This window comes from Aedes aegypti, chromosome 1, assembly GCF_002204515.2.
Source record: "Aedes aegypti strain LVP_AGWG chromosome 1, AaegL5.0 Primary Assembly, whole genome shotgun sequence".
In the NCBI taxonomy this organism is placed as follows: Eukaryota; Metazoa; Arthropoda; class Insecta; order Diptera; family Culicidae; genus Aedes; species Aedes aegypti.
The window spans coordinates 138,062,277-138,295,051 of NC_035107.1; the positions used below are offsets into that span (position 1 = coordinate 138,062,277).

The 232,775-nt window shown below is 38.0% G+C and overlaps 1 protein-coding gene across 3 annotated transcripts; it reads right to left on the reverse strand.

The window, feature by feature from the left end:
- Window positions 1-3,028: 3,028 nt before the first annotated feature.
- LOC5579338 (integrin alpha-PS1) lies at window positions 3,029-221,263 on the reverse strand. 3 transcript variants are annotated; one of them, XM_021848420.1, is made up of 15 exons: window positions 221,021-221,263; window positions 203,737-204,181; window positions 30,739-30,866; window positions 30,337-30,357; window positions 13,769-13,872; window positions 13,335-13,701; window positions 13,070-13,274; window positions 12,481-13,011; window positions 11,767-12,227; window positions 11,554-11,693; window positions 11,241-11,482; window positions 10,653-10,755; window positions 10,456-10,582; window positions 9,894-10,396; window positions 3,029-3,822 (listed from the first exon to the last, which is right to left on the reverse strand). In XM_021848420.1, exons 2-15 carry the CDS (start codon window positions 203,919-203,921, stop codon window positions 3,610-3,612), a joined length of 3,330 nt encoding a protein of 1,109 aa, XP_021704112.1. In that variant the 5' UTR covers window positions 203,922-204,181; window positions 221,021-221,263; the 3' UTR covers window positions 3,029-3,609. The 3 variants fall into 3 exon arrangements, with proteins under 3 accessions (XP_021704112.1, XP_021704113.1, XP_021704114.1); XM_021848421.1 differs by lacking the exon at window positions 221,021-221,263 and adding an exon at window positions 220,733-220,909; XM_021848422.1 differs by lacking the exon at window positions 30,337-30,357.
- Window positions 221,264-232,775: the final 11,512 nt, after the last annotated feature.

The window sequence follows — 232,775 nt, forward strand, 5'->3', positions numbered from 1 at the left end:
CCCCGCCTTTGATAGCAGCACCAATTTCTGTTGCTTCCATACATCCGGGAAGATTCCTTGATCTATGCAGCGTTGTATTGTGGTTCTAAACATGTCCGGATTCGCATTGACTGTCGCTTTCGGGGCAACATTCGGGATACCATCGGGTCCCGGTGCCTTATTTGATACTAATGATTTCACGTCACCCCACGGACTCGACTACATTATTCACATATTTTAGTACAAGCTGTTCGCATGTTCAATGATTATTATTAAGGAAAGAATGCATATCAATGAAGGAAATGCATTTTGCACGACTATGCGAACATGGGCTAGTTTGAGTTGGCTGGGTATGCAGATAAAGTTAAGTAACTGATCTCAAATCGACGAGAAACTTTAGTCAAAAGAATGAAACTGATTTTGAACATAGAATAAAATTTAAGAGATTCTCAAACGGATTGTGATATTACGTTTCATAAAGCCATACTTTTTATACGAAATTTATTACATTTATTATTTATATGTAAATGTACACGGTACTGATTTTTTTTTCTCAAAATTATACAACATCTTATATACTTTTATATAAAAACTACAAATGAAAATTTGCTGTAACCACTAGGTATGAAGCATTCTGCCGTAAATTTAAAACAAATTAAACTAGTTCAACTCACTTTTGATTGATACTGATCGAAGTTAACACACCAGCTACAATGTATTCGACGGACCTCTAGCTACAAGTTTTAAATCGTTAAGGATAAAGTGGGAGAATAAACTCTTCCTCCTGTAACCCCGTGGCATCTGTTATTTTGCATTCTCATTGTTGCGTACCGAAGAGATATCAAAATTAGTTTAGGAGTACGATAAAAAGTCGTAATTTCGGAGTGACATATAATGATGATGCATGTACAAATGAGCGTGAAAAAATCTTTTGAATAAAAATACTTACACTTCCATCTTTTCATGAGCTTTCAGGCTCCACACCTTTTTCGGTCATGTTTTTGAAAAAACAAAACCTTTTAACTTTTTTCTATTATTCTAGTCGGTTTTTGAGACGGTATTATATATTCCCCTTGCACAACTAACTAATAACTAATAAGGAGATGAATTCCGTCACTTTTTCGATTTTTATTTTATTGATTGCCACTTAAGTCACAGTATAAATAGAATGCACTGTAGAGAATGGCACTTCAAAAGGCAAGTAGGTATTATTTTCCTTATAGATTTCCTTTGATTAAAACTACATTTTTACTATTAAAATTGTGTTAGTCAGTTTGCTTATACATATTTTACGACTATTGCATTAACATCCCACATTTCTCTTGGTTCATATTCTGTTGGGACAACTTTGCCGTAAGCAATAGTTTATTTAAAGGAACTTATATACAATCAAAATAGATTATTTTTTTCGGTTTTATGTCATCATACAAAAGTAAAAAGCACCGTTGATTGTGGCTTCTCTTTCTGGATATCGTTTGCAATTACGTTCATCGTTTTCATTATTATCTATTATTGAACACAAATAATTCGATCGCTATCGTCCTTTTTCAGCTTTATTCCACGTCGAATAAAGTTGAGTTGAGTTCGTCCAAATTATGTGTAATCGAGTGCAAAACGTGTATGGCTTGAATCGAATAGCGCCAATGCCAATTTGCTACGTTCGTCAAAATTAGGCCGCTCTGTAATAAGTACCTATACATATTCTTGAAAATCTAATGCGATAATCTAATTCTTTTAATTTATTAAAAAAGTAAAAGTAAAAAGTATAAGTATAAATATGTGAAATGTTTGTATCTTCAAAATGAAAATCTTTTTTGTAGACTTTCAATCGACCATCGTAAAAACCCTACACCTTTTGTTCCTTTTGTTTCCTTTTATTGCTTCAACTGGACCTTTGGTGGAAAACGTCAAGTTTTTACGTACTTGAAAAGGATAAAAATAAAAAGAAGCCTTGTGCAGGATAAACTTTCTACATGTGTTGCTGAGCTGCAATACATTTTGCTCATTAGTTTTCTAGAATATTTCCATATAATTTTTTGTGGGTTGTTCCATTTGCAAAAACAGTAATTTTATATTTTGATAAGTGTAATTGATTATTATGCACTGAACGAATAGCACCACTTAAAAACCAATAACTTTTATTGCAACCAACATTAGATGAGACATTAAGGCTCATGGATCTGTTTCTTTTGATTAAGGTTTCAACTCAGTTATATGTTTGAACGTGTCCACTATCAATCTACCAATTATACCTTATCTAACAAATCTTTCGACATAATCACGAGAAATGATTTATATTCAAACACTCAAGAATTCCAAAGAAGTGTAACGACCAAGTGGTTAGACGTTAGAGCTGTTTTTGTTTTGCAAATACATTTAATTTTTATGTATTAGCTATAGAAAGATAAGTCTATCTTATTAGGGATGGTACCAGTGCTGTAAACATTCGACACTTTGAGCGACGTTCGTTTCGTTGCCATGGTCAGCAGTCACAGCAAGAGCGGTAGAATGAACGTCGACAAACACAAAAAAGTGTCAATTGAATGTCGTCTGATACTAGAAAATTTGCATAAATCATAAGTTTTGCATAGAATTCAGACATCGGATCATAAACAACATGGATAATTTGATCTTGTCTTTTATGTCGATTGTAACACACATACAGTGAAAGCAGAACAGAAACAAACAACACCATAACGCTTCCTTACATTGGTATCGTGGTCAGTGGCATTCAATTGACATTTTTCTTTTCGACATTCGTTTGATCGCTCGTGTTGTGAATGTTTAAGCGAAGCGCTGCCGAATATAAGCGAAAACGTGTCGACTACCGTGATTGCTTACAACACTGGATGGTACACAAATTATGTCACGTAAAATTTCAACTTTTTAGACTCCCTCCCTTTGTCACGCTTTTTGTATTAGTCCTCTGAAAAATTTGTAAGGCTTGTCACACTTGGCTCAACACCCCCCCCCTTGGAGCGTGACATAATTTGCGCATGACCCCTTACTTAAGATTTCGTTACCAAATATTTCCATTTCTACTATGTAAAAACAAACTATTCTGAACTCGAAAAGATAGTTTGTGCTGTTACACAAAAGTTAGTTGAGAAAACCACAATGTACCTTACATTTGTTTTTCTTAAATCACTTTTTAACAATTAATGAACTACCAATCACCTCGATATATACCGATCTGATCTACAAATATTTTACTCCTTTGTTTCATTTATCCTTTCCGAGGTGATTTTTTCAGTCTTCATTTTGTTATATCCCACAATGAACCCTATTTTCAAGAAAAAAAAATGAAGTAGTTCTACAAGAATGAATCCTGTATGATTGTTGATTTTGCAAATTATATCGTAACATTAACTACATACTAAAAATGTCCCGGTTTTATTATTCGATGTGGTGTGTAAACTCTAATTACGTGCATTTTTGTTCCAAACGATAATGGTAGATCGAAGCGTTTCTTTTTCTTCAAAACTTCATAAATACTTCATTGAAGATCTCCAACAAAATCGGACTGATTCTCTTGCTGCAGCAGCACCGAACGCTTTCTTATCTAATGGATGGTTTTTATCACGTTTTAAGTAATTTTTGACCCATAATTATAACCTACTATTCACTCAACTAAAGGAACGGTTTGTTTTCGCTGTTCTTCTCCAAGTTGCCGCTGAGCGTTGGATCGGGTCTTCGTCGTTTGAAGAAACCGCACCTCCACATGATGTAGGTCAGAATTGCGAACGCCAGCAAACCGCCTACGATGGCGACTATAATCAACCACAGTGGAATCGATCCGTCGCCCACTTGGTCAAGCAGCTCGGGGTAGGCAGACGTTTCAACCTGTAAAAGAATTAAATTTGTATTATTTTTCATATGAAATTTGCAACGACAGTTTGTACTGTTTAGAGTTGAAAATATGTGGCAGGTAATACTCGTATTTTGGTGTTGGTTTTCCCAGCTCAATGCTCCCTACGATTAAAGAACAGCATGTTTAAGCCATACTCGACTACCCTAGTAATAAAACGCAGGCCACCAAGTACATATGGTCGGTTTATGAGCCAAGAGGGCTTGGCTACCGATCAAGTTGCCATGAAAGAAGACGTAACTGGATCCAGATATATGGAAGGGTAATGACCGATGCGTGAGATCCGATCCTTAATGCTCGACAATAAAGTTTCCAGTTATTTTTTAAAGAATTTGTCGATCATTGGTCACCATTAGAAGCAGCTCGCTGATATTGTAAATGAGTAGCGAGGTTATTCCACCTGTGTTGTACAGGTCAGGACTAGGTCAGATAGCAGGAAGATCGGTAGTTCCGAGTCGGAGGTTCGGCATTGTAAAGAAAAACTGACTAGGTGCCGCCATTGTGGTGTCCTCGTGAGGAAAATGTGGAATGCTTTGGGGAAGAAAGGGGGCCACTAGAACTAATAGGGTACACTTGATTCAAGAAAGTGGAAGTTGACAAGACTCTGGTCTCTCGAAATACGTTGGTTCCCTTATTGTTGAGTGGAAATTCCCTGCCGGCAAGTTTTCGTAAAGCGGGCGTGCCGAACCTGAGGCCATTGATTCAGGAAGTCTAAACTGGCGAACCAATGATGGTTATATTCATTTTTTTATCGTTCTTTCGGTTCGCGCTTTTGCCAAACAGTACTTCGTGAAGCTTAAGCCCCAAGCACAATGTGAGCGGCAGCGCGGTACAGCGGCAAAACGGCAAGCCCATCTTGAGCTACACTTTACTTGTCAAGTCAAGGTTGAAAAGGATTTAGCCAACACTGGATTGATAAGTAAAGTGTAGATCAAGATGGGCATGCCGTTTTGCCGTTGTACCGCGTTGCCGTTCACATTGTGCTTGGGGCCTTAAGCTAGCCGGCTGTTTTCTGGACGCCGGAGTAAAAGCTTTTCCATTTCGCGCGTTGCTTCGTGGAAGCCCAAACAACATTTTATTATTTTGTTTCGTATTATCTGAGCGATATTTTTGTGCGTGGAAGTTTTTTTTAGTATTTTTTTTTATCCTCACTTAATCTGTATATGTTAAGTGAAGCTCAAATTGGATTGTGGCTGCTTAGTCAAGGACGAAGGATTTTTAAACAAACTATGAATGGTTCGTCACTGTGGGTGTCGGCATAAACTCTTATTGATAAATTATTTATGTTTTGCATATTTTGTTAACACCCATATTCTTCTACTTTTGTTTTGTTATTAAAAAAAATGAATGATGCAAAACTATAAGTGTAGACTTTCAAAAGGTTCACTTTATTAATCAAGCTTTGATAGCGTTTAACAGCGTTCTGCGATGGTCCTGCCAATCGAGTTTGGTAGGAATGGTAGGAATGTTGCGTTTAGGTATTTTTTATAAACTTTGAATGGTTCATCACTTCAAGTGACGACATTATTTTCTTCTAGGGTTTCGTTCTACTTCGTCGTAAGCGCTATTATTCGTCGTATAAAACTTAAAATGTTCCACTACGGCGGATAATCAAACTTACCTGCTTCATAGATTCATATCCAAGTGTAATTTTGTGAAAACTGTTATGGTTCGTACACTTTGTAGTATTAGAGATTGAGCCATAATGAATGAAAAAAGGAAGCTCAAGCTTTTATATGCAACAAACTTCCACATCAATCGACCGCTCATTAGTCGACCGACTGAGCCAATCAACGGACGGTTGTCGAAAAACGAACGTATAAAAGAGCACCGCATCGTGTAGAGAGATCATTCTGTTTCGGACTGCCGTTCAGTGAGGACGTGTTTTTTCCGACTCGTTCGCTTTCGAAGTACGGAGTTCTTTTCTTGTGCAAAGTGCACTGTCCGTTTTTCCGCGATTTCGCGTCCGCGTGACTGCTCCCCGGCGCTATCATACCTTCTTGGTGTGGCTAGCGAGCGAGCCTCCCTGTAGCAAGTAGCAGCAGACCAATCGCGGCCCATAGCATTTGCGATGAAGGTGTTTATTCGAGGGCTTCCGGAATACACCCCGGAGACAATCGAGGAGATGGTGTTGGCCGGACTGAAGCCGACGAACGTGTTACCCATCCGGCGAATGCAAGGAGGACGGCACCGGGATAACCTGTACCTGGCCCACCTGGAGAAAGGTTCCATCACCATGGCGGACCTGACGAGGGTTAGAGCACTCTTCAATATCGTCGTTGAATGGAAGCGTTACCGCCCGAACAAAACGAGACGTGACGCAGTGCGGTAACTGCCTCGCGTTCAGCCACGGGACGAAGAACTGCCACATGAAGCCTCGCTGTGGCAAATGTGTCGGCGCGCACGCAACGACGTCATGCCAACCAATGGAGGAAGGCATCGAATCGAAGTGTGCCAACTGAGGTTCCAACCACGTGGGCAGCAGCCGTAATTGCCCCAAACGAGCGGAGTTCCTGGCGATCCGCCAACAAGCATCCGTCAAAAAGCAGGGATAGCGCCGGCCACCCCCACCGCTGACTGAGGAGCACTTTCCGACTCCCCGCTATCAGGTGCCTAATCTGCCACCGCTTCCACCAACTCACAGGCAGGCGGTGGGATGCCGGGATGGCCCCCTCCATTGAGCATCGCTTTGCGGCCGCCGCCGCTGCTCTACCGGTGCAGAGAGCGCCCTCCCTGTACACATCGGAGCAAATGTTACATCAGGAACTTGTTCCAACGGCTACGCGCCTGCCATTCCAAGTTGGAACAGATCGACGCCGCCAACTAGGTGGTATTTGCTTTCCTCTCCATATATGGCCCATGAGGCCATCACCAGGATCGCAAACTGGAACGCTTGTTCCCTCCGGAACAAAGCTATTGAGTTCTTCGACTTTCTCGAAGAGAAAAGCATCGGCATCGCCATCATCACGGAGACGCACCTCAAGCCTGAGATGAGCGTCTTCATTCCCAACCATCGACTTGTGCTGCAAGATTGGACCGGCTCCGAAAGAGGGGGAGTCGCCATCGCTTTGCGCCACAACATGAGTTGTCGCCTGCTGCCGAGCCTGCAGCTCTAACTCATCGAGGCCGTAGGAGTAGAAGTGCAAGCTTCAGACGGCCTGATCACCATCATCGCTGCATACTACCCAACGCAAGCGAACCTCAACGACAGGACGTCACCAAGCTAACTCGCCGGCGCGGGTGGTACATCATTTCTGACGACTTCAACGAGAAGCACGAAGCCTGGGGGACCCCCGAAGAAACCGAAACGGAGTCATCCTGCAGCAAGGCTTGGACAAGCTTCAACACCTTGGGCCCGGATTCTCCCACCCGGTTTAGCAGATCCGGGGCCCATGCCATCATCGACCTGTTAATCACCAACATAGTAAGCATCTCCCAAACGGTCATCTACCAGGAGCTCAGCTCGGACCACTATCCGGTGGTGGCGGAAGCTGGGTCCTCGGTCAACCAGCATCGCACGACTCGGCGCAACTATCATCGTGTCAACTGGGACCAGTTCCGGCAGTGTGTCAGATTCCCAACTACTTCTCGGAGGAGTTGGAGATTACAGCTAACGAACTCTCGACCTATTTAAAATCCTCCAAAAACATGAAGGCCCCAGGTTTCGATAACATCATGAACTTTGAACTCAAGTACTTGAGTGTTCAGTTCTACGACCACCTTGCGGTGATCTTCAACCAGTGCCTCCGGCTTAGCTACTTTCCATCGTCCTGGAAGTCAGCTAAAGTCGTCCCCTCAGGAAACCTGGTAAAGATCCTTCCTCCCCCATTAGCTATCGCTCTATCAGCCTTCTCTCAGCGTTATCAAAGCTTCTCGAAAGGGCAGTTCACCGCCGACTCCTTGCTTCTGTTGAGCAAAACAACATCCTGTTCGAGGAACAGTTTGGTTTTCGACGCGGTCGTTCAACCGTGCACCAACTGTCCCGAGTCACCAACATCATCAGATGGAACAAGTCCCTATCCAAAACCTCTGCCATGGCACTGCTCGATGTCGAAAAAGCATTCGACAACGTCTGGCATGATGGCCTGGTGTTCAAGCTTCAACAATATAGGGCAAGTGTACCATTAGTGATGCACCTAAGGGAAAACTGCTACAACATGGTGTTAAAATCATGAAACATATGATTTTAACGTATCATTCGATAGATCTTAAATCCTTCTATCAGTCAAATGTATAAAAATCACGATTCATTTGAAATTTCCCTGCAAAAAGTCTTGCACCAATAATAGGAACACTGTTCCTTTAGTGGAGGTATGTTTTAAGAATGATTCCTTTAGTTGCGCAATCCATTGATTTCTTATGGGACCCTCCACTATAGGTGCAAAGGAGCAAATAAAAAAATAAGCAAAATAATTGTTTTAAATAGTTTTACGGTTAAATTTCATGAATATTATTCGATTACTTGTATCATTTTCGCATCGTACATAATAGAAAAATATCACATAATCATTTATTAGCGCGAAACATGCCAAAATACACTGCCTCCACCATTGGAGCTACCTCCACTAAGGGAGCGTTTGCCCTAATCTTCTCAGCAATTTCCGATGCGCACGACATCATCGCAGGCGTCCCCCACGGCAGTATCCTCGGACCGCTGCTATTCAACCTGTTCACCTCCGATATGCCCGCACTCCCAGGAGGCGGCGCGCTGTCTCTGTTCGCAGATGACACCTCCATCGTCTACAGTGGAAGAGTGATCAGAGCGCTCACGGCAAAACTCTAACGAGGCCTGGATGTCCTGACAGAATACCTCACCAGCTGGAAGATATGTATAAACGCGGCGAAGACCCTGGTCATCCTTTTCCCCCACTCCAAATCCCCCAGACTTGTTCCGGCTAAGGATTGCAAAATCACCCTAAACTGCACAGCGGTGGAATGGTCCAACGAGGCCGATTATCTAGGTTTGACTTTGGACAGCATCTTTCGACAACAAGTTGACACGGCGTGCACGAGGTGCAGCAATGAATGTTGTATCCCCTCATAAACCGAAGGTCGATACTGTCCCGAAAGAACAAGCTTGCTGTCTACAAACAAATCATTCGTCCCGTGATCGAGTACGACATGCCGGTCTGGGAGAGCTGCGCAAAAACACATCACCTTAAGCTCTAGAGGGTTCAGAACAAGTTTCTGAGAATGGCTCTGAACGCCTCTATGCAAATGCGAAATTCTGAAGTCCAACGTCTGGCCGAGATACAAATACTTGAGGATCACTTTAGTGAGTCTATCGAGAGGTACAGGGCTCGTTGCCGCACGTCAGACCAGCAGGTCGTCCGTGCTATAGTCGCACCCCCTAGGTTATCAAATTTTGTCTTTTCTGTTTTTTTTTTGTACATAGTAGTAGTTAAGTAGGTTATCAAATTTCAAAAATTATAAGCGCTCTAAAACTAGCCAAATTATTGAAAAATGACATCCAAATCAATTAAAAATACCACATCAAAAATAGATTGAAAGGCCCCTAGGCCGACCAGATTAGTTGCAAAATTATTGTAAAATCAAACAAAAATGGAAAATAAATACGAATTAGAACCGTAGAGAGATCAGTTTATTGACGCATGTAGTAAGCGACGCATCGCTTGGAAGGAGCAGCAGGTAAAGCAGGAACAGCAAAGAGATTGTGGCAGCGATCAGACACTCCACTTCGACGGCGAGTAAGCGAGTGGCACCGCCCTCTGTCAGTCGGAGCGTCGGCAAAAAAAACGCATCGCTCACAACAGCAGAGATAAACAGTAACCTGGGACACGGTTATATGAAAAATTTAGACTCTTGCTCCAGTCCACTTTTTGGACTCCATTTAGGTCCCATAACAACTGTGCAAAATTTCAGCTCGATCGGTAAAACTATATTTTAGCGCCAGCCGTTCAAAGTTTGTATGGGAATTACTATGGGAGGTCTTGTCCACGTGGTTCTTCAATATTCCCGGAATTTGAAGATCTTTTAAAACCTCTTGTCAAATCAAGTTCATATGCATTGGTTTAGGTACACTTACCGTCACAGAATCGATTGGATGATCCTGCTGCACCTCGAACACCTTTATCCTGGCGGTGGATGCAATTTTGACTAGATCTACCCTCGGGTAATCCGACACAAGCGTAGAATTCCACAGTCTAGCATTGACGTTGATGAGCACCTGGGCCTTCGGTTGCACGTCGTACACGTTGCAGACGATCGAAATACATTTGGCAGTGTTTCGTTTGCAGTCCATGTGCACGATATCGGTCTGTTTGCCGTCCTTATCGGTCAGTCGTTCGGCACGGATGATCATCGATCGATCGCGTCGTACTCGATTGAGGGTGTTTTCCGATGATGAGGATGTTTGCTTAGCAAACGATATTCGTTCGGATTTTTCGGAAGTAAATGTGAGCGATTTGTTGTACGCTCGTTGTGTATATCGCTCCATCTGCATCAGTTGGCCGAGCACCGAGGATTTCTTCAATCCTAGTGGATTAATGGCTGAATGAGGATCAACGACACAATCGCCTCCGTTGGTAGCTGAAATAAAGTGGAGCTTACAAATTGACATCAACACTAATGAATTTAAATATACGTACCTTCAACGGTGGGCGTATCGGTCAAATAGAGCAGCCATTTTCCCTGCGGTTTATCGTTGGCCACCTGGTGCGGCCACTGTATGTTGACTTGCACTTTAGGTGCCCTCCATGGTCCATCGTTATAGATCTGCAATTGTGATTGATTACGACATTATTGATTGGTTTGCACCGTGAAGGAGCTTGACGTTGTAGCTTACGAGATAGATGTGCTGTACAGCAGTTCCGATGTCTTCCACGGTTTCCATCGCGCTTTCCCCTTTCACGTCTCCACCGTAGAAAGCTTGCTCTGGATGGGCAGCTCTGTGGAAATTAATATGGAGGGTAAGAATTCTTGAAGAACTTTTTTTAACGATGGAAATTCTCCAGCTATTTCACACTGATCCCGAAAGCTAAACCATGAGCCTCTGAGGTTTACCTCCCGATTTTTGAATTCTACAACCACAATTGCTAATGTGTTAATTAAAATTACACACTTGATGCGTTGAACAGCTTGATTTGGTGCGAATCGTACTCAATTTTGTGTAACGTTGTTTAGGCGCCCCTGTTTTTTTTTTTTGAATGGAAACTTCAACAAATTTGTATGGATCGTCACGATTCCATGAAACCACCTAGGAGTGCGACGTTATTTATGGACGACCCTTCAGCATTCTGGGCCAGTATGCATTTTCTTGAAGAATCCTTTAGGCCTAGTACAAATCTTTTCTTTGAGACTAATTGTTTCTAATTAATTTGATACAAAACCTTTATCAGCAGCGAATGGGATAAGCCCAATATCAGTTACGTACCCCGAGATGCTAATCTTGGCGCGCTTAATAACGTTGGCCACGATAGAAGCCTCGCTCTTGGTACCCTCGAGCAGCGCCGACGTCGTATTGACAAACACTTGGAAGGTCAGCTTGGAGACCAGGTCGTCCACCCGTTGAGGATCAAATCGCAGCGAAAGTTTCGCCTCTGTACCTCGTCGCATTGGATTCCCGAGCGAGCAGTCAACCAACGTGGAATTAAACTGGGTGCATGTGTGCAGGCTCTTGAAATGGAAAGGAGCGTTGTTATAAATAAACGGCTTTCGGTTTCATTTGCATTCCGAAGAAGATATACCTTTGTTCCACTGTATGATATACTGGGATCGTGTTTCACGTATAGATGGGTTTCATACGCTGAATCAGCTTGATTAGAAACACTCACGTTGAGCAGTATACCACGGTCACGGCCGAGTACCAGTGAATATGAACCGTCCACTAAGTGAAATATGATTCGAATTAGTATTGTTTGTTTGAATAGAAAATCATCGCTCAGATCAAATTAAAATACCTTGTTGTTCCAAAGAAAGCTTAGCTTTCACGTCAATCTTCGACTGACAAATGCCATCGTGGCCACAGTCCTTCTGGAATGTAGCCTCAAACGTTCGATCTGCCTGGGTTTGGTCCAGGATGGGATCCAGTGTGTCCAGAGCAGACGCCGGCAGCGTCGTATCCAGTATCGTGTAGTTCAATCGGAACCGAATCGGATTCTGGATATCACGTGTGTTGTCCTTGATGTAGACGACTTCTTCCCGGCACTCCTGCCGTCCGTCGGTGATGACACTGATGTGTTTCCGCAAAGTGTTCGATCGATTGCGCGTATCCGGTCCAAAGTAGACGCGAGAGAACTTTTTCAAGTTGTTGTACGTTTCTGCTTCGATCGTGTAGATCAGATTCAGGGGCTGGGTCGAGCTGCTGGAGTGGCCCGACTCTTCGTATGGCTCGATGGAGCAGCACGCCTTGAAGGAGAAGCTGAAATTGGGAAAATAAAAATGTTTAATAATAGCAGTAGTTTCCAGACTAGTGCTCCGCGGTGCTTCATAAAACTTCTTCCTACAGTGACTCAACCTCATTTTCGTATAGGGCACTATATTCACTTTGGAATAGTTTATCAATAATGAAGGTGTCATCTACTGTTCGGCGTAGCATAGCATAACATAGCATAGATTGACAACAAATTACAGGAATAGCGTAGAACGACTAACTTAATCTAGATTTTACTCACCATGTAGCGTTGGCAGTGGGATCCGCTCGACAACCATGCTTCGTGGGATCGATGTTTTGCAGCTCCTCGATCATCACCGATGTCTTGATGTTTGTGATCGGACGTGCCAGCAGTGTAGTGACTGCTGCTGAGTCGTACGATCCAATAACCAAGTCCGGATAGGTATTACTATCGAGATCAATTCCCCCGGAAAGGGAACCTCCGAATGTCTTCAGGTTAGGCACATTGAGACCTAGAGAGCTCGATGATATCACTTGCGATGGCTTCGTGGACAACCCTTTGGGTGTTCCCAAGTATATGTATACGACACCGTTGCCTTCATAGGGCGCTCCAATGGCAATATCTTCGCAGCCGTCCTTGTTGATGTCTCCCAAATTGGCAATGGCCATGCCAAATTGTGATTCAACTTTTCCCGTTAGCTTGGTGGTATAATTATCCGCAAAATTGTTGTTCATGTTCTGATATACGTAGACGGCTCCACCTTCTGATTTGGAGAAATAGAACGGTGCCGCGACGAGTAGATCAGGTGCACTGAAACGTTTCTTCGTTAAGCTTAGGTTTGCAACATAATCATTAATGGTCTACTTACTGATCTCCGTTCACGTCGGCAGTGGTCATTTCATATCCAAAACTAGACCCAAACTGCTCCCCTCTTAGCTCTTTCTCTTTGACGATTGGATTTCGCTTATTACGATTCGAGAATATGATCACCTGCCCATTCCCCCGAGATCTAGGAGCACCACCCGCATAGGACATGTAATCTCCGAAGTACTTTCCTCCAGTTACCGACATTCCTGGAAAACATCCGATTTGATCAAGTAGAAATAAATTTCAAAATGGCGACTCGATCTTACCTAAATAGCTATAATTAGGAACTGGCGAATCCGCATTGTCATGCGCTCCGTAGTACTGCGTCTTATCCCTGGACAAAAACTCTCCATCGACCTCCACTGCAAACACCGTACCCTTCCAGATCATGACCCCGGGAGTTCCTATCACGGCGGTGCCATCGTCCAGGATCATACCGGAAGTGCCGGCTTGGCAAAACGCGTACTGCTCGTGCTCACGCTCGATGGAACGACCCAGGCATACTTCCACCGCGAATCCAAACGTGAAATCGTTGTTCAGTACGTAGCACAGACCTTGACCTAGATGAAGCCCGTTCTCCTTGGCCTTGCCTCGGTCATGAACCTTCATGTATCGGTGGGCGCATACGAAAATCTTTGGTTGAAAGAACAGGATATGTTGCACTTTGATTCCATGAAATTCAGAATGAAGTTGGGAATACCTTGTTTTCCTTGCCACCGGACTTCACTGTCACGCCCAGCCATTGGTTTGTCTTGAGTTCATCCATGCCCGGAGGCGCGAGACTATCATCGTCCTCATCATCACCTTTTGAAAAATTGAGATTCACGTTAGCGACATGAACAGAACAAGTTTGTTAATCAAAATGCACAGCAAACCCAGGGAATATTGAACAAAAAGGTATCGTAAGGTGTGGGTTAGGATTCTGGTAGTTGTGATTGGAATCATGTGTTGGCCGTTAGCCATAGTCAATCAAACAGATTACATGGAAAATGTTCCGTTATTATCAATCTTGTGCAGCAAAGAAATATGTTTGATTAACTATGACCATATGCAACTGCAGTGTTATCTCATACCATTTGTTTTAGAATCGAATGATTAGCTTTGTTCTATGACCGCAATGATAGTGAGATTAATAATGGGATGAATAATAATGACTTTGATGGGCAATAATGAAAAAAAGTAAATCAATCAGTTTGTTATTTTCAATTGTGGTAATAATTGAAGCATGAATTTTATTTTTGAACATGCGAATTGTAAATTGTAAGTATTGCGATTAAAAAACTTATTTACATGTAGGATTTTGAAAATTATTCAATATTGATAACCGTAGTGGATTTAATTGAATTTATCTGAAATTCGAATTGGATTTTCGAGTGGGAAAATGTTGACAACATAATATATTCCGAAAATGTTGTAATCTTGAAAAGCATAAAGAAAGCCTTAAATTGTGTTTTTTTTTCTGTTCATAACACTGCGACCAATATTTGATCTATTGTAATATATCCCGTTTCCTTTGTTTAGTGTATGTCGTGTTACTTTGTCACTATCGAGAAGTGATAGTATTCGATTTTCTTACAGTTCAGCGCCCCTTTCCCAAGCAACCAATAGTTCAGATAAAAGGGCATGTTTTGGCTTAAGCAGCTCACTTTTTAAGTAATTAATCGAACTTCAGTTCACATAAAGTTCAAATAGAATGATGTTTACCATAAAGAAGGGAAAAAGATCGACTCGAACTTGTTCTGAACTTTCTAGTTGCTGATAAGTGCATGAGTTACTTTTTCGAGAATCAAGTCCGGTTACAATGCGTTATGTTCTCTTATTCAGCTATATAGTATCATTAGAACTCAAAATATACTAGAAGTGAACTTTTGAGTTCACTGCTAAAGTAAAATCCGAACTTTTGGTTGTTGGATTTATCAGTCAAAATCAGATCCCTTGAAATAGTCAAGAAATGACACCAATATGCGTCAGAATCCTTGTCCTTACTTCTTCAATCTCTAGTTTGAATGAATTAAAGATAAGAAAACAGATGGTTGAATTTGACTTAATTTGTTTTTCTAGTCTCAAGATTATTCTCGGCAACTGGAATAACCGAGACTTGTCACTTTTACAAGGTTCAGAACAAGCCTGCCTAACCGTTTTGGCTTTGCATTTCAACATAAACGTTTGATGCGTTCGCAATAATACTACGGTTTGAGACATTTTTACCTCAAATGAAAGTATTATATTGTACAAAAATACAAATTTTAAATAAACTATTTTCTAGCGATGCAATCAAAGGTAAAAATCAATCCGGCCCGCGGGCCGCACCAATTTTTCGACTTAACTGCATTACTAGTAAGTAAGATATAAAGTCGAGTTTTTATACATGGATCAATCAGATATAATACCAGGCTTTCATTTGAGGTAAGAATTTCTCAAATCGGACTTTTATTGCGAACGGCACCAAACATTTAAATCGGAAAAGAGTCAGAAAGGTTGGACAGGCTTGGTTTAAAATGTATCAAGGACTAATAAGTATTCCTTTGATTACTATAACATCCTGTTCTCTTCGCTTAAAGCAGCCAAGACTATGGTATCACGAAAATGTGATCTACCCGCTTTATGGGTGCTAAAACTGTATTACTACAGCCAACTAAACCACAGTTTGGAAAAGTGTCTGCATACACATAAATCCATGTATTACGGTTAAATTCTGCAATTTCATTCCATTCTTCATTTGTTGCGTGTTCAGGAAGGTTTGAATGATTTAACTACTGCGTATTTCGGTGAACACAGTCAACTTTCCAAAACTCGACATCGAGTTATAGAATCATAGTTGTAGTTGCTTTCCTTGGCTAATAATAATCTCTTGAACCGCACTTGCTCTGAATTCTGATGTTATGTTCTATATCTCGGTATCTCTCTAACTCGATGGTACCAATCTAATTCAATATTGAATGAGTTCTAATCCTGCTTTTTTGTTTTCTTGGATATTGAATGTGCCTTTCATAATATAAGTTTCGATGGTATATTAGAAGCTGCACGAAACCATGGGCTACCTGCAATGCTTACCAAATGCTCAAACACCGATATCTCTTCTCAACATTCCCTCAACCTGCTATTCGGAAGAGTCTTGTCACCACTTTTGTAGGTAGCATAATATGTATAATATACATTGTATATTATACGCTATTGAGGCAACTCAATGATAGCGGTCTTCCAACTTATGGATTTGCCGACGACTATCTAGATTTAATAGTCGGTATGTACGTAAACACTAGCCTGGGACACGGTTATATGAAAAAAATATAAATTCTCGCTCCAGTCCACTTTTTGGATTGCATTTGACCCAGAACAACTGTGCAAAATTTCAGCTTGATCGGCGTAACTATATTTCAGCGCCAGCCATTCAAAGTTTGTATGGGATTTACTATGGAAAAACTAATTTTTGCAAAGAAAAAGCGCCAGAGGGCGCCCATTAACCTCTATAAAAATTCTGATCATAGTCTTCGTTAGGTATTTTTATGATGAACAACATTGTCGAAAACTGCAAAGCAATCCGTAGTGGAAAAATTGGACTAGAGCGAAAAAAGTCAAGGAAATTTCCATTACGAAAAGATCGTGGACTGACCGAGAATCGAACCCAGCATGACTTTGCATTTTAGCCGCGGACTCTAACCACTTGGCTAAGGAAGGTCCATCAATGGATGTTCTTTTCATCGAATAATAAATACCTCTAATATATGTATATGCTGAGGTTGACGTGGGTAATAAGTGACATGCTCATTCATGCAATGTTACCATAGAAGAAAATAAATTTCATAAAATTTAGGTACACTGAGGACAAAAAACTTAGAAGTTTCAAAAAGAATAATTATGATTTGGCGCCACAATCAATACTGTTGAAATTTGTTAGTTTGACTTAGGATTAAAAGTGTCTCTAGTAGATTTGGGGTCGCTGAATTTTTCACCGTTTTCAGAAATGTCCCTGCACGTCACAATTTTTAGCTACAGGTCGCCAAAGTTGTATAAAACACTGGTTTAATTGATGTTTACATGAAATTTTAAGTATGATTTATCAAACTTTTTTGTGATCTAATCCAGCAAGCATGCAATATAGGACTTCAACTTTCATTTCAAAAAACAATTTTGTTGAAATTGCTCGATAAAATTTAGATTTAATCGATTTTTCCAACAGGCTTGCAGTCTCAATACAAAACTCTCCGTTTCTCTTATATTGTAAAATACAATACTTTTATAAAACACCAAAAAATAACTTTTGAGCACCGATAGTGTTAGGAACTTTGGTGCTAAGTATTGCTAAACACATGAAGATTTAAATCTGTGGCAAATTTAGCAAATAAATTGCCTTACAAGCTGGCAAACTTGCATGCAAGTTGGCTGATATAGTCAATTTTTGCATTTTCAACGACCAATATCTCAAAAACTAGACGTGCTCTGTTGTTTTTGATTTGAAAGCGACAATGAATTCAGCAATCCCTAATTAAGTAAATAGCAGTATTTTGATGCTTGAGACAAAAACGTGTTCCGCAGTTTTATTTCAGGCAACCTCAAAAATTGACATGTTCTAGCAACATGTGACTAGAATTCGCTGAGCTTGTACCCATTATCGATACCGGAGCAGATGCATTAGTGATGGGTGAGAAAATTACTTCAAATGATGGCTCTTAAAGTATTGATAGATCTCACTTATGAAACTTATGATCCTGTTTTCGAAATGCTTAAGCGTTCAATGAAACCATTATTTGACTGGTTCATAAGTAATGATTTATGGAAAACATAAGTATCAGTGTAGCATTGGATGGGGGTGGGACATTTCGCATAAAGAAGTTTCGCATAAGGACGCTTCGCATACGGACGTTTGGCATAATGGACATTTGGCATATATGTGATATATTGATGCTAAATTGCTAGCTGTTCTTGTGAACTGCTTTATGCGAAACGTCCATTATGCCAATCGTCCGTATGCGAAACGTCCTTATGCGAAACGTCTTTATGTGAAATAGGTCACCCCCGCATTGGATGGATCAAAATGTTTGTAATTAATCTGGGGCACCCAAGACCTCCCTGAAATATAAATTATTATATCAACAAGCATTATTTGTTTTCAATAAAATAATGAAAAGGAGGATGCGGGGATTCCAGATATGTCTGAGGCTTTGAGTGAAACCGATGAAGCATTTCCTTGCTACACTTGGGTGTTTGTTTATGGACACGAACAGATAGACCTTCACGAACCATCGTGGATATTTTGTGTACCTTGCGTATTGAACTTAAGCGGCTTTTCGTGGAACTTAACCAACCATCGTCTACATTCAGGCACCATTATTGCATTACGTCTTCACTAGAACAAATCCTTCTTCTCATCTAAGTATTTCATGACCACTTTCACCGTTAATAATTAAGAACCTGCATGCATTCGTGTATTATGTAGCAGGACCTATGATATGCTATGCTCAAGAGAGCTTTAAAAATCCCATTGCAAAAAGATTTTGCAAAAGGAGCTAGATAGCTATGAATGTTGAACTAGACTAAAAAGGTCACTAAATGGGTGCAGAATCCTTCGGACGGCCGTCAACATGGATCTCCCCCCAGTGGAGAAGGTTCATTGGTATGGAGAGATTTTTTGGCACTCATCGAAACCAAACATGGACAACGTGATTGCAAATCAGATTCTCAATTGCAAATCAGTTTTTGTCGACAATTCATCGATATTTAGGGCTACCGTCCTCGACTGGTTACATACCAAGTATCCTAGACACGAAAAACATCACACCTATGCGTCACTTTCTAACTTTGGCATCGGTCTGGAAGTTGCGACCCCCAACAATTCACTAAGCCTCAGTCTACCTCCTTTATGCTCCGCAGCGTTGTTTCTGACTTGCAATCTGAAAGGCCCACACTTCCATGGATTCAGGGGATGCTAGAAAATGCTTTGCCGAACATAACCTACGCCTGGATTCTCGGACATTGTGGGATACCCGGAAATGTAGCTGCCGATAACCTTGCCGGTTCTGGCCATTCTGCTCGTTTCTAAGAAACGGTTTCTTTCTATGACGTATTATTTAGTGTCACTCTCTACACATACGGAAAATCAAATTGTTCTCTTGAGCATCTTGACGGACGGACGTGAGGTGATTGAAAGGTGGAAGCAACACTGCGATGAACACCGCAATGGCATGGAGAACATAGGCGCAGAGAGTCACTACAGCGGAGGAAGTGACTACGTCAGCACGGAGCCAATTGGTTTGCTTCGCGGATGATATGGATATTGTCGGCAGAACACTTGGAACGGTTGCAGACCAGTACACCCGCCTGAAACGTGAAGCGACAAAAGTAGGCCTGGTGGTGAATGCGTGAAAAACAAAGTACATGCGCGGACAGGCGGAACCGAGCGCGACAGAGCCTGCCTAGGAAGCAGTGTTACGATAGACGGGGATACTTTTGAGGTCATAAATGAGTTCGTCTACCTCGGATCCTTGTTAACGTCTGGTAACAACGTTAGTCGTGAAATACAAAGATGCATCATCAGTGAACGTCACGCCTACTATGGGCTTCAGAAGAAGCTGCGGTCGAGAAAGATTCACCCCGCACCAAATGTACCACGTACAAAACGCTAATAAGACCGGTGGTCCTCTATGGACATGAAGTATGGACTGGAAGATGACCTGCAAGCACTTGGAGTGTTCAAACGAAGGGTTCTTAGGACCATCTTTCACAGTGTGCAGGAGAACGGTGTGTGACGGCGGATAATGAACTACGAGCTCGCAAGCTTCTAAGGCGAACCCAGTATCCAGAAGGTTGCGACAGCCGGAAGGGTGCGCTAGGCAGGGCATGTTGCAAGACTACCGGACAACAATCCTGCAAAGATGGTGGCTTGATCAGGTGCAACAAGATCTGAAGAGCGTGGGCCAAAATGACCTTTTTTTTAACAAAGTTTCTTTTGACACATATATTGAGATGTTCGGTAATCCAGTCAGGGTGGTTATCAAATTAATTAACTCATTACGCGTGGTAAAGATGGATAAATTGTGGGTGAGATTTTGAAAAAATACACGTGATCAGCTGGGATTCGAACCCAGGACTCTTGTATGCTGGGGCCTTCCTTAGTCCGCGGTTACAAAGCAAAGCCATGCTGAAGGTGTCTGGGTTCGATTCCCCGTCGGTCCGGGATCTTTTCGTAATGTAAATTTCCTTGACTTCCCTGGGCATAGAGTATCATCGTACCTGCCACACGATATACGAATGCGAAAATGGCAACTTTGGCAAAGAAAGTTCTCAGTTAATAACTGTGGAAGTGCTCATAAGAACACTAAGCTGTGAGCAGGCTCTGTCCCAGTGAGGACGTTAATGCCAAGAAGAAGAAGAAGAAGGATAAGAAGAAGAAGAAAAAGACTCGTATGCTAGACAAGCGCTTTACCAACTAAGCTACCAAGCCACTTGGTGACCCAATAACTCAGATGGTTACCAGTTTCAAATTCAAATCCCCAGGAAGTTTCTTTCATATTCCCCATAATATTCATTATGAAATACCCAAGGTATCCCATTAAATTAGGACCAAAACCATGGCGAGTTCGAAATTTTCAATGTATGAGTCAAACATATAAGGTACCGCGGGGCAAGTGGGAACGAAAAAAACGATAGTTCAAACAAATTGTTCAATCATATTTTCAAATGTCAATATTTTTCAAATCCAACAACACAATCATGTTTTGGCCACATATTTGCTGGTGTGTGCATGAAACTAATCGAATAATTTCGAAATTGTGAAAACCTTGGAAGAAAGTTTTAGAATGAGCCATTGGACGCAGTTACCTCGCTAAACGGGGCAAGTGGGACACATCCAGTTTCATGCGTCAATCCACATCAGTAAGTCAACCATTACAATAATAGGATTGATAATTCATGGATTTTTAATTTTAAGTACATATTTGATGTACATAAGGGATCAACCATAAAATACGTTACGTTTTAGGAAGAAACCCTTTATTTAATAGTATGTCACCTCACATTTAATATTAACTGAAAATTCCTTAATAAAAGCGTAAAGAGGTATTAAACATGTTCAAAATATATCATTTATAAGTTGTTAATTAAAATGTAGAACATAAACAATCAATAATTGACGAAATTATAAATATGTTTTGTTATTATTTGTATGCATGGCAGAAAACCACCTTATGGGGTGGAATTGTTTTCCATCTCTACTTAATTTGGTAGAAATAACAAATGAAGTTCAAATAAAATAGAAAAGTAATCGTTCTCATGATGCATTTCAAATTTCAGCTGTGTGTTTGTTCAATTTTGAAGTCGTGTTTCAAAAATAAAAAATAAATTTAAAAATAAACAATAATAACACTTTTCTTCTCCCTTCTATGCAATTACGTAATTTGAGGTTGATCTTTTTTGATAAAAATCATTTGTTTGAATGTTTTAGTGCTACTCTCTAGGAGAATGTATGAAATATGTACGAAAGTTTTGATTCTGGTTTTTGTTTTGATAGGTCCCACTTACCCCAGGTACAAATATATTCTGGGGTAAGATAGACCATCGAAAATTTCATATGAAATGAAAACAAAATACTGGTTTATCGTTAGCAGCTTGTAATAATACTCAAAATTATAGCATACTGATGGAAATTCGATTTAAAACACATTTATTTTTTGCGAGTCAATGCAAGACGTGGAACGTGTCACAATTTGTCATGCAAGTTGAAAATGGCGCTGAACTGACAACTGTTACATGAACCACATGGTAATAAAAATAACAATATGTTTAGTACTAAACACATTCCTTGTCATTGTATCTTCAACTTTCTAGAAGAATACCCCCATGAAAAACTTTTCCTCGTTGAGCTATGACGAAATGTCCCACTTACCCCGTATTCTCACTTGCCCCGCGGTACCTTACCTCATTTGTGATTTTTACTAAAATTTTCATCTATTTCGATCCAACGATTGTAAAATTACAGAATTTTGAAACGTCGATGTTGGCACCCAGTACTGTAAAGGTTAAATATGCGCCAAATATAGAACCTTACGCTTTTGCTTTGGTGATCTATATTACGTGTTCAAAAAGTTCATCCGAGAATCAACATGATAAACGGTTGTGTTGTTTGAGTTTACTTTTATCGAGCAAAAATGACGCAACTTGTATCGCATTACCTTACATACGATAAATGGGATTGCACGCAGGGCTGTACCAATGTTTGGCTTAAACGTCCGAAGTGTGCAATAATCTTCCGCAAACATCCGTTCGCTTAATATAGGGAGCCGTTATCAATTCCTCTCAGGGATCCTATTTTGAATCAATGTCTATATTTTAATACAATCTGTGGTCCTTGACAAATCTGCAGTGGTCAAAAAATTACCAATACAATGGGTACTTAAAAAGGGGATGTCCGTGACAGATGGGAGACTACGTATATAGTTTTATAGTTGAGAAAATTACTTAATTAGCTTCTTTACGAAGGAATTGTAATTTATTTTTCGATCAATTCTCTCTACTAAAAGAATTATTGGAAAATATGAAATACTTACTAAAAAATTTCCAATGTAGTCAATATGTCAATATGCATCAGCGAAAAAGTGTGATTTGCATTTTGTATTTGTATTTATAACTCCAATTATGAAATGTCGTTACCTCCATAATCCAATAATTTTTCATCCCGTTAATTCACGATATAATTTCACAGAGCTATACTCCCATCGTCGAGCACATCGCATCGTACATTCGTTTGTTGACATTTATGCGGTAAACACTGATAAAGAATGTTCTCGCTTTTTTATGTTTGCATACCTTATTTTATATCCAGGCATATCAACTGTTATCCATGTGTTGGCTTTGCTCGGTACACTGCAGGGAAGTGGTACAATATTTCGTTCACAGCTTTTTTTTTAATTTTCGGTATTTAGCACAGAAAATCATAGTATGAAAATTTGAGACTTATTCATTACATTTTCCGGAAACCTGTCGGCATTTGTTCAGATTCCACAATAATTTCCTCTGCCTTCCATGAAAAGTATCTTGAGAGCTCTATTCTGAATACCCTTGGAGGAATTCCAAACACTTCGTCTAGGTATATGTCAAAGAATTCACATAGAAGTTTCTCAAAAAACACCTGCAAATGTTTTTACAAACATTTTTTGGGAGTATCGTCATATAAGTTTCTCGACTAACTACTTAAAGTTTTCCGATTCCTGTAGATATTTTTTCAGATATTTGTCTGACATTTTGCCCGAGGACTCTCCATAATTTCTTCTAGTGCACATGGATGTCAGATGTGCAGACATGTTTTTATTTAACAGATATTTGAAAAGCTTTGAATAATTTCTAACAATCGTTTCCTTAATAATTTCAATTTAAAGACAGCCAAAAATTTGCGTGCAATCACTTTTCTCGTATTGATGATAAAGACGCCTTTTGATCGCATCTCATCACAATGTTACAATCATCATAGAAGGTCTAAGTAAGAGCACGGATTGGCCAGAAGGAGGAGTTCAGACCGACGATTGGTAAGTTCAGCGCCCACCGGCTGACGAACGAAAACGGCTTATGACTAATTGATTTCACCGCCTCCAAGAATATGGCCACTCGCAGGGTGTCCATCCATCCGGGAAATCCGGGAAAACCGGGAAAAACCCGGGAATTACAAATGACCGGGAAAAATACGGGAAATACCCGGGAATTTAAAGAACACCCCGGGAAAATATGTATTCCAAACGTAAGACTACCGGTTTCTTTAAATTTTAAGCGCTGTGGGCGAAATATCTTCTAGAAGGTGCACAACTGCCTTACACTTGTACTTCCCACTATCACGAACTTTTGGTAAGATAGTTAACAATTAAGATCTATGAAACATTTTTAGTGGGGTACTTAGTGATTCATGGCAAGGTTCTTGGCAAATTTTTTGTTTGATTTCTGTTCAAATTCATAGTTAATTTTAATGAGATTTTTCCAGGAATCCTTACGGGATTTGAATCGTTATTAGTAGATTGCTAATAAGGTTTTTAGTGGATTCTAGAAAAGATCCTAGGCTGATTCAGCTTGAAACTTCTAGTAGATTCGTAGTTGTTGATGAAAAGCTAAGCTAAAAAAAACTACATGGCATTTCTTGGGAGATCTTGGGAAATCCTGGACAGATTCATGAAAAGTTTCGTTTGGCGGATTTCTGGGATTATTTATGAAATTGATTCTTGATGAAGCCTCTTCTGGATTAGGTACCAGTTTGACTATGACAAAGTTCTTATGAGGCCCCTGACAAGATTTTGTATGGATTCCTGCAGATTTCAGGCCTGGTAGCAAGTCAATTTTTAGTGAATTAGTCACTTTTTTCATTCTGATCACTAACAAGCCACTATTTGCAACAAAAATCAGTAAATTCCCTTTTTTTTCTTTAAAAAAAATATCACTAAAGTCACTTTTAAACAGCAGAATAGTGATGTTTTACTGGTTTCTAATATTCTAATGAAATTTTTTTTTGTCAGTACATTGAAGTGTCTGGAGAGGTCAATAGTGCACATACATTTCTAACAGAATAACTGGAATTTATTTGCTGGGTTTTGTGATAAATATCCTGATAAAGTTTAGAAATGTCAGTATAATTCCTGACAGACCTGCTGAGATTATTTAAATAGATTTCTGGAGAAATCTACGGAGAACAGCCTAAAGGGATCTTTGACCTACCTTTTGAAAGAAGCTCAACAAAGCAACTTGAAACATCTCTGAAATTTCGACCAACAATTTTTTATCATATTTGTATTGAACTTATTCAGGAATTAGTCCTATAATAATTAACCTAGAAACTAGTTCAGTAATTCATTAAAAAAAAAAAGATTCAAAAGTTGTACAAGAAATTTCAACCAATCCGCCAGGCATTCATTCGCGGATTAAGCCTACCCTTGTATCTCTACAACTCCGACGACCTTTTTCAATATTTTTGCATCATTTTTCCACAAGTTAATAAAAAAATCTTCTACTTTTGGAATCTATGTTGATTTTAATCATTGATGTTGCAAACATATCGATAAATAAAGAAGTTATAGCGATTTGAATATTTTTCTATGATAAAAAGTTGAAGCTGCTGGTAGAGGCGTTAATGATACGGTTGTTTTGGATACTTCAAGTATTGAAAAATATCTAGTCTAATCGTTCTCTTATTATTATAGCCTAATAATCACCTCATTTTGTTTTTCTTGAGTTCATCAAAAACAGATAAGGCTACCATGTCAGTGAGTGAGGGTAAAGTTTTAATACTCCCGAACTCTTCCTGAAATCCCCCAAAAAAATCATATAGCATTTTTTAGATATTTGTTCCACAACTCTACATACCTGAGTTTCAATGAAAGAATTTTGTTAGAATTTATTTCTTCAGAGTTGATGCATTTTGAATTTCCAGGAGATTTTCTCTACTGACTGGAAATTTAAAGTTGCTGCGTATGCCTAGCTCTGCGACCTAGATTTTTGCGCATCGTACAAGATTTACCAGTTTTTTAAAAGGCACTCTCTGCCCCTTGATGATGTTTGATATCTACTGTAATTCGGTGAAATTATTAGCAACTAACTGTTGTTTAAGGCAACGTCGAAATGTCTATTTCGAATTATTAAAGGTTATTTCATTTTTATTTTATATAATGTGTAGTCTTGGTAATATTCTTGGCTATGAAGACTATGTTTTGTGTTCAAACTTCAATTTTGAACTAATGTTTGTGGTTATTAGGTAACTTTTTTGATAGTTTTAGTCAGTAAGTTCAGTTATTCAGCTATATGGCCGCTACCAGCCTTGAGATTCACAACGAATTCCTCAAATCATGCTCAACACATTCCATGGCAAGATCTTCGATGAATAAATAAACAGCAAGGTTTTTTTTATGTACTCTTGGCCAGTTTTTTTTTTTGTTATTTTTTTGACTAGATTCTTGACCAAATCTTTTAAGGATTACTTGGTAGATGCAATCTTACAATCCCTTGTTCAAGTCTAACGCATTTCCGAAGGCATTCTTAAAAGTTAAATGGCTTGGCTATTGAACTTTGCTCTTTTGTGGTAGTTCAGATACACAGAGCAGAAATTTGTGTATAATCCCTAAATCTTTCTGAACTTCCTATGAATTGTAAGAGAGGACGATCTTTTAGATACTTTAAGAAATAGTTTAAATCTCTTTGTCCAAAACACTTTCAAAATTCAAATCGTTTTAAGCTCACAGTATTTTGAAAATTTTATTAAAAATAATTCAAAAATAAGTTAGATCAAGTCTTTCAAATTTGTTCACATTCTATGCAAGTCGCAGGATGTTCATCCGCAGGATTGTCAACCGTGTTTTCAATTTATTGGACGTCCGGGAAAAATCCGGGATTTGGAAAACTGATTTTGAATGGACACCCTGCACTCGTAGCACCTACTTCTAGCACAGCTTTCTATACCGGTACACCTGGAGATCACCACAGCAAACAGAATCACAAATCGATCACGTTCTGATTGATGGATGGCACTTCTCCGACATTATCGACGTTTAACTTTCCGTCGTTAACAACGTACGGTACCGACGATCGCCCCGGTATGACCTAGAGCGGCTTAAGCAACTGGATGTCGCAGCTGCATACGCGCAGCACCTCGAGGCTGCATTACCGGAAGAGGGTGAGCTGGATGAAGCCCCTCTTGAGGACTGCTGGAGAACAGTGACAGCAGCCATTTACGATGCAGCTGAGAGCAACGTCGACGGAACGATTGGTTCGACGAAGAATGTAGGCAGATTCTGGAGGAAGAGAAAGCAGCGCGGGCGGTCATGCTGCAGCAAGGAGTCCGACAGGACGTGGAACGTTATAGACGGAAACGGCAACCGCAGACCCGCCTCTTTCGGGAGAAAAAACGCCGCCTGGAGGAGACGGAGTGCGAGGAGATGGAACAGCTGTGTCGCTCTCAAGAAACACGTAAATTCTAGCTCAACGCATCTCGCAACAGCTTCATGCCGCGAGCCGAGATTTGCAGGGATAATGATGGGAGCATCTTGACGGACGAGCGTGATCGAAAGGTGAAAGCAGCACTTCGACGAACACCTGAATGGCGCTGAGAGCACAGGCAATGAAGGTCGGAACAACGGAGGAAATGCCTTCGTCAGTACTGCGGGCGATGGAAACCAAGCAGCCCCCACTTTGAGGCAGGTCAAGCATGCAATTTACCAGCTCAAGAACAACAAAGCTGCTGGTAAGGGTGATATCGGAGCTGAACTCATAAGGAAGGACCCGAAAAGGCTGGCCATTTGTCTGCACCGGCTCATGGGCACAATCTGGGAAATAGAACAGCTACTGGAGGAGACGAAGGAAGGGGTAATATGCCCCATCTACAAGAAAGGCGATAAGTTAGATTGTGAGAACTTTCGAGCGATCACCATTCTAAATGCGGCCTACAAAGTATTATCTTAGATCATCTTCCGTCGTATGCCACCTATAGTAACCGAGTTCGTGGGAAGTTATCAAGCCGGCTTCGTTGACGGCCGATCGACAACGGACCAGATCTTTACTGTACGGCAAATCCTCAAAAAATGTCGTGAATACCAGGTCCCAACGCATCACCTTTTCATCGATTTCAAGGCGGTATACGATAGTATCGACCGCGTAGAGCTATGGAAAATCATGAACGAGCACAGCTTTCCCGGGAAGCTCATGAGACTGATAAGAGCGACGATGGAAAGTGTGCAAAATCGTGTGAAGGTTTCAGGCGAATATTCCAGTTCGTTTGGATCCCGCCGGGGACTACGACAAGGTGATGAACTTTCGTGCCTGTTGTCAATATTGCGCTAGAAGGTGTTATGCGGAGAGCCGGACTCAACAGCCGGGGTACGATTTTTACGAAATCCAGTCAATTTGTTTGCTTCGCGGATGATATGAACATTGTCGGCCGAACATTTGAAAAGGTGGCAGACCTGTACACCCGCCTGAAACGCGAGGCAGCAAAAGTTGGGCTGGTGGTGAATGCGACCAAGACAAAGTACATGCTAGCTGGTGGGGCCGAGCGCGACAGGGCTCGCCTAGGTAGCAGTGTTACGATAGACGGGGATACGTTCGAGGTGGTCGACAAGTTCGTCTACCTTGGATCCTTGCTGACGGCTGACAATAACGTTAGCCGTGAAACACGCAGGCGCATCATCAGTGGAAGTCGGGCCTACTATGGCCTCCACAAGAAGCTGCGGTCAAAACAGATTCACACCCGCACCAAATGTATCATGTACAAAACGCTCGGTAGGCATGGTATCACCTATACGGCCATGAAACGAGGACAATGCTCGAGGAGGATTTGCAAGCACTTGGAGTCTTCGAACGTCGGGTGCTTAGGACGATCTATGGCGGTGTGCAGGAAAACGGTGTGTGGCGGCGAAGGAATGAACCACGAGCTCGCCCAACTCTATGGCGAACCTAGTATCCAGAAGGTGGCCAAAGCTGGAAGGATACGATGGACAGTGCATGTTGAATGCCAGACAGCAACCCTGCAAAGATGGTGTTCACTTCGGATCCGGTTGGTACAAGAAGGCGTGGAGCGCAGCGAGCTAAGTGTATTGATTTGGCGAGCTTTGGGCAGAACCAAGGATGGAGAGATGCGGCCACGAACCGAGTATTGTGGCGTGAAATTGTTGATTCAGTGTAATCTGTTTAGATATTAACTAAATAAATGAATGAAATGAGGTAATGTCATGACAACAGAGGAAATATCTACTTCAGTAGTGCGAACGAAACCATACAGTTCTCATTCTGACGGAGGTTACACACATGGAAAGAAATAGTTCCTTCCCATCTAAATGGAAGGTAACAAGTTATGGAGAACTTCCGCGTGATTGTCATTCTAAATAAGGTCCACTAAGTGATACCATGCCGGCTTCATAAATATCCGATCAACAACAAATCAGATGTTGACTGAACCGCAAAACCTTTGAAAATACCGTAAATATCAGACTTCTTCGCTCCACTTTTTCATCTATTTCAAGGCGGCATATGATAGTATCGACTGCGGAACGTCATGGAAAATCATGAACGAGAACAGCTTTCCCGGGAAGCTCATAAGACTGATGAGAGCGACTATAGATACTGTGAAGAATTGTATGAAGAAGTCAGGTGAACACTCCAGTTCGTTTGAATCTTGCCGGGGACTGTGACAAGGTCGATGGCGCGTCGGTAGTCCAAAATTGCGCTAGGAACAGAATTCGTACTTATTTGATTTCTAAGCAAGCGAAGAAAACATCTCATCTGTAACAGTCCATGATCAGCAATAATTCGCAAGAGAGAGCGATGACAATAGTAGTTTACGGAACAAGTTGCAGAATGATGACTTTTACAGCACTAGTCGTAAATTTATCCTACGATGCTTGCCGATTTTTTTGCAATTACGTAGACGACCACTTGAGGGTATCAGAAATTATATCGGAATGCATTCACCATTATTTTACAATTTCTGAAAAATTGTTGTGTTATGATTCATTACGCAAAACAGTTGCGTAATGAGAAAGAGTTGCGTAATGAATCATTACAGCACTGGTTTCAGTTGCGCAATGACTATTCCCGCACTGCATACTTCAGTGCAGGAAAGTAGGCCGTTTCATGACAGATTGGCGTGAGGAAAAACAGCCTGTTACGATGAGAAATTGCAAAAAACTCATTTCTCTTGCTTAATGCCATTGTGCCATCGTTTTACTTGTACACCCGACTAAAATGTGAAGCAGCAAAAGTTGAACTGGTGGTGAATCTGTCAAAGAGAGTCTACATGCTAGTAGGCGAAGCCAAGCGCGACAGGGTTTAATTACACTTTCTTCTGCGGTTTATCATGAAATAAAACCAAAAATTTCAGCAAGAATTTCTGTAGATGGACCTGAAGGAAGTTCATCAAAAATTTAGAAAAACATTATTTTCCAGTTTTTCTCCAACTATTTAAATGTATTGAAGTTTTTTTTCAATTGGGTAAGTTATTAGAGAAAAAGAGAACCAATTAAAAAAATCCAAACGACAATATGATTCAGCTTCTGCCGAAACTACTAGTCCGCAAAAAAATGCTACCTCCACGATTTATTCCGTTAGTAACTGAGTAAAAATGTTTGTTAAAAACTTAACCTAAATAACTGACTTAAATGTAATTTATGCAAGCTTATGGTTGAAGCTATGTTACATCGATATTAGGTAAACACGTGCACTACAAAAAAAATTAAAAACACTCGAGGTGAAAGTAGTTGTTAGCAAGCACTCGAAAACGGAACAAAAACTGATAAAGCACCCGTTACCACTTACTTTCGTATATACCCGAAGGTTCTACATATTACGTAACAATAAGGCGTTTAGTCAATTGGGTTTGGATTGCGTTGGTTGAATTCATTGGTTTTTTATGGTATTTTGGTAAGGAGGATGGACGTCAATGGACGTATTTCACAGATTCATAGTTTATCACATAGAAAAGAAGAACGAAACATTATTAGATGTATATCGCTTGTGGTTAACTGTTGGTTGATATTGGTAGAGATATAATTTGTCTTCAAGCTTGTCCTAATTAGTCACTGTTTTCTCTATTAGTGGGTATTTTTCTGTTGAATAATTTCTCTAAATGAAGCATTCAATTTATCTCTAAGCTACCTGTTTTCAAGCTAAATAATCGATAGTTATGTGTCACTTGGCGTTAACTGGTAAAATACTTACTTCTTCGGCCATCTGTTTTGATCTGTTCGCAATCGTTGCTCTGCTGGGTGATCGGACACTTGAACAGAGCCCCTGATCGATTGGTTGCCGGTTGCAAGTTCTGGCCCAGGGGTGCACCAACTAGAATCCTGAAAACAAGACGACATATGGATAATTATTGATAAATTGCAAGCTTGTAAATAAGTTAAATAGAAGGATAAGAATAATAAGAAAATGTTGAATAGATACAGGGAACTATGTGCTTTGAACTGTATTGGCTCAACATATTCTTGCACATACTGTAGACAAAACATGCATGCTTTTCAAGAACGCAGACACGCACTCTGATTGAGAAAAAAATCTCGATTGCCTTGAGCTTTGCAGACCGGCAAAGAAGCCGGCAATTTGCATGCAGTCGCCTGTAGACCTTTAATTAATTTCATGTCTTATCTCTTTGCTATGCTCTTAATACTCGCTACTCGTCCTAAAAAATATGTATGTTTTGACGCTGACTGCTGTGGCGAGCGTTGGCGAGCCAGTCAGTGGAAGGAGAATTTATCGTTTTGCGTTTTACATATTTTAATTGAAAACTCTCCGGCCGCTTTGAATCTTCGCTGCCTTTCTTTGAGTTATTGTTGGTTGCCACACGACGGATTCAATACTGTTGGATGTTTCCAATTAAAGGGTGATCGAACAGTACGAGTGTATCAGTTTTAGCCATAGCTCCTATTTTGGCTACTTTATCGATATCATGGGCAAACTTACATTTTTCGAACAACAAATCAAAGTAGCCTCTAAAACAGGATTTTCGATTCTAGTGAAATGATAGGTACTAATGAAGAAATTAAAAAAGAGCGCAAATGGCAATCATATACGGATGGAACGTCGTAGGTAATAGAGAAAGGTCGAACAGTGTCACAATAAAACTTGAAATTAGTATGGAAATTTTAAATCGTTGAAAATGTCGGTATAGATAGATTTGTCGTAAAAAATGTTGTCGCTAAAACGAGTTCCGATTGTAATAGTTCTTTAGAACATATTAACCTAACTAAAACTTCCATAAAGGCGAAACGAGATAACAATTCAAATATTCATATGATCATTCACTGGTATACAATCCGAATGACCAAAACGGTTAAAAGGTCTTTAATAAAACTCAACAAACTCAACTGGTATACAAATTTATTACAATGATTCTACAGTGAATATGATTTCCTCTTCATTCCTCCATTGAAACTTAACCCTTATCAATCAACACCATCTGCAACGGAACTGATGTAAATTTCCAATGAGACAACAAATGGGTTTGAACATATATCCAGCAAAATTAAATCTGATTCCAAGCAGTCCAAGTTCCCATGAACAATATATCCCGGAAGATAAGGTTTTAGTACCCACTCAGCACACCAAGATCCATCATTCAGCACACCACGTGGTGTAGACCGACCGTGTCCGGATAGGCTCGGTCGTGTGATTGAGCGAGCATGATCCGGATCGACGAGGAACAAGAGAGTCATTCCTTGTCGAGTGCTTGAGTTAGCTGGTCGACCTTTTATCCAGTCTCGTTACGCGGAGCCTTTACCGTTTAATTTCGGTCGTTTTTCTTCCCCTAATGGAAGTTTTTTTCGACGCTCATCGTATCCCGTAAAGTGCCCAAGTAACTGCACCGCCGAAGGAAGCAGCGGACCCTTGCCAGAGTGCATTGGTTTGACTGTCCAACGTATCAAACTTCGATCATTGAAGACATCGAGTGATCGATTTAGTGCTGTTGTTGCTGCATCGAAGCTGGATCCGCACACGATAGCAACAAAAGAACGCATCCGCATTGTCGTCGTCACCGTTGTGGAGGCTTCCAACGTTTCTACGAAACAAACAGGCGAGCGAAAGTACCTTCGAATCAACCAGTTGTGTGTCAAGGCAAAGGCAAAGGCAAAGCACGTGGCGTCAAGGCCATAGCATCGTATTGCTGAGCTGGTGGTAAATATTTCGTTTGATTCTTTTGCCTTTTGTTCTCTCTCTCTCGCCGCTTTATTACTACGCAGGGGTTCTCAAGCAGTAGTAGTTCCCAATCTCTTTTTTTTTTTTTCCTAAAATTATTTGCACTGGTTTTTTTTGTGCGTTATTTTTTTTTTTTTTTTGAAGTAGGACTACGTCTCTAGGCCAAAGTCACCTTTATTATTATTATTATTATTAGTTTTTTTAATTGTTATTATTATTATTTTTTTTTCACTCTTCGGAGTATATCAATACACTTTTTCATAATTTTTTTTTGTAATTTAAGTTTTAGTAGCTTTTTTATTAGTTGTTTAATTGAACATTAACATTCCCTTGTCCCCGTGGAGTTTTCAATAAACCACGTATGGAACCGAGCGATACGGGTGGGGGCTCGCCGGAATACCTTATTTCTTCAGATGATGAAACAACTGCTTATCTAACCACTGATCTCATAATGGATTCTCGACATATCGAAGCCATGGAAACCACCGAAACAAGTATTTCTTCCATCGCTCTAACAACTGTTGAAACTCCTTCAAGCTCGGCCCTTTCAGGGGATGTTCCAATTAATCCCCCTTCCAATAAACGGGCCCTTAAAGAAAACCAAATCGACAGTCCTGAACAATCTCCATGTTCGAGCCATCTTAATCTACCCCCTACTACCCCCGTTCCCTCTAGTAACCCGGCGACCCCCCGCTCAAAAGCTTACCCACCCGGATCTAAGGGTCCCTTTGTGGTTTTTTTTCGGCCCAAAGCTAATGGAAAACCTTTGAACAAGCTACAAATCGAAAAAGATCTGACAAAATCGTTCCGAGGCATCCTTGAGGTAGACTCACCCAGCCGAGATAAATTGCGTGTCACAGTTAGTAATCGCGATCAGGCGAACAAGATTGCGGCCTATGAGCTCTTTTCGATGGAGTACAAGGTCTATATTCCTAGTCACGTGGTCGAGTGCTACGGAGTGGTCACCGAACATAACTTAACTCGTGCTGACATCATGTCTGGAGCTGGTGGGTTCAAAAATCGTGCCGTTCCATTAGTTCCGGTGCTTGATGCCAGCCAAATGAACAAAGTCCACCCTGATGGCTCAAAACAGCTGTCGAATTCTTTTAGAGTGACCTTTTCTGGATCCGCTCTACCAAGTGCACTGGTGATTGGTCGCCTTCGATTACCTGTTCGTCTTTATGTACCAACGGTAATGCATTGCGAAAAATGCCGACAGTTGGGCCACACGGCACTCTACTGCAGCAACAAAGCTCGTTGTAGTAAGTGCGGTGATCCACATGCCAATGGTTCCTGCAATACGGAACCGAAATGTACTTCTTGTGGCCAGGCTCCGCACGAGCTTGCTGCATGCCCGAAGTACATAGAGCGGGAGAAACATACTATTAATTCGCTAAAACAACGGTCTAGGCGATCTTATGCAGATATGCTAAAAAAGATCGCTCCAACTGTTGCTCCATCGGCCCATTCTATCACCAGCAATAATATCTTCACATCCCTGCCGGACAATGATCAAGGCTCTGACTCTGAGGGAGCGGAAGAGTATACCGTCATTGAGACAGGAACGAAGAGGAAGCGAGCTGTTGCAAAACGGCACTCGCAGCAGCACGCTTTACATAAAGCTCCTGCTGTTCAAAAAACTCTTCAGACCCCTCTGTTAAAATCAAGAAGTGGCGGAAGCAACAAAATGGATTCACCTCCAGGTTTTAAATTCTCAGCTGGAGACTTTCCGTCACTTCCAGGAACATCTAAAACCCCAGTTGTTCCAATTTATCGCCCAGAAAATCAACAAACTAGTCAGCAGAAGCCCATTGATACTTCCGGAAAGCTGACTCTTTCTGGGTTAGTGGATATCATTTTCGAAACGATGGAACTCTCACCCGCTATAAGAAGCCTTATTAACATGGCACTTTCCTTGGTGAAACCTTTTTTAAAGCAACTGGCTTCAAAATGGCCGATTCTCGACTCTTTCATATCTTTCGATGGATAATCTGTCCAATGAGGTCGGGGATATGATCGATGTGCTACAGTGGAATTGTAGAAGCATTTTGAAAAATATAGACGCGTTTAAATTTTTAGTTCATAGCTCTCGCTGTGACATATTTGCTCTTTGTGAAACATGGCTTACTTCGGATAAAGATGTCACTTTCCACGACTTTAACACTATTCGTTTGGATCGAGCGGATGGCTATGGAGGAGTGCTTTTGGGGATCAATAAGCTCCACTCCTTCTACTGAATTGACTTCCCCTCGATGATAGATATTGAAGCAGTTGCATGTCATATTAATGCCCGAGGTAAAAGCTTCAGCGTAGCCAGCATATACATTCCTCCAAATGCTAGAGTGTCTCGAAGAGACCTTGCAGCAATATGCGAAGCTATGCCTGCACCACGGTTGATCCTAGGAGATTTTAATTCTCACGGTACAGCCTGGGGGTCACCGAAGGATGACAACCGTGCAACCTTAATTTATGATCTCTGCGACTACTTTAACTTGGCAATTTTAAACACTGGGGAAGCAACACGCATAAAACCTCCAGATCCTCCGAGCATGTTAGACCTCTCAATCTGTTCGAATTCACTATCATTGGATTGCACGTGGAAAGTAATCCAAGATCCCCATGGTAGTGATCACCTGCCTATTAAAATCTCAGTTACCAATAACTCACGTCAGTCACTCCAAATCAATGTCGCGTATGACCTCACGAAGCATATCGATTGGAAGATATACGCTGATACGATCTCCGCAGGAGAGCAGTCGGTCGATATACTTCCTCCGTTGGAAGAATATCAGTTTTGGTCAGCGCTGATTATAAACAGTGCTCTTCAAGCTCAGCGTAAACCGGTCCCGGGATCGACGGTACGAAGACGATCTCCCACTCCGTGGTGGGATGATGAATGCACCAGAGTCTACCGCGAACGTTCCGTCGCGTTCAAAGAATACAGGAAACGAGGCACACGGGGTAACTTCGAGCAGTATTCTTCTCTTGATCGCAAGTTCAAGAACCTCGTGAAAGCGAAAAAACGCGGATACTGGAGAAATTTCGTCAACGGGCTAACTCGGGAAACGTCAATGCAAACCCTTTGGACGGTCGGTAGAAAAATGCGAAACGCGGTACCGGTGAATGAGGATCGAGAAAGCTCTCACCGATGGATATTCGATTTCGCAAAGAAAGTTTGTCCGGATTCTGTCCAAGTACAAACCATAACTCGTGACTGTACAATCGAACGGAACGAAATTGACCTGCCCTTTTCGATGGCAGAATTCTCACTTGCTCTCCTTTCATGTAATAATTCTGCCCCAGGAATGGACAGGATCAAGTTCAACTTGCTCAAAAACCTCCCAGACGTCGCGAAGAGGCGCTTGTTGAACTTATTCAATGTATTCTTGGAGAGCAACATTGTTCCGGATGATTGGAGACATGTGAGAGTTATTGCCATCCAAAAGCCAGGAAAACCTGCGTCAGACCACAACTCGTACCGTCCTATTGCGATGTTGTCGTGTCTACGGAAGTTGTTAGAGAAGATGATTCTCTCTCGACTGGACAAATGGGTTGAATCGAATGGCCTTCTCTCAGATACTCAGTTTGGTTTCCGCAGAGGCAAGGGGACGAGCGACTGTCTTGCGTTGCTTTCTACAGAAATTCAGCTTGCCTTCGCTCAAAAGGAGCAAATGGGTTCAGTTTTCTTGGATATTAAGGGGGCTTTTGATGCAGTTTGCGTTGATGTCCTTTCAGACAAACTCCACCAATGTGGATTTTTCCCAATTCTAAATAACTATTTGTATAATTTGTTGTCTGAGAAGCACATGAATTTTGCACATGGAACCTCGACAACTTCACGAATTAGTTACATGGGTCTCCCCCAGGGCTCATGCTTAAGCCCCCTTCTTTACAATTTTTATGTCAGAGACATTGATGATTGTCTCGTGGGAAATTGCTCGCTAAGACAGCTTGCGGATGATGCCGTTGTTTCGGTAACAGGACCAGTGGCGGACGATCTGCAAGGACCATTGCAAGATACTCTGGACAATTTGTCCACTTGGGCCGTAAAGCTGGGTATCGAATTCTCTCCGGAGAAAACTGAGTTGGTTGTCTTTTCTAGGAAGCATGATCCAGCAGAGATTAAGCTTCACATTTTGGGTAAGGAAATAACTCAAGGACTTTCACATATGTATTTAGGGGTCTGGTTCGACTCCAAATGCACCTGGGGAAAGCACATCAAGTATCTGTACCAGAAGTGCCAACAACGAATCAACTTCATGCGTACACTCACAGGAACGTGGTGGGGAGCCCATCCGGAAGATCTGATAATGCTATATCGCACAACGATCCTATCGGTCCTCGAATACGGTAGTTTTTGTTTTCAATCCGCCGCGAAAACACATATCCTGAAGATCCAGCGTATCCAATACCGCTGTCTTCGGATCGCGCTAGGATGCATGAACTCGACTCACACTATGAGTTTGGAGGTATTAGCAGGAGTACTGCCTTTATCAGATCGTTTCGTAGAATTGTCGTTAAGGTTCCTCATCCGCTGTGAAGTGTCAAACCCATTGGTAATTGAGAATTTTGAAAAGCTAATCGAACGTAATCCGCAAACAAGATTTATGAATCTGTATTACTTATATATGACTCTGGAGATTAACCCTTCTTCGAATGTTTCCAACCGTAGTTGCTTCCCAAGCTTCTACAATACCTCTATAGTTTTTGATCTGTCCATGAGGCAAGATATCCGTGGAATACCAGATCTGCTTCGCTCGGAGCACATACCAAAAATTTTTGCAAGAAAGTTCGGTCAAGTCAGCTGCGACAAAAAGTTTTACACCGACGGGTCAAAAACAAATGATTCCACTGGTTTTGGTGTATTTAATGAAGTTCATAGCGCCGCCCATAAACTTCAGAACCCTTGCTCCGTATATGTCGCGGAATTAGCGGCTATACATTACGCATTAGAGCGAATTGCCTCTCTTCCCTCTGATCAATACTTCATTTTTACGGATAGCCTCAGCTCCTTGGAGGCTATTCGTTCAATGAGGCCGGTAAAGCACTCTCCGTATTTCCTTAGGAAAATACGATCTTCCCTGAGTGCTTTATCGAATCAATCATATACTATCACCTTGGTTTGGGTCCCTTCCCATTGCTCTATTCCGGGTAATGAGAAAGCGGACTCGCTCGCCAAGGTGGGCGCTATAGAAGGCGTTACTTATGACCGACAAATCGCCTTTGATAAATTTTTTACGATTGCTCGTCAACATGCTTTGATCAGCTGGCAACAAAAATGGGATGCAGGAGACATGGGCAGGTGGTTACATTCCATTCTCCCACAGGTATCGAAGAAACCTTGGTTTAAGGGTTTGGACATCAGTCGAGACTTTATCAAGGTAATGTGTCGCCTGATGTCCAATCACTATTCTTTAGGCTCACACTTCTATCGAATAGGGCTCATAGACAGCAATCACTGCAGCTGTGGTGCGGGCTATCAAGACGCCAACCATGTGGTTTGGGACTGCCCCGAATACGATATTGCCAGATCCGATTTATGTCTATCCCTCAGGGCCCAAAGGAAACCAGTAAAGGAAGACATTAGAGATGTGTTGGGTAAGCTTGACCTAGACTATATGAAGCTCGTGTACGATTTTATCAAAAAAGCCGAGATTTCTGTTTGATCCCCCCGTCTTGTCGTTTCGCTTGTCCACCTTGTGTCCCCTCGAAACCCGTCTTTTTGTATCGTTACAGGTTGTCATTGTCTACTCAACGTTCGATCAGCAGCATAAAAGCCACAACCCTACGCTGCTTGATGTCAACGTAAAGCCCCTATATCCTATCCCTTCCTGAATATTATTGTTCCCCCTAACCTCGGCCAAACCGCGAGTTTTACGGTTCCCCAAAACTAACCCTATTGTTAAGAAGTAAACTTGAAATTGTAACATAAGTTTCAAAGATCTCGGCTCCGTAATGCTTAATGGCGCATGAGCCTAATAAATAAACATTTAAATAAAAAAAAAAAAAAAAAGGAACAAGAGAGTGGGAAACCTTCGTGGAAAATAACTCGTTTTAAATTAAAACTTGTCTGGAGGTGCTGTTACCCGGTGTGCCTATATGTAAGTCGAAGAAAGCCCGCGCCGTCCATAACGGCGACATAGCGTGTGTGGGATGCATAGAGAATGCACTTCACTTCACATGCATCTCACTTTTGGTTCCACATCCCATGCTCTTGCGATGCTTTGTGAGAAACTGATGTCCCTCGTCGCGAGGCATGGACGGTGCTAGGATTTGCATCAAAGGGAGCGGCGACCTCAAAGTTCGTTCAAAATTTCACGCAAATGATCATAACCACTGCACCCTTTTTGCATGACACATTCCACCACAGATAAACAGATGTAACACTGAAGAAATTTTCAGTATTAAAGGTAATTTCAAATGCTATAAACCTTACAACCAGAGGCGCACACTTAGCATTTCTTCGTATTTGACGTTTTACGCTAAGGCCATCTACAGTAGAGTGATGCGAATTTTGAAATTTTGGCTCCCCTATACTTAAACGATTTTTATTATGGTAAATAGCATCCTCCCAAAGTTTGAAGTGATTCGGAAGAAATTTGACTGTGCACACGCCAGTTGAAGTTTAAATGGAGATTACTATGGAAAACGCTCACCTTTTGTGTTCAGTCCTCTCGCAGTCATAATATTTTATGGAAAAATGAACAATCTCCACTCATGTGAAATCCTTGCAGCTACAACTTTGTCGAAGACCACATTTCGATTGGACGTCAGGATAAATTGCTATTCATAATCATAAAGTGAGTTTGCATTTTAACCAAGTGCTCGGCAGGCAACAGTGGTGCTCCTGGCGGGTAGAATAGATCAAAGTAATCCAGGCTACTATGTTATGAACCAATGCAAGCGTTCATTTTTTGATGTTTTAGCGGTGCCGTGTTATTTATGTTACCAAGGAAACGAGTGAATTCGGCACCGCTCAAACGTCAAAATAGTGAACTCGTGCATCCGTCCATACAGCAAAAAAGCAGGTTGCTCTGAAAGTAACTGAATGATCATCTCAGCATGGATTAGACTTTGGAATCAAGAATAATAAATTATCCTTACATCCCAGCAAAATGTGGTCTTCGGCAAAGTTGAAGCTGCGAAAATTTCACTTGGGAAGAGTGTATTCACTTTTTCATATATTATTATGACGAGCAGATACAGGACTGAACACAAAAGGTTTGTCTTTTCCATAGTAATTTCCATATAAACTTCAAATGGCGTGTGCATAACCAATTTTCTTCCAAATCAATTCCAATTTTGGGAGAATGATTTTCATATTAATTGACATCGTTCAAGCATAGGGGAGCAGAAACTTCGAAATTTGCATCAGTCTAATCTACATGTATTATTGCACAAAACAGTATTTCGTACAACATGCTTACCAGATGATGATACAGTCGACTCTCCACATCTCGATGTTCTACATCTCGATATCTCTCCCTATGTCGATGATTTTTTCGGTCCCTTCAGTCTGCATACATTTTCACTCTCCATATCTCGATATCCTCCTTATCTCGATATCTCCCTATCGCGATGTGATTTTCGTTCCCAATTTCCTCTCCGTGAGGGACCGAAATCCGTACAGCACCGAAATCCGTACACTTGACCTAATTATCATTATTTTGGTATTTAAATGGCTTAATATTCAGTATTAAATGGACACATCTAATCACAATAAGTTATAAGTTGCTGGTAATGCCAACTGCTTATGATTTGAAAATTATAAAAATTAAAACGTGATCGCTAGCATTGTGCTGTGTGGTTTGTTTGCCTTTTTAGCGATTTGCTAACGAAAGTGGATATTAGACAGTTTCACAAAAATCAAAATTTCTGGGATTCAACCAGTCACCCCCTAGTCCTAGTTGCAATACAGTAGAAGCATTAACCTAAGAATGCTAATGTCGCTGCTGTTCGTGTTACCAACATCTAGTTTGCCACGAACTGACAGCGTGAGTACCGGGCCTCAAAGTGTCAGATTAATTTTCAAAACCAAAACAACAACATGGTATTGAACAAACAATGAAAACCCATAATTTAAGGTACTAATTATTACAATCAATTTTGTGACAACAACGCCACTAGCGTTCTACTACTAATATTTCTATTTGCAATACTAAAACAAACTACCAGACAAATTTTCATCAAATTTGGAGAAGATTAGGAGGTGCCTCAAGTCGAATTTGTGTTTTTTGGCTATTTTTTACATTCCAAAAATTCTAACGAGAATTTGGAAAAAGGAAAATCAAAATAAATACCACTAGTTGAACTATTATTAGTACTTTACAACTTTTGAGAACACTGTATGCCGATTAGAGATGGTTTTGACCGCATAAAACTGATTTCAGTTCATTAAAGTACCTGTAAAACATACATTTCTCTACAGTTTTTGTTCTACAAGACTCTTAACCGCATGCCTAATCATAAAAGTTTAATCGTAGTATCATTCCTTTGTTATTTCTGAACATTATTGTAGTACATCATTTTTGTATCCGAATTACAGATAAATTGTAGAAAATCGTCGTAAATACGACATTTCTCATTCCCCTGCATTTAGAGCTGCTGCCAAATGGCGCAATTGCTGACATGTTACAAAATTGAACATTGATCAGTGCACGCGTTCACTCGTTGACATTTGAGCGGTGCCGTGTTATTAACGTGACCATGGCAACGAATGAATTCGGCACCGCTCAAACGTCAGATTAGTGAACTCGTGCATTGGTCCATAGTAGCTTTGCTTTTTCAATGATGTATGATGATTGAAGAAAACAGCTACCAAATGTCATCAACGCAGTCGTGTTTCAAACAACATTCGCATTTGATGCCAAGTAATTACATATGTGATATAGCCCCGAGGTCAAGCTTCTTGACTACTGATCTTGAGGATCAGAGTTTGATTACGGGAGTTCATTTAAAGTGTTGTTTTTTGCCATGGACCAAATGACTTGAGGCCAAAAAAAAATCATCACGATTCATTGTTCAAAAGTGCATCTTGTGTCTTAATCAGTGGACCTATGCACGGGTTCACTATTTGACGTTTTAGCGGTGTCGTGTTATTTAGGTGACCATGGAAACTAGTGAATTCGGCACCGCTCAAACGTCAAATTAGTGAACTCGTGCATCGGTCCATAGGACACACAAAAATCTCCCACTCCTAAGTGAATGAAGAGAAATGCTCAAGTAGTGATTTGCGCCTTTAGTCCTTTTTCTATGCTGCATATAATAAACATTGGTTTCACTCGAAAAAAAAGAATCATAATTGAACTCCGATCCTCAAGATCGGTAGTCGAGAAGCTTAACCTCGGGGCTATATCACATATGTGATTACTTGGCATCAAATGCGAATGTTGTTTGAAACACGACTGCGTCGATGACATTTGATATCTGTTTTCTTCAATCATCATCCATCATTGAAAAAGCAAAGCTACTATGTTCAATTTTGTAACATGTCAGCAATTGCGCCATTTGGCAGCAGCTCTAAATGCAGGGGAATGAGGAATGTCGTATTTCCGACGAATTATTACAATTTATCTGTAATTCAAATACAAAAATGATGTACTACAATAATGTTCAGAAATAACAAAGGAATGATACTACGATTGAACTTTTATGATTAAGCATGAGGTTAAGAATCTTGTAGAACAAAAACTGTAGAGAAATGTATGTTTTACAGGTATTTCAATGAACAGAAATCAATTTTATGAGGTCAAATCCATCTCTAATCGGCATACAGTGTTCTCAAAAGTTGTAAAGTACTAATAATACGTTCATACTGGTGGTATTTATTTTGATTTTCCTTTTTCCAAATTCTCGTTAGAATTTTTGGAATGTAAAAAATAGCCAAAAAACACAAATTCGACTTAAGGCACCTCCTAATCTTCTCCAAATTGGATGAAAATTTGTCTGGTAGTTTGTTTTAGTATTGCAACTAGGACTAGGGGGTGACTGGTTGAATCCCAGAAATTGTGATTTTTGTGAAACTGTCTAGTGGATATAGTTTTCAACAGATAAACAGTCAAATTCCTAACTTTTTGAGCCCGCTGCTTATCACGATGTCTTTGAATAGTAAGTATTTATTATTCCAATGCAGTATATGCCGTTTCTGACCAGTACAATAACTATTTTTGAGGTTTATTGTACCGTACGGATTTTGATTCATATTTTCTATTTGAATCTAAATCCGTACACAGGAAAAGTTTAACATATTTCATCATATTCTAGCCAAAACACATGATACAATGCAGCCCAAATATAGCGCTGGGGTTTTGAAGAAAACCGTTGAAGCATTGCGCAATGGCCAGCATTCTGGAACGCTGCGTATGCTTTTGGTATACCGAAGACCACTGTCAGAGATGCTGTTATAAATCGGTACGCTCAAAAAAAGGTGCTCTCACAGTTTTCACAACCGATAAGGAAGCCGGAATGTGTTCTTAGAACACAATGTTGTCTAATTTGGAATGTAATGTCAGTAATAGAGAGAAGAAGATAAAAATGCCATCTTTAGCATCCAGATTTTGAATTGTAAGTATCTGTACGGATTTCGAATCACAGTTGTACGGATTTTGATTCAACCTTATTTAGGTGTACGGATTTCGATTCAAGGCAAGTAATTTTTATTCCTATTTTTTAATGATTTCTAACTTTTAGATCTTGATGTAATTATTTACATCTAAAAAGATGTTAAGGTAACTGAACAAATGCTGATCGATTCTCTATACAAACCCACACATTTTAATCATATGCTTTTATCTGGCTTAGTGCTTAGGTGTACGGATTTCGGTCCCACACTATATTTACACATTCGGGATGCTACTGATCCTGAGAAGCGTCTGTTGGTTTCCTGTGAAAGTACAGCTGTTCTTGCAACAACGGAGTAGCAACTGCGGGCGGTCAATCATGCTTATGCTTTCGTTCGCTGCTTTTATTTATCAAGCTTGTTAGAACTTGCGAAACATTGTCTTCATTGACCGATACAGATCGGATGTTTTTCTTTGATTGCTTCCATTGTGCTTCGAAATCAAATGAGAACGAATCTTGCAATGCCTGCTGGGGAATACTTGGAACTATCTCCTGTTCAATTTCTTGGCAGATCCTTGCCGTGTAGCTTTTGAGTTCGATAATAGATTTTTGACAGATTACTCTCAATACATGTTGCGGACTGTTGATAAAATCTTCGAATGAATTTTCAAAAGATCTTGAGCAGAAGTCAATTTGGACGGTGTTCAATCTAGGGTTTCTAGTACCTACCGACTTTTGCTCAATACCGGTAGTACCGGGAAAATGCCGGCATTGGTAGATTTTTTTTCAAATAAACCTAGAATTAAAATTGTAGTTTTGATATTTTTCATCAGAAACCCAAAATATAATGTGGACAAAAATTAAAGACGACAAGCGAAGTTTTTCTATGATCATACTACAATGCTGGAATTGTCAAAGTATCAAGATGATAATTTCAAGAAATACGAAATTTGAAGGATTTCTGGAAAGATCTCTGACAGAATTCGAGCATGAGCATAGAAGACCGTTCAATTCGTAGTAGCTATTCCGCTCCGTGATTGTCCAGAACAATCGAAGTTGCACAGAGATTTAATGAATAGGGCTTGGGATTAGCTTACCATTCTCAATATGCGCAAATCGACAGTTCAAAATTTCAAAGTCAATAACGACGCCGGACACGTCCTTACGATCATCGAGGAAGAGAAGGAATGTTAGTTAGACAACCATTGTTATTAGAGACCGAAGAATCTTGAAGGATTTTTTTTATAATATGAATGCTGCAAAGTATTGAAACAATATATTGACCTTCATAGGCAATTAGTTGATTTTTTTTCATCGACACAAGGGGGCAATGACCTCCTTGCCACGCAAGCTACGCCTACGTTCCGGAGTATATGGCGCGAATATCGGTCGCAGGCGGCCGTCTCGTATGGGTTATTACAAATAAATATACGCAAACGCATAAAAGCGTGTGGATCCCTCGACACCATTCCAGCAGCGCATTGTTATATCCGCGAGCTCGTATGGAAAGTTTACTCAAACTTCACAGCCAAAGAGGAAGAATGAAAATTAGCAAAGGCATCAACAAGCAAAAAAAACATAAATAATTGACTTCTTCTCAGTGATATCGGGAGACATCGAGTATCGAACCCTTCGGGGCAAACCAGTACACGATGGGCAATTTATCTTCGGGCCGTGAATGTTATAGGACATAAATAAAAATTAAATTTAAAGGATGCTGGGTGAACGATCCGGTGCTTTGGCAAGTCCATGCGTTACTAATGGGGGAGAGAGGGAATCGACGAATTATACAAAATTCATTGTTGGACTGCTTTGGGTTGGTATTGTTCTTCAGATCGTTAGGGTTTCCTTATTTTATATTTATTTCTCGCTAATTATGATGCATTTGTTTCTTCATAATATATTATTATTGTTATTATTATCACACAAAACAAATGCAGCTATGCGACTATAGTAACGTTCCTCTGCAAACCAAATCTCCTGAATATCTCCAGATGCCACTGAGGTTAATAGTGCCAGTGAGTTCTGTAAACAACTAAGTGAGTGCCACAAGAAATCAGTTTTGGGCTATTTCCTTAAGACAAAGTTTTGAATGTATGGTAGTACGCGGATAAAGACATTTTATATATTTGTTACATTTGGCTTGAATGCCCTCGATGTGATTTTTGAAAGCTAAATTCTTATCTAGCATGAGCCCTAGATACTTAACTTCTTCTGACCAATTTAGTGGAACCCCTCTCAACGTAACAACATGTCTACTTGAAGGTTGCAAATAATGAGCTTTTGGTTTATGTGGGAATATTTTAAGTTGACAATAACTTTTGGATTATTCTTACAATGTACAGTATTGGACAACATATTCGCAACTTTTCCGATTTTCCAATACAAAATGGTCAACTTTGGTAGGATTATATACCGCTTTGAACGAAATTTTCACAGAACTTCAGATCAGGCTTCAAGTGCGTGAGACTTTGTTTGTGAGACTCACCGAAAAGAAGCACACGATCATCGTTTTGACGTGCGCTCGAAATGAGACTTCTCACTTCTCTCTCTTTTCCTGTTTGTCGCATCGCACGTACATAGGAAACCCGAGCGCTATGCGACTGCATAGTTTGTCGCATTTAGCAATGTGCGAACCGCACGCTGCCTTAGCGCATATATCGTCTCATGAGACTTAGCTCATGAGGTTTCCCCCAGAGTCTATGAATGGAGAGTTGCGCGAAGAGTGAAACCAAATCTACCTATCGAACTGTCAAACCGTCTACCTATCGAGCAGACCAGCAAAACAGATAGGGGCTGTTTTCGAAGACGAAGAAGAACAACCATTCCAAGAAGTCTCTTCGCGCAACTCTCCATTCATAGACTCTGGTTTCCCCATGTACGAGGCAGTGCACTGTGTATTATTTTCTCGATTTCATGCTCTTTTTGAATAGCGCCCAAACCGTTGATTTTAGCGATATAGTTTGTTCGGAGAAGTTTCTTGGTGCATTAAAGCGCAACTTTTGACGAAAAAAGTTTTGTGATCAATCCACCTAGCAGTGAGATAGAAAAACTATTTTTTCAAAACATTTAGATAGACATATGGTGTCTTCGGCAAAGTTGTAGAATTGGCAATTTGAAACAACTTTGTCGAAGACACGATTTTTCTATCTCTTATACTTTTTGCGATATACGTCGTTGTATGTGAATGGCCCCTAAAAATCATACTTTTTATCATAACATTTTTCCAAGATTTTTAACATTTTTTGTGTTTTCTACAAAGTTATTTGTCATGAAAAAACCCGTGTTTTTGCTGAACATATCATTACTCTATCTTTTAAAGTAACAAAGTTATTCACGAATTACTCTTTTTTCAAGGGGTAGTTTAGGCCTCTATTACTGGTTTCGGCGCAAAATGGCGCAGACAACTCTTACAAATGATGAAAATACCATATCTTCCCTTTCGGCATTTGATAAAAACTTTTGTCTATAAGCGTCTTTGCTTGGGTTTTTACTATCAAACAAATAAGCTTTATTAAAACGAAATCGACTGATAATTCCTTTACTTTGAGAGATAGAGATGTGCGATGTTCAGCAAAAACACGCGTTTCAAGATGTTCAATAACTTTGTAGAAGACATGAAAAATGTTGAAAATCTTGTAAAAGAGTTACGAGTTTTTTTAACACAAAGTACACAAATTTGTATGAAAAAACTCGTTCAAAATCATTTTTTCTCATAACTTTTTACTTAAATTTTTAACATTTTTCATGTCTTCTACAAAGTTATTGAACATCTTGAAACGCGTGTTTTTGCTGAACATCGCACGTCTCTATCTCTTAAAGTAAAAGAATTATCAGTCGAATTAGTTTTAATAAAGCTTATTTGTTTGATAGTAAAAACCCAAGCAAAGACGCTTATAGACAAAAGTTTTTATCAAATGCCGAAAGGGAAGATATGGTATTTTCATCATTTGTAAGAGTTGTCTGCGCTATTTTGCGCCGAAGCCAGTTATAGAGGCCTAAACTACCCCTTGAAAAAAGAGTAATTCGTGAATAACTTTGTTACTTTAAAAGATAGAGTGATGATATGTTCAGCAAAAACACGGGTTTTTTCATGACAAATAACTTTGTAGAAAACACAAAAAATGTTGAAAATCTTGGAAAAATGTTGTGATAAAAAGTATGATTTTTAGGGGCCATTCACATAGAACGGCATATATCGCAAAAAGTATAAGAGATAGAAAAATCGTGTCTTCCACAAAGTTGTTTCAAATTGCCAATTCTACAACTTTGCCGAAGACACCATATGTCTATCTAAATGTTTTGAAAAAATAGTTTTTCTATCTCACTGCTAGGTGGATTGATCACAAAACTTTTTTCGTCAAAAGTTGCGCTTCAATACACCAAGAAACTTCTCCGAACAAACTATATCGCTAAAATCAACGGTTTGAGCGCTATTCAAAAAGCGCATGAAATTGCGAAAACAATACACAGTGCAGTGTAGTCAAACGGAAAGCAATCGCCGATCAGTTTCATTTACGGAACGCTTGATGAATACTGGTCTTATGGCTGCATTTAGCCCACGACTTAATTTCGTGCGGCCCGCGAAGGGTTCGAACATTTTTCTTATGTTTGGCCCATTCACTATTCTTTCACCCTAAAGTTCGTACATACACACTCAATCTGTTCGGTAAAAATAACTGGGTTTTTGAACTACCGAAAATGTCAGTAAACTAAAAAAAAAATTGTCAGAAATCTAAAAACAGAGATTTTTTACTGAAATTTTGCAGAGAGCTTTCTTTTTATATCATATATCGATAAAAAATAAAACATGGTGAAATTTGCTTTTCAATTACGCGTGGCGACAGTTTTCATTTTACTTACTTTTTCGGTAGTTCCAAAACCCAGTAAAATTTTATCGACCCCAGTAATTTAATCTAAGTGTGTAGTAAGGTTGTTTTAGATTTTAATTTGGTTTCAAGCTATTTATTTAGTTCTTCGAATCAAGTACATATCAAAAATGATTCAAAGCATTAATTAAAATCTGGATCTTTTGCAGCTTGAAGCAGATGCCACAGAGTCCTGTAAATTTACCAACACATGGGCGTGATTCATGCAAAATCCTTGGCATGATTATATAAAATAGACATGCTTTTCGTAAAACCTTGATCAGGATTCTTGAAGAATCTTAGACATGATTTTCTTCAATAATAAGGGCAGGATTTTTGCAAAATCTTCTACAAGATTCCATAGACTTGAGACCAGTATTTTCAAAGAATTCTATACGTATTTTGAATCCTGGCCCCTAAAGTGTATTTAAGGGAAGACGGGATAAGAACGCCGGCGTAAGCTATTTTTTCGTATGCCAAAATCAAGAATCAATAAATCGTTTTTCGAAGCAGCATGTAGTTTTTCGAAGCTTTAGGCGTGACCAATGGTTTAGACATATTACGTGGAATAAATAAGGGGTAAGACCACCCCCATCAACAATGGTCGGTTTTACCTCGCTTGCGCAATTTTGCCAACTAGGGCTTTCTTCAGGGTGGCTACCGAATCGAGAAAAGCGGAATAAGACGGGAATTTGAATTCACCGGGAAAAAGACGGGAAAACCCAGGAATTTGAGAAGATCAACGGGAAAATCGTTTTGAACTAACATTTTCAAGCTGTTATATACACATCAATCTCCAAAATAAGTTGTTCAAAATAGTTGTGTTTAATGGTATTGTCAGGAGGAATCCGTAAATATAAACAAATCTCGCGTAACTGCAACGATCGATTTCTCATCATCGATTTTCTCTTTCACTGATAACTTGGCTGGATGGCTGTTTTTTACTGCTATTTTCGATTCAATAGAAACTACTTATCAGCCTTCGTCATTCTGCATTGTTCAATGATATGTAAATCGATTGAATTTCGTGTACTAATCCAAAGAGAAAATCGACGAAAAGAAATCGATCACTGCAGGTACGCCTGTATGATACTAAACGCGAGAAATATGTTTCAAACATTAATAATTTAATTTATACTATGCTACCCAGACAACCTAAATGTACATATAACGAAATCATCTGGAGGCTTTGTATGTGCAAAATTTCACATATAAGATGTCACGAAAAGGCCTTCTACGTACAAAAGTGGAGGTGATATACGTGCATATATTATGTGATGAATAATAGCAAATATATGACGAGTATAAAAATGATAAATAACCTGTGATCTTATGCGACCTAAATTATGATAACAAATGTTGATTTGACAGCTGCAACGGACTGATTCGAATTACTTTGTACGAGTGTACGGGACGAAACAAAATGTACGAATGAATTCACAAAAAAAGTATTTCATGCGAGGAAACTCAACAATCTGATGATTTTATCCACCGTGTTTTGCGGGTTTGATGTACTTTGTATGAATAAACGAGTTAATACGTGAACTTTCATGCGACTTTTGGTTGTCTGGGTACACCATATTTCTTAAACATGTTTCACTCTTCTCTTAGCAATGTTTCGAAATATTTATTTGAAATTTCGTTCTTGCACTGTTACAGCTAATATTTTTTTATCTTTTCTGTAACTTTTTTACACGACGTTTTGAATTTATGTTCAATTGCTTATTGTAGATTGGTTAAGCAGTCTTCTATAGTTACTAAATATGTATACCACAACAATTTTTGAAAATATTTTTTTTTAAGCTTTTAATTTGTCACTAGTTATCTAATCAACAAAGTTTTGAATGAGGGCTTTGTATCGATTTTCATAACGCTCAAGCTGTTACAACTTATATAAAATGTGTAGAACATCCATACAAAAAGAGAGAGTGGGTGGGTGTCAAAAATGATAATTTTCGGTGAAATTAAAATTGTAAATGAGCCCTAAGTGAGTGCTTCTACATGCGTGGCCTTGTTTAATATTTACCTTGAATTTATTTGCTTCAGAAAACTTCTGATTTTTATGAAGAAAATTCAAAGGATTAAGAGTTGAAATACTTTAAATTACGGTATAGAACTACTTTGGCACCTTGATGGTTTATTTAGGCATCTGTGGCTTTTGTCTGCCTAATAATCTGAAACTCAGCGGTAAGATGCACTTAAGATGATTGTAAACCAAAGCCAAACCTCGATTTTCAAGAGCAAGAGTCTAGATTCTCTAGATTTTAGTAATTGAACTAAAAATTCGAAGTTTTTAGTAGCATTCAAAAAAAAATCCCTGTCGAGTCAAGAGCAGGATCCATTTTATTAGCGCAATTAATCACATCTTTCCATAGTTGTTCCAGAGCTCCATTGATTTTCAACTTATTATTCCAATAGTGAAACTATTGACAAACAATTAAATTACTATTAAAAAAACTGAAAAAAAAAAAATTAAACCGATTTCAATTTTTTTTTCTTTTAGTGCGATAGAAACGATGGTTGGTATAGAAATGGTCAATTAAAAACCGAAAAACCGGTAAAAAGCGAAAATATCAAAATTGAAATTTGGTAGCCACCCTGCTACTTTCGACGCTTAATATTTGCAATTCATATCTCACTTCACTGAAGCATATTTCACATACATACCGTGTACCCCCGCTAATTTGAACGGTACTTCATGCAAACCATCGGGGTTCATTTTTAATTTGAATTTCTAGTCACCATACGAACAACAGAAAATCGTACTTCTGATTACCCCTTTGGCTGTTTTGTTTTGGTTCCGTTCCATATCGTTCCATTTCACTTTACTTCGTTCCATGAGCTGAATGACGTTTGAACCATTTTTAATCTGAACGATGTGCAAATTAGCGGGGTACCCGGTATAACAGTTGTTTATGCTAGAACAAAAATTTTCTGAAAAGCTGTGTAAATATTCAAATTGAAACTTTTTGCAATCACTAGCGCCGCCACACAGCGCATTGCGTCAATCAGTGGTGAATATCAGTTTCTTGAAATATATCATATTCACCACGAACGTCGTCGGGAACTTAGTGATGACAGCGCCACCACAATGTTGCTACTTGTGTTACCATTGAAAATGACTCTTACACAGTTTTACAATCGAACTTCAACGTCTGTTATCTGAGTTTCACATTTCTGTGAATACATGGATGGCTAATTTGTTCATATTTTACAAAAAATTCCCTTACGAAATCCTTATGTGAGCATCTGTTTAATTTATATCAAATTTGAATCAACCTAAACACATCGGAAGCACAAGAACCTTGTGTTTAAGCAAAGTGCTTGGTAAACTCTCAAGAAAACCGCCATTTTCATGCCAAACTAAAGCTGGTCCGGCTTACCCCTGCGGACATTCTTACCCCGTCTTCCCCTGTAAAAGAATGTTTAGCTGATATATTTTGATATATTGAAAAGCCTTCTTTAAGATTTCGAGGTAGGATTTTGTAGGAATTCTAGGCACATTTTTTTTTTGTAAAATCCTGGACATTCTGATTGAGATTTTCGCAAAAGCTTGATTAGAATTTTCATACATTTTGGGTTATACTCTCACAAATCCATATGAAACATACTAGGTACGATTTAAAAAAAAACTTAGAATATAGTTCATATAAAACTTTGGGTCTTATTCTCACAGAGTCCAAACATTCTAAGGTTGATCCTTTGAAATATTCTGGCTGAGATTATTTCATGCTAGATTCTGAAAGGGACTTTTACAATATCCAGCATCTGGATGCTTATCAACAAATCTGTTTTTCTATTTTCAAAAAAACAAACATTTTTTGTTAAAAATTGTTTCTGTAGTTTGGCCCGCAGTTTAAAAAGGTTGGGCAGGCCTGTCTTATGGGATTTCATCAATAGACTGCCTTCTTCGATCATGTCCACAGTTGATTAGCAAAAGTAAATTCATTTTGTTTTGTATGGAGAAAGGCATCTAACTTCAATATTCTCATGCACGAAATAATCAACAGATACTTGAATCGGCTAAATCATCAAAAACGAGAGGTGCTATGCTTAATAGTCGCTCATAATGATCACAAACATTTTTTTTTTTCAGCACGGAGAGGGTTGTATCCCAATATATTCAACTAAAATCTAAAGGAGAACATATTGTTAAAGGTTAATAGAGTATATTTTATGAGTCAAGAACACCATATTTGACTTTGAATCTGAAGAATCGGCAAGTTAATTTGATTATGAAATACTAACATATAATTTAATTATCGATTCAAAAATGTTTTACCGAGTTCACGCTAAATCATGCACAGACTTGACTTTTTAAAGTGTTATTTAAGAGGTCTGTACGGTACAGCTGAAACTCTTAAAGATTTTTGAATATTTGCAGGAACACTCTTTAACCAGCAATAGTGGGTTGTTTCAGATAAAAAGTCTGAAAATCTTGTAATGCTGTATTGTCTCGGCTTAAACAAACTTTACACCAGAGTAAGTTTATGTTTAAAATAATGTAGTTCCCAAGATTTTGTTCAAAGTTTATTTAGATTTTTGAGCCTAAAGGCGTAAATGTAAAAAGATACATGTTTGCAAATAATTGCTTACGTCTTTATGAGCAATTTAAGTACAACTTGCAAGGTTGTTCATAGAAAATAATGAAATTGGCGCTTCAGACAGTTTTGCGATAATGTTTATACCATATGCCATTTATGCAAATTACAGCTATTTTGACCAAGAACAACTTTCCCTTCCATACCGGGTGGTAAAATGGCTTGATCTTACAGTTTTGGTTTTGTCCCGCATCCTAATACTCGAGCAATACAGTTAAATCGTTGTAAAAAAATAACGCTCTAAATTTTGTGAAACCAGTATCACATGAACAGCGCATGAGACATCTCTCATATCGAATAGCGCATGAAACAGCACATGTGCAGTCAAGCTCGTGTGTACATTGCGACAAGGTTGCGATGAGATTTTAAATTCGTGAGACACATCGGAATATAAAGAGCATGCGACATGTCGCACTCATACCAGTTGAGTTGTGTGTGCTCTGCTTGTGTTGCTCTCCATAATACAAAGAGAAATGTGACAGCCGATCGCATTGCTCACGGTCTCATTCATGCGGTCGTGAGATTTCGGGAAGCCTGCTTCAGATATAACTTAAATTTTAACATATATTTTTGAGCGATTTTTCCAATCACGAGTTCAAAAGCAATAACGGTTTGAATAAAGTGATTTCTTTAAACAAATTTCAATCATTTACATAACTCAAAAAGTTAAAGGAATGACTTTATGGTATCTTCAGCAAAGTTATGTATTTAGACAAGAAAAACACATTGAAGGCAGCATCAGTTTTTGTGTAGGGCTTTCCTGTTTTCAGATAAATCGATTATTATTTTTCGTAAAAAATCACTTTAATCAAACCATTATTACTATTGAGCTCGTGATTGAAAAAAAAATGTTCAAAAATATGTGTTAAATTTCAAGTTATATCTGACGTGCAGTGAAAATATCTTTCGAATCGATTCGTAAATAACTGAGGGGCCTATCTTAGCCGGGTGTTTAACGTCCGCGGCTACTAAGCAAAGCCATGCTGAAGATGTCTGAGTTCGATTCCCGGTCGGTCCAGGATCTTTTCGTAATGGAAATTCCCTTGACTTCCCTGGGCATAGAGTATCATCGTACCCTGCCACATGATGTACTAATGCAAAAATGTCAACTTTGACGAAGAAAGCTCTTAGTTAATTACTGTGGAAGTGTCCATTGAACACTAAACTGTGAAGCAGGCTCTGTTCCAGTGAGTACGTAATGCCAAGAAGAAAAAGAAGAAGCATGTTGCCTAAAGATATGTTTATAACAACCTTCAGAAAAAAGAAGCTTAGTACCTACACCTTCTCTAAATGATCATATAATTACAATATTTCAATTTAATAGTTTTTCTATGACCGAAAGAAGCGCTAATTCCCATTCGTTAACCATCGAGCACAGGATTTCAACTAATGAAAAATACACCAACCGATTTAATCCCGTGGCGCCCTCCTGCGATGCCGTATCGTGGTGTGCGATCGCTTGTTTTCCAAAGGTGAGAGAATCTTTTCTTGTCTTCCTTTCGAGATCGTCGTCGTCGTCTTGGGCCGACCTGCCTACGTCTGGAGTGCGTGGGTAGACTGGTTAAACTGCATGCAACAGCATAGCTTACCAACCTACCAGTGTATACATAAATGAGACCTGGCTGGATCACTGCTCGGATCCGGTAAGCCCTACATGCGAAGACGGTGAAGACGACGTCCCACAGTGGTTTCATTTGTTCTACGAAGGGGCCATAAAACATTTTATACCATATGTAGAGCATGATGTATGGATAACTGAAGGGACTGAAAAGTTTATCGAACGATATAATAAACCTAATTGGGCAACCACTGTTTATTTCGTTCTGAACGGCTGACAGTTGGCGCCAGCAGCAAAAAGTACAGACAACGATCTTTCAAACATTCAGTTTCTCTCACTGGCCGCCGAGCGGCGACACTGATGTTTGAATTCCACTCACTGATCCCGCTACGCTGGATTCTCAAAGTTCCAACACAAGTGCATTGAAGAATGATAGTAGAGAACTGTCAAAACTTATGGAAAATAATGAAAAACGTAAATTACTAGCAATTAGAAAACAGTATCGAAAAAATAGTGATTAGAAATCAAGCGTAATGTTAATACATAACTTTTTGTGTTTAGTTCATCTTCCATGGTGCTTTCTTTGCTTCAGGATTTCGTTTTTATTACCACTGAAAAAGAGCCGTCTATTGCCTTTTCAGTTTTGAATATCGCCCTATTGATCGAAGGTCAAGTATAGAAGTGGAAAAAAGAGTTTTTTTTTTCGATTTATGTCCTATGTGTGGTACCACTGTGCGCATCTTCCCTGAACTACACCTGAATGATAACAGAGAGAAAACGATCGAAAGCACTCCAACGCCTGTTTCTTGCGCCTTTAGAGAGTGCGCACGCGACTATACAAGATGCCTTCAGTTGGCGTTGTGTCACATGGAACGACAAAATGTACACGTTTAAACAGGGACAGAAAGGATGTCATAAAGTAGTGGGGCTTGCACTGCATCAACCTTTGGGACAAACACTATTTTTTCATCAGTGGAGCCCAGAAAGATTAAAAGATGCTACACACCATATGCTCTAGAGCTGTAGTTAGATTTTTATGAACTCACCCCTTTATTTGTAGACCCTATCTCTTATTAAAGTATCGAAAATGATGGCATACTTGATGTAAATGATTGAAATGAGTAATTTTTATGATGCTTTAATCCACCAAATTTCTCTTCAGAAATACCGTGGTTTATTACTTTACCAGCTCTCACCCCTCTGGGATTCCCACGGAAAATCATTCCCAAAATGAGTAGCTATTATTCAACAAAATTTTCCTGAGATTGCCTTAGGTTTTCTGATCATACTATAAAATTTCTTCAACAACTCTTTCTAATTTGTCTTATCCCGATTCGCCGATTATTTCGAACACGTCGCATCCTTTTTCGAATGCAACAGTTAAGCACTTACGTCAACCCGTTGATCCGTTCTCAAGCCATTTCGTAACATGCAAACACCACTCTATTTTTATTTATATAGAAGATAGAAGATACAAGATAATTTACAATTTTGAGTTTTTAAATATCATCCAGTTGCTCATTAATAACTAAGAATTATCAAAAAAAAAAAAAAAATTCTGGCAGCCTCACCAAAATTGTGTTCCAGATCACCTAGGAAGGGTTTTTTTAAAAGGTGTTTAGAGAGTTTATTAACAGTTTTTCCTACTTTGCCTATGATTTTCGATGTTCCTCTTCAGGTTCCTTTAACAAATGTTTCAGAAAATCTCTTTCCAAATTTCTTCAAGGATTACTTGCAAAATTATCCAGGACTTCCTACAAAAAACATTACATGATTCTTCCTAATATTCCACAAGATTTTGACAAGCAATTAGGAAAATGTTGTTAGCGATTTCTCAGAGAAGTTCTGATCAGATCTATCTGCATTTTTTGTCACAGAAAATTCTTTAAGTACCAAGGTTCCTCCAAAAATCGAAACTCTTTCAAAAATAACATTTTTAAATTTCTTCAAGAAAACTAAAACATCGACCATTTCTATAAAATTTCCAGCGGAACACGTTGAACTGTTTTCAAAAGCTCTGCCACGAAAATATTCATAATTTTTCCGAGCTATTTGTTGGCGGGTTTCTTCAGAGAATTTTTTTATTTTTTTCCACTGGAATTTCGTCCTTGAATTTCTCCGAAAAGTTCACAAGAGATACATGCAAGTATTATCTCCAGATGGTTTTTCTTTAAACAGCGCTCTTCTGGTTTTTTTTTCAACAGTTTTACTAAAAGATTTTGCAATTCATTTTTGATCTTATCGAAAAATTTATCGAAATTCCATATGCTATTGATTTAGGTTTAGAAGGGTTTAGAAATTACATTGATATATTGGTTTCCTTACAAATACAGGTCGGATTTTTTTTAACTTCGGATAATCGAATCACAAAAAAAATCTGCTATAAAAGAACTTTAATATAATTTAATTTTGTTGTTTTATTTATATGATGCAGTGGCGTAGCCAGAAGTTATTTTTAGGAACATTAGGGGTCTTGAGAAGTAAAAACAAAGACCAGCATACACAAAAAACCCTTTTTCAAGTCCCCCTTTTCCTATTTACGTGAAAAACTGCTAAACTATTAACACAGACAAACAGACGTAACACTGACGAAATTTCCATCGACCACTCATTTAACGATCGTTTCAAATTCGCTATGTTACAAATCTCACAACCAGAGGCGCCCTCATCGTTTTTCTTCGCGTTTGACGTTTCACACTACCGCCATCTGTCGGTCTTGTTGCACGAAACACCTTTTCGTGTAACATGCTCACCAGATGATGATGGTGTAAACTGGGCGATGGATTTTGAAGAAATTTGTTATAAGTGTTACGTCTGTTTGTCTGTGCTATTAATATTGAACATTGCAATACTAAATTATCTCAATTTTATGCATATAAACTGAAAAACAAGAATATCAAAAAACATACTCTGGTGGATAATCGAGTCTGAAATTCCGGATAATCGAATCCCTAATCCCTAATCGAGTCGCCTATAATTCTACATATCCATATATCCATTTTATATCAGATTTCTCGAGAAACAGATACAAAAATAAGTTCTGGAAGAATTTCTGAAGAAATTTGTTGTACAGTAATTTCTCGATTATATTAAGGATCCCCAAAATTTTGGCGTGATAGACTGAAGCGTGATAAAATGAAACGGTATTTTCTTGGCAATCAGTTTTATTTAAAATCTTAATAAAACATTGCTGAAATCAATTTAATCAAATGAAAAGCACAATTAAAATAGATCAAATAGAAAAGTGTTGATTGTTTTAGGATTATCAAGTCATGTAAAATATATAAAAATCACATAATAATCATGGCATGATATAATTGAAACGAAAACCGTGCTTAAATCAAGTGTGACAAAATAAAACGCGATAAAACTGAACCGAGATGAAATCGAGAAACTATTGTATACTTTCAGCTTAAATTGAATTCGAAAAATTGACTAAATTAGGAAAATTCAAGAATTTACCTTAGAATTTCTGAACTTTTTTGACGAATCCCTTACGATATAACCCACAGAATAACTGAAGTGATATTTGTAGAGTTTACTTCAAAAAATATTGTTCTTTTTTCTTCGTCTTTGGCGTTATCAGAACAAACTCACCAAATTTCACGAAACTCCTTTGCAATCCGTTGCTCTTATAACAATGAACAAGAGCGTGAGCCGTAACATAGCACTACTCAGCAATATGCACGCACCGCACAAAAAAAAGCGGCAGAAAATTGCAGTTCATAATTCATGCCGAACCGAACATCGACGAATCACAATCAATTTTCAATTTCAAAATGTTTCACACACAGGAGATAAAAAGACGAGTCGCGCTAAACGAATTCAATTGCTGGAACTATCACAGAGCACTCTCGAGTAAAACGCAAGCAAATCGAACAAAAGTAAAAAATCATAATAGGGTCCTAAAGCCCTGTCTCAATTTTATTACCAAACGCTTAAGTTTAGGGCAGAAACACATGTTTACTCAATTTTTAAATGATTTTCATTGGTTTAAGTACAAAAAACATTTTTTTATGATTTTTGAGATTTTGTCACACCCCTTGGTTTAAACTCGAATTTTGGGTATATTTTGTTTTCCGTGTCCCTTCCGAAATGTCAGATAGGAACAACCCCAGTGTTAAAACTATATGCCCTGTGGCATTTTTGTCGAAAAAGTGAATGTCAAACAAGATCACAAGTGTCAAGGTTGATATTTGGAACCATTTTTAAAATTGAAGTTAAAAAATGATATAGCCGTTATTTGAGCGGAAAAACTTGCTAAAGTAGTTGCAAGAATATGCTCTTTCGTATTATTGAATAAAAACGAGAATTCATTAAACATTTTAGGACCCAATTTGGCAAGTCATCTTCAGATATAATAAAAAAAAAAACATTTTATCACTTTTAAAAACATGTTCCCACAGAACATTTGCACGTGGCATAGCACCATTCGCTGAATCTATTTTTCACCAGCCGAATTGAAAAAATAAACGCGAAACGAGGTAAACGTGACACAACATTCCATATTTTGGAAATGTTTCTATAAGACTTTTATGAAACTATTTCAGGGAATTAGCAAATAAATATCTAGTAAATACGGTGCTCACCAGACCGTTATTATCAGAAAAAAAAACTCCCATCAAACCTGTGCTCACCAGCCGTTTTCTATAGGGGGAGATCCCCCAGTGCCGGACAGCACCCAATACCGGACAAAGTCGAAAAATTGAGAAATCATGGTTCAATTAAGATTGTGTATTAGTAGAAAAGGAAGCTATTATGGAGACTAATGTTTGCGTAGAATAACCCATCCTTGAAATATGCATGCCATTTTAAAAAAGCACAAAAGTTTGAAAATCTTAAAAAATTTGACGTTTTGCCTTAATTTTGAGCCTATCTAGTAATTATTTCAGATATGAAAATATAATTTGGATCACGCAAACATGTTCGAACATGATCCTTATTTGATAGTATGAATGTATTTTGTACCAAAATTGAATTAAATATGGACAAATTACAATTTTGGTTTAGCGCTTCCTGTCCCCCAGTTTCGGACAGCTTGATTTGTTATATGATGTCTTAGTAATTATTGCACCAGTGTCTCAAAATACATTAATTTTTCGTGGATTCCGTCGATCATGGTATCAAACATGCAATAAAATTAAGAAGAATGAACATTCAGAACAGCATCGTAAAATGTGCTATTTTTCATCATATATGAAAGAGGTTTTTGATGGACATCTTGCAAACTAAGAAAAACTCAAATTGTTCTTGTAAATGTTGCAAATGCATTGAGTTGGCAATTATGTATTCCTATAGTAAACACATTCAATGATGTTCATATTCACATAATTCGAGGCATTTCCAGATCGTGTCCGGTATTGGGTGCCACCTTTCAAGCTGGATCAATTTGGTACTAAAATACATCATCAAAATGCAATGTCAAAATTCATATTTATATCACCAAATTTGGGGCAAAAGTTCGAGTGGGGTAAGAGTTTTTTTTTAAGATTTCTAGCTCAATTCAAAACAAATCTTATAAACGTCATGGTGGTTCGAATGCTATTCAAGTAAGAGACTTTCACTCCAAATATCATAAAAATCGATTGAGATTTGGAAAAGTTATAGCTATTTGTTGTTTTTCGACTTGAATATTGTAATTTTTGGTCTAACTTTCGTTGCATGGAACCAATTGAAGATAAAATATTTTTCAATATTTTATGTAAGGGCGTTTCTAGGCCTATCATAAGGTTGCTTTGAGGTGTATTAGTTTTTGCATGCATGTCTGATCGTCTGAAAATTGTCACCAAGATTTTACATTTCTACTTAGTTTTGCGAAAAACTGCTATTTTTGAGTATATTACAATTAACTCGGTTTTGGGCAATTTTTGATGAAAATGTAGTGTGTATTTTTCGTTAAACTTAAGTTTACGGCTGGTGTAAGGTGTGCCTGTCATAAAAGGATCGATATTTTGTGTTTTAGCCAGCGAACTTTTGCCCCACACTAGATTCGAACTCTTGCCCCACCGGTGGGGCAAAAGTTCGAATAAGACAATCAATTTTGAAACTGTTATAATTAAAAATGAGTAAATATTTTAACACAAGTTTGTTCAGCAAAATTATAGCCAATATGTTGAAGGTTCACTGTATGGTATTTGTTTTGTTTTTTCTGCTATTGTTTTCCTGGAAACTTTGATTATACCACTAAGGTCGAACTTTTGCCCCACCTTACTCTTTCATAAATGGGTAACACGAGCACATGTGACCAATATTTTTCGAATTATGAATTTAGTGGCTTAAGTGTCCGGTACTGGGGGATCTAACCCTAACTAAGCTGCATGTCAGGGCAAAATTTAAAAAAAAAATCGTAGATGGTATTGTATTGAACGTGATTATCTGAAAAAAATTACCATCCAAATTTGATTCAAAAGCAATTTCATTAGGGTTTATTAAAGGTGTCTTTAGAAAAAATCTTGACTAACTGTGCTTCAAATGCGGCCAAACAAAATAATCAAATAATCACCGCCAACCTAGCAAAGAAAATCTATCTTTGATGCCGCATTCCTTGTGGAAAATCTCACCGTGTTTGGTATTCTCGCATTTGGTACCGTTTTGATTCATATTCCGAACACTTAAGGCCAACAGTGAGTTCAAATGCATCTGATAGACATAAATTATCTGATATTTATGAAAATTTTAATTTCTACGCTATGTCTGACTGTTAGCTGTCGGGTGTGCCGAATAAATTGTTTATTCAAACTTGTTAGTATTGTTTTAACATTAAACTATGGAACAATATTTTGATTCAAATGCCGAACACTGTTTTCATTCTGTCTCATATTCCGAACACCTTGATTCAAATTCCGAACAGTATGAATAAATCGTATTCGAATGCATAATTTTGCAAATAAATTTATCCGAGCTAGTTTTACTGGACTCGAACTAGACGTTAAAATTGAATTGGAATTGACTGGCATTTCCTTGTAATTTGATGGCATATTTCAGTGAAACATTTCAACCAAATCGTTATACAAAATACGAGTGTTCGGAATATGAGTATGTTCGGAATTCGAGACAAAACGTTATTTGCGTATTCCGATTACCACTTGTACACTGAAAGAAGGTTGATGGTGTAAATTACTACAATATGGGTTAGAATTGACAGACTCGCACCAACGATTTTCAACCGAAGTGATTTCATTATTGATATGAGATCAAGAATTGTATATTTTACCATTATGGAAAGAGTTTTTCGAGGTTGGTGCCTCTACTAATAAATCTACTATGGATACGTTAAATATACTAGAAAAACGGTTATCTTGGTAGTGTTGCAGCATTGTAATATCACTATGGTATTTAATAATAATTAAATTGTTTCTTTGCAAATAACACAGAAAACAGATTTATTTTACTTTATGTATTTACATGACATAGTATTAAATAAAAATGCATTGCAGTTGAAATTTGAATGTGAGTTCGTTCAATTAGGTATCTGAATTCCTGGAATGTAAAAGCACTCTTCGGAGTATGGTTAGCGTCTGTCGAGGAAGCGACTAATTTCTCCACAACTGAAAAAATCACAATCTCACTAAATCAGTGGTCATGTTTTTCTCTCAAAATGCGAATCGATATTACCTTACCATTTTATATATATACATCTTTTCCATCAGCGAACTGCTGATAATAACTGCTATCTGCTCTTCTACGATCGAAGAGCGAACTGAACTTTATTTGCTGTAAAGAAATATCGCCAAATGTATTCTGAACTGTGACTAATCGAATTGTTTTCCTTCATAATTCGTTCACATCAACAAACAAATGAGGATTGAAGCAATTCCTACGAAATGTTTACTTACCAACAATCACTGTATATTCTTCCCAGTTTGCACTACTTATTGAAATATTTTTCAATATTCAAAGTGTTTCATTTTTAGATTAGAAAACTTAAAAACTATTCTCGCGTTGGAACATTTACGCAACGAGATCAAGGACAAAATGGTCGACAGTGTATAATTAAAAACGGATGAGAAAATTTATTTCAATGTCGGTATTTTTTACAACGTAAACAATGCCAAATTCAGAATTTCATTATCTTGTGAACAATGAAGATAGCCATAAATTTTCAAAATCTGTATAAGGTTTTCAAAGACTTTGTGTTGTTAAATTTACCATAATAGAATGACCTGAGAGATTGTTAAAATAACACTGCGGAACATGTTTTTGTCTCTAGCACCAAAATACCGCTATTTACTTAATTTAGGGTTGCTGAATCCATTACCATTTTCAGAAACATCAGAAATCAGAAATGACGATTTTAGCCAACTTGCATGCAACTTTTTCAGCTTGTAAGGCAATTTATTTGCTTAATTTGCCACAGAATTTCAACTATATGTGTATAATAACACTTATCATCAAAGTTTGTAATATTTTCGATGCGGAAAAGTTATTTTTTGATGGTTTAGAGAATTGGTGTATAAGGAAACGAAGAATTTTGTATGGAGACTGCACGCATGTTGAAAAAATCGGTTTAATCGAAATTTAATCGTGCAATTACAATCAAATTATATCTAAAATGAAAGTTCAAGTTCTATTTTGCATGTTTCGTGGATTATATTACAAAAAAGTTTGATAAATTTTACTTTAAATTTCATATAAGCATCAATAAAACCAGTGTTTTATACAACTTTGGCGACCTGTAGCTAAAAATTGTGACGTGCTGGAACATTTTTAAGAATTCAGCAACTCCAAATCTACTAGAGACACATAATTTGATCCTTGAGACACGCAAAAATATCATTTTTGTTGCGCTGTGTAATGCAATGATAATAATTTTAACTGATTTTATAGTAATTTCGTACTCGGTGGTCGTTAGTAATTTACTGCTCGGTGGTCGTTCATTTTACCATTGGACTAATTTCAGTGTAGCCTTCCTCAGTGGCGGTTTTTGTCCTTGCTTTGTTTTTATAATATAAAGTTTTGATTAGTTTATAATTTTTGGACTCATGTCAAACATGCCTACCTATGTCAAATTTGTTTCATTAGATTATTTTGTTCTAAAGCTAGGTACCGTTTTGTCTCAAATTCCGAACAGACTCATATTCCGAGCACTCGGTTTTTGTATGGCGATTTGGTTGAAATATTTCGCTGAAATATGTCATCAAATACCGGATGATTCTCTACACACTAAGAAAATATCACCGACTCCGGTAATTTTATTACCGAAATATAAACCGCTGAGCGTTCGGTAGTGCTTTCGGTAATGTTAAGAATTACCGAACAACCAGTAATTTGAATCCAAACTCAGCTGTCAAAATAATTACAAATTGTTCGCGAATTATTACCGAACGAATTGTGAAAATAATTACCGAACGTATTGTTCATATCAGCGGGCAGTCGGTATTAAATAGGATGATTGAGAATCAGAATTTATACTGATATTAAATTAAACAATCCCTCTTTTGTATTCTTCTAGACATGTTTATTTTTTCATGAATTTAATTCCACTGGAATAAAATTATGGTAATGTATACATGAGTTTTGCTCCTGTGATTCTCATTAAAACTGCTTTAAAGTTCGCGAAAAACATTAAATACTCTCAGCAACACCGGCAACGACGTAAAGGTAAGCTGCAAAAATCCACTGATGCCACAGTTCTGGCCCGTTTGCAGCAATTCTCCTCTAGCAAACAAAGCTGATGCAATGGATGTCTCATCTTCCATCTAGAAAATAACAATTTGGATTACTTTTTGATAATACCTTTGGATTTTATTCGATAATTTAGCTTTATCCATTGAACGACGCCGATAATGGATTTTCGTTTTTCTCAGTGAAGTTTTGCTTCCACAAACAAATATGGTGGACTCAAACATTTCAAATAACCGTTTGTTCGGTAAGGCATTGCAACACTATGTACTGATGTACGGTAAAAATTTGCAGTCTACGGTGAATCGTCACAACTTACAAGGTTTTCGGTAAAATAATCGACGATTTCGGTGAAAACAGAGAAATGACGTTTATATTCTGATTATTATTACAGATTTTCTGTAGAGCTCGTCTGCAATACCGAAATTTCGGTTGAATATTTCTTTACAGTTCGTTTTCGGTAAGAAAATTTACCGAACAACGAAATAAAATCTAAGTGTGTAGTTTGAGACCAGTAGAACAAGCTCAGGTAAATTTATTTACGAAATAAGCCATTTTACGAGACGTTTCGGAACAGCTGATCGCTGAAGCGGCATCAATTGACAGGATACCTGGGATTAAATCCAGCGTGATTTTTAACAACGCCTCATCTTACTAAACGAGGACATGGAGAAAATGGTAAAAAAGAGATCTAAAAATGTTCGTTACTGCAACATTACACCTAGATATTGTATAAGCTATCTCTTTTTCACCTATATTTCACATAAAAGCATGTTTGTGATCAGAAATATTTTAAATTTTTTTTCTCCATTTATGTTTTTGCCTGTATGAAAAGCTACGCTAGAAATGCGCATAGTCATCAGCCATCATCATCGCGAAAACTGACGACGATGATTGAAAAGTCCCAGGTCTCCTGTCATTTGACCTGCTTCGTAAAATGGCTCATTATTCATTTGCATACATTTTATTCGTGCTGTTCGGAATTTGAATCATGGGGTTCGGAATATGAGACAGAATGAACATAGTGTTCGGCATTTGAATTAAAATGTTGTTCCATACTTCTACTTAAAAACAATACTAAAACTAATTGAATCAACATTATTATTGGTACATCCAACAGCTAACAGTTAGACTGCGAAGAAATTGAAATTTACACTCTGAAATAATAGAAATCATGCACGGTTTAAATCTCATACATTTTCACCATTCCTCAAGGATATACTAGGCTCAGCTTGAATGGTATACGTATTTGGTATAACAAACTAAACTATGCTCGATTTCAGCAACACTATTTTTATCAGTGTATTTTAACGACCATGAGTGTTTACAAAAACAAAAATGTCGGTGAAAACAGTTTGGTTTGTAGTCATTAGAATTCAATTTTCTAGTCATTTTCTTAGTGATAAAATTATAAAAGTTGATTTCTTCTCATCAGGAATGATGAATAAGTCGATTGCCGAACCGCCAGGAAGTGTTTTACAGGTAAGAAATGTGATACAACTGCATGTTCTGTTCATCTCATAGTTTTACTTTTCGCTCTTTCAGTTATTTCAGACAAGTTCTGAAGCACCCGGTGTCTGCTCCTGCAAGAAGTTGGTCGTTTTCGCAATCTAGTTGAGTTCGAATAACAAAATTTCAAACGGTGCGTAAAAGTCCACGGAACTGCTACTACTCAGGAAGTACGGTACAAAAGGCAGAAGCGTGAAAAGATGCCATCATTTCGGAACTGGATGTCGTGCTGTAGATTGTTTGGAGAAGAGTGAAAAGTGATGCATGGTTGCTGTCGTAGTTCTAAGTTTTTTTATTTTATGTCTATGTATTGTCTAAGATTGCATTTTAATAAAACAGGGGAGTTTTATTTTGAACAGTTTTATTTTCTGTTTTTTTTCCGTGACAGTCTGAGCATCCGTTAGCATGCTATAAAAACATCGATACGGTGGATTTAAACTAGCACAAACTTATGTTTGTGATAAACAAGCCTGTATAGTATGCACATATACGTGGTCTAGACCCAACCAGGCGAATAGAGATTTTGAGTGACTTTTAAACTATATAGTTTAGATTTTTTTCAGAGTGTACATCAGCCAATTCATGCCAACCAGATGCATTTTAAGTCACTGTTGGCCTTAAGTGTTCGGAATATGAGTCAAAACGGTAAGAAAAGTAAAAAAAATGCAGAAGAAATGATCAAGGAATTTTCTACGTTGAGCTCCTTTTGAATTGACATTTCTTTTCAACTGCGTACTGCGATCAAAGAAAAATGCTTTTCTTGACCATTTCTTGCAAGAAATTTTCCACGCATCGAGAGTGGCGTTTATTTTTCTGTTGAAGTGCATACTTCCCATTCCGTTGTTTTGTAATTCTCTCCTACCGGGAAGTGAATGACCAATCGATAAAATTTTCAGGTTTAAAACAACGCTGGTTCTCTTGATTTTCGCATTTGGAGATATGTGGTGTGGCAACAGTTTATCTTCACTTTGATTATTTTAACCCTCTAATACCCAAATTTTTATTTTCGATTTAAATATAATTTTTCGTTATCTTAAATCGTTCTAAACACGTTCTGGACAATTATTTTTTTTATTCGTGAATTTTTGAATTTTGGTTTTTGATTTTTATAATTTTTATTTTTGAACATCCCTAGCTTTTTTCATTTTTTCTTGAAACCTTTTCTGGTTGTTGATTTTTGGCAATAATAAAAATTTAAATTTTTGCGGTACTTTAAAAAATATTAAATTTTCAATTTTTTTTTCGGAGTGTTTTTTATTTTCCGTGTAACTAACGGAAAAACAGATTTGAAATTATTTTGATACCACCAGGCTCTTCTTTTGTGATAGGTCGATCATAGAAAAATATAAAAGGTATGATTTTTTATATTACACGTTAAATTAACCCCGGGCATTTATAGGTTATATAAGAATACATTTTTTCAAACAATTTTCAAAAATACAAGAAAGTTTCAAGATTCATAAAAAACTTTTCTTACATGCGTGTTATGAGTCAAGGTTTAAGCCAAAAATAAAATAATTTTATGTTATGTTTATGTTATAAGTCAAGGTTTAAGCCAAAAATAAAATAATTTTGATTTCCGAGCTACGAAAAAAAAAAAAAAATCCAAAGTGTACCCCGTCTAAAGGCGGGGTTGGGTATTAGAGGGTTAACTCATACAAAAAATAATTTGGTTACCTTTGACAACACGATTGCCTCAGTCATTCCACAGTTTTGAATCAACTAAGAGTTACTTTTTTGAAGAAACTATGATTAAACCGTGGTGTCAGATTTCCAAAAGATTGTTGAGCAACCAATACACGGGTTATGGACGAAAGGTCGAAAAACAAAAGGCCGAAAGGATAGAAGGTCGAAAGACAAAATGTCGAAAGGACAAAAGTTCGAAAATGATTTGCTAGGTAGATTTTTTTCCTTCTTTCAATATATATTTTCGAACTTCTGTCCCTTCTTTATTGTTCTTCGGCCAGAACAAAATATCGACCTTCTGTCTTTCGACCTTTTTTGGTTTACCCATTTCAATGTCGAGAAAGTGTTAAAAAACGAAGGTGCTAGAAAACATTTCGGTTAGCAAAATTTGAAAGGTGTAAGGAGACTCCGTTTCCGGGTAATCCAGCGGGGACATGCTTTGAGCGTGCAATTTCTTTGAATAGACTTTCAGCCCTCGTATTTTCAATTCGTTTACTTCAAGGACAGTAGCAGCACACCAGTTTAGATAGCTCTAATGGGATCAGATATAAAGCCGCATGAATTTATCATTCATACTTATACATAGTTGAGAAGCATGGCTTTTGTGCTTTCGTTATGAATCTGTATTCTTCTATTGAGAAAAGACGATTTGATGAATGGGTATGCGTCCGTCTAGCAACCACAACCGGATGCCTCACGTTATGTTTATTGTAGACGCACTCTGATAGAAATCATTTGCTTAGCCCGGTCTGTTTTGATAGAGCTCAATTAGGCCGGCTTTTCAGCACCGGCGAATTGTTAAAGATGGTTTTAGACAGAAATGAATACACCGTAATATGAATTTTGCAGCCGCCTTTTTATGATAATAAGGTCGTTTACGATGGATACGTTAAAATGAGTTTTTTAAGGGAGAAAATATCATTTATTCATCAACAATATAAAACTAGAGTTCGTTTCAATATCAATACATCTTTATGAAAACCACTTCACTGCAATCCAGATATCAAATGCAGAGTGATGACAGATTAGGGACAATGAAAATTCAGGAAATCCCGCGAAATGCCGTGAAATTTATTAAATCTGGACAAGTCATATGAAAATCGCAGTAAAATTCAGTTTTTTTTCCTATGACAATGGTTAATATGTTTTGAAGTCAAGGGTTTCACCAACAATTTTTGTACAATTTAGTTTTAAATTGAACTTCTTCAGGTTTGCTTGTTTCAGTTTTCATTTTTTTTAATAAGTAATAAACTTATCTTAATCGGTAAAATAAAAATTACAATTACTAAAACATTGCTTAGTTTACACATTTTAAATATACCTTCACTGGCAACAGTCTTTTTAGTGTAAAATTTGACTAAAAGCATGAGACCGCGACAAAGCCGCGAAATTTTGGTTTTATCGCCTAAGTCACCCGCGAAATTTTAAGAATTTTGCCGCGAATTTCCATTGTCCCTTCAGATTACCATGAACATGTCATTGATTTTGAGTAAAATCTGCGTTATAAAATTTGTAAAACGATGATGGTTATTTTTTTTTCTTAATATAATTCAATTTACTCAAGGACGCACGGGATGTCATTTTTTTTGTCTTTATTAACGAGATTTTTAGCCCTGGGCTAGTTCATCTCGGGACCAACGGCTTTACTTCCCTTCCGAAGGAAGTTGTCACTACTGAAATTTTTAGTGACTATCTCGGGGATTCGATCCCAGGTCCTCGGCGTGAGAGGCGTGTTTTCTAACCCCTACACCAGGTCCGTCCCCCGGGATGTCATTATAGTCATCAAAGAAGCAAATCTCATGTACCATTCCATACATCGATGTGTAAAATTTATCATATAATTCTATATAGGGTAGTGCACAATCCATTAAATTTTCTGCTTCATCGGTTCACTAATAATCGAGATTTGCTTTGCAAAGTTTTGATGAAGATTGTTGGAGTGAGACAAAAGATAGGGAAAATAACACGGTCTTCCGTGTTATTTTAAGTACACGGTGGCCTAACGGTAAAATCACATGATGTCAATAGATAAACTCATGGACACTAGACTGGCCCTTAAACAAAAAAGTTGTAAAACTCAACGGGGCACCCTCTAGATATATGCTTTAGGGTAAGCAAAAAGCTCCCTCAAAATTTCAACTCATTCCGTTGCTCCCCCAGCTGGCGCAATCAATTTGAAGTTTGTATGGAATATTCGCTTCAAATATATAGAAAGTTGTCCCTTTGTCACTGTTTCGTTCCGTATACTATTTAATCGCGTTCAATTAAACCTTGAATCACAAATTCACTAGTTGATACCCTAATGAACATAATTGCAGAAGGTTGTATCTGGATTTAAGCTAATTTTCATTAACCTTTTAGTTGTTGAAAGTTGGGCTTTGATCAACACTCTCGTACAATCACATATATGCATGCGCCTTATGCAGCAGCTCGCTTATCGTCATAGGTGGCTATGATGCGCTTAGTAGCTGCCACCCAGCTATGTAGAAGAAATACAGAGCTGTATTGCAAATCTTCTTCAGATAGTTAAAACACCAACTTTTTCAATTGCTATCATGATGCAACTTTCTACAATATTGTTCGCTATGGTATTAAGTAGTGTTTTTGACATTCTGGGTTCAATTGAACGCGATCGATAATTTTCCTGACCCAAACAGGAGATGATGTGTTGTTTCCCATATGTTTATGCTGAAAATTCCATATTAACTTCAATTCAATTGCGCCAGCTCATGGAACGACCAAATGATCTGAAATTTTCAGGAAGTCTTCCTCTTACCATAAGGAATAATCCTGAAGGGTGCCCCCTGGAATTATACAACTTTATTTTTCTCCCATACTAAGCTGGGCCAGTCTAATGGACACTTTTCATTATTGGAATCTACTCCAAGACACTACATACCAATGTTATTTTGTATGGGACGAGAAATGTATTAGAATTACAACCTGAATCGTATTTTCACACCAAAGTTAATTACATCATCCTCGTTCCGTGATTCCTTGTTGAGCTACCGTGCGAGACAGTCGATAGTTCTCGTGTGCCCGGGTTCACCCCCGTTTTTCCAAATCTTTGGTATTTCGACGCCTATTGCAAAGTGTTTTTAGTGCAGTGAAGAGCCTTAGTTCGGCTTGGAAGCGGAACACTTTTGGCGAAGCCATTGTGTTGCCGTTTAATCGAGTTTTGCGCAAAAGTATTGAACGTTTTCGCCATTGCGTGGTTATTTTCCGATCACGTGTATCGTAGAAGACAGCTTGCACCTCGTCCCGTGTGCTACCTGAGTGATCATCGTTTGTGGTGTGCATATAGCGTGCACAGCGGTGCGCTCTCCACACCGACAGTGGTCACCATCGTTATCGACGCCTGTGTTGGTTGGTGGCAGGCAGTGAGAGACCAACCACACATACACCGTACCAGCGAACCAGGAACCAGACCGTCCTTTTTTGATCACGTGTATCATCGAAGGCAGCTCGCACCCCGTCCCGTGTGCTACCTGTGTGCAGTGCAGAGTTCATCAGTGCGATCATCGTCTGTGGTGTGCGTATAGCGTGGACAGCGGAGATCAACCACACATCTACGCGTCCCAGCGAATGGTCGTACGTTACTTGCTACCTCTCCCCAAGCGTAGACGCCCATCGGTTACAGCATCGACGACGCCAGCGTGGATAGAGTAAAAGATAAGTACCTCTCGTTGTTCTTCTCCTCTTCACGTCTTTTTTGATTAGTTTTTACTGCGTGTGAAAGTTTTCCCTCTTCCCTTTCCCCTCTGTATGTGTTTTTTTTCAGTTTGATTCAATTTCCATTTCTGTGAATAGTGTTAGTTTGAGTTATTCGTGCGCCCTTTGCGGTGTTAAGCTACCGCAATGGGTGTAGATGATGATGGCGGGGGAACGTCGTATCCCCTCACTGAGTCTTCGAATGTGTTGAACCAACAAAACACAAACACCTCTATGCCCAATCCATGTGTGTCCTCTCAATCTGATGTGTCTCAAATGGACACTAATATTCTACCATCTCCGACGTCCCCTCGCCTCAAGGCCTACCCGCCCGACTCTGGTGGGCCTTTGTTGTTTTCTTTCGATCCAAAGGCAAACGGTTGAACACTATTCAGATCAGTAAGGATCTGACTAAGCGATTCTCTTCCGTTGTCGCCATTGACACAGTGGGTTCTGGTAAGCTGCGCGTCACCGTCAGTGACCGTAAACAGGCCAATGAGATTGTGGCCTGTGAGCTCTTTACTCGGGAGTATCAAACTTATCTGCCAAGCCATCGGGTTGAGATTGCGGGAGTGGTCACCGAAGGCAGTATGACCTGCGAAGAATTGATGCAGGGTTGTGGTCGCTTCAAAAACCCTTCTCTCCCATCTGTCCCCATACTGGAATGCAAGCAATTGCATTCCGTATCCCTGGTGGGAGAAAAGAAGATCTATTCACATTCTGAATCCTTCTGTGTGACCTTTTCCGAATCTGCTTTGCCGAATTTTCTTGTAATCGACAAACTTCGTTTACCTGTGCGGCTGTACGTACCGAAGGTAATGAATTGCACAAATTGCAAGCAGCTGGGCCATACTGCCCAGTATTGCTGCAATAAACCTCGCTGTGCTTCTTGCGGGGAGAGACATGTGGATGGTGCATGTAGTATACCGCCAAAATGCGTTTATTGCAACGAAAGTCCACCACATGCCCTCGAAAACTGCCCGACGTACGTACGCCGGCAGCAACATCAGCGACGATCATTAGAGCAGCGCTCTCGGCGTAGTTTTGCCGAGATGTTGAAAAAGGCTGCTCCGTCTGCTGAATCCCAAAATATCTACTCTTCTCTGTCTCTTGATGATCAGGGCTCCGACTCTGAGGTTGGTGAAGGAATTTCCTTCGTTTTCAAGGGTTCATCGAGGAAGCGTGTGAGACTCCAGAGACCCACAAAAAAGCCTCGGAATCTGTCTAGCAGTGATGACCCACCAGCCATGAAAAATACTAAGCCTGTCGCGAAAGTCTCAAAGCTTTCACCTCCTGGATTCAAACTCCAAGAGGAAAGAGACTTTCCGCCACTACCGGGAAAATCTAAAATCCCAAATATTCCAAAATTTCAAACTGCTCAGCCAAAAGAAAGTTCGCATTCGGAGCCCCTAGGGCAACCTCAGGGCGTTCCAATGTTTACGCTTTCTGGCATTGTAGATATCATCCTTAATTTCTTCAATGCTTCTGACCCAGTGAAGAACATTGTCAAAGGATTGCTTCCATGTGTGACTCCTCTTTTGAAGCAACTGGCTTCTAGAATGTCCCTCCTTGCAACGATCATATCTTTTGATGGATAATTTATCCACAGAGGTCGAAGATATGATTTCTGTTCTACACTGGAACTGTCGTAGTATTATGTCTAAATTAGATAGTTTTAAATTTTTAGTTAGTAATTTACAGTGCGATGTTTTTGCGTTATCAGAAACATGGCTAACACCTGATGTGACCCTTCCTTTCCATGATTTTAATATTATTCGCCTGGATCGATCCGACTCATATGGAGGAGTGCTTTTGGGGATCAAAAAGCATCACTCGTTCTACAGAGTCGATCTGCCGCCGATGTCAGGCATTGAAGTCGTTGCATGTCAGGTGACTATCCAAGGCAAAAGCCTCAGTGTCGCCTCCATATATCTTCCTCCGAGATCGGCGATATCTCGCAGAGATCTCTCTCACATCTGCTCTGTTATGCCTGAACCACGGTTGTTCATTGGGGATTTCAACTCCCACGGAACAGGCTGGGGGGAACTGTATGACGACCACCGATCAACGTTGATATATGACCTCTGTGACGACTTCAATATGACAATTCTCAACACTGGGGAAGTTACACGAGTGGCACCTCCAGCTCAAGATGGAAGTCCTAGGGATAGCCGTTTAGACCTCTCAATATGTTCAAGCTCGTTATCGCTGGATTGTTCATGGAGTGTAATCCAGGATCCCCATGGTAGCGATCACTTGCCGATCGTAGTTTCAATTTCCAATGGAACACAACAGTCTTCATCCATCGATCTCGCCTACGACCTCACAAAGCACATAGACTGGGGAAAGTACGCGGAAACGATCATTGATGGAGAACAAGCGGTAGAAGTACTTCCTCCGTTGGAAGAGTATCGCTTTTTATCCGAGTTGATTCTCAACAGCGCTCTTCAAGCCCAACGCCGTCCTGTGCCTGGTCCGTCGGTTCGCAAGAAGCCTCCCAATCCGTGGTGGGATGAAGAGTGTAAGGCACTCTATCGCGAGAAATCCGCCGCGTTTAAAGACTTCCGGAAACGTGGTTCAATTGACAACTATGAGCGCTATTCTTCCCTTGAACGCAAGTTTAAAAGCTTGGTCAAAGCGAAGAAAAGCGGTTATTGGCGTCATTTTGTGGAAGGACTATCACGTGAGACCTCGTTGAGAACGCTTTGGACCGTCGGAAGAAGAATGCGTAATACATCGTTGGTTAATGAAGATCGAGAGAGCTTTCCTCGGTGGATTATCGATTTCGCTAAGAAAGTTTGTCCGGATTCCGTTCCTGTTGATCGCGTGCGACGAGATATTCCGGTGGATAGGGACGCCATGGATAGTCCTTTTTCGATGGTTGAATTCTCACTTGCTCTCCTTTCATGTAACAATTCCGCTCCAGGAATGGATCGAATCAGGTTCAATTTGCTTAAGGGCCTACCTGACGTCGCAAAGAGGCGCCTATTGAACATGTTTAAACTGAGATGGTTGTCTTTTCAAAGAAACACAAACCTGCCAAGTTTCCGCTTACACTCATGGGTAAGACAATCACTCATAGCTTGTCTTCTAAATATCTCGGGGTCTGGTTCGACGCCAAATGCACCTGGGGGAAACACATTGTGTATCTGACACAGAAATGCCAAAAACGAATCAACTTCATGCGAACTATAACCGGAACATGGTGGGGAGCCCATCCGGAAGATCTGATCAAGCTGTACCAAACAACCATCTTGTCGGTCTTAGAGTACGGTAGCTTTTGCTTTCAATCCGCGGCGAAAACACATATGCTGAAGATACAGCGGATTCAGTACCGCTGTCTTCGCATCGCGCTAGGCTGCATGAACTCGACTCACACAATGAGTTTAGAGGTACTTGCAGGAGTACAGCCCCTGACAGATCGTTTCGCGGAGTTAACACTCAGGTTCCTCATCCGTTGTGAGGTTCTCAATCCATTGGTTATTGAAAACTACGAAAAGCTGCTTGAACATAACCCTCAAACTCGTTTCATGAGTGTGTACTACTGGTACATGACGCTGGAGGTTAGCCCATCTTCGGTTAACACCAATCGTGATAACTTCCTAGAATTCGACTGTTCCTCTGTAGTATTTGATTTGTCCATGAAGCAAGATATCCATGGTATACCAGATCACTTTCGTTCAAAGTTTATCCCTCCCATGTTTGCAAGTAAATTCGGGCATGTCAGCGAGAGCCGACAGTTCTTCACTGATGGGTCAAAAATGGATGATATCACTGGTTTCGGTGTTTACAACGTTTCTCATAGCGCCTCCTTCATGCTTCAAAAACCATGTTCTGTATATGTTGCTGAACTAGCAGCTATACATTACACCTTAGAGTACATCAGTTCTCTCCCACCCGAGCACTTCTTCATTTTTTCCGACAGTTTAAGTTCTCTGGAGGCTGTTCGGTGAATGAAGCCGGTGAAGCACTCAGCGTACTTCCTGAATAGAATACGCCAGGCATTGAGTGCTTTGTCAATTCGCTCTTACACTATTACCCTAGCTTGGGTCCCTTCGCATTGCTCCATTCCTGGCAATGAGAAAGCGGACTCTCTGGCTAAGGTAGGCGAATTTTTTGCATTGGCCCGTCGGGAGACCTTGATCAGCTGGCAACAGAAATGAAGAGACGGAGAAATGGGTAGATGGCTGCATTCCATATTTCCACAGGTGTCGAAAAAGCCATGGTTTAAGGGGTTGGGCATGAGCCGTGATTTCATTCGTGTCATGTGTCGGCTTATGTCCAATCACTATTCGTTAAGCGCGCATACCCACCGTATTGGGCTCTCAGAAAGCAATCTCTGTGTTTGCGGCGTGGCTTACCAGGATATCGAACATGTTGTGTGGGGATGCGTTGAGCATCGTGGCGTCAGATCTGAGCTGACTGAAACTCTCCGGATCCGAGGAAAACAGCAGAAACCTGTCAGGGAAGTGTTGGCGGGCCTTGATTTAGAATATATGAATTTAATCCATCTGTTTTTGAAGCGTATCAATATCCGGGTTTGATTGTGTTCGTTCCCTGTCTTTCTTTTTCCCATTCAAATTGTCCTCTTCTCGTCGTGTCTCCCACAAACCGTTTCTGTTTAGTTTCATTACAGATCTGGACATCCTGTCCCTTCAAGCTTCATCAGCTTTGTAGTCTAAGTAGCTTAAGAAATTCCAAAAAATCCTTTCCTTCCCTGTTTCAAATGTATCCACTAACCTTAAAACTTCCGCAAACTAACATAGTTTTTAAAATAAGTTCAAATTTCAAAATGTAAATAATGTAAAAAAAAGAAAAGATTTCGGCTCTGTTATGCCCTACGGCGCCTGAGCCTGCCAAATAAACGAGATAAGAAAAAAAAATCCTCGTTCCGTTTCTCCATGCCCATAGAGCTTAGTGACATTTGAACACACGTAGACTAGCATACGCTCGTCATACACAGTTTGTTTTTGTTTTCCTCAAAGAAACTTGCACACGCTTTCCAGACTCATCAAAATGCATATGGAAATATTACCCAATTTGAAAAATTTACACCCGGTTTCTGGGTGTTTTTCGAGACTGAGTGCATATTGTTTTCCTCTAAGGTTCACAACTACATCTACACTAGGGCACCCATACCATTGGGCGTGATAACCACTATGGAAAGTATGGCTCAAGATTGTTTGTTTCATCTTGTCTTTTCAAGCAACCCAAAAAACACGTCCCCCCACAGTAATGATGAATGGCAAACGAATTCTTTCAGAACTGTTGGCTGCGGATCGGGTCGGTGTCGAAAAAAAGACGTTAAAACAAACGACCAACCAGCTGGGAAACAAGGGCAAGAACTACTCAAGTTGTTGGCACTTGTCGCGTTTTTGTGTCGTTATTTATGACTCGACTGTCTAGAACGGAGAGAAGAACGCACAAGGAAAGACTTTTTTTCGTATTCTGTTGTTTTGTAGAAATGACATTTCAGAGTCGCTGAACTTGTCTACAGTAAATTGCAAATAGCATTGACCTCTTGCAATGAGTGCACTTTTTGTGTGGTGTTTTTAGAGGTTATTGACTTTATCGTACCATAACTTTCTTGATGCTCACTAAGATGGCTATATTCAAGTATTGAACATTTTTAGCAAATTACAGAAAGACAATACTGAAGGCAGTTGAATTTTAACTAAAACAAATTGGCTGAATCTTGTGAATTGTGAATTGAACATGCGAGGAAAAAAGTAATCGTTTTTTTTATTTATTTTTATTTGTTAAAAATCCATGAAGCACAAATCGAGCGCTCACAATTTGAAAGTCAACAACGGTGCCGGTCACGTCCTTCCGGTCATCGGGAAGGGAAGGAACAGCCAATATTGTAGCTAGAGATCGAGTATACCTCTGTATCTCCACAGTTGTCATGGAAAGGAAATTGTGCTGGATAAGGTAAGGATCTGAGAGCTTCATCACTCGCTCCCGTAGAAGCAAGCGAAGTGATTGAAGGACTAAACACTACTTCGTCAAAAAAAAAAAAAAAAAAAAAAAAATACGCAATTGAGGCCGCACAGGAAGTCATTGTTATCTTCAATCATTACCCTATTCATTTGAAAAAGCAAATTTCAAATTTCACTTCACACATCAAAATGAAAATGTATCACTTATTCTATATATGCAGTGCTCTATCTATTTTGATGATATTTGTTTGAATGAGACAAAAGATAGGTCTCCCGTGTTGTGTTGCATCTAACTTATGAACATAACACAATAAAAATAAACAACTAAAGTTGAAAATGTGAATCACATATTGCACGAACTCACCCACTCGAGCTGAAAATTTCGTCAAACGAATTCAAAACAAATAACTTTTGATGTGCACACAAGCAAGACTGAACTAATAGGTTTATAAATAGGTTACCTTCAAAATTATTCCCACGGATGCGAAACAAAACCATACAAATGTGTCACTCATTTGTGGTGCAAGAGGTTACCGTAAATTTTCCTGAAGTAGGTATGCGAATCGAAATCAAAGGAGTAAAGAATGTCTAGCCAGGCCTTCTAGAAGGCAATAAAATTCAAAACCAAAAATCATTCGAGAGCGTTTACTAACGTCATTATCATTGGGGGGCCCAAGTGGGGGGCAACGAGATAGCTTGGGAAGCGAAAAAAAAGTTGGAGATATTTACACACTAACCTCGACATAGTTTCCCGCTGGGTGCGAATGTTGCAAAGGAACGCGAAGTGTTGTGGCATTACACTTTTTGGAAAGTGGAGTAGAGAAAGAGTCTAGAGCTCGTATCCACCATTTGAGGCGGTACTATTAGGTATTTATAGGTCGTCGTGATGACCCGCTTGCTTGGCTGCGGCGCCAGAAGTGCTCAGCTGTTTCGAGATTTCAAGATCAGTTTGTGCTCGACGACACCGTGCACGCATTTTTGTGTACGTTTTGGCACATCGTTTCAAACATGATGTCAGTTTTTATGGAATGCGACAGGATATTGAACATTTTTTAGCTTATTTTAGTTTGAATTTTTGTTCGTTAACGGATGGCAAAAAAATTCTACAATAAATAAAAACCATGACGATCCTTTTCTACTCGACTTAAATCAAAATTGATGAATATTTTTACCGTGGTGCAGAATTTGAGAAGAATACAAATTGAATATGTGTAACGAGTGTATAACGAGGGTGTAACAATTGTCTTCGAAATCAAAGACATATTTTTTCCACTTAACGTGAGAAACGTATAGGACGTATGTGCCAGTTATAGAGGTACCGTAATCCGGGGTATCATTGATCAGCGGGGTAACATTAATGGGAATGACGCATCTCGTAAAACGTTCGTATGATCTTTTATTGATGGAACATTTCCAAATCATGAATGGTGCTTCTTTTTCTTGTATTCATGAGCTAATGAAAGTGAAGATTTTTGCAGAAATTGCGTTTACTTCTTCTTCTTCTTCTTTCTGGCGTTACGTCCCCACTGGGACAGAGCCTGCTTCTCAGCTTAGTGTTCTTATGAGCACCTCCACAGTTATTAACTGAGAGCTTACTATGCCAATGATAATTTTTGCATGTGTATATCGTGTGGCAGGTACGAAGACACTCTATGTCCTGGGAAGTCGAGAACATTTCCAACCCGAAAAGATCCTCGACCGGTGGGATTCGAACCCACGACCCTCAGCTTGGTCTTGCTGAATAGCTGCGCGTTTACCGCTACGGCTATCTGGACCCTAATTGCGTTTACCTTATGCGTAAATTTGTCAACTTTTCGAAACAATGATTTCAATGGGTAAGTATGACACTACCGAAGATTCATGTCTCACATAAACTCTGCAAACGATATGAGCAAGAAAAATGCGGTTCTTACTAAAAATGGCATCGCCGAAAACGATTCCGATGTCAAAACCACAGACAAACAGACGTAACACTTAGAACAAATTTCTTCAAAATCCATCGCCCAGTTTACACCATCATCATCTGGTGAGCATGTTGCACGGCAAGGTGTTTCGTGAAACAAGACCGGCAGATGGCGGAAGTAAGAAACGTCAAACGCAAAGAAAAACGAAGCGCGCGCCTCTGGTTGTGAGATTTGTAACATAGCGAATTTGAAATGACCGTTAAATGAGTGGTCGATGGAAATTTCGTCAGTGTTACGTCTGTTTGTCTGTGTCAAAACTATCATAAGTATGCTCAATTAGGCAACATTAACGAATTACTGTAAAGTATAAAGAATTCCCTTAGGAAATTGTCTACTTTTAGGCGTTTTCCTTTCCTTGTCGGGGTGTTTTTATTTTTAAAATAACTCAAAAAGTAAATGACTTGTAAGCGTTTGAACTTCATACTCGGCTTCGAGAGCCGACATTTTCAATGTTACCGAATATTGTTAACATAGGTGATCAATGTTACCCCATATCGACTAAATCAAAAAATCACTTAAAACATTTTTTTAAACATGCTTAAATCTTTCAAAAAACAAAATGCAATATGTAGTCATGAGCTATGGCTGGCAGTACTTGTTTTAAAAATATAAAATTTGAAACATTTGCATTTTCAAACGAAATATTTAAGAAATATTCAAAAAAAATTATGATCAATGTTACCCCGGTTTACGGAAGTAGTAACGGGCTGAGGAATAAAAAATCGTCATAAAATTGTAGGAAGTTCGTTTTTCATATCTGAATACGTCACTCGAAAGCTTTTCTATTCCATTTCACAAAATAAAATAACATTAGAATGATAAAATCATTGAATCATTCAAAAAAGTGCTATCTCCATTACTGGATTATGTTCCAGTAATAGTGGTATTGTTAAATTCCCTATGGCCACCATTTGTCCACACACTATCATTGGATAAGCTATTCTATAAATCTGTCTACAGTCAACTCTCTCTTACTCGATATTCCGTATCTCGATATCGAGTTTGAGAACCATAGTAAAAGTTGGTTTTCATGGCTACCTCGATGGCCTCTTGGCTTACAGTTGCACTGATTTTGTGTTCTGTAACTCGATACCTTCCTAACTCGATGGCCCCTTTAATATCGAGTTATGGAGAGTTGACTGTACTTACATGCAGACAGCACACATACAGAAGTTTATCTTTGATTTATTCATAGTCCAATATTTGCCACAGTGTATCGTAAAGTTAAACATTTTGAATTCTGTTCAACATTCCAGAACGAATGCTAAGCTAATGTTTTGCATAAGAAGTAATTTATGCAAGCGCGATTACAACTTATTGATGAATGGATCGTAAAAGCGTTTTTCTTGTTTTATGGGTTACTACTTTATAATGTGTGTTATGGAATTGGTATGCAGCATTAATAGAATCAGCACCATAGGTTGTATTAAATAGGCAATAAAACCAGTCATTGACTAACTACACAACTTGAATGCATAATGACACACTATGTTGTGCTATGCAAAATTCGAACAGAATCTCGACAAAAAATAAAGTTTTGTTAACTGACTGAGCAAAAATATGCTTTTCGAATCCCAGCTGTCTTTTAAAAATGAACAAACTAGGAACGGATCCTGCTAAATTGAATGGACTCACGCGAACAGTCAACCATAATGCAGCTTCCTGTTTTTGTGTTCGCAAACTCTTTTAAATTATAAATGACACTACCCATTCGTGTCCGAACAATCTGACTACACCATTGCCACACAATTTGGCATTTGGACAGACCTTAAGCCTGTGAGTTATATCATCTACTCCTAGACATTCATCACAAACTGCAGCTTTACGAACATTAAAGGCATAAAGTTTTTCTCCTGTAGCTATCAAATTGTTTGCAAAACGGAACAGTTTGGAACGAAATAAAATTGTGATCCATAATTCCGGCCAATCAATATTAATTTTTATTCAGTTTTAGGCACCGAATTGTTCATATCAACAAAATAGTCATATAATTTAGTTGACTTTAACTGAAGTCTAAATTTAACAACAATAGCGTTTTATATCCATTTTTTGTTATTCGTTTGCTCGAGCATTTTTCGGTAATCTTTTAGGTGTTCTTAATTTAAGTAAAACGCTTTCCTCTATGAAGTCTCCATTTATATCTTCATTGGAGTATTCTTTTTACCATTTGTGCTATCATTTTTGCCTCCGAATTAATTAATGTTAATCCTCCCTAGAAATTATCAAGATAAAGTTGATTCCTTCCTGATAAAACCATTGCAGATAAATTACAAAATTTTCAAAGAACACGTACAAAAAACGTGACAAAGGGTGAGGTGGTCGAAAAAGTCGAAATTTAGCGTGACATAATTTGTGTACCATCCTTTACCAGATCTTGTGAACCTGGAGGCGTCCGTAAGAAATCCGTTTACTAGAAACCCAAGAGAAAGCAATATCATATAGACTTTTATACAATTTATTAGTATTGTAGGAAACCTAAATTTCTCAAACACATTCCATAAGTATCCATGCTCTACTCTATCAGATGCTTTGTTCAAGTCACCAAACATCCTTTGAAGCGTTTATTTCCGCAGGATTTTTTAAGAACTCTTCTTAAATTTTGAGGTTTTCTATACGAGATGTCTTCTGGAGGCACGCTGCGTGATCACTCCATCTGAGAAGTCTTTCTGTGGTAAAAAGATTCCCGAGAGATAGGCGTCGAAGATTTTTAACATATGTATCATACCTTATAACCTCAATGTTTTGCAAATGAATTTAAAAGGTTAGTCCATAGGTTAGTCGAAATAGGGAACAACTATGAACATAACTGGTACACTTTCCTAGTATTAGAAAAGCAGTAACAGAATTTCGCAGATTTCACAGTAGTAGCAGAATTTTACAGATTGTTTGGTGAGTTTTACTAAACGTTTAGTTGTTGATAATTTTGTTAAATTTTACAAATCTATTCAAACATTTTTTAAAGATTTTTCAATAACTTGTACGTGTTTCACCAGGTGTGTTTTCCATTTTTTTTAGAGATTTCGCTAATATTTCTTCAATTGGTTTCTCCAGGGATTTCTTAAGAAATTTCTCCAAGAATCACTCCAGGGATCCCTATAGGCGTTTTCCCTAGATTGATATAAGATTTTAGTCAGGAAATCTTCCATAAGATTTTGAACAATTCTTTTTTTAGAAAACTTTGTGTATTTCGTTAGGGCATATTCAATAATTTTAAGGAAAATTACTACATCTGAAAATTTCTCAGAATTACTTCAGCAAAATTTTTCTAAGAAATCTTCTGCGACTTACTTCATGGATTTTTGCATGAACTTTGGCCGAAAATCCTATCCATTCTGGTAAAAGAAAGGCACTACATAATTTTCGACATTCCAGAATTTTGTGCCAATTTTCGGATTCCAATGAAAATATCTACGACTTCCTCCCAACAGTTCTCAATGAAATTCTACAGGTTTTTCCATAGATTCCTCAATAAATTTCAACTTGAATAGTGATGAAAAGTTTCTTCGTAGATTCCTCCAAATAATATCCTTCGATTCTTCAAAACTCGCTTGAAAAACTTCGTTAAATTAATCAACAGTTTCTCCATTAAGATTTCATTTTTTTGCCAACGATTAACCTCAATTAATAATATTCGTAAATTCAAATTAAATTCCTCTGAGAATTAGGTACTGTTTATTTTATAAAGTGGACACCTTGTTTATGCTTTATTTTTTTATTTATCAACGAAATCTTAACCGGTTTTCTATGCATCGATCACTAAACAATATTTCCAAAAACTCCTGTTTTTCAAACTTAAACATTATTTTTCGCATAACCATAATCCTCACTTTTATAAACAAATTGTATGTTGGTATTCTTTACTATTCTACTGGAGGTAGAGACTCAAAACCATCAATAAAATTTTAACAATCTTTTACACTAGGTCACTCTAGTGATTTATCCATTTCTGGCCAAGTTTGCTGAAGTATCATCTTTTTACTCCCAGTAAAAAAGTAAAGTAAAAAGCATATTCAAAATTGGTTTAGACTACTGAAGAAACTATATTTGTGTAATAGAGATCTGAATCGTGACTTTTAAACGCATTTTAAAGTGTAAATTTCACTCTTTATGTTCGTTTTATCGTTAAATCTCATACTTTTAAAATGTTCGCATATTTACAGATTTACAGCTCAAGAGGCGAATGAATTAAATAATTTAAAGCCTCGATAATAAATGCAAAAAAGATCTACAGCAATTTACGTTTACGTTTTTCTCCAAAGATTTCAATTGGTAATTTCAAAAGAACATATTATGAAAATAATAGATGGAACATAAGTTGATACTTTTCATTGCGCTCTAAGAGTTATTCTGTATATAAAGCATTTTTTTCTCTATTGTGCTTAAAATATGGTGCAGGTTTTAAAGTCTTCATTAGTACTTCCGGCATGACGTTCTTTAAACCAAAAACTTCTAGCCATTTGAGCTCCCTTTAAATTTAAAATATTTTTCTCGTGAACATCGGTATAATAGTAGTTTACGCAACAAATTGTAGAATGATGATTGTTACAGCACATGTTGTACATTTAATTACAACGAGGGCTGTGAAAATCGAGTTCTGCAACGAGTAGCAGAACTACTTTTTCAAAAAGGCATGCATATTTCAAGGATATTTTATTCTATTCTTCTTCTCTCCATATTAGCTTTCTTTTCTTTTTATACACCATCTTCATTGGACCGTGATTTTTCAATTTTTCAACTTTTTCCCGTATTGAGTGCTGTCTGGGGGATCTCCCCTTAATGATTCATTACGCAACTCAAAACAGTTGCGTTATAAAAAAGGCGTTGCGTAATGTTCATTACGCAACTGATTTCAGTTGCGTAATGACTATTACCACACTGCGTAACTCAGTGCAGGAAAGTAGGTCGTTTTGTGACAGATTTGCGTGATGAAAAACAGCCTATTACGATGAGAAATTGTAAAATAGTAGTTTACGGAACAAGTTGCAGAATGATGATTTTTACAGCACGAGTCGTAATTTTATCCTACTAGGCTTGCCGAGTAGGATAATTACGACGAGTGCTGTAAAAATCGAATTCTGCAACGAGTTACGTACAACATTTTTTGCAATTCCGTAGAAGACCACTCGATGGTATCAGAAATTATATCGGAATGCATTCACCATCATTTTACAATTTCTGTAAAATTATTGTGTAATGATTCATTACGCAACTCAAAACGGTTGTGTAATGAGAAAGCGTTGCGTAAGCACTGGTTTCAGTTGCGTAATGACTATTTCCGCACTGCATACTTCAGTGCAGGAAAGTAGGCCGTTTCATGACAGATTTCCATGATGAAAAACAGCCTATTAAGATGAGAAATTGCAAAAATTGTATTTATGATACCGTCAAACGGGGTAACTTGCAACAATTTTCAGCTTCAAAGCTACATGGATGAAAATTTTGAGGATTCCGATGAGACAAAAACCATACGGTATCCGCCGTGTAAAAAATACCACGTTGTATTAATTTTATCAGTGTTTGGTTTTCTTGGATCAGGAGAGACGAAAAATATGCATTTTTAATGCTATCCTTTATGTGGGGTAACATGCAACACACAGTGCTACCTGAAGTACACTATTAAAAACTTAACCTATATCATGTTATTATGATCATTTATTAATTTTCTGATGTGAAAGTATGACAATATCAGAAACAGGCTACTCTACTCTCAGAAAACTAATTATAATTGATTGAATTATGAGTATTAAACCAATTCGAATGAAAACTCCATTGGCATTACATAGGGTGTCCGGACAAGGAAAATATAGCATATTACAAGTCTTGAAGTTATTGGAAAGCCATTCAAACGTTTGAATGCAACTTTTCTACAAATACAATGGTGTTTTAGTACATAATTCAGATAAATTATTTGTTTATACATATGTAAATCAAAGCGACTTATCACATATTGATATGTATGTCTTAAAATGGTCTCTGTTAATGTTTTCAAAAAAAAAATCACCATATTTCATGAAGAATGTTCCAAATGACAGATCTGCAAGTTAATTTGTATACAGATTTTCAGAATTATTCATTGTTTTCATGAAGAAAATAAAACTAAATTTTATAATAATATGATTCATGTAAATTTTCTAATATCGAGTACTAAACGTGTATTGAATTGATTAAGATACAAAAATGTTAATGTTACTAAACAAATATATGTTCAATTTTGCCTTTTCATGTGTTGTTTCGAATTTTTATAGAGTTTAAGCATCAAATTATCAAACTTTTTATATTGTCAATTTGTACACTAATAAGTACCGTTTTGATTCATATTACGGACAGCTTCTTATTCCGGACACTCTACTTTGTATGGGAAACATTTCACACCAAATGTTTCAATTTTTGACGTTCAAAAGTTCACACTTTCGAAGCTCGTTTTAATCAAATTTTTCCACAGATATCTATGAAAATTTATAATACTCAACTACCTAAGACGCCCCTTTAGTGGTTTGTCAGTTTAAAATAATGATTTTACTTTTCTTTTTATGATTTTCATGAGCTGTCCGTAATTCAATGCAAAGTGTCCGGTATATGAAGCAAAAGTAAGGAAGCGTCCGGAATAAGAATCATGGAAAGTCAACACATTTCTATTTATTTAAAATTATTCATGTATCGGAATCAAAATATTTGCCCACCATTAGAAAGTTAAGTGTTTTGAAGGCCCGATAACACAGAGGTATCATACAGATTGATTTATTTTACATGCTTCCTGAAGGGTTATGCTTCCTGATGGATTGATGCCTTAAGTGTCCGTAATATGAATCAAAACGGTACTGTATTTGATAGCAAATGCCTCGAGAGACATAATTCTACCGTTTATGTGGTACGAGAAACGTTTTTCAACATTAATTTCATACAATCTATCGTGTAATATGATTTTCATCTCCAGTAAACTAAACGACAATTTGGTTACATGTCGAAATGTTGCAAGTTTCATCCCTGTTGCAAGTTACCCCGTTAGACGGTACCTGGAAAATAGTTGCTTTAAAAAAAAACTTGTTTTTAGAAGGCTTCTTATTCATGGCGCTTTTGAAGATCAAGCTGTTTTTGAAAATAAAAAATATAGATTGACGAATTTTACAGCCAATTTCTAATGATCATTGATTTCGATAACCTACAAAAATCGACCGTTCTAAATGTGTTCGTTCGACAATTCAAAAAAAAAAAATGTGTTCGTTACTCGCATGAAATTCAATTATTTTTGTGTTTTTTTTTTATTATCACTAGGCATACATGTCCAAAATCCTTAATTTTTGTTTTAAACTCATGTTTTTTATTTTCATCAAAACATGCGCAATTTTAGATTTCAGTTTAAGTTTTTCTGGCCGACTACTCTTTTTACCTACATTTAACTTTCCTGGATGGAAATTTATTTTCGTCTGTCGTTATCCTCATTAAATTACCAGCTATTATTGTATGTACGTAAAATAATAAAAGGACAGCTACTTCATGTCATACAAATCGCTCCCCGCTACTACCCGTGGAGATGTCTTGCCCAAATGCCCTTCTAAGTCTAAGGAATCGATGAGAGAGGAATGCTCTTGCCTAAGTTTGCCTAAACAGTCGTTTTGTGAAAAAGTTGAGAGCCTCAAAATGTATGAAAAAACGCAATTTTGGTGTTTTACAATACTTTCATGATCAAAACTTGTCAAATCTTCAGAATGCGTAATTTTTGCCATGAATTTTTGAATCTGGAGCACTGTGCATCATAAGTTTGTTCCGAAAATGCTTCAAAAATCATTTCACAGGAACTTTCGACTACGGGTATTTCTCGAGGGTTTCCACAGATAATTCTTTTTACATAATCTAAATGTAACTTTAACAAGGGTTGTGTATGAACGGCATTTGCTATTTCGTCCCATTGATCACCTCTTGTTTAGACTAACTATTAGGAGAAAGTCTGAAAAATTCTCCTTGGTGGAGCGCGTGACGTATTTTTTGGAATACTAGAAGAACCACAGTAAGAGTTTTATGAAAAAAAAAAAAATCATGGCAGAATTTGTGAAGGATCTTTTGGTTTATTTGGTTCATCAAGATATTTTTATATTTACTGGACGAACCAATGACAAAAAATCTGGACGAGCTTCTCTGGAAGAAATTTTAAATTAATTTCTTGAGAATCCCCTACAATATTCCAAAGAAAAATTTCCGACCGCCATTTAAGAGACCCTTTGGCAAAATTTTAGAAGAATTTTTGATTGTGGTGGAAACACTGAAGGATTCCTCGAAATGGTGTAATATCTGAAGTAACACCGAAAATATATTTCTAGGCAACATATAGCAAATGATGTTATATAAGTAAATCGATGTATTTCTGAAGAAATTCTCTGACAAAAATCTTTGCGAATTCCTGAAGAAGAATATACGAATTTCTCAATGAATTCCGAGGGGCATAAGAAATTTAGAGCGTACAGTTTGAAGAATACTTATCAAAAATTCAGAAGTTTTCAGAAAACTCTGTTAACATTTTTTCTTTATTAACTCAAAGTCGATGAAACACTTCATTGAAACATTATTCATATCGGCCTAACCGACATAAAAGAACTGATATTATAAAATCGTAACAAAATTTGAATTGTTACTTCCTGGGTAGAGGCGAATCGCAAATAGATATCAAATTTTACCATTACCGTCGTTGGGGGTGATAATGGGTCAAAAAAGGATGTGTACGAATTATTTATTGAATAACTATCGCAATTTAACTCCAATAAACTTCAAATTTGGTGTGTATGTACTTTGATGGTACATTGACAACTGTTCAAAACATTAAAGACAAATATTTATTCACAGCGGCACCACAAGTGAATGAAAAATGACCCAATCTCACCCCATAGAGGGGGTGACATTGGGTCACTGTAATTGAAATAACTTGTTTTTGATAATATGGTTGCAAAACCATTCACAGCTGAAGAATATTAATGAAATACGATGCAAACAAGATGAAAAGATATCTAAGATGTTTCACAAGTATGATAAACCCACTTAAAAGAACGATTATATCAAAAAATTGAAGAGCTATGAGAAAAAATATGTAAACACAACATTCATCGTCAAGTTTACATAAATTTTCTATTTTTTCCCTCGAATTGTCTTCAAAGTCTCATCCTCATTGCCATGAAGCCTATTCAGTTTCCCCAAAGGTGTACTGAAACAGTGATAATTTTAATTCTTCGCAAATAGTTAAATTTCGGAGCGACATTCCACGATCAATACATTTCAGGCAGATGTTGACGTCATAATCACGATATTTCAGTGTTCCAACTCATTTGTACTTCCAGGAGATGTCTCTATAATATGAAAACACTAATAAATAATTAAATTAAAAAAAAAACAATCCATTTTATAAAATTTTACGATGTTGCTGCGCACGAAACACAGTTGCTGGATTGAGAAGTTGTCAAAATGCGTTGCATTGTTATTCAATGTACGGAATCCTCAAGTAGACTATTTTGATGTTTCAGAGATGCTGTATTTAGAAAGAATAAACACATCTTAATGAAAAAGAGAACTACCGGCACCGTAAAATGTCAAAAAAGTGGACTTGCAATTTCATTTACTGTCGTTCTTGCTTGACCCAATCTCACCCCCATTTTTGATGTATTAGACACCATACCGAAAAAAATAAAATTTTTGTTGAAAAATCAAATAGATTCCGGAAAATACGTGTGGAGTGTAATGAAAAGTTCAAACCTTCTACTAATATAACGGTAGAGGTTAAAGTACATGCGTGATACTTTGCACAGGAGAAATTTAATGTTGTAAATTTTATCTAATTTCAACATACAAGTTTATTGATATAGTAAACAAAAACTACTATTTCTAAAAATGTATATTGTGATGAATTATGTGTAATAATATGCTCCCTAACATATGAATTATTAATTTTAGTAATATCACCGTTATTAGCTGAAATAATTCATAAATCATATTTTTCCGTTTTGACCCAATCTCACCCCCCAGACCCATTGTCACCCCCATCGACGGTACATTGTAATGTTTGAATGTTAAAATTTGTTATTGGTTTTTTGAAATAGGAGTTAAGACGATAACTCAGCTCGTAAGGCATATAAGCTAAAAAATATCTTGTTTTGCCATTGTTATAACGAACTAGTAGCAAACATATCGACAAAACGAAATATAGATTACTATTATTATTGTGATAATGTTAATTATAACTCAATGAGCTCTTCGCGGATAAGGATAAATTATTTGTCATAATTCGAATTCTGCAATTTATTTTTATCTTTATTTTTGATATTGCAATGGCGTAATAGAATGTTTCTTAGTTTTGGAACTATGTATACTATTTTTGTTAATTTAACTTCTATTTCAAACAAATAAATAACCAACTTTTGGCATCGAATATTTTAGTTTAGTCTATGTTTAACTGTCATTCTTCTTTTTCTTGATAATGGCTTTTTTGTATTTTAATTATCTTTGAACGCAAAATTTGATATATCTAAGGTTTTTTAAATGCTTTATCTTCGTAAGTTATAAATCTCAAAATAATAACATATTTTACTATGATGGTAAAGTTATTTATTCTTTTGATAATTTATGCTAGTCATTTTTTGCTTTAATTACAAGTTTAACCATGATTGTTATAAATTGGTTATATGACGATTTTAATGGATAAAATTCCTAAAAAACATTTTTTTTCTATGATTGCATGTTTTGTTATTGATGTGATATTGAATCTCATATATTAATAACATAATAATGGTAGATATGATTACAAAATTTGTTCTTATTATATTTTATTCATCTTTACCCGGGTGGCGATTCATTTAGTTCGGAGAAATTATTTGATGAATTTTTCGGAGGAGTTTTTAGCTATAGTAATAAACGACTCCTTGGTAGAATTCTTGTAGGATTTCACGAGTAATGCTTGGAGGGTTTCTTGAAGAAATTACTTTAGAATTCCCTAAAAACTGTTTGAGAAATCTTTTGTGAAATTTCTGAACGACTCTACGGAAACACTCTTGAAATCATTGTTGTGAACAGGCTTCTTCCTTGCTCTTGACTTAGCATTTTTCTCCCCTTTCAATGATCAACTATAAGAGAGTAGCAATTTTACCCACATACAAACTGAGCGTACGTACTCTGCGGGATGAAGAGTTTACACGTTTGGGATTGCTTTTTTTCGTTCCCCGAATTTGTTTTGACAACCTCAGTGCTTCAAAGAGAAAGAGATCTTTTTCCCATTTCTCAGTTAGGTGGAGAGTATGTTTTCCCATTTCTCAGATCGGGGAAGAGCATTTCCAGTTGTCTCTTTGCAGCCCTTAGCCAGGCTTGATAATACTCCTCAACATCATCAAAGTTCGATAACATACTTTACAGCGGCGTGCTGCCTTAGCCTCTTTGCGAAGGAGCGAAAAAATGCTAAGCAGAGAGGCAACGAAAAATGAGCGAGGAGCACAAAATACAACAGAATAAATTTCCATGAAAAAAGAATGCTCTCACAACTCCTTGAGGACTGTCTTGTTTGGGCGTTACACTCAAGAGCTCTTTTGAAGCGTGAGCGAAGTTGAGCATCGCAACAAGAGAGAGTGCCCGAAAAAAAACCCTCACATTTTTTTACACTCTCACTCGAAACGCTTGAGGATCTGTGTTGAAAATTTTGAGTTCAGTTTTTACTCTTCAGAAAAACGGCAAAATCGCCTTATCTTTGCATCGCAGAGGAATTTCTGTCAAGCTCTTAGCCTAGAAGGGCAAAGTGGAAAGCGAAACTATGATCTTGCGTTGACGGAGCAACCAATCACAGTACACCTCAAAAGCTTTGAAAAGGTGTTTGTAGAGCTTCGCATTTGGCTGGAGCAAAGTTTCTCTCCGCTCTCTCAGTCACAGATTTTTCGATAAACATCGAATGCGGTCTCGTTATTATAGCGTACGAGTTTGTTCCATCTGTCAAATCAAGATGAGCAAATAAAACCTGCCTGGATGAAACTTTCAGTATTCGGTTTTAGATGAATAAATGAAATTCGGAATGAGTTCTTGGACCAAGTTCATCCAAAAAACAGAAATTTCTAGAGTAATCTTGGAGGAAGCTATGATTTTTTTTTTGTTGCATTTATAGACTACATTTCGAAACTTCTCGGAGCATTTCCATGCAAAATGCCAGGAAGATTCCTTAAAAGAGTTCAAAGAGCTATCTCTGAAAAGTTTTTTTGAAAAAATCATTAGCAACAATCCTGAAATTCTTATCTTATCCCTTATCCTGTTAAAAATCCTGGATATATTCTTGGAATGGTTCGTGAAAATGATTCGTTTTTTGGCTCTTCGTTTCTTCCGGAACTCGGCTTGTGTTATTAACTCCGTATGCGCATTTTGTGAACAATTTGGTGAATGCTTTCGACTGTGATGACTAATTTCTTTCTAAAGTTTTATCGGCTCTATTAGTCTTAAGGCAGCTAAAACGACTTTTGCTTCTACTTCTCCGACGTTTCGGCGTATATTTCGCCTTCTTCAAATTGTGAAAATTTCATCCTGTTCAATTTCTTGTTAATAGTTTGGTAGCTATTCTCAAGATTTTTGAAAATAACTACATGATTAAAATTCTTCCTACAATTTTTTCCGAGACCTTTGGATGATCACTGTCGTAGTTTTGAAATGACTCATGTAGGTTTTTATGGATTGGTTTCTGGAAAAATCTTGTAAATTTAAATTATCGTTTACGGCACAATCGATGCAAATTTTGTCAGTGTTACGCTCACTTGTCTATGTTGAAATGATACTGATATAATCTTCACATCTGATAAACAGTCATCCATATACATAAACTACCTGATGAGCTTGCGTTTCATATTCTATATTAGCCGACAAAGGTCACAATAATGAAAGTGACATTTAGCAGATGTGTTAACCAGACACTTACAAGTTGTTTGCAACGCGTACCGTCCACGAAGACCGACTTCACTTAGTCCGTAATCGTCTTCGGTCGTTCGATTGACTTGCCGATTAGGTGGTATTGACGGCATGTTCTCCGGTAGGGACATAAATTATGCACCGCTGCAGAATTAATCCATTCATTATATCGATTCAACGTCATTCGGCTCGTAAAAATGCAATCTTTTGCTTAATCTGCATAAATGTCGACGCAGACAAGTCCCCTGCAAAAGTCAGATCGACAATACGCTTACGTTGCAATTTTTTTTGCAAGCAATACTGCGTCTTATAATCAGGGCTGGTTGCCTGGAGCAATTTTTGGATGAATTTCTTCAATTATTTAAAAAAATCTCTGAAGGAATTTCTTTATGAAGTCCTAGAGGAGTTTGTGAGAAATATCTTGAAATATGAGTATTCCAAAGAAAATCTATGAGGAAAACTTTACCCGAGGAAACTGAAAATAAATTTCCGGAGAACAATCGCGTAAGAATCTTTGGAGAGACCTGCTATCAGCCCTGCATAATGGCATCTGCTGTGGGTTGCACTTTCATATGATAGGCATGGGATGGGGCTGGTCATGGTTCTCCATCCATATGCATCGAGGAGTCACCCAGCTTGAACAAATAATCTTAACAAATTGCAAGTGAGGAAATGTATGTTTCTTCCCGCCACCACAAACAGTCGCTTTCAGATCGGTAACCTAAGTTTCGCTCTGCGGATAGTGGAAAAGATACATCATCCAGTGGGCGTTTCTCTCGATGCAACGTTGCTCGCTGGCTAATGGCTTCGATCCGCAATTATGGATCAATTATCATTTGCAGAATAATAAATGGTTTGCAAATGATCTGCAAGCTGTTTTATTATGGTACTGAAGGATGATGATGATGATGATGGTTTTTGCTGAAAGGGGATCAAATCGAGGAAACATGAATTTTGGGGCGTTTCAGTGAAAGACACGTTCCATGCGAAAACGGGAACATATTTCGATCAGACATTGTGGTTTATAGGTAAGATCACACTACGCTTGAAAAAATTTTTTTTCTCGATTTTTTAAACATTTATTTATTTATTTATTTATTTAACCAAAATTTTGAAAGAGGGAAAAACCCCTTTGAGTGATTTCCTTTCGAAATCTTTCTCAAAGAGGCACAAAACCTCTTTATCTTTTCATATAACGTTATAACAGAAAAATTAAAACTAAAGGCTCATACGGTAAAAATTAACCATAGCAGAGCCATAAACTGCAACATGGATCCAAGTTAAGTAATGGGGTGTGGGGTGGCTTCCAAAACGGGATGAGGGAGGGGGTCTACCAAAAAAGAGTCCATCTTCATATCTGCAAATAAAAACAAAAAAAAAAACACACACACACACAAGCAGAAATATCAAATAATATATGAAATCTCATTCAAAAAACTATATAAATGTTTAAGTATTTGATAACTTTTCGTACCCAATATATCCCGTATAGATACTGGTATTGAATGTCCGTAATTTATTAAAGTGTTAAATAATGTATTCCTTGGTAAAATAAACCTTGAACATTGAAGGACAATATGATCAATGTCTTCATAAGATTCACCACATTCACATAAATTAGAATCCACAATATTGATACGATATAAATGACTGTTACAAATATAATGATTTGAAATAAGTCGTGAAAATGAACAAATAAAATTTCTAGTTGCTGATATATTCCTAAACCAAGGAGAATGCCTGACTTTTGGACAAATTGAATAACACCATCTTCCTTTATTAAATTTTTTAAACATATTTGTATTTACTTTTCAAAATGAACTACTTTTTACATATTTCTAAGTTTCATTTGATGTGTTATACAACATAGTCCGTAGTAATATTAATTATTGTCATAAATTCATAATCAAAGAGGCTTCAAGAAAAAATGAGAAAGGAAAGGGGTGCCAGTATTCGCCACGCTAAGGAAAAATATTTTATATAAATGAATAAAAAAAAAACCTTGGATTACTGTAACTAAGTTGTTTTTATATTGAAAAGTGGCGAATACTGGACGACTTACACCAGTATTCGCCATGTTTTTAATTTCTATTTCTGAATTCGCCACCTATACCTTGATTTCTCATGGAGGGCGGTAAAGTTAGGAACACCGTGGCACAAATAGGTACAAAAAAGCATACATTTCAAGTAATTTTTTTATATTATTATTTGAGCTGATGTTTTGAGGAGAGATCGTAGTAGGAATTGTTGAAAATTGACCTGTCAGGTATTTATCGTCTCCGCAAATTATTAGATTCGGCTGGTGCAGTCTTTGAAAAAAATGGCTGTAGCGGGAATCAAACGCTTTATTCTGCAGGTGCTCTACTGGGCAGTGCTTCGTTAACGCCCAAGCCGAATGAATATGCATCGAGGCCAAACCTCGAATTTTCTGGAGCACAGGTCTGGAGAACCAGACAGCGGATCGGGCTGAGGGTTTAATCGAATGGTGGTGACCAATCCATCAGGTTTTTAGCATGAGCCGCTGTCTGGTTCTCTAGATTTGTGCTCTTGGCTTCGATTCATCTCCAGTTTTGGCTTCGATTCATCTCCACCAGAAACATCTTTTTTTGCGTCGTCGTGTCACCGGAGTTTTTTTTTTCGTTTTAATTTGCACGCGTTCGAGTGCAATCGAGTTGTATTTTGCGTTTGTGAAATGAGCATGCTGATTAAAGTAGCTACAGCTTCTCGTTCAAGGATGGATAACCAAATTGATGAGCTCGTCTTATGAAATGTACAATATATTATGACGCGTATTTTTATCATGACAACGATGGGAATATTAATTAAATCACTATAAGTGTCGACATAGACTCTTGTACATTAAAATTAAAAACCCCATACCTTTCCATTTATATGATTTTTATCATTATATAAAAAATAATCTTTGAATGGTTCGACGCTATAAGTGCTATAACATACGGTTATGTTCACGTTGTCTTTAGAGTACTGATATTTTTTTGAGCTGAGGTTGCATGAATCGCATCACTTACAAAGGAATCCTGACCATGCAGCTATGATCGCTCCCACTAACAAAACTCCTTCCCGTGACAACCATGGAGATGCAGAGGTGATCTCGGTATCTAGTAACAATGGTTGTCACACTAACATTCCTTCCCTACTCCGAAGATCGTAAAGACGTGGCCGGCGCCGTTATTGATGTTTCAATGTTTAGAGTTCTGGAAAGTGTACATTGAAGATTAAAAGCTACTCCCAAGCTACATCTCTTGATTCCTTGTGCAACTTCGATTATTCTGGTCATTCGCGGAGTAGTAACTACAAATTGTATGGCCATCAATGCTTATGCTCTATGCTATGCTTATATTTTCTGAGCTGAGGTTTTTAGGTTTCCTAGTATCATTTTAAAGCGATTTGAAGAACACTAAACGATTTTTCCTTATTCGTGTCATAAAACGGAAAATAATCTGGGATGGTGAATACCGTTACACCTTCCCTAGGGATGTTGAAAAATATTTTGAAAAGATAAATAGAAACCAAAATGCATAAATTCGTGAATAAAAGGAGCTGTTCATATACCATGCGGTAATGTTTAAAAAAAATAAAAAAATGTAGAATGATCGATTTTCTTTTTAGCTTGTATCTTAGCTGGGCAACTATTATTGGCTCCTATTTTTGATTCAATAGAAAATACTCACTGTCCTTCATCATGCTGCGTTAAATATTATGAAAACCAATTGAATTTCATGTTGCAATCCAAAGAGACAATCGACGATGAGAAATCCATCACCTGTATGATACTAAAAGCGAGAAGTTAAAAGTAAAACCCCTGTGGCGTTTTTGCTGACAAATTAATCGTCAAGGTTGTTCGAAAATGTCAAGGTTGAAACATAATCAAGCAGACGTAATAGATAGAACAATTTTTAATTTGAAACATAGTAACGCGGACATTAACGCCCAATGCTAGAAATACTGTGTTTAGCCAACTGAAAAGTAAGTGGCGGTAGTGTGCAAACGTCAGACTCGCACAAAAGCGATACAAGCGCCACGAGTGAGTTGTTAGCCAACTACCATATAATGAAATTGAGCGATACATATTTTGCTGCACAACGGAAATAATTTGATTTGTAGTTGAAATTTAGAGCAATATTTTAATATTGAAATATAATTATGAATTTGTTGTTATTTGACTGCAATATACAATATACACGCTCTTAATATTGAATAAAAACAAGATTTTGTCTTAAATTTTATTACCCTATTTGCACTAATTGCTATTGGTTAGACTGGAAGCAAGAAATTGCTGTACTCTGTACCACATCTTTTGATATTTTTTAGCAGGGTTCCTCACCGAAATTAGGCCAAGATTTTTTGAAGAAATAATCAATAGGAGACCTCTGCAACAATTCTTTGCCAATCTCACAAAGAAGCTTCTAAAAATATTTCCCTAGGAATTTATTTGATCATTCCTGTTATGTTTCTCAAAGAAATCTTTCATTGGTTCGTAAAATAGAACAGAGACTTTCCTGAAGATTTCTCGAAAAAAAATTTGTTTTGTATATATCCAGGAGTATTTTAACATAATCTGAGTTGTGTTTGATCCTTCGACCTTGACGCTTGCTCCTGCGGGGGCCGGCGATGAGGGCAGGATCAGGTATTGCAGAATTCGCTCTCATTTGAGTATGGCGCACGAACAAAGCAAGCAAAGAAAATCATCCCATCTGTTGCGGTCCACGATCGTCATTGTATCGCAAGGTGTAACAAGTCTGATAAATGGAAGCAGCGAGCAAGAGCCCCAAAGAGAAAGCGATGATAAAATCCATTTTTCTCGCTTGTTTACCGTTGGGGATAGGTGTTTTTCTTTACTGGCATGATAAACAATCCACGAACTTCCAATAGCTATAGTATCCCCTAGGCTTGGAGCATGTTTAGAGGGGTTTTATCATGCACTACTATCCCCCCAATCTGATCAAAGTTGTAGCAGTATACGATAAACAGTCTCTCATAATGTGCAGCATGTTATGATAGTTACAGAGAGCGATACGTGAGAGATTCTCTCAATTTTCTCAGGATTCAATCCCTGGGCAGGATCAAACATGTCGCGCGTCGGTCGAGTGAAAGTGAAAAAGTGGCGTGATCACTTAGTTGTGTTTGATCCTTCGACCTTGACGCTTGCTCCTGCGTGAGCCGGCGATGAGGGCAGGATCAAACATGTCGCGCTTCGGTCGAGTAAAGTGAAAAAGTGCCGCGTTCGATTAGTTCTTTTTGATCTTTCGACGTTGACGCTTGCTCCTGGGCAGTGCGTCAAGAAAGCCCGAGCAGTCGTCAGTTGTTTTCCCTCTCGGGTCGCGTGCCTATTTTCTCTGAGTGGTTTTATATAGCCAAGCAAACGAGTGAGGCTGAAAGTGGACTGTTGCTGCTCAAGGATGACGGATCAATTGGTGAGCTCGTTTCATGCTACTATTCTAATCTATAAAATATGTATGACTGGACCTTTAATCGTTACAACGGTGAGACGTAAATATGATTTTTCAACAAACTATGAAAGGTTCGTCACTGTGAGTGTCGACATAAACTCTGATTTATAAATTATTTATGTCTAATTATTTTTTCAAAACACCTTTTCTATTCTATTCTAAGTACTTGCACAGCCAATATTGAAAAGCATCCTGGAAATACTGAAATTTCTTCCAGTACTTTCTTGTCAGCATTAATATTTGCAGCATATCAATGATTTGATACAAATATTAAAATGGCCAGGCCCACTGTGCAGACTTGGGGTTTTAAGGTAATTCAAAAATTTCCGACGATCAGATAATTCACGAATGAAAAACATGATAGACAGGAAATTTTGAAATATTGTGAAGGAAGAAACGGGGACAACCGTACCAACCGTTCCATTTAGGGAGATAGGCAAAATCGTTTGGAGTGGCGTTGCTAAGAAAGTTAATGCGCACTTCATTGTTGTTTGTCCTTTTCCTAGGATGGGACACAGGTATTTCTCCCGTATGTCCTGGCTCTGAAGCCTGCGCTTAAGCGCCCTTACTCGCTTTCTGAAACGAAAACAAAAGTTACTCTGATCCCCATCCCGTAAAACATCAATTTATGTACGCTCACGATCGATCACACGTCAGGTGCACATTTATTCCACTTTTGCCGATTCACATTTTTTGCACTAATGTAGCTTTTTAACTACCGATTTTTATTTCATCAAATTTTATTACGCAAAGAATTGTTTCAAAGCACAAGCTGAATTCCAAAAAATCCAAAACGCGGAACCGAGGTAAACGTCACAGAAAATTCAAAACGCAGCCGCCCGCGCGCACGGCTTGCTGCGATCTCTAATTATTTTTTTAAAACACCTTTTTCCTTTTACCTTGATTTTTGTAATTAAAAATACTTTGAATAGTTCGACGCTACGAGTGTAGACTTGCGAAAGGTTCACTTTATTCAACAAACTTTGAAAGGTTCGTCACGTCAAGTGTCGGCATAATTTTTCTCTACATAGGTATTGTTCATATCAAATGAAAATATTATATTTACATATAAGCATGTTTATATCTCACCAATAATTATTTATCATGGTCTAATCGCTTATCAAAGTGAATCCTGTGACCCAACGATCCTCCCCATTAACAAACATCCCTCCCAGTAACCTTTGTGGAGATGCAAAGGCAAACACGGTCTCCAAATAGCAAAGGTTACACACTAACATTCCTTCCCCCAATCCCACCTGACTGCAAGGACGTGGCCGGCGCCGTTAATAGAGGCACTGAATTATGCACACTGAAGAAGATTATAACCAATCCCAGCCGATCTTCTAGTTGATTATTTGTGCATTTTCATTGACTTCGGTCAATCACGGAATAGCAACCATTGATATGTGTAGTCAGTCTTAGCTAAGCTAAGCTATCCAGGAGTATTTTAACATAATCTCTAGAGAACTTATTGCAAAAGGGTCTAACTAGAACCATGCCGACTCAAAAGGTGAAACTAGTAGGGCCCAAATGAATTTATATTGAACTGAAAGGCCAAACTGAAAGGGTCCAACTGGTGTTGAGACTCGAAAAAGAGCTAATCTCTCAATGATATCATAGGTGTCAAAAACAAGCACAAAATTAAAAAAAAATGGTTGGTTTTGTTATGAGATTAATAAGATTATGTACCATATCTTTGCATGTGATTTTCTCAATATTTAAGTTATGTAAAGGACGTGTACCAGTTTTGGCCACCCTAAGGAAAAACATTGTTTATACATAAATCAAACAACCATTGGTTACTGTCAATACATTAAACGAAAGCTTACAATCCATGCTCAGCATGGAAAATATAAAAACTAATCAAAAACTTTGTTTTTGTATTAAAAATGGGGGTGGTGAACTGGGAGGGAGAAACCAATACGTAATTTATGTACGTCAAGGTGAGCCGAGATTCTGCTGTCACGAACTGTCACTGTGAGCCCAGATCTAAAACAATGGACAAACATGATAAAAGCGCGTAATTGATTAAAACTTATTTTTGCATTTTATCAAATGTGACAAAAATCGATTGAAGAGCTATTCATGCTTATTCAAAAGTAATGTCACAATAGCACCTTTTATCCTGATTGAATATAAAGTGTTCAAATACGCATTATTCTACTTTTTCCTATAAAAACGAAAATTAAATGCACAGAAAACTTTGGCCCTTTTCCCATGTTTGTCCAGAACGATCGAAGAAACACAACAAAATAAAACTAGCGATTATCATCAAGTCTGCCTTGAGTGTCGTTGGCAAGCTAGAGTTTTCTTGCAATTCTAAATAACTTTGTGTCATATTTCGTGTGTAATATCGGTGCCTCCCTCCCAGGTGGCGAATACTGGACCACTTGCACCAGTATTCGCCACAATTTTAATTTCGGTTCCTGAATTCGCCACCTACGTTGATTTCTTATGGAGGGTGGCGAATCAGGAACACCATGGCGAAAAATAGGTGCAAAGGAGCAAAAATTTTAAGGAAAATGATTTTCCTTAATTATGTTTCCGTATCATCTTAAAGCAATTTAGCGAACACTAAACAATTGGCAACCATATATGTCGTAAGACGGTATGTAATCCGGGGTGGCGAACAACTGGAACATGGCGAATACCGGTACACCTTCCCTAGTTCGATGCTTTTTAAATGGTATGTTAGATACATATATACATACTTGGTCCAAATTAAACAATGTTTAAAATTTAATTTGTTTAAAATTTAATTTGAAAAAATGGGTTCACATTTGATCTTGTTTGACGTTCACTACTTAGGTCGAAAAAAGCATCACTTTTTAACACTGAGGTTGTTTTTATCTGACATTTGGAAGGGATACGGAAAGCAAAATACTTTTAAAATTAGAGTTTAAACTAAGGGGTGTAATAAATTATCAAAAACCCGAAATAAATATGTTTTTGCACTTAAACTAACGAAAATCATTCAAAAATTGAGTAAACATGTGTTTCTGACGTTTGGTACTAAAATTGGTGCAGAGCTATAGGGTCCTTTTAAACAGCGGAACGCAAATGATTCGCATGTCTCAAAGATTAAATTATGTGTTTCCAGAAAATTTTGGGCTGATTCCGTTGCCGACATCAGAAATGTATCAGCACGTCACAATTTTGAGTTAAAGTTCGGTAAAGTGGCATGAAATTCTCCTATCTATATTCAAACAAAATTTAAACTGTTTTGTTACGCAAACAGGGTTGTCATGTCTAATACGGCTTAAACCAGCCGACGATATTCTGAAAAAATACCTGAAGTACGTAGAATTCTTCATCTTCTTCTTGGCATTAACGTCCTCACTGGGGCAGAGCCTTCTTCTCAGCTCTGAGTTCAATGAGTACTTCCACAGTTATTAACTGAGAGCTTTCTTTGTCATAGTTGCCATTTTCACATTTCGTATCGTTTGGCAAGGTACGATGATACTGTACGCCTATGGAACTCAAGCAAATTTCCATTACGAAAAGATCCTGGACCGACGGAGAATCGAACCCAGATACCTTCAGCATGGCTTTGTTTTGTAGCCGTGGTCTACAAAACACTCGGCTAAGGAAGGCCCCTGAAGGTCATAGACACAAAAGTCAATTTGGACAAATTGAGATGTAAAATTGTGAAAAATAATGGAATCGTTCTGGTGGGCTTCGATCCCACGACTCCCAATACGCTAGACTGGGCGCATTTTTTTTTTATTTTTTAATATCTTTATTAGTATCATTCCAAACATTACATTCATTTCTTATATCTAGGTGTTCTGTGTTATTAGACAACACTATCATCCTAATTTGGTAAAATAAATTTAAGATTTAATTAACATTTTGTTAACAACATATTACATTTTATTTGCCGTAGCAGTTCAGTTTTTTTACAGGTGAGTTGATTTCACCTGCTTATAAGAGAAAAAAAAAACGTTTTTAATATACTTAACCTAACTTAACCTAAACATATAACGCATTAATCGTGGCAATAGAAGATTGTAACGATTTTTGCCTGAAATTATTTATTATTTTATTTGACATTTGTTCCAATGTTTCAACATTGGATATTCTATGTAACTCATTGGTACTATACCAGGGAGGAAGCCTCAGAATCATTTTCAAAATTTTATTTTGAATTCTCTGCAGAGCTTTCTTCCTGGTTTTACAACAGCTAGTCCATATTGGTACAGCATACAACATGGCTGGCCTGAAAATTTGTTTGAATATCAAAAGCTTGTTCTTAAGACAAAGTTTTGATTTGCTATTAATAAGGGGATAGAGACATTTTACATATTTATAACATTTGGCTTGAATGCCCTCAATGTGATTTTTGAAAGTTAAATTCTTATCTAGCATGAGCCCTAAATACTTAACTTCATCTGACCAATTTATTGGAACCCCTCTCATCGTGACAACATGTCTACTTGAAGGTTTCAAATAAAGAGCTTTTGGTTTATGTGGGAATATTATTAGTTGAGTTTTGGAAGCATTAGGAGAAATCTTCCATTTTTGCAAGTATGAAGAAAAAATATCCAAACTTTTTTGCAATCGACTACAGATGACACGCAGGCTTCGACCAGAGTCTATGAATGGAGAGTTGCGCGAAGAGTGAAACCAAATCTACCTATCGAACTGTCAAACCGTCTACCTATCGAGCAGTCCAGCAAAACAGATAGGGGCTGTTTTCGAAGATGAAGAAGAACAACCATCCAAAGAAGTCTCTTCGCGCAACTCTCCATTCATAGACTCTGGCTTCGACCTTTGGCGGAGAGGCCTGTGTCATCCGCAAACAAATATTTTTGACATCCCTGAGGTAACTCAGGTAAGTCAGATGTGAAAATATTGTATAATATTGGTCCCAAAATGCTGCCTTGAGGAACACCAGCTCTTACAGGAAGTCTTTCAGATCTGGAGTTCTGATAATTAACCTGAAGTGTACGATTTGACAGATAACTTTGAATTATTCTAACAATGTATGTTGGAAAATTAAAGTTTTTTAATTTTACAATCAAACCTTCATGCCAAACACTGTCGAATGCTTTTTCTATGTCTAGAAGAGCAAGACCAGTAGAATAGCCTTCAGATTTGTTGGAACGGATCAAATTTGTTACACGTAAAAGTTGATGAGTGGTCGAATGTCCATGGCGGAATCCGAACTGTTCATTGGCAAAAATTGAATTTTCGTTGATGTGGGCCATCATTCTGTTCAAAATAACCTTTTCAAAAAGTTTACTGATGGAGGAAAGCAAACTGATTGGACGATAGCTAGAAGCTTCTGCAGGATTTTTGTCTGGTTTTAAAATTGGAACAACCTTAGCATTTTTCCATTTGTCAGGAAAATATGCTAATTGAAAACATTTGTTAAATATATCAACTAAAAATGATAAGCTACTTTCTGGAAGTTTCTTGATGAGGATGTAGAAAATTCCATCATCGCCAGGAGCTTTCATGTTTTTGAATTTTTTAATAATAGTTCTCACTTCTTCCAAATCAGTCACCCAGGCATTTTCGAAAACGTTCCCTTGATTGAGAATATTTTCGAACTCCTGAGTAACTTCATTTTCAATTGGACTAGTAAGTCCTAAATTAAAATTGTGCGCACTTTCAAACTGCATAGCAAGTTTTTGAGCTTTTTCGCAATTAGTTAGTAATAATTTGTTTTCCTCTTTCAATGACGGTATTGGCTTCTGAGGTTTTTTCAAGATTTTCGATAATTTCCAAAAGGGCTTAGAGCCAGGGTCCAATCGAGAAATTTTATTTTCAAAATTTTTGTTTCTTAATTGAGCAAAACGTTTCTTGATTTCTTTCTGCAAATCCTGCCATATAATTTTCATAGCAGGATCGCGAGTGCGTTGAAATTGCCTTCTCCTCACGTTTTTAAGACGGATCAAGAGTTTAAGATCATCGTCTATAATCACGGATTCAAATTTTACTTCACATTTTGGAATTGCAATGCTCCGGGCTTCAACAATGGAATTTGTTAAAGTTTCAAGAGCATTGTCAATATCAAGTTTAGTTTCTAAAGAAATGTTAACATCAAGATTAGAGTCAACATACGTTGTATATATATTCCAGTCAGCTCGTAAATAATTGAAAGTGGAGCTGATAGGATTGAGAATCGCTTCTTGGGATATTTGAAATGTAACAGGGACATGATCAGAATCAAAATCAGCATGAGTAATCAGTTGGCTACAAAGATGACTAGAGTCGGTTAAGACCAAATCAATCGTAGATGGATTTCTAGAAGAGGAAAAACATGTGGGGCTATCAGGGTATTGAATTGAGAAATATCCTGAAGAGCACTCATCAAATAAAATTCTGCCGTTGGAATTACTTTGAGAATTATTCCATGACCGATGTTTGGCATTAAAGTCACCAATGACAAAAAAATGTGACTTATTGCGAGTCAATTTTCGCAAGTCAGTTTGGAGCAAATTAACTTGCTGTCCAGAGCATTGAAAAGGCAAATAGGCAGCTATGAAAGTATATTTACCAAACTGTGTTTCAACAGAAACACCTAAAGTTTCAAAAACTTTAGTTTCAAATGATGAAAACAGTTGATGTTTTATACGCCTATGAATGATGATTGCAACTCCCCCACATGCCCCATCAAGTCGATCATTACGATATACAAAAAAGTTAGGATCTCTTTTGAGTTTAGATCCAGGTTTTAAATACGTTTCGGTAATAACTGCTATATGCACGTTATTAACCGTAAGAAAATTAAACAGCTCGTCCTCTTTACCATTCAGAGAACGAGCATTCCAATTTAAAATATTTAAATTATTATTTGGATCCATTAGAAAAACGTAATCCAATAACAATTTGATTTGTAAATTTTACACCTACTTGGACTGCTTCAGTCATAGTGGTGGCTTTGAACATTGCATCAATCATTAGATTCAATTGTTCAGTTAGAAAATTAAAATCAGAGGCAGACATGTCATGTGATTTCCCATTGGAATTTCCGGTGGACGAAGAAGCGGAGTTACCTGTGGCGGTATAGTTTTTTCCATTTGATTTGAAACAAGTAGAATGGGTACCCATGGATCGAACAGGGGAGGAGTTCGAATTTCCTGCTACGATATCGGCAAAGGATTTACCGTGGGTAGATACATTCGAAATTGAAAGATTCGAACGGCTACCCGACGGATTAAAATTAGTTTGTGAATGAGCATGATTATGATCTTCCTGATGGGTATGATTCATGATCAAGCGATCGTTAACTGAAAAATGAGCATTGTTCGATAGTCTACCAGGCAAATTCCGGAAACGACCGTTATCGTAACGGATATTATCCTTCATCTGCCTGGCACGAGCCTCAATGACCTTTTTGCGTGAAGGACAATTCCAAAAATTGGACTTATGGTTAGCCCCGCAATTACAACATATGAATTTGGTGGTATCTTCCTTTACTGGACAGACGTCTTTGGCGTGAGAAGAACCTCCGCAAATCATGCATTTAGCATCCATGCGACAATTTTTTGTACCATGACCCCACTTTTGGCACCGACGGCACTGAGTGGGGTTCTGGTAATTTCCTCCAGGTTTCTGGAAATGTTCCCACGTCACACGGACATCGAACAAAAGTTTTGCTTTTTCTAAAGCTTTAATATTATTTAGTTCTTTTTTGTTAAAGTGAACTAAATAAAATTCTTGAGAAAGCCCTTTCCGAACAATGCCAGATTGGGTTCTCTTTTTCATAATGATTACTTGGACTGGGGAAAATCCAAGTAAATCATTTATTTCATTTTTGATCTCTTCAGGTGACTTATAGTCACTTGAGAGACCTTTCAAGACAACTTTGAACAAACGTTCAGTTTTGTCGTCATAAGTAAAAAAATTGTGCTTCTTCTCTTCAAGATGTCTGAGAAGAAGTTCACGATCTTTAAGAGTTTCCGGCAAAACACGACAGTCTCCTTTCTTTGCGATTTGGAAGGAAACCTTGATTCCCCTAATGGAGTTCAAGATCTCCTGCCTAAATCCCGCAAATTCGGAACAACTGACCACGATAGGCGGCACTCTTTGCTTCCTCACTTGAATCAAAGAGCCTGGGCTAGAGGCTGCTTTGATTTGGTGTTCGGAAAATTTGTCTAGAGCATCGAACTGATTGCTCATTTCGATACAATTATTCATTTCACCCTTGGAAGAAAGTTCGCATTCCGGGGAAACGTCCTTTCTTCCATTCTTGCCACGTGTAGTGACAGTTTTAAAACCCACTTTTTTGGAAGGAAGTAGAGAATTCAGAGATTCACCCTTCCTTTTGTTTGTTGTTGATACCATGTTTAATTAATAAACGAAAGAAGACGTGACCTTCGAAAGGTTTTTTCCCAAGACGGTGTCCAAGAAGGATTACCACCGCTAGCTTTCGCCAACGGGTCCAACGAAAAATCGAAGGCACGGGTCCAAACAAGGATCGTAAAGGGATCAATAGTAGAAAAAATAGTACTGAAAAGTACTGTTTAAGTAGCACTGAAAAGTACCGTTTTTAATTTTAGCACTGAAAAGTACTGTTTATGTAGCACTGAAAAGTACTGTTTTATTGCTTTAGGTAGTTTTTAAGAAAACTTCCAAGAGCAGAGAGAATTCGTGTACGCACAGCACGAAGGTACGATGCGCACTGGAGACTGGGCGCATTAACAACTACATCTAAGGGTCGATTTTTTCTCCTTCGCTTAAGCCGTAAACCACGTTTACCCATATGGTTAAACTAGGTTTAAGATGTAAGCGATGGTGAAGAAACCGCTTATAAGAGAGCCGAAGGAGATGTAGAGTTGTGAAGGAGAACGTGACGGACTTTGGTTTCAGGTTGACCGACGGCGCTGCAGAATCGTTACCCATTGTCTATCAGTACTGTTGGTGAAATGATTTCGGAGATCTTAGAAGCAACTCGTCTGTGTTCCCGATCAAGATAGCTCAAAGCTGTAAATTTATTGCGGGTTAATTTTTGTTTACATTGAGTTCAATTAAACTTACATTTATTCTCCCTTTAGTTCGCCAACACTTCAATTCTACCAACAAAAACTCTACAATTAAATATTTCCGCTTTGCTTCTGTAATAATTTCAATTTTAGTTCAAACTCGGTAAATCTAGTATATAAATTTATGTTTTTATAATTCTTACGCAATAAACAATATTCTGCTAAATTGCATAAATCCAATGACTTGACAAATTACGTATTTATGACATTTCATGCCTGACAGATCATCTGACAGTTTTGTTCTAACGTTTATCCATACGCACACTAGGTAAGCTGGCGGGGGACTCCCCAGTGACAGCGTTGCCAGCAACATCCTCCCCCCCCGTGGCGCCTGGAGTCCTTTCCGGCGTCACCATCTGGAACTACATCTAGAACTGCAAGTTTGTTGACCGGTCTGCATAATACTCCATTCGGAGTTTCCACGTCTGCTCTTCGCACTATTCCATCTTTACCAGGGTATGTACGGATCACCCGACCTCGTATCCATTCATTACGGTTACCCTGATCTGCAATCACCACTAACATTCCTTCCTTAATCGGTGGTACATCTTCGAACCATTTGCTTCGTCTTGCAATAATTGGCAGATACTCGACGATCCATCGCTGCCAAAATGTGTCACACATGTGTTGGATTAAATTCCATCCATTTCTCAGAGCTTTCTTAGCGTCCGCAGGAGCCTTAACTGCCTGGCGTACTCCACTTGAATTCAACATCAAAAAATGATTCGGTGTCAACGACTCTTGTTGTTCATCTTCTAGTGGGACGAATGTTAATGGTCGTGAGTTGACCATGTGTTCGACTTCAGCCAAAAGCGTCATGAATTCTTCGTCGTCCAACTTTCGCGCCGAAGGTAATGCACCCAATGCAGTCTTTACAGAACGCACCATGCGCTCCCAACAGCCTCCCATATGGGGAGCTGCTGGAGGATTGAACCGCCATCTAGTGTTTGCGTCTGTAAACGTACTGCTCATCGCAGTGTTAATAGCTCGCAACTCGCTTTGAAGCTCCCTGCTAGCCCCGACGAAATTCGTCCCGTTGTCCGTATATATCTCCTGTGGTGCTCCTCTACGGGCGATGAACCGACGTATGGCCTTCTTGCACGCATCTGACGACAAACTGTATGCTAGCTCCATATGTATTGCCCGGACAGTCAGACAAGTAAAAAGAGCAACCCAACGTTTCACTGTACTGCGGCCGACTTTCACGTAGTAGGGACCAAAATAATCGATACCTACAAAGGTGAATGGCCGTAGGAACGGCGTTATCCGGATCCTTGGGAGTGATCCCATCTTTGGAGCTATTGGCTTTACTTTATAAATACGGCACCATTGGCAACGACGAGCAGCCAAACGTACTTCAACCCGCAACTTGGCAATATAGAACTTCTGCCGGACTTCATTTACGATGGTTTCGTTATTCGCATGTTGATATTTGCGGTGATACCAATTCAGTAAAAGTTTTGTGACCTGATGTTGCCTCGGCAGAACAACAGGGTATCTAGTGTCGAAGCTGACGTACTCAGCTGCTGCAATGCGGCTATCGAGCCGTATGATTCCATGAACATCCAGCAGAGGTGGTAGTTTTGCAATAGGACTACTTTTATCCAACGCCACCTGATGTCCTGGCTTCGTGTCCACGTTACGCTTCAATATAGCCAATTCATCTGGATTGCGTGGAACAGACATAAAACGAGTAGAGTTAAGGATCTAGAACGAATCGTTGTTACTGGGAAATGTTTATGTATAAAAGTTATGGTAAAGTTTTACAAAAAAAAAATCTCAAAAATAAACAATGGTGCAGCAAGCGAACTTAAGTTTCTATATATTTTTCGCGAACTTTTAAATGTTTTATATTAAAATTTATGAGTCATTTGATAAATTTGTCTCCGAAACGTCGGGAACAGATATGAACTGCTGGTATATAGACGACAGTGAAGCAGTTGCATTCAAATGTGACAGCAAAACTGTGAACATTGAAATCCCTTTACGTACAGTAAGATAGTGGCGGATTCGTACAAAAACAGCATCGAACCGTGTAAAATCGTAGATGTCGCAACCATTTTTTTTTTCAATGTTATATTGACAAGAATTTTCTGAAGTTTTAAGATTGAAAAAATAATAAGACCATGTTACTATTTGTTTTTGTAGAACATACGTAAAACCTTGTTCATACAGAAGACTGTTTTAAGACACGCTTTTTATTCTTCTATAAGAATTTACACACTTAGATTAAATTAATGGGGTCGGTAAAATTTTACTGGGTTCTGGAACTACCGAAAAAGTCAGTAAACTGAAAACTGTCGCCACGCGTAATTGAAAAGCAAATTTCAGCATGTTTTATTTTTCATCGTTATCTATCTATATAAATAAAAATGGAATGATGTTTGTATGTCACGAAATGGCTCGAAAATGGGCTATCGGATTTCGAAAATTCTTCCATAGTTGTGTTCTCAAAGTGTTCCGACGTGTTTCTGTATATAAAAAGCACAGGATATTAATCGAGAAAGTCGAAAAAAATGGGAATAAACAGAACTGTCATTTTGTACGGGACGTTTCATAGCGTTTTGCAACAGCCTACTTGATGGCAAGACGAAGTTTGCCGGGATCACTAGCATGATATAAAAAGAAAGCTCTCTGCAAAATTTCAGTGAAAAATCTCTGTTTTTCGATTTCTGACATTTTTTTTAGTTCACTGACTTTTTCGGTAGTTCAAAAACCCAGTTATTTTTACCCAACAGATTGAGTGTGTATAATATGACCTTTTTTATTTATTTTTCTTACGCAACATTTTTTGGCGTCTTATGTAGCTTATATGGAAATTAAATTAATTCTTTTTTTTGTCTTTGTTAACGAGATTTTTAACCCTGGGCTAGTTCATTTCGAGACCAACAGCTTTACGTCCTTTCCAAAAGAAATCGCCACTATAACTTTTCAAGTCATAAGTGACTATCTCCGGGATGGGATTCGATCCCAGGTCCTCGAAGTCTGTTCTAACCGCTACACCAGGTCCACCTTCACATCAAATCGGTTCAGAGATATTTTTTGTTTTCAATTTTTTTATAAGGTATTTTTCAGTAAATATGTATTTCTCAGTTATGCATTTATATTTTAAGACCGACCGGATTTATTTTTCGATTTTTAGTAGCCCAAAACTGAACTTTACTAGAGAGAGTGGGGCAAAAGTTCGTTTGGGACAAGATTTTAATATTTCTAGCACAATTCAAATCAAATCTTATAAATGTCATAGTGTTAAAGTAAGAGACTTTCACTACAAATATCATAAGAATCGATTGCGCTTTGGGAAAAATATGGGTATTTCTTGTTTTTTGACGTAAAATAATAATTTTTGGTCAAACTTTCTTGGCATTGGAAATAAATAAGGATAAAATCTTCTTTGATTTTTTATGTAAGGGCATTTTTGGGCATCATAAGGATGCTTTGAGGTGTATTAGTTACTACATAATTGCTTGAAATAAATTTTTGGCCCATAATGTGGCAAAAGTTCGAATCAGTGGGGCGAAAGTTACAAATTACCCCAAATTCACATATTATCTTTAACTTACTTACTTCATGGGCTACAATCCGCTACGTTGAATCTACGCCGAATGGATAATTCTTCTCCACTGGGCTCGGTCCTGAGCCAATCGCTTCCAGTCGCCCTGAACGTTAAGTGCCCTTAAGTCCTCTTCAACTGCAAAAAGCCAACGTGTGCGCGGCCTACCACGAAGCCGACGGCCTCGTCCGGGTTCTCTACTGAATATTATTTTTGCTTGTCGTTCTTCCGACATTCGTACCACGTGACCAGCCCAACGCAGCCTGCCGTGTTTTATGAGCTTGATAATATCCACTTCTTTATATATACCTCGCGGGTAACATCATTATCGCAAGTCACTAAAGTACCAAGATACACAAATTCTTCCACTACTTATAATTTTCCACCACCTAGCACCACTTCACTACCAATCATCTTTAAGTTTAGCGACATTTGCCTGATCGTGCGAAAAAAGTCACCAACATTTCAAGTGGCCCCCCTCAAGTCTGATGGCTATTTACGCCCATGCTGGGTTTTGCGTAACAATGCATTGCTGCGACTGTCCTATCGTAGCACGAACTACGCAATGCATGGAGCTATCAATGCACACTGGTCCAGGAAGCTAATTTAGGCGGACATGAGGTTTTCGTCAAGATTTATTGATTTTAGAGCCATAGTTTATCCTGAGAATATATGCAGAATTTTCAGTACTACAAAATGTACGGAACAATAATTTTTTTACGGTGATCGCAAGAGTGACGCATATGCCAACTTTTTTATTTTAACGAATCGTAAGTTGGTATGTTCAGCAAAGTTGTAGCAAATGATCATAGAAACAACTTTGCCGAACAAACTTTTTCTCGGTTTTGCTTCAGTGCCGAGCTAATTAAGTATTTTTAATAAAAAATCGTTTTTTGCTCTTAAGTGTTTTATTTTTTAGTTTTATTGGCCTACTATGTTCTACAAGGTTTTTATACTTTTCATTTGCTACAACTTTGCTGAACATACCAAAGTTATATTTCTTATGGTTTTCATGTTATTTGAGTTTTTCATCCTAAAATTAGCTTGCAGTCTTTCAAGTACCTGTGTGCAAAATTTGGAGAAGATGATATTTTTCTATCTCGTTTAAAATCTATTTTACTAATAGACGATATGAGATAAATCCATATTTATTGAATATTCGTACATGTTCAACTCACAAAAGTCATGGCTCCCTAAGCATATCAAACCAAAAGTAACACGTGTATTTATATAGGAATATAAAGTACATCGTTTTTCAGTTGTTTTCGATTAACTTGGAAGCTTCTGCAAGAAATTCATCGTCTTTTCCTCTTTTGGCGTGCCGCATTACCAAAGAAAAACATGAAACGTAGAATCCATCAGAAGATTCTGGGAAAATCATGCCACAGAATTCAGTCGGACTGTAAATTTTGTTTATGTATTTTATACGGCTTATGTTGACTTCCAACCCGGTGATCTTGCTTAGGAATAGATTAAATACAGGTAGAGGAAAAGACGATGAATCTCTTGCAGAAGCTTCCAAGTTAATCGAAAACAACTGAAAAACAATGTACTTAATATTCCTATATAAATACACGTGTTACTTTTGGTTTGATATGCTTAGGTAGCCATGACTTTTGTGAGTTGAACATGTATGAATATTCAATAAATATGGATTTATCTCATATCGTCTATTAGTAAAATAGATTTTAAACGAGATAGAAAAATATCATCTTCTCCAAATTTTGCTCACAGGTACTTGAAAGACTCGCGCAAACCTTCAGTCGAGTTTCGTCACATTTTGACTACAACTTGTCCCGCGAAGTACTCCGCAGTAGATTCTTAAAATATTTTAGTGAAAGTTGTATTTATAATGTCTGTTCTTGCTTTAATTTTTTGCTGTAATTATGTTATACGTCTTTCAATGAGTGTAATTTTATTTTTGCGATTTGTGCTAAAAGCTTTAAATTACCATGTGAAAAAAATAAAACAAATTTTGTAAAAAATAATACTTGTCAAACTAACGTTTCTTGAAAACCTCTTAAACCATGTGGTCTAATCTAGCCAAAAAAAAAATATTCCATGACCGAGGAAAACAAATGTTCTATGTACTTTCTTCGGTAGATTCTTGAAAATCAATCAAAATCCGAGATGGAGTAAATGTGATTGTTCGACAAAAAGCTTAATCACTTTAAAATGTCGCTGTGAACAAAATGATCGTAAAATAGTGACTGGTGTATTCCAGAAACCGGCACTGTAACATCTGTTTTCGATGGACCGATTCCGGGTGAATCACACGCTCTTTTTTCGCAACATTGGGCCTATATGAAATGATGGTGGCGGTAATATTTTATTGAGCTTATACGCTAAACTTCTCCCGCACTGGAAGTCGTGCATCGATGACATACAAGCTAGTCGCGGACAAAGAACAGCAATGTATTAGCTTATGGTGGTGCACCCAATAATATACCGAATAAGCGGGGCATAAAGGAACCGCCTTTTGCTAGTGCGGATGATTTATGGGCCCGGACCCGGGACTGGGAGGTACGGAAACTATTTCGCAGTCTCTCCGGGCCATGTGTGTGAAAATCGTTTTCGCAATTTAATTGATTTTGAATTGCTCGCCAGAAGGCGATTATTTTTCATTCCGAAACGTTGTTCGATTTAATAATCTGTAGCTTGGTGTGATAGCCTGTTGACATGCAGAACCGTTAGAAGTAGCGAATGTTAGATACGAATATACTTAAAAGTCTGAAATTAATGAGATTTTTTATTCGAATTTTCATTGTTGTTCTGTTTAGACAAAATAATCTACGATAATGGATTTCATTATAATTTAATAGCTTTATCACAGATAAACAGACGTAACAATCAACTTACTTTCTTCCGACAAAATTTTTAACGGTTTGTTTATAAATATAGTGAAACTCATTTGCGTAGTCAGAGAGAGCAGGAAAGGAGTCGTTTTCCTCCTAGCCAAAGGTTTTGTTTAAATCAACTGCATGGCCATGGAAATAAATCTAATGTTTGGAAATATTCAAAATTGTCAACAACATCCACATTCATAAAGAATTGCGTCCTTAGCTCAATTCAATCATTTTCAATCGTAAACTGTTGGATCTTGGAAGGAATCCTTCAAAAATGTTATATGAAACTCAAATGGATTCTGTCAATGATTTTGCTTGTAATACAACTGGTTATTTCATACATGTTCACCGAGAATTCTTCTAAAGTTTGTTCCAGGAAATATTTTGAATGTCACTAGTGAGTTCTTGCAGATAACTTCACCCAACTAACATTTCTTAGCTACAAATAAGCATGCATGTTTAATTATTCTTCAATTATGGTAATTGCTGCATATAAGCTAATAAGATGCTTTTTGGATTCTAATGAAAGTCAATGTTCAGCATCATAGATTGGATCAATTAACAATTGAATCAACACTTATTTTACGTTTCGAAAGGCTTTTATTCGACTTGTTTCTCCAATTTTGTGTAAACAACACCTGAAATGGTTAACTCGACGGTCTCTTAGATCGCATTCGTGCTAGTTTTGTGTTGTCCCTTAAATATTGAGTTATGAAGAGTTGGCTTTACATCATAAAGCTTATGTATCATTACATAACGGTCGCATTGAACCGTTATGCGATTACATTAAACAATGTGGCAAAACAACTGCGTATTTCTTCGAAATTCCTGAAACAACTTTACAAATTTTATTGATATGGCTGAAGATATTTATGATTTGAAAATCTTACAAACATGCACCCGACTAGCTGAATCTAACTATATTAAAACTTTATAAGATATTAAGTTACGATATTATTTTCTAACAATTTATAACAACCGATAAATTAGATGCAGGATGATGTTCAAATAACTTATAATTTGCACTATAGCATATTAGAACTTTTCACTTTTTTGTTACAAATACCTCTTTGGGTAAATATCAATTAGGGTAAAAATTATATATTTTACCCAATTTTGGGTAACTGTTTTTAAATGTGTAAATATATTGTTAGTTTACAACTGTAATAAAAAAAGTTAATATGTTGTTTAAAAAAACAAGTCATCTTCGAGATTCAAACCACGACATGAACCAAACCACCGGTTGAGTATATTGATAGGGGAAGATGGTTCAAAATGCCAACTTAAGCTCAATCGCATTTTACGGAAATATAACAAAGTTTTATTAAAAACTTATGACGTAGCACAATAGCACAGACAAACAGACGTCACACTCTCATTGACCACATTTTTAACGATCAATTTGAATATATTGTAGGTGGTCAATCGACTACTTGTAGCGCTCGCGTCTTTTTTGTTCGTGTTTGACGTTTACACACTACCGTCATCTGTTGGCCCATCGGCTAAACACAGTAAGTTTAGCATTGTTATCGCGACTATGATTTTTTTTGACAGTTTGACAGACATTTTTTGACGTAGACGTAGAATATTGATTTTAAAGAAGCATTCAAAAACAGTACTTGTTCAAAATGCCAAATGAATGGGACAGAACGAACCAAAACATTGAGGTAGGACCAATAAAATATTGGGGTAAGACATACCAAAATTTGGAGTAGGATTTACTGTTAAATAGTCATCGTGTTATGGGGGTGTTTGAATTTTTTCGATATTTTAGTTGATGCAATAGAAAAAAAGATTTATTCGAGTATTATTCGAAAAGTTATATTTAAAAAAATAATCATATTTTTTTTCAATAAGCAATGGTAAGGAGTTATATAATCTGCACCCGCCTGGTATCTGGCATACCTATGAAAAAAACTTAGAATGGTTCTGGCACTCGGTTCTACCGTATCTACATTACGACGTATTGAGAGTATCTGAACACCCCTATCGTGTTTTTCCTCAGCTTCGATCAATTCAGCATCGAACCTAAGATGGATAGCATGGTTTATTTACTGATTATTGATTAATTGTCTTTGTAGCTAAAAAAAAGCGTAAACCATGCAAGGGTGTTAAATTATAACTAATTAGCGCAAGATGGTGTAATGTTTGAATATATTTGAGGAGTTATATGATATTTGCTAGTCCAAAAAACTTATATTGAGATCTGTGTTGGAACGGATTCATCAATTACAAGCAATTTCTATAAAACATCTCTGTTGAAGTGGAAAAGCACCATAACGGGTGCTCAATAAATACAACCCCCTGAAGAAAGCACTAATTCTTGAAGCCTACCACCATCTATGTGGCGCTAGTGCTAGAGTAAACAAATTTAGGCTTTGCCCTCATCAAACCACGTGCGGAAGCGACAAATGTCGTATGAGAAAAACATTATACTATTGATAATCGTTTTTCGTTTTGCCTAATAAAATGTGGCTAAATTATCTAGCAATTACAGAAAAACTGGATAAAGTAATACGCACTCAACACCAGATTGATAGGTAAAATATGAATGTCGCATTCGAAAACGAGTGTGTCTCGTGCCTAAAACGGTATTTTTGGACGAGGTGTCAAATCAGCACCATCTCCAGCACCAAATTTTTGGCTTCACTTCAGTTGTTCGTGGATGACAGCCGTTTCAGTCCTGTGAATAAATACAGTCGCCTCTCCACATCTCGATATCGAAGGGACCATCGAGATAGGGAGAGATCGAGACAAAGAACACATTTTTGATGAATACTAGATTGAAAAACACTCCGTTGCCAAGAAAGTAAGACCTAAACAGACGTCATTTTGCGCTCCTAACTGGTTTTGAATCCCAAAACTTTGGTCTAGTAACCTTCGATATTGGTCATACCGACATACGGAGAGAAAATTGGGAACTAAGAATCAACAGAAACACATCGAGATATGGAAATATCGAGATATGGAGAGAGAAAATGTATGCAGACTGAAGGGACCTATGAAATCATCGACATAGGGAGAGATATCGAGATATAGAACATCGAGATGTAGAGAGTCGACTGTAATCATATTTTTTTCAGTCAGAAAATAAAAAAAAAATTAACGAGCTCAGTTTTATTTTTAATTAAAAACATAATGTTCATTCCTCACCACAAACGTCAATGAGTATAGGAGAAGGGGCCCTGATGCTCTCACAAGAGCGCTGGGTGGCACTGACGTCCATCTTTCGGATACAATTTCGAATCATCGTAATCAACTGCTTCGTATCCTTGGACCGCCAATTATTTTTGTACTCTAGGGCTTTGAGGGTGCCGAAAAAATCCTCAATAGGACGGCACTGGGGCAACTTGGTACAACACGCTTGCGAAGTGTTTGCTATTTCGACGCCACCTTCGATTGAACTGACAGCACCAGAGCGAAGAAAAAACTTGCCATCCATTTTTAGGGAGTCCAGAGAGTAATTCTCTTGGAGAGAAAAAAAAAAGAATACGCTCTTTACTTTAATTACAGAAAGGTACAGAAAAGGTATTCTCATATTTTAATGAATTTACTACAAATGATATTGTAGTTACTACCATTGGAGTGATCTTAAGCATTCCCAACCCGGCAAGTAAGTACTGTAAATTTTATTGATTTCATTAAAATGTAAACTGGGCCATTTTATCTTACACTTGCAGTAAGGAGTGATATAAGCTCAATAGATTTTTCGTTTATCAGTTTATCAGAACATGGACTTCATGTTCTAGAAATTGCTTCCCCTGAACGAAGAAAAAAAAACATTACGTCACAGTTAGTGGCATAATTAAATGAGAAAGGCTCGTTCTTGGTAAATGTTCTTCATACGATAAAACTTAATAATGTCATATCCTGTTTTCATAATAATTTATGATATACTTTTGTTATAATGATTAACGATGCTCACATTTATTCCATTTATAACTGAATTAACAAAATGTATTGAAACTTTATTTTCAACATGATGTGTTATAAAATCAATTTAAAAAAATCTGATACAATCTCTTATTTTATTATTAAATATTGTAAATTAAGTTTTTATTTCTTAGTTCCAGGGCTGCATTTATGGGGGGCCGAGGGGGCCATGGCCATGGGGGAGTTAAGGGGATTCAGATACCATTTTGATCAAACTGGAGATCTTAGAGACCTTCCATTAAAAATAGAGACTTGCATTAAAATAGAAACCCAGTTTTTAGAAAATGATCTGCTACCAGCCCCAAGTCACTCTCTTCATATCAGAACTGTTAAATAATCTGTATGTTCAACAACTTCAATATTCAAGAACGTAATCATCAAATAATTTTTATTTCTGACGATTTACCCCCAAAAACATTGATTTTAACCTGTAAATATATAGTCATGACTTCTGCAGAATTCTGGTAATGAAAACCTTACTAAAACCTTAAAACTATCTAATATGTTCTAATGTTTCAAAATGTTTCTTTTCTCGAAAAAAGGGCCCCCACTAGACAATGGCCCCTGGGCCCCCACATTTGTAAACCCGGCTCTGGTTATAACAACGGTAGATAATTGTATCTCAGTGTGATACATTTATATTTTTTTTCTAATTTTCTAGTAGGGCAGTTATGGGCCATAACACCAATCTCTAAAATTGACCAATTTAGTTAGACAAACAGTTTTTTTTCTGATTTATTCATATTTCTAAAACATATGATTTGAAAATGCGTATGTTGCAAGTTTTATATTTTTAAAATAAGTATTAACACCCACTGCTCGTGTCTATTTACTGTATTTTGTTTCATGAAAGTTTGAAGCATGTTTTAAAAAAATGTGTTAAGTGATTTATTTTATTTAGCTGATATGGGGTAACATTGATCATCCATGATAACAACGATCGGTAATATTGAAAATATTATTTTTTACTAAAATCGTAATCCCTGAAGCCGAATATGAAAGTCAAATTCTTACAAGTCATATACTTTTTGAGTTATTTCAATATAAAAAACCCCTATAATTGCGGAATACGCATAATAGTATGCAATTTCGTAAGGAAATTCTACATTTAATTTGTGAATTATGCTTAACTGAATATATTTATTAAAGCTGTGATATCGGAATCGTTTTCGGCGATGTCATTTTGAGTAACAATCACATTTCTCTTGCTCATTTTGTTTTCAGAACTAATGTGAGACATGATTTTTTGGTCGTTTCATCCATAATTGTGAAAATTATTGTTTTCAAAAGTTGAAAATTTAAACATGAACACTACTCAATTTTCGCAAAAATCTTAATGCTTTTTAGCTCATGAATAGAAGGAAGAGAATCACCATTCATGCATTGAAAATATCTCATCGATAAATGTTGATTCGATTTTTTTACGAGGAGGTTCATTGTGATCATTGCACTATGGTCCAGGAATCAGTTTTACGTGGAAAGATGCATTTTGAGCTTTAGAATGAAACATTAGACGAAAACGGTCTTCTACAAAGTTGTTTGTATTAGTGAGGTCCTTTGTTTGGTGTTATTGAAAATTAGGGTGGAATGTGGAACTTAACAAAACGCAAATTTTCATGCAAAAAGATTGTTGATATCTATTTTAGTTCAAAAGTTGTTAAAGTTTTTGTAATAAAAAATATTTGTTTTTCAAGACATTTTATTAGAGTTACAAAAATAACACATCTGTAATTTTTTTTTCTATAATATACAATTTTATTTTGTCTTTTGAATGCCGTCAAAAGATATTTTTTATGTTTGCCCCAATCAGAATAGGCATGTTTTTGAGAGAAAAACAACAATAACTCCCAAACAGAAAAAGATAGCGAGTTTTTTCACTCACCAAATTACGCATTTTTCAAAGCTCTAAAAGTGTTTCATAGACTACTTTGATGAGAAAATTGAATTGAAAACTCTAGAGCCAGAAAACCAGTTTTGTTCGGACCACCCTATGTCACCGTAGGAAAATAGCTCTAAATCAGTCAATTTAAGAGATACAAAAAAATTTTTTTTTGACAAAGTTGCTTGAAATTGAATGGTCTACAACTTTGCTGAAGCATGTATAATATAATTTCTACAAATAAGAAAGTTAGTTACACAATTTCTATGAAAATGTGGTCCACCCTAATTTTCAATAACACCAAATAAAGGGCTTAACTAATACAAACAACTTTGTAGAAGACCATTTTCGTCTAATGTTTCTTTTTAAAGCTCAAAATGCATCTTTCCGCGTAAAACTGATTCCTGGACCACTGTGCATTGTTACCCCGGATCACGGTACAATTATTCAAGTGGTATTTCACACAATAAAAACAACGTGAGATTTATTATTCCACTGTGCAGCTTGAATTATTTCAGAGTTTCCTGAGCAATTACTCTGTTTTTTATAAGGATGTCGTAAAAAATCTAGCTTAATAGGCATCTATTTAGGAACTCTTAATGGCATTTCTGTTGTACACATTTTAGTAAAAGATTTCTACTATTTAACGTGACGCTTCTCTGCAGATATTTCCTCAAGTTTTATATCTTGATTTCTATCCTACACTATAAAAAAGTTTGTTCATAATTTATTGCATTAATTTCCTTAAGAATCCAGTGATTTTTCTAAAATTTCTGTAACACTCAACAATTTTTTCTCGAAGTCTGCAAAAAGTTACAAAAATATTACTGCATAAGGATACTTAGTAGAATTTTTTGACATTTCTTTGAAGTAGTTTCTGGATCAATAGTAGAAAAAATATAAAGAAACTCATCTGGATCTTGAAAACTCCTTCCATTATGAATGTCTAGAACAATTCATTAGGAAATAGATCTATGAAAAAACAGTCAGTAAAAAAACAAATGGAAATCATGTTAACCGTACCGTAAGGACATTGTTCACCACTCATTTAACAAAATACTTAACTTTGAATCGTTTTTACATTAACACCATTTTTTACGTTAGATACATGGCAGACGTTTGATATCTTAAACAGCATGATTTTTTTTTAGTAAATAAAGAATACAAAATTCAATTAATTCCAGTCTAACGTAATCCATTTTGATATCCTAATACGTTTTGGAAACTTTTATTGCAGAAATTTGTTCTGTTTAAAAAATAAATAATGTCATGAGCGGCAAATGGCGTCCTTACGGTTCCTAGAACAAACTTCAGCAGAAGATTTACCATAGAGGTATTTCGGGTGTAGCTCCTGAAGCAATGAAAAAGGTTGTTCTGACATAGGTTTGCTTTGGTTAGCAATATGCCAATTTATCAGGAAAAAGGGAAGTTTTGGTATAATATGTAACCAAATGGATAATAAATTGTTACCGTAGTTTATGAGGATTTTTTTTCTATCCGTGCTGAGGATCGTGGGTTCGAATCCCACCGGAGGAGGTTTTCTTACGTACAGGTCAATTGGCAAAGTAACTGAGAGCTTTTAATAGCTGTGAAAGTGCTCGTAAGAATACAAAGCTGAGAAGCAGACTCTATCCCAGTTGGGACGTTAGAGGTCTACTTGGTCATTTATGGGGGAGGAGGGGTTGACCACAGACTAGAGAAATGAAAAATATGTGTGAACAAAAACCGAAGGGGGTATGAAAATAGAAATTAAAATGAACACGTGGTTTGTGGACGACTCCCTACGCCAGAAAGAAGAAAGTAAAAAAACAGGGAAAATGACGATCCAGATAAAGATTAAAAAAGGTGCAAAAATAAACGTTAAAAATAAAAAAAATAAAAAGAAAAAAAAAATCTATTTTGTCCTTTGTATTTTTTCCTTATTTAGAACAAAATAGATTTTTTTTTTAATTTTTATCTCCCATCCTTTGTATCTTCCATGTAGTCTCGGATATAAAAAAAAATATTTGTATCAGCCTAATTACAAAGACTTTGTAGTAAAAGTAAAACAATAGTTTTACTTAAGTTGCCCCAAACTCGTACTCTCGCCCTACCATAATTTCAATTATCGTCAGTCTTTTATCGCCATCCAATATCGCTCAAACTAAACAGGTAATGCAAATGTCAGTATGTAGGTATTTGCTGTAAAACCACCGTGAACGAGATTTTTGTTGGGAGAGCATCGTTGAACACCGCACGTCCCATGTAAATATTGTAACTCATAAAACATGCAGTTCCGCTTCAGAAAAGAAAAACACCCGTCAGTTGTCCCGTCCCGGGTATGTGAAGTTGGTTTAGTTTTCTCACTTCTTGTACGACTATGGAGAATGTTATATGATCACAAAGCACACACACCCTATCGGCATGTGGCTTCAGGTGGATCAGCGTTTACCAACAACTGTGGCCAGATCGCAGTGCGGAGGAGCGACTGGATCTACACAAATCCTTTTTTTTCGCTTTCCTAACGACTTCCACATTTTCCCATAGAGACCGCAAGACAATGCCCCTGTTCCACCACTGACTGGCAGTTCTGCGGTTACACCAGACCGTGTGTAGATTGGCAGGCAGAATGAGAAATGCGTTTGTGCTGCACAACAGACGGACGGCACGAGAGTTTCAAGTTTTCGTTTCAAATCCGGGAGTAAGGCCACTATGGGCAGTTTCCATACATTGTGGTGGACAAATATATGCTTGCTATTTTTGAATTCCTTTATAGGTATCATTTCAAAAATTACATTAATCTCTTATATCTAGGTGTTATATGTTAAGTTACACTATTATCCTAATTTGGTACAACTAAATTAAGCTTTTATTAACATTTTGTTAACGACATATTACATTTCGTTTGCCATAGTAGTTCAGAATATTTGCTGGTGAATTGGATTTCATTTTATTTGACATTTGTTCACTCAGGCAAATGGACTATCGATAAACATAGGAACCCCTTATGAAAATTCGCCACAAGGAATCGGGTTGAAATTCATAAATTTGCCTTATGAAACCGAAATTTGGAAACAAAAATAGTTTTCGCAGCAACCTGGAATCGAACCAAGGACCTTGCGATCGATAGGCTCGTGCGTACACCCCGCGCCAATCGACGCCTTGATGTGGAGAGATGCTAAAACGATACATAAAGCGTTCGTATTGCGATAATCGTTCCATCTTTCATAAGGCAAAATGTATGAATTTCGATAGTCCAGTTCGCTGCGTGTTCCAATGTTTCAACATTGGATATTCTTTGTAACTCGTTAGTACTATACCATGGAGGGAGCTTCAAAAACATTCTCATAATTTTATTTTGAATCCTCTGCAAAGCTTATTACCTGGTATTACAACAATAGTCGGTACAGCATACAACAAGCCGGTTTGAAAATTTGTTTGGACATCAAAAGCTTGTTCTTTAGACAAAGTATGGATTTTCGGTAAATAAGAGAATACTAACATTTTAAATATTTGTTATATTTGGATTGAATGCCCTTAATGTGATCTTCGAATGTTAAATATTCATCTACCATGAGCCCTAGTTACTTAACGTGATCTGACCAATTTATTGGAACCATATCATGTCTCACCGTGACACATGTTTACTTCAAGGTTTCAAATGAATATATTACAAGTTGAGTTTTGGAAGCATAAGAAGAAATCTTTAATTTTTGCAAATATGAAGAATAAATATCCAAACTTGTTTTTAATCCACAACAGATGACGAAGCCTGCGTCGTTTGGAGGAGAAGCCTGTTTCATCCGTCAGCAACATTTTTTCCCTGGGGTAACTCAAGTAAGGCAGATGTAAAAATATTGAAAAATATTACATTTTGTGTTCTGATAGTTCACCTGGAGTGTACGATTTAATAGACAACTTTAGATTTTCTTAACATGTATGTTGATAATTTAAAGTTTGTTTTTTTTTTTCAATTTTACAACCAAGCCATCATGTCAAACACTGTCAAATGCTATTTCTATGCCTAGAAGACCAGTTGAATAGCCTTTAGGTTTGTTAGAACGAATTAAATTTGTTACACTGTTCATTCAAAAATTGCATTTTCATTGATATGGACTATCATTCTGTTCAAAATTACCTAACCAAAAAGTTTATTGATGAAGGAAAGCATTTTTGTACCAAAAAAGCCATTTTTTCATGTTTTGACCACTTAGTTGCCCATAGTGAAGGCGTGCGCATAGGTCTCTCCCACTGCATACAGGGTGCAGATTGTGCCACGGACAGCATCAGTGTTGTGTACATAATAGACCGTTTTACCGCAAAGAAAGGCAAACCGGAGAGTAAACCACAAAACATCTGAGATGTGACGGCTGGCATAGAGTTTGTTGTGCAGACATTGGAAGAAAAAAAAATGAATAAACACTTTTGTTTTGATTTTCTTCACCATAAAATTTAATAACCCACAACTGCAATGGAATGCTGGGTAGGGTAACAAAAGAACTACATGTGCTGTGGTGAGGATAATCGAGCTCTGCTCCTCATATTAATGCAATAACCATTGTCAATTTGAATATCCAATATTATCAACGCTAAAAACAAGATGTTGTGTGTTTTAATTACAAGCTTTCCATAGTGCACGTTGAATGATTTATCCCCCACATTTCTAATTCTTTACGAATATTATCTAAAATATTGGTGTTTTCGTTTAACGTGCAAATCTTGTTGAACTTGCCTTCAAATACGAAAACACAAAGTGATCAAAGGATACATAGTAACCACGATCCATATCACCGCCAAACTAGCATAGAAAATTAATCTCTGACTTCACCATCCTTGTGAAAAATCTTATCGCGGTTTGTGTTCAAAGGTTCCACTACGTGGAATTATGTTTCTGTTTGACATCACCACAAAGTACTCATGTAATATGTGCCACTATTACATTGAACACTCACCGAATTGATGTCAACTTTTTTTTTTCTCATGTTGATTGATATGATTGACTCACCTGAAACAAAAAAGAAATAAAAAGAGAGAGTTAGACATTTGAATTTTAATAAGTATGTGAAGAAACGTGATTAAAATATATGTTTTAATTAATGTAATAAGTTATTTTATTATTCATACATATTTTACAATGATATTGAGGACGAGAACAGCTCTGCCGGGAAGCTCACGAGACTGATAAGAGCGACGATGGAAGATGTGAAGGTTTCTAGCGAACATTCCAGTTCGTTTGGATCCCGCCAGGGAGTATGACAAAGTGATGGACTTTCGTGCCTGTTGTTCGATATTGCGCTTAACAGCCGGGGTACCATTTTTACGAGATTCAGTCAATTTGTTTGCTTTGCGGATGTTATGACCAAGGTGGAGGAGGACTTGCAAGCACTTGGACTTGCAAGCACTTGGAGTCTTCGAACGTCGGGTACCAAGGACGATCTTTGGCGATGTGTAGGAAAACTGTGTGTGGCGGCGAAGGATGAACCACGAGCTCGCCCATCTCTACGGTGAACCAGAGAAGGTGGCCAAAGCTGGAAGGATACGATGGGCAGGGCATGTTGCAAGAATGCCGGACAGTAACCCTGCAAAGATGGTGTTCACTTCGGATTCGATTGGTACAAGAAGGCGTGGAGCGCAGCGAGCTAGGTGGGCGGATCAAGTGCATATCGACTTGGCGAGCGTGGGGCTGAACTGATGATGGAGAGATGCGGTCACAAACCGAGTATTGTGGCGTGAAATTGTTGATTTTGTGTAATTTGTTTAAATGTTTACTAAATAAATGAATGGAATGATTTTACTCTTAAATGTTTGGCAACTCTTTTGGAACTCTTTGGGACTGGGACGCTTTAGGAACTTCTTGGGAACCCCTATGGGAACCGTTAAGAATCCCAAAGACCATTCGGGTATCTCTGGCAGTACTTTAGAAACTCTTGAGTACATCCTAGAATCTCAAGAAATCCTTTGAAAATCGCTCCAGATTTGCTAACAATCCCTAGAAAGAACTGAAAACGTTTGGCAACGCGTACGCCCCACTAAAACGCTTGGAAACCTGTGGAAAGCATTCCAAAACTTGAGAGCCCCTTGGAACCTTCAAAAACCATTTTAAAATCTAACCATTTTTGAGACAATGGCCGCTTTCCTTACATTAGATTGATCGAATCATGACATTAGATAGTCATTTGCATAAGGCTGACATATTGCCAGAATGGAGTATCATGATTGATGAAAATAATCACTAATACTTGTATTCTCGTATTGCAGCTAATGGACAGTCAATATACTACGTGGACATAGAGGAGATAGGGGGCACAAAAATTCCACATTAGGTCACGGAGAATGGGGTAAAATAATTTAGATTAAGGTTATTATCTCGTGGAAATTGTTTATTTTGCAAATGAAAGTTTCGTAAATTTTATCATCTCCGATTTTCCTTAAAACAGTTTATGCTTAAAAATTGTTTCTAGTATACTTCTGAACATTTTTTAAATATTTTTACGTTCGGCGAATAATTTACTTATATTTAGCCTTACGTAAAAAAAATACTTTAGGGGAAGGGGTGGTAAAATGAACACCTTAAGGATATCATATTGTTTCTAATGGAAAAATGATGTAGGGGAATTAGGAGCATAATGGACACGTTAAGCAAATGTTCGTTTTAAGACCACAAAATGGCAATGTTTTTAATTTACCCCTGACTAGTTTTCAAGTTTGATGTTAGTACGACGTGCTAAATTCATTCATGATGATAAAAATCATATCATATGTCAAAATTTAGGGAAACTTGCATGAACACTTGCATGAAATTTAATGATTACAATATATTTAATGACTGTCAATCGTTCTGATATGTAAAAGGGGTCTCCCTCAATCATAATAGCTAAAAAGAACCTTTCTGTGTTCGTTATTATGCTCAAAAATTAGATTTTTCCACGGTCTTGCTTATGTGCTAATTTGAAACTGAGAAAAAGTTTAAGTCAAATTTTGAAGGGCAATTGAAGCAAAAAATAAAATTTTATACCGTCAAACAATTCAATTGCATTACTGATTTCATGCAGTGTATGAATTTTTGATGAAGTATGCATATTCTCAGATATTGCGGAGGTGTCCATTTTGCCCCGTATGCTCATTATGCCCTTCATCCCCCTATTATTATAGTTCTATCACATAATATCAAAATAAGAGTTGTTAGCTAACATAGCGACACGAAGTCACACTAAGATAGTTAAATTTTTCCATATTGTTATCGTCACCAAAAAATGAACAGTTGTTGGTGGTAAAATGAACATCATACAAAACATGTCAGCAAGCATTTTTAACAATTTCTGTGGCATTTCTGAAAATACATCTATAAATAATTGTAATCCATTCAAAAAAAAGTTCTTAAAGTGTCTGATTTGACACAAATCGTTACGAAATTCATATCACTGAAAAAACTCCAACTTAAAATTACAGAAGTTCTAATTTTTGAACATGGTTTTTCCAAATCTTGGTTTTCGTTGTTGTTTTCACTTCAATTGACCTCCGTATCAACTCGAACACTCTGATTTATGTCCACACACGGACGCTAACGTGTGTGATAAAAAATATTGAAGTTTGTTTTTCATCCATAATAAGCTCGGTGTTCATTTTATCACCCTGTGCATTTTTTCAACCTTTTCCCTTATTCACGGAAAAAATCTTTCAAGAACATCAAGAGGGATTAGTGGCATAGAGGCCACAGGACGTGAAATGGATGCACCCTAAATCTCTAAAATTAAGCAAATTTTTTATACATTGTATATCCTCCAGTTAGCAGTCACCGTATGGCCTCCATTCACCGTGCACATATGCAGATGCCTACAGCATATTCATACAATGCTTACAAATTATAGTCCTGATGGTAACATCTAAAATTCATGAAATAAAGGCGTTCTTGTCACAATACATTTTGAAAAACTTAGATCATGTAGTCAAAATCCTGTGAATTCTGTTTAATAATAAGGTTATTCAATACTCTTAGTAAAAACGCCAAAAGTTCACATTTAAATTATAACGATTAAATATTGAGTTTTAAATAATTTTTACAGATTTTCGTTGTACATACTTTGAGTATGACAAATTTTATGAAAATTTACATTGATTATTATATTTGAATCAAAACGTATATGCACAGTGGATGGACCGCTTTCAATATTTATGGTTCCCATTACCGTGCATTAGTGCACAAGGTATGACTTTATTAGGAAACATACAATTTGTTCTTTAGTTACCGATAGACACCCTTATCGCATAGTTTCCGGCAGGACATTGCTGCTAGACTACGGACATATAGAAATTTGAGCCACCATCTTGGAATTTAGGCCGCCATCTTCAATTCCGAAATTCTAAACATACAACGCATTAATTGTGGCAATAGAAGATTGAATTCCAAAATTGTGTTGGCCATCTGCACAGTCTACGGAATGCATTTGCAAAGTTTGGTGGAAATCGGTTAAGGCATTCCAGGGTTATGGTGGAACATACAAACAAACATATAAACATACAAACGTACATTGATTTTTATACATATAAATATATTATATAGGTATATAGATAAACTATGAAAATGCTCAGATTTGTAGGTATTGAATTTTATAACAAAATTGTTAAAAATAAACAAATAGAAATATATTCAATAAATATAACATATATGTTATATTTTTGTTATAATATTTTATTTAAATAACGGCCTAACAAAATTATATCATAATAATATATGCACATCATATGCTGATAAAAGTTTACTAATTTTTTTTTTTTTTTTTTTTTTTTTTTTTTTTTTTAATTTCTTTATTAGTATCATTCCAAACATTACATTCATTTCTTATATCTAGGTGTTCTGTGTTATTAGACAACACTATCATCCTAATTTGGTAAAACAAATTTAAGATTTAATTAACATTTTGTTAACAACATATTACATTTCATTTGCCGTAGCAGTTCAGTTTTTTTTTTTACAGGTGAGTTGATTTCACCTGCTTATAAGAGAAAAAAAAAACGTTTTTAATATACTTAACCTAACTTAACCTAAACATATAACGCATTAATCGTGGCAATAGAAGATTGTGACGATTTTTGCCTGAAATTATTGATTATTTTATTTGACATTTGTTCTAATGTTTCAACATTGGATATTCTATGTAACTCATTGGTACTATACCAGGGAGGAAGCCTCAGAATCATTTTCAAAATTTTATTTTGAATTCTCTGCAGAGCTTTCTTCCTGGTATTACAACAGCTAGTCCATATTGGTACAGCATACAATATGGCTGGCCTGAAAATTTGTTTGAATATCAAAAGCTTGTTCTTAAGACAAAGTTTTGATTTTCTATTAATAAGGGGAAAGAGACATTTTACATATTTGTTACATTTGGCTTGAATGCCCTCAATGTGATTATTGAAAGTTAAATTCTTATCTAGCATGAGCCCTAGATACTTAACTTCATCTGACCAATTTATTGGAACCCCTCTCATCGTGACAACATGTCTACTTGAAGGTTTCAAATAAAGAGCTTTTGGTTTATGTGGGAATATTATTAGTTGAGTTTTGGAAGCATTAGGAGAAATCTTCCATTTTTGCAAGTATGAAGAAAAAATATCCAAACTTTTTTGCAATCGACTACAGATGACACGCAGGCTTCGTCCTTTGGCGGAGAGGCCTGTGTCATCCGCAAACAAAGATTTTTGACATCCCTGAGGTAACTCAGGTAAGTCACATGTGAAAATATTGTATAATATTGGTCCCAAAATGCTGCCTTGAGGAACACCAGCTCTTACAGGAAGTCTTTCAGATCTGGAGTTCTGATAATTAACCTGAAGTGTACGATTTGACAGATAACTTTGAATTATTCTAACAATGTATGTTGGAAAATTAAAGTTTTTTAATTTTACAATCAAACCTTCATGCCAAACACTGTCGAATGCTTTTTCTATGTCTAGAAGAGCAAGACCAGTAGAATAACCTTCAGATTTGTTGGAACGGATCAAATTTGTTACACGTAAAAGTTGATGAGTGGTCGAATGTCCATGGCGGAATCCGAACTGTTCATTGGCAAAAATTGAATTTTCATTGATGTGTGCCATCATTCTGTTCAAAATAACCTTTTCAAAAAGTTTACTGATGGAGGAAAGCAAACTGATTGGACGATAGCTAGAAGCTTCTGCAGGATTTTTGTCTGGTTTTAAAATTGGAACAACCTTAGCATTTTTCCATTTGTCAGGAAAATATGCTAATTGAAAACATTTGTTGAATATATCAACTAAAAATGATAAGCTACTTTCTGGAAGTTTCTTGATGAGGATGTAGAAAATTCCATCATCGCCAGGAGCTTTCATGTTTTTGAATTTTTTAATAATAGTTCTCACTTCTTCCAAATCAGTCTCCCAGGCATTTTCGAAAACGTTCTCTTGATTGAGAATATTTTCGAACTCCTGAGTAACTTGATTTTCAATTGGACTAGTAAGTCCTAAATTAAAATTGTGCGCATTTTCAAACTGCATAGCAAGTTTTTGAGCTTTTTCGCAATTAGTTAGTAATAATTTGTTTTCCTCTTTCAATGCCGGTATTGGCTTCTGAGGTTTTTTCAAGATTTTAGATAATTTCCAAAAGGGCTTAGAGCCAGGGTCCAATTGAGAAATTTTATTTTCAAAATTTTTGTTTCTTAATTGAGCAAAACGTTTCTTGATTTCTTTCTGCAAATCCTGCCATATAATTTTCATAGCAGGATCGCGAGTGCGTTGAAATTGCCTTCTCCTCACGTTTTTAAGACGGATCAAGAGTTTAAGATCATCGTCTATAATCACGGATTCAAATTTTACTTCACATTTTGGAATTGCAATGCTCCGGGCTTCAACAATGGAATTTGTTAAAGTTTCAAGAGCATTGTCAATATCAAGTTTAGTTTCTAAAGAAATGTTAACATCAAGATTAGAGTCAACATACGTTTTATATATATTCCAGTCGGCTCGTAAATAATTGAAAGTGGAGCTGATAGGATTGAGAATCGCTTCTTGGGATATTTGAAATGCAACAGGGACATGATCAGAATCAAAATCAGCATGAGTAATCAGTTGGCTACAAAGATGACTAGAGTCGGTTAAGACCAAATCAATCGTAGATGGATTTCTAGAAGAGGAAAAACATGTGGGGCTATCAGGGTATTGAATTGAGAAATATCCTGAAGAGCAATCATCAAATAAAATTCTGCCGTTGGAATTACTTTGAGAATTATTCCATGACCGATGTTTGGCATTAAAGTCACCAATGACAAAAAATTTTGACTTATTGCGAGTCAATTTTCGCAAGTCAGTTTGGAGCAAATTAACTTGCTGCCCAGAGCATTGAAAAGGCAAATAGGCAGCTATGAAAGTATATTTACCAAACTGTGCTTCAACAGAAACACCTAAAGTTTCAAAAACTTTAGTTTCAAATGATGAAAACAGTTGATGTTTTATACGCCTATGAATGATGATTGCAACTCCCCCACATGCCCCATCAAGTCGATCGTTACGATAAACAAAAAAGTTAGGATCTCTTTTGAGTTTAGATCCAGGTTTTAAATACGTTTCGGTAATAACTGCTATATGCACGTTATTAACCGTAAGAAAATTAAACAGCTCGCCCTCTTTACCATTCAGAGAACGAGCATTCCAATTTAAAATATTTAAATTATTATTTGGATCCATTAGAAAAACGTAATCCAATAACAATTTGATTTGTAAATTTTACACCTACTTGGACTGCTTCAGTCATAGTGGTGGCTTTGAACATTGCATCAATCATTAGATTCAATTGTTCAGTTAGAAAATTAAAATCAGATGCAGACATGTCATGCGATTTCCCATTGGAATTTCCGGTAGACGAAGAAGCGGAGTTACCTGTGGCGGTAGGGTTTTTTCCATTTGATTTGAAACAAGTAGAATGGGTACCCATGGATCGAACAGGGGAGGAGTTCGAATTTCCTGCTACGATATCGGCAAAGGATTTTCCGTGGGTAGATACATTCGAAATTGAAAGATTCGAACGGCTACCCGACGGATTAAAACTAGTTTGTGAATGAGCATGATTATGATCTTTTTGATGGGTATGATTCATGATCAAGCGATCGTTAACTGAAAAATGAGCATTATTCGATACTCTACCAGGCAAATTCCGGAAACGACCGTTATCGTAACGGATATTATCTTTCATCTGCCTGGCACGAGCCTCAATGACCCTTTTGCGTGAAGCGCATTCCCAAAAGTTAGCTTTATGAGGGCCCTTGCAATTGGCGCATTCAAACTTTCTGGTATCTTCTTTCACAGGACAGACGTCCTTAGCGTGAGAAGAACCTCCGCAAATCATGCATTTAGCATCCATGCGACAATTTTTTGTACCATGACCCCACTTTTGGCACCGACGGCACTGAGTGGGGTTCTGGTAATTTCCTCCAGGTTTCTGGAAATGTTCCCATGTCACACGGACATCAAACAAAAGTTTTGCTTTTTCTAAAGCTTTAATATTATTTAGTTCTTTTTTGTTAAAGTGAACTAAATAACATTCTTGAGAAAGCCCTTTCCGAACAATGCCAGATTGGGTTCTCTTTTTCATAATGATTACTTGGACTGGGGAAAATCCAAGTAAATCATTTATTCCATTTTTGATCTCTTCAGGAGACTTATAGTCACTTGAGAGACCTTTCAAGACAACTTTGAACAAACGTTCAGTTTTGTCGTCATAAGTAAAAAACTTGTGCTTCTTCTCTTCAAGATGTTTGAGAAGAAGTTCACGATCTTTAAGAGTTTCCGGCAAAACGCGACAGTCTCCTTTCTTTGCGATTTGGAAGGAAACCTTGATTCCCCTAATGGAGTTCAAGATCTCCTGCCTAAATCCCCCAAATTCGGAACAACTGACCACGATTGGCGGCACTCTTTGCTTCCTCACTTGAATCAAAGAGCCTGGGCTAGAGGCTGCTTCGATTTGGTGTTCGGAAAATTTGTCTAGAGCATCGAACTGATTGCTCATTTCGATACAATTATTCATTTCACCCTTGGAAGAAAGTTCGCATTCCGGGGAAACGTCCTTTCTTCCATTCTTGCCACGTGTAGTGACAGTTTTGAAACCCACTTTTTTGGAAGGAAGTAGTGAATTCAGAGATTCACCCTTCCTTTTGTTAGTTGTTGATACCATGTTTAGTTAATAAACGAGAAAGACGTGACCTTCGAGAGGTTTTTTCCCTAGACGGTGTCCAAGAAGGATTACCACCGCTAGCTTTCGCCAACGGGTCCAACGAAAAATCGAAGGCACGGGTCCAAACAAGGATCGTAAAGGGATCAATAGTAGAAAAATAGTACTGAAAAGTACTGTTTTAGTAGCACTGAAAAGTACCGTTTTTAATTTTAGCACTGAAAAGTACTGTTTATGTAGCACTGAAAAGTACTGATTTATTGCTTTAGGTAGTTTTTAAGAAAACTTCCAAGAGCAGAGAGAATTCGTGTACGCACAGCACGAAGGTACGATGCGCACTGCTTACTAATTTTTTGTTATGTGCCTCTAGTCGGGGTAGCAACCACGGGCGGCCAATTTGCGACTACGAGAGTAATTACCACAGTTGACTCTATCCATGAAGCTCCGATTTTTTTACATGGCAAAGCATAGCATAACACAATTTAATTTAATTTTGTTAAGTGTACGGGGTTAGACTTTCGATAAGCTATAGAATCAGCAGATCATTGAGAAAAAAAATGTAGAATTCAAAATAATATGTCTATGATGTAGCCCAAAAGTCTATCAACATACACTGAAAAGATTTTAGTTAACTATGGTAGTTTATTTTATACAGGTCGGACTCGATTATCCGGAGTATCATTTTTTTTCATTCTTGATAATCGAATCACTAAAAGATAAATTAAAATCAGCCAAAAACGAACTTAAGTATTATCTTTTCCGTTGTTTTATTTATATGATGCAGTGGCGTAGCCAGAAAGTATTCTTAGGGGTCTTGTGAAGTAAAACAAATTTTTGACCGGCATACACAAAAACCCCTTTTTCAAACCCCCTTTTTTTCTTACATACGTCCAAAACTGCTAAACCATTCATATTGTATATTGCAATATTAAATCATCTCGAAATAATGAATAAAAACTGAGAAACAAGATAATCAAAACATACACGGGGAACAAAATATAGTGTTCGTAATCACTTTACCGGTCAAGATAACTATATTTTAAGGTTATTTTGGAGATAACTATAAACATAGGTAATTTGACAGTATATTGTTAAAGATAACTATACCATATAGTTGATGACAACTATATTTTTAATTGAACTTACATACGTCAAACGTCAAAATTCAACTATAATTTAGTTGACTCAAAGTAAATTTAATTGAGTTTGCAATATTTTGCAACGTTTACCCAGCATGTTGTTCTGCTTTATCAACATATCTGAAAAGATTCGCTGCTGCTTTATCGATCTAAAAAAAAAATGTAAAAATCAAAACAATGTGCGCGTCGGCAAACTTGATAATTGGTCTCCTGTGTGAAAGGTGGTCATCTTAGCACCTACACTATTCCTTGCAAGTTAAAAGTAAGTAGATTTGTGAGCATGACTTGAAGTCTAGGGATGTGAATGTTTTCGGATAGTGGAAATTATCCAAATTATAATTGATATTAGTACAAGTGGATAGCTGCTTCAATGAAGTATGTGTATTTGATTTGACGTTAATTTAGTGTTGGTGTAAGTTATTTTTACTTCGAAACAACTATTTGTGCGTAAGTAATAGTAATTAGCGGAATAGTAATCCCAACATAAAGAAATTCTTCTGCGTGTATATTTCGAACAATCGAGTCTAAAATTCCGGATAATCGAGTCCGACCTGCATAAGCATTTGAAATTTCACCGTACCTTCGTAAATTTGAATTAAGCTTGTATTCTTGTTTACGTTCGAATGCTCTTTCGATCGAAAACTGATTTGCTTTCCCGTTTACACCAGCAAATTCGAATGGGCCATTGATTTGAACGAATAGGATTCGATCAAAAATTGGATCCGCCGTAAACGAGAATGAAGGTGAAAACCCATTAGGGTTTCGTTCTATTTCGTCGTATCAAACTGAAAATGTTCCACTACGGCGGATATACCAACTTACCTGCAACATAGATTCATTTTCCAAGTGTAATTTTGTGAAAGGTGTTATGGTTTGTACACTTGTACACCAAAAATGCAATAAAACTACTGTAATTCGTTAAATAACTTCAGTTCAATTATCCACTTTGCAATTTTTCACCGAAATCGCATGGACGAACACGATTTGAGAGAAATGCTTAATGATCGACACCAGTCACACCACTTTATGGTACAAGTTTCTTCCCGCCCCCCCTGTGTCACTTACTTCGCCGGGCACTTATTTTCACTATGGAAAACCCTATGGAAGGATTTCATTCCAATCACATGCTGTAAAAGTTCTTTAATTCACGAAATTTTATGAAATTTCCGCGTAAAATTGAGAATGTAAACAAAGTTCAATCCGTCGTACTGCAGAAATGAGAAAAAAAGCTTGTGCGCATCAATGTGTGCGCGATGCTTGACGTGAAAATACGGTTCCTTTGATTTTGTAGTTTTCGCTGCATTGTGAGTAAATGCCATAATTGATCGGTCAAAAGGAATTGTGTTCATAAGTATGGGCTGAATTTTGATGACGAACAATGAATTTTAAAGAAAATTAGTATATTCCATCATGCTGAAGGAATGGAGGGAGATGCCAGTAGATCTATATATTCTAGTAAAACAATTTAATATAGCGTTGATTTGTTGTGTTTTGACCACTCACTATATCACAGTTAGCCGTAAGCTGTGAGACGAATCTGGAAACTGATTGCGACAGAAATAAAAACGATACGACGGATTGAGAATACGGTAAGATTCATTTTCTTTGCATTATTTCCAAAAAAGAGATCAAGATTTATCAAAATCTTATTGTACAATGCTAAAGCCGTTTTGAGAAAGGATAGTTTGGCATCGGTTTGTATCAGCATCATTCACTGCAATACTAGGAAAATTACAGTTCTCACTGATCAATGCCTAATACGATGGATACTAGCACGTCACCCTATATCTCAATATCATTTGATACATTCTGATTAAGCAAAATGCACATATTTCATAGATATTTCAGGGTTTCAGCTACACAAGAGCACACTTTCGACAATTCTCCCAAAAATGATTTGATTTTATCATTTTATTCAGATTGAATAAAATTGATTGAATAAAATTGATTCTAATTGAAGCTTCTACCGTCTTCAATTTTAGGGTATTTAATAACATGATTAATCAAAGCATCTCCATCACTATATTTGTATTTGATATAACGTATGCAAATATCGATATTTCCGATGTATTGAATTGAAAATATCGATACCAATACAGTGGAAGCTCGTCATAACGACAACTTTTATAGCGACGAAAGCTCTCTATAACGACATTTTTCGGACACTTGAAAAATTTTACAATATCGTAACCGTTCTCTATAACGACTTTTCCCTATTACGACGGTCCCTTACGATGTCGTTATAACAAGCTTCGACTGTTTATCGAATATTGATATTCCGATGTATCGCAAAAATCGAAACGTCCCTAGTGCTATAGAGAGGAACAAAAATGAGACTTAGATTTACACTCCCGTGCAAAAATTTGGGGTCATCCCCTAAAAACATTCCAAAAGTGCTTTGTATATATCTCTGTAATTACATGTCTAATTGAAACTCTCTGACAATGAGTTATTCTTACTTCGTAGTACTTTAACAAAAACAATTTTTGAATTTTGTTTACTAAATGTTTGCTTAGAGTGCCGCGCTTCATTTATGTATGGGGTCATGCACAAATTATGTCACGCTCCAAGGAGGGCGGGGTCAGGTATAGCTTGATAAACCTTCAGCGTGACTTAATTTGTGTACCACCTCTTTGGAAAATGTTATCAACACAGTAAACGAGAAACCAAAAGACCAAAACACCTCTGTCCGTGTGTGCCTATGAAAACATATGAGAACCCTTAGAAACCGCTAGTAACGCTTTGGGGATACCTCGTAGCTTTTTAGATAGTTTTGGATCGTCAATCGTTTGTAGACTGCTGCAGACGTCTCGAGAACATCGTTTTACTCGCCAAATTGAATTGTTTTACGAACTGATTCAATTTACAAACTGACTCAATTTATCACACTTTGAGCTTAGTTCGTGAATGAATATTTCAATGTAAGTACTATCTGACGATACTTACAGTATTGGACAAAACATTTGCAACTTTTTTGATTTTCCATACAAAGTGAACAACTTCGGAAAGCTAGATCTCAGTTATATTTATGGACCGATTCGAATGAAACTTTCACAGAACATCAGATATAACTTGAACTTTGACATATATTTTTGAATAATTTTTTCCAATCACGAGTTTATAAGTAATAACGGTTTGACTAAAGTGTAATTTTCGACGAAAAATTCAAAACTTTTTGTCTCAAAATCTGATAGCCCTACACAAAAACTATCTTTAGTAAACTTATTCATCTCGTCAAAATCTACAACTTTGCTGAAGATACCATGAAGCTATTCCTTCAATATGTTTAGTTACGTCAATTATAAAAAATCGTCAAAAAATTCACTTTAGTCAAACCATTACTGCTTTTCAACTTGTGATTGGAAAAATCATTAAAAAATATATGTTAAAATTCAAATTATGCCTGATATTCTGTGAAAATTTCATTCAAATCGGTCCATAAATAACTGAGATATAGCTTATCAAAGTTGGTCATTTTGTATGGAAAATCGAAAAAGTTGCAAATGTTTTGACCAATACTGTATGAACCACGGATGGTCAATTAATCTCAAGCGAAAAATTTCCTAGGGGAGATTAAGTCAATTACTATTAATATTTCTTAATTGGTTCGATACGAGTTGAAGTGAAGTGGCCGTTGGGTACCTAACTAGCAGTAGCGGTGAACTTGCAGCTAAGGTTGCGGGTTTGAATCCCGCCAGTCGACGATCTTTTCGGGTTAGAAATTCAATCGACTAACCAGGGCGCCTTCGTTGCAATAATAGCCAATAGGGATAGAAAACTATCAGTTAATTACATATCGCCGTGCGGGGTGACATTGGGTCTAGGGGGTGACTATGATCGCCCTTTTTGATGAATTTAGATTGGCTAGTATGAACGCTAAAACTAATCTGTAGTCATCTATACACACTTAAATTATTTTGCGGATTCCTGTAAAACATCAACAGCTGAACAGTACGGTGAAATAAATTAACGGAGTACGGTAATTTTCTACAGTATTCGGTGAAAAATCACCGGAATCCGTAAAATGTAGACGGAATTACGGTGTTTTATTTCACCGAACTGTTCAGCTGTTGAGATTACGGTGAAATTCACCGTTATAGCTTAGTGTGTAGATTATTTATAACGTATTATTGAAACTTGCCAGTTAGCTTTCATTATTCTAGTATTAGTTTGCTGTAAAGAATGTGATCCAAAGTCACCCCTCGACGGTACTGTAGAATTGCATTTACAGACACAAGGTGAGGAGCACACTCTGTCCCAGAAGAGACATAACGCCAGAAAAAAGAAGAAGATACAGTGATACAGTCGTAAGTGAATTAGTCACCGTGAATACACTCCCGTGCAAAAGTTTGAGTTCACAGCCTTAGCTTAGCTTAGACTGACTACACATATCAATGGTTGCTATTCCGTAATTGACCGAAGTCAGTGCAAATGCACAAAGAATCAACTATAAGTTCGGCTGAGATTGGCCATAATCTTCTTCAGTGTGTATAATTCAGAACCTTATACGGCGCCGGCCACGTCCTTGCAGTCAGGTGGGATTGGCGGAAGAAATGTTAGTGTGTAACCTTTGCTATTTGGAGACCGTGTATGGAGACTCTGCATCTCCACAAAGGCTACTGGGAAGGGATGTTTGTTAATAGGAAGGATCGTTGGGTCACAGGATTCACTTTGATAAGCGATTAGACCATGATAAATAATTATTTGTGAGATATAAACATGGTTATATGTAAACATAATATTTTCATTTGAAATGAACAATTTATATGTAGAGGAAAATTATGCCGGCACTTGAGGTGACGAACCATTCAAAGTTTGTTGAACATATACCTAAATGTAACATTCTTACGGCTGTCAGGACGAAAGCATGTGTTATTATATATTTCTTATTTGAAAAGCTCGATTGACTGGAACATTATAGATCACTCTTATTCTTATGCCGACACTCACAGTGGCGAACTATCCAAAGTTTGTTGAATAAAGTGAACCTTTCGCAAGTCTACACTTGAAGTGTCGAACCATTCAAAGTTTTTTTTATTACAAAAATAAAGGTAAAAAGAAAGGAGAGTTTTGGAAAAAAATATTAAACATAAATAATACATGAATCAGAGTTGATGTCGACACTCACAGTGACAAACCATTCATAGTTTGTTGAAAAATCATATTAACGTCCCACCGTAGCATGAAGTAGCATGAAACGAGCTCACCAATTGATCCGACATCCTTGACTGAGCAGCAACAATCCACTTTCAGCTTCACTCGTTTGCTCGGCTATATAAATTTATAATTATAATAATTATTATAATTTATTTTTTTATATTATAAAAGCACTCAGAGAAAACACGCACTCTCCTGGAGCAAGCGTCAAGGTCGAAGGATCAAACACTACTCTTTGAGTTCACAGCCTTTAAAACATACAAAAGTGTTTTATCCATATCTTTGTGATTACACGACTGTACTGGTTAAAACTCTCGCATTCGAAAAGTGATGAGTTAACAGGTAATTACAGGTAGGTACTAATTTGTTACCAAAATTTTTGATATTTTTTCATAAAATGCGCCTAAAAACATAACTAAATTTCTCAGCATTGGATCGATCAAAATTTTCAAACCGTGCGTAATTGGAACTGTATTCTTATGTTCTAGAAAAGCACTTACAAAATATTTCCGGGGAAATAAGGAAACTATCCAATTTTAGTGAAATAGTCATTCAAGTCATCGTGCGAAAGTTTGGATTCACCTGTGCCGCATGCATATAATTTTCGTCAATATTTCTGCCAATTTTCAACTGATTTTTATACTTTTCAGCCTATCTAAACGCAAATAATGGGACGCACATAATTAGTATGAGATTTAACAGTATTTTCGTGTTTTAAGCAAGTTCTAGTGAACCCAAACTTTTGCACGATACACTATACTAAGGAGTGAACCCAAACTATTTGTCAAAAAACCTACGAAGCAAGATTAACTCATTACCTTTCGAATATGTTAAAGAAAGTTTCAATCAGACATGTAATCACAGAGATATAGATAAAACACTTTTATGTTTGCGAGAGGGCTGAACCTCAACTTTTGCGCTGGTGTACCTTATGTGATTATTTTTTAGATTTTAGGCTCAGCACCATAAAGTATAACGGAGCCGAGATCATTCCTAATTTTTAAATCATTACAGTTTTTAGAAATTTGGTTATCATTGAAGACACTAAGAATTATTTGTTTCAAAAAGCTCTAGACTTTTTGCAATAATTTATACAGTATCTTTTTTTTTGTGGTATAAGTCGTATAAAACATTGAGACCTGTCAAGACCAAAATCGCATCAGAAATAAGTATCAGGCTTAAGGAATTATGCGGACGCTCAAACTAAGATTAGGACAATCGAGTAAATCCAGTACCATAATCTGAGACACACTCCGCCCAGTGCATTCACTCCACGTGTCTCGCATATTATGCCATTCAATAAATTATCCCCAACCTTCATCGAGTCAGACTTTCCGTCGTATGGCTCATAGCATCTTTTGTTTTCCTCTCCATTAGGGAAGCAAAATTATCGTAAATAAAACAAATTCCCATCACTAATCATCTCCATCTCCTCCCGTGTAGGGCTCGTGGAAGTAGTAGCTTCCTGCTAGCCCAAGAATACAGTAGTGCTCTTCCTAGCAGGGAATGTGTTTCGTCATTGGGCTGCCGAGTGACGCCACTTGAAAAAAAAAATCTCAAGCGGGAGAAACAAAAATGCATTCAGATCAATGTAAACAACGACCACTCCGGCACAGCCTCTCATGCATTTCTTTGAAGAAAAAGTTCCGACAAATTATGATTAAAGTGCCTCTTCGGTTGGCCTTCCATGGTCGTCGAGCATGGGGATAATTCAGACCGTTTTTTTTTTGTTTAAGTGCGTCTCGTACTATTTCCCTATCGCTTATGATTCTGTTAACCCGAGAGCCTGTAGTCTACATTGACTGTGGATTAGGGTGCGGCTTAATTTATCAAAAGTTCTTGTGCTCTTTTTGATTTAACTAAGGTCGTCGCGCTGTTGTATTTTGTACAACACTGGTGAAAAAACCTCGCTTTTTGTTCACAAGAGCAGCGTGGTGGCTCTGACGATGGCAAACCGCGCGACGACTGAAGGTTAAATCACTAGAAAAGAGGAACCTTAAAGTTTGAGCAAAATATATTGAAAATAAGAGTTGGCGCAAGAGTCTTAGAAGTAAATTTTCATGTTACAAATATGACCTTCAGTAAATTATTCATGAGTATATCGGTTAATTCCACTGAAAGTATATTTGTACTTTTAACTTGAAATTGCACCTTTAAATCTTAATATTTGACCTCATACTTTAAGAAGAGCATACACAAAATTTTTAAGATGAGAAGTTTCATAAAATAAGCCGTACCCTAGTATGGATGCGTTTCGCCTTTGCCCACTTCCATCGTCGATGAGATTATGAATTACTCCGTTCGGTTGAGATTGAGCTGGGACGTATGCTGCTACTCTATTTCTCATTTATTTATAGACATGCGTTTGATTACAAAATATTTCTCTTGGAGGAATGCAGCGAACTCTGCAGTGGTACGACGAGTGTCAGAATGCATGGCACGTGCACGTGCTGTTCGTTGTTGCAATTTCACATTTTTGATTTTCTTTTCATTGGACCGTACAATGGAGGGTTGCGTTTTAGCCCAATATTAGGTTCAATTTCAGGCCTGAATGAGGGCCGGCGATAGACAATGAAGGCATCAATTGAAAACACTTAAGATACTTATGATAACAATAACCATATGGTGGTGTAATGGGAGCAAAAAACACATATGAATCATTAAATAGATATCATTTGTTTCTCGATATCACAGCAACTCTGAATTGCTGCAACAAGTGATACAAACTGATCTCTAAATATATTTGAATTAAACCCTTAAAAGGCGTAAACGACTTCTTTACATTCGTTTGCTTATATCTTTTAAGTCAATTAATCAATTTTCAAAATTTTAACAATTCTGTGTACACAAGTACATGGTAAAATTTCAATAAATTTCTAATGTATTTATGTGAAAGTATATGAATTTGGTATGTATCAAGCCTTGCGACATTTTTTTTTGGAACATTTTTGAACCACAATAATCACTTGGTTATTTGACATGTTGAGATACAGGAGGCCGGAATTGCTAGTACGGGATTCCGAACAACCAACTAAAATCAAATGTTGATTTCCATACTGTGTCATATACAATCATATTTACTAGACGTGAGAAGACCAACGAAAGCCTTTCTGGCCCTTTTTAATACAGGAGATCATGTTAAGTCCATTTCAGAACTCCGCTCTTGGTACCGAAAGGCCGATTTTTATCATTAGAAAACAGTCATTGTGCGAAACATCAATTAATTTAGCAAATTGGAAAATTCTGAACGTATGGGTACCGTTTTGAGTTTTGTTCAGTAGCTCCAAAATTTGATTTCAGAATACAAATTGATATTTTTAAGCATGAATCATCTTGGGGAACAACAATTCATATTTAAAGGATATTCTCATCATGAGAAATATAAAATACAACTGCTTCGTAAAGGTGAATCCATCGGATGCTAAATAAAAGTATTAAGACACATAATCCTAAAAGAATGAATCATAATGAGAATTCTTAAGGAAGCTAATAAGAATCTTGAATAGATTTTGATAAGAATCCAAGGCGGTTTCTAGTGAAATTCCTCTCAGGTTTCTAATAAGTTCTCTGAAAGGTTTCTGATGAAATTCATTGTAGGTTTCTGATACGAATCCTGGAGGCATTCTGATCAAAACCAATTTCTAATACTGGAAGGTTTTTCATAAAAATCCTGGTAGGATTCTGATGAGAATCCTGAAAATATTTTAATAAGATTTGTGATGAAAATCCCGATTTCAGATTAGATCTCTACCATGTTCCTGATGAGAACCCTAGAAAGAATTGTGTAAAGGTTAAATGTGAGTTTTGTTAAAAAATGCAAACCCAGTAAAAAATTCTGTTGATAGTTCGAGAAGATTTTTGATAAAAAAAATCCGATGAGAATACAGGAAGGATTATAATCAGCATACTGGCAAGAATTCGATAGAAATTTGATTGGAATTTTGAAAAGAATAAGATAGGAATTCTTGTATTCGCAACAATATGGAAGGATTCTGATAAAAATACTAGAAACATTCTATGAATTTGAAAGGTTTTGATCATATTCTGATGAGAATCCGTAAATTATTCTGATAAGAATCCTGAAAAGATTCTGATGGGAATTCGGCATAATGATTGATTTAGAATGAATATCGGCATTTTCGAAGCTTTTACCAAGATCACCAAATTGGTGGTGGAAAGAATTGGTGTCAGTTCAGAGATTTTTCAAGCAATGAATGTCAAAATTTGTTATGACATTAGGGGTCGTCCATTAATTAGGTAAGGGTTTATGGGGGGAGGGGGTGTTTGAGATTTCTTACGCGCCATACAAATTATTTTTAATTTTCATACAAAAAATCTTACTATGGGGGGAGGGGAGGGTCTAAAAACCGCCAAAATTGTCTTACGTAATTAATGGATCGCCCCTTAGAGAGTATAAATAAATAAATAAATAAAAATCTGCTCACAGCAAAACTCAAATGAACAACACATTTTTAAAAGAAAATATTTGTGGCAAAACTTTTGAACGGTTCAATGTAAATTTTAATTTCGAAAATATACATAAAAAACACCGTCTATTATCGTTTTCAAAAAAAATATATGTTGAATATTGGCAGGTTCTAAAGTAAATATCATTCTAACAGCACGTCTTGTAAGAATTGATAAAACAGCAAAATATAAAAATGGTTAACATTTAGCTTTACTAAATAATATAATTTAAAACAATATAAATATAAAGAACAAAATTTATGATTGAACCAATATAAGATTGGACGCCAAATATTATTGCAGCATAATAAAACAAAAAGGCATAAAAATTGCGATCAGCATCATCGAAGTGATTATGCTTCTTTTCCTCGAATGTCGTTTCTCCGAATGGCGGTACCCCGAATGACCCTTTTCCCCGAAGGCCATTTCCCCGTATGATCCGTTTCCCCGAAAAGTGGTGCAGTTTAAATAAGTGCTATAATATAATAGTCTTCAGTGGCTGGATGGTGAACGAGAAAGAACGATAAGCAATAAAACGAAGGAGGTATTCTGTCATTCTCGGCTATACGCAGAAGAATTTCTTTATGTTGGGATTATTATCCCGCTAATTACTATTACTTACGCACAAATAGTTGTTTCGAAGTAAAATTAACTTACACCAACACTAAATTAACGTCAAATCAAATACACATACTTCATTGAAGCAGCTATCCACTTGTACTAATATCAAGTATAATTTGGATAATTACCTTTATCCGAAAACATTCACATCCCTAGACTTCAAGCCATGCTCACAAATCTACTTACTTTTAATTTGCAAGGAATAGTGTAGGTGCTAAGATGACCACCTTTCACACAGGAGACCAATTATCAAGTTTGGCAACGCGCACTTTGTTTTGATTTTTACAATGTTTTTTTTTCAGATCGATAAAGCAGCAGCAAATCTTTTCAGATATGTTGATAAAGCAGAACAACATGCTGGGTAAACATTGCAAAATATTGCAAACTCAATTAAATTTACTTTGAGTCAACTAAATTGTAGTTGAATTTTGACGTTTGACGTATGTAAATTTAATAAAAAATATAGTTGTCATCAACTATATGGTATAGTTATCTTTAACAATATACTGTCAAATTACCTATATTTATAGTTATCTCCAAAATAACCTTAAAATATACTTGTTTTAATTATGAACTAAAATTCTTCTGTGATTCTTTTACGATCTTTTTAGGTATTTAACAATGTGCTTTGAAGAGATTCTTCTGAGAATTCCTACGGGAATTTCTGTATGTATTAATTTTGTACTTTTCAGTGCTTTCTTCAAGAACTCCTACATCAGTTTCTTCTTGTAGGATTTACTACAAAAATTCTTGTTCTTTGCTTTTGTTTTTTTATAATATAATTGTTGATGATAAAACAGATGGAATTTTTACTGAAAGTGTATGTAACTATGTCTAAAATCTAAGATAATATTCTGTATAAACTCCGAAATTTCATGATACTATGATGAACATATTGATGTAGAACTCGTTTTTGCTACCTTGGAATTTTTAAGCAAGTTTTTGAAGGGTCTACTACCAATTATTTTGTAGTACGGTAAAAGTTTAACGCAAAAATATTGCCGGTATTTTTCAAGAACATCACATAAGATGTATTGTGGTAAAATTTGTAATGTAAGATTTTAATAAATTTAAATCTTAGCGGAAACTTTTGTATTACTTTGAAAATTTGCTGAAGGACTTTCGGAAATCAGGAACTATATGTATAAAAATTCTGATTATTTTTAAACCATATTATAGATTCTTCAAAATGTTGCTTTTTGGAGTATATAGAGTTCCTCAAAGCGTCATGCCCAGCAAGAAGAAACAATAAAATGTTGAAGCAGGTAGAACAATAGATAGCCAATGGAACAATGAAAGATAATTTTTAATCTTTTCTCTAGAGGTAAATTACAGGATAGTTAGAACCTCTCTAATAAATTTACAAATAAAACAAATTTTCTTGAGTTCTAGTTTTTTAAATTTCTATCAAAAAGCCTCTAGAAACTCCGCTCTCGAATCGCACAAAAATTCAAACCAAGAATATGGATTCTCCCAATAATTGGTAAAATTATTTCTAAAGAAGTGTTATAAGGAAGAGCAATACAAGTTTATTTATTAATATCTTAATAAATCTCTTCTCCCTTCCCAGTTATTTTGCTACATGTTTCTCTACAGATTCTTTTACCGCTATGTTTATTTTCGAAGCAAAAGGTTCCCTGGGGGTTTTCAACATATTTCCTCTGAAGATATGAAGGCAAGAGGCATTTCAAAAATATTCGTTCAGCCATTCTTTTATATTCTTGGATAATCCTGGAATTTGAATTAAAATTTCACAACATATTTCTAAAAGAACTTTCAGCGAAATATATCAGTATTAGATTTGACAGAATCAATGAATTTTTGGAAAAATTGCGCGTAAAAACTAGACTTTTGAAAGATTGAGTAACACTTTTTAAATAAAACCGGAAACATTTTCCGGAATCAATTAAAAAAAAAAAAATTACATATAAAAAATGGCAAGAGGAATTCGCTTTGAAAGTATGAACAAGTTTCACAATATTATTTGAAATTTTTTTAAGAGATTTGCAAAAGTTTCGAAGCCACCCTTTATATTCCTTGAGAAATTTAATCATACTAAAATTCTATGAAGAATATAAAAAAATGAAAAATTTAGCAATAAATTTGTTGGAAAATAATCAAACAACTTATGAAATAATAAGTTTTCTTGAAAAAACAAATAAAATTTGAGCAATAAATTTAGTTATGTGAAAAAACTTGAAAATTTGAATCGAGTTCAAAGAGAGAATTTATTGCTGGAGTACCGTAAAATCGTGTGTAATTGATCAGAAGGGTGAAATTGATCATCGTATCACACGATTTTATTTATTCGTAATGGAGCACAAATATCAATGTAAGCTGCAGTAAGTGAACGTTGTTTATCGTAACTATTGTCGAATTGTGTGTTGTGAAGTTTTTTGCGTTAAAGAATGTTTATTACTACGAAAATAATGTAAAATTTCAAAATCATGCACGGTGAAGTATTGACAAACACCTATAAACTTTTATTTCTAAGCAAGGATTTGAACATGGTATAAACCTGAAAGTTTGTGAGGATGCTTGAGATATATCCCCAAACCAGATTTCATCACCAAAACTTGTACCAATTAGCTCATATGGTTGAAATAATTGAATTTCTGTTAGATATCATTGAATTCCTAAGGAAATTGCATACATTTAGGCGTTTTCCGCGTGATTCTTGAAATTGAAATATTCGTTATTTATATAAATATTGCATTGTTAAGAATTTGACAAGCATATTCGGATTCAGGGAGCTCAAATTTATTACGTAGAGTTGTTTTGAAAACTAACAATAATGGCATTGACAAGTGATCAATTTCACCCCGAAATGATATCCCCTGATTTTTTATTTTAGATATATTTGTTAACACAAAAATGACATTTGTTAGAAAACTTCGGTACACGAGTCGATGAGGCTCACCTTCGTACTTGTTTTCCTGCATTTAGTTGTTTTGCTTTGTTAACATTATAGAAAACAGACTAGAAAAAACGTGAAAAGTGATCAATTTCACCCGAAATTACGGTAATAACGTAACCACTGAAGAGATTTTTGTCAATAACAAGTGTCATGTACATTGATTCAGAAGATTTTGCTTCACTTTTTTTTTATCATCAACTATTCTGGGGGAGGGCCTGGATGATTCTGGAGGGGGACAGGCCCCCTGATCCCCCCCCCTGTTCCTACGCCAATGAGGGCAGGTACGATGATACTCTATCCTCAGGGAAATGAACGAAATTTCCTTTACGAAAAGATCCTGGACCGAACGGGAATCGAACCCAAATACCTTCAGCATGGCTTTGCTTTGTAGTTGCAAACTCTAGCCACTCAGCTAAGAAAGGCCCCCAATTCGCTATACATACCACAGCAAATAGTTTGACCACGCATTTAGATCTTTCACTACCAAACAGACAGTAAATAAAACTCACACTCTATGTACATGTCAGAATATGCCAATCAATCAATTTTGTTTATTCCTCCTCGGTGCTCGAAAACGGCTAGTAGTACGACTGACACAGAAATGGAACTTCCTGTACAGAACTTATTTGCATTTTCGCACAGAATTGATTACTTGTATATAATGAAATAAGAAATATTAGGAATCTTAGATTTAGTTCTGGCGGAAGTATATCTATGGTTACGGAAGTGACCCATCTTGATTCCTCTATGACTACCCAAGTAACCATGGAGCATTATATAATTGCATATATAATGCAGCTGCATTGCCGTAAGCCTACCATTAAAGTAGTTTAAAAGTGGAAAAGGGCACATTAGTTAAATTAATGCAAAAAGGACGATAAAGCAATGAAGCAATTTATAAAGTAATATTAATGCAGCAGTACAATTTATAAAGTGATGTTAGTGCATTGATACATTTGTAATGTAGGGTTAATGCTTTATTGCTTGACAGCTCTTGAAATTTGTTGAATAAAAGCAATGTTGCATCAATGGTGTTGATATGCAGTAGAATACGTGCAATGTTATAATGCTTGTGGTTACTTGGGTAGTCATAACATCCGTATGGCTTAGTATAACACAATCAACAACACATCCATTCGATATTCTAAGAGATATTGTGATAACTCAGTCGTTTTCATCAAATACAGTTTTGTCATCAAAAAAATCATCAAAGTTATACACAGCGACAGTGAGCAAATCCCTTTTACTGCGAATTATTTAAAATTGACTCAACTTACGCTTATTTATACATTCCACAATTCCACTCAAGGGAAACATGCAATGACTAACTCTGTAGACAGTTCATTGCAATATTTCAATTGTATGAGCCGTAGAAATTTCTTGTGAATGAACTTTCGCCTGACTCATCATTTCACAACCAAACGTTATAAAAAGCGTGTTTGTAATTTACTGTTTTGTTTCAATTCGTATAATTATGGCAAACCAATTTCGGTACCATGGTCGATTTAAGCTGCACTAAACATACCGAGAGTGAATGTATGGAATATCGAACCCCAGGAACCAACTGACCTCCTGCCGTCAGAAACGCCCAGCCCATCATAAAACATCTGAAAGAGTACACAGCGACCGGCCAAACATTGTTTATGTTGCATCATTTTAATATCTAAACATTTGGGAACTATAACGACACAGCAAATTAAACACAAAAAGCTGGATCCACACCAGACACAGCAAAATAGGTACTGTTGCTAATGAAGCGAGCGTTTATTGCATTAAAAACAGAAAAGGAGAGACTCAACCCATTGTACCATGAACAGAAACTGTGTTTTTTGTTAGACATGTACGACACATCGAGCTAATGCGAATGGAATATCAAGTTTTAGTTCACTGTTTGGAGATCTGGCCGCATGTCTCCCTCGGTCCCGCCATAGCTGTTTGGAATGATAAAAAGTTGGACGCAAACTCGAAGGCAAGCACTCCCCAAAATAAGCCGTTTTATCTGGTAGTTTATCTTGCCACATGTCGAACAACTACAATTCGTCATTGGGTCAACCGGTGATGGAATGGCGATCTACACTGCCAGTTATACCTACAAGCAGCTACGAACATTTCAAGGGCGGCCAAGTGTGCGCCCTAAGAGATGTGAGATTATGATATCATCTCAACGGATCCACAGAGTGAGTCTGGTTTTGTTTTTCATTCTCTCAGATTACGGTTCCGCGCGAGAGAGAAAAAAAACAGCAACGCTTGGAATCCGCAGGCAAACATGATTTTTGCTTCTGTCACGTTCATGGGATATAACGAGGATGATATCACTCGCCCTCTTCTCAAATGGGCGCCAGCTCAGTACTATACTGTTAGGGTCCGTTAAGCTTTACAGACGCTACCCGTTTGATACCCACGAAGGCCGAGCAAAGGAGCTGCGCTGCAATTATGGCTCATTGCAGAACGAGCAGTTTCAATTATTCTGTATCATGCAAATGTGTGGAATGTTAATTGGAAGATGGATTTCATTGAATTATTAGTCAACTTATTAAGGGAGCATCGACTTCGTTACAGTTTTGTTGTTGGCCCTGAAAGCTTTACAAGAAATCAAACACTTGTCGTCAAATGGCCTCGCTGTTTAAACTTTTTTTAGAAAATTCCCTAGAAGCCGTTACTTTAACGAAAATTAATGGCACTTGTAGATTTTTCTGACTGCTTCAAAAAGCTTATCAGATAAACATTTTTGATAAAATATCTAATAAGAACTGTTAATGGTTGTACTTCGATTAAAATGAATAAGGGATGGTAATTTCCGCTTATTCTCGAATTGCACATTTTAGCAACTCTCATCTTATTGATCAAAAACGGCGCCGGCCAAGTCCATGAAATGTGAGTGTGTAGTGATTGTTGCTTCTAGAGGCCGAGAATACCTCTGCATCTCCACAATCACCACGGGACGGGTATTGATTAGTGAGAGAGGGAAAAAAATCTGGGAGTCACCTTTGATAAGGAAGAAAAATATGACTCTTACTTAAAATTACAGTGTGCACCCCAACTAACATTCACTCATTTAACAAACACCATTATGGCAGTTTTATTCAGCATTATGCTTAGCTTAGCTTAGCTTAGCTTAGACTGACTACACATATCAATGGTTGCTATTCCGTGATTGACCGAAGTCAGTGAAAATGCACAAAGAATCAACTAGAAGTTTGGCTGGGATTGGCCATAATCTTCTTCAATGTGCATAATTCAGTGCCTCTATTTATACAGGGTCAATAACGGCGCCGGCCACGTCCTTGCAGTCAGGTGGGATTGGGGGAAGGAATGTTAGTGTGTAACCTTTGCTATTTGGAGACCGTGTTTACCTCTGCATCTCCACAAAGGTTACTGGGAGGGATGTTTGTTAATGGGAAGGATCGTTGGGTCACAGGATTCACTTTGATAAGCGATTAGACCATGATAAATAATGATTTGTGAGATATATACATGCTTATTTGCAAATATAATATTTTCATTTGATATGAACAATTTCTATGTAGTGGAAAATTATGCCGACACTTGAAATGACGAACCATTCAATGTTTGTTGAACAAATACCTAAATGTAACATTCCTACAGCTGTCTGGACGAAAGCATGTGTTATTATATTTTACTTATTTGAAAAGAAACAAAAAACTTCATTGGTTGGAACATCATAGAACACTCTTATTCTTATGCCGACACTTACAGTGGCGAACCATCCAAAGTTTGTTGAATAAAGTGAACTTTTCACAAGTCTACACTTGTAGTGTCGAACCATTCAAAGTTTTTTTTTAATTACAAAAATAAAGGTAAAAAGGGGTGTTCTGAAAATAAAAAAATGTGAAACATAAATAATTCATGAATCAGAGTTTGTGTCGACACTCACAGTGACGAACAATTCATAGTTTGTTGAAAATTCATATTTAAGTCCTACAATTGTAACGATTAAATGTGCAGTCATACATCCCAAAGAACACACATGCTATAACTGACGCCCGTCAACTCTTATAAGACTATATTTTGTCATACAAGAGCTAACACGCATCAACCACAACACGCGCGTTACTCGGGATATTTTATAGATTAGAAATAGTAGCATGAAACGAGCTCACCAATTGATCCTTTATCCTTCACTGTGCAGCCACAATCCACTCTCAGCTTCACTCGTTTGCTTGGCTATATAAAAGCACTCAGAAAAAAAAAGACGCGCGACCCGAAAAGGAAAAAAAACTTGGCTTTCTTGACGCACTGCCCAGCAGCAAGCGTCAAGGTCAAAGGATCAAAAAGAACTAACCGATCACGCCACTTTTTCACTTACATGTTTGATCCTGCCTTCGTCGCTCGCCCCCGTAGGAGCAAGCGTCAAGGTCGAAAGATCAAACAGAACTACCATTATGGCAGTTTTATTCAGCATTATGTTTAATAAAATTTTATTAATTTTCATGGCCAACCTTTGTTCAGGCATTGTTCACACAAATTTGGAGAAACTTTAAAGCATGTCGTCGAATTCCTACTTTATTTTTCAGCTTTTAAAACGTATTGCAAGCATTTAGTTCAGCTTTTATAGGACTGGTCCAAAAATAATTGAAAACAAATAAAAAACAAAAAAATATTTTTCTAGGCGTTTCAAATGTAGTGTACACAATTATCATGATATAACAAACATATTTAAAAACCGCCTGGATACTGGATTCGAACTCGAGACCTTCCAATCGTCAGCGATATGCCTTGCCATCTGCGCCATCCTAGAATTGATGAAAAAATTGTCCAGTGCAAAATATAAACATCTCATAGCTGAATATTGATCATGTTGGAGCTTCTATTCGACATCGTCTAATCAACACATGGTACGCTAATGAACAACTGAACAAGCAGCTTTTAAGTGCTGTTAAGTGCTGATCCAAGCTGTGTTCAGTCGGCTATTTTTAGCGCACAGTGAGAAAATTTATGTCAATGATGGTCAAAAATAATGTTTATTTACACAAAATGCAATCAGTCTGAAATGATTAAGGTGAAAATGCATCGAAGCCAAACCTCAAATTTTCAAGAGCATAAATCTAGATAACCAGACAGCGCAGCGGTTCGAGCTGAAAACCTAATCGATTGGTCATACGCTGGTGGTGACCAATCGATTAAGTTTTCAGCAAGGTTTTCAGCTGGAACGGATGTTTAGTTCTCTAGATTTATGTTCTTGAAAATTTGAGATTTGGATTCGATGCATCTTCACCTTAATCTAATTTCATAATAAGTTTTAGTTTGTCCAAAACTTCAATTTGAAAGATTCATTAACTTAAATTGAAATTCATTTATTTCATAAATTATATTTGTATTAATTAATTATATTATTTATTTGTATTTTCCATAAACCTATTATGCATTAAAGAAATAGTCCTCTGTATGAATATATTTAAATCATTTGAAGTGTTCTAAGGACAATGCGCCTGAATAGAAAAATGTCTGAAAATCTTGACGCGTGAGATTTTTTTTTCAGAAATGGCCAAGTAAATCATTTTTCTTAGATCGCACTATTCAGTTGTGAAGAAATGTCATTTTAAATGTAGCTCGCTATAGAAATTTATTTAATCAATTCTGTCAAAGAAATTTCCATTTTTCTTGTTCGGAACAACATCACGAGCAGCCGAAAAAAGTTTAGCAATAGCTAATTATAATATGGATGGCAGAAAGAAATATTAATCTGATAGAATAAATATATAAAAGATCTGGAAACGATATCTAAAATTAACTACATACAAAAATCAAACAAAATTTTGATGTTGTTTTCAGATCTTTTATGTCAATCAAGTCAATATAACGCTTTGTTTGTCAGTACCGTAATCCGGGGTAACATTGATCAGCGGGGTAACATTGATCGGGATGACTCATCTTGTTAAACGTTCAAATAAAGATTTATTGATGGAGCATTTTCGAACCATGAATGGTGCCTCTCTTTTGTATATTCATAAGCTAATGATAATTAAGGTTTTTGCCAAAATTGCGTTTAGTTAATGCGCAAATTTGTCAACTTTTTGAAACAATGATTTCTATCATTTTCACTGACACTACCGAAAATTCATGTCTCATATGAGTTCTGCAGACGATGTTACTAAAAATGGCATCGCCGAAAACGATTCCGTTGTCAAATCTTTCATAAGTTTATTCATTTAGGCAACATTAACTAAATACTATTACGAATGTAGAATTTCCTGAGAAAATTGCCTACCTTTAGGCGTATTACGCGGTTCAAGATGTTTTTAATTTTGAAATAACTCTGACTTGTAAGAGTTTGGTCTTCATATTCGGCTTCAGGGACCCTGATTTTAGTAAGTAACGACATTTCCAATATAAGCGAACGTTGTTTACTTGAGTGATCAATGTTACCCCATATCAGCTGAATCAAAAAATCACTTAAAACATTTATTTAAACATGTTTAAATCTTTCGAAAAACAAAATAAAGTACATAGCTAGGAGCGGTGGGTGCCAGTACTTGTTTTAAAAATATAAAACTTGTAACATTTGTATTGTGAAATGAAAAATTTAAGAAAAACTAAAAAAAATGATCAATGTTACCCCGGATTACGGTACTTCGCTCATACTAGGAATACTTAGCTCAAATGTTTGTTTTGTTTTGACGTTGGATAACGTCTTACGGCAACATACTGGGGTACAATTTCGAAAAACGAAAAATCGTCCAGGTCACGAAAAGTGGTTAGATTTTGACTATTAATAACTTCCTAACGCCCTGATAGATTTCCAAGATTCTTGCACCAATCGATTGGAAATCTTTCTACGAATCGACTCCAATAATGAAAACTATTGATTTTCATGACTAAACTATTGATAAATGGGTAAATATCGAGGCATGTCTTATTTCCCATAGAAAAGCACATTTTTCTTGAAGATTACATGTACCGTAAAATCGTGTGTAATTGATCAGAAGGGTGAAATTGATCATCGTATCACACGATTTTATTTATTCGTAATGGAGCACAAATATCAATGTAAGCTGCAGTAAGTGAACGTTGTTTATCGTAACTATTGTCGAATTGTGTGTTGTGAAGTTTTTTGCGTTAAAGAATGTTTATTACTACGAAAATAATGTAAAATTTCAAAATCATGCACGGTGAAGTATTGACAAACACCTATAAACTTTTATTTCTAAGCAAGGATTTGAACATGGTATAAACCTGAAAGTTTGTGAGGATGCTTGAGATATATCCCCAAACCAGATTTCATCACCAAAACTTGTACCAATTAGCTCATATGGTTGAAATAATTGAATTTCTGTTAGATATCATTGAATTCCTAAGGAAATTGCATACATTTAGGCGTTTTCCGCGTGATTCTTGAAATTGAAATATTCGTTATTTATATAAATATTGCATTGTTAAGAATTTGACAAGCATATTCGGATTCAGAGAGCTCAAATTTATTACGTAGAGTTGTTTTGAAAACTAACAATAATGGCATTGACAAGTGATCAATTTCACCCCGAAATGATAACCCCTGATTTTTTATTTTAGATATATTTGTTAACACAAAAATGACATTTGTTAGAAAACTTCGGTACACGAGTCGATGAGGCTCACCTTCGTACTTGTTTTCCTGCATTTAGTTGTTTTGCTTTGTTAACATTATAGAAAACAGACTAGAAAAAACGTGAAAAGTGATCAATTTCACCCGAAATTACGGTACCATAATTTCGGGTGAAATTGATAATTTTTCATGGTTTTTCTTGTCTGTTTTCAATAATGTTGCAAATGCCAAACAACTGGATGCAGGAATACAAGTACGACGGTCAGACTCTTTGGCCCATGTGCCAAAATTTTCTAACAAATGTGTTTTTAAAGCTAAAAATCATCCCTTAAATAGAAAATCGGGAATCCCATTTCGGGGTGAAATTGATCACTTGTCAATGCGATTATTGTTATTTTTTGAAACGACTGTACATAATGAATATGAGCTCCCTAAATCCGAACAATGCAATATTTAAAGAAATAATGAATAGTTAATTTCAAGAATTGCAATGAAAACGCCTAAATGTAGGCAATTTCCTAAGGAAAACCCTGATATTTAATTATATCAATCGTATGAGCTAATTGGTACGAGTTTAGAAGATGAAATCGGGCTCGGGGATACATTTTAAGCATCCTTACAAACTTTACTTAATGTTGTTAATGGCGTTGTCGTCGTCGCTATCTACATGTAAATGTATGCTAGAGCGATCAGAGTTTCAACTTGTCACACAAAGAGCTAAAACTAATCAGCAACAGATTTGTTAATGTTTTGATTTGTAAGAAATTGTCGATCAAATCGAAATACGCATGCAGAGAAGACTGAAAAAATGCTACCGCCGCCCGATCCGAGCGACGCGAACCTAGGTAAAACTTTGTCTGCCGTTTATCTCCGTTATAAACCAATCATCCAAAATTATAATTGATAAATAAATAAATTAATTAATCAATTAATAGAAATAGATGAAGTGTCTCTGGTTGTAACTGGCAACTTTAACATCGATTTGAGCAAAGAGGAGAACATGGAGTTCGAGGACTTCATGGAGAAGTACCTCAACCTCAAACTGGCTTCGGAATCTACTAAAGCAACCAATCTTAGTGGATCATGCGTGGACCTAACGTTCAACCGGAAAATTTGTTTGGGGAGCAAGAGTTACCGCTCATGCTTCTTCTTCTATCGACCGATTCTATCGGTGTTGAATTGTTCACCGAACCAACCAAATAATAACATACAATGTCCATAATAAGTCAGAATTGACGGTCTCAAACCAGGAAATAGAAGAAGCTAACGTTATCCAACGTCAACTTGGCGGTTGTATCTCGGAAACAACCTCTTACTTTTTTCCTTCTTAGCAATGGGGGGATAATCTGCTCAATAGACTCCGTCCGAGGTCCGGGAGTGTGGGGTTGGGGACCATTTACTACATGCAAGCAGTCTACAGGACTACACCCCCGACCCACTAACCCTTCCATTGCCGCCAAACCCTTCGTCTCTCCGGGACCACCAAGAAGGCATTGCTTCGGAGAGGGGTATTGCACATCGCATCCTCCAGGTTAGCTGTGTATCCATGCAGCAACATCGATGACATGCTTAGGGGGGTCCACCAAGGTAGCATGCTGGCGCTTTGCCAGCTTCCCAGATGGTCCTCACCTCCCATTGTCCGCTGAAGGCGGGCAGGGTCGACCACTACGCCCGCGCGCAGCTGCACCGCAGGTATCAAGAACTGATACTGCGGGCTTCGCAATTTGACCTACTGAAGGCTCAGGCCCTATCAGCTAACACCAGCTGGGATTGCTGACGAAGGGGCCTCCACCTGCCCCGAACAACCAGAGGCTCGTATCCAACCCAGTAGGCCGGCGCCACGACAGCAGCGCTACCAGGATGTTCTCCCCGCGGCCACTTAATCGCTGTAATGGTCGATTTCGACCGTAGGGCACCGGTATGACCTACGTAGCCGACTGCGAACCCTTGGACCACCTGTTGTTTAGCGTCTGCACTAGCCACTCCTCGAGTTCACTCGCCACCTTCTTTGTAGTTCCGAGACGATGTGGGTGATAGCCGATTAAACGGCATTCCAACCAAACTCGTCTTCACACATCCTCTGAACCAAATTGTCCGGAGTCGTGTCCCGACCGCATGTGGCAAACATGCGGTCACGCATTGTGCGGAAACGCGGGCACACGAACAAAACGTGTTCCGCCGTTTACTCTAAACCTGCACAAACTGGATATTCTGGAGAACCCGCATGACCGAAACGGTGTAGATACTGTGTAAAGCAACCATGGCCCGAAAGGACCTGTGACAGGTGGAATGTAAGTTCCCCATGGCGCCTATTGACCCAGTTATCTAACCTCGGAATCAACCTGTGAGTCCATACTTCCTTGGTGGAACTGTCCCACGCACGCTGCCATATGATCATAGAGGCCAGTCTGGCAGTCCTGCGTATGCCTCTTGTGCCACGCCTTTCGAAGCACTCTATGTCTTCCATGATAAGGATACCAATAGGTACCATACCGGTGATGACGCAGAATGCATCGTGTGACACGGTACGGTACGCGCTCGCAACCCTCAGGCACATTAGCCTATAAGTACTCTCTAGCTTGCTACGGTAGCTATCGGTACTTAAAGCCGTGCCCCAAGCCGGGCCACCATACCTCAGTATGGACGAGGCGACACTGGCCAGAAGCTTACGCTTACTGGCGTACGCCGCAGAGCTATTGATCACCGCTTGCTGCACCGACTTTCGGTTGTTGACAACAATCGCCTCAGTTTTGTGGTGAGCCAATTCCAGTTTCCTGGAGCTCATCCACTCCTCCACAATTGCGATCGAGTTGGCTGCAGTCAATTCCACTTCTTCGATCGATTCACCACGATAGACCTCCAGCGTAATATCGTCGGCAAAGCCAACGATGACCACACCCGCCGGGAATTTTAATCTCAACACCTCTTCGTACATGACATTCCATAACACCGGACCCAGGATGGAACCTTGCAGGACTCCTGAGGTTATGTGAAAGCACTTCCGACCCACCTCTGTGTCATAGACTAATACCCGAAGTAACTTCCGAGAATCTTGTACAGGTACTCAGGTATCCCCAGACGCAGGAGCGCATTAGCAATAGCAGTCAATGAGGTAGTTGAAACGTTGAGGTTCACCCCAAGTAACCACAAGCATTAAGGTATTATCGTATTTTAACTTTAATTCAACGAGAGCAATGCATCATTGCTTTTATTCTGCAATATGCGTGCAATAATGCTTTAATTCGATTTTATGAATGCAATGTAGCATTGCTTTATTGTAGCAATGAAATGTGCATTAATGGGTGATATACGGTCACCGCTCAATGCTTCATTGCATCATCTTACTCAATGCTTCATCGCAAGAAAAACGGGAAGACTTCAATGCAGTATTTATCGTCGATCTTTCTTTCACTCCCACAAGAAATCTGGTTGAAATTCGTAGGTCTGTCTTTTGAGAAACCAGAATTTGAAATCAAAAAAAATGTTGCATCACCCTGGAATTGAACCAAAAACCTTACGATTGATAGGCCCATGCGTACACCACACACCTATCACCAACTCAATGTGACAAGATGCTAAAACGATACATAAAGCGTGAAGATGAGCAACCGTTTTAGCCCAACACAATGAAAACAAAACAAAATCTCAACAGCAAAAGAGCGTTCACCAACTTATTGCGCACTTCACCCCCAATTGAACTATGACAAACTATGGTGCACGCTTGCAACGGATCATCTAAACGTATTTGGTGCACTTGTTCCTTGAACCGCAAGGAATAAGTGCACTAAAAACATTATCATGATTCGACGTATCCCTACTACACACTTTGAGGGAGCTTACACACTTGTGATGGGTTAACTTGGAGTGAAATCGACAGTATTTGCCACCGGCAACGAAAGGGCGCTGCTTGAAGTTGCACAATTTCCCGGTCAAAACATGCAGCATCCATGGTCCGGAGGATAGGCGCGGCGAGTCATCGAAAACATCTCACTTAATTTGGGTTCGAATCCCACCAGTCACACAAAAAAAAACAGACAAACAACTTCGTAAGCAACACTGACCTTACATCCAACGAACAAAAAAATATACAATAATATTTTTGTTTTTCTATTTTTGATCTAAAATAATGGTGCATTAAATACACTTTGGCTAAAGCTTTTATACGGTACAGACAGTAACTATACTTTAGCAATTGCCAACATAGAGCTAGGAAATGTAGCTGTATTTACACTTTAATAGCGCCCTTTTCCACTTTAATACTGCATTAATGAGACATGTAATGCAGTATGACTTTACATGCCATATTTTATAGTAGCATATAAAGTGATATTGATGCAACTATATACAGCTGTACGGTTACTTGGGACGTTTTATTTCGTTAACTTCATCTTTGTACCAAGGATTTTTCAACCCTCTTATTACGTCACGCAAGTATAATTTATTCTGCTCTCTACAATTTTGACCAAATTTGTGGACCCCCTGAAAGTCATCAAAAACGAACCCCCATATTTCCACTCAGACTAATTTGGATTCTTGATAAGAACAGAACCGTTCCTCTAATTCGTCTGTTTTAGTTGACCAATCTCAACAATCTAATGGCTTTATGACTGTGTTATTCAAGCTGTTTGATATTAGTACGATGGCTGCCACAATCCATCAAGTTTTGCTTTAACGATCTTTCAAACAAATTCAAAATTCACTGCATGGATGAGGCAATGCCATCCTTAGCAAAAGATGAGGGAGAATCCAGCAGAGACTAGTGCAGAACAGACAACTCATTTTGAAAAACTTATCACTGATGATATATGAGGGGCATCTTTTCACGCTAATTAGCGCTCGACGTTTTACTGGCCGCATGATTTCCGCATCACTGAAGTTATGACGACCCTAAATAGACGCAGCTGTAGCAGCAGCTGATTCTAATGATGATGATTTTCAGCCTCGAAGACGATTAACACAAAAAACATTATTGTGAATTCCGATGACCATCGCGTTGGAGTTCGGGAGTACATGACGCAGTATTTTCATTACATAATTCCCTAAATTAATGCATGCAACCAAATTGCGTGTTTTGGCGGGGGAAGGGCACGACTTGGTGGCAGCACAAAACAAGCGTGAAGGTGTGCCTTTTGGTTTTTTTCTTCCTCTAAATAGCGATGGGCTGATGCTTGTTAGCATAATATGATTTCATGCTTCGTGGTTGCCCTCAAATTCTCATAGAAAAAACACAACTGACACTCGGAGTCAACAACGGGAACGGATCGCAACGGCAGCCTGTTTAATGCACTAATAGACAATCGAAAATGCTCCATAGGAAAATGAAAAATTTAACCACTACAATTTGTGGCATTCCACATATGAATGAAATTGGGGTAAAAAACTATTATTATTTTGGATTATTTTCGATGTATATGATGTAGTTTAGTGAAATTTATGGTGCAAAAAATAATAGAAAAAATCATTTTCCTTAAAATTTGTGCTCCTTTGCACCTATTTTTCGACATGGTGTTCCTGATTTGCCACCCTCCATAAGAAATCAACGTAAGTGGCGAATTCAGGAACCGAAATTAAAATCGTGGCGAATACTGGTGCAAGTGGTGCAGTATTCGCCACCCCCCAATTTTAATAAAAAAGCAAAGCTTATGATTAGTTTTTATATTTTCCCTGCTGAGCATGGATTGAAAGCTTTCGTTTGATGTATTGACAGTAACCAAAGGTCGTTTGATTTATGTATAAACAATATTTTTCCTTATGGTGACCAAAACTGGTACACCTCCCCTATTTGTATTCCTTCTTAAATTAATAAGTGAGTACAAAGTGGTTTTACTGTTGTCACTGGAGAAATTTATGGAGAAAACTCATTTATTTATGGAACATTATATAAATGAGGGGCCAAATAGCCGTAACGGCATGACCAAGCTGAGGGTCGTGGATTCAAATTACACCGGTCGAAGATCTTTTCGAATGATGAAATTCTCTCGGGCAAAGAGTATCTTCGTACTTGCTACACAATATACACATGCAAATATGGTCAATTAGCAAAAAAAAAACACTTAGTTAATATCTGTTGAAATGTTCATAAAACACTTAACTAAGAAGCAGGATCTGACCCAGTTGGGACATAACGTCAGAAAGAATGATGATATAAATTTTAATGGTAAACAGCTTCATTTATCATGGAGCAGTTTTCAGTTTTCTATCGATCATTTTCATTTTCATATTGTCCCAAAAACCCTTTTGCTGCTTCCAACGCCGCGCCGCGGTAACGAGCGAGTGGGTGGGCGGCCACAAAAGCAACTGACCCCAGCTAAACGGTCGATTGGTGCGTGGTGAACTGACAGCTTTATTGGCGCAGGAAATTTGATATAGTTAAACCAACCATTACGGGCTGTGGTTTGTTGAGTGTAGGTATTGTATAGGTTTGACGCGTGCTGCTTGAGGTGTGCCCAAAAAGCCGATTAGACGCTCGGAGTGCATCACTATAATACCCATTATAATCAAGTGGTTTCGATCGACTTGGGATGAAATTCGATCATGTAAAGATGATTTGAGTAATGACAGTCAATTAAACAAGTATATGATCGGATATTGACCCCTCAACCTATTTTTTTTTTACAATTGAAAATTATTGATTTCGTTATAATTTTTTTGTTTAACACATCAGTCGTCGCGCTGTTGTATTTTGCACAACACCACTTAAAGAACCTCGCTTTTCGCTCACAACAGCAGCGTGGTGGTTCTGACGATGGCAAACCGCGCGACGACTGAAAGGTTAGTGGTATTTTTGACCATTATTCCAAAAGTTTTCAAAACTCATAAATTTTTAGAATTTGTGTCGATATTGATCATTGGTCATCTTACATCATAAAAGACAAAACAGTTCATGGGTGAAGAGATAAAAAATGTCTATACAACGAATGAGGGATTAAACAGTACAGAGGAAATTACTTCATTCGAAAATACTTGAAAGTAATATCACAGACAAACAGACGTCACACTCTCATCATTGTCCATCGACCACCTTTTTAACGGTCGATTCAAAAATATGGTAGGTAGCCAATCCGCCACCCGCAGCGCTCGCATCGTTTTTGTTCGTGTTTGACGTTTACACACTACCGCCATCTGTTGGCCTGTCGGCCAAACGCACTGATTTTAGCATTGGGCGTACATGTCCTCGTGACTATGATTTTGATCGAGATTTGTTCTAAGTGTTACGTCTGTTTGTCTGTGGTAATATGTTACTGAAATGCGAAAAGTTTCTTGAAAAAGATAGAACTTAAGGTAAACTCTTAGTGCAAAGATCAAGGAGAAATCGAGGCTTGATGCAGCTTTCTGCAAGCCGATCGATTGACGGCACTTATCCGACGTTTGAACTTATCGTGGCGCTTAAATTTACTCCGACCACTATCTGTGATGGTGCATCCAAAACCAACCGTCATCCGCTACGTAAGGTACCGCAGCCCGCTTCAGTACAAGCTAGCGAGGCATTGGCTACGCGTAGCATCTTGATTCGGTTCAGGACGTACTTGATTAGGCTCCTCTTGAGGACTGTTGCAGGACAGTTAAAGCAGCTGTGTATCAATGATGTTGCCGAGGTTTTGGACGAGAAGAATGCAGCGTGGGCTGCAATGCTGCGGCAAGTGGAACACAAACTAAAGTGAAAACAGCAAAACCGTCTATTCCGGAACAAAAAGCGCCGCTTGGAAGATGTGGAATGCCAAGAGATGGAGTCGATGTACCGTTCTCAAGAAACGTGGTAGTTCTACCAGAAGCTCTTGTTCCGAAAAGGCTTGATATCGCGAGCTGAAACAGGCAGGTATAGGAATAGGAGAATCTTGATAGATGGGCGCAAGGTGTTCGAAAGGTGAGAGCAGTACTATAATAAACATCTGAATAGCGCACGTGGAGGAAGTTAAGTAAGCCATTTGTAACCATATAATGGTTACAGTTTCTACAGTTCAACATTCTGAGAGAATAGTTGTCCAAATGCGATTTCACCACCTTGTTTGATTATGCGAAGTGGGGGAATGTTTTAGAGCTCTATTACTCCGGGAGGTGCTACCAACCAATGGGTAGCTGCCACGAAATCTCCAACAGGTGGCTAGGTGGCCATGGGTGGCGCAATGACTGCGACAAGAGAATGGATGTTGGGAGAACGGAACGAGCGAAAATGGGACTGGGTCGGACATGAGGGTTCGTATGAGATGCTTTGGCGCGATTGGAGAAGTTTAATCGAAACCACAGAACGAGTCACATCGACGGACATACGAAGTGTGAGCAAGTGAAGTCCGTGGTGGTTACCATTAACCGCGAAGAACCCAAGTCGCCAGAAAATAGACTTTTTCCAACCGAGTCCCGATTTTTCGAGTGGACATTCTGGTTCAGGTCCATTTTAGAAGCCCCTTGGGCTCTTGTAGAAGAAGCCTTGCCCGCCATTCCAGTTCGTCGGAGCCACAGCGTCCATCTGCACCGCGTGGTCCGTATTGTTCAGTGCAGAGCAACGGAACCTACTTCGCACACGGCGTTGTACCCGAAGCTTCGCCGCTAAACCGCCTTCGTCATCTGCGACCGGCACCTCCATAGGTCGACCGCCGGATTCCCGCCATCGCTCATCCTGGGAGTCAGTTGAGGCATACCGTCCTCCCACGTCGTTCATCAGCCACCCATCTACTCAGGCCGGCCGCCATGCCACGTCGTCCGCCATACCTCCAACAATTCAAGACTACTGCCTCGGTCTCCCGTCCATCACCATCCCACTGTGGACGCTATCGGGGAACCCTCCGTCGCCCACATTCCATGGCATCCGCCGTTGTTGGTTTCCTCGCTGTATTGTACCGTGAGTCAATACAAAACATTAAAACTATCCCTAATTTGTATGCTAACAAGGTCCCCAACAGAGGCCTTTTGAGCCCGCCCCGCTGACTACCGTTGGTCAGACCAGCAGTCTGGGGTTTTGACCGGTTCCCCATCTGGGCTTCGGTGTCCGATCCTCGAGGGCTAAGAGAGCCGTACCAGAAAAACGGTAACACATTCAACAGCTCAAGAATAACATAACCGCCGGCTAAGATAGCATCGGAACCGAACTCATCAAGATGGGCACGGAGAGGTTGGCCGCTTGCCAGCATCGGCTGATACTCTGGGAGACGGAATAGATACCGGAGGAGTAGAAGTAAGGCGTTATATGCTATATCTACAAGAAAAGGAGACAAACTGGAGTGTGGAAACCCAGACAACCACAATGAACGTATAATGAAATCACCTTTTGCGTTATGCGATGCTTATATGTGCAATGTTTCACGCATAAGATGTCGTGAAAAGGCCTTATACGTACAAAAGTGGAGGCGATATATGTGCATATTTCATATGATGAAAGATAGCATGTAATGCGAGTGTGTAAATTTTATTGCGAAATAATCTGTACTCTTATACGACTTAATTTATGATAACAAAATTTATTTGACAGCTGCTACGGATTGATCCGATTTACTTTGTACGAGTATACGGGACGAAACAAAATGTACATATGAACTCATAAAATAGCGTTCTATGCGAGGAAACTCATCGTTGAAACGATTTCATTCACCATGTAGTGCGGATGTGATGCAATTTATATGAGTAAACGACTTTGTTCGTAAACTGTTATGCGACTTCTGGTTGTCTGGGAACTATCGTGCAATCACTATTTTAAAAGACGCCCCTATGTGATATTCCAGATTATCTTCAGTCTTCTATCGCCAATACCAAATGAGCAGGGTTCTGAATTTTCGTATCAATGATGCGAAATCTACGATTTTTCGCACGTAAGGAGAATGCTTTTTTCGCTTCCACGCGTGAACATCTTTTATCGCTCACACTAATTTTCCCTGGAGCTACGATGGTGGATAACCGAAAATCACTCCACTCTGTGGATAATTTGTTTTTCACTCCATCATATTTTCGCTCACCAACTGCTCCGGAGAATCATCACTATGTGGATAAACAAAAACTAGTGCCGGCGACGGGATTCGAACCTAGAACATTGCTAAAAACAACCGCGATGAGTGCACGCTAACCATGCTACCACACCAACTTGACGAAAGGAGTGGTTAATTTGGTGCATAACAGCAACTGCTGCTCGTGGCGATGGATACAGGAAAAATTCTCCATGGATCGGAGAAAGAGAAAACAAACTTCTCACAGCTGCGGAAATGTGCAATTATCTATTTTCGCTTTGTTTTGTGGACGGATAAAATCGCAAGGCAGCTGATCGCTGAAAATTGCTGTGAGGGATAAATCCATTATCGTGAGAGTGAGTGAGAATTCGGAAGCCTGCAAATGAGTTTGAAGGAAGTTATTAAGCTGGTTTCATCAACGGCTGTTGGATATAGGAAAATATATTTTTCGTGCGGTAAATCATCCAGAAATGTCGTGAATACCAGGTCCAGATGAATACGTAAAGCAAGAAAAGTCGAACTGGCGGTGAATGTGTCAAAAACAAAGTAGTTGGTAGGGGATCTGACTGCGTCAGGGCTCGCTTAGGAAGCAGTGTCACGACAGACGGGGTACTTTTTATGTGGTGGATGCGTTCGTCTATTTCAGATCCTTGCTAAAGGCTGACAAAATATTAGTCGAGAATGCAACCATGTTTAAAACGCTTCCCAGAACTCCAAAATGTACGTACAACGAAATCATTTGGAGGCTTTGTACGTGCGAAATTTCACTTATAGGCTCCCCCAGATCTAAGCGACTTTTTACGGCCACAGCGACGTGATTTCGCAGCGATTCGTGTAGTATCAGTCAAGATGGTTCTATAATAGAGTGCTAGCAGCGACACAACAACGAAATCTTCGGTCTTCGTTGGTGGTCACTAGATATCAAAAAAGTGATCAAGGCACGTAGAAAGGCTCTCCGCGCCATAAAGAGAATGGCACCTGATCATCCAAACCGAGATGTAATCGTTGATCGGTATCACATCGCACGTGAAACTTGTCGGCAAGCCATCTGAGACTCCAAACGAGCCTGTTGGGAGGAGTTCTTAGATAGTATCAACGCAACCCAATCAACCGCTGACCTATGGGCCAAGATCAACGCTCTCAACGGAAAAAGAATCGTCACTCCACCCACCCTCGACATTAATGGGAACAATAATGCGGATCCAGAAATCATTGCCGACCGCCTGGGAAAATATTTCGCCAAACTCGCAGCTTTTGGAACCTATGACCCGGTCTTCATCCGCCAAACCGGTGCGACTGCCAACGACATAAACAGTTTCGCTGTACCCGACAATAATGTGCAGCATACCATTAATGAACTTTTCTCATTTAGGGAGTTGCAGTATGCTTTGAGTCACAGTAGTGGGAAATCCGCAGGCTCAGACGATGTTGGTTATCCATTGATGAAAAATATAGAAGGTCATAGTAAGCTTATCCTACTTGAGCTGATAAATCAGCTGTGGACTAATGACTCCTACCCGCCGGAATGGCGAGAGAGCTTTGTTGTCCCAATCGCGAAACCCGGCAATCAAGCTCGAGAACCTGCAAACTATCGTCCAATTGCACTCACCTGCTACCTTTCTAAGGTAGTAGAGCGAATGGTAAACCGTAGGCTCCGCATCACGCGGCCTGCTGAACCACCGGCAGTACGCCTTTCGGCCCGGTTATGGTACTAATGCCTACTTTGCGGCCCTCGGCGAGGCTCTGCAGGAGGCAAAATCCTTGGATCACCATACCGAAATTGTTTCATTGGATATCTCAAAGGTTTTTAACAGGGTTTGGACGCCACTCGTCCTGGAAAAGTTAGTCAGCTGGGGCTTTACCGGCCACGATCTGCACTTTGTATAAAACTTTCTCAACAATCGTTCCTTCAGGGTGGTCATCGGAAACACCGAACCCAATCCATTCAGTGAAGAGACCGGCGTTCCGCAAGGATCCGTCATGTCAGTGACTTTATTCCTGATAATGATGAATGGCGTCTTCCAAGACCCTCCAAACGGCATCAAAATATATGTCTACGCTGACGACATTGTAATTGTAGTATCTGGACATACAATCGCGGCTACACGAAAGAAAGACCAAGCTGCCGTTACCAGAGTAGCCAAGTGGGCTTCCTCCGTCGGCTGCACTATGTCAGCTTCTAAAAGTGTCCGATGCCATGTGTGCTCATCCAGGCAAAGGGTTAGTGGGCCTCCGATCAACATCAACAACCAAGCCATCCCCGTGCGTAAAACGGCAAGAATCCTCGGTGTCACCATCGACCGAGGCCTGACCTTCAAGCCCCACTATGAAGGAGTCAGAGCCAGCTGCCAAAGTCGCCTAAATTTATTGAGATCCCTATCGAGACCACATCACAGCAACAACCGAAATTCCGTGTAGCCTCTGTCATCATTGATAGTCGCCTGCTCTACGGATTGGAAATCACATATCTGGCTATGAACAACCTCATCGACGCGCTATCCCCGATTTACAACCGATATGTACGAATTGTCTCGTGGCTCGTCCCTTCCACTCCGGCCGACGCTGCATGCATGGAAGCTGGACTCCTACCTTTTCGGTTCCTCGTCATCGTGACCCTCTGCACGATAGCAGCCACCATCGCAGAGAGAACCGCGGTAAACCGCAGAACTCGCCTCATGGACGAAGCAGACCACCTACTAGAGAACACCACCGGCTTGCATCTCCCACCAATTGCCAAAACACCCTGGTGTAGTGAGCAAGACTGGCGCAGCTCAAATCTTAAATTTGATGACAGAATAAAAAAACAGCTTTAGAGCAGGAGACTCATCCATTCGGTTGCGAAAAACCGTCGCTGAGATTTTACGGAAAGACTACTCAGCACACCGGCGTCGATACACTTAGGGATCGCTTTCCGTACGAGGTGTTGGAATAGGTATAACGGATGAAAAACTAGCAACCAGCCTAGGCCTCCCTGGACAGTGCTCAATCTTCTCCGCCGAAGCAGCTTCTATTTTATATGTCGTCACTGCACCTACTACTAGCCCAATAGTTATCATCACCGATTCAGCAAGCTGCTTCACAGCGCACCAGTCTAAAGCCCCTCGTCACCCGTGTGGGTCCCAGGACATAGTGGTGTTCCTGGTAATGCAACCGCAGACTTCCTAGCAGGATCCGACCCTTCTGGCCCTCGTTACAGCACAAAGGTGCCCCTTACTCGACGGTGGGTGAAAAATAATTTCCCGGTTGAGAAACGGCCACACAAGGGTATCCCACAATTACGTAGGAAATCCTTTCCATCGGACATGTGTGGTATGTAACACGGGTAACACAGTTGAGCATTTTATCTGCAACAGACAGATGTATGGGATTTCTGGTAGTATTCGAGAAGCTCTTCAGGACGACCCCTCTTCAACGGCGGCGCTTATCTCGTTCATAAAGGACGCCGGATTATACTTTAAGATTTAGAGTTAGCGTCCTTGAAAAATTTTACGTGATCGTAACTCACTATCTATTGTAGTCCTGTGATGTGCAAACTCAATGCATCTATATTGCATGATTTGGTGAAAGTTAACAATGTGTCACATATTACTGCAAAAAATAGCATTGTTAGAGCTGGACACAAGGTTAAAATGTCCTTTTTTGTGATATACTGCATTGTAGTAACTAAGGCATGAACTGTTTTCGCTCCACACCAAGTTTTCCACCCATTTTTGTCTGCTAAAAAATGAAATTTACCAACCTTGATGTTGTATTAGTTTTATCCTTGGTGCTTTTGTCTGCAAATGTCGAATCCAATGCTTAAAAGGGTAGAAATCTACATTCTTTGGTAGTGATCCTTAACCGTGGTAACCAATCATTTCCTGGTCCATATTGTGGATCACTAGTTAGAAGTGGTAATATTCGGTATTTAGAATCAACAATCAAGAAAACTGTTTTCTAAAGATGAATTCACACTAAATCGAAACGAACGAGCATGTTTTATGCTATAACATATGAATTTTACCACTTGTGGGAGCTTGCTGACACTTCTTACAGAAAACGACCATATAATGATAGCTGTGTGGTACCAACTAAACATTTGTCAAATACACCGTTATTAAGCGGTTGAATGTTGTGCTTAACTTTACAAATGCTAGAAGACAAATAATATAACATGGGAAAACTATGTTTTTCGTCAACGTTTATGTTTTGAGCGAGTTACCCGATGTTGGACGCCAAAGTGATCCGTCACTGTGGGTGATCCGTAACTGTGTGGGCATGGTAGTTTTAAACTTGTCGGATCTTTTGTCCGTTCTGAACGTTAGTCACAAACGAAACGGGTATATTTTGTGCGTCTAGCTGTTTGGGATGGTACATAAATTATGTCACGCTAAATTTCAACTTTTTTGACCCCCCCTCTTGTCACGTTTTTTGTAAGAGTTCTCCAAAAATTTTGTAAGGATTGTCACGCTTGGCTTGACCCCCTCTCCCTCTTAGAGCGTGACGTAATTTGTGCATGACCCATTTGTTGTTTTCATTCGTGCCAAGGTGTGTGCATTTTACTCTGTAGCCAGAGTAAGGTGTAATCACTTGGCGAAAGCGGCTAGGAGGCCATTTTTTACTTGCTGGCCGTTTTGTTTACAAAAATTACTGCCTTGCCTGGATGATGCTGAAACTGAAACTAACTGTGCTGCCATCAGGCCGGCGAAATTGTCAAAAAAGAAAGAAAGGAGTAGAGCACACAAGGAGCAGGGGCGACCAGATTAGAATAATTCTTGACAACACTGTTTCTCCAATCAATCAGGAGTCAACTTACCTACCCTGTCTGGTTTTCTCCACAAAGTGAGCATAATAGGACACCTTAGAGAATTGGACCCGCCTTGATTCGTGCCAATTTATGAACTCTGTGTAACAACTCTGTGTTCTTAGGTTAAGTTACAACACTTTTGTAGTTTTTTTTTTCTCAGGCTGGTCCTTCAGGCTTGTTCTGTTTTCTTTTTTTTTTAACCTGACTGGGGATGAACCTGTCTACGGCAGAAAATCCCTTCAATAAAAAGTAATTCAATTCAAAATAAGTATTCAAACAATATGAACACTATGATAGGGTGGAGGCAGAACCAAGATGGTAGGCAGCAGAGAACATCGTTACGGTAGACAAGGATGATATGCCCAATTCCACGTTGAGTAAAAATAAGAATGCTATCAAGCAGTTTAAATTATTATTTTTCTAACAGCAAGGAAAAGAATATGTTTAGATGTGCCAGGATAAGATTTCTTATTATCTGAGCTGAATAATAATACCCCAGAAAGTCGTTAAGACCAAAAAGGCACAATGGGCAGAACATATTGTTAGAATACCGGAAAACTATCCTCCAAAAAGGTTGTTTAACTTAAAACTGGTAGGAACAAGTCGCCGAAATTTACTGCAAGTGAGATAGATCGACCAAGTGTCACATATTAGACCAAAAATTAGTTTGAACAGAAATTTGATTTTTGGCCACGACGATTTAAACAGCAATGTAGCTTAAATCTCTCAAATCTGTAGCTATTTTCTCTACTCACAAGGTCTATGTCTAATTTCGCTTGAATTAAATATGATTTAACCCACTGGTTAGCTAAACAAATTTAAATTCCTTGAATCATCATTAAATCTCAACTATTCGCATTGTAAATTCCAGATGCAACTAACACCGATCTTATCGCACTCTCATGGCATATCTCAAGCCCCGAAGTAACCAGTAGCAGCGTTGCTTTGCATGAGAAAATAAGAGAACCGGTACGAAAAATCCAACCCAATAACAGTTATTCAAATCAAGATCGTACGCCCGCCGTTGCCGTCCAATAATGTGAGTTACGAAGCGTCTGCTGCAGTTGTGGCATATTCAAAGCAGTCTTCGCTTGAAAGTCATCCGTTCAAGATAAGTACAGCATGGCAGGCAGGCGTTAGACGCCACTGACTGGAGGTGATTTGATTTGTCTTGAACCGGCTTAGTGCACCCCTTTGCCTTCTTGCGTTCAGTGGGCTGCCGCCAAAGTCCCAACTAGTTATGATCCGGACACGGACGACACGACGCACAGTGCTTCGTCCCTTGGACAAAAGTCAAAAAATCAACTTTCATATTCGAAAGAATCAAGCAGGCCATGATGTTGACATATGTTTTGAGCGTGTAATACAGATACTAGAAAGTTCGTGCGCTTATCAAAACAAACCAAAACACCACATGTTGACAAGTTGTTTCATCGTTATATATAATTCATTGTTTTTGTGTCAATCAAATCCCTTTTCAATTCGCTTTATTCCCATACTAATCACATTTTGAAAGCGAAAGCCGTTAAGGATCGTGTTGAAACTAGTAAGTGGGAGTCATTCCATTTAATTGATGTGATATATTTTAAAAATTGTAGAAAAAGATGCTTCTGAACAATAAGCTCTTTAATACAGAAGAAAATTAAAACTCCTATCTTCTTCTAGCCCATACAAAAAAGTACCTCAAAGTACCTTTCTGAAATTCACTTTGAAATAAAATTTGAAGTATTTTTCAAATTCTGAAAGTGATTCCAGCTGCATATGTTTGCCGATTGTATGTCATTTTATGGTTTTAGGTTATGCTGCCACAATCATCAATAAAGATTGTTTCAAGCAATGGTATTCTGCCAATCAACGTATTCGAAAAAATCGTGTTGTGGATTTCATGTACGGTTATTATAGCACTGATTCTTTCTCCCAGATATTTGAAAACAAGCTAAATACGTTTAGTAAATTTTATTGCTGCAAAATACACCAAAAATGGGCTAAATATAGAAAATCATACGATATTTTTGTGAAGCAAAACTCCGACTGATTAGCAAAGCCAGTTTTGCTTCCGCTCAAACAGAAAATTGACGATGCAGAGTTTTCCAATTCGGTTGTAAAGGCTGGCATGGGAAGGCCTTTCATACCGTTCAATGAATGTTCATGAAAAACCTATATATTTATATGTATCAAATGTTTCTAATGCCTATGTATAAAATTGTTTCTAATAATCATCAAACAGAAACCCACGACATTTCAACTTTCTTTGTAGAAAAGAAGATAATGATTCGATTGATACGTTTTTGTTTGATTAATAGCTGGTAAATGAATTGTGTTGCTAATAAAAATAATTTTATATAACCTTTTTTATTGGGTTTGATTTTAGTCGTTGGAATAATCCGTGCTTTAAAATGTTTATAAAAATTTGGTTATTGAGACAATTTTACATTTACGCATACCAGATACATCGTTTATGCAAACGACTCAAGTACTTTTTCATGCGTTTTTATTTTAAACATTTATTCAAAATCGAACACTGTTCTATGGTGTCAAATTTAAAACGTGGCGTATAAGCTACTTATGCCATTACTGATGTAATATGTGTCATTCATGCCAATAATGAGATTTTTTTTGATTATAACGACTTTCTCCTCAACTTCGTAGGGCAAAACCGCATAAAACATCCAGTTCTGACTTTTGTCCCCAAGTGCCATACGTTCGAAGCACTGTGCGACGGAGGAGCGCAATGAGCTTCACGATCTGTAGTGAGCTACACGAAAAAAATAATCTACTGATATTAGAGTATCTTTAATTTCTTAAACATTATTTGAGTAATATATACATAGAAAATGTCAATTGTTTTTTACAAACTCTTCCTTAACTTATGAGATAAACCAAAAGCCAAAACCAAATGTCACAAATATATAAAATATCTGTACCCACTTATTTACAGAACATTGGAATTTTATTTTGAGACCAAACATTTATTCTCCAAACGAATTTTCCGGCCAGCCATGTTGTATGCTGTACCATTATGCAGAGGATTTAAAATAACATTTTGAAAATGATTCTGAAGCTCCCGCTCTGGCATATTACAATGCAATGGAATTACATTAAACATTCATTGGATGAATCATTGGAACAAATGTCGAATAAAATTATTGATAATTTTAGACAAAAATTGTTGCAATCTTTTATTGCCACGATAAATGCTTTATATATTTAGATTAAGTTAGCTCAAGTTAAGGTGAAGATCGAAGCCAAACCTTAAATTTTCAAGAGCACAAATCTGGAGAACCAAGCACCCGTCTGAGCTGAAAAATGAATCGATTGGTCACCACCAGCAACTGACCAATCGATTAAGTTTCTAGCTCAAACGGATGTTTGGTTCTCCAGATTTGTGCTCTAGAAAATTTGAGGTTTGGCTTTGATTCATCTTCACCTTAAATGAATGTTTTCTTATAAGCAGGCGAATTCAATTCACCTGTAAACAATATTAACTGCTATGGCAAATTAAATGTAATGTGTTGCTAGCAAAATGTTATTAATAGCCTAATTCAATTACACCTAGTTAGGATGATAGTGTTGCCTATCACAGAACACCTAGATATGGAGAAATGAATGAATGTAATGATACTACTACTGAGGAAATTAAAAAAAAATGAATTCAGTTCAAAATTCTAATCATGTTTTGTATTGGTCTAGAAATGGTCTGTATCGCGTGAATGGATACAGATTTCAGAGTGTACTAGGAGACTGCGGCATTGCTAGCGTAAATGTTGGTATTACTTTTACCAAAGCTGCTGACCGATTGCAAGTGGTAAGTGGGTGAAGACGATCGCGCAAGATCGCTATCGCACTCGCACCACGAACGGACGGCAGCATTTTCTGTGGCACCAAGGTAACAATTAGGGTTACAGTTGGCCGCTAAATAATTGACCCATTGGTATGGGTCAGTTATAAAGTAGGTCGTCTTGATTTAACATTATCACGTTATTCAAGGTTTTTTTTCTGTCATTATTACACAAATGTTAACTATCCTTCATTTTATCGACAAACGTACCGTAAGGTTCACAATATTTATCTTATTAGAAAGACTTTTGCATCCAAAAGTTATAAGTATTTTCATGGTGAATCAATGCCACATCTGAAATCTGACGAACCAAATAGCTCATATGGTGAAAATTTGATCGTTTGGATACCGTTTTAGAATAGCATAGCATTAAAGACTATACAAATCGTGGGTGACTGTGCAATGCCCATGTCTAACGGTATTGAGAAATATATATGCACTGTCGCAAAAAAAAAAAAATAGGGTGCACGTCTTTTTCTACATAATAGAAATGAACAAAACAAGCATCACATTGTACACCTGGCCACGCCTTTACAATCGTTGTGGGAGGGGAAGGAATGTTAGTTCAACGCCTACTTAAGAAGATACAGGGAACTCAAACTATCTTCATAAACGTCACTGGATAGGGAGATTGAGTTAGTGGGGAAGGGTGTGTGTGAATGAGCTCAATTCGAAAATTCGGACCATTATAGGTAACATATGTTAATAAGTACACATATATCAATTTTGAATTTACCAGATACTTGAAGCGATCAAAGAATTAAGGCTAAATAGTCCGTCATTCGTTCTGGCAGCCATGTTGGATTTGTAGTTCGCAATTTCAAAGTAATAAAACGGTCCTCATAGTTGATACTGATTCAAACAAGTATCAATATATGCGGTTACATGAAGAAAGTATGCTGATACTTTCTCAGATATGTATGTGCGAAAACATGAGACAAATTATGGACTTCTGCGCCTTAAGTACTACTTTTATCGATTGGATACCGTTTAATTCATATTCCGAACTCTTAATCCGTCATAGATTGCAGGATTTCCAAATGCAATTATTCCGTTCAAAATCAAGAAAACTTACACGAAAATGTGTTCATTGTATTCTATTCTCCAAGTCCACAGTAAACACATTTGCGACGAATAATTTTTAGTTTTGAATAGAAAATCTGATTTTGAAATTTGATGATGACTATGATTACGATGACGGATCCTTGAACGCTAAAGGCCCAAACGCAATGATAGCGGAACGGCAACGGAAAGCGGAACCGGTTCACCAGCATGAACTACAACAGCTCATTAACAGCTCAGTCGAGATGGTGTGATTCATGCTGGCGAACCGGTTCCGCGTTTGTCATCTAGTTTCCGGTTGGTCAAACACAGTATTTTTAGAATTGGGCGTTCATATACGCGTGATTATGTTTTTAATAGATATCTGTTACGTCTGTTTGTCTGTTATTCATATTTCTTTGCAAAATCAAACTGTGAACTATTGAGTGCGCTAATAAGAATTATGTTTTACCATGTTTTACTCATATTTTTACCCAAAAGTATGAAAGAACAATTTGCTTTAAATGCCGAAAGGACCGTCCTCTCCTGGAAATTTATTGACATATTTAAATGAAATGTTTCAACGAATCGACTGTTTGATTCTTTGAAATTGTGCAATTAATGAAGTATTTTTTGCAGAAGTACTTTCAAAATCTCTGGGCAAACTTCTACAGAAATCTGTGCACGAACCGCTAGAAGAATTTTTGTATAATTTCTGTGGATTTCCTTAGACAAATTTCTCTTCTAGTCTTTTGCCTTCACTGATAAAAAAAGAAGGCTTTAGGCAGCATGTTTGACAAACATGCAGATATAGGGGGAACTTTTCAAGAGCCATCCGAAGAATCGAAAATATTTCAGTCAGCCCAGCATTTAGCTAAATTGTACGACATTCAGAGAACATGAATTCCCGAAAAAATGATTCTTAGGTTTTCAATTATTATCACACATTGTTAGGGGAAACATTACTGTCCCTTTTGAAGTATATAAGACTCCTCAAAAATACAATCAAAATAGTTTTTCCTGCATCTTATTCACAATTAGCTTAATTGAGCAGATTCTAATCACAAGTTTTCGAAGGAGATTTCACTAAAATCACCATCACTTGCAGCATGCTACGTCAAAAACTCCTTCGCATTGTTAAAAAAAAAACAAGTTGAGGGTTTAAACATTGATTGATATTGATATACTGCTGGCTTTGGACGATATGATTTATGAGGTATATTGGGACATTTTCAACACCTGATCGATATATTATTCAAAGTATTGATATTGTCGGTTCCGTTCGGAACATGAAAAATTACAAATATTCGTCTTGGGATTGTTTCAAAATCTGCAATGCCGATTTCTTTTCGACCAACTGCTTTTGATAATCACAACGTCTCCTGCAGCTCCTTAATGCGCTGATAAATCATTGCACAGTGGTCCAGGAATCAGTTTTACGCGGAAAGATGCATTTTGAGCTTTAGAATGAAACATTAGACAAAAACGGTCTTCTACAAAGTTGTTTGTATTAGTTGAGCCCTTTGTTTGGTGTTATTGAAAATTAGGGTGGACCACATTTTCATAGAAATTGTGTAACTAACTTTCTTATTTGTAGAAATTATATTATACATGCTTCAGCAAAGTTGTAGACCATTCAATTTCAAGCAACTTTGCCAAAAAAAGTTTTTTTGTATCTCTTAAATTGACCGATTTAGAGCTTTTTTCCTGCAGTGACATAGGGTGGTCCGAACAAAACTGGTTTTCTGGCTCTAGAGTTCTCAATTCAAATTTCTCATCAAAGTAGTCTATGAAACACTTTTAGAGCTTTGAAAAATGCGTAATTTGGTGAGTGAAGAAACTCGCTATCTCCTTCCGTTTAGGAGTTATTGTTGTTTTTCTCTCAAAAACATGCCTACTTTGATTGTGAATATCTCTGATTGGGGCAAGCATAAAAAATATCTTTTGACGGCATTCAGAAGACAAAATAAAATTGTATATTATATCAAAAAATTACAGATGTGTTATTTTTGTAACTCTAATAAAATGCCTTGAAAAACAAAGGATTTTAAGCAGAAAAACTTTAATAATTTTTGAACTAAAATAGATATCATCAATATTTTTGCATGAAAATTTGCGTTTTGTTAAGTTCTAAAAGTCGTTCATAGACCGCTTTGACGAGAAATCTGAAATAAGAAAGATAGGGCTCTAAAACTATTTTTAAGATTTTCATGGTATGTATTTCTTTATTATTTTGCATTTAGAGCATGAAAATAAAATTTTAGACAAAAATGATCTTCTACAAAATTGTTTCCAAAAATGTAAGCTTTCATACTGTGTCATTTGAAACTAGGGTGGTCCACAATATCACACATATCATATAATCATCTTTTTTATTTGCAAAAATACTGGTATATGCTCTTAGGCAAAGCGGTAGAACTTGAAATTTTGATCAACTTTGCCAAAAAAAGTTTTTCTGTAGCTCAAAATTTGACCAATCTAGAGCATTTTTTCCTAATCATCGCAGGGTGGTCCAACAAAAATAAGTTTTTTAACTCTAGTTTTTTTAATATTATTTTCTCGTCAAAGTCGTCTATGAACAACTTTTAGAACTTAACAAAACGCAAATTTTCATGCAAAAATATTGATGATATCTATTTTAGTTCAAAAGTTATTAAAGTTTTTGTGATAAAAAATGTTTGACTTTCAAGACGTTTTATTAGAGTTAAAAAAAATAACACATCTGTAATTTTTTGATATAATATACAATTTTATTTTGTCTTTTGAATGCTGTCAAAAGATATTTTTTATGTTTGCCCCAATCAGAGAAATCCACAATCAAAGTAGGCATGTTTTTGAGAGAAAAACAACAATAACTCCTAAACGGAAGGAGATAGCAAGTTTCTTCACTCACCAAACTACGCATTTTTCAAAGCTCTAAAAGTGTTTCATAGACTACTTTGATGAGAAACTTGAATTGAAAACTCTAGAGCCAGAAAACCAGTTTTGTTTGGACCACCCTATGTCACTGCAGGAAAAAAGCTCTAAATCGGTCAATTTAAGAGATACAAAAAAACTTTTTTTGGCAAAGTTGCTTGAAATTGAATGGTCTACAACTTTGCTGAAGCATGTATAATATAATTTCTACAAATAAGAAAGTTAGTTTAATCATTTCTATGAAAATGTGGTCCACCCTAATTTTCAATAAAACCAAACAAAGGGCTCAACTAATACAAACAACTTTGTAGAAGACCGTTTTTGTCTAATGTTTCATTCTAAAGCTCAAAATGCATCTTTCCGCGTAAAACTGATTCCTGGACCATAGTGCATTGTTGTCGTTCAAAAACTTGAAAAATTGGACAAAATAGACAAAAAGAACGCTATAACGCAAATGTGCATCCAAATATAAGTTATATTATATAACTATTAGTGAAGAAAATAACAAACTTTTTATTTCATGAAGGATGAAGATTTGAATCGTTTTCATTTATTCATTGCTATTTGAAAAGTAAAATCTATTCTTATTTTTGACTAATCCACAAAGGCGTGTTTAGTAATATTTTAGAAAATTTTAAACAGACTCCCTTCAACTAGTGGTGAAAGTTTTCATTAAAAGATATACCTGGAGTGGACGGATGTTAATTTTAAGACTTTTTCACTTTCATCTCAGTTTCGCCTCCCAAACCCCCCCTAGAGCTAAAACCTGGTTAAATTTGAATACTCATTGCAATGAACACTCCTAACAAATTAGTCTACGCTGCTGCTTGTCTATACAATAATATGACCAGTGTGGAGGTGTTTATCACACGTAATGGAAGCTAATTTCTTCCCCTTGTTTGTCACCAAAATTGTAAGTAATTGTATTTATCTATAAAAGATATTTGTTGCAATAAATGTTTATTTTTTAAGCTGTTATTTTTTTAGTTTATTTTTTTTAAGCTGATATTTTTTTAAGCTGATTAAATACAATGTATTTGTTGTATATCTGCTGAAAAAGTCGGTCTGAAGGTGATACAAAATGCTTCCCGCAACAGTGTTATATACATGAAGTTGGTTTTGAACAACTCCAGAACAATTTGGAGCGTATATAATAACCCAAGTAGCCATTCAGCCATAAAAATCGGCAACAAGTCGGTTTTATAGGCTCGACCGACAAGCCTAATTGAAACAATATTGTAATTTAGGGCTGTTATAAAACCATTTTTGGCGAATTATTTGGCTGATAAACAGTCTACTCGTACCGAATCTCTGAAATGAATGATGTCAATATTTTATAGCACGTGGCAACAAAAAATATTTCTTTCGTTTGGTTGTCTTTTTGTATACTCCTTTTGGTGACGTTTTTTTATTTTGCTGCCTGATCCAGGCTCAAACTGCTGTCGCCCAAGTTTCTATTAATGATTCCCATCGTATTTCCCATCTGCTCCATCGGAAAAGAGAAAAGTTTGCAGCGGTGTATTTAGTTTTGTCCTGCTGAATCATGAGTGATGCTGCTGATGTCGCCAACACATTTGACCATATAGCTATGTGCAAAAAAATGCAGAAGAAGCAAAATTTATAGAAAAACTAATTGCAAATTGATCACCATCACAACACCCCCCCCCCCCCTTAATCTTTTACAATCCCGAAAAGCTAAACATTACATATAATTTGCAATTGGATTAGATGGACAAATTTCGGTAGTTGTTAAACTTCCACTCGGCTGGTTGGCCGTAAACCACGATTCATAATTAAAACAAGTATTTTACAATCCGTTTACTAATCGTTTCACATCTTAGAGAATCTTATTTTAAAACATTCAACGTCGTTCATTGCCGTTAAACGGCTCATATACCGCTTATAACAGTGCTTGTTTGTTACATAGGATATTATACCCCAGCTATTCATTAAGCACTGTTTCAAGCGGTATATGAGCCGCTTAACGGAATTTCAAATCCAATAGGCTTCTTATAACATTTCCAAGTGCTTTTAGGCACTTAAACAAGCCGTATAAGGGTATATAACGCTATACCATAGTGCTTGAAAGCCCTGTGTCTGCAAACAGCATACAGTAGCTGTCAATGCTGTTAAGAGGTTGGTGCACCTGATGTTTAAGCCACCAGAATCAAATTTGACTTCGTACAAAACAAATCACGAACGACGATGTAATTCGTCGAATAACAAAATTCGAAGCGGTATTGAGGGATTGTTACTACAAATGACTGAAAAAAAGCGTGTCAGGTGTGGTGAAGGGTCTCTGAATCAACAGGACTCCTGATTAGTAATTGTCTGAATCGACTGCAACGAATGAAAAATCACGCTTTCCAATTATTCCAGAGACGGATTGTACCGATTGCGATCAGGGTTGGGATACCGGAAATACGAAATAAGTTGATTTTTAATGCTCTCAGCTTCTCAAATATATAATTCCTTTCATTTAATTTTTGAGATTTTTTTGGTTCTTGACAAAATGTTGCAATAAATTATCCAGGTTAAATTGCATGCGATGTATACCATCACCCAGCATCCATAATGTTTTGCTTTATGTACGTTGCAGAGCAGGATAAGACGATGGAGCAGATGGGATTGTGACCGGAATCATCTAATAATAGATGGGAGAACATCAGTTCGAGTCGCAGTAATTTAACAAAAAAAAAACAACATGGATGAGACAGAAATAAACAGAAAAGTACACGAGATAACAAACTTTTATTTCTTTTATCCTCCGCCCACGTGCTATAAATTTTTTGACATATCTCACTTCAGAGACTCGGAACGAGTAGGCCAATTGCCAGCCGGATAATTGGCCAAAAGTGGCCTTTGAGCGGCCCTTAATCACGATATAGCCCTGTTGGCCACTTTTGATGCCGATTTTTACAGTGTATTGATCCTAAGTATTTTTTACTGTAACTTTTGTCGTACATACCGTCGTCGGGGTGAGATTGGGCAAAAGAACGTATGTCCTGATTGATTTTTAAACCGTTTCTGTAATTTTACATTAAATGTCCTTCTGAATATAAGAATATGATCATGAATAATGTATTTGCAAATGTGGAACAATTATTTGAAATTCGTTTGCTTTTCTTTTGATGGGAAACTTTTGAAAAAAAGATTTATACCTTATCCCACTAACCCAATATCCTTTCCATGACAACTGTGGAGATGCAGAGTTATTCTCGGTTTCTAGTAACAAGAATTATCTAACTAACATTACTTCCCCAATAACCGTAAGAACGCGGCCCGTGCAATATCGCATGACTTGTATTCCAAATGCTGGCCCAACTCCGATCATAATTGAAAGTGCCGTATTAGCAACCGGGCAACTGTAACCCGGCGAACAAAGACGGCAGTCAGTGACTTGACTGAAGGCGTTCTCTATCCCGATCGCAGTTGCCACTTTGCTGGAGGGAGTCACTACTAGACTAGAGTACATATTCCTACTTCTGCTAGGTGTATGAAGTGAGTATCGCGAGATCATCGACTGAGTAGGCTGGTGGTGTTGCTTGCTGCTGCTGTTGAATGGAGCTGAAGGCTGACTAAAAGTAAATTGGTGCGCACAAAAAAACTAATTCGTGATTTAATAGGTTTAAAAAGTAAAAAAATAGATCTTGTTGGCAGCATACCACCCCAGAACTCCCTTGCAGTAGTGGCAGCTCGCCAAATCGGGGTAAAAGATGACTTTTCTTCTATGCTGCCCTTCTACGCCTAATTGTCCCATGCTCTATGTAAACCTCATGGACCGCGTGACAAACATGAGTAGGACGGCAGCAGGTATGCTAAAAGTACCAATTTACTTTTAGTCAGCCTCTAGGAAGATCGTGGTGGCATGCTGTTTAGCGTTGTCGTCGTTTTTGTTTTCATCTCTCCGTCTCTTCATCCACGGCTCACCTTGTTTTCGATCTTTGGCCGTTTCCATATCTTTCAAGTTGTTCAAGTTCAACTCGCAACGGGCCTCTGCTTCTGGCGTGGAAAATACTATGGCTGAGAGATTACGACCACGGACGGCTGTAAAGGTGCGCACTCTGAGAGGTGGTGGTGTCTTTGTATGCGCAAAGTGGTTTCTGGTTTCCTGGTTTTTTTCGTCCATTTTTTAAGCCTCGGGTAGATCATCAGGTAGTTGGTGATGGTAACTTGATGTGAGGAAAAGGTAAAAATAAAATATGTACACAACGGAGTGTATTAAGTCTACAGGGTGGGAGAGAGAGCGAGAGGAAGCAGCCATCCTGCAGTACTCTCGGTTGTCTGCCCCAGCATCAGACTTGGCGATCAAAGATTAAATTGTTCTCTATGCATCACACGCATCGTCTGTGAAGGCACGAAGGGGAAACCAGCAGAGCGTCCGGGGAAAGCTGCTTTGCTTTTTCGGAACCCTGCCCAACAGATGTGCTGAAATTGTGTTAATTCCTGTATTGTTTAGGTCATGTCCGCAGCCTACGGCGACCGATTGGTTTCTGATGATGGTAATATATCATCTGAGCCAAACAACACGGTCCTGTCCACTCGAATTCAAAAGCTGGCTGCTGTTTAAACAATGAAACTGTGTCACAGAGTGGGAACAAATAAAAGGGAAGACGCTTGACATCTCCCTCCATGTTGGGAGTCGATAGGGGTCATTTGAACAATTCCCATACGGATGTATAGAATTTCAAGTTTTACGAAAGCTGACGGTGCTGATTTTAATTAGAGCCTAGGGTTCTTTCTTACTTTCACTGTTAAGGTTAGACGTATCTGCAGTGTTTAACAACTGCTTAGTGCTAACTGATAACGTCTTTGGATTATTAGGCAGAGGATGTTCAATCAACGCGTGACCTTATGGTGCTGTACGACGATTCGAATTTCCTCAGAGATCTGGACAACTAAAAAGCGGAAAATAGATTATATGCAATTTATTACTGCAGTCACACCCTTATGATACTGACCACGACAAGTAAATATATCTGGCTAGTTCAAATTGAGCTGTCACGCTAAATTTATAATTCCCTAGGGAAGATCAATTGGTTTGGCTTACGATTATCAATGAAATTAAAGCATACATTTCAGAAGCATTAAGGGGAACTTGTCTGTTGCTGAGTACCGTAAAACGGGGTATCATTGATCAGCGGTAACATTGATCGGATGACCGTCTCCGTAAGCTTGAATCAATGTGTTCCGTAGAAGTATTTTCAATGCATGGATAAATACGATTTTTTTCATTATGTTCATAGGTATATAAAAACTGAGGTTTTTGGAAAACTTATGTTTAGGGTATTCGACCTATTATGAAGAACCTATAGGGTTTCGTTCTATTTCGTCGTAAGTGCTATTACTCGTCGTTTCAAACTTAAAATGTTCCACTACGGTGGACATTCAAACTTAACTGCAACATATATTAATTTTCCAAGAGATTGATTGATTGATTATGCTTTGGAATTATCATCCGAAATATTGTTTCTTTTTTCAAAAATATTCACCCTTCCTTCTTGCTCTTATTTTTCTACAAAAAAAAGTCCTCTAGAAGGTGTCAACAACAGTGGTACGGTCCCAAACCAGCAATAAATATTTAAGGTACCGTGGGGTAAGTGGATACAGAAAAATCAATAGTCAACTTCATTGTTATGTACAGCTAACATTAATAATGTAATTCAAACTTTTTTCTGTGCATGACAAATGAGGGACTATTATACTTCAAATCGTCAATTATTTTGATTTTTATGATTGTTATCTATTGAGCATGAAGGACTTGAAAATTTGCGCCAAATGATCCACTTGCCCTACCATGGTGGGGTAAGTGGATCACATATAAAAAAAACTCTATTCTCAAAACAAATGTGATGTAATCATGTATAGTAAGAATGATATTACTGTCATTCTTGTTATATGTGCTATGTTATATATTTTGATAGCTTTAACATTAAAAAAAATCTATATTTTATCAAAATATTATGAAAAATATTTGTACATTAGTTTACACTCATTCGAACAAAAACAAATACTGTAACTAGAATATTTTGGAGAAAATTCATTCATTTTATACACCAGAGTTATACAAAAGAATTGAGGATTATTCCTAACGAAGATTTCGAAAGACACTCGAAGTTTAAAAATATTAATTACATATTCTTTTGTTTAACATACTGAAATCTTTTTATTATATTTTTGTAAATATTTATATCATCTGTCTAGAACAATCGATATGGTCAAAAAACGTACGATAATATGTATTTAGGTGGAGAATTTGTATATTTTGCTCTTTTGCATTTCAGCTTAGAAAAACCAAGAAAAATTTGGTTTGAATTTTTCAATTTTCAATTTTTTGAACTAGAAAGACTGTACAACACTTTTAGGTGGATTAATTGAAATTTTCTCAGGTCAATTTGGCAAATTCAAGCTAGGAATGAAAAATGTAAAAGGAAAACAACACTTGATGACACTAAAGCTTATTCAAATCCGCGTAAGTAGTCTGCCAATATTTGATAACAATAGTTGATCCACTTACCCCATCCCATTAAAAAGTGCGGGTAAGTGTACCATGATCAATATATCTGTATTTATTTACAAAAATTAAATATTTTTCATTGTGACTCATACAATTAGAACTGAAATGTTCACCATGTGTTGAAAAAACTAATAGTATTCGATTTTAGGCATAGATACAAATGATTTTTTATCGACAGAAAACAACTTAAAAATGAATTGATTTTTACAGTCAGCAAGTTTGCTTGTGTTAGTGCACGTGTAGTATCAGTTTTGCAGTAGTATCAGTGTGTACGTGAGAATATAACCTGAAATGAAGCAAAGGTGTGAAAACATTCGGAATATTAAAGTATTTATTCTTATTACGGACGAATGATCCACTTACCCCACTGCTACACTTCCCCCACGGTACCTTATACGTTAGTGACCTTCGAAGCACTTGCTGCTAAACAATTTCCCTATTCCGTCTCACACTTCTGAACACGAACAAGCACTTTACCAGTTGAAATCGGACCGTTTTACTGCACACGCCCTTACCTCGCACCTACAAAACGACAGTCCTCCTAAGTGCAATACGGTGGCCCTTCATTTGCACATTCCTTTCAACCTGCCGTAAGCAAATGAGCAAAAGAAATGGGAATAATCGTGGATAAGATGCTGTTTGGAGTAGATGAGTGTTGTGCTTTTTTTGCCCGGCATTGTCGTACACTTTGTAGCAAGGTGCCGCATGAGTATGGTTTCAAGAAGGTATTTCTCGAAAACTTATTCAAACAGGCTCAAGTCAAAAAAGTATATAAACTTGCTTTATCGATTCTACGTGTTTCGCAGACGAAATTCTACATTTTGCTCTAAACCAACTCGATTTTTCACTTTTAGAACGTTTACTTTCCGGATTTACAAAACGACGAAAGCAAGATTTTCAACTTTTGCTACCTAACCACTACTTTCGCCGCTCCGCTGTATGGAGAGACAAAGTGACTTAACCATGAATCGAAACAAAACATTACTTGAGTCGATTTTACACTGGTAGAAAAACGTCGAAAGTAACTGAATAAATCGGCTTATAATTTTGTAATAAAATTTTTGTGGGAAATAACAGGATCTCCCTAGTTTTAAATGCGAGCTTATTGTATGCAAAATTTAAGCAATGTACACGGCGAAAAAATGTCAAAAAGGTGGTTCATTTTAAAACAGTTTTGGAAGACAGGTTGTGATTCTTCTGAATTAATTTTCTCAAAACCGTATGGAAGTTACTTACGTCGATTTGAAAAAGTAATCGAGATTTGTATCCTCTTGTTAACTGTAAACAGGTAGATAGGGCAGCACAGCCAAAGATAAATGATTTTTTTATCGATTAAGAATATTTTATTTGAATTTTCCAAATAATCAATTTCATGGAAACCATTTGAAAACCATGTTTTTACCGCATATCTTTCAAAAATCTATTCAATAAGCCGCAATTAATCACCCGAAAACTATAATTATGAAACTTATTAATATTCTGCCTGCGATGTGGCCAGCAGAAAATCCAATTCATTTCAAAATAGATCCATTCAGAAAAGATGGACTATCTATAATTAAATTCTCTCTTTTTTCAGGAGATGTTTAAAGTTTCTTCATAGTCCTCCACGATTCCTTCTGGTATTTTCACAGGTGTCATTTTAGAAGGTTTCATGAACTTCTCCGAGATTTTTCTCTTCCAAAACATAAATTAGAAATTCTTGGATAAATTTATAGACAAGGAAATTACTTCAAAATATCTCTCTAGTATTTTTTGCGATTATTACTGTATCAAGTTTTTCTTTCCAATATCTTCAAGTATTTGTCTACCAATTCCACTAATGGCATGCCCTCTTGAACTCCTGATTTTTTTATTTCTGAGCATTGTGCTTAGAATAAGTCAATGAAATTCGCCTAAAATCCCCCAAAGAAACCTTCTCCTGAAAAACTTCGCCAAAAATGTATGATGAAATGCTTTAATTCTCAATGAATTCTTATTATTGTCTTTATTAACAAGGCTCTTAGCCCTTGGCTGGTTTACCTCGACATGCTTAAAGAAGCACTGGATTATTTCTTCAAAATTTAAGAAATAAGCTTGCATGAGCATAAGCATAAATGATCGTAGTTGTTACTCCGTGATTGCCCAGAGCAATCGAAGTTGCACAGAGTTTTAATTAATGGGACTTTTGATAAACTAACCGTTGTCAATGTGCACAAATCGATAGATCAAAATTTAAAAGTCAATAGCGGCGCCGGTCATCGGGGAAGAAAAAGAATATATTGGGTTAGTGGGATAAGGTAGAGAATTGGGATACACCAATGTTTGGTGATGATGTTCATGACATAATCACGCCTGATCGGATTCGTGAATAGATCAAACACTACCAACGATCCGCGGCGCTTTTTCATTTCACTACGCGAACGGCGCACGACATGTTTGATCCTGCCCTCCTTGCCCGTCCCCGCAGAAGCAAGCGTCAAGATCGAAGGATCAAACAGAACTCAAAACTTAAGAAATAAAAATGCTTCTAAAATTATGAATTTTTGCAAGAATTACTAAAGTGAATTTACCTACAATATTTTTCAATAAATTTCCCCACGAATTCTTTTTGGCAGCCCCTTTCAGGCAGTTGAGGATACTTCTAGAATATTGTTTAAGTCTTACCTTTTCTGGATTCTTCCAGGAATTACTCGAAGTAGTTATTGTAGTCACATTGGTAATTGTAACCGCATAACAGTCACACTGAGATTATACATGAGTCCCGTAATGAATTAGTGATGAAATTTCTATCAGAATTATTTTCTAATTATTCACCCAGTATGCGATATTAGTTGTACAAAATTTCAGCCTCAAATAAGCACTTTTGAATTCTTGGTAATTTTTAGAAATTTTCGTTTCATCCCATACTGCCATAAAATTTACACTTGGTGTTCTTAAATTTGAAGTGTTTCTTCAGAAATTACTGTAAATATATCCCATGATGATTAAGATATAACTGAAAATTCTGATGAAGCTCCTGAGGTTTTTTTTTACAGGGGATTCTTCAGAATATTGTAATTCCTGTAAGGCTTTGTTTTGTCATCTCTTATATCTTACATCTGCTTATAGGAATCATAAAAGAAGCTTCTGATGAAATTACTGTTATTATGCTAATGTCTAATGCTACTCATGGAGAAATTATTGAATTGCTTTCCTAGAGAAATTTAGTGATCTGGAAGATATACTTAAATTACCAGAGTAGTTGCCGGTAAATGTTTCTTTAAAAACTAAGGGAGAAGCTCCTCATTGAACTCTTCAAAACGACTCAAACAGAGGACGTTGGGTAAGACAAACATTATAAAACTTTATGTTCATGGAAGTTAAGAAAATTTTTCAACCCTACGAATTCCGGTACCGTATACTGACAGTAACTGTTTTTTTATGGCGGTCATTATTACAAGACTGAGATAGCTTCTATATCATTAATTATATCAACTTAGAGACTTATTTTTTGGTCAAAACCACTTAGAGTGATTCATCAAAAAGAACAAACTGCGAAACTTAACGATCGCCAATGTTGTTCCATAATTCTCTTATTTATTTCTAATATCATAAAATGGATGAATAGTCAAAATGCTGCGAATCTGTCTTGTTTATTCTCTTGAGATTTCCAAGAATTGTGTAACAATGTTGATACTTGCACAAGGAACCAACGGATGCTACTTATGATTAGTTGCACCCTAAGTGTGCAAGTACTGGATTTCCCATTTTTTGTACTGAGCAATATCGGCGCCGGCTGCGTCCTTTGCGGGCGAGCGATGGAATCCGGATCAATTGTGTTCGGTTTGCGTGAAGAAGAAAAAAACAATCCACACGTTCGATCCACATTTTTTTCAACGTGGATCTGTCGTGCCCTTTGGCAAGGTGAAATGACGTGTCAAACCTGTAATTATGTTAAGCATTGCCTTAGGCTCGATATCCAAGGCTTTTACACATAATTTGAACGTGTTTTACAAGGTTGTGCTACGTTTCCCAGAACTCCAGCTCCCCGAATACCCCGTTTCCTCGAATAGCCCAGTTCCCCGAAAAGTTTTTGGCACTCATAATTGTTATAACTTTTCGCGTTTCACGATAGTGAACGAACCGGTCATCGGTTTTGCATCCTTCTTTATTTCATTTGCTGTTATGTCGAGTTTTACCGTCCTCAACATATATGGCAATATGTGCTCAATCGAGAATGATCAAATATCTTCTTCTTTTGATTACTTATCGTTCTTTTCAGTCCAGCACCCTGTCACTAATGACTATTTTCCTATCTTTTTGAAATGCATCACTTTTCGGGTAAACGGGTCATTCGGGGAGCAGGCATTCGGGGAAACGACATTCGAGGAAAAGTAGCACAAGTAGAACTAGTTTGCCTTATGATAGGCAAAGACTCACGTTTACCTCACACGAGCGCTCTTAATGGGTGCTTGGTATCAGTGAATCACGCTATCGTTAATAAATTTTTCGATCATTTGTAAATTAACGTGTACTACATTTGAATTTGGATTGTTTATAGCGACTGGTTTCACACGTCCGATTTACATGTTATTGTCCTTCTTCTTGGCATTACTTCCTCACTGGAACAGAGCATGCTTCTCAGCGTAGTGTACTTACGAGCATTTCCACAATTGTTAACTGAGAGCTTCCTTTGCCAAAGTTGCCATTTTTGCATTCGTATAGCGTGTGGCAGCCCAGGGAACTCTATGACTCTATGCCCAGGGAAGTCAAGGAAATTTCCATTACGAAAAGATCCTGGATCGACCGGGAATCGAAGCACACCTTCAGCATGGCATTGCTTTATAACCGCGGACTCTAACCACTCGGCTAAGGAAGGCCCCCTTAATTGACATGTTCTACAATTAGTGAAAATCTACGTATGAAACACGGTAATCGAACTTGTGGAATGTTTACACTAGTGTGCGAGTGAAAAAAAATGACAGTTGTGTTTGATCCGTTAAATCTGTTGCATGCTCCTTTGTGGGCGAGCGTCGGAACCCGGATCGCTTAGCAACCGCATTATCGGTATCGCTCGTCCATGTGTATGCTCACGTATTCATTTGAAATAACATATTTATCGTTTACCAAAACGAATCCTTTCCCATATCCAAACTCCCAGTGTTATTATGTGGAAGTGCAGAGGACTCATCGGATTCTATAAAGCAAGTAACACGCCAACATATCCCTCCCATCCCCAAATTGACCTGCATTCGAACGCAGCCGGCGCCGGTATTGTTTGTTAAATAATGAGAGCACATTGAGGATGCTACTGATCCTGAGTAGCATCTGTTGGTTCCCTGTGTAAGTAGAGCTGTTTTTGCAATAACGGAGTAGCAACTGCCGGCGGTCAATCATGCTCATGCTCATGAGCAATGTCAGCGCCGGCTGCGTCCGAATGCAGGGCAATTTGGGATGGAGAGGAAATGTTGGCGTGTTATTCACTTTCAAAAAGCCGTTGTGCACTTCCACGAGCAAACACTAGGAGTATGGAAAACGGGAAAGGGTTGAATAATAGGATTCATGGTAAACGACACGCTTGATTACAAGTCAACCAGGAATAACCTATCATTTTACGCGTTACACCGGTACAAACAAAATCAATAACAATGCCTCAAATAGAAAAGTAGTCTATCCATCTGTTCAAAACTTGACTGAGCGCACAATATATCGACACCTTCGATAAAAAACTAGTTGAAAATTTTGTATGATGTTTATAATGCAACATCAATCCAAAAAGTTATCTATCAATCAATAAAGAAAAAGTCGGCACTGTGTCAAGTGTCAAGTGTCAAACCATTTAAAGATTGTTTAATATATTTTTTTATTCAAACATTATGCAAAACATAAAATAAAGTGTATTCTGGTAGTAACCAACTTTTCACTGTTTGTTGAACATACACACAAACTTTTCGATACTTTTCGCAGTCTCGATAATAATGTTAACCATCTTATCTAACTCAATAGAAAAAGAGTATGACACGAGCTCACCAGTTAATATTTCATCCTCGACTGTTCAACAGCAAAAAGCGAACATAAGGACAAACTTTCACTTCAACGATGTTAGAAACGAACCCGCTTGCTTGGAATTTACCAAGCGCACTGCCCGCCGAACTCATATTTCTACTACTATTTTTTTTTATCACCCCTACGACGAGGATCATTTGGATGCGACTAGTTTATTCTTGAGGTATTGTAATCTAGTTGCTCGTACACTTTTTAATGTAATTTTAATTAATTGTATTGTTTTCCTAAAAGAAATGGAGTTTGTACGCTTTTTTTAATGATCTCAATTGAATGCGCATTAGCTTATTCAAGAAGGCTTTTCTCCATCACACTTCATTAAGACTTTGAAGTCCGACGAAGGCAATAAATAAACTAATAAATAAATTAGTAAATACTATCCTGTAAAAAGTAGGTATTGAAGAAAAAATCACTTAGAAACAAACAAAGCAAATCCTGACTTGTTGTAAGCTTTCTTAGAAGAAGCGATTCTTTATAAAGGGTTTAGCGTTCAAAAAGTCCTTTAAATATTTCGCTGGAATTTCTTCAACAAATCTGAAAGAACTATTTGTGATTCTGGTAGTTTTTTTTTACAGAAATGTTCCATATAATACTGGATTTTTATGAACCATGCCACAATACACGATGCGACAGGTCATATGTTTAGGCATGAATTGGTTCATCGATTTTTCGGGAGTCTCCCGAGAGTTCTCCATGGATTTTCCATTAACTTGTCAAGACATATTTCCAGCAGTGCTCACTGCATTTTATCAAAGAATATCTACAGAGCTTGCAGTAGAATGAGGAATTATGTCACTTCTTGTTGAATTATGGGTAGAACGGTCCTTTAATTGTCCTACCCAGATAATTTTTGTGTGCTAAGACAAAGTCTACCTGTCCTACCCGCTTCCCGCACCATTGATCTTAAAGGTATCTCTGGAATGACGTTTCGATAAATCCTCGGATGAATTTCATAAGAATATCCAGACGAATTACTCAGGAAAAGGATTGTCACAAGTGAAGTCTAAAAAAATATCCTTCGGGAACAAGACGAAACCTGCATGAATTTTGGAAGATACTCTCTATAAAATCATAAAAAATGCATAATCCCTTGAGCGTAAATTAAATACCCTGTTTTCTAAGTTGAGAATAACTTGTAGAAGTCATTAGTAAAATTCTTAGAAAATACTTAGTGTAATCCTTAGATACCCTTGAGATCCTTGAAGCATTTTATAAAGCACTATTTGCTGAAACATCGTGGTTCATCGTGCTTTCAAGAGCAAAGCCTTTGATGAAATACTTTATTAATTCAATCCAAGAAGAGTCTTCTTGTAGGAGAAATCCTGAAAATTTTCTGATGGAAGAATCTTCAAAAAACTATTTTTTGGATGCTTGCTGAAATTATGGAGTTAATATTAGATGAGACGGAATTTCGTGTGGAGATTTTCCATACGTCATTGCCCTACATTTATGCAGTTCGTCCAGAATCATTGGTCGAACCCGTTGTCCAGTCAAAAAACTGAACTCACATTTTGTCGATCGTTGATATAGAATGGGAATTATTTAAGACCTTTAATGTCTTCGGGGTCGTTGCCCCCACTAAACTGATGTAAATCCTGGTAACGCTCTTATTATATTGTTCTTACTGTTTGTTCATGAATTATGATAAGCGCAAATGATAAATTTTACATTCACTGTGAATTCGCTCGGCATTTATTCTGTTGATCCAAAGATCCAAAACAGGGACGGTTACCCTACATACCACCGAACCGAACGTCTGCCAAAAAGCGCAACTGGTTTTCAGCAACACTTACGCCCGAAAAAAAAACAAATTTGTTGACCTATGCTCATTTTCCGTTCACCAGTTAATTATTTTTATGGGTCCTATCAATTAATGCTCACGTTTCGCCTAATTTGTTAAACGTGGTCGTGGAACAGCTCTCGAGGCATGGCATGTTCAGCTCAATTTCAGCGTCCGAGACACGAATAGGAAATCAAATAAACGAATATAGAAACCAACGAACATCGGTAGGTAGCAAACCACTGCATGAGATGGGCCTCATCGAGAAATGCCTCGTTCCGTCCGTTGATGGACAAGGGTGAACTGGATGACACTTTGAGCCGTTGGTTCAGTATCGGTAATGGTGGCGGGCGGTGGCCACCAAATTGTTTGCACAACTCATTCAAGCTTCCTGAGCTTTGGCTTTCAGGATGTTTTGGGAGATATAGTCATGCCCTTCTCGGTGAGCTGAGCCGTACGGCGCGTCGCCATTGAGTGGATATTATTCATATAAGGTGGGGCTCAGCTGCAGACGACAGATGGATGGATAAAGCAGTTCCTGGGAATTGCAAATATTTATTCAGCTATCTAACGCCACCCCTATAACGAAGGCAAAACGGTTTCATCTGCATTACTCAGAAGTTGGTTGTTTGTGTGTGGCCACATAACAGTGGTGTTAATCTATGGTGTTGGATAAAATACCATCGTTGTTGGTGAGAATGAATATCAAGTATTAGCAAAAATATGATCTAACAAACAAATAATTCAAAATTACAAAATTGTCAACAAATCTTCAAACAAATCCAAAACCAATTATTTTAAAATGTCACACATTTAATTTGACTTTTATACAATATAATATTTATGTGTAACCTAAAGGCTCCTGTGAAACAGGTGAGGTGATTGATGGCCTGGGACTAATCGAGGCCACGGATCGTAATAGGCAGTACCTCCCGAGAATGCAGGCTGCTGAGCAACTCGATGTTATTATCGAGTTTGTTAACAGAAAAAGCAATATCAGCAAAGACTTAAAGACATGTCTGCTATAATTGCGATAATCAGTCCTAGTTGCAAAGCAGGATTACGAGAAACCCAAGCCACAACCAGGTAGAAGGCAAAAAATGCAATAGGTCGTGTCAAACTGAAATGTTTTCCTTCACAGGCAACGCGAATATATTAGATGATAATAGGGTGTCGGTACCAATGGTTGTAATGTACCTGTAGATTGGAATATGGAATAAAACGTACATTTTTCGATAAAAACGACTTGCGCTACTTTTGGTAGATAGATCGCCTCTAGTTTAGTCGATTTACCAAATTTCAGCTTGTTATTTTATAAAAAAGTCATATAAATAATTAAGTTACGCAAAAAATTTACTCCCTTGCACCAGGAGTTGCTGTCGTGTTCCAATAGTGTTCCAATAGTGGAAGCAGTTTTTAAAATGAACTATAAAAATGTTGAAAAGTCTATGATCTTTATACTTCATTCGAAAGATATTAGTTGCTGTTCCGAGGGAAAAATGTTAAACCTATGTAAAAAATAAGTACAGGTCGGACTCGATTATCCGGAGACTCGATTATCCGGGGACTCGATTATCCGGGATTCGATTATCCGGAATTTTAGACTCGATTATCCGGAATTTGATTTTTGATGTTCTTGTTTTTCAATATTTATGCATAAATCTGAGACAATTTGGTATTGCAATATACAATATGAATGGTTTTTGAGTTTTGAACGTATTTAAGAAAAGGGGGGTTTGAAAAAGTGTTTTTTTGTGTGTATGCTGGCCAAATTTTTTTTTCTTGTAATGACCCCTACTGTTCCTAGAAACAATTTCTGGCTACACCACCGCATCATATAAATAAAACAACAATAAAAGATAATATTTGAGTTCTTTTATCGAAGATTTCAATTTTTTTCTTAGTGATTCGATTATCCGGAGGATTCGATTATCCGGAGTGAAAAAAAAATCGATACTCCGGATAATCGAGTCCGACCTGTATTTTGTTTATAATTCCTTGTATCATTCCCGAACGTCCACTACTGGAGCACCAGCGCATCTACTGGAACACTACTGGAATTTATCACTCTCTATCACTTTATATTTTTCCCATATAGTGAAGGTTGAAATCTTTCTGTTGATGCTAGAAGATTTCTGTTAAGGCTTTTCGTTATTATGTTCTGATTTTGTATAGCTTAGATAATCTACTAATGGCACCGGCATCCTACTTATTCGATACGCGATGCGAAAGAGATGGCCTACCGAAGATGAATACGTGGCGAAAAGACGCATGGTTTCTAAGGGGTCATGCACAAATTATGTCACGGCCCAAGGGGGAAGGCCTTCAAGCCAAACCCTACAAAATTTTCGGAGGACTCATACAAATAGTGTGACAAGGAGGGGGAAGGGGGTCGAAAAAGTTGAAATTCAACGTAACATAATTTGTGTATCGTCCCTAAGAGAAAAGTGACCTACGCGCTGTCCTCCAGAGAGGAAAAACTGGCAGGAGCCAAGCTCCGCGATCAAGGGAACATGGCAACAGTAGAGAGACCAACACCACGTCTAAAGCAAAGGATGCCAAGCAAAAAGGACCAGGCAATGCTTCCACAGCAACCACGGGCGCAAAGTAATAGGAACCCGTGGATACGAGTTGGAAGGAAGAAAATAAAGAGAAAATAGTATAATGTCGAATCCGAGGTTGGAAAACAGCGAGCTCTGACGGCGAAGTATTCACTGAAGACCTGATGCGCGAATGGAACACTCTGGACCTAAACGGTGAAGAGCTAGTAGCTGTGATATCATGAGCGTGTGATGCTTCCATGCCGAGAAAGGCTCCTCCTAGAGAGAACAGGCCGCCGGTGTACTGGTGATGGGAATCAATTGCAAATCTTCGAGCGATCTGCCCTTGGGCCAGACGGAGATTGCAACGCGCACGCATAGAAGCACAAAGAGAAGAACGTGGTGCAGCATTCAGAGAAGCAAAGGAAAAAGGAAATCAGGCATGCTTTGATAGCACAACGCAACAAAAATGACATTTTTGCTTGTCTCAAGGATCAAATTATGTGTCTCTAGTAGATTTGGGGTTGCTGAATCTGATGCCGTTCTCAGAAATTTCCCAGCACGTCACAATTTTTAGCTACAAGTCGCCAAAGTTGTATAAAACATTGGTTTTATTGATGTTTATCTAAATTTTGAAGTATATTTTATCAAACTTTTTTGTGATCTTATCCACCAAGCATGCAAAGGGGGACTTAAACTTTTGTTTTAGATGTATTTTGGTTGAAATTACACGATTAAATTAGGATTAAACCGATTTTTTCAACATGCTTGCAGCCTCCATACAAAATTCTTCGTTTCTCTTATATGGCAAAATACAATACTTTTCTAAACCATAAAAAAATAACTTTTTCGCATCAAAAGTATTATAAACTTTGATGATAAGTATTGTTATAAACGTAAAGTTTGAATTCTGTGGCAAATTAATTGCCTTACAAGCTGGCAAACTTGCATGCAAGTTGGCTGAAATAGTCAATTTTTGCATTTTCAACAACCAATATCTCAAAAACTAGACGTGCTACGATATTTCTGTAAATGGCGATGGATTCAGCAACCCTTAATTAAGTAAATAGAGGTATTTTGATGCTGGAGACAAAAACGTGTTCCGCAGTGTAGTCTATGCCAGAGTGCCAACTCGAGTCCGTGAGGTGACACATACAGAGTGGTAATGGCTAAGATCAAAGGTCATGGTACCCCAAGAGAAGTCGTCCGAGCTGCTGCGATCCATAAAAGATATACTCTTCCCGCATTACCCCACAAGCCCATGGCCCTCAGCGCCGTATGCTCCAGATGAAGGAGAAGAAGTGGCGAGGGTCAAGAAGCTGGCACAAGTCGTGAATTCATTCGCGTCAAATAAGGCACCGGGACTAGGTTGTCCCTTATTTTTTCGAAAATGCGAAATGTTATAAGTTCGTTATTGTAAAGTGCTCGTTTTGGTGAGAATAAAATCAGGTAAAATTTTGAAGGCCCTACATAGACGCTAATTGGTCCCCAAAGGCCTTAAAAATATCAAGTGTATATGACCCCCATGCGCTGCTCGCTGCTCCAGTGCACGCTTCGTGAGTACGAAAAGCCACTAGTAACAAGTTACTCTAGGCACGTTAATAGTAAGCATAGAAGTTTGTTTTCTTTGTAGTTATTAATTTTTGGTCAGCTTGCATTGTTATAAAGATGTACGTAGTATAAAATATTACTTTAGTTAGTAAGTTCCGGTCAATTTGTCAAATCTGGTAAAAATAACCTCTTTTTCCTTTATTGTCAACATTTACCCAATTACGTGGTTCTGGCCAAACTGATAACTTGTTTTAAACAATGAAAATCTATTGAACAAAGCTAGTTGATACAACATTTATAATTACAAAGGAAAGAAACTTTTATGATGACTATCAACGCGCACAGGAGAATGTGTAACTAGTGGCTTTTTATAGCTATGTAGCGTGCACTAGAGCAGCGAGCTCGATTTGCACACGCAGGTCATCTACACCTGATACCTTCAAAGTCGTTGGGGGACCACTTAGCGTCCACGTAGGGGCTTCATATTTTTATATGATTTTTTTCTCACCAAAACGAGCACTTTAAAATGACGAACTAACAACATTTCACATTTTCAAAAAATAAGGGACGGCCTAACCGGGACCCGATGGTATTCCGAATGTTGCCCTATAAGCGACAGTAGGGCTGTGCATATATCGATATTATCGATATTATCAATATTTTCGGATCAATTTTATCGATACGATATCCGATATCTGTCAGCCCTATTTTTTCTTATATCGATAAATTTTTGTCTGTCTGATAAAATGTCCGATATTCAGAACAAGGTTCATTGATTATTTTATGTAAATGAAATCTATTCAATGGAATTTTAGACATCAGTTGCAAATGGTAGAGCATCACTACAAAGTTCATGTAATGAACTCCATAATGCATTAGTTGATGTTAAATATAGCCGAAATTATCGGTTTTGCTCTAAACATCTATTTTTGATAATTATCGAATATCGGTTCGATAACGATAATGCCGAATCCGATATATCGCCGATACCGATAATGGATCAACAAGATATCACCGATACCGATAAATCCTCGTAATGCACAGCCCTAGACAGAAATTGGTACTACTACCAAAGGCGGAGAAACCACCAGGTGACCTGTCGGCGTATAGACCTATCTGCCTACTAGATACGACAGGAAAGTTGTTGGAGAGGTTGATCCTCAACAGGATAGTACCATAAACGGAAGGTGCGGACGGCCTGTCCAACAATCAGTTTGGATTCAGAAGAGGTAAATCTAATCAGGACGCTATCCAGTCGGTCGTTCAGACAGCTGAGGTGGCAATCGAGCATCCGTTACTGCGCGGTTGTCATTCTGGATGTGAAGAATGCTGGGAAGCGATAGCCCACACACTTCACCACCTAAAGGTACCGGTGCAGTCTAGAAAGCTATTTTGATGGTAGGATTCTACTGTATGACACATAGGAGGTGCAGAAAAGCGTTCGAATTACCGCCAGAGTAACTCAAGGTTACATACTGGACCTGATGTTATGGAATGCGATGTACGATGACGTACCGAGGCTGCCCCTTCCGACGGGTGTTAAGATTGTTGGCTTTGCCGACGAGATCATCCTGGTGGTCTATGGCGAATCAACGAAGAAAGTAGAGTTGACAGCAGCACACTCTATCTCCATAGTTGAGGAATGGATGAAGTCTAGGAAACTAGGACTGGTTCGTCCTATCTTGGGAGGTGATTGCACCATAGAGTCCAAGCGATTCCTTTGGCATCTTGGGGTAATGATCGATGACAAGCTCGACTTCGCTAGCCACGTTGAATATGCATGTAAAAGGGCATCTACGGCTATAGTGGCGCTTTCGAGGATAATGTCTAACAGCTCTGCTGTAATTTCCAGCAAACCCAAGTTCCTGGCAAGCGTGGCGCAGGACCATCATCAAGGAAGATGTTCAATGCTTCAACCAAAGAGGTACTAGAGGAGTCCACAACGCGTGTAAAGAAGCGGCACTCAAGGGTTGGCAGCAGGAATGGGATAACTCCTTAACTTAAAGGTAGATGGAGCCATCGGCTAATACCAAATGTGTCAGATTGGTAACAGAAACCATGGGGAAGTGAACTTCCACCTGACGCAGTTTCTGTCAGGACATGGTTGCTATAGGCAGTACCTTCATAGGTTCGGGCACTCAGAATCTCCTGCAGACTAAAATTGTGCTGTTGAGGAGGAAACAGCGGAGCATGTCGTGTTCAATTACCCCCTTTTCATTGTTGTGGGCGATCGCATACTCGCTACATGCGGAGGGGACACGTCCCCCGACAATATAATAAAGAAAATGTGTGCGAATGCCGAGTGCTGGAATGCACCAAGAGTTGGCTGCAGAGGATTAGCCCAGGCTGGTCCCTTGTAACATTGTTTAGGACGGCTAGGAGAAGCGGTTTGCCTAGGCTACTTCTGCTACATATGTTGTGCTATATGCACTGGCCCATCCCGAAGAAATACCGTAAGGTGGCTCCGGGGAGATGAGAGTCTGAGGCTAAGGGTAATATCGGTGCACACTGTACTCCACTTGAGCAATCCAGCGAGGATTGCACATTTACAGTGTATGGGCTGATTTCAGTAGGGCGTCGTTGGTGTGGTATCCACACATTCCCTGAGCCTGTTTGCAGATTTCTTCCTTGTAAAAAAAGCTGAGAACTTTCTTTGCTAATTTACCATTTTTGCTTGTGTTTATCGTGTGGCAGGTACGAAGATTCTTTATGCCTTAGGAAGTCGAGAAAATTTTGTTTTCGTTTGCGAAAAGATGCTCGACTTTTGGGATTCGAACTCACGACCCTCAGCTTGATCTTACTGAAAGCTTCGTTTTACCGCTACAGCTGTCTAGGCCCTTGTAACTTCTGGGGTCCAAATAAACAAATTTTAATGTTGCAACTTAAGATTTTTGTGGTTTGATCATTATGAGCCATCCTTATGTAGATATATTGAAACCTTTTCAACAGTTAATTAAGCAGCATTTTTTGGGCTTAAATATCACGACGGAAAAACTTCGGATTAGGGTTTTCAATCCCGGGAAATGAGATTTCCCGGGATTCTCGTTTCCCGGGAAATGATTTTCTGTTTCCCGGGATTCCCTATTTCCCGGGAAGATCAGTCTCAATGAAAAAATTGAGTATCTATATTCAAGTAAACTATCGCACAATTTACATTTCATATCATACCAACAAATGTCCTCACTAGATTACTAATTATATTTTGATGTTTATTGGTGTTTTTTTTTGTAATCGAATAGTTATTAATGAATGCATATATTTTTGACGATATGTTTTTCCAAAAAAGTTCATATGCAATACAATATGAAGAAACATTCGAGGGATTTATTCCATGATTTGAGTAGGTTTATATACTTTATATGAGTTCTACATTTTTGTTACTTTTTATACGAGCTCGGACCTCGTTGATCCATCTCACTTACGGTTTCTATTAAATGTAACAGTCACAATTTTTAACGAAACACTCTAGTTGGTTTTTATTATAGTGTTCGAAATGATTAATTTTGGGGTCTATTTTATAAGTCGATTCGATCAAAAACGACTCGACTGGAGTCACTAACGACCAATAATTTAGCTCCACACGACTCTGTCACTCGATTTATTCGACAGTTGTCCACTCTATGTGACAGGATTAATATGGTAGTCGATGGGTGACTTCTGAAATATGAATGCTTTCTGTGTTCGACAGTGACTGCAGACGATTTCGACGACTGCAGTTCGATTTACAAAATAGATTTCTAAATGTTGACAAGTATTATTTGAATTAAAGATAATATGTCTAGCAAGACCTGATGAAGGCTTCAACTATCAAAAAACGAAACCAACAGATATTTTTGGAGAAACTCACAAATAAGAGAAATAATCGTGGCAATTTACTGTTCTAAAATATAATATACATTAAATATAAAAAGGGACGAATGACCTTCGGGTTAAAGTCCCTCCCAAATCAAATAACAACAACAACAACATTAAATATAAAAAAAAAATCATATAACTCCATCAAATTAGCTTAATTTACAGGTTTTTAAGGTTTTCCCGGGATCCCGGGAATTCCCGGGAAATGACAATTTTATTTCCCGTTTCCCGGGAAGCCAAATCCCGGGAAAATTGAAAACTCTACTTCGGATTGCTATCAAAGTACCTACACAAGTTTTGCAATGCTTTACTTCCGACTGCAATGCTTTGCTTCCGACTGCAATTGCAACTTGCTACGCTTGAAAATAATTATCATCGTTGAAATCTTGAAAACCTCTTAGATGAACAGCACACGTGAAGAAAAATTCAACGATATTACGAAGAAGGATAAAGATTTCAATCGTTATCAAAATATAAAAATCTGGTGGAAATCATTATTTACCATACGTATTTTATTAGTAAAACATACGTATAGCAGTTCAATAATTGCGTAAGAAGTTATGGATAGATTGTGTTAAAATTCATATCCCACTTGAAGAATTTTGATGGAAAAATTTGGAAATTATTTAAAAAACATTCGAGTCATAGTGAAAAAGTTTGTAGTCACCAGAGCTTACATAGAACACGAAAGATTTGTAAAATATCATATTAATTACGTTCACCTAGTTATTATCGTTCAAAAAAGCTTTAGATGAGTTTGAATGTTGATAATTGCATCAAAATGAGCAACAAGTTTGATTCCTTACGCTAATTTTCCTCTAGCCCAGCATCTTCGATTCAAGTGAGGAAGCATATGGTGCTACCAATCGTGATCAGTTGCTCCAAATTTGGAGGATTTAGATAGGAGGTCTTGAATTCCATTAGGGGACCCAAGTTTGCCTTCCAAATCGCAAGGAAATGAGACTGTCGCGTTTTGACGGAAACTCTTAAACATCGCAAACTTCTTCTCAAACATCTTGAAGAATAGCAGGACATTTGTTTTACTTGTGACAGAAAAACTGAACGTTTCTTGTCTTGAAAGGTCTCTAAAATACACAGCATGAAGAAGAAATCAGCACATAATCGATTTTTTAGGATGTGTGAAAAAATAACACATACAGTATGTAAGTCCAGAAGAGCCCGAATTTGTTTAACTTAATTTTTGAGAGTATGGTTATAGGCGAAACTTTTCAAACTATTCTCGATTATTGAGCGATTTACTGCGTTACCCGCTTTTTAAAGTCAACAAAATAAGGTTTTATGAATAGCATTAGAGTTTCCAATTTTCCCGGGATTTGACTTCCCGGGAATCGGGAAATAAAATTACCATTTCCCGGGAATTCCCGGGATCCCGGGAAACTCTCAAAAACGTGAAAATATTCCAAATTTGATGGGATTTTTGTTAGACTTCAAAACAAGAAAGTTTATAACATCAAGCAAAAGTCCATGAGAAGCTTGCTCTTGACAGATCGTATGAAGTTCAAATAATATTTACCAACATTGAATCAATCCTTTCAGTCACTAGGTTTTTTTTTCTCTGTTCGGATGCGCCACTGCGACCAGTATTTAGATCTATTGTGGCATTACCCGTTTCCTTAGTGTATAGTGCATGTCGCATTACTCCATTTCCATTGATAGGTAATGAAGCATCGATTTCTGTACAGTTCTTGTTTTGATTCCTCAGATATTGATACAAATCGACTATGATGAAAAGGTCCCGCTATTTACACCCTTCATAGAAATTTACATCTCAGCGAAGGCGCGCCCCTTAGCAAACATAATCGATTAAACTTCTGAGAAACCAAAAAGGTACTACTGATATTCGATCATGCAACGGAACTCTAGTCCCATCCTTTTTTCACTTTTAGTTTAGTCCCAGAAAAATACTAGAAAAAAGGGGCTTTATGCTAGCAGCAAAACCGAATCAAGCTAGAAAATTTGTTTAGCAATCAGAATTCACGTGAGTCCTTGAATTACCAGTACTTACAGTCCTTGTTGAGTTAATACTCATGATTGTTATCCTGGCTTCAAGTGTAGTCTCGGGACTGACCAACTCCGAGTCTTTAACCATCTGCTGGGTAAAATAGATTAATTTTCAGAAACTGTTGCCAGTAACAAGGACTTTGTACCGCGAATCCTTGAATTACCAAAACATATTACCCTAGCCCGATAAACAAGATGAGACTAGGGTTCAAATTGGTAGATCCGTAACGCACCACGGAAAGGTGATCTACCCGCGTTACGGGTGCACTAGGTTAGAAAAACAACAAGAATCTTATGTTGAAAATTGTGACTGTTATATCCATGAAATCTCTATAAGCCTGCTCACTTCATGGAAAAGATCCCTTGAAAAATCCTATATTTTGTAAAGCATATAATCTTTTTTGGAGAAACATATAGTCAAAAACTATTCTATCAACCAGTGCTGTAAAATGCTAAAATTTTGAAAAAAAAAATCAAATATTTATAGCATACTTCCATACGGAATATAGCTTCAGCAAATATTGCCAACCGAAAAGTTTGGAAATGGTCACCGGGAAAAACATTTCTCGATTTATTTTCTCACGGGGAAGGGAGATATTCGCAATAATCAATTGTTAAAGTCACGTGATATTCATGATATTTAACAGCACTGTTATCAACTGTTATGTTTACAGAAAAAAAAATAACAAAAAATCTCGCATAATTTGTGATCTCGCCCTGAAAGCCAGTGTGTAGCTCCTTGTTTGTAAGCAAATGAATGGACCAGGATGAAAAGTACTTATCACCACTGGGAGATGGATGAGGATCTTCTATTCATCGTAGCATTATTGAGTAACAACGATCCACTCGTTTGCACGGTAACAACAAGCTTCACACTTGCCCGACCAACCAGTCTTCATAATTCTTTATAGATCTATGACCAACGATAGCGATCGCTAACGGTTCAAAACGAATCTTAATCGATCGCTATCGAAAATTACTGACTGGTTGACCGGGTGGTTACCAATGGCTTTTAGGGCGGGATCACAAGTTATTCGGGAAATCAACATTGAAATATAACTACTAATCTAGTGAGTGAGAAGTAAATTGTGCGATGGTTTTAATTAAAAATAGATTGTCAATCCTTGTTTTTAAATAGATATACCCGGTAAATACGGAAATACCGGGAAATACGGGAATCCCGGGAAACAGAAAATCATTTCCCGGGAAACGGGAATCCCGGGAAATCTCATTTCCCGGGAAATGTTCCCGGGATTGGAAACTCTAAATAGCATGGGAGAATTTAACTGGCATTTTCTTTACTCTTTGGACAAGGGTCTTAAGAGCATATACGAAAATAAATAGTTCAGTAAAACATGCATTGTTTGCATTGTAAGCTTGTAGGGAAGGTGTACCGGTATTCACGATGTACCAGTTATTCACCACCCCAGTTTATATATCGTTTTGCGATACATATGGTTGCCCATCGTTAAGTGTTTTTTAAATTGCTTTAAGATAATACGGAAACATTCCCAGCACCTCATAATTTGCTCAGAAAACAATAGAAAAAAATCAAATTAATTAACTCACTACGCGTGGTAAAGATGGATGAACTATGGATGAAATTATGGACTCTTGTATGCTAGACGAGCGCTTTACCAACTAAGCTTCCGAGCCACTTGGTGACCCAATATATGCTTCAATATAGACAGAAATCATTTTCCTTAAATTTGTTGCTCCTTTGCACCATGTTTCGCCATGGCGTTCCTGATTCGCCACCCACCATAAGAAATCAACGGAGGTGGCGAATTGAGGAACCTAAATTAAAAACGTGGCAAATACTGGTGCAAGTGGTCCAGTATTCGCCGCCCCAATTTTCAATACAAAAACAAAGTTTTGTATCAGTTTTTATATTCTTCTTGCTGAACATGGATTGAAAGCTTTCGTTTTACGTGTTGACAGTAATCAATGGGCTTGTGATTTATTTATAAGAAATATTTTTCCATAGAGTGGCGAAACCTGGTACACCTCCCCTACAATGCAAAAGTTCATACTTGAACAAAGGACGCAACGACTCTGCGATGGCCTACTATGTCTTCAGTTCAATGCCTAAAACGTGAGTAGGGGCACAAGTCGGCCATTGTGATGGCCATCTTTGAATATCCGTATGTTTAAGATGTTTCGTCTTTAGCGGTTGATTTAGAAATACCGTAAAACGGGGAACTTTGATAGTTTTTCCGAAGAAAACTTGACTATTTATACATGGTGTTTCAAAGAAATTTAAATTATATTTTGAAAACAAGTACTGGCATCCTAGCTATCAATTGTAGTTGATAGATTGCCAACAGAATTATTTTGAGGCTTAGCTTAGCTTAGGCTTGATTGGCCGCCCGTGGATGCTACTCCAGTATCGCCAGATCAGCTGCACTTACACAGGGAATCAACCGAATGACTGCTTGGGACTAACAGGCATCCTCAGTGTATAAGTGCTGGTGATCTTCTATTTTTAGACGACAATGGTGCCTGCCACGTCAGAATGCAGACCAATGTGGGGAAGGGGGAGGAATCGATGATGCATTATACTGGCTCCCACGTAGACCGTATATACCACTGCATCTACGCCAGTTCATGCGGGAGTGTTTGGATTGGGGGAAAGGCATGGCAGAGAGGTTTGCTTTTGTGGTTAGCAGAGTGCCTATGAATCAGGCGTAAGGAAAGGGATGCGCGCGGCAAAATGGAAGCGTTAGGGAAACGGTTTCTTGTTCGCCTCTGGTTCTAGCCTTTGCTATGAACGAATAGTTTGAGTGTGATAGATTTAGAATGAAAGATAGAAGCAAGTGAGAGATATACAACTACAAAGTACGAGGAAAGGGACGGGCCTGGGATTGAACCCATGACCTTCTGCTTATGAAGCAGAAGCGGTAGCCATCAGTCCACCAGCCCCGTCATTGCCAACAGATTTATTTTGAATGGATAAATTTTTCATAATAATCGAAAGTCGATTTTCTGTTTCGAGATTACTTTTATAATGGAGTATAAATCGAACAAAATTGAATGATTTTCGTAACATTTATAGGGCATTGCATACCTTTGGGCGTTTAAAGTTATATGGAAATTCCTGACTTAGATTACAAAAATGGTCCCACTTTGTGAAAATGCTATTCGATGAAAGATTTGAGACCATGTTCAAGTTCTATGAGAACTAGGCTATCAAAGATAAGTGACCAACTATTCAAAACTACATCAAATAGTGATCGTTTGTAAGCGTTTTGAGAATGCTAAAATCGTTTCAGTTTTTAATATTTTTATATAAAGCCTCAAATGTTCTCGATTTAATTGAAAACAGCTCTTACAGGAAGTTTCATACCAATTTTCTTTAGTTTTGCATTCGTTTTGCTTAACCGATTAACAGAAATTATGATATTTCGTTTAGTATTTGGTGGGTCGAAACCACTATCGAAGTTACCCGCATTATCAAAGATACCCCATTATACGGCACCAAATTTCTACGAGGGGTAAACGGGTCCCGAATTTTATCTGATAACGTTATCAACAAACTGACTGGAGGAATGATAATGTGTTATAACTTTTTCACCTATGTCATGCTTAGAAAATTACCTCACGGTATCACGGACTTACCAATTCTTTTTGTCTCCGTTCCGAAGCGTCTCGGTATGGGAGGCTACCGAATATCCGAAGTAGGTGTTGGTTTTCCCATACTTGACGATGGGAAGGCGCGTTTCGAAATTGAAGCACTGCACAACGGTAATGGATAGCCCGGCCACCATTAGTGGCAGCCAGACGAACCATTTATTCAGCACCATATCTTTTTGCTTTGAGATCCCTGCGCTCAGGGATGCTTCACTCGTAGATTATCCCCTAGTGCACAGGGAAATATAATTCAATTGAACCGCTTGAGAAATATCTCGATTGGCTATTTTTACAGCATTCTTCTTCTGCACTGCCACCGCATTGCTCCTTGGTGAGATTTGCACTTTTAGCATCCACTTTGACTCACGAAAAAACACTGTGTTTCACAGAAGATGGCACCATCCCGACTCGACGGCTCACTGCCTAGGCATGCCTGTTGAGAAACGACACAAAAACGGTTCGACCGGTTCATTAAAGAGGAATCAATAAATTTTAAATATTTACGGAACGGGGATATTTTGGGGTGTTGGCCATGTCGGTTCGCGACGAGTTCGTGTGAAATTTGCGCACTCATTTGCACTATTTCTGGAAACTGATATATGGGTAGTGAAGGAGGGGATCCTTCTGGAATAGTAGGATAGAGTAAAGTGAGGCAAAAGTTCGACCTTAGTGAAATTATCAATATTTACAGAAAAACTCCAGGATCTTTTTGTAATGGAGATTTCCTTGAATTCTCTAGACATAGAGTATCATCGTATCTGCCACACAATATATGAATGCGAAAATGGCAACTTAGGCAAAGAAAGCTCTTAGTTAATAACTGTGGAAGTGCTCATTGAACATTAAGCTGAGAAGCAGGCTCTGTCCCAGTGAGAACGTAATGAGTAGAAGAAGTAGAAGGGTAATTGTAATACACTCAGAAATAGCAGTTTTTCATAAAACTAAGGTAAAACGTGACATTTTGATGGCTTTTCTCGCACGATCAGGAAAATTTCGCTTAATTCAAAGATAATATGTAGATTAGACTGGCCCTAAAACAAATATGTAGTAAGACTCAACGGGGCACCCCTCAGATATGTGCCTTAGGGTAAGAAAAAAGCGCTCACAAAATTTCAACTCGATTGGTTGCTCCACCAGCTGGCGCATTCAATTTGAAATTTGTATGGAATATTCGTTCCAAATATATTGAGAATTGACCCAATGTCACTATTTTGTTCCGTATACTAGTTGATCGCGTTCAATTGAGGCCAGAATGACAAATACACTAGTTGATATCCTAATGAACATAATTGCAGAAGGTTGTATCTAGATTTAAGCTCGTTTTCATTAACATTTCAGTTATTGAAAGTTAGGCGTAGATCAGCCTCCCGTACAGTCACATATAGGCATGCGCCTTGTACAGCAGCTCGCGCAGCGTCATAGGTGGCTATGATGCGCTTAGTGGCTATGTTGAGGAAATACAAAGCAGTATAGCATGAGCTCAGCAAATCTTCTTCAAATAGTTAAAACACCAACTCTATCAATTTTAATCATGATGCAACCTTCTACAATATTGTTTGCTATGGTATCAAGTAGTGTTTTTGAAATTCTGGATGCAATTGAACGCGATCAACGATTTTCCTGAACCAAACATTAGATGATGCGCTGAATCCCATATGTTTGAGCTGAAAATCCCATATTAACTTCAATTCAAATGTGCCAGCTCATGGAACGACCAAATGAGCTGAAACTTTCAGGAAGTCTTCTTCTAACTCTAAGGAATAATTCTGGAGGGTGCCCCGTGGAATTATACAACTTTAATTTTCTCCCACACTAAGCTGGGCCAGTCTTATGTAGATGTTAGGCAATAAGTAAGTTATTCTGCCATATATTCTATGGTTCGAACTTGTACCCCACTATGAGCCAAAAAATGGTTTGAAAAACAAATACACTTCAAAATATCCTTATGATAGGCCTATAAACGCACTTACATAGAAATCGAATAAGATTGTATTTTCATTTTGTTCCAGGCAATGAAAGTTCGACCGAAAATTGTAATTTTCACATCTAATATCAACAAATAGCCATAACTTTTCCAATTCACAATCGATTTTTATAATATTTGGAATGAAAGTCTCTCATTTGAACAATATTCAAACCGATTCAGAATATTTGTTTTGAATTGAGCCAGAAATTTTAAAAAGAAACTCTTGCCCCACTTTCCTCTATGTATACCACATGTTGTTGCCAGACCATGTTAGTCATTATCCGGAGAATTAGATAAAGCGCGTTTGCGTAGCGAACGCTTTCTCTATCATCGGTGTTCCCGTTGGGTTATGACAAGGAATTCAATCTATTTTCGCAATATTTCATTAGGCTTTGCAAATGATTATGATTTTGGTTTCTTATCTGAACAATTGTAATACGTTTGGATGATGGACCAATTTTTATATTTTTATATTTTTGATCGGCATGCAGTCAATGACATCCATATGGTAGCTTTCATTGAAGCCTATTTAAACCCTTATCTTACACATTTAAAGAGGTCAAATCTTTTTCGTATATCGTAATAAACACCTGCATTGGCGTAGATAGGATTTTTTTTTCTGGAGGGTCCTAGGTAGGCCTAGCAGATTCTTGTTTTACAGTAAGGTACCCCGAGGCAAGTTGAAACGGGTGGGCCAAGATGAAATGCAAAGTTTTGAATGTGATGCTAATACTTGTTTTCAGATTTTTGTTCCTTAAAAGTTTGTTTCATCTGTTAACTTTTGTTTCTGTAATAAAATTTCCCATCATCATTAAATTTCACCAGCATACCTTGCCATTTCATCTTGCCCCAGCCTTTTCAACTAACCCCGGTGTACCTTAATCACATTTTCACAAATATCGCAATAATTGCAATAATAAAGATTTTCACAAATGCCCTAGTTAGCATAGATATGTATTGATTATATTTGGTCAAGATATTGTCTCATATCGCTGCTGATTTATCATTGTAAATTTAAGTTTTCACCCCGGAAAATACTCTTTCTTTGTCTAATCCAGCAGAAAAAATCCTTCAAGAATTCTTCCAAAGAACTCACGGAAAATATGTGATGTGATTCTTCCCCGAACTTTTCGTGTATCTATTCAACCATGTGCTTTTAAAATATTCTCCTGGGAATGCACATGAAGTATTTCCGTATATTACAGTTCTATCTTCAAAATCACCTTTACTAGTTTTCACTTAGTTCCTTCTTGGATTCCCACAGAAGACTATTCACGAGATTAGTAGTAGCTTTGTGAATTTACTAGAAATTTTCTCGAATAATCACTATCAAATGTGGCCTTCGTGGCCGTGCGGTTAGTGTTACCAAGCATTTTAGGCGTGTTGAGCTTAGGGGTGTGGGTTCGATTCCCGCTTCAGTCCGGAAAACTTTTCGTCAGAAACGTATTTCGCCTGTGCCACTGGGCGTTGCATGCTAGTCCGTTGTGGTGCTTCCTTCAAAAGACATAATCGTCCACTGGAAGCATTAACGTGTCGGTCTTTTTTTAAATTGCTTAATTACCTTTTGAAGAATCCCGCCATAAGGATCCTTTTAAAAATTTCTCCAGGAAGATACTCTTCGTGTTAATTACATTTAAATTGCACGTGTTTATTACATTTAAATATAGTGTGAAATATCGTTCAGTTGTTCAATTGCTTAGAATTGTGTGCAATTAGGTACTGAGAATTTCTCCATGAAATAATATAAGAAATTCTAGGAGTCTCACCAAAATTGTCTTCGAGATCACCAAGCAGGAATTCTACAAATTATTCAGATAAACAGCAGTTTTTCCAACTTTACCTTTAAGGTTCTTCCTCATTTTTTTGTGTTCAGATTCCTTTAAAAATCTCTCGAAAATTCTTAAAAGATCGCTAGACATAAACAATCTTCCAGGACTTTCTGCAAAAAATGATTCTTCCAGATGTTACTATGAAGATTCCTCCTAATTGTCCACAAGGTTTTTATAAGCAATCAAACAGGATTCAATTAAGAGAATGTTCTTAGCGATTTCTCAGAGTAGTTCTTCGCAGATCCATCTGTATTTTCTTTTTCACAGATAATTAAAAAAGCATACCTTTTAAGTTACTTGTTAAAAATAATAGAAATTCCTATAAAGTTTCTAGCGGAATACTATCGAGCGGCATATTTCCTTCTAACTGGAAGATTGCACACATGTTTCCGGTGCACAAAAAAGGAAGCAAGCGCAATATTGACAATGGATTACCTGCTTTGCTCTTGCCCACAGTTGATCAGCAGGAGTTTTCTCATTTTATTTTGTATGGGGAAAGGCATCTAACTTTAAATATCCTGTTAATGGAAGATTTGATCGAAAAAATATTTGGTAGGCGTGTTAGCCTTGATCATTATGCACAACCGGTACCGAATATTTTTTCGAAAATAGTTCCCAATTTTGATAAATAATTCGTTAGTTGCATTTCGCCATACAAATATTTTTCGGGTTACCTTTTAGCGATTTTTCGTGCATATACACTAGCGCATGTGCGTTACGGTGTGGCGAGTAGCGAATCAGGGCATGCATGTAACCCATTACAGAGGGATTTGTCGCTATGTGCCGTGTCGAATCTTTTCGAACTCCTTATCATGGAACCACTTCTGTCGCATTGCAAGCAACACCTTTGTGCTGATCAACACGCGTTTACCGCCGGTCGTTCCACCGCTACCAATGGGTTACATGCATTGCCTGATTCGCTACTCGCCACATAGTAACGCACATGCGCTAGTGTCTATGCATGAAAATCGCTAAAAGGTAACACGGAGAACATTTATATGGCGAAATACATCTAACGAATTATTTCTCAAAATGAAGAACTATTTCCGAATAAATATTTGGCACCGGTTGTGCGTAATGATAATGGTTATTACACGTACCAAATATTTTTTCGATTAAAGCTTCCATTCTAAAGATATTTGAAGTTAGATGCCTTTCCCCATACAAAATGAAATGAGAAAACTTCTGCTGATGAACTAGAAGGTAATCCATTTGCTCTGTTTGACATCGTTTATAATCGACAGCATGGTAGAACGATCACAAACGGATGTTATTTACACCAACCTGTCCACCGCATTTGACAAGCTTAACCATACTATTGCGATTGCTAAGCTTGAAAGGCTCGGCGTCTGTGGCAGTCTCTCTAGTTGATTCAAGACTCATTTAGGTAGTCACCTGGGGCCATTGATCTTCTTAATCTATTTTAATGACGTTCATTCGGCCATCAGAAGTCCTCGGCTATCACATGCTGATGATCTCATAATGTTTCTTAAGATCCACTCTATTGCCGACTGTGGATTTTTTGCAACAACAGGTTGATCACTTCGCCGATTGGTGTTTCCTGAACAGTATGGTAGTTAATCCAAAGAAGTGTTCCATTATAACGTTTACAAGGAAAATACAGCCGATAATATTTGTCTACTGGATCTCGGGGTGAGCTCTTACGATTGCAGACACGCTACAAGGATGGATAGATTGTGCCTTTATCCTGAAAAAAAAAAGATTCACACGCCCAGTCACGATCACTCCAGAACAATGTTATGCTACGCTTGCCACTATGAAAAACTAATTACGGAATGCATGAGGCGATCATCGTATTGTTCAATATACTTTCAATGGTTCGTAACTCCAAGTGCTGGCAATTATTTTCTTCCACTTGGAAATTTTTCACATTAGCGAAAAATATTATATTTAATAGCATGTTTATATCTCACAAATAATCGTTTGTAATGGTCTAGTCGCTTATCAAAGTGAATCCTGTGACCCACTGATCTTCCCCATTAACAACCATCCCTCTCAGTAGCCTTTGTGGAGATGCAGAGGAAAACACGGTATCCAAATAGCAAGAATTGCACACTTACATTTCTTTCCCCAATCCCATCTGACTACAAGGACGTGGCCGGCGCCGTTATTGACCCTGTATAAAAAGAGGCACTGAATTGCGCACACTCAAGAAGATTATGGCCAATCCCAGCCAAACTTCTAATTGATTCTTTGTGCATCATCACTGACTTCGGTCAATCACGGAATAGCAACCATTGATATGTGTAGTCAATCTAAGCTAAGCTAAGCTGTTGGTTAACTCTCTTCAGAATTTATAGAAAGAATCCTTGCTTGGTGTTCTTGAAGACACTTTTGGTGAGACTGCTATTTTTTTGTACTTTTTCTTAGAGAAATTCCCAGTAGTTCCAGAAAATCCTAAACAATCATTAATATGAACAACTGGATGATATTGGGCATAAGCATGAGCATGAGCAACTGGATGATATTTTGCACTAACAATTCAAATTTATGAAGCGATTCCTAAACCTATCAGGTCCACGATCAAGTATTTACGAGCCGACTGGAGTTCATATAAAATATCTGTCGATAGTTTAATATAGATTAGATTTAACTTATTCCGTTGTTGAAGCAAGGGGCTGTGCAATGCCAAAATGTGAAGTAAAATTCGGATCATTGATTACAGGCGATTATCTTAAACTCTTGATCCGTCTTAAAAACTTGAGGAGAAAGAAATTTAAACGCACTCGCGATCCTGCTATGAAAAGTATATATTGCAGGATCTGCAAAAAGTTATTTAGAAAAAACGTTTTACCCAATTAGGAGCTTGAGCTTGAGCTTGATTGGCCGCCCGTGGATGCAGTATCGCCAGATCAGCTGCACTTACACAAGGAACCAACCGAATGACTGCTTGGGACTAACAGGCATCCTCAGTGTATAAGTGCTGGTGATCTTCTATTTTTAGGCAACAATGGCACCTGCCACGTCAGAATGCAGACCAATGAGGGGAAGGGGGAGGAATTGATGATGCATTGAACTGACTCCCACGTAGACCGTATATTCCACTGCATCCACGTCAGTTCATGCGGGAGTGTATGGATTGGGGGAAAGGCATGGCAGAGAGGTTTGCTTTTGTGGTTAGCAGACTGCCTATGTATCAGGCGTAAGAAAGGCGTGCGCGTGGAAGTAGGAAGCGTTAGGGAAACGGTTTCTTGTCCGTCTCTGGTTCTAGCGTTTTGCTATGAACGAATAGTTTTTTGAGTGTGATATATTTAGAATGGAAGATAGAAGCAAGTGAGAGATATACAACTACAAAGTACGAGGAAAGGGACGGGCCTGGGATTGAACCCATGACCTTCTGCATATGAAGCAGAAGCGGTAGCCATCAGACCACCAACCCCGTCTCAAAACGTTTTACCCAATTAGGAAACAAAAAAAAAATTGAAAACAAAATTCCTCAATTAATCCTTGGCTCTGAACACTTTTGGATATAATCTTCAAATTCCAGGAACCAATTCCGGCATTGAAAAAAGAAAACAAATTACAACTAACTAATTGCGAAAAAGCTCAAAAACTTGCTATGCAGTTTGAAAGCGCGCACAATTTTAATTAAGGACTTACTAGTCCAACTGAAAATCAAGTTACTCAGGACTTCGGAAATATTCTCAATCAAGAGAACGTTTTTGAAAATGGATCATTGACGGTAGTTTTTGCCAGTGCTCACCGCATCAAAACAAAGGCGCCACTGTATATGGGATTTAACATTGTGACAGCATTGCTGTTCTGTCAAACACACAAGGCTACGGTGGCGCTATCTATGCTTTCCATAGCGGCCGTTTTGGTTATTTTAATGATCCATTTCTGGGAGACTGATTTGGAAGATGTGAGAACTAGTAAAAAAAAAATAAAAATATGAAAGCCCTTGGATTTTTCTACATCCTCATCAAGAAACTTCCAGTAGCTATACATTAGTGGTATATATAGTTGACGAAATTTGTTAATGTTTTCTATTGGCATATTGTCCTGACAAATGGAAAAATGCCAAAGTTGTACAGATCTTAAAACCAGACAAAAATCCTGCAGAAGCTTTCCTCCACCAGTAAACTTTTTGATGAAAATTCAATTTTTGTCAATGAACAGTTCGGATTTCGCCATAGCCATTCGACCACTCTGATTAACCTAAGTTACATCAGGGGTGTCAAAAATCTTTGTTTGCGGATGACACAGGATTCTCCGCCAAAAGATGAAACCTGCGTGTCAATTGGTGAAAGATTGCAAAAAACTTTGGATATTTTTTCTTCATACTCGCAAAAATGGCTTCTAAAACTCAACTCATAATATTCCCACATAAACCAAAAGCACTTTATTTGAAACCTTCAAGTAGACATGTTGTCACGTTGAGAGGGGTTCCAATAAATTGGTCAGATGAAGTTAAGTATCTAGGGCTCATGCTAGATAAGAATTTAACTTTCAAAAATCACATGGAGGGCATTCAAGCCAAGTGTAATAATTATATAAAATGTCTTCATCCACTTATTAACAGACAATCAAAACTTTGTCTTAAGAACAAGCTTTTGTTCTTCAAACAAATTTCAGTCAGTATGCTGTGTCAATATGAACTATAATGATATAATACATTATATACATTATCATTCCTATATTAAAAAGCTACAGAGGAATATGACACCGATAAATCTTGAACTCAAGGAACAATTAATAAAATCTCTTACTGAAATTAATCATTCAACAAATTCCAACTTCATCAATTTGATTGGTCCAACTGCAAGTGATAGAAATTCATTGATAGTGATCCACCACTTTGCACCAGTGAATGATTCGACCATCAAGATTGAGATTGAGAGACGAGTTTTAAATTGCTCACAAACCATTAGCGCCGATCGATCGATCGATTGATTGGCAGAGGAAATCTGTCCTCGATTGCCGCTCAACTGTTGGCTGTGCTGTGCTGCTGGTAGAGAACAGCAGTGATAAACAACACTCAACTTATTCGTTGGTAATGGTATTTCGGACAACAGCATCAACAACAACGGCGGGTGCGACTTAATCTCCATGACTACCAATGTACAGCCACACCACGATTATGAATCAATGTTGGATTAAAACCAGAATGTCTCATCAAATAGATTTGCACTTATACAAAAACATTTTTCCTGAATGAACTTATCTATCTATACAGCTACGTATTCTAATGAAATGTCAATCCTTTTATTAGAAACGTTGATTCATAACTGTAGAGCAGCGCAATCAATACCACTGGTATGAACCTGAGAGTATAAACCAAAGATAAGGCGACTCCAAATTCCAACAGGAACGTTTAAACGTATGCTGTCTCTGATACACCTTCTATTTATCATGCAGTTAAATTGCTTTTGCCGCATACCTAGATAAAGATATTATCGCACTTGAATGAACCTAGAATTTTCAAACAGACGTAACACTTAGAATATTTTTTTAAATCCATCGCACAGTGGCGGGCTTTCATACAAAGGTCGGACAAAACCTCAAATACGTCCCAAATCGCTTGATAATGGTAATCTAATAACTTTCTTGGATACCTGATAAATAAAATAATAAAAAATAATTGTCAAATTATAAATTCTATTTTCTAGTGAAATTTGTCGAAAGTAAGATTTTTCATCCAATCGAATAAAAAGGCTAGTATTGCAAAAAAAATGGTTCTAATGCAAAAAATTGTGAACTACAAATTTAATTTCGTTTTAGTAATTTCAGAAAAGTATTGAACTAGTTATGAAGTATTATACAGATTTGAATGATGAAATTGATAAATTATAATGAAAAATGGAAATGGAATTTTCACCTCTAGGGGCAAAGAGACACAAGAAAAACTATTGCGTGTCTGAAAGTATGGATGCTTAGCTACTTCATAGTGGGTGACTCATTTTCCCGAAACACTTCACATAAAACGGACGACGTATTGAAAATTTACCAGAATTTTGAGCTCAAATTTTGGGAGGACACTCATAATTTGATCATGAATCGAATGAGCGGTGTGTAGCAAAAACAATTTTTTGAACCACTCTAGCATACTATCTTCTATGCACATTGTAAATTATTATTATTATTAACATTACTAAGTTTGGAGTCTTCGAAATTGTACATTGTACAAACTTAGCATGTTATCAACGGAGCCGGGCACGTCCTTACGGTCATCGGAGAAGGGAAGTAATGTTAGTTTGACGTCTATTGCTACTAAAGACCGAGATCACCTCTGCATGTTCATGGTTTTCACAGGAAGGTGTTTTGTTAGCGCGAGGGTTCGTAGCTTGTGATCAAGATTCACGTCTCGATATTAACATACAAAAGATATATTAAAACTCCAGAAACTAATAATAATGATAAAAATGTAATATTCTTGCTGCATACTTTGGAGGAAATTCCAGATTCATTATGGAGGAATTCCCAAATCCACTCTGGAGGTGTTCCCGGAGGAACTCTGGAGTATTTCCCGAAGGAAGTCTGAAGGAATTCTCATAGAAAATCCTGAGGAATTCCGAAATAAACCCCTGAAGAATTCCTGGAGGAACTCCAAAGAAAATCTGAAGGAATCATCGGTGGATCTCCAAAGGACTTCCTGGAGGGACTCTGAAGGAATTCCTGGAGGATATCTGAAAAAATCATGAAGGAACTCCGGAGAATTCGGTGGAGGTACTCCTAAAGCGTTCTTGTAAGTACTCCATGGTTAATGATTGAGGAACTCCGAAGAAATTCCTGGAAGATCTATGAAGGAAATCCGAAGGAATTTCCGGTGGAGCTCTAAAGGAACTACTGAGGAATTTCTGTAACAAATTCAGAGAAATTTCTAGAGAAACTCCGGAAGAATTTAAGGAAGAACTTTGGAGCTATTCCCGGTGGAATTCCGGTAGAACTTCCGAGGAATTGCTGGATGAAAGCTAGAGGAATTGCTGGATAAAAACTAGAGGAATTGCTGGAAGAAATCCAGGGATTCCTTTCTGAAAGAAAGGATTTCCTGGAGAAACTTCCAGGGAATTCCAGCAATTCCGGAGGCGTTCCTGGAGAAACTCCGTATGCATTTCTGGAGGAACTCGGGAGGCGTTCATGGAGGAACTCTGGGGTAATTGCTTGTGGAACTCCGCAGAAATTCCTGCAGAAGCTAAGGAGAAAATTCGAAGGATTTTACAATGGAGCTCCGGAGGAACTTTCCGGGAATTAATGGATGAAATCCGGAAGAATCGCTGTAGTAACTCCAGAGGAATTTATGGAAGAAGTCCCGGTGGAAATCCGGAGTAAGTTGTACAGTTAATTGATGATCAAGTTGTAGGCAATTCCCACCTAAGGATGCTTGCTGTTATAAGGTTTTGACGTTTTGAAGTTTACATGTACACGATGAAACACGTAGCATATGTACAAATTGAAATAGAAAACTGCGAAAAGAAACCACGTGCTCCGGTGGGGATCAAACCCACGACTCCCCGTTTAGCGAATAGTGGTCGTGTGTGCGATCCCCACCGGAGCACGTGGTTTCTTTTCGCAGTTTCTATTTTAATTTGAACATTTGACAAGTGTTTCGTTGTGTACATGTAAACTTCTAAGGAATTGTTTGATGAAATCCAGAGAAATTTGCGGAGGAGATCCAGAAGAATTTTTGGACGGAATAAAAAAAAACCCTGGAGGAACTCCGGAGGATGTCCAGAGGAATTGCCGGAGCAAGTCTTAAGAAATGTCCTGAAGAACTCTGAAGGATTTCCTGGAGAAAATATAGAGAACTATTCGAAGAATTTCCAGAATTCCCGGTGGAGCTCCGAAAGAATTCCTGGAGGAACTCCGAAGAAATTCCATGAGGAACTCTGAAGATTATTTTGGAGGACTTGCTAGAGCAATTACTAGAAGACCTGGAGCAATTGCTGGAGGAACTGCGAATAGTTTTTATCCGAAGAATGTCTAAAGGAGCACTGAAAGAAATTCTTAAAAATCCATGGAAGAAGCCCGAATCAATTCCCGGTGGAGCTCGGAAGGAATTCCCGTAGTAACTACGATAAAACTCTCGGACAACCTCCGAAAGAATTTTCAGCAAATATCCTGAAGGAAACTCGGAAAAATTTCTAGAAGTCCTCTGGAAAAATTCCAGGAGCAACTGCGAAACTAATCCTGGAAGAACTCTGAAGAAATTCCTGAAGGAAATCCCCGGCGCAATTCCTAGTGCAAATCCTCAGAGAAATTCCTGGAGAAAATCCCTGAAAAAAATCTGGGTCTGAAAAAAAAATCCTAGAAAAAAATCTGGAAAAAATTCCCGGAAGAATCGCTGGACGAAATCCCTGGAAGAATTGCTATTGGAAATCCCATGAGGAATTCCTGGACAAAATCCCCGGAGTAGTTCTTCTGGGACATCAGCGGAGGAATTCTTGAAAAATCTCCGGTAGAATTCCTTGGAGAAATCCCCGGATTAACTTCTCGAGCAAATCGCCAGCGAAAAACAACCTCCAGAAGAGCTCCTGAGAGGAATCTCCGGAGGAATTCCTAAAAAAAAAAATCCCGGATTGATTCCTGAAGCGAAATCCCTGGAGAATTCCTGAAAAAACAAACCCAACAGCAATTTCTGGAGGAAATCGCCGGAGGTATTCCTGGAGGATACCCCGGAAAAAAAAATTGGAGGGAATCTCCGGATAATTTCTCTGAAAACATCATGTAAGGAATTGAAATCCCCGGAAGAAGTCCTAGTGGAAAACCCCGCCAGAGTTTCTGGACAAAATCCCCGAAAGAATTCCTAAACGAAATCATCGGAGGAATTGCTATTGGATTATTTTAAGGAATTCTGAAAAAAAATCCCCGGAGGAGTTCTTGGAGGATATCCCCGGAGCAATCCTTGGAATTCCAAGAGGAAATCTCAGAAGGACTTCCTATAGGAAATCTCCGGAGGATGTCAGCAGCTTTGTCAGATCCACCGAGTACTTCTGAAGGTACGGGAGGACGAAGAAGTGCCCACCGGTTAGATGGCCTTATACGCCCAATCTACAAGAATGGGCACAGAATGGAGTGTGCCAATTACAGAGGAATTACCCTGCTGAATTCGACGTAAAAAATCGGTTTAACAGACTGAGACCTCCCGAGGAGTCCTTTGTCGGCGAATACCAAGCTGGTTTTCGTACGACTCAATGAAAAGAAATGAGCTGTGGCAGATAATGTCTGAACATGGTTTTCCGGCGAAACTAATTATGCTGATACGTGCTACGCTGGATGGTTCGAAATCAAGTGTTCGGATCGCAGACGAGGTGTCAACCTCGTTCGTGACGTTAGACGGGTTGAAGCAGGGAGACACACTTTCGAATTTACTGTTCAACATTGCACTCGAGGGTGCTATTTGAAGATCTGGCGTAGGGTTACAGCGAGGATAGGCCTGACCATTAATTCTACCAAAACAAAGTACATGGTTGTAGGTAGAGATAGAGTCAGGCTTGGTGGTGTAGCCCAAGCCCAAGCCCAAGGAAGAAAGAATTGCGAAAATAATATTCAGCAGGGAACCCGGTAGAGGTCGGCGGCTTCGGGGAAGACCACGAATAAGCTGGCTGTACGCAATGGAAGAGGACCTGGCGACCCTAAACGTTCGATGCAACTGGAGAAGTTTCGCTCCAGGCCGACGAAGAAGGAGCTCTACAATACGCTCGGTAATGACGTGACGCTACGCTGTAGCCATCAAGGTAGGTAATTGTAATAACATGTGTTATTTTGAAACTGCTTATTTATTCGTTTTTATATTAAAATAATGATAATTCAACCAAGTGTACGGATTTCGGTCCCACACGTTACCAATGATCTGGATTAAGCTCAGTTTTTATTTAATCCTCGTGTGCGTTTGGCCTTCGAAACAATCCTATGTATTGGTTCCTAATCTGGACACCGAAAATTTATCTAAATAACCATTAGGCTGATACAAATATTAAATTTCTTTTATGTCCGAGACCACTTGGAAGGTACGAGGGGGGGGATAAAAATAAATAAGGAACAAAAAAATAAAAATGAAAAAAAAAGTTATTTTTTTCGAATTTTTATTTCAAACGATAGTTGTTAAACTTTTTTCAATCGTCCTCTGAATCATTATTTTACTTGTTTTTTTACTTTAAAAATGGAAAAAACCTAACTGATGTCAAAAAAATTATGAATCTTTTTTTTTCTCCCCTTCAAAATTTTCGGATTTTTGAAGGGGGGGGTGACATAAAAGAAAATTAATATTTGTATCAGCCTTAATAAGATCTCTTTTGGGCTATAGAGCTTAGTGACATTTGAACACACGTAGACTAGCATACGCTCGTCATACACAGTTTGTTTTTGTTTTCCTCAAATAAACTTGCACACGCTTTCCAGACTCCTCAAAATGCATGTGGAAATATTACCCAATTTGAAAAAATTACACCCGGACTCTGGGTGTTTTTCGAGACAGAGTGCATATTGTTTTCCTCTAAGGTTCACAACCACATCTACACGGCAACGCGGATCTACTCAAATCTGAGTTGTTTCAACGCAAACCCGTAGTTGAGCCCAATAACCCAAATTTGGCTAAATTTTCAAGGCCTCCATTAGGTACTTTACCTTTGAAGCCATAAGAAAAATTTGCTTCAATTTGGTTTGATTCAACGCAAAATTGAGTTCATTCAACCCAAGCTTGAGAATAATGCATTTACCCAAATTTGGCTTATTGGGCCAAACTGACCCCATTAGGTACACGCAAACAAATTTTATTGTATAATCTACCGATTCCATGGTAGAATTAAGAACTGTACCAACGATTTTCAACCAACTACAAAAATCTGTTAAGTTTACTATAATCTGGTACAAATTACTGAGCAGTGCAGTAAATGTGACCATGTCCATAGTAGCATCCACTACAAAGCATTGTATTTCAATCCGTGACACCCACCGTACAACACAGTGTGGTCAAAAGTACAATGCGAAACTTGTCAAACCAAGCATCTTTCTAGTCATAAATACTGCAACTGTGGTTAAATAAACCGAATATATTTTCTTGTGTAGTGATGTTGACTATGTTTTGGTAGAGTTGACAGAATAATGTAGTCGGTTGAAAATCGTTGGTGCAGTTCTTAATTTTACCACAGACTAACAGACGTAACACTTAGAACAAATCTCGATCAAAATCATAGTCACCGGGACATGTGCGCCCAATGCTAAAATTATTGTATTTGGCCGACGGGCCAACAGATGGCGGTAGTGTGCAAACGTCAAACGCGAACAAAAACGATGCGAGCGCTGCGGGTGGCGGATTGGCCACCTACCATATTTTTGAATCGACCGTTAAAAAGGTGGTCGATGGACAATGATGAGAGTGTGACGTCTGTTTGTCTGTGATTTTACCATGGATTCAGTAATTTCAACAATAAAATTCGTTTCAGTGTAGGTGGAGCTCTCTTTGTTTACGACAATATTGGTGAGGAAGAGAGAGAATACCGAGAGATTTTGGGTTGAGAGAATAATCGATATACTTATTTTTGATAACCACTATTTCCACTTCACAGAAACCGGACACGATAGTTTACTTTTCATTTAAAACTATTTCCCATTAAAATTAATCGTTTTTTTTTTCTTTAATGGGAACCGTAAGATTCAGTCCAACAAATACTGAAATGTGTAGAGTATCGGAACGCATTTCGTTATTTATTTTTATTTTAATAAATTTCAGTCTACTGCGATACATTAACACTTATAACGTACACTCGAAGTTAAAGAATAGTTGTGTGCATACGTATTAAGCTAGGTATGCTGTTCGGCTCAAGAAAAGTAAAAATTTCTGCCCAAGAAATTTCCTACAGTGAGCTCCATTTGAATTGACATTTCTTTTCAACTGCGAACTGCGATCAAAGAAAAAAGATTTTCTTGAGCATTTCTTGCAAGAAATTTCCCACGCATCGAGATAGGCGATTACTTTTCTGTTGGAGTGCATACTTCGCTTTACAGAAAAAAATAAAATTTGTGCATATGTACGTTTTAATTCATATTACGGACAGCTTCAAATTCCGGACACTCTAATTTGTATGGGAAACATTTCACGCGAAATGTTTCAATTTTTGCCGTTTTAAAGTTCTTATTTTCATGACTCGTTTTAATGAGCATTATCCGTAGATACCTACAAAAATTTGTGATTCCCATCTGCCTTAGACCTTTCTTCAGTGGTTTCTCGATTCAAATAGAAGGTTTGACTTTCCATTCTTGATTTTCATGAGCCGTCCTGAATTCGAATCAATGTGTCCGGTCCGGAATATGAGGCAAAAGTGAGGACTCGTCCGGAATAAGAATCATGAGAAGTCCACACATCTCCATTTATTTAAATTAGTTCATGTTGCGGAATCAAAATCATCACCCACCATTCAAAAGGGAAATGTTTTGAGGGCTCGATAACGCTAAGGAATCATACACAATTATTTATTTTATATGCCTTTTGATGAATTACACTTCACTGAGGCTTTAAGTGTCCGTAATGTGAATCAAAACGCTATTATAAAAAAATATATTATTATTAAAAATGTGAAAATGTTAAAATAATCAGTGTCCGGCCTTCAAAGCGTCTGGCGATTCGAATCAGAACTCAAATCAGTCATAGATAGCTAAGTTACAATGTTGACATGATAAATAATTTCGAAATTCACTCAGCTCCATGATGCCATATGTCACATAAGCCTCATAAAGTGTAATAAAACGTTCAATTTTCTTCTTCTAATCTTATCCACTTTGTTTTAGACTTGCGTGTATTGTGGTGTGTTAATCCATAATATGAGTCTGTTTGATTCATAATGAAGGTCCTCCTTTCTCAATGATCCACATCTGTGGGATGGACTTGAAACCAACAGCAAATAACCATGAAATTTAAGGTGTACTCATGAAAACTATTTCAGTGCTAGGGAGTTTATTTTGGTTTGTACAACGTCACCATGATTTCAATTCATATTTTGTTCCGAAAAATAACCCTTAGTTGATCCATAACTGCGAGGTTATTGTATACCGGCTCGCTCTGGTATGGGGAGGCACTTAAACAAGTTTCAAACGTAGCGTCGAGAACCGATTCACAGCAGCCAACACATAGTAATAATCGCTTCGACACTCCACTCTTTTCAGCTGCAGTTTTTCAATCAATCACGAAAGTCACCACAATCATCTTAAATAACAATCACTATACGATGCTCACGAGTATTAACTTTAAAGACCAACATGCTGGCGATAAGGTTGTATTGTCTGCGTTTCGTTGTGTTTCATTCTTCTGCGTTGCGTTCTTGGATGCATTGAGGAGAATGTTCAAATTTGATATAAAACATTACATAATTTTCACACTTCACAATTACAACAGAATTTCTTATCTTTCCACGTGACGACACACTGATGAAAGCTGATTTTATTCCAACGTTCAATTGGATATTGCATGCGCTTATCAATTCGAACAGAATTACACTCACACGTGCCTTCAATGGTTAATTACCTAGACTTTTAAGATCGCTCAGAAGCCACTGTCTCCAAAACGAGTAACCGGTGATTGGTTCTCACTGTGAAACGAACACTTGATAAAACACTAGCGGAGTACGCGAAGATACCGTTTGCGTATAAACATATTCGATGGAACAAAACAAAGAGTTCGGAAAGAAGAAAATTACGACGCGAATAGTAACGTAGACACGTCTTCACCGCTCGACAATCGGAAACTCACTATCCGTTGCTTCTCAACTCACTATGAATGAAATGGGTTTGTTGCAGAGAAATAAGAGCCGGTCTCGAGTAGAGAGTTATTTTTCTCTCCGTTTCGCGCCGGTATAGTGTATAGCATAAGATATGTGGATCGAATGTGCGTAAGCTTTCGACTCTTTTCAAGTTTTCTTATTGGAAAACATAATCATGCAAAGAGTGAAACGAAACTGAAACGAGCTTGAATGCTTCTATGCTTTTGCCGACACTGCAGTATAAACGAACCAATACATTGTTTTTTTTTGCTTGTTTCTCTTACAGACAAAAATTTTGTAGTTAGCATTGGCCTTTTTTTTTTGATAAAAATAATCACGTTTCGAAGGCTTGAATCTCAGCTTCTGGTGCACCGATTGACCTGAAATTTTAACAAAAGACTAGGTTGGGCTTAACTTAAGCATTCGCACCGACAGACCAGAAATGCGCTTGATTTTACCATGCCTGTAGTCGAAATCAGATTGTTGTAAATTATTTCTGTCAAACGTACCAGTAATGTGGTGGGATGTACCGTTAATATAGTAAATTGGGCTGAAATTCCATGGTAGTTTCAAGAATGGGCGTAGTCAGCTAAAATAGTAATTTAAACCACGGAATTTTTTTTCCGTGTTCTTTGCACCCGTGTCTTCTATTTTTCGTTGGACCCGTTAGTGAAAACTAGTGATCCTTTATATGAGAGATTAGCGGAAGTAAAATGGAATGATTTGGCATCAAACCAGCAGTGCTGAGTTTGCTTGGCGTCGAGAATAATATTGTAACACGGATATAGCTTTCTCATTGCTAAAAAGTGTATTTTGTTTCGTTATAGATCTTTGAGCTACATTTCCAAACTAATAAACAGCAGAAAAAATCATTAACTAAATATCGCATTGACAAACATTCAAAAAAGGTAAATGTTTCATATTATTTGCTCTATGCAAAACAACTTTCACCGAAATAATTTCAAGCGGATTACATTACTCCTCAAGAAAAGTTCAAAACGAACATAACGCATGTTCGTTTGGCTCACGCTTTGACAGCTCTCGCTGCTCGATTGGCTCGATTGGCTCACACTTTGACAGAAATGTCAGCTTCCGCGTATCTCTCTTATAAAGGATCACTAGTGAAAACTAGCGGCGATAATCCTTCTTGGAAAACAAAACATCTTAGAAGGTTTCTTCCTCTTTCATTTATCCACTAAACATGATTGCAGCTATGAACAAAAGGAAGGTTGAATCTCTGAATTCATAACTTCCTTCCAAAAGAGTGGGGTTTGAAATTTGCCACTAAACGTGGCAAGAATGGAAGAAAGGACGTTTCTCCAGAATGCGCGCTTTCTTCCAAAGGCAAAATGGATCAAGTTCGTGGTTCTCGGTTCTGCCCCACACTCGTCAAATCGATACGCACTTGATCCGCCCACCTAGCTCGCTGCGCTCCACGCCTTCTTGTACCGACCGGATCCGAAGCGAACACCATTTTTGCAGGGTTGCTGTGCGACATTCTTGCAACATGCCCTGCCCATCGTATCCTTCCAGATTTAGCCACCTTCTGGATACTGGGTTAGCCGTAGAGTTGGGCGAGCTAGTGGTTCATCCTTCGCCGCCACACACTGTTTTCCTGCATACCGCCGAAGATCGTCCTAAGCACCCGACGTTCGAAGACTCCAAGTGCTTGCAGGTCCTCCTCAAGCATCGTCCACGGCCCCACCAGCTAGCATTGAGCTCTCGCCGAGCGGTGTCACGAACACATGCGAAAATTTGCTGGTTGAAAATACTGCCATATGATTTTGCTGGGAACAGCTGATCTTTGTTTATATTTTCAACCAGCAATTTTTAAGTGGAGTTGGTGACATCCCAAGTAACCACAAGCATTATACCATTGCATTAATTTGGTCGAATGTCAACATTTTTTGCATTAATAATGTTATCATGCATTTATTCAATAACTGTCAAGCAATGATGCAAATGCTTTGTAGCATTATTTTAGTATAGCATTATGCTAAGCGTTTAGAGTGAATATACAGTTATGCTGTCATACAAGATAACATAACCTCATTAAACGCACTCAAATCTGTAACACAGATAACAGATGTTTATGTCCGATTGTAAAACTGTGTAAAACAAATAATGGTGAAGTGGCAACACAAGTAGCAACAACGTGGTGGCGCTGTTATCGATAAGTTCCCATGGTGATGTCTGTGGTGAATATGAAACATTTCAAGATACCTATATTCACCACTGATTGCAGCAATCCGTTGTGTGGCGGCGCTAGTGTTTTCAACGTGTCTTAGTTTGAATATTTACACAAGTTTTCAGAAGATGTTTGTTCTAGCATAAACATCTGTTATCTGTGTCTGTAATAAATAAGTAAGACGATCGATCACGTTCGCACTCGCTCATTACGCTTTGTGGAATATGGAAGAATAATTAAATGATTTTCTTTCATCTCGAACCCCCATTTCATGATCTAAGGATATAAGTATTCATTCAAAATTGTTGTATTTTATCTATGAGACTCTTTTATTCATAAGGAGCGAGAAGAAATGTCGATCAATTTCTCTCCCCCGAAATCTGTTTAATGCGCTACGTCTTTGTTTTGTGGATTAAGTTCTGTTATTTCCTCTACGAGAAAGAATGGTGATCAAATTATTTCTATTGTGTTTCATTTGGTGAGGAAAGGAAATCAATCGCCGAAGAGAATTCTTTCTAATCGTAATAACTGGGCGAATAGTAATGTTGACACACACAATGGCTTCGTTTATAAGGAACTTTTATCCTACCTTATTACATCAACAGCTTTAGCACAGGACACCAACGCGCCAGGCATCCAGCGCACCATCATCCTAGTTGTGGGTTCGAATCCTGATTCCAACAAAAAAAATCATTAAGCTGGTAAAAAAACCCATTGAAAGGTAGTCAATGGATTCATTGTTTTGTTTATTTTTAACGCAAGCCCTAAACATACATTGTTTTAAGCTAATATACATCATGAACCCTAAATATACAAACATAAATGCTTTAGTAGGGCTTGTGCATTAAAACTGCTTTACCAAGTATTGCATTAATTTGGTTGTTGTAGGGCCCTTTCCTACTTTAATTATGCTTTATAAATCTCTTAAAGGTTATGTCACTTTAAAACAAAATCTAATGGCATACTATAGAGCAAACATAAAGTATTCATATAAAGCTTCGTGGTTACTTGGGATGTAACGTGTATGTACACGAACGCAGAAACCACTATGTACTTTGTCTTGGTCGCATTCACCACCAGTCCAACTTTTGATGCCTCGCGTTTCAGGCGGGTGTACAGGTCTGCCACCTTTTCAAATGTTTGGCCGACGATGTCCATATCATCCGCGAAGCAAACAAATTGACTGGATCTCGTGAAAATCGTACACCGGCTGTTAAGCCCGGCTCTCCGCATAACACCTTCTAGCGCAATATTGAACAACAGGCACGAAAGTCCATCACATTGTCGTAGTCCCGATTGGATCCAAACGAACTGGAGTGTTCGCCTGAAACCTTCACACAATTTTGCACACCTTCCATCGTCGCTCTTATCAGTCTCGTGAGCTTCCCGGGAAAGCTGTTCTCGTCCATGATTTTTCATAGCTCTAAGTGGTCGATACTGATGTAAGCCGCTTTGAAATCGATAAAAAGGTGGTGCATTGGGTATTCACGACATTTTTGGAGGATTTGCCGTACAGTAAAGATCTAGTCCGTTGTCGATCGACCGTCAACGAAGCCGGCTTGTAACTTCCCACGAACTCGTTTACTACAGGTGACAGACGACGAAAGATGATCTGGAATACTTTGTAGGCCGCATTTAGAATGGTGATCGCTCGAAAGTTCACACAATCTAACTTGTCGCCTTTCTTGTAGATGGGGTATATTACCCTTTCCTTCCAATCCTCCGGTAGCTGTTCTGTTTCACAGATTGTGCCTATCAGCCGGTGAAGACAAATGGCCAGCCTTTCCGGACCCATCTTTATGAGTTCAGTTCCGTACGTTGTTAACGACGGAGAGTTTTGGGCGCAGTTTGACCATCACCAGATAGTGGTCAGAGTCGATGTTAGCACCACGATTGGTCCTGACGTCGATAATGTCGGAGAAGTGCCGTCCATCAATCAGAACGTGGTCGATTTGCGATTCTGTCTGCTGTGATGATCTTCAGGTGTATCGGTATGGAAGTAGGTGCTACGAATGGCCATATTCTTGGAGACGGCGAATAGAATTATTCGTAGGCCGTTTTCGTTCGTCAGCCGGTGGGCGCTGAACTTTCCAATCGTCTGAATTCCTCCTCCTGGCCAACCTGAGCGTTTAGATCTCCTATGATGATTTTGACGTCGTGGCTTGGGCAGCTGTCGTACTCGCGTTCGAGCTGCGCGTAAAAAGCGTCTTTATCATCATCAGTGCTTCTGGAGTGAGGGCTGTGCACGTTTATTATGCTGAAGTTGAAGAACCGGCCTTTCAGCCTCAACTTGCACATTCTCTCATTGATCGGCCACCACCCGATCACGCGCCTCTGCATATCACCCATCACTATAAAAGCTGTTCCCAGCTCATGTGTATTGCCGCAGCTCTGGTAGATTAGTCTGGCCCACCTCAGTATGGGATAAAAATAAAGTTGTAGAATTTCACGGGGCACCCCCTAGGTTTATTCCTTAATGTTGAAGGAATACTTCCTGAAAGTTTCAGCTCATTTGGTCGTTCCATGAGCTGGCGCAATTGAATTGAAGTTAATAGATTTTCAGCTGAAACATATGGGAAACAGCACATCATCCCCTGTTTGGTTAAGGCAAATTGTTGAACACGTTCAATTGAACCCAAAATGTCAAAAAAAAAACTACTTCATACCACAGTGAACAATTTTATAGAAGGTTGTAGCATGATTAAAATTGAGAAAGTTGGTGTTTTAGCTATTTGAAGTAGATTTGCAATACTGCTTAGTATTTCTTCAACATAGCTTGGTGGTAACTGTGGTCTTCACCGATTGTCCCGGTTCGTATTCTCTTGTTGATTATTCGTTGCTTGATTTTTTAAGGCTGGCTTGCAGGGCCTGACACCAAACCCCTATATTTCCGGAGGACCAATCTTCCTAAACGTTCGGAGGACCATAGTGCACTGGCACTCGGACGATAATCAGCCGCCCCTGACATGGGGAACAGACGCTGTTGTGAGCTGCTCCTAACGTGGAGTACATACGCTCAAGGTTTGCAGAAGCAAAAGCAAACCTGGGTGGTAAATGACTGGACAATGCGTACCATTGGTACTTCGCGTACCTGCAGGTATAAAATAGATCCCATTTGTGGTCCTTAGCCTCTTGTCCAGTAACTTCTATCCCTACCTCCCCGTGGTGCCGCCTGGGGTACGAATAACCGTAGGGAAGATCGGGTAACCAACCCTGGTGGGACCTTGGTCGTATGCTGACAGGGAAGGGGGGGCTCCTCTCTTCTGAGGGTGTAGCTTATCAGAGCGTCTGTTCTCCATGTTAGGGGCGGCTCAAAACAGCGTCTGTTCTCCATGTTAGGAGCGGCTGATCGTCCTAGTGCCAGCGTGGGACTCTAAACAGTGCTGTGCACGATGATCCTCCGGCGAGACAGGCGGTTGGTGCAGGCCTTACAAGCCAGCCGTAAAAACCATCAGTACGGGAAGCATACAATGTAAATTCGTACCGGAACAATCGGCATAGACCAAGGCATCGAAAACGGACTAACGATTGGAAACTCGGATCATGGAACTGTAAGTCTCTCAATTTCTTGGGAAGTACCCGCATTCTTTCCGAATTATTGAAAGTCCGCAAGTTCGACATCATAGCGCTGCTGGAATAGGTTTGCTGGAAAGGGTCGACGGTACATACGTATAGGGATGGTTATACCATCTACCAGAGCTGCGGCAACAGACATGAGCTGGGCACAGCTTTTACCGTGATGGGCGAAATGCAAAGGCGCGTGATTGGGTGGTGGCCAATCGATAACAGAATGTGCAAGTTAAGGATCAAAGGCCGTTTCTTCAATATCAGCATAATCAACGTGCACAGCCCTCACCTAGCAACTGACGATGACGATAAGGACGCTTTCTACGCGCAGCTGGAACGTGAATACGACGGCTGCCCAGGCCATGATGTCAAAATCGTTATCGGAGATCTCAACGCTCAGGTTGGCCAGGAGGAGGAATTTAGACCGATTATAGGGAAGTTCAGCGCTCACCAGCTTACGATCGAAAACGGCCTTAGACTGATTGATTTCGCCGCCTCCAAAAACATGGCCATACGTAGTACCTACTTCCAGCACAGCCTCTCGTATCGGTACACCTGGAGATCACTCTAACAAACTGAATCGCAAATCGACCACGTTTTGATTGATGGAAGACACTTCTCGGACATTATCGACGTCAGACCTTATCGCGGCGCAAACATCGATTCGGACCACTACCTAGTGACGGTTAAAGTGCGCCAATGACTCTCCGTTGTGAACAACATTCGGTACCGACGCCCGCCACGGTACAATCTGGAACGACTCAAGCTACCCGAAGTCGCAACTGATTACGCGCAAAGCCTTGAAGCAGCGTTGCCGGAAGAGGGAGAGCTCACCGAAGCCCCTCTTGAGGACTGCTGGAGTGGTCTCAAAGCAGCCATTAACAACGCAGCGGAAGGTGCCATTTGGTTCGTGGAAGCAAATCGACGGAACGGTTGGTTCAACGAGGAGTGTCAGACGGTTTTGGACGAGAAGAATGCAGCGCGGGCGATGATGCTGCAGCAAGGCACCCATCAAAACGTGGAACGATACAAACAGAAACGAAGACAGCAAACCCATCTATTCCGGGATAAAAAGCGCCGCCTGGAAGAGTTGGAGTGCGAAGAGATGGAGCAGCTGTATCGTTCTCAAGAAGCACAAAAGTTCTACAAGAAACTCAATGCATCCCGCAAAGGCTTTGTGCCGCGAGCCGAAATGTGCCGGGATAAGGATGGAGGTATCTTGACGGACGAACGTGAGGTGATTGAAAGGTGGAAGCAGCACGATGAACACCTAAACGGCGCAGAGGAGGAAGATCAAGACAGCAGGAGGAATGGCTTCATCAGTACGGCGGATGAGGGAGACGTGCCAACTCTCACAATAGTTGATGTTAAGGATGCTATCAAACAGCTCAAGAACAACAAAGCAGCTGGAAAGGATGGTAATGGAGCGGAACTTATTAAAATGGGCCCGGACAGGTTGGCCACTTGTCTGCACCGATTGATAGCCAGGATCTGGGATACATAGCAGCTACCGGAGGAGTGGAAGCAGGGAATAATATACCCAATATACAAAAAGGGTGACAAGTTAGAATGTGAGAACTATCGAGCGATCACCATTCTTAACGCAGCCTATAAAGTGCTTTCCCAGATCATCTTCCGCCGTTTATCGCCACTGACAAGCAGATTTGTGGGAAGTTATCAAGCCGGTTTTGTGGACGGGCGATCGACGACAGACCAAATCTTTATGTTGCGGCAGATAATCCAAAAGTGTCGCGAATATCAAGTCCCTACGCACCACCTATTCATCGATTTCAAAGCGGTTTATGATACCATCGACCGCGAAGAGCTATGGAAGATTATGGACGAGAATGGTTTTCCCGGGAAACTGACTAGACTGATCAAAGCAACGATGTATAGTGTACAGTGCTGTGTGAAGATATCGGGTGCATTATCGGACCCGTTTGAAACACGCAAAGGACTTCGACAAGGCGATGGTCTTTCCTGCCTCCTTTTCAATATTGCGCTAGAAGGTGTTATGGAACGGGCGGGCTTCAACATGCGGGGCACGATTTTTAATAAATCCAGCCAGTTCATTTGTTTCGCTGACGACGTGGACATTGTCGGAAGAACGTTCCAGGTGGTTGCTGAACAGTATACCAAGCTGAAACTGGTGGACGAATTTGTCTACCTCGGATCATTGATAACGTCGGATAACAACTGCAGCAGAAAAATTCGAAGACGTATCATTGCCGGAAGTTGTGCTTACTATGGACTCCACAAGACCTTGCGGTCTGGTAAACTTCACTTCCGTACTAAGTGTACCATGTACAAGACGCTAATAAGACCGGTAGTCCTCTACGGGCAAGAGACGTGGACAATGCTCGAAGAGGAACTGCAAGCGCTAGGAGTTTTTGAACGACGTGTGCTAAGGACGATCTTCGGCGGAGTATGTGAGAACGGCGTATGGAGGAGAAGAATGAACCACGAGCTTGCGCAACTCTACGGTGAACCCAGTATCACGAAAGTCGCCAAAGCTGGAAGGGTACGATGGGCGGGACACGTTGTGAGAATGCCGGACAACAATCCCGCAAAAATGGTGTTCAACTCAAATCCGGCCGGTACAAGACGAAGGGGAGCGCAACGAGCTAGGTGGTTTGACCAAGTGGAGCAGGATCTTGGAAGTGTGGGGCGATCGAGGAATTGGAGGTTAGCAGCCATGGACCGAGTTAGTTGGCGTAACATTGTGGCGCAGGTCATGTCTTGAAGGACGTAGAGCCAGCAAAAGTAAGTAAGTACAATGTGTAAATAGCGAAAGACCTAATAATCTATGGTAAAATCTTCATATTTCTTGCTCTCAAATTTCGGAGATCAGGTTGGTCGGGGTTCTGCTAAACCGCACCAAGTGCCATTATTTCCCAAATTGAGTTTATTACACCAAAGGACTTAAATAAGCATAACCTCTCTACCATAAAAAATATCGAGTAATTTGAACGATCCCTTGTAATTTCAGATCACAAATTTTGTTTGGAAGGACACGTAAAACTGTAATTTTGTTCAGCCAGAGTGAACCATAAACCAACGCACGTCATCAGAAGGAATTCATTTTTCGGATTTTAAGCTATATTTTTCCAATTTCCTTCTATATCCTTACAATTTATCCATTCAAATCAACCCATAGAAACATAGGCCAGTGAAATTGGGCAGCAATTGACTCATTAAAATTAAATATTGTTTCGGTGGCGTTGATCTATTTTCTTTGAAATTTTATCCAGCCACACCGCACCAAGTACTGTTTATCTGAAAATTACATTTACACGTGAAGTAAAGGCATTTACATGCAATACAAACTTGCATTTGCTTGTTATAGAACATGCTAATCAATGCACACAGAGGCCGTAATGAAAAATAACGATTTAATTTAATCTGATATTGTGTGAACAACTCAGGTGGACTTGGTGCGCTTTAGTTGTTCAGAAAAAGGCATTATCGCCATCAAACCCCGTCAGACAAAGTGCACATTACTTGATTCAAGTTTATCACCATTCCTTCCAGAAGTGAAGATGACCTAGTGGTAGCACACTTGATTACCACTCAGAATGCACGAGTTCGAATCCCGATAATATTTTTTCTGATGTTCTATTCGATGGTAATGGAAATCAAACAACTTTTGGATTCCGTGGTTAATTTTATATTGCAGTAAAACATCAGCAGGTGTATGTACATTAGAGTGATGCAAATTTTGAAATGTTTGCTCCCCTATGCTTAAACGATTTTAATTATAGTAAATAGCATCCTCCCAAAGTTTGAGGTGATTCGGAAGAAATTTGGCTGTGCACACGCCATTTGAAATTTGTATGGAGATTACTATGGAAAACGTCAATCTTTTGTGTTCAGCTCTCTATCTCTTCGTCATAATATTTTATGGAAAAGTGAACAAATTCTTCTTATGTGAAATCCTCCTAGCTACAACTTTGCCGAAGACCATTTTTTGATTGGACGTCAGGATAAATTGTTATTCATCATCATAAAGTTGGTTTGCATGTAGCATGCTTCACCAACTGTTCGGCAGGCAACAGTGGTGCTCCTGGCGGGAAGAATAGATCAAAGTAATCCAGGCTACTATGTTCTACAGCAAAAAAGCAGTGTTGCTCTGAAAGTAATTGAATGATCATCTCAGCATGATTTAGACTTTGTTATCAATAATAACAAATTATCCTCACGTCCCATCGAAATGTGGTCTTCAGCAAAGTTGTAGCTGGGAACTTTTCACATGAGATGCGTGTGTTCACTTTTCAATAGATTATTATGACGAGCAGTTAGAGGACTGAACACAAAAGGTTTGCCTTTCCCATAGTAATTTCCATATAAACTTCAAAAAGCGTGTGCACAACCAAATTTCTTCTGAATCACTTCAAATTTTGGGAGGATCATTTTAACCATAATTAACATCGTTTAAGCATAGGGGAGCAAAAACTTCAAAATTTGCATCAGTCTAATGTACATCTGAAATGATGGTCATTACTGGTGAACACTTCACGCATTGAACTGTGAACTTGATCTGCAAAAGTGCACCAAATGGGAGCAACTTGGTGCGCTTTGGCAGAGCGAATTCATGATTTTCTTCGATCATTAGAATGATTCAATACGTACGAATCCTTCCCATTCATAGTACATAAACACTTGTGACATGGATTCCAACATGCACGGTGGTGATGAACAAGATTTGTCTCTAATTTTACTTGTATTGTTGAAAACTATGAAACACATCCAACCACACCGAACCAAGAACCATATTTTTCAATTTTTGTTCAGTCAGAGTGAACTGAGTGCTTCATATGTTTTAATAAATTACAATTACATCGCTAATTTATGATGATTCACTAGTATATTCAATCTTGGTTTACTTATTGGACACTGTTAATCGCATGTGAGTAAAAAAAAAAATAAAATTAATCGTCCGCGATAAACTATTACAGGAAAAGACTTTAAAGTATCATATCTCGGAATGAAGATTTTGGCACTTGGTGCGGTTTAGCAGAACCCCGACCAATTCTGCATTAATAGATTATCTAGATGACATTGTAGCGGGGAGTGGTAATCGCTACTACACCTTCTGAGTTACCAAATCGTGATATACCTACACCCTTATTCTTGTTTACGGCGGATCCAACTTTCGATCGAATCCATGACCCACTTGATTTTGCTGGCGTAAACGGGAATGCGAAGTGACTTTCGATCGAAAGTGCATTCGAACGTAAACTAGAATAGAGGTGATAGTGTTATTTCGAAATTATCAATTATTTCTTTCTTGTATTTGGTTAGCATGATAATTTTGGAATAAACCGTTTTGTTGCAGTCTAGCAGATCTATTCCAATCATAATTTAAGAAATTCTTATCTTATTTGCCGGGTGCTCCAATTTTTTTTCTTTACAGATACAGGAATTCTTGCTTTTCCACTCTGAGCTCTCCTATTGGTGGTTTCCACTCAGCCTCGCATAGGTAGCAGTGTTATGATAGACGGAGTTACTTTCGAGGTGGTCGACGAGTTTGTCTACCTTGGATCCTTGCTGTCGGCTGACAATAACGTTAGCCGTGAAATACGGAGGCACATCAGCAGTGGAAGTCGGGCTGACTATGGCCTCCGCAAGAAGCTGCGGTCAAAAAAGATTCACACCCGCACCAATTGTACCATGTACAAAACGCTCATAAGGCCGGTAGTCCTGTACGGGCATGAAACGTGGACGATGCTCGACTTGCAAGCACTTGGAGTCTGCGATCGCTGGGA

Coding starts and splice junctions, on each gene's coding strand:
- LOC5579338 (XM_021848420.1), bottom strand. CDS start 203,921: ATGGTGCTGAATAAATGGTTCGTCTGGCTGCCACTAATGGTGGCCGGG. Junction 10,756..11,240: donor GCCAAGATTAGCATCTCGGG/GTACGTAACTGA, acceptor TAATTTCCACAG/AGCTGCCCATCCAGAGCAAG. Junction 3,823..9,893: donor ATCCAATCGATTCTGTGACG/GTAAGTGTACCT, acceptor ATTCTTTTACAG/GTTGAAACGTCTGCCTACCC.